Source organism: Lissotriton helveticus, chromosome 12 (genome assembly GCF_964261635.1).
Source record: "Lissotriton helveticus chromosome 12, aLisHel1.1, whole genome shotgun sequence".
NCBI classification, from domain to species: Eukaryota; Metazoa; Chordata; class Amphibia; order Caudata; family Salamandridae; genus Lissotriton; species Lissotriton helveticus.
The window spans coordinates 733509691-733798048 of record NC_136073.1 but is presented as its reverse complement, the minus strand read 5'-3'; the positions used below and the strand labels follow the sequence as shown (position 1 = coordinate 733798048).

The following is a 288358-nucleotide window of genomic DNA, read 5'->3' as shown; positions in this document are numbered from 1 at the left end:
AGTATATGAGTCATTTCGCCTGTCTGTGGAGTTTCCGTAGATCTTTCACTTTTAGGAGCTTGAATATGCTTACTATTCCCTTAAAGGGTCCAAAACTGTTTAAATGTGCTCCATTCCAGCCTTGGAGTAAGTCCGCCGTCACATATGGCAACTCACAGTTCCATAGAAAATAATGGAGTTAGGGAATTTATATGTACATTTAAAAAAAGTTCTTTTTTAATAATAAAATATTTTTAATAGCTTTTTAAAATCTAAATATACATTTTTTTTCAAAAGTACATTAAATTACTTAAATACATAACTTTTAGTAATTTTAATACATAATAAATGCATATAAATGAAGGGTGTATACATAGAGCAAATCAAAGCATGTATCACGGACACCTTTGTCTAGTACCCCTTGAAATGGTAACACTTTCAGACTCTTGACCCATTTTCTGAATAATAGCCCTAGGTGTCTCATATAAAGCCATAATGGCCTGGATAAATTTATCACCAAACCTCTTTCACTGTAAAACCGCCCACAAAAATGTCCAAGACACAGGTCAAAAGCCTTTTTGGCATCTAATAGGGCAAGACCAAGTGGTGACCCTGTGGCTTGTGCTATGTCAAATAGTGTAACATGATCTACTGTACTTCTTACTGGGATAACACTGTGTTAGTGAGGTGAAACTAAAGGAGCAATGACTTTCCCTAACCTATTAGCTAACATCTTTGCATACATTTTACCATTTCTATTATTTAGGGAAATTGGCCTATATGATCCTGGTAACACTGCTGTTTTCCCCTTTTTCTTAAAAACAATAATGCTATTGATTGCCCACAAAGTTGGAGCTGTCCCATCTTGAGCCTGCAGAAAAGTCCATAGCATATCTTGTTGCATTTCTTGAAAAAAAGTGTTTAAAATTCCACTAGAATATTATCGGGGCCAGTGGCCTTCCCTGCTGCGAAAGAGCACATCACTTCCCACAGCTCTTCCAGCATTATTGGGGCTTCTAACATAGCTTCTACCTCCTTCTTAACTTTAGCTGGGTCCAAATCCCAGAAAAACTCCTTATACCCATCCTCTGGGGCAGCCACTTCGGAACCAAAATGCCTGTTGATCTTAGATTTTAGTATTGCTATATGCTCCTCAGAATCTTGAGCGTTCAGCCCTCTAACAACCTTTTCTACGAGTTTGACTTCTGCTAGAGCCAACTGATCATACAGCCTCCGGATCGCGCCATGTTTCTTTTGTTTGCTGGTGCAGGGAAAAGCTGAGAGTTTTTCCCCTAACCCCTGCTTTAAAAGATTCCCAAATTGAACCAACCATCGCCGTCCCCCTATTAATCGCCAAAAATACCACAATCCATTTAGCCATATGATCCCTACATAAAAGATCTTGAAATAGTTTCCTCTCAAATCTCCAGGACGTCTTACTGCTTACAATACCAACAACTGGGATCTCCAACATGAGGGGATTGTGATTCAACATTGCCCTAGGATAACTTTTGATCCCCACCTGTTCCACCAGAGCAGAAAAAGGAATCTAACTGAACTAGTTTATAGTGTGGAATGGAATAGAAAGTGAACCCTGAGTCTGGAGCTCTAAGTTTAGCCCAGACATCCACCAAACCATGATCCTTCACTAACCATTTTAAAGCCTTAAAAACACCTGGTTTCCTCGCTAAATAGGGTTGATTCCCACTCAAATCATTGTGTACCACATGAATATTTAAATTTCCGCAAAAGATGAGGGTGTGTGGCCATGGTACTAGCTCTACATTTAAAAAATCAAATAATCCTGCCTCATCAATGTTAGACCTATATATAGAACACTCTGTAAACTGGGCATTCCCAGCCCCACACTCAACAATAATCCACTGGCCAAATTTGTCTTCCTTAACCTGTTTACAAGAACAGTGTTATTTTCTAATTTCGCCAATCCCCTTGATGTTAACCCTTGACGATTACACACCAATAATGACAAACCCAGACCTTTCACCACCCCCGCTTATCCCATGGGATATGAGTTTCTTGTAGACGCACCAGGTCTACCTTCATAAACCCTAAACTCAGGGCAACCCTACTCATTTTATACCTGTCGTTGAGGCCGCATATATTAATTGTGCTTATATCTATTTAACCCCCCGTCATTCCCCAGCAAAACATGTGCAAGATATCACACTCTAAACAAAATCTTAAAAGAAAAAAAATACCCAGACACAATGGCAATACACAGGGGAAAGAAGGGGTGAGAGCCCACCTTCCCACCTTAGTTTAAATTAACATCAACACCTTAGCACCACCCCTCCCGATCTGGCCATCATTTCTTACCTGAGCTCAGGCTATCCAGAAAATCTTTTACTTTGATCTAAGATGTGAAAGAACGACATTTTTCACACCAAACCACCTTAAAGTTTGCCAGGTTAATTTGGTAAACCTGTGCTACTTTACTTGAAAGGGTTCTATTAACTGACGCTGGCGCCAGCGACGCTCAACTGTTAAATGACAAAAATCAGACCTAACAAAGAATGTACAACCCTCCTGTGTACATTTCCGCTCTGGATGCTCCAGATCTGAAATTACCTGGCGCAATAAAATATTTCCCAGATAGAGAAATATCACTACAGATTTATTCCCTTCCTGAGAAATCTGTGCAGTCTTTCTGAAGGGGAACCTGTGGGCCGTTGAACTTTTTGATCCCAATCCTAACTTGCCAGCTCTGGAAAAGTCTTCTTAAAAAGCACAACCACATATTTACGAGCAGCATCTCCCTCTTGCCCCTCTGGAAAACCCAAAACCCTCATATTGTTTCATCTTAACCTATTCTCAAAATCTTCCAATTTCTATTGGGTATCCACCAATTGGGCTTCCAGAGTCTCAGTAGCCCTTATATAAATCAATTCCCCACCCTCCAAGGTCACAATCCTATCTTCAGCTTCCCCCGTTCTTACTGCAAACTCAGTACATGTTTTGGCAACCCTTCGGATAGCCCCCTGCATCTTATGGCACGCTGATTGAGTTTTTTGACTTTTGGTGTGGGTCTCTACCTTATGAACCATTATGCTCTGGAATATAGCCTCCAGTGAGGCTGTCTCTGAATGCTCAATTGCGGCACTCATGCATCCCTGACCTTTTTCTAGGGACGGCGAGACAGAATAATCCCAGAGAAGCCACTTTGACACCATCTTAAGCCTTTCTTGTTGGATTGTCTTCTTCCTCCTGACTGTGGTGATACCTTCACTGGGGGCTCCAGGATATATATCTCCCTTATTCTCATTTTGGCTGCTTACATCACTCAATACACTGTCTCGCTCATGGCTCTCATCGTCCGACCAGTCAGAATGGTCTGATAATAATAAGAATTTATCCCCCAAATTGATGTACCAACAGAGTTTGACACTGGCAACAATGGGGCTATGCTGAAGCTGAGATTGCACATTATCCATTTTCATTACCCCCATAACAATTAATTCTGCTATTGAGGCTTGAATATCACATCCCTTTCCGCCACAACAAAGACATCAGCACTGGTTATTGCAGTTAACATTGTACCTTGAATGAGGGGAAGTTCTGTTTGCTTTTTCAAACCGCCAGCCGGCATTATTTGTATTTCTGATGGGACAATCTCAATTCCCCCCACCGGGAGGGCCTTCTCCGCAGCCTCAAATTCACCTGACTTCTCACTCACCTGGGGAGCTGAGCCCGTTGCACCTTCATGAGCATTCACTGGAGATACGTCCAATTTGGTGGCTGCAGCTTATATGGGCTTTTTAAAATCTGTTCACCCAGGGTCCTGCCATTCCTGACGTCACAGGCTCTGTTACTGTCTCCATCACTGTCGCCATCCCAATCTGGTTCAGGCTCTTCTACTCCACCATCTTTTTTGTTCCAGACTCATCTGGTTTTCGGATGTTTACCTCTGATCGTGTCGCACCGCTGCGGCGGCTCTTTACTGCTTTTGTCGTCTTCGGCGGAGGCATCATTGGCCCCCACTTCATCCAATGCAAATTAACTGCAGCAGCAACCCAGCGGTCTTACTCGTAAGCCGAGTTGCCTTCAATCGCGGTACGCTGCGAGTATATCACACGATAAGAAACGCCAGATAGCCAGTGAGGTGTCTGCAAATCTGGTGGCTTGCCTCATCCCCACCGGTATGCCCTGGAGAAACAGCGTTCACAACAGTGGGTTGGACATATGGGAGGACAGAATCAGCTGCCCTCAAACGGCCTCAATCTTGCTTTCCTTCTGCTGAAAATTAGAGATGAGTGTGTGTATTAAATCTCTGGTTGTTAATCAGGCATAATATAGGGCCCATGCCTATGCAGATGATAAGACGGTCCTCACTACTAATCCATCTACCTCACTTCCTGAGATTGAGGCTTCAGCTAGGCAATTTGGGAAATGTCCTGGGTACAAGCAGAACAAAAGTAAAACGCAAATCCTATGTACAGAGGGAATAGCATTTGAGGACCTGCGGGTGGTTTCAGAGGCATGGTATCATAGTGTGAATCTTACAGTAACCCTGGATAGGAATGTAGAGCTGTGTTTCAGACCACTCATGGCTGAGTTAGAAAGTTGGCAAATGCATTCCATATACACCGTTTTCATTCATGCTCCTTTATTACGCAGCACTAGAGAGGTATGTAATTTAAAATTCTTATGAAACCTTGTTTTAAAGACCACCGACACCTTGGAATGACATTCATTGTGTTATGTACTAAATTTAATGGCTCAAGGCAAGTTTTCAGTAGTGTCCTAAATGACTTTTAAAATTGGTTAGCATAATGCCTTTCTGCGCCATAATTGTATAATCGCTCTGTTACAACATAGTGTGCACTAGTTGTTTGTTAATTTTGTCATAGGCATCTGTTCAGTCCTCGAATTCCTCTGTTAAAGACCTTCTTCGGTCGTCCTAACCCCATAAGGTGCACAATATTTAAAGGGAACACCATTCGGACACAAATTCAAGAACAAAGGATTAACGGAGAATCAGCAATTGTTTCCAGAGTTTCCTTTCTAACGTTGAGCTTGTATATTGAGATTTGTGGCCAAAACATTACATAATCTAGCACTGCGAAAATCTTAGCTTCGGGATCGTTTGCAAAAGCAAGGGCACGACATTTTAATTAAACACACACAGACTCCAGAAATCTAGGTAGTATTTCTTTCATATATGTTGCCAATTCAAATGACATTGGAGCTGAATGCCAGTCCTGTTTTTTGATGAAATTGTGTACATTGCCACTAGGTGGCAACCTCGTCCAATATATCGACAACTTTCAAAGTTAGTGGGAAATATTTGAAATGTAGAAAGTTTGTGAATTAGGCTACATGGTCGCTCATTAAGTTCCCACAGAAGGTGTTTATTGAGCTTTTCTTCAAGAACATTAAGCATGACACTGTACTTCCGCTTAACCTGCTCAACTCTCAGCTTCGAATTTACTTCCTACCATTGACGTTTTCTTCTACCTCAAATTACGTCCAAATACTTTAGGTTTCGGTCTCACCGTGCATGCGCCGTCTACTGTGAGATGTATTGTTAGCCAACAGTGAACTTAGAGCCCACTCTTTTTTTTAACCATTGGTCGGCTTCATTGTCTCTCTCATTTGCTAGCTTCTCATTCATTAGTGCGTTTGGGCTTTACTTCCTCTTCTGTTTCTCTTCCCTTTGAGCATGGACTCATTACTGTCATTACAGTGCTCACTTTTTCAGGAACTTCTGCTTTATTTTGTTTTAGCACTCAATGCGAGTGCATGTATTTCCACACCCAACTAGCTCTCACCCATTTTTTTTGTCCCCCAACCCCTGCTCTCCACTTTGCCCTCCCTCACTCCCATTTTCTCCACCCGCACCTCCATGTTGCTTCCCCCATCTACCCCACTTGTGTTGCTTACCACCTCAGTTTCCCAAAAAACTGCTTATGTCCTTTTCCCCCCAATCCCAATCAGGGTTGGCTCTGTAAATAAAAAGAATAAAAAAGCGGGAGTATAATTTTGTGGGCTCATGCATGTGTGGTGCCAGTGCCTATAGAGTGATGTGATAGCTTTTTTTATTTACCTATGCTGCATGGCATCCTAGATGCTATGCAGCATAGCTAAAAACGATTGACCAAGCCAATAGGTCACAATGGTAAGATGTATTGCTTTGACAATGGTTGTTTAACTTCTTTTACTCTTTACTTCCTTATTAAATCAGTTTTCACCTCTGTTGCCCTTTTTTTCTCTTATGCATTCTCTCTCTTTTTTTCTTTCCATTAATCTGTAACTCCATTTCCTCTTTTACATTTCCCTCTGGTTTCTTTGAAACTTGTGTTCCTTATATCCTCTGGGTTTTATGGGATATTTTTCTTTTCTCCATTATTGTTTTTTCTCATGGTGAAACTCCATATCCCTTTTTGTTTTTAGGTTTCGCCTGGCGATCCGCTGCGCAGCAGCGTTCACGCAGGTCGAAATCTTATGATCCTACAGCAGAGGTCTTCAAACTTTTGTAGGTTGAGCCCCCCCAGCTGATTTTTTTTAGATGTTGGGCCCCCCACCACCTGACAGAAATTTCTGGACTTGACCGCCACGCGCACATTCCGGGCATATTCAGCGAATAACATTCAATACAATAAGAGTGCTTAGTAAACTGCAGGTTTGCAGTGGCGGTTCGTCCATTGGGGGCGTTGGGGCGTTGCCCCACTAGCCATGGGACGACCGTCACTGCTGTCACTGACACATTGCGCAAAAAATAAAAAGCAAAATTATGAGCGCACACAAGAAAGTACCGACAGTCATAATTCAGCCGGCCGGAATCACATCATCGCGATCGCGGATGGTGGGGGGCGGGCCTGCGGCACTGTGAGTGGCAGGCTGGCAGCGTGTACTACTCACTAATCTGTGATAATATCAGCGCGTGGCAGGCAGCAGTGTGTGTGCGCATTTAGGACAAGTCATTTTTATGACTTGCCCACGCATGCGCACACACGCAATAGCCCCTTCCCTCCTCCTCCTTCCCTAGCCGTCACAGAGGCAGAGACCCGGGGGAGCCGGGTCTCATTATGGGCAGTATTAGCCCTGCTCTTTAACCAATCCTGGCGCAGTGGCGATGTTATGCTGCGCCAGGATTGGCTGAGTTAATGTGCATGAGGGTGGTGCTGCAGCGCGTGGGGCAGTTCCTGTTCAGAAGCGGGCAGCGGCGCCAACTTGGACCCGGTCAGGTAAGAAAGTTTTGTTTTTGCATTTTAAATGCAAACTCCCCCGGCCCCCACCCCCGCGCGATCTTTATCCCCCTCAACCCCCCCCTCGCGCGACCTCTCATCCTAGTAGTCCCCCCCTCCCTATCGAGGCAGTTAATTCGAAACTCAAGGGGGCTCATATTTATTTTACCCGCTTTTTTACTTTAAAAATGACCGACGCCTTGTTAAATGTTCATTGATGATCCATGTGATGAATTACAAAGGCGGTTAGGCACACAAGCGCTGCTGCTGTCACTGCCATTACGGGGTCATTAGAAGAACATCCCCTGAGCCGTTTATGTCTGTTGTTTTTAGATGAAAGATAAACTCGTGCCTGCAATCATAGGTTGTGAGGGGACGGAGGAGGGAGGCCCCGGGGCCTGCTGCACGAAGATGTGTGTTTCATTGCAGGGACAGAGCACCTGTTAATCAGCCTCCCCCAACGCGAGTATTGCGACTGCAAGCCACGACTGAGTAGGACTTTGGCACGGTAAATTACAGTCCTTCGATTATTAAACAATTTGTGGAAATACAATTTGTGCAGTGCTGTCCAGTATGTGTGTCAATTTGAACAAAAAGCATGGCCGTGCTCCGGTGTTTCGTAATACCATTGCATTTGCACATTCCAGAGTGCATCCCGCAATGTGTTCCTCAGAGAGGCTGGCTGTCTGCCTCCGAAGGGTCCGCATCAGGAAAGAACCAGACAGTTCCAACCAGCCGGCTTGTGCCCACCATCAATTCAGAGAGCTTATTAGTTCCGTTTCTTGTGCGAGTGGAATGTAAACAGCACTGCACAGTTACACAAACCTGCACGCAAGGACTTGTTCTAAAATACCACAGAGAGAATTATTTTAAAAATTAACATGGTGTTGTCACATGGTTTGTTTTCCCTCAATGATTCTAGTTTATGCAGATTATTGTGCTTTAAGGGGTGGGATGTGCAGCCTTGGTAAGGACCCAGCTGTGTGATGTCACTGGTAGTGAAATGTTCTGCGAGGTGCTCGGATGCTATGGAGTCTCACCCTTTTTAAATGAGCATTTTAGTGTTTCTTTCATGGTTGGTAAATTCATTAATTTCGTTCATGAATGTGTTTATTACTGTTTTTTGTTTATTCAGGCACTGCTCTCTTCATCTGCTATTCATTTTGCATGCGTACTCCATTATTGCTGCATCCATGCTGGGTGGTGTTCTTGGGTCACATAGGATGCCTTGGGGCTTGTTCCCTGCATATGTTGCCTACTTGCCTGTTTTCAGGCTGTCAATCGCCCCCATTCCTTTTGTTGTTACCCACAGTGGCCAATTACCTCACATGTGCATGCATTGTGTGTCTATCCATTACCGTGTGCGCTTCGGTGGTCAGGGTACCAGCTCTGTGCAGTGTTCACCATTGTCACCCGGAGTTTTTTCAGATATTACACGGCTGCTTAATCAGCATCTGAATGCTGATAGGCTGGGTTAGTTGAGCTCTGGGGATAGTCCGTGTGATTACAAAAATGGCGAGAAGGACCCCACAAACCCACCTTATGGCAGTCAGACTCACTCGCTAGGCTCACTCGCCACTGAGCACTCACCTCAAACTTTTACGCCTCACTACTTTAAAATGTCACCAGCTGCCACTGGTATTACCTCAAATTACGTCCAAATACTTTAGGTTTCGGTCTCACCGTGCATGCGCCGTCTACTGTGAGATGTATTGTTAGCCAACAGTGAACTTAGAGCCCACTCTTTTTTTTAACCATTGGTCGGCTTCATTGTCTCTCTCATTTGCTAGCTTCTCATTCATTAGTGCGTTTGGGCTTTACTTCCTCTTCTGTTTCTCTTCCCTTTGAGCATGGACTCATTACTGTCATTACAGTGCTCACTTTTTCAGGAACTTCTGCTTTATTTTGTTTTAGCACTCAATGCGAGTGCATGTATTTCCACACCCAACTAGCTCTCACCCATTTTTTTTGTCCCCCAACCCCTGCTCTCCACTTTGCTCTCCCTCACTCCCATTTTCTCCACCCGCACCTCCATGTTGCTTCCCCCAACTACCCCACTTGTGTTGCTTACCACCTCAGTTTCCCAAAAAACTGCTTATGTCCTTTTCCCCCCAATCCCAATCAGGGTTGGCTCTGTAAATAAAAAGAATAAAAAAGCGGGAGTATAATTTTGTGGGCTCATGCATGTGTGGTGCCAGTGCCTATAGAGTGATGTGATAGCTTTTTTTATTTACCTATGCTGCATGGCATCCTAGATGCTATGCAGCATAGCTAAAAACGATTGACCAAGCCAATAGGTCACAATGGTAAGATGTATTGCTTTGACAATGGTTGTTTAACTTCTTTTACTCTTTACTTCCTTATTAAATCAGTTTTCACCTCTGTTGCCCTTTTTTTCTCTTATGCATTCTCTCTCTTTTTTTCTTTCCATTAATCTGTAACTCCATTTCCTCTTTTACATTTCCCTCTGGTTTCTTTGAAACTTGTGTTCCTTATATCCTCTGGGTTTTATGGGATATTTTTCTTTTCTCCATTATTGTTTTTTCTCATGGTGAAACTCCATATCCCTTTTTGTTTTTAGGTTTCGCCTGGCGATCCGCTGCGCAGCAGCGTTCGCGCAGGTCAAAATCTTATGATCCTACAGCAGAGGTCTTCAAACTTTTGTAGGTTGAGCCCCCCAGCTGATTTTTTTTAGATGTTGGGCCCCCCACCACCTGACAGAAATTTCTGGACTTGACCGCCACGCGCACATTCCGGGCATATTCAGCGAATAACATTCAATACAATAAGAGTGCTTAGTAAACTGCAGGTTTGTGAGTAGGAGGGTGTGGTGAAATGACAGAGGCTTATTACAAAGCTCATTACCTCTACGTCCCTCGTCCTCGACCCAGTCATCACTCATGAGGTATTCCACACGACAGGAAACAAAACAGTAAACGCTTTCTGACTCCACCCACCCTCCTGTCAGGTGCTATAATACACCTCACCACCAGAAGCAAATCCTGTTTTGTTTCCTGTCGGTTGGAATTCTGATGGGAGACGCTTGGGTGAGTGCTGGGCTCTTACCTGCTACGCCTGTCCTGTGGTTTCCTCCTTTGCTGGGCATTGGGGGTGCTCATGGACCTCCGTGGGATGTGGAAACCGGGCTGCTGGGCTTCCTGTGATTTCCTGGATTGCTGGGGACCTGGGTTGCGGGGCCTCTCGGGTCCCCGGGGATTTCTTCCTTTCGCTGTACTGGCTGGTCGCTGGGTGCGTGGCTTTGGCTTCTCGCATGCGGCGGTGGTCTTTTTCCCTGAGTCCGGTGTTCGGTCCTTTCACCGGTTCGGATTTCCCTGTTACTTGTGGGGCTCCGGTTGTTTCTTCGGATCCTGGATGGGTGTGCCTGTGGGGCGAGCCGCAGCTCCTCGCGCACCGGCCATTTCTTTGCCGGTGTTATTATTGCTGGGTGCGTTCGCCCCCTGGGACGGGGGCCGTTTCTGCATCGGAGCTCTTTCTGGACGGAGCTCGTTTCTGGATGTCCGTTCCTCGGCTGCGGGGGGCTGGAGGCTCCGGGATGTGCGGAAGTCGGCTGGGAGGCCGGTTCTGGATTCTGTCCCTCATTGGCCTGTGCAAGCACCCGGGTAGGCACCGGGATGCTTGTCTTCCGTCCTGATTGGTGGATGGTGGTGATGTCATCCATTCCTCTGATGTTTCATTCGTCGGCCGCGGCTCGGCCCCTCCTTCCTCCTCCTTCTTCCTCGTCTGTTCCTCTCTGTGGCTCAGCTGATGGGTGTGTGTTTATTCGTATTTATTTGGCGGGATTCTGCTGTTCTTCGATTACTTCAGCTGCTTGTGACTCCGCTGGGTGTCTCACGTCTGCTCTGTCTGCTGGGTTGCTGTGGCTCGTGGATTACAGCTTTGCTATGGGGAAGCATCACGGGAAGAGAAAGCATGTCTCTCCTGTTCGTTCTTCTTCCTCCTCCTCTGATGATGGTGATTCTGCCCCTGCTGCTCGGAGTGGCGGTTTGGGTGACTCTAAGCGTCTGAAGCGCCTCATTTTGGAGACGCTGTCTGAACTCAAGGCTTCCAGTAAGGGTTCTGGGGGTCGCTCTGAGGCTGCTGCTCCCCTGTATTCGGATATTTCGTCCTCTGCATCCTCAGATGAGTCCTCTTTCGGCGGAGCTGCAGGGCAAGTACATTTCCAAGGACCTGTTGCCTGATCTCCTTTGTCATGTTAGGGAGAATATGGGTTTTCCAGAGGTCTCTGTGCCCAGCACCTCCCAGGACTCTGTTCTGCCGCAGTTTCGGAAGCCTGTGTCTTCTTCGTTGCCCGTCCACCCCTTTGTCATGGATGTCCTCCTTAAGGAGTGGAAGGACCCGGACCATATTTCTCTGCCCAGGTTCATGTCGAAGCTTTATCCGTTGCAGGATTCGGAGGTTGCCCTGCCTGATTCGGTGCAGGTGGATTCTATTGTTGCTTCTCTGGTGGGTCGACCTTCCATGGCTGATGATAATATCCTGAAGGATGGAGTGGATAAGAAGATTGACTCTGCTCTGAAGAAGTCCTATGCTGGCTCTCACCTGGCTCTTCGGTCGGGTGTGTATGGTGCATATGTTGCGCAGTCTTTGTTGGCTGACTTCAAGACTTTGTTTTCTACTATGCAGGAGGGGGGCACTTGTCCGGAGTTGCTGGAGTCTATGGAACGCCAGTCGGAGTTTCTTTCGTACATTGCCTTTGACTCGGTCGGGGCTTCTGCTCTGTCTTGTGGTTCCTCTGTGGCTGCCCGTCGGAACTTGCTGCTGCGTGGTTGGAAGACGGATGCTGCGCAGCGTTCTATGGCATTGAGGTTGCCGTTTTCTGGTACTCTTCTTTTTGGGGACGCCCTGGAGGACAAGCTCCATAAAGTCTTCAAGGAGAGGAAGCATTCGTTGTCCTTCCGTCCTGCCCCTTCTCATAAGGGGTCCTCCTTCTCGAATGCCCGGTCCTTTCGCCAGCCTTCCAGGTTTCAACAGTCTTCGTTTCAGAGCCAGCGTGGTGCTCGTAGGACCTTTCCTCGGCGATTCCAGAAGAAGCCCCAGCCGGGTGGTGGGTCTGGCGCTCCTCGTTCCTGACTACGCCGTTCCGGTGCCCGTTCTCGCTGGTGGTCAGCCCGCGGTTGGTGGGAGACTGCGGCTGTTCCTCCATGCTTGGCTGCTGACGACCTCCGACCAGTGGGTGCTGGATGTTCTTTCACGGGGTTACCGGATGGAGTTCCTGTCTCCTCCTCCTCCCTCGGGTGTGGTGGTGACTCCTTTGCCTTCGGACCCGTCTCGCCGTCTGGCGTTGCTGGAGGGTGTTCAGTTGCTGTTCGTCAAACGGGCGATTGTCCCGGTTCCCCCCCTGGAACGTGGGTTGGGGACTTATTCCATCGTGTTTGTGGTTCCGAAGATCACGGGGGGCTTCCATGTTGTCATCAATCTTCGGGCCCTGAACTTATTTGTACGGAAGATCCCATTCAAGATGGAAACTTTGCAGAAGGTGATTCCCCTGATCCAGGAGGGTTGGGTGTTCACCTCGCTGGATCTCCAGGATGCCTACCTACATGTTCCGATGGCGTTGGTGGATCAGCAGTTCCTGCGCTTCTGCCTGCAGGGTCAACACTGGCAGTTCTGCGTCCTTCCCTTCGGTCTCCGGTCCGCCCCCAGGGTGTTCACCAAGGTGGCTGCTCCCTTGGTGGCTCATCTCCATCTCCTGGGGGTGTCCGTGTTTCCGTACCTGGACGATTGGCTGCTGCAGGCTCCGTCTCCGGAGATCATGTCTCGCCACCTTTCCTTGACCATGCGTACGCTCGGGGATCATGGCTTCCTGGTCAATCTGCCGAAGAGTCACCTGGACCCTGCTACTCGGAGGACCTTCATTGGGGCGGTGTTCGACTCTGTGCGGGGCAAGGTCTTTCTCCCGGAGTCCAGGATTCTGCGTCTTCAGTTGTTGCTGAGGAGGTTGCTTTCCCGGGATTCGGCTCCTCTCCTGCAGTGGCTGGTGGTTCAGGGCCACATGTCTGCCACTGTGTTCACGGTTCCCTGGGCCCGGGTTCATCTTCGGCCTCTGTTGTGGCATATTCAGAGGTGGGTGCCCTTTCCTGTCCAGGACTTCTCGATTCCTGTTCCTGTGTCTCCGGAGTTGGTGTCTGCTCTCCAGTGGTGGCTGGATTCTTCGCATCTGTCGAAGGGCATGTGGTTCCACCCTCCATCCCCCTTGGTGTTGACGACGGATGCCAGCGCTTCCGGTTGGGGTGCGACTCTGGGCCCTTGGGCGGTGCAGGCCCGTTGGCTTCCTTCGGAGTCCCGACGTTCTTCGAATTGGAGGGAGCTGTCTGCAGTGGAGAGGGCTCTCCGCCTTTTCAAGGATCGTCTTCTGGGGTGCAACGTGTTGGTGAGGTCAGACAACACTGTGACCGTGGCCTACATCAACCACCAGGGCAGTACCCGCTGCCTTTCCCTGAACTTGGTGGCATGTGCGATTGCGAGTTGGGCCGAGTGTCATCTGGTGGGCCTCTCTGCTCTGCACATTCGGGGTGTGGACAACGTGGTTGCGGATTCCTTGAGTCGGAGGTTCCCGTCCTCCCTCTCCCTGTGTCTGGCCCCTCGGATTTTCCGCTTGCTCTGTCGGAGGTTCGGGACTCCTGTGCTGGACCTGTTTGCCTCCCGGACCGATGCCCTGCTTCCCCTGTTCTGCTCCAGGACTCCGGAGTCGGGGGCTTGGGGTGTGGATGCCTTGTCTGTCCTTTGGCCTCCTTGGTTCCTCTATGCCTTTCCCCCCTTTCCTCTGATCCCTGCTTTCTTGCTGAAGGTTCAGCGGGTGGGGGCTCAGGTGGTGGCTGTTCTCCCTTATTGGCCTCGCCGCTCCTGGTTCCCTCTGCTGTTGAGTCTGGCGGTGGCCCCTCCGTGGATCCTGCCGCGCTACCCGTCTCCTCTGAGTTCCCCGTCTTCCTCCCTGTTGGTTCCTCTCACCTTGGCGGTCTGGAGGTTGAACTGCTGTCTCTTGGAGTCCGGGGTTTGCCCGACCACCTCATCACTGTGATGCAGGCTTCTCGTAGGAAGTCCACTCTTTCCTCCTATTCCAGGCACTGGGTCTCCTTTTCTTCTTGGTGTGCTGCCCTGGGCCTGTCCCCTGCATCCTGTGCTGTTTCTTCTATTCTGCAGTTTTTTTGGATGGTTTTCAGAAGCACTATGCTTTGTCCTCTTTGAAGGGTCAGTGGGCTGCTATTCGGGCCTTTCGTGATCCGGCTTCTCTTCTTCCTTCGGACGGGTTGTTGGTTTCCCGTCTGTTTCGGAGTTTCTCTCTTTCTGCTCCTCCTGTCCGCTCTCCGGTTCCTCCTTGGGATCTCTCTTTGGTTCTGGGTGCCTTACAGTCCCCTCCCTTTGAGCCTTTGGATTCCGTGGAGTTGAAATTCCTGTCTTTCAAAGTTGCTTTTTTGGTGGCTGTTACATCTGCTCGGAGGTTGGGTGAGCTTACGGCTTTGCGTTGTTCTCCCCCCTTTTTGAGGTTTCTGGACGACGCTGTGGTCCTTTCCTTGGACCCCGGTTTTATGCCTAAGATTCGTTCACGTTTCCATTCCTCCCAGGAGTTGGTTCTTCCTTCTCTCTGTCCTTCTCCTTCCTCTCCTTCTGATGTCTTGCTACATTCTTTGGATGTGAGGAGGGCGTTGTCTGTTTATGTTGATCGTTCTGCTGGGTTTCGGTCTTCTGACTCCCTCTTCGTGACCTTTGGTTTGGCTGGTAGAGGTAAGGCTGCCTCTCGTCTTACTTTGGGTCGCTGGATCAAGGCTGTGATCTTGTTGGCTTACCAGGGCTCTGGTTTGCCTTGCCCGTCTGGGGTTCAGGCGAGATCTACCAGGGGTGTGTCTGCTTCCTGGGCTGCTTTCCATGGGGTTCCCCTTGAGGAGATCTGTAGGGCGGGTACCTGGGCGTCCGAGTCCACTTTTGTACGACATTATCGCTTGAATTGTGCTCTGTCTAGCCGCCCTAATTTTGGTTCTGGTGTGTTGCAAGCTGTGGGGATCCCCCCATCTGTTTGATTCTGTTTATTTCTGTTTGTTATTAAACTGTGTCTTGCTGCACTCCTTGGTGTCTGTTCTGTTTCTGTTTGTGGTGTGCCAAAGGCCTTTGTGGGGTTGCTTTGGTATGCCTCATGAGTGATGACTGGGTCGAGGACGAGGGACGTAGAGGTAATGCTATGATTACGTACGGTAATCCCCATTACTCTTAGTCCTACTCGTCCTCGACCCAGTCATACGACCCGCCCGCCCTCCCTTTCCAGGCCTTTGGTGCTTGGTACATCAGGATTTGCTTCTGGTGGTGAGGTGTATTATAGCACCTGACAGGAGGGTGGGTGGAGTCAGAAAGCGTTTCCTGTTTTGTTTCCTGTCGTGTGGAATACCTCATGAGTGATGACTGGGTCGAGGACGAGTAGGACTAAGAGTAATGGGGATTACCGTACGTAATCATAGCAATACACCACTTTCCAAGATAAAATTGGGGGCGCATGTTAGTGCAGAGTGGGACGAATGAATGTATGGTTAGTGGTGGGCTTACTGGAGTGAGATTGCAGATTGAACAGTGAGGGGGACAGGTGAGTGAAGTGTCATGAGTGCAGGTTGAGTAGTGTGCTTGTGTGACTGCAGGCTGAGGTACAGAGTGAAAAGCGCAAGTGCATTGTGAGTGCAGAGTGATCACTGTGAGTGGAGGGTAAGTGGGTGAATGGTGTGAGAACATGGTGATCAGTGTGAGTGCAGGATGAGCGGGTGAATGGTGTGAGTGCATAGTGATCAGTATGAGTGCATTGTGATCGCTGTGAGTGGAGGGTAAGTGGGTGAATGGCGTGAGTGCATCGGGGTCAGTGTGAGTGCTGGGTGAGAGTGAAAGTGAAGGGCGAGAATGAGGAGTGAGTGGTCTGAATGCAGGGTGCATTCCCAGACACTTGAAGTAACTCAGCATATTATTGACGGCAGCGTAGGGTTTCAAATGTGTTTAACTATTGATATTATGGCAGTAACCAGGAATCAGGGTGGAGGAAATAAATAATGTGCTGATCCCTCAACAAACTTCCAGTCTTATGATTACGGTTGCCAGCTCATAATTTTGATGTCACAGATGGTATACAAATAAGCAGTCACCTAAAGCTGTATTTTCAGCACTTGTCTGTGCATACTTTGAACAGTAAATATAAATAGAAAGAACTTTTAATTGATTTCTAGAGCTGCATGAATGATCCATGACTGATAATAAAAGGGAACAAAGATAGAAAAGGCACATTACAAATGAATCAACAAGAAGAAGGGGGACCGGGAGCTTGTTAACATTACAAATGAATACATACTTCTTATTTATAATCATATTTAGCAATTTGAAAGCTGTTTAAACACATGGCTGGCTGGCATTTTGCGCGCCTGCCTGTGTAATTTTAAACTTTCAGGGACGTTTTAAGGATTTTGGGGCCTGTGGGCCAAATGTATTTTTGGAGCCCCTGTTCGGACCAGCTTTGATTTTATGATCTAGTCTCAGCTCTTTCATGCCTTCTTTGGTCAAATACTAAATGTGTGTACATAGGATATTCAGGGACGGTGATGTGTGTTTTCAGTATGTAACACAACAGCAGTTCACTAATATTACTATAAATAATGTGTCACCACCTCTATTTCTCATATGTGAGGTCATGTATTGATCTAAAATAAACTTTTTATATGGAAGTCGCATGACGCATAAACACATTTTGTCTGCAAAATGTATGTAATAGACTTTAACACATTAAAAATGAATGATTGAAAAACGATATTTACAACATTGTGTTTAAAAAGGATTCAAGGTCATGAGGGCAAGACTCTGTAGAATAGAGCTGCCTCTTTCAGTCCCCCCACCCAACCCCTTTATTTATTTATTTATTTATTTATGCGTTTTTATATAGCGCAGACTTTACCCGAAGGGGTCAGAGCGCTTCACAATAGGAACAGAACTGATACATGAGAACATTACAAGTGAACAAATTACAAAAGCAAACGCTAAATTACATGAGGCAAAAGTGCCAATCATGAGCAAACAAATACAAGAGGTAGCAAACGGAGCATTATGTCCCTGGAAACTTTGTCTCCGTTCTGGGAAGAGCTAACTCTCCCAGGAGGGGGTTAATTCACAGAGCTGACATGCTTCAGGTGCAGTGGGAGGCGAGGGGTTTCCTCTGCTAAAACCAAAAGCGTGTCCCACTGCAGCTGAAGCTGTCAGCTCTGTGATTAACCCCCTCCTGGGAAAGTAAACATAACAAAAGAACGGGCACCTCCTGCCCCATGGATCTCCCCTCCCTCCCCCTTCCACATACCGGAGTGCTTCAAGAAGACTTGCACGGGCAGACGGACGATTACAGGGCACAAAGGTCAGATTGAAGTGGAGTGGCGCCCCCCCTGGGAAGGTGTCGTGCCCCCCCAGGGGGGGCACCCCACAGATTGAAGACCACTGTCCTACAGTGTGGGGCTTTGTCCCGCCTTCTCTTCCATTGGCTAGCTCCATAAATGGAGGCTAGCCATTGGAAGAGATGGGTGACTGTTACTCTTTTCCCGTCCCGACGCGATTCGGGGCGTTTCTGAGTCTTTTTTTAAGTCCCGCCCCTTGTTGCCGTGTGTCCCGGACCGCGCTGTGATTGGCTGCTGGCCCGGGCACCCCCGTGACGTCATTCCCCGGGCCGCGCTGTGATTGGCTGCCGGCCCGGGACCTGACTTGTTTATTTACCCAGAAGTTTACTTGTCTTCATATGTTTCCCATTAAAGTGGATTGAATCCCTCGTATCGCGTTGCTATGATCTTTTGTACTCCTTTCTTCTTTTTAAATAAAAACAATGTTCCAAAAAACAGTAAAATGCGGAATAAAATTAACAGTTTTAAACGTGGTTTTGTGTGCGTGTCAGATTCTCGTATTCCCTCGGTGCCGTGTGGAGCATTTCCAGTGGCGTTGCTAGAGTTTTGCCACCTGCCCGTGGCCCGTATGCAAGAGCAAGGGTGCGTAGTGGGGTGTGGGGGGGCTGGGGTGTTGCTGGCTATTCCTGCGATGGACGCAGGTAAGGTGGGGGACACCCCCCCCCAAAATTCGTCCCCCGCCCCACGACCCCCTTTGCTACGCCACTGGGCACTTCGCAGGGTCGGCGTTACCTTTCCTTCGGGTGGATACAATGTAACATCTGCCCTTGTACTGTTGTGTAAACAGGAATGGTTAATTTCCCATCTTCAAAACAAGACCTACGTGTAAGAAAAAAAGGAAAAGTTTAACCTTTCAAAGGTGACTACAAGACAAATATAGGTATTTATTTGTATCCAATTATTTTAGCATTGTAACATGACTTTAAAAAAACGGACTATACTTTAATGTTGATCATGGAGTATGCGTCTCAGATTTTTTATAAACTATACGCAGGTAAACTGCGCATTGTTTTGTAGTTATTCATGGGCCACCATGCAATTCAAAGTCTAATAAATCCATTTCGGGGCCTCCTATTAAAGGTGATCTTTATTTTACGATAGTTTCTGTAAAAGGGCTTTGCATTCAACGCTCATCTGACCTCTGCATTGGTAACTCGCGCGTGTGTGCATTTACTGGATCTGTGATTTTTTTTCAGGGTTGTTTAATAGATATTGTTTTACACTCTGACACCTACGGTCAGATTGTTCAAGTTGAGATAGACACACGGTCTGCTGGCAGCCTGCATGACCCTGGTCGGAGCTAGCTTTAGCACTGGTGGCGCCCCCCTGTGACCACCTACGCCACGACTCCCTCACTACCACCCTTTAACAGTGCCCCTCAAGTCTCCATTACCGCTCTCCCTCTCAGATGCATTTAATTCGTTTTATTGCGCCGCCACCACTCATAAGAATGTAGTGTGTGAGAACACTACATCACACACACTACACAGAGACAGTTAGTCCTAGGTGTGTAAATCAGTGTCTAGGAAATGTTACATAAGACAGAAGACTACAAGTTGTAGGAGCCACGTCACCCACACCGGTAGGTAGTATAGTTTAAGAGTGCTTGGTCTGGAGGAGCACACATTCAGAATTTAAAACATAACATCATGGTTGGGGGGGTGTTTACTAATAGGATTTGATTTCTACCCATATTAACCCTTTTTGCGATATTAGGATAATGAAAGACTGTGAAACAAAACATAACGTTCTGACTTATGCCTATTCTATTCACCTAGATTTATATAGCGCGTTGCTACTCAACGGGCCTCCCAGCGCTGGTAACAACCTCTGCTCTACAAACTTGGTCTGTATGCAGCTTTTTGATGACAGTTAATAGGTCGTTGATCCATATTAGGATTTTAACTTCTAAACTGCAACTAACAAAAGGGTCTCTGTGACAAAAGCAGAAGCCCACTGAAAGATTTACATTATACGCATTTCTGTCATCTGCATGGTGCATGTTCTATGCAGCAGACATATTAACCGTCTGCACTGCCTTAAGATGACTCCGAAGTTCCACTAGACAAAACTCCGATCCCTCTCCTGCAGACCCATTCATCACCAGCTATCGTGACATTTTTATTGTTGCTTGGAAATGACTGGAGGCAAAGAAGCAGCAATTGGTGCTTTTACATCCACAATATATTTGAAAACACGCCATGGCCCCCGTCTCACCCTCGGACCCTGGTTATTGCTGTCTAATTGCAGTGAAGTGTTCTGAATAGTGAGTGTAGTTTTCACAAAGTCTTGTTTATTCTTCAGAGATATCAAACAAACTCCTTAAGTATGTTAGGTAGACCACTGCAAGCCCAACGTTTTTAGAGCACAACATGGAAAAGAAGTACCGCATCATGGCCTAGTCGAACTCCTAATCTGGCCAACCAGCATAGACCACCGTTGAAAGAGAAACATAACTGAAATATAAACACCAAGGCATACACATGCATTAGCAAAGCCAATTGGTCTAGCGAAAGCTGCCAGCATTAAAGCTTTGTGGATGCTTGTATTGTTACATATTTTGTAAAATGATATTGTTGCTCGGGGGGGAGGAAATGGGGTAACAATAAAACAATAACAAGCAGTGGCATAGCCAATATGTCTCGCCTTTGGGACCATATAAGTATTTAGTTATGCAGCTAAATATCCTTACTGCAACAACATTACCTGTTGCATGGCTAAATACTTATAAGGTCCCAAAGGCGAGACCTATTGGCTATGCCAATGCTTGTTCTTATTATTTCCTACTCTCTTTTTCACGATTTTCGTTTTTTGTGTTGCATTTCTGATAATTTCGAATTTAATTTTGACAAGTAAAACTTCAGAAGTAATGACTGGGATGTAAAAAATTCGAATGGTTGGTGTAACGCCCTCAGCTTCAACTTTTCCGTCTGTCTCACCAACACAGTTGAACACAACAGTGGGACACTATTAGAAGTGCCCCTAACCATGGCACAGTTGCTGCTATCTGCGTTTGCAGTAATATCTTTCAATGTCATCCATTTGTCACTTGTAATCCTTATTTAATCTTCTTTTCACGTTTTGTGCTCATAATTTAGACCACATGCAAGTACAAAGCCAATTTTCAAAGTTTCTCATATTCGAGATGGGCCATCCGTGCCTCTTCATTCAAGAATACGCAGAAGTGCTCGTTTCATCCAAAAGCAGTTTATTAACATAACCCAATGCATTTCGGGCCTCCAGGGGCCCTTCGCCAGGGGTACACTGTGAAAACAATTAATCACCAATAAGTACACTGTGCGCATTTTCATATACAACATTGCCGCTTATAAAGTTCATTACACAGAAAAATATTGGTAATCTTGGCTATCATGGACTGCAAGACACGCTGCGTGTGCGCTGCTGCTATACATGGCATACCGCTATATGTATCAACAAACCATTTTGCATTTCCTAAATAGCGAATTTTAAGGAATCGCTATTTAGGAAATGCAAAACGGTATGTATGTACAAAATCGCTTTCCAATAGCGATTCCTTAGCATTCCTTAATTTGAGATTAGCAAATTGTCAATCGCAAATTACCCCTTCATTTCCATGGGCCAGGAGGCCCATAGGAATGAAAGTGCAATTTGCAATTAGCACTTTGCTGATCGCAAATTAGGGATGTTTCCAAGGGTGCAGGGGTGTCTCAAGAACACCCTGCTGCACCCCTGTAAAAGACATTTGGGGGCATATGGCGCACATACATGCCCTAAGGGCATGTATGGGCGTCATATGGCACCTTTGGTTTTTATCAAAAAAGATTTTTGATAAGAATTCGCAAATTACCACCAACTAGAAGTTGGTGGTAATTTGCTACTCCTTAATGGCATTTTTTGCATTTTATTTGTTTGATACATTGCATTTAAGGAATCGCAAAATTTGCAATTCCTTAAGTGCAATCGCAAAATAAGGATTAGCAAATTTTGCTAATCCTTATTTTGCATCAAACTTGTTTGATACATTCCATTTGTCTATTTAGCATTCGCAAAGGCCGAAATTCGCAGAATTTCGGCCTTTGCGAATGCTAAATAGCTTGATACATATAGCGGATAGTGCTTTATAAACAATCCTGATGCAAATAACTGCAATACTCGTGTGTTAAAAATAAAAACTCAGCCTGCACTATTAACCCCTTTTACCCACATGGTGATTCCCCAACGTCCTACCCTTCAATTCACATTCCTCATTACATATTTCCTCACGTTGCTATCTCAAAACTTGTTCCTCACTTTTCCCTTCCCAAGCGTTTTTTAACTGGTCATCCTTAACTGATAAACACCTCTCCTAAACAAACATTTAATGTTCTTGCAAAATGAGCTAGTAAACCAAACGCTTTCCTTCAATATCCCCCTCACACGTACCTGCTGTTAAACATACTTCCTCCTTTCAGTTCTGAAAAAGTCTTTCTAGTCCCCGACGGAACCTCCTCGCTTTAAAAAAAGAGCTGGGGAGGAGGGGTTTTAGCAGCTCTTTTTTTTAAAGCGAGGAGGTTCCGTCGGGGACTAGAAAGACTTTTTCAGAACTGAAAGGAGGAAGTATGTTTAACAGCAGGTACGTGTGAGGGGGATATTGAAGGAAAGCGTTTGGTTTACTAGCTCATTTTGCAAGAACATTAAATGTTTGTTTAGGAGAGGTGTTTATCAGTTAAGGATGACCAGTTAAAAAACGCTTGGGAAGGGAAAAGTGAGGAACAAGTTTTGAGATAGCAACGTGAGGAAATATGTAATGAGGAATGTGAATTGAAGGGTAGGACGTTGGGGAATCACCATGTGGGTAAAAGGGGTTAATAGTGCAGGCTGAGTTTTTATTTTTAACACCCGAGTATTGCAGTTATTTGCATCAGGATTGTTTATAAAGCACTATGCCATGTATAGCAGCAGCGCACACGCAGCGTGTCTTGCAGTCCATGATAGCCAAGATTACCAATATTTTTCTGTGTAATGAACTTTATAAGCGGCAATGTTGTATATGAAAATGCGCACAGTGTACTTATTGGTGATTAATTGTTTTCACAGTGTACCCCTGACGAAGGGCCCCTGGAGGCCCGAAATGCATTGGGTTATGTTAATAAACTGCTTTTGGATGAAACGAGCACTTCTGCGTATTCTTGAATGAAGAGGCACGGATGGCCCATCTCGAATATGAGAAACTTTGAAAATTGGCTTTGTACTTGCATGTGGTCTAAATTATGAGCACAAAACGTGAAAAGAAGATTAAATAAGGATTACAAGTGACAAATGGATGACATTGAAAGATATTACTGCAAACGCAGATAGCAGCAACTGTGCCATGGTTAGGGGCACTTCTAATAGTGTCCCACTGTTGTGTTTAATATTAATCACGAGCCTTTGGAGCTGGGCTCGGCACCATTGAGCACGCTAGATTTAGGTTAGTGAACTGTGATGGAAATTGGTGTGCAACCCACCCCCCACTATATGATCACCAACACAGTTGGTCATCTTGGAGTTGCTCCAGCAATAACACTCTAATTCAGACAACAGGCCTGTGCCTCTGGAATAAGCATGAACATGTTTACACATGCTTGGGGGACGGGGCCATGGAGCTGTGAGTGGTGGACGCGTGAGCTCGGAGCTCCACGCTGGGCCAACAGTTATCAGCCTGATACTGTGGTGCTGGAGACCGAGAGACGCTGCAGCATTTACACGGACGGTGCAGGGTCGCCTGGCAGCTGGCCCTGGCGATCGCGCTGTTGTCTGGGAGGCGGCTGGAGGACCAGATCCCCAACGGCCACTGGCACTTGAAGCAGCCCAAGATGGCGGCTCAGGGCTGCCTCGCCCAGCCGAGCGGAGCGGAGCTTGACCTCTTCCGTGGATGGGGCTGCGATCTGAAGCCTGCGAACGGAGGGCGGCAGTGGTCGGCAGAGCGCTGCGGGGGACACCCGGAGGACAAGGGTGGTGCTGGCGCACCTATGCAGTGGTGCGCGCACTGCGCCTAACACGAGGTGAGGCAGAGCAGTGAGGGTGCGGTTGGGGCCTGCGGCCTGAGATATGGGCTGCGTTGTCGGCCCTGTAGCGGAGGCGTGCAGAAGTGGGAAGTATGCTGCGGGAGCTGTGACTTCCATAAGACTAGGACCTGACAAGGGGGTGCCTCACCACGGCAGGGCCCGTGGATTCCTGGGGCTTGCTTCCCCCCTCGCCCCTGCCCACTTGTCCTCAGTGGAGCTAAATTGTGGTACCCCGTGCCCCCACTTACGCAGGCTTAGAGAACGCTGGGGGCCGCGGTTGCTGGGGGTGCGACACAAGATGGGGCAAGTGTTTGGGGACCGTACTGGGGCTCGGAGGATTGAAGCATGGGCCTGCCATCGGGCCCTCCCCCCTTCTTTGGAAGAAGAGCACTCATCGTCCTGACTGGCCTGGGCTGCAGCACGCCGAGGACTGCCCGAGACCGCCCGGATTAACTGTTCACACCCCGATGAGCGGTGGGAACCGGGCCTTGATCGATCTCCTGCCTGTAAGGTGAGACGAGCATTCCCTCAGTGAGTGGTAGGCCCCCCTGCCTGAAACTGTAGTGCCCTGGACTGGGCTGGAGGTAGTGGTGGGCGCACCGCCATCTGGGGCTCTGTGGGGCCATAAACATTGGAGTGAGGCTTGCCCTGAGTGACCACCTGGCTGCCAAGTGGGCACAGAAGAGTGAGAAATAGTGAGCTCATCGACGGTGGGATTGTCACTGCGGCTGGGGTCCCCCTGAGCGCAGCTGACCCGGGCCCTGGTGCGAGTGGGGGAGTCACCGTACCGACTGTCGTCTTGACTTCCTTTTCTGACAAGATTCAATGGCCGAGGGAGCTGTTTGATGCCATGGCCAAACCATGGGGCCGGCAGGCCCGAGCCGCACAGGACTCGGAAGACAGTGCCCAGGAGCAATCACAGATGCTCCAGATGCCCCAATACAGCAACAGCTGGGCAAGATATTGGAAGCCATTGAGGACATGAAGGCTACCCTCCATCAGGACATCAGCACAGTGGCGGTAGGGCTGGGTCCCCTGTGAGAGGAGTACAAGAAGCTCTCTGATAGGGTGAAGGAGACTGAGTGCAACATCACTCTAATGGTCTGCCCAAAAAGTCCTGGCGCAGCAGATGGGAGCCCTCACCGACAGGGGGGGGGTGTTGTAATGAGACCTGAAGATGCAGGAGGTCGCAATAGACAGAACAATGTTCAGATTCTGGGCCTGCTGGAGGGAGTTGAGGGCAGCGATATGGTGTCCTACCTAGAACATTGGTTAAGAGATGTGGTGGCACCTGAGGGTCTGTCGACCTTCTGCACTCTCGAGGGGGCCAACAGGGTCCAGGGCAGGCCCCTGGCGCCGGTACATCCTCCGCGACAGGTGGTGGCCCGCCTGCTTCATTTTAGGGACAGAGACCTGCTCTTGCGGAGAGCGCATGCGGAGGACCTTTACGCAGTCAACAATAGTAAGGTTTCCCTTTTTCTGGACTACACCCTAGAGCAGCGGTCTTCAATCTGTGGGGCGCGACCCCCAGGGGGGTTGTGGAGTCCTGGGAAGGGGGTCGCAGATTCTGCTGAGTGCAGTTCCTGGCATTGGGCTGATCGAGGGTGCTCACGGCGGAGGCCTAATTCACACCGAGGTGTGAAAAACATCAACGCCTCATTAACATGTATAAGGTCTTTTAAAGACCTGTCAAGTACTTGGGTGTGACTGTGTGTGTGTCCCTGAAGCTGTTTCAGCCGGGCTCACATACACAAGCTGGGGGGAGCTGGGGGGGGCCTGGGAGAGCAGGCTGTAGTGTAGGCCTTTGAGTTCAATGGATGTTGTGCACCTGGAGCTGTGGGTCCCGTGACACGTCCCCCGCCCCCAGCAGGGAGGCACAGAGATGCCCTCCCATGAGCGGGAAAGAAGAAGGAAGACGACGCAGAGAGATACTGACCCCCCTCCCCCCATGAAAGAGGCACAGAAAAGGTGGGTGGATGAATGATGGATGGATGGATGGATGTAAGGCTGAAGGATGGATGGATGTGTGAAAAGGTGGGTGGATGAATGATGAGTGAATCGATGAATGAAAGGGTGGATGGATGAATGATGGATGTATGGAAGGAAGGATGAAAGGGTGGATGGATGAAGGATAGATTGGTGAAGGATAGATGTATGAAAGGGTGGATGGATGAATGATGGATGGATGGATGTGTAAAAAGATGGGTGGATGAATGATGGGTGAATGGATGGATGAAAGGGTGGATGGATGAATGATGGATGTATGGATGGAAGGATGAAAGGGTGGATGGATGAAGGATAGATTGGTGAAGGATAGATCTATGGATGGAAGGATGAAAGGGTGGACGGATGAAGGATGCATGGATGGATGTGTGAAAAGGTGGGAGGATGAATGATGGGTGGATGGATGGATGAAAGGGTGGGTGGATGGATGTATGGATGAAAGGGTGGATGGAGGAAGGATGGATGTATGGATGGGAGGATGAAAGGGTGGATGGATGAAGGATGGATGTATGGATGGGAGGATGAAAGGGTGGATGGATGAAGGATGGAGGTATGGATGGATGGGAGGATGAAAGGGTGGATGGATGTATGAATGGATAAAAGGTTGCATGGATGAACGATGGATGGATGTGTGAAAAGGTGGGTGGATGAATGATGGCTGGATGGATGGAAGGGTGGATGGGTAAAGGATGGATGTATGGATGGAAAGATGAAAGGGTGGATATATGAAGGATGGATGTATGGATGGAAGGATGAAAGGGTGGATGGATGGATGTGTGAAAGTGTGGGTGGATGAATGATGGGTGAATGGATGGATGAAAGGGTGGATGGATGAATGATGGATGTATGGATGGAAGGATGAAAGGGTGGATGGATGAAGGATAGATTGGTGAAGGATAGATCTATGGATGGAAGGATGAAAGGGTGGACGGATGAAGGATGCATGGATGGATGTGTGAAAAGGTGGGAGGATGAATGATGGGTGGATGGATGGATGAAAGGGTGGGTGGATGGATGTATGGATGAAAGGGTGGATGGAGGAAGGATGGATGTATGGATGGGAGGATGAAAGGGTGGATGGATGAAGGATGGATGTATGGATGGGAGGATGAAAGGGTGGATGGATGAAGGATGGAGGTATGGATGGATGGGAGGATGAAAGGGTGGATGGATGTATGAATGGATAAAAGGTTGCATGGATGAACGATGGATGGATGTGTGAAAAGGTGGGTGGATGAATGATGGCTGGATGGATGGAAGGGTGGATGGGTAAAGGATGGATGTATGGATGGAAAGATGAAAGGGTGGATATATGAAGGATGGATGTATGGATGGAAGGATGAAAGGGTGGATGGATGGATGTGTGAAAGTGTGGGTGGATGAATGATGGGTGAATGGATGGATGAAAGGGTGGATGGATGGATGTGTCAAAGTGTGGGTGGATGAATGATGGGTGAATGGATGGATGAAAGGGTGGATGGATGAATGATGGATGTATGGATGGAAGGATGAAAGGGTGGATGGATGAAGGATAGATTGGTGAAGGATAGATGTATGGATGGGAGGATGAAAGGGTGGACGGATGAAGGATGTATGGATGAAAGGGTGGATGGATGTATGGATGGATAAAAGGTTGCATGGATGAATGATCCACGGATGGATGTGTGAAAAGGTGGGGGGATGAATGATGGGTGGATGGATGAAAGGGTGGGTGGATGGATGTATGGATGAAAGGGTGGATGGATGAAGGATGGATGTATGGATGGGAGGATGAAAGGGTGGATGGATGAAGGATGGATGTATGGATGGGAGGATTAAAGGGTGGATGGATGAATGATGGATGTATGGATGGGAGGATGAAAGGGTGGATGGATGTATGAATGGATAAAAGGTTGCATGGATGAATGATGGATGGATGTGTGAAAAGGTGGGTGGATGAATGATGGGTGGATGGATGGAAGGGTGGATGGGTAAAGGATGGAAGTAAGGATGAAAGGGTGGATGGATGAAGGATGGATGTATGGATGGAAGGATGAAAGGGTGGCTGGATGGATGTGTGATAGTGTGGGTGGATAAATGATGGAGGGATGTGATGAGGTCTAACAGGCGCATTTATGGTTGTCAAAAGTTGATGATGAGGAGTACCAGTTTCTAGAAACTTTTGTCGGAATGGGGTCCTTATGCCTAAAAAGGTTTTACAAGGGGGTCTCGGCATCAAAAAGTTTGAAGACCTCTGCCCTAGAGGTTCAGCGGAAGCGGGCCTCGTTCCTGCAAGCCAAGAAGGCGCTGAGGGAAGAGGGCCTCCAGTACTCCATGATGTTACCGGCCTGGTAGCGGATTGAGTTAGATGGCAGCACCCATTTCTGTGGCAGCCCGGGCGAGGCGTGGGACTGGATCGACGCCTATAGGGACAGAACCTCCCAGCCTGCAGGTACTAAAGCTCAAGTGCGAAACAAGGCTGAACTTGGGAAGCGTCCACGCCGCTGCCCCCATGGGGGAGCCCCCAAGAAACCGTCCTCATCACAAACTGAGAAGGAGGGCTGAGGTCCTGCAGGCGGTGGCGGTGCTTATGCGGGACAGGAGTCCCACCCCTGAGGCGGTGGCCCGCTTGTCAAGGGACACTGGAGACAATGATTCTGACACATCCTGTAGTGGCAGTGGGAAGATGCCGGTGGTGACCCCGAACATGGCTGAAGAAGTCATTTAAGGCCACTTGAGCTTGGGGCCAGGCTCATCCCTTGTGGTGTTGCTGGACTGTTGATAGCGAACTCTGGTCTTGAGCTGACCTGCTCTAGTGGGGTCGGCGCGCTTTGTATGGTCTGTGCATCAGCTCGGTCTTCCACCTTTTTAGGTCTCGACTATTCTATCCCGTAAGGGATAAATAGACGAGAGTATAGTAGGCAAACTAAGCTCTGAAACCATCGCGGATTGCGTCCAGTTCATGTGGTGCACTCGTGCGGAACAATGAATTCACACCCACACACATAAACACATCCATTCGCAACACTCTTTAACATTGATACATGCAGAAACCAAACATTCATTACATTAATTGATAAAAAAACAAAAAAACAACACCAAAAAAACACACACACATTTCGAGCACAGCACCACCACTGCATCATTCAGCACCACCCCAACACCACTCAGCGCCACCCCAGCATCACTCAGCGCCTCCCCAGCATCACTCAGCACCACCCCAGCATCACTCAGCACCACCACAGCACCACTTAGCATCACCACATCATCACTCAGCGCTACCCCAGCATCACTCAGCACCACCACATTATCACTCAGCACCACCACATTATCACTCAGCACCACCACAGCACCACTCAGCACCACCACAGCACCACTCAGCACCACCACATTATCACTCAGCACCACCACATTATCACTCAGCACCACCACAGCACCACTCAGCACCAGCACAGCATCACTCAGCACCACAACAGCACCACTCAGCACCAGCACAGCATCACTCAGCACAACCACAGCATCACTCATCACCACCACAGCACCACTCAGCACCACCACAGCATCACTCAGCACCACCACTGCACCACTCAGCACCACCACAGCATCACTCAGCACCACCACAGCACCACTCAGTTCCACCACAGCATCACTCAGCACCACCACAGCATCACTCAGCACCACCACAGCCCCACTCAGCACCACCACAGCACCACTCAGTATCACCACATTATCACTCAGCACCACCACAGCACCACTCAGCACCACCACATTATCACTCAGCACCACCACAGCATCACTCAGCACCACCACAGCATCACTCAGCACCACCACAGCACCACTCAGCACCACCACATTATCACTCAGCACCACCACAGCACCACTCAGCACCACCACATTATCACTCAGCACCACCACAGCATCACTCAGCACCACCCCAGCATCACTCAGCACCACCACATCATTACTCAGCGCTACCCCAGCATCACTCAGCACCACCACAGCACCACTCAGCACCACCACAGCACCACTCATCACAGCATCACTCAGCACCACCACAGCACCACTCAGCACCACCCCAGCATCACTCAGCACCACCCCAGCATCAGTCAGCACCACCACAGCACCACTCGGTACCAACACAGCATCACTCAGCACCACCACAGCATCACTCAGCAACACCACAGTACCACTCAGCATCACCACAGCACCACTCAGCGCCACCCGAGCATCACTCAGCACCCCCACAGCACCACTCAACACCACCACAGCACCACTCAGCACCACCACAGCATCACTCAGTGCCACCCCAGCATCACTCAGCACAACCACAGTATCACTCAGCACCAACACAGCACCACCACATCATCACTCAGCACTACCCCAGCATCACTCAGCACCACCACATCATCACTCAGCACCACCACATTATCACTCAGCACCACTCAGCACCACCACAGCATCACTCAGCACCACCACAGCACCACTCAGCACCACCACAGCACCAATCAGCACCACCACATTATCACTCAGCACCACCACATTATCACTTAGCACCACCACATCACCACTCAGCACCACCACAGCATCACTCAGTACCACCACAGCATCACTCAGCACCACCCCAGCATCACTCAGCACCACCACAGCATCACTCAGCACCACCACAGCACCACTCAGCATCACCACATCATCACTCAGCGCTACCCCAGCATCACTCAGCGCCACCACATTATCACTCAGCACCACCACAGCACCACTCAGCTCCACCCCAGCATCACTCAGCACCCCCACAGCACCACTCAACACCACCACAGCACCACTTAGCACCACCACAGCATCACTCAGCACCACCACAGCACCACTCAGCACCACCACATTATCACTCAGCACCACCACATTATCACTCAGCACCACCACATCACCACTCAGCACCACCACAGCATCACTCAGTACCACCACAGCACCACTCAGCACCACCACAGCATCACTCAGCACCACCACAGCATCACTCAGCACCGCCACAGCATCACTCAGCACCGCCACAGCACCACTCAGCACCACCACTTTATCACTCAGCACCACCACAGCACCACTCAGCACCACCACATTATCACTCAGCACCACCACAGCATCACTCAGCACCACCACAGCACCACTCAGCAGCACCACATTATCACTCAGCACCACCACATTATCACTCAACACCACCACAGCACCACCCAGCACCACCACAGCATCACTCAACGCCACCCCAGCATCACTCAGCACTACCACAGCACCACTCAGCACCACCACAGCATCACTCAGCACCACCACTGCACCACTCAGCACCACCACAGCATCACTCAGCACCACCACAGCACCACTCAGTTCCACCACAGCATCACTCAGCATCACTCAGCACCACCACAGCACCACTCAGCACCACCACAGCACCACTCAGCACCACCACTTTATCACTCAGCACCACCACAGCACCACTCAGCACCACCACATTATCACTTACCACCACCACAGCATCACTCATCACCACCACAGCACCACTCAGCACCATCACAGCACCACCACAGTATCACTCAGCACCACCACATTATCACTCAGCACCACCACAGCACCACCACAGCATCACTCAGCACCACAACAGCACCACTACCACAGCATCACTCAGCACCACCACAGCACCACTCAGCACCACCACAGCATCACTCAGCACCACCACAGCACCACTCAGCACCACCACAGCACCAATCAGCGCTACCACAGCATCACTGAGCACCACCACAGCACCACTCAGCACCACCACAGCATCACTCAGCACCACCACAGCACCACTCAGCAACACCCCCGCATCACTCAGCACCACCCCAGCATCATTCCGCACAACCACTGCACCACTCAGCATCACCACAGCATCACTCAGCACCACCACAGCACCACTCAGCACCACCCCAGCATCAATCTGTGCAACCATTCAACAACAACTGGTTCAAATATGTTCTCTCAATGTTTCAAGCTTTATTACAAATGTCACAAAAATATGTTAATATTTCACTTCTGTTCTTGGATTTTTGTCACAATAAAATACACTGAACATAATCTTTACAAAGGTTATTGACAAAAGTTAAAGCTATTGCCATTATAAATTACAATCACTTTTATTTAAGTATTAAAAGCCATTGTTATTCGTAATATCAATACATCTAAGTCACGTAAATACAAAACATGTTGCATTACAAATGCTATAGGTGTCACATTTGCGAAAGTTATAACTATTGGCATTGTAAATGACAAAGCTATTAATTTAGCTATTTTCAAAACCAACACATAAATAAAAAAATTGTCATTAACAAGACAAATAGCTCAAACTGTCCTAATGCGAGACCTATTGCATTGCAAATACTTGTTTTGCTCTTTCTGTCCACCCCCCCTTGAGTACCTTACTAGTGTAGGGCCTCATTAAGGGATGTGTTCCACATGCTGTTTGGGCAACTGACCGTTGTCAGGCTGCCCTGGGATCGGGGAGTTGTTCAACATTGGGGGTTCATTTGTTGCTATTTCTTGTTTGATTGTTTGCATGGGAGGGCGGTTGTGTGCATGCAGGGAGCGGGTGTAGCGTTCCCCTCTTCTGTAGCTGTTGGGCGATTTCTTGCAGAAATGGCGAATACACCTAACACAGTGAGGTTTCTCATGTGGAACATTCGCGGGATGGGAACAATGGCTAAGTGACACAATATATACTCCTATCTGCGGCGCAGGGAAATCCACATTGCGTTCCTCCAAGAGACTCATCTTAATAAGGAGGAGGCTGGGACGTTGAAGAAGAGATGGCGGGGTCAGTTCTTTGCCACCACCTTTTCAGCTTTCGCCAGGGGAGTCCAGATCTGGATGAGGCCTGGGGTCCTCTTTGCTCTTGAACGCTCATGGCTTGACACGGAAGGGCAGTATACCCTGATTACGGGACGACTGGTGGGACGGAAGGTGACACAAGACAATGTTTATGCACCTTACCAGGACCAAGTCGGCTTTCTGGAGTCTTTCTCCGCCTCCTTGGCTCACTGACTAACAGGTTCTCTCATAGTGGGGGGGCAATTTCAACTGCGTGGCGGACGTCATGATTGACCATTCGCACTCCCCACTACTGGGGATGCAGCCACATCGTACAGCATTAGGCTTCCGGACCTGGATGTCCCACTGGGGCCTGGCGGATACCTGGAGACTGCAGCACGCGGGGAATAGGGTGTACTCCTTCTTCTCGCCGGTTCACCAGGTTCATACCAGGCTTGAATATCAATTGACAAAAAACAACCTAGGCAACCAATATATAGAAACACAATTTGATGTAGAAGGACAAATGTCTGCCATATATTATAAAATCAGTGTTTTATTATGAAATTAAAAAAATACAACAAACAATGATGTAATACAATTTTAGGGTCATAAAAAATTAATCACAAAATTGCAAAATTAAAATTCGTACATGGTGCATTATACATAAAAAACATTATACAACACTCTATGCATAATAGGGGGGAGATTAAAATAAAACAATTAATTAACACCAAAGAATGTCAAATAACTAATAGGTGGCACAATATTTCTCTACGCGCGTTTCGGCGACCAGCGCCTTCTTCTGGAGTTGCCACGTGAATTTAAGTAGCACTGAGAAAGTGGCCAGTACACTGTGGTCTCTGTTTCTTGTTTAAGGTCTCCTTTTGGAGGACTGACGTTGCAGGAGCTTATGTTATAGCTTAAAACTGATAAAACACAAGCTTGTAGATTTTATTTCCTGTCCACTATACTTGTTCTGAATAGCGTGTAGTTAATCGTGTAGACTTGATCATGTCTATTTGATAGAAAGAAGTCTTCCGATTCCTTTATGTTTTGAGGTCCTAATAGCTTCTACCTAGTAGCTGTTAAAGTAGCATGGATAGCATCTTCAAGGATGTATTTTCTTATCTGGATACAAAATAAAATGGTTCTTTCAGGATTCTATTTCCAGTCACTTATTTGGAACTGAAGTGGTCTTTAAAATCACGATACAATGTGATAAGGGGAAAACTGTTTAACGCGGTCCGATTGGTGTTAAAGGTGATTTCCAATCTAAAAATTAGATTCCTCATTCAACTTGCAATGAAGAAAGATGTATTGAATTCAGGCTTTTGAACACGTAGCGATAATTTTTAAAAGATCTCCCTGCCCGAGAATAAACGGCAGGGCTCTCTGATTCCCTCGAGAGGATGTAAAGGATGGCGTCTCGACCGGGAGTACTGAGGCTTGATTCATTCCTCTGTTCCCCAGCCTTTAATGGTTCTGTTTCTCACTCTGAATACCTAGGGCATACTCTGTCGGACCACAGCACACTACTAATATTACATCAACCACTGGGGCGGCGCCCTCTGATTCCTACATGGAAATTAAATCTCCTACTGCTTGATGATGTCCCCTTTCGGGCCTCCTTACTAGCACAGATTGAGACATACTTTCCTGCCAATGCCGGCACTGCCTCCTCTCCACAGGTGGAGTGGGAAGCGTTTAAGGTGATTGTGAGAGGTCATTGCATGGTTCAGGCATGTGGGGCACACAGGGAAATTAATAGGGAACTTTTGAACTTGGAAGGGGCTATTCGTAGGCTGGACAACTTACAGGTTACGGATGACTCGGCCCAGGTGTCCTTACAAGAAGCGCGTGTACGATATAATGATGCATTGCGCAGGCCGAGGTGCTAAAACTATAAGGTCTACCTTGATAGAGTGCAAAGATAGGAAGGGAGGGCGGATCGACTGCTAGCAAGACTAATCAAACCTGAGTCAGGGGGGCTCCAGTCACGTGGTTGGGCTTGGATACGGGAGCGTGGTGCATGACCCAGAGGCCATCCTTTTTAAAGTATTATGAGTGGTTGTATAGGGCCCGACTACGGCCCCCTTGCCAGATATACAACACTTCCTAGCCCCTCTGCAGCTCTGTACGTTAGAGGAAGATGCATGGGAAGACTTGGGAGGCCCGATCACTGGGCATGAAGTCAAGGCAGCTATAGTGGCATTGGCACCTGGTAGGACGACTGGGCATGATGGCCTCCCGGCCGAGTTTTACCAGTGGTTCACTGATGTATTGACCCACGTCTGGTAGCGCTATATGCGGAGGCATATGAGGGAGGAAGGGGCTTGCCAGATTCCACCCAATCAGTACTTGTGATTCCGCTCCCTAAGTCTAAGCAGCCTGACATGGGAGTCAGAGAATATCGACCTCTCTCTATGCTCAATCTAGACTTTAAAGATCTTGAGTAAGGTGCTGGTGGGCATACTGCTCCCGCATATGCAGTCCTTGATCCACACAGATCAAAACAGGCTTATTCCCTCTCGTAATATCTCCTTCCGTCTCCGCAGACTCTACTCTGTGCTTTATCACGCAGATTCACAGGTGCTCCAGCAGGCGGCGGTGTTATCCGTTGACCTAGAGAAGGCATTTGACACGGTGAGCTGGGAATATCTTTTCGAGGTTATAGGAAGGTGGATATCTGACTATATGGTTACTTTTTGCCTGGTGTTTTGCTGGTTTTCGACTTAGTTGGACTGGGACCCTGCTATTCAGTGCCCCAGTCTATCTGCTTTCTCCATAAAATGGACTCCATGTACTTTAGGTACATACCAGATTGGTTACTGGGTCACCCTTGTGAGCCCCTGTATAGTGTACCATAGGTACCCAGGGCATAGGTGCACCCTAGGCCTACCAGGGGTTGCAGTATGTATTGTGCCACCCCTGGTTTGCCTTCCAAACTGACACCACAGGTCAGTTCACACAGCCTGGGTAAGTTGGTGTAATCACCCCTTACTTAGATATACTATACCGATATCTATATATACAGATAGACATATATACACCTATGAGTCATTTCTATGGCAGGCCTTAACCATCCTGGAGGCAGAGTGCTTGGTTTTATGTGAGAGGGTGCCCTAGTGTAGGAGAGTAGGGTCTGCTTCCTATGGTTACCCCCACTTTTTGCTGTGATTTTCTGTTTTTTCGACTTTAATGTGGCTGTGGACCTGCTAATCAGGCCCACAGCCCAGCTGTTCTCTCTCTAAATTTATACCATGTACTTTAGGTACATACCAGATTGGTTACTGGGTCACCCTTGTGAGCCCCTGTATAATGTATTAGCAATGCTTGCATGTGTTGTAATCGCACTCAAAGTTGGATGATGTTAGTTAAGTTTTTCTGTGTAGGTGGTGCTTTCGAAGTACAGCCCTCTGTGCTTTGGGCGTGGAATAGATGCTTGATGCGGCACTACCAACAGGAGTGACGTCCCTTCGATGCACACGGATAGCAAATGTTCATCCCATTCATTCAATAAAGTTACTTCGCTAGTGTTTTTCAATACTTGGTTGAATTTTATTCAATGTTCTCCATTTATTCTTCAATAAACGTTATTTCATCATAAGGTGTTCAAAGCATTCATGGTGTTGGAGGGAGATTTATTACGGGTCAGGGAGGCGGGGGGCTTGGCGCAGGGCTCACGGAGCTTGCACTTGGGAGTTTGTGAGAGTGGGCAAAGGACATTAAGGGACAGCTTAATTTGTACCGGGTTGTGCAGGAACCCTTGCTCTAAAAATAGAGAAAAACAGATATATGAGCCGTGGAAACCGAGGCTGAAAGGGTAACAGTTTTATGAAGAATCTGCAACCTCTAAGAACAACAATATGAAGGCATAGAAATCACTTTAGTTCAATATCCAGCGCTCCGCATTCACTGGTAGCCACGTGGATTTAGATTTCAGTACTGAACATTGCATTTACTCAATAGAAGCTTTCAAACTGCTAGAGGACAAGGGTCTAAAACCTTAAAGACACCTTTATCATTTGAGGCAAAGTACATTAAAAAGCAGAGTATAAGTGAGAAGTCCCTAAAATACAATATAAACACTTCAAATATAATGAGGAAAAAGTATATAGCAATGTCATCTTGCGCCATCTCGTATCACATACCCTTCCTTCATCACCTACAGCCTGGCCTGTGCCTTTCCCATCCGTACGCTCAAAAGTAGCCCTCTTCCTGTAAATGCGACTCGTACACTTGTCTAGACTAAGGGTCGCGCCTTGTTGACTGGAAGGTTGTCATAAATTGTGCATGGACGGCAGAAAAGTGTTATTATTGCGCAAAAAGGATCTTATTTATGCGTCTATGTGCCAGTCTGTGATTCTTGTAGCCACATTTATCACACAAGATTACCGTAGCTGTGGCTGGCACTTCCCTTTTCCTCATTCAGAGCCTTAGTTGGTGCTCGGGGTGTGTTGAAATAATAGAGGGGAACTTGATCTTTAACGTTCGTGAACTTAGCACACAGTAGGGTGGGGACCTAGATAGGAGTGTGGAGCCTCGCAGAAATGGAGTTGAGTGAAGCCTGTGTCAGACCTGCTTTCTGCTTAAACTGAGAGAAAATGGCAGCTCTCTGGCCAATGTAACTAAGGCCTATAATGCTGAACAGTAGGGCCTACACAGGGGTACATGCTAGCTAAGTATTGAGAGTGTCCCAGGGTATCTATATAGTAACATTGTCCCCTCCCTCAATGGTAATTATGCCCAATTATGCCCAATGCATTTCGGGCATGTGCCCTTCATCAGGGGACTTTTTGTTCTGTATCGATGGTAGAATCTGCCACATCTTTTAGTGTGTACTCGATGCAAGTTCGTTTAGTCTGCGGCGTGTCAGTATGCTCGAGCTAGTGGTGTTACATCAAGCACCCCTGTATAATGTACCATAGGTACCCAGGGCATAGGTGTACCCTAGGCCTACCAGGGGCTGCAGCATGTATTGTGCCACCCCTGGTTTACCTTCCAAACTGACACCACAGGTCTGGTCACACAGCCTGGGTTAGGTAGTGTAATCACCCCTTACTTAGATATAGTATACCTGTATCTATATATACATATAGACACATATACACCTATAAGTCACTCCTATGGCAGGTCTTAACAATCCTGGAGGCAGAGTGCTTGGTTTTATGTGAGAGGGTGCCCTAGCATGAGCTGAGCCCCTGTGCAGCTTTCGGAACCATCTCCTTATAGCTGTTCTATGATATAGCCATACCATATACTCTTAAGTGCATTATAATCCTCGCGGTTAATGCTAACTTTGGTTTGGCTTTATCAAAACATGTTGTGTAAGGTGTCAAACACTTTGGAATACTACCTCGCCAGTTCTGGTTGTGGGGGTAGCATTTAACCCTTCTAGAGGGAGAAGACATGTAGTTACTGGTTTACCCGGTTAAAGTTAAACAGAGCCTCAGCATCAGAAAATGGATGCTGCTTCCACAGACACGAGTCTGACTTCCTGCTGCTGGACGATACTCCGGCAGGGGAGGCCTGGACAATAGGTTTCCTGTCCAGGGAGGTGCTGGCACCTCCACAGACAGGCTTTTGTGTATTGGGACAGGGAAGGCTGCATTCAGTGAATGCTTTCCAGACACTGACTGGGGCACACAAGGTGCTCCATGCATTTCCCAGTTCAAACCGGTTGCTGGGGCACTCTGCCCCAGCTCTGGCGCAAAACTGGACAAAGGGAAAGGGGTGTAATCACCCTCTTCCCAGGTCCACCCATAGGAGGGACCATAAACGTAGTCCAGCCCCTAAACTTAGTATAAGTATAGGAACCTAGTCCCTAGGACTTTAGATTACCCTGGACGAACCTCTGAAACATATATCCCGGAACTTCGACATTCCATTTCGACTGGAAGATGGATGATATTGACCACCCTGTTCAAACAGGCACCAACAGCAACTTTGCCGGTCTGCATTTTCGAGGTTCCCGCTGGATCCCGAAGAATCTGTGACACAGGCCATGGACTTCCAGACATCTCTGACCCCAACCTTCACTCCCAGCAAAGCTGAGACCCGTGGCGGACACGAGAGACGTGGGACCGGAACTCCTGGACATCCTGCATTTAGCAAGCTGCACCTACTTTAGGAGGTATTTCGGAGTTGTGCATTTGGGTGCTTGAAGCCCCAGACCCAAGCACCATTTGCACGAAGCTCAGAGGCCCCTACTCCACGAGTGTCCCGTGGGCCCCGCTTTTGCATTTCAGCTTGATGCGTCTTCGCGGTTCCTTGCTAGTGAGCCCCCCGAAGACTTTTCTTTGAATCTAACTTGCTTTCCTGGTTGCTCCAGGCTTGCTCCAACTTCCCTGCAAAGGATAAGTTCCTCAGACCTTGCTGGTCTGCACCGAAACCCATCTCTACTTCCTGCATGGGTTGCATTTGCCAAGGCTTGTTGGGTCCAATCTGGATACCGACACTGCAGTGAACTAGATCCTCTGTGGAACAGCTTGAATGTTATGTTATGTTATGTTATGTTATACTTTTATTTATATAGCGCACGGCTACTCAAAAAGAGTGTCCCGGCGCTTTATGTAGGCAGCTCAGCGATTAAAAAAACATAACAACATAAAACAGTGCCAGAGGAAAAAGAGCACCCTAAAGGTTAAAAAGCCAGGTCTTAAGGCTCTTCCTAAACAGGAACAGATTGGGAGTACTACGTAGAGCCAGAGGTAAGGAGTTCCACAGCTGGCGGGCCCTGAGACTAAAGGAGCGACCCCCAGTGCGAGCCTTCCTCACTCGAGGGACCACAGCCATGAACAAAGATTCTGACCGAAGTGAGCAGGCCGGGCGATAAAAGGCAAGCCTTCACTGCAGATAGCTTGCTCCCGAGCCAAAGAGTGCTTTATGCACCAGAGTCAGAGTTTTAAACATAATCCGCTTCCGGATGGGCAGCCAGTGAAGCGACTGCACCAACCCGGATGTTCTCGCTCGCCTATGCAGGCCAAAAATGGCGCGAGCCGCGGAGTTCTGCACCACTTGCAGCCGCTGTACAAGATAGTCCGGGAGCCCTAAATATAGGGCATTGGCATAGTCCAATCTAGAGCCTATTAAGGCTTGAACAGTGATCTTTCTATGCTCCTCTGTAAGCAGAGGTAAGAACTTCCGGAGCATCTTCAAAATGCCAAAACAGGTGCCCGTCAGACCAAGAATGTGTGATCTTAGTGAATCCAGCTCTTGGTTGTCGTCGGCGCCTCCTGGTCCTCGTGGCTGAAGAGACAAGCTTCACCTGAAATCACCCGACATCTGGTGGCATCTTCCTATCGCTGCCCTGGTCACTGGCAAGTGACCCAGACTCTGTCCCTTCTGCTTTCAGGTTCTACAGATCTTCGATCCACCCTTGGATCCACCTGGACACTTTTCCTCTGGTCGCCTGCAGCACTTCTTTGCAGAGCTCTATTGAAATCGATGACAAAACCCGACACCAAAAGAGACCTATGCACCGGGCTTCCGTGGGTTAGGTAACACGAGTACTCTGGTAGTCTCAAAGGTATTGGCCCTCCTAGTGTCTAAGTCCAAAAGGGTTCCATCGTAGTTTATTTAGAAGTGTCCTTAAACTGTAAATTTGTAACTTGTTCGTTTCCCATAGAAAGTCAATGGTAACCCGCTGTGGTAAATAAATAAATAATACCTCTCTTTTTGACTAGACATATATCATAACAGATAGCTCAATAAATAAGAGTCAAGATTCGAGGTAGTAGGAGTTTCGCAGGTTTATTACAGCATAAGGACAGGAACAGGACAACTAGGATGACAGGGCCCAGCAGCTGCTGGGGCTGGGTCTGGGATGAGCGCGCTGACTTTTAATAACAATACATGAGCATATATACATAACGCAAACACATAGCATTACATTGCAGTAGGCGTAGCAGTGGGTGGAGCAGAAGGCGTGACGCGTAGCAGTCGCGAAAGATAAGGGCGAAAAGAGGTGTAACAGGGCGTATACATAGACATGTGATGCAAACGTAACAGAATATGTCATGAATGGGGCGGAAACCATGGAGGGGGCTACCTAAGGAGCCGGGACCTCTAACCTGATGGTGCGCGCAAACTGGCAATGACGTATCACTAGGAGAAGCTGGGGGCTATGAACTCTGTGCTAGGAGCAGAGACTGAAGTCTGGAGAGTCAGGGCGACATGTACCTAAACAGTATCTAGTATCTGATGTTTAGAGAACATGTTGATATAAACTAGAAGTCAGGAGAGGAAAGGCTAACTTGATTCTAAGACTGGACCATGCATTATTCTACATGTAGTGCGTGATGAAGAATATTAAATGACCATTAAATGCAGTATTTCTCTAACGTGGAGACGTGAAGGCTAGACAATGACGGAAACTATTGATGCAGTTCAGTAGCTTAGGAATGCAGAGAAGGAGGACTGAACTGATAACTGGAATCATAACATATTCTTGGCAGACTCAGAGACTGAGCCAGGCTGGGCCGGGCACTGCGAGGCAGGAAGTAAGTGAAGGGTCGAGGATACAGGTGGGGGCTGTATCGCTCCTCAGCGAGGCTTCAGGAGACAGGAGCTGAATCTGGTGTCCAGGCCCTTTTGAGGCCTAGAAACGGGGACTTTATAATAGAATAACGTGCACACTGAGAAACGTGGCAACGTAGCTTTACATAGGCCTGATATTCGTAGTATTCACGAGGACTGGAAACTGGCATACTAGAGGTGGACACAACTGTAATTGCGTCATTAATCGAACATGGGGAATGCATATGCATATTTAATCATGCACACATAACATATGATGGATGACACGTAGGGACACAGAACATGGCAAAATTTACTTTTCCACATTCCCTCCTTGTCACTACGTTTCCATCAGGAAACATCAATTTTCATGATACCGTCTATCATTTCATACAGTATCATTTGCTCGTCTCGAATTATCCTGGAACGGGATTTAGAACGGGGCTTGGGACTAGGAATACAAGAGGTAGCACAAATGCCGCAAATCGCAGGGCCACATTGTATACAGAGGCAGCAGCTGAATATGATCGCTACTGCAATACCTAGAAAGGACAAGACTTTCCATCCCCATGCGGAAATTATATTCCAGAACCAACCGGACCATGTCCAGGTGCCTGGATCTTGGTGTATCAGATGGGCAATTTTATGGAGTCTGGTTATAGCTGAATAAACAGACGGCGCGTTATTTGGAATGAAAATGCAGCAACTAGATCCGATGACTCTACAGGCCCCGCCCCTATCGGGCAGTATGACGTCAAGGACGAGACGATTCTGTAAAACGACAAATCTCATAGCAGATTGCTCTTCAGTTAAGTTACCTAGAGCAGAGGCAGTCTCATTTACTACAGCTTCGAGGGTTCTGGTTAACCTACGGATCAGTTTACTATTCTGGATAGGTCCTATAAAGAAAAAGAAACCTCTGTTGAAATCTGTATACTGTTCTAGAGCAGTTTCAGTATAATCGACAATTGGGGACTCCCTTCTATGTCTAATGTGTACTAGATGTGTATTTCTATGATAATCAGGTGGGGCTAGGAAAACTGGTGGCAGTAGGAAGGCAATGTAACAGGTTCCCTCCCAATCGAGGGGCAGACGAACATATGCAGTTTGACCACAAATAAAATAAGAATGACGTGAAGCTTTGAAAATAGATTTCCCACTGTCACTATACTTGACAATAGTAGTACAATCACTATGTCCTACATGTACGGAACCATTATTTCGGACACATAATTCGCCTTTGACTGGTAGTACTGAAATAGCAGGTAAGTCTGGAGTAGTATCAGACTGAACATTCAGGACCATGAAATTCGAAGAATAGTTTCCTAGATTATATACTTCATTTTCTAGATCTAAACCTGTTCTGTGGGGAAGACCTTGCTTGTCTGGAAAACATGTACTGTTAAGAAAAGACATATCTGTTGAGGATGACGTTAACGTGGACCATGCTCCACACGAACCATTATGTGAAAATGGATAAGGAAAAAGTGGCAGAACTCCCTTCGGGGTCTGGAAAGGGGGGAGTCGACCACACACCCAACAATTAGTGGTATTGCTGGACTGGTGTGAGTAATGTAACATGCGGATAAATGAGTTATTTCGCATAGCGAGGCGGTAAGAGAGTTCATGAGGGGGCAGGTCACTAAACGTGTGCTCTACTGTAGCATTAGCAGACTTATTTACATGTGAAACTGGGAAACATAGGTAAAATGCATAACTGGTGCAGGAAATCATAAGGCTGGAAAACAATATGAAACATAGAAAAACGATACATCGGATTGAGTTTTGACTAACTCTCTCACTATGGGGGTCTATTTTATACATGTCAGAAACAGTCTAACCGTTTCACCTAGGGGAGGACTTAGACAATCAAACTGACTGACTTATTTTACTAGACCGGAGTTTTAGCTTGTACTCCTGTTGCGGAGTTTTCTCTAACAGGGGAGGGGTTGTAGCAATGTCTTTTGCGGGACAGTCCTTGAGAACAATATTTTGGCAATCCTTCAAATCCTGGGAAATGTTCTTTAAGACGGGTTTCAGTCCATTAAAAAGTTTGACATGAGAAAGGTGTACCCAGCCTTTGCGTCCTTCCAACTTCACGGCTGTACGGGTGGTGAGGAGGACCTGTCGGGACTCTTTCCAACGAGGCTCCAGCGGACTTGATCTGTCAAAGTTGCGGACCATCACCATGGATCCTGGAACGATTTCATGCGGTGCCACCTCGGTATTGTCTGGAAATGCGGCGGCAACCTGTGAACGACATGAGTTGAGGGCAGACATCAAGGAAGCTAGGTAATCTGTCAGCATATTACTTGAAACATCGGTAATACTTCGGGGTCTAGGAGTACCCCACATGTTAGGGGGGCGGCCGAAAACGACCTCATACGGGGACAGACCTGATCTGGAATGTGCGACCATGCGCATATAAAACAAAGCGACTGGTAGAGCTACTAGCCAGTCCACACCTTTTTCTTTACACACTTTTGCAATACGGATTTTCAGAGTCTGATTATGTCTCTCTACGAGACCGGCTGCTTCAGGATGGCGTACACAATGAAACTTCCACTGGTACCCTAGCAAAAGGGAAACATGCTTCATGAGTTCAGATGAGAATGGCTGGCCGTTATCAGAATATACGACTCTAGGGAGTCCATAACGGGGGAAGAACTCACGAACCAACTGCTTGGCAGTGGTCGCGGCTGTGTAATCTGGGACTGGATATGCTTCTGTCCACCTGGACAAAGCGCATACAACTACAAGGACATACTTGAAACCTCGACATCGCTCCATCTGAATATAATCCATCTGGAGGACTTCAAAAGGGTGGTCAGGGGGCTGGAATCCACCTTGTTCCACCGGGACACTTTTACCTGGATTAAACTGACAACATATCATACAGGTACGGACTTTCTGCTTGGCTGCAGCTCGTAAATGCTTGTTGAACCAAATGTTCTGGATACTGTCTAACATAGCTTTTTCTCCTAAATGTGCTGGACTATGTGCGGTATTAATAATGACTTGAACCATAGAGTCGGGGAGAAACCATGTGGCTCTACCCTTCGTTAACCATCCTTGATCTGTCTGGACCCCTCCTTGTTCGGACCATTTCTTGATTTCTTCAGGAGTAGCATGTAACTGGATATCTATGACATCTTGTGTAGGGTCCTTAACTGTCATACATGTAGTCGGATCTGGAGCATGTGTCTGTGTCGGATTAACTTGAATGTCTGGAGTCTGTGCTGTAAGCTTGGCTGTGCGATCTGCTAGATCATTACCTTGGGAAATAATGTCAGTAACTTTCGTATGTGCTTTGCACTTCATGATAGCAATAGATGTCGGCAAGTGTATGGCATCTAACAGAGCTTGAATAAGGAGACCATGCTGAATCTTGGTTCCATGAGAAGTCATGAAACCTCTCTCCTGCCAGAGCACTCCGAAGTCGTGTACAACTCCGAATGCGTAACGTGAATCTGTGTAAACATTAACTCTCTGGTTCTTGGCATGTATACAGGCTTGTGTCAGAGCAACTAGCTCTGCTGCTTGAGAGGACAGGGTATCAATACGGTGTGTCTCTATAACTTTAGTGTCAGTAGTCACTGCATACGCAGCGACTAGTTCTCCTGTACTTGTTCTCATACATGAACCATCCACATAAAGTGTCAGGTCGGGATCTGGTAACGGAATATCTGTCAGATCTTGTCTTGGCTTTGTCGTAATGTTAACTACTTCCACACAGTCATGTGTGGCAGAATTTGAATTAACTGATGGTAACAGTGTAGCAGGATTTAAAATGCTGCAGCGTCTGATTTCTATGTGTGGCTGGAACAGTGTCAATTCATAACCTGTTAAACGTGCAATTGTCAAGTGCTGAGTTTGTGTTCGGTTTAAAAGAACTTCCACAGAGTGTGGAACTTGTACTGTCAAGGTATGTCCTAAGACTATGGAATCACTTTGTCTGATAGCTAGGGCTGTGGCTGCAACTGACTTGAGGCACGCAGGCAGAGCCTGGGCTACAGGATCTAATGTGCTCGAAAAATAAGCACAGGGCTTGTATTGTCCTGCTTGATCTTGTGTGAGAACAGATAATGCTGTACCTTCGCGTTCAGTGACGAAAAGTGTAAAAGGCTTACTGTAGTTCGGTGTCGCTAGAACTGGAGCTTGGCATAGGGCTTTCTTTAACTCATTGAAACTAAGTGTATGTTCAGATGTCCAAGGGAGGACAGTCGATACGGCTGCCTCCTGTGTCGTTAACTGTATCAGTGGTTTGGCTAGAAATGCATACTGGGGAATCCATTGTCTGCAGTAAGAAGTGAGGCCGATAAAAGCACGTACCTCCTTCTGGGTCTTGGGCTGAGGAAGACTCGCTATTAACTGGATACGGTCTGGTGTCAACTGCCTACCCCTCTTGGACAGTAAGTGTCCTAAGTAGACCACTTGCTGGACACAGAATTGAAGCTTAGAAGGGGACACCTTGTGCCCCATCTCGGCTAGGAAATACAAAACTGTAAGGGATGCTCGCTCGCAAGCACGTTCAGAACGGGCTGTGATCAGTAGATCATCGACATACTGGAGCAGGGCAGTGTCAGTTGGCATGTGAATGTTGTCTAGTTGTCTCTTGAGTGCTTGACTGTAAATACTAGGACTTTCTGTGAAACCTTGAGGAGCTCGTGTGAACATATAGCTCCTTCCATTTAAACAAAATCCGAAAAGGAACTGGCTGTCTGGATGAATAGGAACACTGAAAAATGCGTTCTTGAGGTCTATGACAGTGAAGAACGTGGCTTCGGAATCAATGGCTGTCAATAGGGAAGAGATGTCTGGGACAACTGGGTACTGCGGAATAATACATTTATTAAGCTCTCGTAGGTCAATCACTAATCGATATACTGGGGGTGCATTTGGATCAGTACGTTTCATGACTGGAATGATCGGAGAATTACATACATTGGAGTCAGTTTCTACAACCACTCCTTGAGCCATGAGCTCGTCAATAATTTTGGATAAGGCTGCTACAGCCTCAGGTGGCAATCTGTACTGTCTGATTCGTGGTAACACTACACCTGGCTTGAGAGTCACACGATAGGGTGTGATTTGCATGTAACCTACATCAGTTGGACCTTGCGCCCATAAGTGCTGCGGAACATTAGACAGTCTTGAATCAAAATCTCGTAATACATAGTGACCCTTGAAGTCACGTAGGAACAATCGTATTCCCTCTGGGGAACAGCATATAACTGCACCTAACTCTTTCAGTGTCTTAATGCCCAATAGGTTTTCTGGACATGACTTAGTAAGTAACAGATCAGTAGTGCGGGACAATGGACCTACTTCTAGAGTAACTGGCTTTGAAATCTCATTTACGATAGGTTTTCCTGAAAATCCAAGGGAAACATTTCTTGAGCCTGAGAGCGGAGCCCCTGGAACTTCGGCGTGACTAATTGTGGTCCTACTTGCCCCTGTATCAATCAAAAACTTTCTGTCTTTCCCTAATACTTGACTGTGAACATAGGGACCTTCTTGATCTACAGGTATCTCGATGAGAGGCAAGCCTACCTCCCTCTCTAGGCTGTTTCATGAATACTGCTGGTACTCTGGATACTCAGACTGTGCATACTGGTACATCTGCGATGTAACATGCTGTGTTGCAGCAATAGGCTGCGGTGCGGTAACTGTCTGTGGTGCATTCTGTGGCTGAGGAATCTGTGAAACTTGTCCTTGTCTAGGCGGACGTGGTCTTTCTTTAGTCTTACCAGTAGCTATGTTGTGTTTCAGAACTGCACACTCATTTATGAAATGACCTGGCTGTTTACAATAATTGCAGTTCCCTTTAACGGGAGCTGCAGGATGACTGGCTTGATTCGGACCCCTCTTCTGACTGTCTTGAGGAACAGATTGTGCAACTAGTACTTTCATTTTCGTATCTTTCAAACGTTTTCTCTCGTGTTCTTGTTCTTCTCTGATTCTATTCTGGTGGTATTGAAGCATCTGCAACATCTGGGACGGGGTATTAGCTTGCCAGGTACTTTCGACTTTCAGAACTCGATTTTTAATTTGTGGACTTGAATTCTCGACTAATTTGGTAACAAAAAGGTGAGGGTATGACTCACTACTTGTCTTGAGGCCACTGTTGATACTGAAACATTTTTCAAATCTAGAATAAAAATCACTAATATCCTCATCTTGCTTCTGTTTACAGGCTGAGATTGCATCCCAGTCTTCTTTTCTAGTTGTCAATAATCTGGGTAAAACTTGTATCAATAATTCTGGTAATTCTTTACATTTATCTCCAAGGCTGGTACCTGGTACTCGTGCCTTGTCTTCGGCTTCTAGAACTGCCCAATCGATCTTTTTCTCTCCCACCTCCCATTCTTTTTCCTTGAGCTTTTCATACACCCCTGCGGGCAGCAGAACCTTTAACATTTTAATTATATCTGGGTATGTGTATTCTCCCATACGGAGCATGTCTTTTAATTCTCTATGGAACCCTGCTGGATCTTTGTCATGACAGGGAATTAATTTCTTCATCTCGAGGAGTTCCATCTTTGTAATCGGAGTGTATACAAACACTCGCTGCATTTCGCCACCCGTTCCTTTAACTGGGTGGACTTCTCGTAACGGATTCTGTCTCTCCATGTAAAATGGTTTACCTTCTGGAGGTGAGGCATGAACAAAATGCGGGTTCAAAAACGTCCTATATTTGTGGCGCTGTTCTAGAATGACACTAATTAAATCGGTACCTAGACCTTTCCATCTATACTGGAGTAACTCGTTCAGGACATCATGTAACGGACCTGGATCAGAGTGTTGACCCTCATACAAAGTAATGAGGTGCTGAATCATATACATACCCGCCAGTCGTTGTTCGGCTGGGGGCATTTTCAGAAACATTTGTGCCACTATTTCGTCTGGAAAAGTGGTAGAATCAGTAATCCATCGGACTGCTGATCGGGCTAGTTCTTGTTCATGCATGGTACTTAACTCACTGTAACCGATTCGTGATTTCAGAATGTGATCGGTAGCTTGAAACACTTGTTCTAGTGAACCTTGTTCTGGTGCTGGATGATGGAAAGTAGACTTGTGTTCTAGGCGTAAATGGCGATCTGGAAATCTAGATTTTTCTACATACGCTATTCTGGCGGGATTCTCGTCCTCTACCTCTTCAGTATCAGAGTTACTTTCTTTCTCGCTTACTTGTGCTGCTTTACGTTGTTCGTGTATCTTTATTATTTCTCTACGGATTTTCTTGTACATACTCTCCATAGCACCGACGGTCTTGTGTTTACCCTCGGCTATATTATCACTCCACCTTGTCAGGGTTTTCATTTCGGCCGGATCTTTAGACGGGTAATCTTGTTCTCTTATTAGACAATTGATCAGAAACTTTAATATCATGAGCTGGATCTCGGCTTTCCTTTGAGACATGGCCTCGCTAATACTTTCTGGATCATCTCCTGTACGGATGAAACGATATATTCTGTCTAGATCTTCTTTCATATTCGGTAAGGTGACTAGATACTCGGCCACCTTTCTTACGCGGAATGAATATAAAACCATATTATCCTCGCCTGGGACTGGATCATAGCCGCATTCGGCAAGGGATTTTCTTATTTCTGCTACAGTCTGATGTCTGGGCGTACGCTGTGACGCTTGTGCATGTAATTCGGCTAACGTTAAACGCTTGTGTGGCGGCGGGGTTTGAGGAGTACCTCCCCCTGCGGCCCCTAAACTGGAGTCTAGGTCTACTGAGGCTCTTCGTCCTGGCAGAGCTGGACTTGTATGACGGACTGGACCGGGGGTACCGTAACAGGTACTCCGGTGTCTGGAGGAGCGGGAAGTGCCTGATTTACAGGGACTGGTGGAGCGCGAACAGGATTTGCATATTCTGGGACTGTGTCGTCCAAATAGGACGAAATAAAAATATCAGCTGCGGTCTGTTTGTGACGTAGCTTGGTCGGAACTAATGGTGGCGGGAAATTACTGGATGCCTCTGGGGTCGCTTTTGGCAAACCCTCGGCAAAGAGAGGATACATACCCCTATTAAGGGCATGCCTCTGTCTGTCTGACTGTTCGGCTTTGACTTGTTCACCTATCTCGATTAGTTCTTTTTCTTGTGCTCGTTCTAAGGATTCTCTACTTAATTCTGACTTTCTGATTTCCTTTTCAGTTCTTTTATGAGATTCTTTATGCCATAACTCGATGGCATCTTTCTGTGACTGTCTGGCTTTCTTTTTCCATAATGCCTCTTCTACTCGCATGATGCACTCGGCATCCCATGTACCCGATACGGGCCATCTATACTTTTCTTCTAACTGTTTGGTATACTCTACCCATAAATCTAGATACAATATGGCGCTTATGCCATGCTTCTGATACATAAAATGACCTGGACTGTCCCTCGGCGGAACAGGAACTGCTTCTTCTAACAAACCCTTTCTAGTTTTTAGCTGACGTAATCTCGAAAAGAGAGACATTGTAAACTTGAATCGGAACACAATACAATACATGAGAAACAATAACAATTTGGAGAACAATTCAGGCATACCACGACATTGGAAATACATTGAACAACATCATAACATAACAGTTCGGACAGAATATTACCTGGAATACTGAGAACAGAAACACAAGAATTTCTCGAGAACGGAACAGACTAGAGTTACTGGATGCACTGCTGAAACAGTACGGAACATACCGGTCCCATAAAGGGACGCATCAAGACCCGTATCCACCTAGATGAACACTTCGTTTGTGAGTCTGTGTACCACCAACCCACGGACCAGAGTCAATTTAGATTGACCCTGTCTAGATACTACCCCAGTAATGGTACTCACCGGGCAGCAAGAACGGAAAGCCTCGGACTGGACTGGACTGCTACGACGACGGACGACGAACTTCGGACTTCAGTTACGGGTGGGCCTCCGGATACCTCGGACCTTGGACTCTTGGCTTGGGCTCTGGTCGGGACTCGCCGCGTTCCTCCACCGTCTCGTTTGGATGCTGGACCGCCTCCTCCGTCTCCTCCGTCTCCTCCGTGGGCCTGAGGGATACTTGAAGCAGAAATATCTGCCGGTGCACAGAAGAGTTCCGTCACGACTGCAGAGGGTCAGGGGGTCGGCGTGGCTTCACCGACGCGTGGGGAAAGGGCAAGTCCCTATTCGGGCGCCATTATGTGGTAAATAAATAAATAATACCTCTCTTTTTGACTAGACATATATCATAACAGATAGCTCAATAAATAAGAGTCAAGATTCGAGGTAGTAGGAGTTTCGCAGGTTTATTACAGCATAAGGACAGGAACAGGACAACCTGCATAGGAATAGGATGACAGGGCCCAGCAGCTGCTGGGGCTGGGTCTGGGATGAGCGCGCTGACTTTTAATAACAATACATGAGCATATATACATAACGCAAACACATAGCATTACATTGCAGTAGGCGTAGCAGTGGGTGGAGCAGAAGGCGTGACGCGTAGCAGTCGCGAAAGATAAGGGCGAAAAGAGGTGTAACAGGGCGTATACATAGACATGTGATGCAAACGTAACAGAATATGTCATGAATGGGGCGGAAACCAAGAAGGGGGCTACCTAAGGAGCCGGGACCTCTAACCTGATGGTGCGCGCAAACTGGCAATGACGTATCACTAGGAGAAGCTGGGGGCTATGAACTCTGTGCTAGGAGCAGAGACTGAAGTCTGGAGAGTCAGGGCGACATGTACCTAAACAGTATCTAGTATCTGATGTTTAGAGAACATGTTGATATAAACTAGAAGTCAGGAGAGGAAAGGCTAACTTGATTCTAAGACTGGACCATGCATTATTCTACATGTAGTGCGTGATGAAGAATATTAAATGACCATTAAATGCAGTATTTCTCTAACGTGGAGACGTGAAGGCTAGACAATGACGGAAACTATTGATGCAGTTCAGTAGCTTAGGAATGCAGAGAAGGAGGACTGAACTGATAACTGGAATCATAACATATTCTTGGCAGACTCAGAGACTGAGCCAGGCTGGGCCGGGCACTGCGAGGCAGGAAGTAAGTGAAGGGTCGAGGATACAGGTGGGGGCTGTATCGCTCCTCAGCGAGGCTTCAGGAGACAGGAGCTGAATCTGGTGTCCAGGCCCTTTTGAGGCCTAGAAACGGGGACTTTATAATAGAATAACGTGCACACTGAGAAACGTGGCAACGTAGCTTTACATAGGCCTGATATTCGTAGTATTCACGAGGACTGGAAACTGGCATACTAGAGGTGGACACAACTGTAATTGCGTCATTAATCGAACATGGGGAATGCATATGCATATTTAATCATGCACACATAACATATGATGGATGACACGTAGGGACACAGAACATGGCAAAATTTACTTTTCCACACCGCGGCTGTGTTTAATCCCTCCACGCGGCTCCCGTGGGCCTCCTACATCCTAACCTTGGGTTGTTTAGAGTACCCCCAGCGATTCCACAGGCCCCAGGCCTGCTTTCTAAATCTCACGTGGTTCTTATACCACTATTTTAGTATATGGTTTGTGAGGTTCCTACGGCAAAACGTATACTGCACAACTTATCGTATGCCAATTAAGTAACTTGTATTGTACTTTTACCTCTGACCTCATAAAGAGTGCAGAGGGGTTGTGTTTAGAATAAATACCTATATATTTGATATATACCTTGTGTGGTGTGCTTTAATTTGGTACTCAAGGGATTATAATTGGCAAAACAACTTGCTTAATTCGCTCTCTGAAGTCTTAGCCTGAAGACTGCTCGTCACTGCTACCCCTAGGATAGCTGTCTATAAGGTTGACTTTACAACCACCATCAATAAGGGTCGCTTAGACTGGTGCAAGGTGCCCACTAGAACTAGTGGACATCATATGCCAGGCTAACTTCTCACAGAGGTGATGCGCCATATGGGATTAGGAGATGATTGAGTGTGATGGGTGCAGCTTCTCTATGCTTCGACTACTGCGAGAGTCAAGACAGGCCAAACCATGTATCGGTTGTATAATATCTCCTGGGGGTCCCGGCAGGGGTGTCCTCTTTCCCCGCTCCTTTTTGCCTTGGCTATGGAGCCATTGGTGGAACAATTTAGTTGGGTGGGAGGGGGCTGGGACTGACATTGGGTGGGCGTTGGCACCACATCTCCCTATACGCAGAAGTATATGTTACTGTACCTCACGAAGGCAGTCGAGGGGGCTGCTGTGCTCTCCGGGTTCTGGGCAATTTTGCTCTCCTTTCGGGCCTTAAGGTCAATAAAACCAAGACTTATCTGTTAACCATAGCTTGGCCTCTGCCCAGATGCTGCTGATTGACACACTCTGGTGGGCACAACATACTTTTAAATATTTGGGCATAAATATTTTTCATGATCTGGAGGATATGAGGGATGGGAACCTGGGACAGGCATTGCGTTCCCTTTGTTCTTCTGTTCAGTTCTAGTGTGCCCTACAATTGCCTATTATGGCCTGGATTACCCTGTCCAAAATGATTATGTTGCCCCGGCTGTTGTACTTCTTCGTGAACCTCCCAGACCTGATGCAGAGAAGCTGGTTCCAACCTCTACATGCACTCCTGTGGCACCTGGTTTGGGGGAACGGACACCCTAGGGTGTCCTTGCAAACTTTACAGCGTCCCATGTCAGAGGGAGAACTATTGGTACCCAATTTTGAATTTTATATGTTGGCTGCCCAATTACAGTGGTTGGCACAGTAGATGGAGGGGTGAACAAGGAGGGAACGTGCCTGGTAGACCCAGCATCAAGACGCGGTTGGTAACGGCTTAACTACTGTTGCTGGCCAAGCCCACCCCTTCCTGCTCCTTGCTTCAGAGCACGGCCTTCCAGACGTGGAGGTGGTGTTGCAGCAGAAGGCAGCACCATGCGAAATATTCCCTCATGCTACCCCTGGTGGGGTCGCCACATGGGGTCCCCCAATCTATATACACTAGTGCCCAGCTGGCCAGGTGGTCAGAGGCTGGACTAGATAATGTTGGGGACTGCTAACTAGATAAGGAATTGATTCCTTTCATGTACTTGGCTGATGGTAGTGGACTCCTCCGGGTCAGTTCTTGAGCTGCAAGGCACTGACGTGAACGTTTGCGCACCTGTGGGGTTCTGGGAGGGTGTAGCCCGATACGCATACTGTCCTCCATGCATTGTTCACCCTTTGCACCGCAGGCCACCTGGGCAAATGGCTTGATGCCGCTTTGGTGGAGGCTTCCACCGGCCTCCTTGATGGATTGCGAGTGCGTTGGGAAAGGATTGGTGGAAGAGTGTTTACCGACGCTGAGTGGCACAAGGTTCTGTGCTACTCTGGGAAGGTCTCCCGGAACACTTGGTTGAAATACATCCAATTCAACTACACTCATATGACTTATATGACGCCCCACCGGCTTAATGTGACAAATGGAGGAGAGGGGCAACAGTGTCCCAGATGCGTTTACCCCGATGCTGACTTTGGCCATATGATTTGGGATTGCCAATGGGTGGGTCTTTACTGGGAGGCGGTGTTGGCCCAGATCAAAGACGTGCTTGGGAGGGAGCTGGCCTTAACGATTCATATGTGCCTGCTGGGTCTTTTCCCAAGGCCACCTAAACGTAAAGTGGGGAATCGTTTGATAGATCTTGCACCGGGGCTAGCTAAGCGCAGGATAGCAATGGAGTAGAAGTCCTCAAGAGGGCCACAGATCGTGGCCTGGAACAGGGATGTTATTGCATGGGGATATTTGGGCCTGAGTAGTCCACGAGAGTGTATGACCGGGTACCGGAGAGATGCCAGCTGTTAGGGGTGTCCCGCCAATAGGCCCGCTCATGGGAAGGCTATGTTTAAAATTCCAACGGATTTGAGAAGTGCAATGTATAACTAATGTCTTGAGAATTGTTCAACTGCCTAAGTTTTGCCGATTGAAAGTAACATTAATGTATGATTATTGTCAGAACTTCTACTGTTTTACTCAATAAAAACATTTAAGAAAAAAAAATCCAACGGATGTCATAGCCTAGACATGTTCACATCACTCCCCTGCACGAGTTTTTTAGTTTCCTCTCTCACTTTTTTCTTTTTCCCTCCCTTTTCATTTCCATATTTCTCTTCTACTTTTTGTATCTTGGTTTCAAGCACTGATAATGGGATGCTATGATTGCATTTTCAAATATGTATATATACGTTGAACCATAGTTGGACGACTTCCCAGATACTTACCATTTGTAAAACTGCCAATAAAAATATCTTTAAAAAAACATGTTTAGACATGCTTCTGTACTGCACACCCGCAAGCCCTTTCACAACCCCCTTTCAATGATACTGAAAGGTTATGAACGAAACGTTCTGATTGACTAAAGCGCACAGTTGTACTCCTTCCACTTCTTTCCTTACCGGTGCTTCTTGTCCCTACTTTTGATTCTTCAGTTTCTTTCCTTCCCTTCACTTCTTTGTACATTTTAATCCTAAAAATGGATACTATTCAAAGTTTAAAACATTACCATTCTGTGTACAGTTGGCATTAATGATTTCCTGCACAACATTTATAGGTACAGGGCTATTCAACTTGCTTCTTCTTATCCCTTCTTGGTGTTTTGCATCCACCATGTCATCTTCCTTGGCTTCTCCACATGGGTAACAATCTGCAACTCAACCAGTGGCTTTACTTCCTGCCCTTGTTTATCATTTTTTCCCATGGCTTTTCCCTCATCATGAGCTCTTCTTGCCCGTCCCAGACAGGAAGGACATATTGGCGAATTTGAGCTTTTCTAAACGTAGATGTCTCAAATGCAGTTAATCTTATGGTGGAATTCTTTTTTCAGTCTATACACACACACTTTGCCATTAACTTGTGTACTGATGTGCTCTCACTTTACTGTGGTTAACTAGCTGTGCACATTCAATGACCTATTGAAGTGTATCACTGCTCCACTGGTTTGCGCGTAATGAAGGCTCGATTTCTGTGCCTGATCATCTTCTCTTCAAAGGATCCTTAATTTCCCTCAATTTTAATGGGTGCTGCCATTATCATTAAATAGAATAAATGATCCCCTTTTTCTTCCAAAAGCGTCTCTCATGAAGTGTAAATGTTTCAAATGGGAATGTCTGTTGTCATCACACACCTCAAGCCATTTTGACCAAGGTCAACTAGCATGACCAGATACGAAGGGGTGGGGGCACACTGCTGACCTCCCAGCACAGTTCGCCCCATAGCATTATGGTAAATGCAGTTTGTAGTGCATGCTTACTTGGTATTTTGATGGAGTGATCCACCAAAGTTGGTGCAGGTTAGTGCTGTACATCTCTAGACACATGTGTTTCTGGATTATATCCTTCAACACTAGAGATAAATAAAAAACGATTTTCATCTGGGGTTGCTGGAAATGCTGCCACAATTCTTACAGGTCTCAGTACCTCTCACGGGCGCACAGGTGCATCTCCACAAGCTCGTCAGCTCAATGGCTCAAGGGAGCCTTTTCAAACAGGAAGGGATTGGAGCACACTGCTGACCTCCGAGCACAGTTCGCCCCTTAGTATTATGTACTGGTGATCAGTAGATTGGACTACTGTGATGGCCTTCTTTTGTCAACCAATGAAGGCCAATTAAAAAAACTACAAGTAGTCCAAAATACGGCGGCGAGGCTAGTTCTCAACCTTCCATCTAGAACACCCTCCCGCCCTTTACTAGCTAAACTTCACTGGTTGCCAGTACGGCAACGCACAAAGTTCAAAATTCTGTGCACCATTCACAGGTCTCTGATAGGAAAGGGTCCTAAATATCTGACAAAAGCTTTTCTTCCCTACGTGCCAGGCCGATCACTTCGATCGAGTAATCTGTACCTATTACAGGTCCCTAAAATAAAAAAATCCCGTCAGGGAGGTCGCGCTCTGGCATACGCAGGACCCACCCTTTGGAATGCCCTTCCCCTTCAACTCAAACTCATCACCAATCACTTAGCCTTTCGTAAAAACCTCAAAACCCACCTCTTCACCACCACTTAATCAGTCTGTGTTTTACCTTTTTGCCCTTGACTAGCCCGGGGTTAAGCACTCTTGTTCCATCTTAAAGCGCAGAGATATCCCTTCGGGGATCTATTCAGGCGCTATACAAGCACATAAATAAATAAATAAATAAATGGTAAATGCAGTTTGTAGTGCATGCTCACTTGGTATTATGCTGGAGTGTTCCACCAAAGTTGGTGCAGGTTAGTGCTGTACATCTCTAGACACCAACTTTGGTGAAAAACTCCAGCTAATTTTGAAGTAAGTGTGTACTGCATTTACCAGGATGCAAAGGGGCAAACTGTGCTGGGACTGTGAGGCAGTGTGCTCCCAACCCCCATTCTGTTTAAAAGGCTCCCTTGAGCCAGCAAGCTGACGAGCTTTGGAGATGCACCTGTGTGCCTGTGAGTGGTATTGTGAAATGAGAGAAACTTGGCAGCATGTCCAGCAACCCCAGATGATTTTTCTTTGCTCTCTAATACTGCTGCTCTCTACTGAAGACGGGCTCAACCCAGAAACACGTGTCTAGAAATATACAGCAATGTCTGCACCAACTGTGGTGAAAAACTCCAGCTAAGTTTGAAGTAAGTTTGAACTGTGTACTGCATTTACCAGGATGCAAAGGGGTAAACTGTGCTGGGACTGTGAGGCAGTGTGCTCCCAACCCCCTTTCTGTTTAAAAGGCTCCCTTGAGCCAGCAAGCTGACGAGCTTTGGAGATGCACCTGTGTGCCTGTGAGTGCTACTGTGACCTGAGAGAAACTTGGCAGCATTTCCAGCAACTCCAGATGATTTTTCTTTGCTCTCTAATACTGCTGCTCTCTACTGAAGATGAGCTCAACCCAGAAACCCGTGTCTAGAGATATACAGCAATGTCTGCACCAACTTTGGTGAAAAACTCCAGCTAATTTTGAAATAAGTTTGAACTGTGTACTGCATTTACCAGGATGCAAAGGGGCGAATTGTGCTGGGACTGTGAGGCAGTGTGCTCCCAACCCCCATTTAGCATGACCAGATACTTTAGGAGAACCTTGACAGATAAAGTCTTGCTATAGCCTGTAAGCCCTTAACACTAGGTAGGAAGACAGTGGCAGTGTCTCCCCGACCCGCTGTTCACCCGTTAGCTGAGAAAGATTCAGGATCATCAGACATTTATGCGTGGGCTGCGAGGAGTTAGGATAACAATTGTAGTATTATTGTTTTAGATTTGATTTAAAAAAATCTAACTTGCCTAATTGCTGTATATATTCCTGACACTCTCCCCGCATCACCTGAGCTCGATATTGCAGCCTGCCCGCCCTGGTCCGACTCGGCAATCAGTGCCGTAGAGCGGACAGGTAAGAGCCAGGCACTTCCGCTAGAGCAGAGGTCAGCGCTCTAGTGGCTACCTTACTCGGGGCTATTTAGCCACGCCCTCACGATAAGCGCGCAGCGGTTGCACGTAGGAGGCGCCTACGAGCGCGCCTAAGAAGCGCCGAAGAAAAGCCCGTCTGCGCCCGTCCGCGACAGGACGGGACCAGGGGCCATGGGCTCTATTGCTGAGATACCAGAAACTGCAGGTATTATGAAACTTTCTTATTCGGCTCAGGTACTGCGCAGTCTGAAACCAGTCACACTCGCTGGTTGTCACTGTCATAACTGGCCGTTTATTGAAGGTCCTGTATCGTGTATTTTGTGTGGCTTTCAAGCGTCCTTGACTCACCTGACTCACCAGATTGCTAGCAATTATAGCATCTCACCTACCTCTGCTTCTGTAGAGTCATACTGCCTGACCCCCCCAACAAACTCCTTGCTCAGTACTAATACTGAAGAAAACCCCTCTCACATCAGGCTAAATGGGTTGAAAAGCTTTCTATTAAATATGCGTTCCTTACCTAAACATTTTCAGGAACTATGGGATCTTATTCACACAACCACACCTGACATATGTTTCCTTACGGAGACCTGGCTAAAACCACACACAGTGCCAGCTATTATGCTAGGGATCCCGGCCGGATATAAGATTCTTAATTTAGATCGCCCAATAAAAATAGGTGGAGGAATTGCAATGATATATAAAGAAGGCTTGAAAGTCTCTCTGCTTGAGCAAAGATGCTGTGCTCAAATGGAGATCATGATTTTCAAGATCCGCTCCTCCTCCAAAACACATTGGAAGGGAGCACTGATCTATTGCCACCTGGACCCTGCTCAGGTTTTTTGCTCACACTAACGGAGCTCTTAGCACCCTATTTTAAAGCCAAGGAGGATTTTATCCTCCTTGGAGATTTTAACATTCACACTGACCTACCCAATCACCCGGACACAATTTCTTTGCTTTCTGATTTGGGGCTATTGGGATTGAAAATTCAAAACAGTGGCCCAACGCATTTGGGTGGACACACTTTAGACCTTATTTTTACAAACTGTCCTAAAATAAAATGTCTCCCGTCAACCCCTGTCATCTGGTCCGACCACTATGTGGTAGAATTTATTGTGTTGGGTTTTCACTTGCCACAACGAAAGCCACTTCCTGCCGTATGGCATAGGAAATGGCGTAACATAACGCTCAAAGGATTTCAGAAGGTCTGGAAAGATCCATTTATTTCTGAGAACGATAATGTCGAAAGTGGCATTATAAAGTTTAATAAGGCCCTTCTAGAGGTAGTAGACTCGCTCGCTCCCTTGAAACTGTGTAAACAGTATCCCAAAGATAAGCAAGAAACTTGGTATTCAGAAGAACTAAGGGCCGAAAAACAGAAATTTAGAAAATCGGAGAAAGTCTGGAGAAAGACGCATACAACTAGCAGCAAGAAGGTGTATGTGGAGGCCTTGGCTAAATACCACAAAAATATAAAACTGGTTAGGAAAAACAGTCTTGCCTCACAACTTATAGACGCAGGAAACTCATCCAGAGAGCTTTACAAAATCCTCCAATCATTTGTAAAACCTGTTGCCTGCGAAAGCCCTGATGAGTTCACACAAACTTTATGTGATGATATCTCTGCTTTCTTTGAAAATAAAATTGAATCTATATATCAGAAAATAATACAAACCTCAAATTACGCAATTGACACTGACCTCCCCCCCCACAGGAATCCAGAGCGAGAAAGCAGTGGATTCACAATTATTCCGGAAATCAGCCTGCTTGAGGTCACAGCTCTGTATAGTAATATTAAATCAGGATCCCCGGAAGATCTCCTGCCCGTGAAGATGGTAGTCCCTTTAGGGAGCCAGCTTACACAAAGTTTTTGTACACTAATCAATCTCTCCCTCAAGGAAGGATGAGTGCCTAGTGTCTGGAAAAAGGCGATTGTGAACGCCATTCGTAAAAATGCTGCAATGCCCTGGTTAGACCTGAAAAATCTCCGTCCGATTTCCCTCCTACCCCATCTGAGTAAGATGACGGAGAAACATGTGAATACCCACCTGTCTAAATACATCGAGACAGCAGACGGTCTGGACCCTTCTCAATCTGGGTTCAGACCAAACCACAGCACCGAATCAGCGCTCCTCTCCGTGACTGATACCATCCGGATGTCACAGGATAGAGGAGGATCTTTGATTCTGGTGCTGTTGGGTTTGTCTGCTGCCTTCGACACGGTGTCTCATGACATTCTTATAAGCCGTCTGAAGAGGGTAGGGATAGGGGGAACTGCATTAGCTTGGCTAGAAAGCTTTATCACTGGCCGCTCACAAAGTGTTCAATTGGGCTCCCATCTTTCCATCTCCAGGGAGCTCACCAAGGGGGTTCCACAAGGCTCATGCCTAAGCCCCACATTGTTCAATGTGTAGCAAGGGAAAAATGGTAGTGGTGTATCCAAGAGGAAAAGACCGCACAATCACTAATGACAGTTTGGGATGTAACAAGTACTGGAATAATAATAATAAATCTACAGTTGCGAAGACGGAGTGCTGCGTAGACCACTATCCCCCACTACCTAGAGGGATTCAATGCCAATCAATGATTGGCAAAATACAAGTGAAGCAAAGGGGTCAAATCCAGCACATTCCTAACATAGATATGTGAGTTGGCAGACCAATAAGTCTCCTAGTTGTTTTACATTGAGTAGAGAATGTCCGATAGCAACAGTGATTGAACATCACAAACAAGCAAGAACGTTCAAAATATCATGTTCTTTATTCACAAGAAATCCGTGGCAGTAGACTTGACAGAAAGACAGCCGACACGTGTTTCGTCAGTACTGAAGGTAAGTACAATGACTTTTTCAAGGCTGTGAGGTAAGACAAAAAGTGTCATATAATACAAGTTTGACAAAATTGAAATAACGCTAGTCACGAATAAAGACAAAGGTTGATGGGCCTGAAGCAAAGCATAGGCTTAACATTAGTTAACCTATCAATATAAAGGAATAAAACGAATAGAAAAATGTTAGAGAAGATTCTAACATTTTTCTATTCGTTTTATTCCTTTATATTGATAGGTTAACTAATGTTAAGCCTATGCTTTGCTTCAGGCCCATCAACCTTTGTCTTTATTCGTGACTAGCGTTATTTCAATTTTGTCAAACTTGTATTATATGACACTTTTTGTCTTACCTCACAGCCTTGAAAAAGTCATTGTACTTACCTTCAGTACTGATGAAACACGTGTCGGCTGTCTTTCTGTCAAGTCTACTGCCACGGATTTCATGTGAATAAAGAACATGATATTTTGAACTTTCTTGCTTGTTTGTGATGTTCAATCACCGTTGCTATCGGACATTCTCTACTCAATGTAAAACAACTAGGAGACTTATTGGTTTGCCAACTCACATATGTATGTTAGGAATGTGCTGGATTTGACCCCTTTGCTTCACTTGTTCAATGTATATGTGGCCCCTTTGGCTGAAATTGTGAGGGAATTTGGGTTCACACCAATAGCATACGCAGATGATACTCAACTGCTGTTTCCTTTTCAGACACTAACGCCAGCAGTTAAAAATACCTTTGCTGCTGGGATGAGAGCTATATCCCATTGGATGACCTCTAACTGCCTACAATGCAATGTAGGTAACACAGAGGTCATGCTCTTCGGAGGGGCCCCACTCTTATGGTCACCTGAGTGGTGGCCCCCCGAACTAGGCCCTGTCCCCATCCCCAAAGAGGTAGTAAAAAACCTCGGGGTTCGACTCGACCAGTCCCTGACACTTAAAGACCAGGTTAATCAGGTGACTGGATCCTGCTTTCGGGTCATTGGACTTCTGAGAAGGGTTTTTCCCTATTTAGCAGACTGTCATAGGAAAACTTTAGTCCAGGCACTAGTAATCAGTAGACTTGACTACTGTAATGGGCTGCTCATTTCCACCAATGAAGAACAACTAAGCAGACTACAGGTAGTCCAAAATACAGCGGCCAGACTAATCTTGAATGTCCCACCCAGAACCCCTTCACGCCCTCTATTGAATAAACTTCACTGGCTTCCAATTCGCCAGAGGGTGAAGTTCAAGATATGTTGTATAATCTATAAATGCCTGTCGGGAACTGGCCCCAAGTATTTATCTGAAATTTTCAGACCCTATGAGCCTGGTCGCTCTCTGCGTTCTCAGACCCAATCCTTGTTACATGTACCACGGATTAAGAAGGAAAGACAAGGAGGCCGAGCCCTCTCGTATCGAGGCCCCACTCTCTGGAACTCCCTGCCCCTTACCCTTAGGCAAAATCCCAACTTAGCTACCTTCAGGAAAGGTTTAAAGACCCATCTGTTCTTGACCATGTAGACATCCTGTGCTGCCTGATGATCTTTTTTAAGGATATGGCTTTGGAATGAACAAAAGCGCGGAGATACCCCTTCGGGGGTCGAATTCCTGCGCTATATAAGCATAAAAATCAATAAATAAATAAACACTGTTGACTTTGAAAAAATATATTTTTATTTGAGTAGATCGAGAATAAATATAAATAAATAGCAGAACTCATAAGCAATATTCTCATTAGAAAAAAGATACAGCAACTTAAATGTGCAACAGAGCCACAAACATTGATTTTTGAAAATTCCAAACATGCATTAGAGAAACATCCTAACAAAGTGCCCCCCAAAAAAGTGATCAAATGTTTCATAGGATTTTTAATATTAAAAAAAATCGATAGATACTAAAGCAGAGAGTTATAATACTACGCCAACCCTACATATGACCTTATAAAGTGCAAAGATTTCTAATCATTCCTGCAGTGCGAAGCGAACAAATCCTAGTACTTTGAGTTGTATTCCTAGATAAATCATACATCTTTATAATGCCCAAAGAAATTAAAAAAATTAAAAAGTGGGCCGAAAAAAAGAAATAAATAAAGAATATAAACATGCGCTCGGGATTCCTAATGGACCAGCGCCGTCTCGATCCGAACCCTGTGGTCTTGATATATATGTATTGTTATATGTGAATTTTGGGTGTGGTATGCAATCCCTCATTACTCTTTCACCTGGTTTGACTAAATTGACCAATTAGTGGTCCTTTAAAAAGCATTGCTTAGTTTTGGTTTCATCATGGACACTATCAAATTCCTCATAATACTAGGCAACTATTTTTGACAAACCTTCCTCAATATAGAATTCTTTCTTGACCATCAAAAATGCAGTTCCTACATCATTTTTGTAAGGCCATCTCTCTTTAACAAATCCTCCTGAAATCATTAGCCTCTACCACCAATATTCTTTCCTTCTCTGACACTGATACAATAGCAAAGCACTTTCTCTTTCACTTTCATAAGTCTTTATTTCGATTTAGAAATCATAAAAGACAGCAAAAAAAGACTATACATGTACATATTTAAAAGGTAAATCGGTAACATATCAGGCAGCAGTTTATCATAATACCATATATCGTTAGGAAATTAAGTCAAATTATAAGCCGTCTGACCAGTAAATAGAACAATAAGTTAAGTACATTAAATAAATCATGTCATATGTTTTAGCATCCATTTAAAACACATACAATTCATTATACAAATTTTAAAAGTTTTAAAATTTGTATAATGAATTGTATGTGTTTTTAAATGGATGCTAAAACATATGACATGATATAGCAAAGTAATGTTGCCCCTTGGTGAATGCTCCGCCTCTGCGGGAAACATGTTGCAGTTAGTTTGTAGCAGTATTATTGGTAATGAGACACATTTTGGTTGTAACCTGTCCTCTTGAACAAGGGTTCATCTACACACATTCGAAAATTCTTTGTCCAATACTTTGAGGTCAAATTTTACGAAGAACATGAACAGCTCTGTAGGAAAGTAGGATCTGCTTCTTATGGTTGCCCCCACTTTTTGCTTGATGTTACACTGTTTCTGACTGGTCTGACTGGGATACTGCTAACCAGGACCCCAGTCCATCTGCTTTCTCTCTAAAATGTTATGCCATATACTTAGGTACACTCCAGATTGGATACTGGGGTACCCTTGTCAGTCCCTAGAATAGGGTACAGATGTACCTAGGTCATAGGTACCCCAGAGGCCTTCCATGGGCTGAAGCATGTATTATGCCACCCTTGAGAGGACCTGCAAAATGGAACTACAGCCCTGCCACTGCAGCCTGTGTAAGCTGGTGCTTGCATCACTAACGAAAGATATAGGTGTACTATATCTATAGGTCACTACACTTAAACCCTATCAGTCACCCATCTAGCAGGCCTTGACAATCCTGAAGGCACAGTGCTGGGTTTTATGTGAGAGGCTGCCCCTGCACAAGCAAAGCACCCCTGCAGCCTTCGGAGACCGTTCTCTCAGGTTGCTGGTGATGCAGCCAGACATATAGGTAGAGGTGAATTATATGCTCGCATAAAATGCTATCAAAACATGTTGTGTTTGGTATCAAACACCTTGGAATCATACCTCCACACCGGTAACCAGTGTGGGAAGTATGATTCTACCCTTCTGAAGTGAGCTTTGTGGGGTCCCTGGACTTCCCGGTACCAGCCTTCTCAACCCGGACAGCACAAAATGGTTGCTCCCAACCAGAGACACATTTCTGCCCTCCTGCTGCTGAGCCAAGCTTGAGCAGGGGAAGGCAGGACAATAGGCATCCTGTCACAGGGAGGTGTGACCACCTACCAAACAGGATTTAGTGTATTGGGGCTGTGTGACAACACTTCCAAAGTAACTGAAAGTCTGCACGAGAGGCACATTTGGTGTCCCTGTGCATAGTCCAGTTAAAACCAGTCCCGGGAGCCAATAGCTCCTGCTCTTGTGCAAAACTGGACAAAGGACAGTGGAGTATCCTCACCACTGTCCTGACCCTCCCTGGGAGTGTCCCCTGAATCTGTCCAACCCCCTCCCATGGGTACTTAAGGGCTTTCCTGGCTGTAGGACCCTAGATTGGACGTGGACAAGATTCTGAACCAGAAACCACTGAACTTCGACCATCTGAACACTCTGGACTTCGACTGGGCCCGACTTAGTCTCCCTCTCCGTCCAAAGCATCGTCTGTGCCCGTGCACCATACAGGCTCCGTGCAGCATCTCCGTGTGGAGCATCTAGGGCAACTGAAGTATCTCCCTTCGGGTGAAGGAGTCACTCCCCTGCATTCGTAGGCACCACAACACAACTGACTAGTCTGCTGATCCTGAGCTCCTGAGGATTCCAAAGGCTCCAGCAATACAGGAGGAAGGTTCCTATGTTCCTTGAGGTTGAGCTGCCCTCGCACTAAGTCTGAGGCCAGTATCCCTTGTGGGGAACGTATAACCGGAACTCCTGTGCACCGCATACTCTTGCAAGTGTATATGCTTGTTGGCATTCCCAACTAAGTGCAGTAAGCTATCAATAGCCCCAATCTCTGTGCATATATCATACAAAGGACTTTGGCCTCCTTGTATTCTGTGCCCTGCAAGCTGTTACTTTGTGAAAATGCTAGAGGTCCCCATGTGACACCTGTGCCTCCAGCCTGTGGGTCTATTTGAGGGCCAAAATTGCTTTTCTTGGGCTCCCCTGGTGGCTCCAGGCCTGCCCTGACTTCTCTTGTGTGGTGAGTCTCCTAGTTCTTGCTGGCCAGACCTTAACCTTACTCAACCTTCTTCATGGGTTGCCACTGCCAAGGCTTGTTGGTGCTCCCGTCGGACACTGTCCCCTCAGCACTCGACATCCTTTATGAGACAGCTCGTCCCCAGCTACTGGTCCTCCTCAACATCTCCTGGTCCCCGTGGCTGCAGAGTCAATGTCTCCATCATCAAACCTGTAGCACCTAACATCGGTGGGCATTCGTCTACCGAGCCTCTGGTCACTCCTGAATGACCCAGACTCTGTCCCCTCTGCTTTCAGGATCCTTCCATAAATAATCCACCCGTGGGTTCCACCGGACACTTTTCTTCTTTCCAGCAGTGGCATTTCTTTGAAGGCTCCTATTGAGATCGACAACGGTTTCCGACGCCACTTCAGCACTATGCGTCCGGCTTTCCTGGGATAGGTAACTCTGGTACTTCGGTGTCCACGGGAGGGGTGGCTCTCCAACCTTCTATGTTCTAAAGGGTTTCTTTGTAATCAACTGGGAAGGGTCCTTAAACTTTAAAAATGCAACCGCGAGTCTCCCATTGAATTGTACGTAGCTCGCGGCCATGTTCTCACACTGCCCCTGTCTTCCGTGGGATCCTTCCTTACTCACCTTGGGTGGTTCCTTGGGCTCCCAGCAATTCTACAAGCTCTAGACACTGTCTTGACTCGAGTCGTGGTTCATATACCACTATTTTAGTATATGGTTTGGTCTCCCCTGGGGCCCACTGTGTATTAGTACTACTTACGTTTGTTTCTGTGCTACAGTTTTGTGTGCTTTGTGTTTATATGCATGCAGCAGATACTGTGAGGTATTTAAGGCATGTTATAATAAGAAATACATATTTTTATAACTACTGTGTGGTTCTTCTTTCATTTAACCAATACAAAAAGGTTGCATTCTGGTAAAACAAGCTGCTTAACATTCCTTCAAGAGTAAGCCTGAAGGCTGCTCCCCACAGCTACCACTTGTATAGCTTTCTAAGGTCATCCTTGACCTCTTAAATCACCATAAGGGTGGTTTGGATTGGTGGGTGCCCACTTTAATTAGTGGACATCATATACCAGGCCAACTTCTGACAAGCTCTGTTTGTGGATACTGATTCCCACAACAAAATGTGTCCAGTACGTTCTGGATGTAATGGTGATGAGGCATTCCATTCTTTAACCAAACTTAGTAAGGATTGCCACCCCTAATGCCCTAATTGTCCCACCCAACCAGCAATGCACACTCCGTATTCCACAGAAACTCAGACTTTTTTTGATTGTTCCAATATGGTAATAATGGAATCGGCCATCTGAAGAACTGCTATACCTGTTCTGTATACTAAAGTGTCAAGGCTTCCAGTAATACACACCAAAATTATTATTTTTTTAAAACATATTTTTATTAGTTTTCTCCCAAACATATAGAAAAATGCTCACATCATATACAGGTTCAATGTCACCGTTTTAGCTTAGCGCTTACAGAGTAGTTATACAGTTACCTCCTTATAGTACAGCATACCATCTACCTTCATAACATGTCAATCATCACTTTGCTGTGAGTATAGTAGCATGTGTGTTAACTGGAGGTTGATGGTGTCCTTCTCTAGCCTAAGTAGCTGCTATGCGGTCGAGCAATACTTTGTCTAGTTGAGCAAGACCCTCCCACAAACTACTACAACCCTCCCTAACCCTCCCACCGGTGTGTTCATTCCTAGATGTCAATAGTATCAGACTACAATGCTGCTGGTCGTACAGGTGTTGGACAGTTCGATCCCGGAGAATGACAGAGTTACGTTAGTCCTGCTTAGCCCTACAATATGGTTTGTGCCCTGGAGTGATCTCGCTCCTTCAGCACACCAGATCATTCTATTCTACAGGGGTACTATCCGACTCCTCCCCTGACTCTGCCTCGGAGTTCTTGGCTAACTCCACCAATGCCTCCCATGCCTTTGCTGATTTCAGTGCTTTTTCATTTTGTGTTTGTCTAGCCATCTGGAAGCGCACCACGCTTTCGCTCGCTGCCCATTTGACAAGTTCAGTGTGCCAGCGCCTAATATTAGGACCCTGTTTAGATTTCCAGTATTTGGTAAGGTCCCTCTTTCCCAGCAATAATCCCAAATCTATGAATTTACTAGTAACTTTGGTCCGTTTTGTGTGAGGGAACCAATGCAACGCACACACTCCCAGGTTTGTGTGTATAGGTCGCTCTGTTACTGTACGGAGCAATTCCAGGACCTCCTCCCAATATGACCCCAATTTAGGGCAGCTCCAGAACATATGTATGAGGTCCGCCTCCTCCGAACTACACCTGGGGCATTTGGCCGTGCTTACATTGAAATATTTATTAATGCGTGCTGGGGTCAAGTAGGCCCTGTGCAATGTGTAAAAGTGAATGAGTTGGAACCTGGCGTTTCGTGTACTTTTCCACACTCTTTCTACCATGTTATCCCAGGCGGTGTCAGGTATTTTGTTACCCAAGTCCCGTTCCCCCTTTGCTGCTCGTTATCTCCTGAGGCGGAAGCCGGGAGGCATTGTCCATGATAGCGCATTTTAAAATTTCTCTTATATTGTGCATTTGCATTGACCCTCTGTGTCCGTTCCCTCCCCCCTTCATTTTACCTTGGGCTCACGGATTTTATCGTGGCGCTTCCCCCGCTGTAAACATTACCTGGTTCTATGACGGAATCTGCAGAATTTGCACTCTGCTCTTCTGACTAATTTTAATGAATCCCTCCTCACGCACCCAGGGTAGCTCTCGGCCGATTTAAGGGCTGAGGCCCCCGGGCGGTGAAAATCTGCGGCGGCCATTTCTGGGTGGGCACTCGTGGGTCGGCGCTCTAGTCGCCAGTACTTAACCAACTGGTCATGACTCCGCGCAGCGGACGCGATCAGCGGTCGCGCCGCATTCGCGCCGGAGTCGAGCCAGAGTTCAGCCCGTCTGCGCCCGTCCGTGCTGAGGACGGGCTGCAGGACGGGCTCCCTGAGCTTCCCCCTCAGGTATTTTATTCTTACACTTCGGAGGAAATGCTGATCCTGAAACCATGTGATCTCCTATGCCAGCATAGTCACACCCCTGAGGAATTACTACTCATGGGCTCATATAATGCCTGTACTCGGAACCCTGACACTTCCCCCACGGTTACCCACCCACATCAACATATTGGCTCCTCGTCTAAGAGTACTCAGTCGGAGAAAGGATACCTCATTAATGCTCGTTCCATAATTAAAAACAATGTGGCCTTCCATGACTTTGTGCTGTCTAGAAAACCGGTATGGGTCTTTATTACGGAAACCTGGGCCACTGAGTCCTCAGGACACGACCTATTAATGGCAATCCCGGAGGGTTACGCGCTGCTCAGATTCGACAGAGCCAAGCGAAGGGGTGGAGGATTGGCGATTCTCTACCAATCGCATCTTACCTGCCGTATTAATGCGCTGTCAGTACCATCTGACCCCTTTCAGGTACTGCATTTCTTTATCTCCTCATCTCCATCAACATCCTTTGTAGGCCTCCTCATGTATAGGCCCCCAGGCCCTAGATCTAATTTTAGCAGCGATCTGTTTAGAATTCTGGAGCCATATGTTGGTAAGCCCCATTTTACCATTTTAGGGGACCTAAACTTTCACTTAGAAGATCTCACCTCTAAAGATACCTCTTCCTTGGTTGATCCCCTCGAAGCCTGTGGCTTCCTTCAATTGGTAAAAGGCCCAACTCACCGGGCAGGCCACACGCTAGATGGAGTTTTTTCCAACGATACTAGGGTTAAGACGGGTACTCCTGAACCGCTGGCCTGGACAGACCATCTGGCAGTACCTATAGAACTGACCCTTCCCCACTCAGATCCATCCATGAAGGGACAGGCTCAGAGAGAGGGCAAAAGGAATTATAAAAACATCACTAATGAGTCTCTGGCCCCTCTCATTAGTTCTGTCTCCTTGCCTCCAGACCCAGAGAAGGCAGCACAAAAACTTGCCAACTCCATCGCTGGAGCTATAGATGCTCTAGCTCCATCTATACGCCGATATTCAGCGAGGTGTAGGCCCTCCGCCCCCTGGTTTACTGAGCCACTTAGGCTGATGAGACAGGGGTGCAGGAGACAGGAGAGAAAATGGATGAAAACCTGGGACACTACAGACAGAGAGACTAATAAACGACTGTTAGGCGAATATAAGGCCACGGTCATTAAAACTAAGCAGGAATACTTTTCTGACCTTACAACCTCTCTCGCCTCCTCAAAGGAGCTGTTTAAGGTAGTGGATTCCCTGTGCTCACTACAAGTCCCAGACCCAGTGATAGGATCGCAGGAGCTCTGCGACAAGATCTCTACTTTCTTCTATGCCAAAACCGATGAGATTTCGGTCAATTTGGAAATGCAGAGAAAGTCTCTTGAGAACCACTCTATACAGGCCCTCACAAACTTAGAAACATGGTCTAAAGATCCTACTAAGATTCTCTCTAACTTTCCACCGATCACACTTGATAACCTTAACTCACTGCTGAACAGGATTAAATCTTCGTCTCCTTTGGACCCCTGTCCTCTCAAAGTGATGAAGGAGTGTAGGGACACATTGCTTCCTCCTCTACTGGAGGTAATGAATAATGCCCTGCTGCATGGGGTTTTTTCCTTCAGTCTGGAAGAAAGCGATTGTTAATCCACTACTTAAAAAACCCTCCCTTGACCCCTCAATCTTAAAGAATTTCAGACCCATCTCCTTACTTCCTGCCCCCGCCAAAATGCTTGAGGCCCACCTGAACTCGCATTTATCTGCCTTCCTGGACGCCTCTGGGTTTCTAGATCAGACCCAGCATGGGTTCAGGAAACTCCATAGTACGGAGTCTGCACTTAACATGGTAACAAACAACATCAGAATGAAAGTGGACCAGGGTCAGACTACGCTGCTGGTCTTACTCGATCTGACCGCAGCATTCGACACCCTATCTCCCTCGACCTTAACATCTCGTTTGAAGGAGATAGGGGTGGAGGGGCCAGCTCTGAGCCTTCTGTCCTCTTTTTTAGACCTTAGAGAACAGAGGGTCAAACTGGGAGAATACCTCTCCCCTGCTAAATCTCTGCAATGTGGGGTACCACAGGGGTCGGCTTTAGGATTAGTAAAAGCGCAGGGAATGGAAGTAGTGTCGTATGCAGACGACACGCAGATCATGGTGTCGCTGGCCCAATCGGTTAGCACCTCCGCGTTCAGCTTCAGGAGTTGTATGCAATCAGTCTCTGACTGGATGATACTCAACTCCTTGAGGCTGAATGGCGATAAGACCGAGGTGATGATCTTTGGAAGGAACCAGGATGTGTGGTCAAATGAATGGTGGCCGCAATCCCTGGGAACCTGCCCAGTCCCCTCTTATTCAGCTAGAAACCTCGGGGTAATTTTTGATACCTCGCTGGCAATGACCCTTCAGGTCAATAGAACGGTGGCAACCTGTTGGGGAGTTATCAAAATTCTCCAACGAATAGTACATTACCTCTCCCCGCAAGCTAGGAAACAGACAGTGGTTGCGTTGGTCGGTTCAAGATTGGACTATTGCAACTCATTGTATGCAGAGATCAATAAAGGACTGATCCAGCGCCTCCAAATAATACAGAATGCGGCGGCAAGATTTGTACTAGACATCCCCTGCTCTTCTTCTGCGACACTAGCCAGAAAGAGCCTCCACTGGCTCCCTATAGAGCACCGTATTTCTTTTAAAATCATTTGTTTAGTGCATAGGGCTCTGAAAGCTGGACCTTCTGATGGGTTGGGATCACTTCTCGCTGGCTATGTTCCCAGCAGATGTCTACGCTCATCACAACAGAATCTTTTGGTGATCCCTCGGACTAAGAAGACCAGATGGGGAGGAAGAGCTTTCTCTACAGTTGCCCCTCGTCTTTGGAATGCACTCCCCTTAGAGCTTAAGTCCCTATCCTCACTGCCCCTTTTCAAAACAGCCCTCAAAACATGGTGTTTCAAGCAAGCTTACTAGTAATTAGCCCTATGGACATGGCAGTATTTTTTGGTTAGGCGCCTTGATGCCCTTGGGGCTGAGTCTGCGCGTTATAAATTTGCTTTCATTTCATTCATTTCTCTGCAGTTGTCGTAAGGGTCTCCTCCCGTCCTTCCCCATCCGTCTGTTAAGACATGTAATGGCTTTAAATATCCCTGCCGCCACTACTATGTACTGGCACGTTAGCTATGTGTCCGGCTCTGAGAGTCCTTTCCCCCACCGACGTTGAATAGCGGTTATAAGTGCTGCATGCAATAAATAATCCCCTCTAGGAAGATCATACCTATCCCGTAAAGTTTGATATGGCAGTAGAGTTCCCTCTTCATAGAGGTCCCTGATCATGTGCAGGCCCTTCTCCTCCCAATGTACTAGTACAGACCAGTCTCCCCCATGCGGTAGTGCCGTACAGGCCCCCAGCAGGATCTCTGGTGCATATGGAGGCTCTATCCCATGTCTCCTGTGGCTTCGGTTCCAGCAACGCTGTATTGTCCTTTCTTCGCGAGTTAAAGTGCGCAGGCACAACCTTTGACCCAGGATAATAAACGAGAGTACATGCCGTGGTATCCAACGGCCCTCTACATTCGCAGGGCCCCGAAACTCCTTCACCACTGCCTGCGTAAGCCACTGGAGCTGTGCTGCAAGATAGTATTGTTCAAAATCTGGCACTGCCCAACCACCCTCCGCTCTGGGCCGCTTCATTACAGTGAGGGCCACCCGTCGTCTGCCATTTCCCCAAATAAAGTTCCCCATTAAAGATCGCAGCTGTTTAAAGACTATACTGGGGACCCAGATCAGTAGGGTTCTAAAATAGTAAATCAGCCGGGGCAGGACCACCATCTTTAAAAGAGCCACTCAGCCGGCCACAGAAAGAGGCAGCGTGCTCCAAAACGCAATACTCCCCTTTATGCCCCTAATTGCCCTATGTATATCACCCTCCAGCATACTCTTGTGGGTATGGTAGATATGTACTCCTAGGTAAGATAGGCAGCTTGGTTCCCATAGAATACCCCCTAATTGTTCCAGATTGTGTTCCCTCGGGTTCACAGGAAACAAGCAGGTTTTCTTCCAGTTCACTTGCAACCCTGAAGCCTTCCCAAAGGTATGCAGTAAGGCTTGTGCCCCGTCAAGGATTCTACAGTGCCAGCCAAAAACATTAGCAGGTCGTCTTCATAAAGTGAGATGTATTGCACAGCGTCCGGCATCCCAAGACCAGTATAATGCGTCCCAGTCCTGGCTCCCATTGCTAATGGTTCTATCGCTAATGCGAACAATAATGGGGACAGTGAGCACCCCTGTCTTATGCCTCTGCCAACTGGACAGGAAGAGGAAACCGTCACTCCAGTTCGTACTCGAACTGTAACAGCTGCATAAAGGATCTGAGTCCAACGCACATAAGCCTCTCCCAATCCCATCTTCCGCATGACTTTATATAAATACGGACATTCTAAGCTATCAAAAGCTTTTTCAATATCTACCGCCAGTAAAGCTGCTTCTGTGATCGGATATTGGTGCCCCTCCAATATGCGTAAAAGTCGTCTAATATTGCCTGCAGTGTCGTGCTTGGGAATAAACCCTAACTGGTCAGCGTGAATTGCGATTCTCCTATTAACATGCCTAGAGAATCTAGATTTCATTAAAGACACGGAGGCTCACATTATGCAATGACTTTTAATTGCAGATCCAAGCCAGTCGCATCACAATATAAAGGTTCCAATAAGAACACTGAGAAGAAGTAATAGACAAAACATAGCAACCATCAGCCTCTTTTAAATCAGGCGAAGAAAGAAGATGTAGTAGTTTCCAGAAGATTCGAAGTGGAAGACAAACGAGAATGAAGAAGTCAACCGGACGGTCTCTTGGTGATGAAACATCCAAAGTAGTTTAAGTAGAAGGATTACCTGAAAGAAAGGAGACAATGAAAATTGTATCCTAGAAAAAAGGGTAATCATAAACAAACAAATCCTGAAAAGGAATTGAACAGTCATAAATAACATTTTAATATAAATATAAAATACATTATATTCAAGTCATACTCAGAATATAAATATTATATCCACAACCAAACAGGGAACGGGATGGGTGGGATAATGTGAGCCTCCATGTCTTTAATGAAATCTAGATTCTCTAGGCATGTTAATAGGAGAATCGCAATTTCATTACAAGAACGGAGGCTACATTACGCATGTTGGTAGCCTTGTAAAACTACATTAGACATGTGATCAATAGGTTTACAATAATGTCTTGCAAAGGTATTAGCATTAGACCAGTTGGCAGCTTTAAGGATATCATCCAACTTACCTCCGGACCAAAGGTACTTACTTGCCATGGCACCTGTAACAGAATGAGCTTGAAATTTGGATATATCAATACCAGCTAGGGACATAGCAGATTTAACCCATCTGGCAATCGTGGTGGAGGAGACAGCCTTATGAGGTTTTACAAAGGAAATGAGAAGCTGATTCTCATTAAGAGGACGAAGGTTAGACATTGTCCTATCATAAGCTTTCATACATTCAACAACACAAAGTTTTGGAGAAGGATCGAAACGAGGATAAAAAATTGAATCAGACATGGTCTTTGTTCTTCTATTGATTTCAAATTTAACTCCAAATAAATTATAAGACCTATTAGAGATCTCTAGAGCTTTAACATCAGAAACTCTACGGCATGAGATAAGGCAAAGAAGAGTTGCGAGTTTAAAAGAAAGAAATTTTCTGCTCAAAAAAGAATTATCCGGCCAGGAAGTGAAAAGATCTAGAATTAAATTCACATTACAGAGAGAGTCATATTTTGGTCTTGGGGGTCTTTTTATGCGAATGCTCTTCATCACCCTACAAACAATAACATTTTTACCAATAGACTTGCCGTTAATAAAGACATGACCAGCAGAGATCGCCGATCTATAACAGTTTATTGATCTATAACTCAATCCTTTGTCGAAGAGTTCAGCGAGAAAATTCACTATATCAACAATAGGTGCTTGAGTGGGATCCAAGTCCCTCTCCAAGCACCAACGAAACCAGCATTTCCAGATATTGTTGTATCTGTAGTGAATTCCTGGTGCCCATGACTCTCTGAGGAGAGTAGAAGCTGATGACGAAAGTCCTGAGACTTCGTTAGATCTCCTGACACTCTCCAGGCAAGAAGGTTCAAACTCCCTGATAGGGTCATTAGGTGAGGATCTCCGTTTACGTCCGTAAGGAGATCTTTCAGGGAAGGAATGAGAAATGGAATTTCGAAGGTCAGTTCCAGAACAGTGGGGAACCACGCCTGTGATGGCCAGAAAGGAGTTATTAGGACTAGAGAGCATCTGTCTTGCCTCACCTTCTGCAGGACTCTCTGGATCATTGCGAATGGGGGAAAGGCATAAGCATTGATCCCTGACCAGGGTTGGAGAAATGCGTTCACTGCCTGTGCGCCGGGATCCGGCATCCAGCTGAAGTAACGCTCTATTTGAAAGGTGAGACGGCTCGCGAATAGGTCTATCTCGAATGGACCCCAATAGGAATTTAGTGAGTCGAAGACAGCGACGTTCAGTTTCCAATCGCTGTAGTCCGAAAGGAATCTGGAATTCCAATCGGCAGAAATGTTCGACTTCCCTGGGTAGTATTCCGCTCTGAGAGCAATTTTGTGTTCTAAACAGAACATCCAAAGTTTCCTTGCTAGGTTCGAGAGGTCGGCAGACTTGGTACCTCCCAAGCGATTGATGTAGGCCACTGCTGAAACATTGTCCATTTTCAGGACAACCGATCTCCCTTGAATTGAGTGCTTGAAACTCATAAGGGCGTATAGACCGGCAGTAAGTTCTAGGAAATTGATGTGGTGAGATGACTCCTCCTGAGACCAGATACCACCCGTATTCTGGTCTAGGAAACAAGCACCCCAACCATGAAGGGAAGCGTCTGATTCCAGGATAAAATCCGGTTCTGAACCGAAAATTGCTTTCCCATTCCAAGCTTCTAGGTTCTCTAACCACCAGTTCAGTTCTACTTTGGCCTCTAAATCTAAGGTGATTCGGTCTTCGTACCAGAGACCGTATCTCAACGCCCTTCCTTTTATCCTTTGCAGAGCCCGGTAATTCAGAGGGCCTGGGAAAATCGCTTGGATGGAGGAAGATAAGAGACCTAGAAGTCTCGCCAGTTCCCTTAAAGGGATGTCCTCCTGTCCTAGAACATGACGAATCTCTTTCTTGATCTTCGAGATTTTTGAAGGAGGTAGAAGGAGAAGACACTTGGAAGTGTTTAGAGTGAAACCCAAAAACTCTAGAGATTTGGAGGGGGTTAGAATAGACTTCTCTTTGTTGACAATGAAGCCTAGACTTTCTAACAGATTCATAGTCGTTTCCAGGTCTATAAGAATTTGAGGTAGATCTTGAGACATTATCAAAATGTCGTCGAGGTAAATGATAAGTCGAATTCCTCGTTCTCTTAGGAAAGAGGCTACTGCTCTCATTACCTTGGTAAAGCACCAAGGGGCGGAGGAAAGTCCGAAGGGGAGAGCCTTGAACTGATAAAGATGATTTTTCCAGAGAAATTGTAGGTAAGGTTGATGTATTTCCGCCATCGGGATAGTGAAGTAGGCATCCTTCAAGTCTAGTTTTACTAACCAGTCTTCTTTTTGAAGAAGGTCTCTTACGAGATGTATTCCTTCCATTTTGAAGTGCCTGTAGACCAGAAATTTGTTGAGGCCCTTCAAATTTATAACTGGTCTCCAACCTTTTCCTTTTTTCTCCACAAGGAACAAAGAGCTTACGAAGGTTAAAGAATCTGAGGGAACTTCTATTATCGCTCCTTTCTCGAGCATAGAGTGAATCTCTTCCTCGACTATCTTCTCTTTTTCTAATGAAATAGGAATATCCCTTGGTAAAGAGGTTTGAATAGGAGTTTGAGTGAAATCTATCATAAAGCCTGTTACTGTGGAAAGGACCCAAGGGTCTTGAGTTATTTCTTTCCATTTTTCTGAAAAAAAGCTGAGTCTCCCTCCCACCTTCGGAGGGATAGAGGGGGAAGGTGAAGGTTTGGGACTTACTTGGAGGGTTTGACGAGAAGGAAGCTCGTGATCTTGCGCCTCTGGCTCTGTTTCCTCTTCCACGGTAGAAGCCGTTGTTATAATTATTTTGCTGTCCGCCTCTTCCATAAGGACGTGATCTCTGATAGGGCCTCTGGTTAAATCGGCCGGAAGAAAGGCCCCTTCTTCCGGCCCTTCCAAAAACATTATTACTGAACACTCTTCTTATATTCTTTTGTGCCTTGTCGAGTGCGGTAAAGGTCGAGACGTATTTTCCCAAGGCTCTTATAAGCTCTTCACCAAAGAGCAGGCCTTTTGGGTTTGAAGATGGCTCCTTCTCGGCCATGTCTGTAAGTTTAGGGTCTAGTTTAAAGAGGATGAGTCTACGTCTCTCAGCGTTAATGCTGGAATTGGCATTACCAAGGAGAATGAGGGCTCTTTGACTCCAACCCCTTATAAGGTCTGTATCAAGTTGGGTACCTTTAAGGTAACACTCCTCGGCGGAGTCAAGAATCCTGCTTAGTGGGCCAAGTACATCCAGTAGGCGATCTTGGCATCCTTTAAAGGCTTTTTCAAGACCCTTTCTGGGGTCTCGCCCAAGTCTAAAGAGGTATTTAATTAATTCTGGATCCATATTAGGGGCATAACATGCCTTTTCATCAATTGAGGGTCTTGAACATTCAGCCCTTAGGATATTTCTTGTCCCTCTTTCGAGAGGGAAACAAATCCATTTTTTAATAAATTTAGATACGTGTTCCTGGGGAGACCATAGAGTGGAATGGGGATGCTTTAGATTTAAGGGGGAGAACATCTCTTCTCCCAAGGGGTTTAGGATAGAATCTTTAGATGTAGAGGGGGGTTCGTCCTCCTCATCGAAAATTCCAACATCCCCATCATCCAAGTCCAGAACGTATTCGTCTGGATCCATATCATCGTCATCATCGGAGCCATCCTGGTAGTAATGAGCACTTTGAGATAGTGAGCCGCTAAGGGCATCCAAGGTATTTGGGCCGCAAGGGGCACCCGAAGGAAGTGAGTCATAGAAGACATCTCTATTATTTGAGGTGTAAGGACCTCCCAAGGATTTTGTGGTGCTAGGACCACCAACAATACCAGAGGTGCTAGGACCTCCTGTGCTCACCTGCATTTCAATAGAAATGTTGTTATTTTTCTTTGTACGTTTTGCTCCCACTTTTTGTCCAACAAACGTATCAGACACTTCTTCTTGGGAAAGAAGAGGTCTTTTATAGGGGGTAAGATGAGCAAAGGTCTCCCTTAAACAGGACTTCATTTCTTTTTGGATCATGGATCGAAAATCCTCCTTATTAAAGGTAGGAATTGTAGCATTATTACCCTCTGAGTCTGAGTCAGAAGCATTATCCATCTTAACTTATATAATAAACCCCCTTTTTTATTTTATGCAAAATGCTATTTGGGCGAAGGAATAAAGGTATAGAAGTTTTTTTTTTTTTTTTTTGCAAAATGTTATAAGGGCGTAGGAATAAGGGTATAGAAGCCTCTATAACCCTGTATCATAAGACCTGGTGCTTTTAAATTATCTATTGCATAGAAGCTCGGAGTCGCAATGCCGAGATGCCTCCAAACAGCTGAAAATCAACTGTCAGCCGATTGAGGATTGAGGAAAGTCCCTAGGCGAGACACTCACGAAGCGTGAGACTCGTCAAGGTACTTTCCTCTAAGGCGCGTCATGACGCCTGCCTTCGGCTTTCCGATGAGGAGAAGGCATTGCCGGAGGAAGGCCAGCGAGGGGAAAAGGCTCCGCGGTAACAAGACGGTAAGCGGCTGGGTCGGGCATGCGGCGCTTCGTTTCAGATGAGTGCCCCAGCGCCCCAGACTACATGCGCATATTAAATGAGCGCCCCAGCGCCCCAGGCTACACGCGCATATCGGGCTTACTCAGGCCCTTCCGCGGTGATCAGCAGGCGCGCGGTCCTAGCACGTGAACAAACATCGAGGGGGAAGTGATATATAGCTTGCGGGACAACTCGAGTGTCACTGGAGCCGCATTTAAAAGAGGCTGATGGTTGCTATGTTTTGTCTATTACTTCTTCTCAGTGTTCTTATTGGAACCTTTATATTGTGATGCGACTGGCTTGGATCTGCAATTAAAAGTCATTGCATAATGTAGCCTCCGTTCTTGTAATGAAATCAATTGCGTCATATAAGGGAGTAGTTGTGACGCTAGAATTGTACTCAATATTTTATAATCTGTAGTCAGCATAGACAGTGGTCTGTATGCTGTAAGATCTGTCGGGTCCTTTCCAGGCTTTAAGATCGGGATAATGATCGCCTCATGCATCGTGGTTGGTAACTTGCCCTCCTGCCACTCATGCTGATATATCATCTGCAATCTGGGTGCCAAACTATCCACATATGCAGAATAAAATTTCACTGGAAGCCCGTCTACACCCGGCATTTTATTTCGTGCCATGTGTTTAATGGCGCTTCTTATTTCTCCAAGTGTAATTTCCTGCACTAATGCCTCTGCGTGGTCCTTCTCTAGTCTGGGTAAAGTAATCGCGGTTAAAAAGTGATCCTCGTCAGCCCCAGTCCGTTGCGCTTTACTACTGTACAGCGTTGCATAATAATCTGCAAACAGTGTGTTGATCCCTCGTTGCGTGCAAACTAATGACTCATCCCGTGCTCTTAACCCCAATATTGGCGTACCTTGGACGTTCGGAGTAGCAAGCCATGCTAGGAGTGAGCCCGCTTTATCCCCCTCTGCATGCATCCGTGCCGTATACGCTTTATAGTCAAATGCACATAGTACTTCAACATGTGTGGCTACCGCCTCTCTGGCCTCCGCCACCCTACACTGCGCTCCCCTATCCACATAACTGGCCTTTTCTGCTTCATGCAGCCTCGAGTCTGCTTCCTGCACGTCGTCCAGCAATGTTTTCCTTACTCTTACCATCTTTGAGATGCAGAGCCCCCGAACTACTGACTTGAAAGCGTCTCATTCCACTGCAATAGTTGTAGCTGTGTGTTCATTCTCGTTAAAATATTGGGTAATGCCTTCTTTAATCTCTGCGTGAAATATCAGATCTTCGAGGGCTTCGGGACGCAGACGCCAAGTTGGCACCGCTGCCCGCTCACGGGTCCAGCCCAAATGCAGTAAGAGAGGGTTATGGTCTGATATCGTTTTAGCGAGATATTCGCTATGTGTTACCTTGACGTGAAATATCCGGCGTGCAGAGTACTGAGTCAAGTCGCACATGAAGATCATGAAGGCCAGAATAACACGAGCAATCACGATCTTGCAAATGGTGCTCTCGCCAAGCGTCAACCAATCCCCAGCTAGTCTGGCATTCTTGTCTAAATTTGGAGAGCCTACGCGTTGTAGACTCAGGGAGTGGGGGGTGTGATCTATCCAGATGCACATCCGCTACTGAGTTACAGTCCCCTCCCGGCAGTAATGCCCCCGCGGAGAATGGGGCCAGTTTCCCAGATAACCGCTCAAAGAATGCTGCCTGTTCTGTATTTGGGGAGTATATACTTCCCAGCGTTACATCCACACCGTTAAGTCGCCTAGCTATTATTACATAGCTCCCTTCGGGTGTAGCGTAGTTCCTATATTCCCAATAGGCTCTGCGCATTGGAATAATATATACTGCAGCTTAAACGTAGGACTACGGTCAACTAGGTCTCTGCCGAATATATTAGACTTTATTATGTGTGTGCCAGCTAGCTCAGAGGTCACTAGAAACTTTCTCGAAAGTACAAGAAGGGATTAGTTTCTGACAACCATGTAACATGACAACTTTGTTTCCCAAGAATAATAAATCAATCTTCAGAGTCGTGGAAACAATAGATAACTATTTTACTCAGTCAATCGTGTATACTTAGTTTCACCAGAGTTGCTGAGAAATTAAAGGGACGGGCGCTTTCAATAAAAGGTATTTATTGAACAGTCTTCTATCTCAAGCATGAGAAATGTACTGCTACAATAGTAATGCTGGTTATAAAGTACAAGGCATATAATACAAACAGTATTATAAAGTAGTACTGTAAAAGCATGATATGGTTTCTAAGACATAAGTTGCTTTAAATAGATAAAATGCATAAAATACATACAATGATAAAAGAGATGGCTAAAAGTACTCAACTGGTGCTTCTAAAATACGCCTACCCCGATGTACCTGACCTAAGCCTAGCACAAGGGAAGAAATAAGTTTAGGAGTAGTTTTAAGTTTAGTATTCTTTGCCTAGAATCTGCCAAGAGTCTAATCAAGAATTCTCTAAGGGTCTAATCATCTCCGTACCTTGGTTTTAGAATGAAGGAGGTCTTGTATCTCTCTCTCAGGACTCGTTCTCCCAGATACCCGCAAGGGTAAGCTGGAAACACTGGAGCTGGATTTCTCGGCAAGAGAAGAAACAGCGTCTCTCAGTGCGTCTGCTGGATGGTCGGCTTCCATCGGCACTTGCTGCTGCAGGGCGTCGGGCAAGTAGTTAGTCGATCTGCTCCAAGAACCACCGTGTGTGTTAGTTTGGGCAAATGTAGGCATATTTATACCATGAAGGTGCCGAGTTTGACGCATGATTGGACTTAATAACGTCACTCAAAGGTTCAATTCCCAGACAACTCCAGGATTTCTTGGATAACTTAATATTCAAGCAGGGGGAAGATCCTAGCTGCTGAAGGCGGGTTTTTCCAAGAAATCGTTGTGAATTCTCGGAACTTAGTGGAAGTAGCCTTGCCGTATTTGGGCTGTAAGGCTCAGGCCAAATATGGTAATGATTTCTATGCCTATATAAGGATAGGGTAAAGTATACCTATATAAGGGCATGAATCGGGAAAAGTTACACTAGGGTCCTAGATTCGTTTACAACATGGGGTCTATTATTTGCTGGGTCAATTGGAAGGGCACTCCCGCTCTGATCCATATTAACACTCCTCTAGCAAAGGCTGAGTAAGTTGTATAGTACACATGCCCCCTCCAACGACGTTGTAGTGACTTCCCTTCTGCCTGTGTGAGGTGCGTTTCTTGGAGTAATGCAATGTGAGCCCCTCTCCTGACCAAATAAGCATGGATTTTGTGGCCGCGGGACATGGTGTGGAGACCCCGCACATTCCAGGTGATGCATTTTAAATCATTTGGCGAGGTCATAATGCATCAATCTGCTCCTGAACCAACACCTTGCTCCTCTGAACACACCGGTAAGGCTATCAAGTCCCTCAAAACCCAAAATCCCATCCCAACCTCCCCCCCCAGGACAGATGCCCAAACATGAAGACCCATCCAATCAGGCCAAATATGGTAATGATTTCTATGCCTATATAAGGATAGGGTAAAGTATACCTATATAAGGGCATGAATCGGGAAAAGTTACACTAGGGTCCTAGATTCGTTTACAACACCCACTCCACGATCTTAAGTTCAATAAGACTAGACCTATAAGCACTGATCAAATCGAAAGTAAGTGTTCGCAATCCCACCCAAAATACAAATTTGCATTTGAAAAGGCTTGTTTACATGAAAAAAAACAAAAGTGAAAGTACACTGTATGAGCTAATAAGAAAGCATACCTTCAAATATTTACAAAGCAAAACGAAAATATACATTCATGAAATGTCTCTTAAGTCTGTACAGAAAAGAAAAATTAAATCGAGACCATTCCATAGCATAATTATTGAAACCATTGTGTTATGATGGCTAGGCCAAAATATTGTCAGTAGGAAGTCCTATAAAGAAATCTTGTTCTCTATGAATAGTTCTACTTTAAGCAGAATAATCTGTGCCCAAAAATGTTTTTTCTAATTTTGGAAAAAGTTCAAAAGTTGCATTTGTAGAAAAGTTTGTAAGCCGGAGGGTTTGTTTTGAAAAATGAAGGAAGAATTGCAGAGTTCAGGGAACGCCGTGTCAATATTATCAAAAGGTTTTTTCAGAGTCAGGAGAAAACATCAGATCATCGAGGCTGGCAAAGAAGCCGTCTACCGTAGCTCGCGAAAGTGGAACTACTTGATCAAGCAGATCAAATGTGCATAGGTGTGGATCATTGCCGTTAGCATAGGAAGCATTAGCAACGTCAGCAGTTGATGTTACCTGTATGCCTGTAGTTTCTCGTACCTCACCCGCAGTTAAACTTGCCGGTGAGACCTCAATGAATGCCGTCATCAGAATTGGCAGCCGTTGGGGACAACACGATGCATGAGCCGTTACAGGACCTAGCAAAGCGTTAACATCCGATGGCAGTACTGATGGAAGTGTAAGACAGATGTCTAACATGCATTCTTCTCCGCAAAGCAGGCATCGCAGAACAGGTAAGATGCAATCTTGCCAGATTGGTCTGAATGGAAGAAACCATGTGGTGTTCAGGTCTCTTAAACGAGCCAAGCCGAGAATCTGTGTTATCCGCTCACGATACCTCATTGCACGGAGGGCTTCTTCCATGGATATTTGGGTATCGTTGTTTGCCGGACTTGCCATATAGAAGCAGGAGAAATAAAAATAGTATCCCAGCTACGAGTCCCAAGATGAGAGGTAGTCCGCCGAACACAGAGTGTACGAAATTTGGAAAAATGCCGAGGACTGCTTCAAAAGGTGCTAACAGTCCCGAAACAATTGTCCTCAATACATGTGCGATTCCGCTGGTATCAGACATGTTTAAGATTTGGCTCAACATTTCCACAAAATGCGTAGGACAATTTGTTGATAATAGGGCATGTATCTCTGCCGAAGTCCTTGCGACTTGCAGATCATACATTTCTCTAGACGAGGTCAGTGGCACAGTTTTTTGCAAAAGAATGGCTTTCATTCTGCTTAAAGTATCAATCCGTATAGAAGAGATATTCAGTGAAGGCCATAACGCCGTCCCTCTGTCTGACTTGCTCCTCGGATACAATACTTGCATACAACAAGTAACCCTGGAGGACACACTAACGAGATAAAGTTTTCCTGGCAACATGCCACAGCAGCTGTGATCATTCAGTAAAACGTAGCTGCCATTGGATAGCTGTCTGAAAATTGGTTCTATTACTGTGGAGGGAGTTCCGTGCAGGTGGCATGAGAGGTTATTTGCAGAACCATCGCAGGCTCCATGTAAATTAATACCTTGGCACAAAAGTGTACCACTTAGTGAATTTTTATAATTATTACCACTAATGAATACCTCTGTTCCCCTATTTCAACATTTGTGTGTGTAAGGTAAAGTCCAGGTTGACTTAATGTATTCTTTACCCAACCTTTCATACAGGCCCGCTGGTATATGCTGTAGACAATACTGAAATTGGAAAATCGTCACCGGTATTGTTATGGTGCCATGAATTATCCATTCAGTGACAGGTTTCTCAGAAACTGTCAACCTTTCCAGTTTTTCAATGTTTAGCACCGTATTGTCTTCTCCTTTTTGTGCCAAAGAGATTTGTTTATCTGTAAGGTTAAATACAGAAAACAATGACGTTGTGTTGATTAGTGTAGTTCTGAAAATTCTGAACTCGTGAATAAAACTTCGTCGTAGCATGACGATTTTTATATCAAAAGACCGAAAATGGCTAGTACTCTATGTACAAGCATTTTCGTCATATTCGAGTGACGATTTCACCTCGAAATCGTCATTTTCGTCTTGAACCCTTGGCTTCCATTTTGTGTACGGCAGCCATTTTAGTGGGTTGCCCTGACATAGGCTTATGATACAGCTAAATTCTATATCAAAGGACACGTGCACCTTGATTGACTTTTCTCTGACCCGAGCAAGCTGAAACCATTGCCCCAGGCCGAACCTGTTTGGTCAGTTCCTCTCCCAGTGGCCGAATGAGATAGCATCAAGGCACAACAGGCCATAAACCCATTTCATCACACACACTGCCGAATCTTGCTCACACCTGTCCCTGCTCTTTTCTCTCTCACTTGCTTTATGATGGGGAGGTGCCCATTTTTATTGGGGGTCCACCGATATCTGATGAAATGTTGGGCCTTGCCGGGTGATTTGTTGTGGGCTGGACAAACTGAAATATGGGCTTGTCATCATGACTCTGCTTTTCCTTTGTAACGAAAATATGTGAATAGTATACTGTAAATCCAAGAATGTTTGCCTGAAGCTTAATATTTTGTATAAAAAGAGAAGCCTGGCTTTGTAAGATTGAGCAGTCTCCTGAGAATATACATCCCGTGCTGTTGTACTTCTAAGACGCTTGTTTCTTGGTTGCAGCCAATAAAATCGATCCTTGACTTTACCTAGAAGACTCTGAGTTTCTGTGGTCTGAATCAGGAAAGTACTCGAGGTCTTTGGGTGTACCCTGACACCGCTGGGTTACCGGTTCGGTACCGGTTCTGAAAAACCCAGTACCTCAGCTGGCGCCCAACGTGGGGCGATACCAGTGGTACCGGTCCAGCCAGAGGTTCGTGAGGAGCTTCGTGTGAAAATTCTGGAGGAAGGCCAACCACTTCATCGACCCCTGCATGTCGACGTGGTCCAAAAGTCTTTGCTGCGAGGTTCCCCGCTTCCCGACGGCTACAAAGGACTGCTGCCCTGGCTATCGCCCTGATTTGGACCCTTGAAGTTTGGTAGAGCGAAACGATAAGACGAGTCTTCTGGTGACGTCATCGATATCTCAGTTAAGTATAAGTGGAGCGTCTCCCAGTCCTTAGTTGGTTCTTAGTTTTAGGTATCCTTTGGGATCATTTTTGGAACTTGCACGTGCCAAAACCGAAGGACTCGTGTATTCACGAGAAATATCGTAATCGATAATCCTTCGAAGTTTGAAGCTAGACTAGAGAGCGAAGATGCCTGGTCTTAGCAGACTTGGACATTTGTTTTGTCTTGGTTGTAGTAAAAGGGATTCCCGATTGGAGGACTCGTGTCCGGTTCCTCCGATTGGAACTCCAACTTATGAATTATATGTAAAACATGGCGTAGGCCCCATCACATATAATGAAGTGTGGATCAAATACACCAGAAAAGATGGTGTTTTAAAATGGCCCCAATATGGTAGCTTTGATACAGAAATCTTAGATAACCTCGAAGTTAAACTTTTTAAGAAGAAAGCCCGGCCGGCGATGTTTGACTCTTTCCACCTATGGCGTAAGGAAGCCAAACAGAAGGAAATTAAATTAGCAAAGAAAAATAAGAGAGAAAGGGGTATTTCGATAATGCAAGCTGCTATGCAGTTTAAAGACAATGAAGAAGAACAGATGAGTGAGCAGTTGCACAGACAACGTAAAATGGTAATAGATAAATGCTATCCAGTTTTGCTGCCTCCTCAGCAAGATGCAGCAAAAGAGCTTGAAAAAGATCCGTTAATGTCGCATTTGTTAAGTTCGCCACCCCCTATGTGCAAAATGCTACTGCACCTCCGCAACCTTTAGTTGCGCAACCTGTGATTGCATTGCCTCCTGCTCCTCCACAGCACCCACCAGCTACTCTTCAGCTGGTTTCTGCCCCTCTGGTGCAGCCTCCTCAAGGCCCACCGATCACATCTGCTTCACCTGTGCTTTCTACGACTTTGCCTAGTGCACCTTCTATTTCTCCTAATGCTCCCTCTGCTATTGCCTCTGCTCCTGCCTTATCTCACCCTGTTTTTCCACCCGTTCTTCCGTCAGTTTCTCCTTCCGTTCGACAGAGAATGGCCAACACTGTTACTAATCTTTTTGCACCTTTCTTCGGGTCGCCTAATACGACCCCTAACACGGAACGAAGACAGTTGCGGAGTCAACTGCCTGACTATCGAGAGAGAGATTTACTGAATCCTTTAGCGCATAAATGGGTTATCGACGCTGTAAGGTATGATGTAGAGTCTGTCCTGGAAGTCTTCCGTCAATGGGAAGCACCGAAGCAGAGACATGTTTTTGAACAAATGTGTGTTTTTCTCTGTGAAGATTTGGAAGACAATGATCTGGAATACAACCCGCCCAAGTTGTGTCTTGTATGGTTCGAGTTCGCAGAGGGCATGATCGTAGGTCCCGATGTCGAGAGAGCGGTTGAGACATTGTTGTCGTATCGGAGTAAGGGGGGCACTTCTCGATCACTATTTGAGCGTGACGCATCCAGTAGGAAAAAGGCGCGACAGTACCCCATGAGAGAAGTTCCTCCAGTATGGAAGGAAGAAGTAGCAGCTGGTCCTGGTAATGTTCCACCACTTGTGCCAGCACATTTTCAGCGTGTGTGGGTACATGTTTCTTGGAAGCGAGCTGAAGTTTTGGCCCTTAAACAGACATTGCCTGATCCCCGTAAAAATCCCGCAGGGTATTACAAAGAGTTGTCACAGACTGCTGGGTCATGTATCATGAATTTAGCAGACATAGACATGTTGTTTGGGAACGTTGTTCCACAGCCTCTATGGGGAAAGATTCGTCATGCAGATCATGATCAGGAGTTAGGTGACTCATGGGCTAATATTACTGCTGCAGATGGCCGACAAGTTGGTGGTGCTAAGCCTGAGCCTTTAGTAGCTGAACTTCCTGGTAAAATAATTGATTACATGAAAACGATAATGCCTGCGATGCGTGTAAACTGGGATAAGTTATCTGCATGTAAGCAGAAGAAAGATGAAACGGTCTCAGATTTCTTCACCAGGTTTGAAGAGACTTTTGTCGACCACAGTGGTCAAGATATGAGCACAGAAGGTGGTCAGCGTTTGTTCGTCGATAAATTCGTGCACAATCTGCTTCCGGAGCTGTGTAAGAAGTTAAAAGATTCAGAGAGTTCATGGGCAGTTTCCTCTTCAGCGCAGATATTGGCTACTGCACAATATTACGAAAATCGAGACAAAGACGAGAAAGATAGAGCAGAAAAGAAAACTAAGGAGCTGAAAATGAAGGTTTTGTTACAGCAGGCATATCCGCCACGTGGTGGTGGTGGCCAGAATAGTGGTGGTCAAAATAATGGTGGTCAGAGTAACTATCAGAATAATTATCAGCAGCCTCAACAGTATCAGAGGAACTCGCAAAGAGTCGAGTATACTCAACCACGTGTCCCTGTAGGCCCCAATCAGTGTTCATATTGTAAGGAAGAGGGTCATTTCAAGTATAGTTGTCCCATTTTATTACAGCGTGCAAATGGTGCTTCTGGTGTAAGAGGTCGAGGTGTTCAACAAGCGTCTAGAGGTAGAGGACGTGGAAATTTCCCCCAGAACACACAGTCTCTTCCACCTCAAAATTCGATGAATAGGTTCGATCAGCAGAATAACGCATCTGGTAGGACAGCTCAGTACTATGCTGATGATTACTATGCAGAAGATGAGTATTTGGAAGGTAATGATTGCTAGGACAGCCATAGATAAAGAGAGGGAGTTGTTTCAGTTCGAGTAGATCAGAGTGGGCCTTACGTTGAGGTGATTACATCAGGTGTGTCAGAGCCTTTTCTGTTGGATACTGGTGCTACAAAGAGTTCTATTATGCACTCAAAACTCCCTGGCGCACCTTTGTCTGGCGAAATGAATGTTTCTGTAGGTTTTTCTGGCGCCCCAGTTAGAAATCTGATTTCTGACCCTTTGTCCCTTTCTGTTGGACCTTGTGAATTCAAAGCACCCCTTATTCTGACAACAGGTTGTGGTGAAAACTTGCTAGGATTAGATTTGCTGAAAAGATTGTATGCGACTTTGTACTGTTCTCCTTCTGGAGTACAACTTACACTGGGTAAGAAAGTGGTTTCTCCAATGTATTTGTCAAGAGACAAACTTCCAACAGAATTGTCATCTCTCCCTAATATTCTTTGGGCTACTGGTCCTAATGATGTAGGTCTTTTAGAAATACCGCCATATGTTGTAACATTGAAAGCCAATGTTAAAATACCACGCATTCCCCAATATAGAATTTCTAGTGAAGGTTTACGATCTAATTGAAAAAGATGTCATTGAAGAGACAAGAGGCAACGTTTGCAATAGCCCTGTTCTGCCTGTTTTAAAACGAACTGATCCTTCCCAGCCACCTGTTTACAGATTTGTGATTGATCTTAGAGAGGTCAATAAAATAGTTGTACCACAATTTCCAGTTGTCCCCGACATTACTGCCCTATTGACTATGATTCCAGCTTCTGCAATATGGTTTTCGGTGATTGACTTGAAGAATGCTTTCTTCAGCATCCCGATTGCTGAGGAGAGTAGGGATATTTTTGGTTTCAGTTTAGGAGGTCGCAGCTTCCGCTTTAAACGCGCTCCCCAGGGCTACTGTGAAAGTCCATCAATATATAGTCAAGCTCTAAAGACACAGCTTGTTACAATTGTTTTACCTGAAGGTGCTACCTGTAGATGATTTGCTTGTTGCTGCAGATACTGAGGAAATCTGTAAAGAAGCCACGTTGTCATTGTTGCGTTATTTGTGTGATTTGCATCACAAAGTGTCTCTCTCAAAATTGCAATATTGTCGACAAGAAGTGACCTATTTAGGTCATCTCTTATCGAAGGAGGGAAGGAAACTGACCCCAGAAAGAATTCAGGCAATAGCGAAATTGAGTGTGCCAAGAACACAGAGAGAAGTACGTGCTTTCTTGGGCATTACCTCATATTGCAGGCAATGGATACCAAATTTTTCGTTTTTAGCCAAACCTTTGGTGGCATTAACGTGTAAAGATACACCCAATCCCATTCCTTGGTCTGAAGAGTGTCAGGAAAGTTTTTCTGAATTGCGCACAGCATTATGTTCGGCTCCTGTGTTGGGTACCCCCAACTACAGTAAGCCCTTTACATTGTATGTCCATGAGAAACAAGGTTGTGCATTGTCAGTTTTGACTCAGTTGTTTGGAGACAAGCAGCGTCCATGTGCATATTTTTCGTCGACTTTGGATCCGGTAGCTAAAGCATTGCCGAGTTGTTTAAGAGCACCAGCGGCAGCAGCTGTTTCTATTCAACAGTCTGCTGGTCTAGTGATGAATAATATATTAGTCGTGATGGTTCCACATGCAGTGGACACGTTGTTGAACAGAACCAAGACACAGCACTTAACTAGTGCTCGATGGTCAGGTTACGAATTGACATTGTTAGCGAGTCATGTGCATATAAAAAGATGCAACACTCTAAACCCAGCTACGTTGTTGCCAATTGTAGAGGAATTAGATGCTTCAGAACAGCATGATTGTTTTCTTAGAACAGAAGTTGAAACGAAAGGGAGAATAGACCTCCAGGACACTCCTCTTGCAAAATGTGATGGTACATTGTGGGTGGATGGTTCATGCTTCAAGCTCCCGAATGGTGATACGACTGCAGCATATGCTGTTACGACTTTCCATACAATTGTTGAAGCTGCACGTATTCCACATAATTCAGCTCAAGCAGCAGAATTGATTGCACTTACAAGAGCATGTGTGTTGTCAAAAGGAATGAAAGCGACCATCTATACCGACAGCCAGTATGCATTTGGAGTGGCTCACAGTTTTGGGCGATTGTGGAAAGAACGTGGGTTCCTGACTTCGCATGGAGCTAAGATTCAGCATGGTCAGTTGGTGAATGAGCTTCTTGAATCACTGACCATGCCTCTGCAAGTGGCGATTGTGAAATGTAGTGCTCACAAGAAGGTGACTGATAATGTTGGTCGTGGAAATGCATTTGCTGACGAAATCGCGAAAGAAACTGCAAGGAATGTGATGAGCCGAATGTATGTTGCAGGCCCTGCAAGATGGGTTGGTGATGTTGGAATATGTGAAGACCCGATAGAGAGTGTGAAGTCTATTCAAGCTGAGGCTACAGAGAAAGAGTTGAACATGTGGAGAGAAAGTACGGGTAGAATGGATGCAAATGGTTGTTGGGTTGAATTGTCAGAGCATCAGAGATGGTTGTTACCCGATGCATATGTGCTTGCAGTGGTTACAATGGCTCATGGAATGGCTCACATCAGTGTGAAAGGGATTTGTAAGTTGTTGGCTCCAGTATGGCAAAATTCAGGGATTCCCAAGTGTGCAGAGAATGTCGTCAAGAATTGCATGGTGTGTCTGAAACACAATCCTGGTAGGGAAACCCCAACTCCAGCTGGTCATTTTGCACCTCCTACGTATCCGTTTGAGGTTTTGCAGCTAGATTTCATCCACATGGAGAGGTGCAACAATTTAAAATTCGTACTCATTGTTGTTTGTGCCTTTTCAAGATGGGTGGAAGCCTACCCCCTAAAAGACAACACTGCCTTGTCCACAGCTAAAGCCCTTGTGAAAGAGTACTTCCCCAGATTCGGAATGCCTAGAATGGTCTGGAGTGACAATGGGAGTGAATTTGTGGGTCGTGTGATGAAGAGAGTATGTGAAAGGCTAGGCATTCAGCAAAAGTTCCACGCTGCAAATCACCCCCAATCAGCTGGATTGGTAGAATGCTACAACGGCACTTTAAAACTTAAACTGGCCAAAATCCAAGCGAGCTCTGGTCTTAAATGGCCTGATGCTCTACCCCTAGCACTCCTATCCACCAGAATGACTGTGCATTCGCGAGTTGGACTTAGTCCCTACGAAATAGTTTTTGGCCGCCCGGCCAACATATGGGGAGTGCCAAGGCCCACAAAGTTCAGCGAAGTTGAGCACCCTGTTTTGCTTGATTATTTGTATGAATTGACGGCTAAATTGCGTGTTTTACACCAACAGGTGCATGATACCCTGCCTCAAGTCTCTGAAGCTCCAGGACATCAGATCGACCCTGGATCCTGGGTGCTGGTCAAGAACTTTCAGCGAACAAAGAACGACCAGCCCAGTTGGACCGGCCCACACCTCGTCCTTCTTTCCACAAGATCAGCTGTTCGAGTGGAAGGGAAGAAAAACTGGATCCATGGGATCCACTGCAAGTGGATCCCTCTGCCTCTGCCGTACGACCAGTGGGTCCAGGAGGGTGTCGCTGACTCATAGACTGAAACCGTGCCTTGTCTCCTGCCTTTCAGTGATGCACGTGTAAAAGGAACACTGACTGAACAAGAGAGTGACGAAATTTTGCAACCAGCAGTATCACCATCAAAGCGATTGAACACTACAGAGCCTGAACTCCTGTTTCAGGATCAGACAGTACTTGGGAAAAAGCGCTATAATTTGAGGCCAAGACCTATGGACAAATAAAAATCTTTATTTTCCCCTCCAAGTACTATTTTTGAAAGTGCAGCTCTCCCATCTGAGAAACTTGCTTATTTTTGTTTTTCGAACCGCCATCCGGGTTCCGCTGCTAGGGCCGCGATTGCCCTAAGTCTTTGGGGTGCCGCTGACGACGTTAGGTCGGCAGTTCTGGTTGGTCCAAGGGAGTTGCCCTAGACTGACAGAAGCATTCCTTAGCAGAAACAACCTCCCATCGCGGGCAGCACTTTAGAGAGGATGGAGTTTTTCGAGATGGAGAGACCTGCCAAGGAAATGAACTTTAAACACAAGATATGTAAAATAATGACAAAGAAAAGCTTTTTGATATTGTGCATTTTCATGTTATTAAGTGTGATGATATTTTTAACAAGTTATGTGTTATTCTCTTTTCGAGTAACATTTGCACCCACTACATCGCCTATACCTCCTCCTTCTACTGTTTCCCCACACTCTTTTCAACCCCTTCCTGAACACGAATCTGCTAGGAGATTAGAGTTTATTAACAACTCCTTTGTTCAGCTTTTGCACCAACACCAACTAGTAATGAACACAACTAACTGTTGGGTGTGTGGTCTTATGCCTCACACAACGGATAAAGGTATCCCTTACCTGGTCCTGCCTTTCAGCCACAATGGTTCTGTGTGGGCATACAGAACAATGTTCATATATGCTCATGAAGTCCACCCCCTACGTTCTGTACAAGACAATCCTAAGAATAGTGCTCTAGTTAAGGGTATAGTCGACATGATTAAGGAAGATATTTCTTATGTGACTACCCCCGAAGATGATACACTTGCCTATATAGGATGGAACGTGACAGGATATGGAACTACTCTGAGTGAGAAACAGCAAGCTAAGAGATCCTCCCCGATTTGGATTGTACCCCATCAGGGTCACCTATGTCTGCAAGGTACTGGCAAGAATCCCCGAGCTCAGTTAGGGAAGAGTGTCTGTACTGAAACGTATGTTTATGGGTCTCAGACTTCCCCAGCGTTTTTAGCAGCTAAGGGTACCTATTTCATCTGCCATGATAGGGCCTATACATGGTTGCCCCCTGACTTTTCGGGCTCATGTTTTGTTTCATTCCTGTTGCCCCCCACCTATACAGCAGCAGCAGATTACCACAAGACAAGGGTAGTTAGAGGTGTCTTGAGTAAAGAGGACACTGCAGGTCAAGAATTTGGGGACTTCGTAAAGGGTTTTCTGCCGTTCTGGGGACCGATGGCTAACAGCAGGAACATAAGACAATTGACAAGGGTAGTTGAATCCACCGTGATTGAAACTGTTGGTGCCCTTAGTAACTTGACTGCTGAGCTCCTGTCGGATCAACTTATGATCCTTCAGAACAGGGTCGCATTAGATGTCATACTTGCAGACCGAGGTGGGGTATGTAGATTGATCCAATCGAGTTGCTGTGTTTTCATTCCAGATAACGCTCCAACAGTGTACCAGGCCATCTCCAAACTACATAAGATTTCCGAATCTATTCATGTGGATAAAGGAGATTGGCGTTTATGGAATGGTTCTGGGAACTGATATCCGGCTGGGGATGGAAAATTCTGATGGTCATTGGGATGGTCTTAGCCATTCTTTTCCTGTTCTGTCTGTGTGTGCAGTGTGCTCCTGCAATATGTGGCCTCTGTGTTACATTATGTGTAAGGAAGCCTGTATCGAGAGACGAACTAAGTAATAGAATGATGTTACAGCAACATCTCAATGACTTTAGGAATATAGACCTGGACTCAGATTAGCATGAGATTAGGTTAAATTGCCTATGTAAGGGCAAAAGGAGGGTTTGTAGTTCTGAAAATTCTGAACTCGTGAATAAAACTTCGTCGTAGCATGACGATTTTTATATCAAAAGACCAAAAATGGCTAGTACACTATGTACAAGCATTTTCGTCATATTCGAGTGACGATTTCACCTCGAAATCGTCATTTTCGTCTTGAACCCTTGGCTTCCATTTTGTGTACGGCAGCCATTTTAGTGGGTTGCCCTGACATAGGCTTATGATACAGCTAAATTCGATATCAAAGGACACGTGCACCTTGATTGACTTTTCTCTGACCCGAGCAAGCTGAAACCATTGCCCCAGGCCGAACCTGTTTGGTCAGTTCCTCTCCCAGTGGCCGAATGAGATAGCATCAAGGCACAACAGGCCATAAACCCATTTCATCACACACACTGCCGAATCTTGCTCACACCTGTCCCTGCTCTTTTCTCTCTCACTTGCTTTATGATGGGGAGGTGCCCATTTTTATTGGGGGTCCACCGATATCTGATGAAATGTTGGGCCTTGCCGGGTGATTTGTTGTGGGCTGGGCAAACTGAAATATGGGCTTGTCATCATGACTCTGCTTTTCCTTTGTAACGAAAATATGTGAATAGTATACTGTAAATCCGAGAATGTTTGCCTGAAGCTTAATATTTTGTATAAAAAGAGAAGCCTGGCTTTGTAAGATTGAGCAGTCTCCTGAGAATATACATCCCGTGCTGTTGTACTTCTAGGACGCTTGTTTCTTGGTTGCAGCCAATAAAATCGATCCTTGACTTCACCTAGAAGACTCTGAGTTTCTGTGGTCTGAATCAGGAAAGTACTCGAGGTCTTTGGGTGTACCCTGACACCGCTGGGTTACCGGTTCGGTACCGGTTCTGAAAAACCCAGTACCTCATTAGACGCCAAGGCACGTAGCCTGAACGCAGATTTTGCAACGTCCAGCCTAACTGCATGATAGAACGTAATTGGGACTGGCCATGTTGTAGCATTAGCAAGTCCTGCTCTTTTATGTCAATGGCAAAAGATACAATGTTGTCCAAAGAATACATTCTGGAGGACAGAGTCGTTAACTCATTGTCCACTACAGAGAGACTTTTCTCTAAATTATTATGATCAATTTCTCGTATCTTTTCTGCAGTTTCCATTTGCGTTACTTTCCAAGCTTTGTTGTACCCAGCGTATATACCGGCGTATATGAAACGTTTTTGACGTGGTTTGCGAGGTCCCAGTAAGAAATCTCGCAAATCATTGCCATTTTTAAGCAAAGATAAGTGTTGTTTAATCTCCGAGAGTGTAGATGTCTGTACCCATTCAAGGCATAGCTTCCCTACACTATAAGTAGTTACTATCCCTGGATGTTGTCTCTGGGAGTATCTTGGATCTGGCCTGTTCATTTTGAAACCTTGTGTTTTGTTCAGGAATCTATCTCGACAGTTATTAGTGTCTGTGGGCCAGATTAACCATTTTTTCCAGTCAGGATCAGTTCTGTTTTGTTTTAAAATGTGGGATACGTCTAAGTCCTTATCAGTATTGTTATTACTGTCAGGTATGGGATTAGGTATAGATGGTTAGTTTAAATCTTTTATCTTAGCAATGCTAAGACAAGATGTTTGTTGAACAGTGTCATTCAAGAACATTATTTGTTCTGGTATTATGCAGGCTCTGAATAATGCTTCTAAACCTTGCACCTGCCAATCTTTTGTACCCCAGACGGTCTTCGTCTCAATATTGTCGTTCCAAAAGTCAAAACCCAATGTAGACATTTGAGCATAAAAGTTTGCAGAATAAATTTGTTTAGTGTTGGTCAACATTGTTTTCATTCCTGTCTTCTTTTCATTTCTAAAATAAAATGTTTCTGGATTGGTAACATTATACCCTGAGAAGTATTGAAATTTCACATAAAATGTTTTCGAGCTGCCTTTTGCTGGCGTTGGACAATGTTCCCCTTGATTGTAACTAAAAACATTTCTAGGGTTAGCAGATTTATGCAAATAATGATGACCATAGTGATTAAAACAATACATTTGTTCATAATCTGATGAACCTTGTAAGTATTCATGTTCTGGGAATTTTGCTGACATTTCTAAATCAGACATCATATTATTAACAGCTTCAAAGTCCCAATCATCACTGAATGTGCTGGGTGATGCAAAGTCACTTAAAGAAACCTTAAATTGGTGTGGAATCTTCAGCAGTTCCACCGGGCCATAAATGTCATAGTTAGTAGTATCCCATGCTATACCACCAGGTATGGGTACGGCTGTGATTTTCACTGATGACAGGTCTCTTTTTTCACGATGAGATGATTTGTGAGGTGTCAGGACCAAGTTGATTTTCTGACTTGCTGTGTCCATAGAACTATATTTTCCATCTATCATCCTTCCCAAGCTTAACACAAGTATGAGCCAGAGCAGGAGAAAAAATGCACCTAACCCAATCCAAAATTCAACCCATGGTGAAACCAGATATGTTTTTCCAAGTTGATGAAAGAGTTCTGTTAACTTTTCTTTGTATGTTTTTATTTTTGCTGGCGTTTCTTCAATTTCACTGGGATCTTCTGAAAAGGTATCAAAGTTTATGAAATAGCCAGAAGCAGTTCTGTCAATTGTAGGGATAGCTTCAGGATTATTCGAAGTCACTGGAGCCTTTTCTCTTTTTACCATATCTATGTAGTCAGATGTCACATCATTGTAGATAGGTGTGCCTTGACGAACTGTTATTTGGGTATCCAGAGGCATAAGTTCCATCGCTTTGTTGCATAGTCCTTCTTTTCTTACTGCAGGTTTATCAAATGTGATAAGTCTTTCAGTTTGAACCTCTTGGATTGTAGCAAGATTTGGACGCCTGCTACTTCTTGGGAGTCCACTGGGCCTACTACTTATTATTGGCCACATTATTGTGGTTTGACCAGGTCGATTGACACAACTCTGTTCTCCCTTTTACCAGCAAGGGGCGGTAGTACTACTGATCTTGTTCCGAGGATTGCCAAGACAGGTACGGCTTTTCTATAAGAAGGCCCAAATTCCTTCTTTACCGCAATTTTTTCTCTGACTAGATCCCCAATCTTTGGAATCCAGACAGGACTTGCTGGGACAGGTGGTTTTTCTTCAGCGGTCGTTTGTTTCTGTATTGTATTACTCAGACTTCTTCTTGTTTCATTTAAGTTCTGTAAAACAGCCAAACGATCTTTGATATCAAAGGGTTTTTGTTTTACCACTGAAGTCTGACTATCAAGAGCCCCGATAATCATTCTAGTACCAAACATTAGTTCATACGGAGTAACTCCACCCAGAGAATTTCTTGGCAGATTATTAAGCCACTTATTAGATGTTTGACCCACCCATCACCCGAACCTAATACCTTGGCTGTTATGGATTGCTTTATGTCACGGTTTTTTCTTTCCACTACCGTATTACCCTCGGGATGGAAGGGACTAGAATACCGCAATGCAACGCCCAAGCGGACCATGGCCTCCTTGTAAGCCCTAGAGCTAAATGCAGGACCCTGGTCAGAATGTAGCGTGCCAATTGCTATGTGCCGATAAAGACTCGGAAATCCTTTATTACAGTTCTGGCGTCAGCTGAGCGCTGGGGTCACATCCAAACGAATCTTGTGCAGGAGTCCACCGCGACCATAATATATTTATAGTTGTCATCCCTATTTAAGGGACCACAGTGGTCCAGGTAAACACACGCTAGTGGTTTGTCTGAAATCAGAAGGGGTGTCTGTGCAGAAGGTTTACTGTAGAAACTTTTATTTTCTGGCAGATTTTACATTCTAGAACATAATTTCTAGTTTGTTTCCTCATGCGTGGCCACCAGTATCTCTGTTTTAATAATGACACCGTGGCGGAAATTCCCGCATGTGTAGATGCTAGCCCTTCATGTGCTGCTACAATTAGTCCTAACCTATGTTCCATGTTTGGGATTGCCCTATCCCCCACTCCAGGATTCGAGCAAAAGGAACATTATTCTCATCAGTTATATATGAGTACTTTATTGGAAAGCCTTTCGGGAGTGTCTTACCACTGTTTTTAACTGAAGCACTGACAGCTTGCATTATATCTCTGTCTATTTTTGTTTTTGACCGAGTAATCGCAGCTACGGAAGCCGTTTGCACAGCTGCCTTCGCTGCTTCATCAGCCAATGAATTCCCTGCAATGTGAACGCCATCACGTTGATGACTCGGTGTATGAATCACGTGAATCTTTTGTAGTTCTTTCTGTCAAAGAACTACTTGTTCCCAAAGCATTTTATGCCCTATTGTGCCACCTTTTGCGTCTTTGAAATCGTTCTGAACCCAGTTCTGCAGATACTCATTGTAAGATTGTACGCAGTAATACGAATCGCACACTATTAGTGTGGGGAATTCGCGATCGGTATTTTCAAGCGCCATCTTGAAAGCCTGTAGTTCAGCGTACAGTCCCCGAGTGATTGAGTTTTAGTGACCATAGGTCTGAATTTAATCAAAAACACACGAGGGTCCCTGAAATAAGATACTAGGGGAGGAGGCAGGGAAAGAACTGTAATCACAAACAAAGGAAACCCCCCCTAAACCTAAATATATATTGGAGGCACAAGCTCTAATCCATATAAAATGTCATAGTCCCACACAGAGAGAATTATTTGGAAAATATGTCTATTTATTATTATTTTTTGAAGTTTTCATTTATAAATTCAACAATCATAAAGACATAAATGTATCTACAAAATCTATTTACATATCAAGCTATATGCGGCACAACCCTCTCATACCCTCATAGCAACCACCAATCACACCCATCCAAACCATCATCAGTCATACCAATCCACGATATATACAGACAATTTATAAAACAATTATATATACACACCATTGAATACAAATAACACAAATAAAACAGGAACAAAACAGAACAGAGGCGCCGACGCGCATTTCGGAACAGGACCGATATTCACCAATCCTTCGTCAGGGCACAAACAGTTACAAACAATCTCTTCTGTAACTAATCAGAACATAATAATTAATACAATGAATGTAGAAAGCTAGATTCAGGGCTGCCGCTTCACATCATAGTTTTCATAGGTCTGAATTTGCCTTCGCGCCAGCGACCTTTAACAATCGCGCACGCAGCACTATAGGCTTGTTTACCCCCGATAGCGGGCTGTGCTGATCCGTCTGTATAGATTATACATCCGTAATGTTCCAGAGGCAGAATTTCAGTCGGCAGAGGACATTCATATTCGTATTGGAGAAATTCTTGTGTCTTTAAATTAGTGTCAAAATGGTATTCAACGTCTGTTGCAGCAAGAGAGTTAACCCATTGAATCCATCTCGGATGTAAAGCTTTTGCATTGGGAATGCTAGCTCTTGTCACTGCTTCTAAGGCAGGTACAGGTGTAACGATCATTATACGTTTACCCTGTGCGAGAGCTCTCTCTTTTGCTACTGCAGTTTGAACCGCTGTCAGAATTTTTTCTGTTGATGAGAATTTCATTTCAGCTTGTGTGTACAAGTGTGATTTGTAAGCGATTGGTACCTTTCCACCTTCATTAAAGGTCAGGTATGTGAATCCGCATTTTCCTGGGATGACACGGATCACTAGATTGCGAACGTTTTTGCTTGTCTGTAACTGTTTTTTAGCTAACATGTCAGTTTGGACTGAACGCAGAATTTCTGTGTGTGCTAGAGTCCAATTAGTTGGTTTGAAATCTAGTTTGATTAGTTCATGTAGAGGTTTAACCCTCTCTGCATAATTCAAAACGTAAGTTCTACCGAAATTCAAGAAACCTAGAATTGACTGTAGGTTTTTCAGTGTTTTTGGAGATTGAAGCAGCACACACTTCTCAAGAAAGTTTGCTGCCAGGCTTTTGCCTTCACTTGATAACTCGTACCCTAAAAATAGGACTTTGAGGTGGGCAATTTGTGATTTCTTAAAATTGAATTTATACCCTTCAGAAGCAAACCCAAGTATTATGGTGTTCACTCTTTTCAAGTGTACATCCGAATCGTCATCTGTAAGATAGATGTCATCAACATAAGATAATGCCTCATCGTCGTACATTTGTAGTAACTCTGTTACTCTGGCTGAAAATAACCCTGGACTATTCTTGAATACCTGGGGGAGACGGCAAAATTGTCTCTGTGTCCCCAAGATTGAGAAAGCGGTCAGGTGTCTGCTTTCTGGTGCAATGTTTTGACAGAAAAACCCATTTGAAATGTCCAATGTGGTTTTATATTTTTTGCGCACAATGTTATTTATCAGTGCAGCACTATGTGCATTTTGTACTGCGAATGTTTTACAACAGGAGTTTAGGTGTCTGTAATCCAGAACTAGACAATATGAATTGTCTGGTTTGGAGACAGGAAACAAAGGATTGTTCATAGATGAGGTGCATGTTTCAATCACCCCTTGATATTCAAGTTGATTTAAAATCTCCCTGACTTGTTTTTTAGCTTCCTGTTTAACAGGGTACTGTATCTGAGAAGTAGGTTGATTTTTTAACTGTATTTTGTGGTGAGGAGAGTCCTCCTCCCATCCTACGTGATTTTTATATAATGCTGGAGCTTGAACTACAGCCCATTTCCTTGCATATGTATATTTTTTATGAATTGGAATGTGATTTGAGAAGGCTGGCATAATCATTTCTTCGCCGTGCGGGCACTCCCTAACAACAACAGGTGGCCAGTCTTTTTCAGCTAGAAGTATGTCATAACCCTTGGAAAGCTTGTCCCAAAAGAGAGCTTTTATTTTTCTAGTTATGTCCCCCTCCATCTGGAGTGTTATTTCATATAACTTGTGGGGTGTACTAACCCTGGTGTCGGCAGTTTCAACTTGAATGTATTCATTCAAGTCCACTGTCTCCAGATGATCCATCAGGATCTTGCGAGCTATGTTCACTTCTGCTGCGCTGTCTAGCATTGTCTGAGCCCATTCCCCGTTCTTGAGTTGTGTCCTCAGAATCCTCGGCATGTTTAATTTTTATGCTTGCTACCTTCTTCTTTGAAAATTAAGCTTTTTTACTTTGGTGAACGGGTTCTTTGTCTTTGGACTTGACACGTTCTGCTCTGTGTTCTGACCATCCTCTTCTTTCTGATTTCTGCTAAGAAGTCTGAAAAGATCGAGAGGGACGTGTGTCGTTATCTTGATATCTATAAGGTTTTCTTAAAGTATCCCTATTTCTTAGGTTATATCTTTTTTCAGAGGGCTCCCGTTGGGGAGATCTTCCTCCCCGTTCAGGAGATCTAACTCTCCATTGGGGAGACCTTCCTCTGGACTGAGAACGCTTCTCTCTAGGAAGTGTCTGTTTATTATTTTCCCACTTCTTTCTAGGAGTAGTGAGATTGGTTTTAATAAAATCTTTTTCCGGATTTTTCGTTAGTTGTGGTTTTAGTGGTTTCCCACCAAACTATCTCTACCTAGTTCTTTATAGGATTTTTCAATGATTCTGGCAAGCTCATATGGTTGCTCAGTAATGTCTGTTTCTTTTAATTTCTGGCGGATTGCCACTGATGCTGCTTCACCTCTAATGTTGGCTAGTAGTATAGCCGATACCTGTTTGAAATCTTTCAGTAATTTCATACCTAGATTTAAAGCCAGTTCTGGACCGTATTAATTTTGAATCTGCCTTAAAACATCTGGTATTACCACCATGGACGGAACACCATGTGTTTTTGTGTAGATTGAAGCAAAGACTGTGCCCCAAGTGTCACAATCCTCTTCGTGTGGTGCAATCCCCATAGGTAAAGAGATTGTCAGAATGCTATGTTTCTCATGAGGTGAGATCAGGAAATACTGCCTCTATTTGAGTAATTTTTTGTGCTACCCAAAACGGAATTTGTTCCCTTTTGGCAGGCAACTTTTCAATGACCGATTGTATAGTCTGTGGTGTTATTTTATTTGTGTTCGTCTGGTGAGGGGTGTGCTGTGGAATTTTTACAGCTGGTTGGACTGTTAATGTCCGCATGACATATTGGACCAATTGTCTATGTATTGTAATTCACTGTTTTAGCGGTGTTAACAATTCTACATCTGACATTCTTTCAATGTCTGGATGTGGTGTATAGCTGGCTAGTACCGGCCATGTAGCTCCAGGTCTACCTAGTGGGCCGAGCCTGGTAATGTGATTTTCATGTTTTAGGGCGCCTTTAAAGCAGAGCTGATGCTCTTGGTAAGTTAATGGAATTTCAATGTCCTCGAAAGGAATGTATTCCGTTGGAGGTTCCTCTGCTTTGTAGTAGTGGAACTCTCGTGTTACTGCATTTGCTGCTGGAAACTGAATCCATGAATAGAATACCTCTGTCTGCCGATATTCATGTGCCTCTATGACAAAGATTACTATGCCTCCTCTTGCTGATACTCCATTATTTATCAGTTTGTAAGTTATACTTTTCCTTATATTTACCGAGAGCAGTATAGCATCTGAATCATTCTCTAGGACAGCAGCGTCATCTAAAGCCGCTTGGGCTGCCGTAGTTAATTCTTCGTCACTAGTCACCATTATGTTGACTGAGTGTTTGCAGAATAAGTTTCAAGGAAATAAAGATTAGGTGCACAATATTTTGGAACACTGTATCCTTCAACGTTGAACAAACCAAAAACTAATACATAGGATTTTTCGTCCTACTCAGTTTTGGCGGATATTATCCTTTCACCCACTCCAGTCGTCTTTTGGAGTTTTTACGGGAGAAATGGGTCTGTGTGGAAAGCACGACTGAGTTACTCTAGTATCTAGCGTTAAATTATCGCCTTACCAAACGTTGGGCGCCATGTAGTGTAGTTCCTATATTCCCAATAGGGTCTGCGCATTGGAATAATATATACTGCAGCTTAGACGTAGGACTAAGATCAACTAGGTCTCTGCCGAATATATTAGACTTAATTATGTGTGTGCCAGCTAGCTCAGAGGTCACTAGAAACTTTCTCGAAAGTACAAGAAGGGATTAGTTTCTGACAACCATATAACATGACAACTTTGTTTCCCAAGAATAATAAATCAATCTTCAGAGTCGTGGAAACAATAGATAACTATTTTACTCAGTTAATCGTGTATACTTAGTTTCACCAGAGTTGCGGAGAAATTAGAGAGACGGGCGTTTTCAATAAAAGGTATTTATTGAACAGTCTTCTATCTCAAGCATGAGAAATGTACTGCTACAATAGTAATGCTGGTTATAAAGTACAATGCATGTAGCCAGGTTCTGAGCTGGGATGGTGCAGTGAGCTAAAAAACGGTGATGGATCAAGCCCTGATCTTTGGACTGGGTAAGAGTGGTCTGCTTAATTCAGACACTCTGTTCATCACCACCCCCTTTTCTGAATTATAAAGTACAAGGCATATAATACAAACAGTATTATAAAGTAGTACTGTAAAAGCATGATATGGTTTCTAAGCCATAAGTTGCTTTAAATAGATAAAATGCATAAAATACATACAGTGATAAAAGAGATGGCTAAAAGTACTCAACTGGTGCTTCTAAAATACGCCTACCCCGATGTACCTGACCTAAGCCTAGCACAAGGGAAGAAATACGTTTAGGAGTAGTTTTAAGTTTAGTATTCTTTGCCTAGAATCTGCCAAGAGTCTAATCAAGAATTCTCTAAGGGTCTAATCAGCTCCGTACCTTGGTTTTAGAATGAAGGAGGTCTTGTATCTCTCTCTCAGGACTCGATCTCCCAGATACCCGCAAGGGTAAGCTGGAAACACTGGAGCTGGATTTCTTGGCAAGAGAAGAAACAGCGTCTCAGTGCGTCTGCTGGATGGTCGGCTTCATTCGGCACTTGCTGCTGCAGGGCGTCGGGCAAGTAGTTAGTCGATCTGCTCCAAGAACCACTGTGTGTGTGAGTTTGGGCAAATGTAGGCATATTTATACCATGAAGGTGCAGAGTTTGACGCATGATTGGACTTAATAACGTCACTCAAAGGTTCAATTCCCAGACAACTCCAGGATTTCTTGGATAACTTAATATTCAAGCAGGGGGAAGATCCTAGCTGCTGAAGGCGGGTTTTTCCAAGGAATCGTTGTGAATTCTCGGAACTTAGTGGAAGTAGCCTTGCCGTATTTGGGCTGTAAGGCTCAGGCCAAATATGGTAATGATTTCTATGCCTATATAAGGATAGGGTAAAGTATACCTAAATAAGGGCATGAATCGGGAAAAGTTACACTAGGGTCCTAGATTCGTTTACAACACGGGGTCTATTATTTGCTGGGTCAATTGGAAGGGCACTCCCGCTCTGATCCATATTAACACTCCTCTAGCAAAGGCTGAGTAAGTAGTATAGTACACATGCCCCCTCCAACGACGTTGTAGTGACTTCCCTTCTGCCTGTGTGAGGTGCGTTTCTTGGAGTAATGCAATGTGAGCCCCTCTCCTGACCAAATAAGCATGGATTTTGTGGCCGCGGGACATGGTGTGGAGACCCCGCACATTCCAGGTGATGCATTTTAAATCATTTGGCGAGGTCATAATGCATCAATCTGCTCCTGAACTAACACCTTGCTCCTCTGAACACACCGGTAAGGCTATCAAGTCCCTCAAAACCCAAAATCCCATCCCAACCTCCCCCCCCAGGACAGATGCCCAAACATGAAGACCCATCCAATCTACCCGAAGATTCAAAACAGTGATGAAACCCCAAGGGATCCCACTCACACTAATTTGAAGGGGGGCGAGCACAAAAGACCAGGGAGGCCGACACCAATCCCCGAGCTATCCTCCACCCAGCTCTACACAGATAAAGCAGCCCGTTCAGGGCTACAGTGAAGCAAATGCATCCCAGTAACAACCAATAGATAACTTGCTGTGCATAATACCATCCCCGGCAGGACAGCAGCCACCCCCCTCCAGAGTTACGATACCAGCAGTCTGCGTTATACAGTGGGGCAAGGAACAAGTGGCCAAGAATGCTAACTCACATTATCCACAAGCACATCTGCAGGTTCAGCTGTGACATGTGGCAAATGAGAGCTTCCTGCATCCGAGTCTTCGGTGTCCGTTCTATTCGAGCCCTGGTCATTGGCTGACGTGCCCTTCTGGGAGCCAGTGGATTCTTGCGACAAAGTCACAACAGCTTTTAGTGCCGCAGTCCATTCCCTTTCAGCCTGCTTTGATGTTGGTTTTTGGACATTCCTGCGACGACTCTTGGCGCGTCTCCATCCCCTCGGTTTTGGTGCTCTAGAGGAATCGCGTCCCTCGAGACTGATCCCTCCGGCTCCTGCTTTGTACTGTTCCAACCAGTCCTAAACCTCTTCAGGGCTATTGTAAAAGTACGCTTTCCCGTCCAATGTTACTTTCAGCTTTGCCGGGAACATCAGGGCATACTGTAGTCCCTCAACACAAAGTGCCTTCTTGACTGCTAAAAAGGATGTTCTGCTGCGCTGTACTTCTAGCGAGTATTCGGGGAAGATCCTCACCTTGCTATTGTCAACTGTATACGGACCCGCTGCGCGGGCCTTGGTCAGGAAGTGGTCTCTGTCCCTATAGTGGAGTAGTTTAGTTATCACCGGTCGGGGAGGCCCGCCCGGGGCCGGGGGGTGCGCAGGAATCCGGTGCGCCCGCTCCAGTGTATAAAAGGCGGAGAGGCCCTCCGGCGCCACCACCGTCTTCAGCCACGTTTCAAGGTAGTCCACCATATTAGACCCTTTCACCCCTTCAGGTAGCCCTACTATACGAATGTTGTTGCGACGATTTCTTCCTTCTGCGTCCACTGCTCGCTGCTCCAGCAGCTGCAGCCTACGCTGCACCTCCATCATCTGCACGTCCATTGCAATTTTTGCCGGCTCCAGGATCTCCAGGGTGGCCTCTGCTTGTTTAACTCTGTCGGCTAGTTTGGCGTGGTCTGCTCTAAGCAATCCTAGTCCTTGCGCCACCTGTGCGATATCCTGATGCAAAGATTCCCTGGTAGTCGTGATTGCCTGGAGGATTTGCTCCACCTGTTGTTGTGGTAGTCCCTCGGTGTGCTACAGCGCACCCTCCTGCCTATCAGGGGGCATCATATCGTCCTTGTGATCCGCCTGGGCCCCTCCTTGTTTCACCATGGGCTTCCCCATTGCACCAGCCCGCTCCCCAGCAGCACCAGTGAACCACCAATGTCGCGTATCTGTTACTATTCTGGGGTAGGTATCTCACACGGTGGCGGCTTCCCCACCGAACCGGGGGGAGGCAGCAGCTCCAGGTTACATGCAGCAGAGGGGTCCACACAGGCTAAGAAACCGTCGGTCGATGGGGCCAGAAAAGGAGATCCTACACTCACCAGTCCAAGACAGCCACAAACTGCTCCTCCCTCCGCAGAAATGCGCCCCGCTCAATCAGCTTCAATCACCTCACCGAAGTCAGGCCCAGCGCCACCTGTCGCAGTCCACGCAAACCAGGTCAGTTACAGGCCGGCTTAGTCCAGTCGGGATCATTCACGGGGGTAGCCCACCCCTCCTCCTTAAGCTGGGCGTAAGCAAGCTAGCTGTCCTGTGATCGTGGCCTTCGGGCTGCCTCTCCACCGCACCGCCCCGAGCCGTGACCCTCAGGGGCCACCGGTACAAATCAAAGGGGAGCCCTCATGCAAAGTTCCAAGAGTGCGTCAGCCCCAGCGCTCTCACCGTCCACCACTTGTGCGCCTCCACGGTGTTCTTCCACCACAACACCGTGCACCACAATCGCCCCTCCCAGCGGCCTGTCCAATTTCCAGCCTCAACGTCGTTCAGAGGGGGCAGGCGTCCTCCAGCGCCGAGCGCATTCCGCCCCCACCGGTCCCAGGGACCTTGCAGCTACTCACTAGCAAGCCTCCCGTCGCAGCCCGGTGTCCAGGGCCTCCGTGTCCACCATTCTGCCAGCAGCGCTCAGATAGGCATGCTGCGGCTGCATCCGCCCATCTCCGCACAGGTGAGTCGGGTCCCTCCAGCTGCGTCACTGCCTCTCCCCCTCCGCGATGGTATACTGCAGAGGTAGCCTTGAGCAGCACCGCCGATCTCCACAACTCTTGTCTGCCACCCGGGCTCCGCCAAGACCGCAGTGTGCCGATCGCGGCCCTCCTTGCACCGCCCTCTTAGCCACGGAATGCCAGGCAGTATTTATATGCGAAGCTCAGTTCTCTGGGCCACCATCTTGAGTCCACTCGCCGCTGCTTCACAAGTCGCAGCTGTCCTCGGTCTTTCTGCTCCGCAGTGAGGATTAACGACCCTGTGTAGAGGCACCACCGCCTCCGGACCTGTTATACAGTAATTTCTCCGCTCAGGAGCCCATTGTAAGCTTCAATATCAGGATTTACAGCCGGGTTTGCTCGGAGCTCCGGACTCACACGTCCGCCTGCATCCAAGCCTTGGTCACACCCCTCAATACACACCAAAATGACATACTCCAAAATTGTAACCTCTGAAGAATGCAGACTTATCAAGGTGGTATGAAAACAAATTAACACTACAACCTCTCCTAGGAATATTGCAATTTGTCCAGTGCTAGCAGTGGTCGAAGTGGGGAAAAAAAAGTAGGGGAACTGTGGGTGGAGAATCAGGGGGCGGGAATAACCGAAGATTGAATCAGTGGGCGGAGTCAGGGGCGTGGCTAGAAATAGCAAAACATACCAATTTTTAGTACGTTTAGCATTTCACTGACCAGTTACAGCTTATAACGTTATTTAATTAAAACAATGGATAAATATGTTTGAGGTTTAATTCAGGAAAAAGCAAACACTCATAGGGAATACAGGTTTATGTAAAGCGTGTGTATAACCAGGAACAACATGTTACCTTAATGCTTTTACTCAATGTTCAGAAATCCATGATTATTTTTTGTCTCAAACATTGAGGTCATGAATACAGGGCTCCTCCTGTACACATGTGTTAAGCAGGGCTCAGAAGAGAAAGGAACTCTTCAGGAGAATCTAGACTCACGGAAACCAACAAAGGCTCCTTCATATTCATGTCGCCAGCTAGCTGCTCAATCATAATATAGCAAAAAGAACAACTGAATGCAGAACAATATCATACATTCACCCCAGTACAGAGATTTGGGCCTAAATCCATTGTTTCTTTGCTCACCATGCCATTCCAGTTTGGACCCAGCCATATGCAAATCAGTGTAGATTCTGCACCCAATGGGAACAGTCCTTCCCCCTCCCTTCTCCTGCCCCCGTCACCGCTCCTGCCCCCGTCACCTCTCCTCCCCCATCACTTCTCCTGCCCCCGTCACTTCTCCTGCCCCCGTCACTTCTCCTGCCCCCGTCACTTCTCCTGCCCCGTCACTTCTCCTGTCCCTTCACTTCTCCTGTCCCCGTCACTTCTCCTGTCCCCGTCGCTTCTCCTGTCCCCTTCACTTCTCCTTCTTCTGTCCCTTCACTTCTCCTATCCCTTCACTTCTCCTGTCCCTTCACTTCTCCTGTCCCTTCACTTCTCCTGTCCCGTCACTTCTCCTGCCCCGTCACTTCTCCTGCCCCATCACTTCTCCTGCCCCATCACTTCTCCTTCTCCTGCCCCGTCACTTCTCCTTCTCCTGCCCCGTCACTTCTCCTGCCCCATCACTTCTCCTTCTCCTGTCCCGTCACTTCTCCTGTCCCATCACTTCTCCTGTCCCATCACTTCTCCTGTCCCGTCACTTCTCCTGTCACATCACTTCTCCTTCTCCTGTCCCGTCACTTCTCCTGTCCCATCACTTCTCCTGTCCCCGTCACTTCTCCTGTCCCGTCACTTCTCCTGTGCCGTCACTTCTCCTTCTCCTGGTCCCTTCACTTCTCCTTCTCCTGTCCCGTCACTTCTCCTTCTCCTGTCCCATCACTTCTCCTTCTCCTGTCCCGTCACTTCTCCTTTTCCTGTCCCTTCACTTCTCCTGTCCCTTCACTTCTCCTGTCCCTTCACTTCTCCTGTCCCCGTCACTTCTCCTGCCCCCGTCACTTCTACTGCCCTGTCACTTTTCCTGTCCTGTCCCTTCTCCTTCTCCTGTCCCTTCACTTCTGCCCCGTTCACTGCTCCTGCCCCCGTCACTTCTCCTTCTCCTGTCCCTGTCACTTCTCCTTCTCCTGTCCCTTCACTTCACTTCTCCTTCTCCCGTCCCGTCACTTCTCCTGTCCCCGTCACTTCTTCGAGTGGAGGATGGGCACATTTACTTATTTTGCTTGGTGTGCATCAGAGGTTTACTGCAAAATGGGGGGCATTCTTATTTTCTGACTTCTCCCTTGGTTGGATGGAGCAGTGAAGGCCGCTCTTTTAGGGAGTGCAAAGCACACTCTCATCACGTGCTGCTTGCCATTATAAGTGTAGTTCAAAGTTCGGGGCATTTTGATTTTCTGGCTTCTCCCCTGAGCAGAGCCTCAGACTTTAAAGGCCACAGGATTGCAGAGGAGGGCTTAAGATCACGCTGTCTTCCAGTTAAAGGGGTCTGGCAGTTTAAAGGAAAACCCAGTTCTCTTTATCACACCTCGTGCAGATCTCACTAGCATATGCTAAAGGCAGGCAGGGGGCAGGCGCATTGTCATTCCAAAGGGGATAATCAGCCTCAATAGGAATGACAATGGGCCTGCCCTGGTCTGTGCGAGCTCAGGGAGGGGCTGCTGCAGCCTCTGTAGTTCAACAGAGAAGTGCGAGCAGCCCCTGGAAGCTGAAAAAATAGTTATCGTTTTTAGTAGGACTATTCTCTCCGTCCCGGGATGCTTTTTTCAAAGGAAGAAGTAGGGGAACGGGCTGAAATTATTTTTAGAAGTAGGGGCACGTCGTGCCCTTCCGTCCCCGCCCACTTCTACCGCTGAGTGCTAGACAGCAGTCGCAGTCCACTACAACATTACTATTCAGCCCTCTCAGATTTGTTTACAAGCAGATGTTACCTGATAAATCACAGGCAGTTACTTATTTGACATAAGCAATATTAACTTTTGCAAACTCAGTTACCCCTTCCTCACATCAGTTTTTTAAGTATTTGATCACTACTTTCTTATATTGTCAGAAATATTACACAATTTATCCATACCAAGTTGATTCTGCCCTATTTTTAGATAGATGGCATCGGAGTGCTGAAGAGAAAAAAGAGAAACAAATGCAATAAGAGGAAGAATAAGCGAAACCAAAGATTAAAGGAATCTTGACAGGTCATTGATGGTCAGTTGATGATGAAAGATTGTAACATTGCTTGTTTTTATTTGGGTCACATACCCTAAATACATGCGTCCGCACCCGTATTTATGACAAAACACTTCCACAAAACTCTTTTCTATATACTGATATAATCCTATGTTTTCAGATATGGCAACATCTGGATGGCCTAGAGGGGTGCATTGGGGCCTAGGTTTATCCCCAGATCCTTCTACATGAACCACCCCAACGCAGCTTCCCAATTAGTGAATACGCTCACCTTTCTGAGGGTGCTTTTCCACCATCCCTGATTTCAGCTTCAAAATACATGTTTAGTTCAACTGTTTTCCCTAAGTCCCTATTTTTCAGAACATCAGATGGTTGTATGGACCCTTTTTGGCTACTGCCAAAACCTCGTTCCATCATTTGTTCAAGTTCTCAGAAAAAATGAGATTCCAATTTAAATTCCCTACCCCTTGATAGAATTTGGCACAAGGTCTTATTTATTTATTGTAAATCTTACACATGGCTCTGTAGTGACGACCCCCAACCCCACACATTAGATTACCCTTAGGCCTCAAATTTGTGCGTCTAGCCTATGGCTCCTCATCAGCCCTTTCGTGTGCATAGTTTACAGTACTTACTCGGACTGCCCAGCTGAGTAGGGGCTGTCTGAGAAAGGACATTACACCATCTGCCCTATCTGGGGATGACTGAGTAATGCCTTTTCTCTTTTCTTATTCTTCGCTGCCAGGCAAAAACCTGATAGTGAGGGTCAGGAAAATACCCAAAAAGACCCCTGCTCTGGGAGAAAACCACCAGGGTTTGTGGGTCAATAATCTATTGTTTTTCCAAAAACCCATTTCTACTTTAGGTTGATTTGAAAGCAAAAAACCTTTGAAAATGTGATGGCTGACCATCTTGGCTGATGGTACTGTCTGTCAAACCTTTCCAATGTTGAGAGGAACTACGATGTTGGAGGTTCCTGTCAATGTAAAGAGATGTCAGTGGGGCCCAGTGGAAATCTCTAAATTTGGTGGGCAGAGGTCACTTGGGATGGAGAGGGTAATGTCCTCCACCATCAAGATGGAGTACACTCTGTCCACCAAACTCAAAATTGGCCCCTTAGATTAGTAAATGATGCCATGAGTCAGTTTGCTGAAAAGCAGTTGGAAATTTTAAAATAATAGGTTCTCCAGTATTGGATCTTTCATAGATTCACATACTTGAATCATTCCCTGTCGTCAAAGTGGGAGTCCCACTGTACTATAATAAAGCAATATGTATTACTATCATAGACAATGAACCATTGGCTCTATAGCCTACATATGCCCTTTTTATTTTTTTAAAAAAGGACCAAACTACAAACTTCAGCCATTCAGGTGATAGCACCCACTAGAACAAGCCCAAGAGAGGCTGAATCCATCGGATTTTCTACCACACATTGTGTGATGGGAGTCTCCTTGAGCATGCTCAAATTACTTTTTCTCACTGTTGTTTACCCAAAGGAATTTACTTTCAAAAAGCATCACTTCTTTGATTACCTGCATATCCTGACTGGAAACCAATTCCCAACTCCCTAAAAAAGGACATTTCAGATCCTATGACTCTTGTGGAAAGAAGAGGCTCCATTCTGATGAACCACATAAAGAATGCATATATTGCATCTATCCAGAGCAGAAAGTGAGAGACTGCAAAATCTGTCATACCTTTTCTCAGAAGACTCCACAGACAGAGAAGGTAGGCTTTTGCTGTGGATACAAAGGCTGCCCATTATCTCAAGTGGAGAGTGATTAGTCTTCACAGACTTCATCTTCCCTCAAAAGATTGTGATCTAAGGAAAAGATCACCTCAGAACCACCTTCAAAGGCCATTAAAAAAAATCCAAACATACTACTTCAGGGCAGGAAAAGAGACATGAGGTCATTCCTTCCTTTTTCAAGAAGGGAAAAATTGCCCCAGAAAAGGTTCACTCAGAGCCTTCCACTCCTTCCCTGAAAGAAGCGTTTCCTAAACATGCTTAACGGTCTGTGCCATGAACGAAAAACTTCTTGCAGAAATCGTCGAGCTCTGCAGCTACATTCTCCTCGACAACAACATCATCATCGACCGCGTCTACAGTAACGAGGACGACATCAATGTCAACCTTTACCACAGCATTACCTCCTGTGATCATGAACTGGTCACTGCTGTCATCGACAATGATCATAACATGGAGGATACTAAAACACCAGTTGACAAATGTTCCTTCGACTGCGCCCCTCCTCAACTTACAGTCCTCGCCGGTGAAATCACTGTTACCGTCAATTCCGCACTCAAAGGCAAACACATAGACTATACTCTTGTTGACTATAATACCGTCAACAACGATACCATCAATTCTCCTGTCGACGATAACACTATCGATGATACTGTTGACAAAGCAGTCGACAATGAATTTGCCATCAACAAAGAAAACATCGACGATGGAACAGTCAATGCTGAAGGAAAAAATCCCTGCAAAAATTACATTTACTCCATTGCCTTTCATTCCTGTAAAAGATAAATTGTCTGCAGCCACAATTTTACCAGCTAACACCTCCTTGAGTAAGGTGTTGCCCTATCAACCTACAAACCTCTTAGATGAGGATGAAGATTCTGAGGATGAAGGCCCCTTCGAGGAAGATTGTAGTCCATCCCAACTACATGTCAAATGCCAGGAAGGATGATGGTGACCAGTATCAGGAGGGCAATTACTCTGCGAGAGAGCACTCTGAACCATACCAGCAGGAATATTCAGTTCAAGACCAACAGGAGCTTTCTATCTCAATGCCTGTCTCTGGTACAAGCACCAAGACCTGTACAGTTGCTGCAAACCCATTCACAGCTACGCAGCCATCACAATTGCTTGAGGCACCGATTGCCCCTCAAATAGAGTTGGCAGATACCTTGACTGCCCCCCAGATGATGATGATGCTCCATCTACGGATGAAGACAGGGAAGAGGGAGAATACAAGAAGCTACCTCAATGAGTGGGATGACTATCTCATACCTCCTCCATGCCCTCCAGTGGCAGCACCAGTAGACTCTCCATCAGAGGACATTGGCGGCTTTCATAATTTAATGGAGAGGATAGCCAAACGGTTTGAAATCCCAAAGCTTACCAAGCAGGCGGACTGGTTACTCTATAATTTTAGAACCTTCCAAGAAGCCGGTGATGGCTATCCCAATTATTGATTTTATTTGGCAAGAAGGGCTTAAGGCATAAAGAAACCGGCTACCGTTTCAGCAATCTTCCCAAGATTACAAAAGAAATACAAAGCTCCAGATGACTCTCCAACTTGTCTGGTTGAACAGTTGAAACCAGACTTGGTGGTATCCCAAGTAGCTCAATGTTGCTCTAAGAATCTGTCAACACCAATTTCTTCTCCTCCAGACAGGGATGGTCGTCAGCTTGATAATATCAGCAAGAACTTCTCCTTCATGGCAGGAACGACAAATAGAGCGGCAAACTCCTTGGCTATATTGGGCTGTTATGACTGCAAAATGTGGTTGGATATGTCCACTTACTTAGACTTACTCCCATAGGACGCCAAGATGCAAGCTCGAAAGATTCTACAGGAGGAGGAAAGAATATCGACAGAGATAATTCATTGACTGCACCATTGATGTCTCTTCTACTGATTTCAGACAACTTGTGGGAGCAGCAGTTCTCTGCAGACAAGAATGTTTCAAATCCACTTCCTTCCACCCTGAGATCCAAAGTAAAATACTGGACATGCCATTTGATGTTGTATTTCTGTTTAGAAAACAAGTGGATGATGCCCTACAATTCATCAAGGCTGACACAGATACAGCGAAGTCCCTTGGCACTCTCCAATATAGGAGGCAAGCCCTTTCAAGGAGCCAAAGGCAAAGTAGCTCATTCCTCTAGCGGTGGTTATCAACCCCACAGGCAACAATATAAATTGGGCCAGACACAGTACCGTCCCCAGTATGCACAACAGCAATGATACAATCACCATACAAGCACTCGGCCAGAGGAAAATTGTTTGCCCGTGGCAAAGATTTCAACAGGAAAACAGTGACCTCAATTTAGTGCTGACTACCCAGCCTTTACCAACCCGTCTTGGAGGTCGAATTTCAAACCATCTTCACCAATGATCCAAAATTACACCTGACAAGTGGGTGCTCGATGTGATCGCCCAAGGATACACCCTGGAGTTTCTCCAAAAACCTTCAAACAACCTCAGCATCAGGACCACCTCCCACTCACTTAAGACAACTCCTAAACTAGATCTCCCTCATGCTAAAAAAGGGATCAATAGAGGTCGTTCCGAAACTTCAGATGGGATGGGGATTCTGCTCCTATTTCTTTCTCATCAAAAAACCCTCAGGAGATTGGCTCTCCAATTGTCGACCTGCGAAGGGCGAACACATTTCTAAAGAAGTCATTGTTCCATATGGTGATGCTTCAGGATATATTGCACTTCCTCAACAAGGTAGATTATATGACGTCACTAGCCCTTTAAGATGCATATTTCCACATTCCATTACACCTAAAACATCACAAATTCCTCAGCTGACGGGTAGCTGGCACCCACTTACAATTCAAGGTCCTTCCATTTTGGCTAAAATCAGCCCTCAGAATGTTTACCAAGATGCTAGCTCTAGTACCAACCATTCTCAGACAAAGAGGAATCAGAATATTTCCATACTTGGACGATGGGCCTATAAAAGCTCCCACTCATCAACAATTAGCAACCCTCACAGCCATCTACCTTGCATTGTTCACCAAAGTCCCCCTCACAGTCAAATATCAGAAATCTTTCTTGCATCCCACAGCAACGTTGACATACTTAGGAGCATTCCTAGACATGGTGCGAAACAAAGCATTTTCCTTACAAGAGAGACAGGTAGAGATTCAGCAACTAGTTCACAGACTATCCACAAAAAAAGTCAGTTTCTGGGAATTATTTCTTTCTGCATCCCTCTTGTTCCAAACAGCCGACTGCAAATGCTTCCTCTTCAAGAGGAACAGGACAAGCAATGGGGCAGGCGAAGGGGTCCTACCATGACCTAATTTAAATAACTACAACAATGAAAGTAGCCATGTCTTGGAGGACACAACCTTCAAAACTCTCCAGTGGTCTCTCATACCTAACACAAATTCTCAACTATATCATAACAACGGATGCCTCCCTAGAAGGTTGGGTTGCCCAACTCCAGGACTTACAAATAAATAAGCAGCAAATGGAACCCAGACAATATAAAGCTCAACATCAACCAGTTGGCGCTCAATGCTATCCCTTAGCAGTGAAGTTATTTCTCCCCGAGATGGAAAAATCACTGGTGCTCATACGCACAGACAATACCACCAGTATGTTTTATCTCAACAAACGGGGGTACGCGCTCACCAGAACTATCTCGTCAGGCACAACACATCTGGAAATGGGATCTTCAGCATCAGATATTGTTCAAAGCAGAACATGTGCCAGGAGTGTCCGACATCCTCCCTGACTCGCTAAGCAGGACAACTATCCCTTTCCACGAGTGGGAGCTAGACCAGCACATTCTGGACAATCTCTTTCACCTGTGGGGCAAGCCAAAATTGGATCTATTGGCTATGAAAGAAAACAAAAAATGCCCATTCTTTGCAAGTTTGCATTCCCAACAAGGATGAGATGGTCAGGAATCTATGCCTACACTTTCCCTCCGATTCTGTTGGTCTCAATGGTGCTCAACAAACTGAAGAGGGAGCCTTGCCAACTTCTCCTCATAGATCCCAGGTGGCCCAGACAGTTCTGGTTCATGAAACTCCTGCTCCTCTTAGAACAAACTCATGTCCAGCTAAAACCAATACCAACGTTGCTGACCATGAACCAGGCTAGGCCCGTCACCCTGGAATGACATCACTACACTTATCAGGCTGGCTCCTGAGTTCAATGAGTTCTCCATGACGGACATTCCGTCAGACTGCAGGGAAATCCTTGCCAAAGCAAGAGTGGAGACAAATAACAGAACTTATAAACTCAAGTGGAAATGTTTCTGCCTTTGGTGGTCGGCCATTAAGGTTCAACCCCTCACATCACCACCGGAGCAGATCATCCCATCTCTCCTCCACCTGGCAAGGTCTGGCATGACTCATTCTTCCAACATCAGAATGCACCAGTAATGCATCTTCTCTTTAGTCTAGTTGAATTGTACAAATAATTCCTTAAAGGTATATTCAGGACTTTCCCTCCATTAAGAAATCCCTCATCATCATGGTACCCGAATGTGGTACTGGGACAGCTTATGAAAGCTCCATTTGAGCCCATTCACAAGGCGGAAGTGAAGTATCTTTCCTGGAAAACTGCACTTCTAGTGGCTCTCACATCTGCCAAACGAGTAAGTGACATTCACAACTTTACCATTAAAGAACCTTTCCTACAATTCAAGTCAGACAGTGTAGTACTTCGAACCAATCCTACATTTATTCCCAAGTTGCCCTAAGACTTCCATCTGAACGAACCAGTGATTCTGACAACTTTATTCCCAAATCCTCAAACGGTTGCAAAAAAATCTCTACCTTCTCTAGACGTCAAAAGATGTCTAAAATTCTACTTAATGTTAAACAAGTGTGGAAAGTGCACACCTTAATTGACCTTATTTTATCAAAAATGTCTAAGATTTCGAACTATGTTGCGTGCTCTGTGTGATTCATGTTAGCCTAACAAGTCATACTGCAGTGAAAGTGGCCAAATCCCGTGAGGCTACTTGGACTCACACAGGCACAGCGTGAGGGATTAATACTTACAATATTGCAATAGTACTCAATTTCAATGTAACTGTGAATCATGCACAATTTTTCGATACACATCACATTATTTTTAATCACTGTTGTTCAATACATTTTCTCAAGTGTGAAAAAGGACTTGATGTTGCAAAGTGCATAATGATCAATGCTAAAGATGCAATAATCAACCACAACAAACATTACATATAAATTGATCATTAAAACGAAAAAATACAATAATAAAAGTAAATGGAACCCGCCCAATGCATTTCGGGACTCCCGTCCCTTCGTCAGGGGCCACAATCTGAAAAAATCATATGAAAAAACTGCACAGTTGAAACAATTATCCCCTTGAGATAAGGGCAAAAGGGCAGAGACAAATACAGGTATATGTGTCTTTTCCTTTGAGATATATTACAAATTTAGCATTGGATATTACAGGGTGTCGCCAGTCAAGGTCATCCAGAACAAAAGAAACACTTTTATCCTTCTAGAGGGTGTTCATTCACACTATTGAGGTAGGCAACCAGCAACTTGTATGTTTGGGTGAGTGTGAGAGAAGCTAATCATGGAACAGAGGTGTTACAGCACGTACTGTTGCTGCTTTTACAGAATTGAGGTGGCCCGAATACGTTTTTTGAGAAGGCAGTACATCTCTAAGGTGCTTTATTGTTAGTATTTATTAAATTCTTGGGTGGATGTAGTATCCACTGGTAAATTGGAGATTTGTAATTTAACAGTCGAATAGCAGACAACATAGGATATTGTCGATTTCATGCTAATTAGACAGGGTCCCATGGGCGTAACCCTTTGCTCTGAAACATTGGTTGCGTGACATTAAGTTATTGAGTATTGGAACTATTGATAATTGTTTCAACTGTGAAGATTTAATATAGGTTATTGATTAAAGTTTTTTCATATGATGTTTTCCGATTGTGGCCCATGACGAAGGGACTGTAGTCCCGAAATGCATTGGGCGGGTTACATTTACTTTTGTTATTTTATTTTTTCGTTTTAATGATCAATTTATATGTAATGTTTGTTGTGGTTGATTATTGCATCTTTAGCATTGATCATTATGCATTTTGCAACATCAAGTCCTTTTTTACACTTGAGAAAATGTATTGAACAACAGTGATTAAAAATAATGTGATGTGTATCGAAAAATTGTGCATGGTTCACAGTTACATTGAAATTGAGTACTATTGCAATATTGTAAGTATTAATCCCTCACGCTGTGCCTGTGTGAGTCCAAGTAGCCTCACGGGATTTGGCCACTTTCACTGCAGTATGACATGTTAGGCTAACATGAATCACACAGAGCACGCCACATAGTTCAAAATCTTAGACATTTTTGATAAAATATGGTCAATTAAGGTGTGCGCTTTCCACACTTGTTTAACATTATCCACATAGCCTGCAATTTGGAATAGAGCACCCTACAAGCAAACATGTCTTTTGAAACAATTGCCAACATCACTGATAATAGAGCGAATACGAAAGTTTATACAACAGATGAGGCAGATATCATCTATGGTCTCATTGAAGAAACCAAGGCATTTGACGCACAGAGTGGAACAATTACCCAACAACTGAGACAACTCGAATTTTTAACGCGTAGAGAACTAAACCAACGGTTACACACGACAACTTTAATCCAATACCACAAAGTCAAAAGGATACCGAGAGGTCTGAGACTTGCGATAAAACCCATGTTATTCAGGCTACAACACAATCACATATTTATGGAAAAATGGTATTCCATTTTAAATAAATGTTCCCTGGACTTGATACTACTACTAAGAAAAGAACTGTCAAAGACCATTAAAGATCTGGAGGAGGACATATTCAACATTAAGAGAGATCTATCTGCAAGAATGGAAGAAACATCATGGAAGGATCATCTTGACGAATTGAACATTAAACTAGACAAATATGGTAAAGAATTGCAAGAGATGAAATTGAGAAAGTTCAAAAGGGATACCATCGACTATAAATTAAATGAAGTATACACATGGGCGGAGGTCTATGCTCAGAAAAGGTTTACAAGGAAGTCAAATATGGGGTCATCTGAAGAAAGCGTAGTGACAGATAAAGATACTGACACCAGGAGAGTACCATTGATTCTACAGGCTTCAACAAGCCGCACCACACCAACAGTAGGAAGAGAAGGAGAACCAAAATATCAAAAGGAAGGAAGGAGAACAGGAAAGTTCTGCAACAGCTTCCGGAACGTTTTTTTCAGACCAGGCTTTGACAACCGGCAGACCACCAGATTCATTAACAAAGCAACCACAACCACAAAGAAAACCCGCAGAGGAAAGAGAAAAACAAAAAGTGAAAACAGGATTGAGGAGCCAGGACAAGACTTAATAATCAATATTTCATCTACAGTATTGGCAAAATCACAAAAACGTGTTCTTAACAAAGGCATATCTTACGTACCTACATACACAAGCACCAAGCTAGAAAGTGAAATTTCCTTCTATAAATTCATGAGGATCTTGAGGCTAAAGAACTTTTTCAGCAACATTGTGTCTACAGCAGAAACAACTGAGGAAACGCAATTTAGACCAAAAAGCACTTTTACAGCCCCGATTTCACACAAAATCATAGACACGTTTGAAACCCTAGTTAAAAAAGATCTGGACAAGATTAATTACACGAACACAGCAATAAAGAAGAAAAATTTAAGTCAAGCTGATTACAGCATCCTTGCAGATCTTAAAAGGAACACAGAGATAGTTTTCCAAAAAGCCGACAAGGGCGGAGGCCTTGTGATCATGGATCGAACGTTCTACGAGAGAAAAGTAGATGAACACGTGAATAACACAGATATTTACATGAAATTGGATTATGATCCAACCATTGAGATTTGCCATGAACTGAAAAACATACTAATTCAAGGAGTCAACAGAGGTTGCATCAATGAAAAAACTAAACAGTATTTAACAACTTCATTTCCGAGGAGACCAAAGCTTTATATGCTCCCGAAAGTTCATAAATCACTAAGCAATCCACCATTCAGACCTATTGTGTCTGGATGTGGATCAGTCTTTGAAAATCCGGGGAGATTCATTGATGTTCACTTGCAAAAATTTGTGAAAGGCGGGATAACTTATATTGAAGACACCAGTGACTTCTTACGGAGTATCAGTACGTTACAGATTGGAGATAACAAGAAATGGATACTGTGTACGATCGACGTAGTGTCGGTATATACGTCAATACCTCACGGTATGTTACCTTTATAACGCAACTTTTACAACGCACTACCATTACAACGAAACTTTTACAACGCAAAAACTATTACAACGCATGTATTTACAACGCATGTTTTTACAATGTAGGTACCTTTACAACGCATACCATTACAACGTAAGTATTGGTAAGTATATAATTATAATTAAAATGTTATATGTTTGGGTTTTTTAAGGGGTATTTTTAGGGTTCAGGGTCAGTTTTGTGTTTTTGGGTAAAAGGGTATTTTTAGGGTTCAGGGTAAGTTTGGGGTTTTTGAGTAAAGGGGTATTTTTAGGGTTCAGGGTCAGTTTTGGGTTTTTGGGTAAAGGGGTATTTTTAGGGTTCAGGGTCAGTTTTGGGTTTTTGGGTAAAGGGGTATTTTTAGGGTTCAGGGTCAGTTTTAGGTTTTTGGGTAAAGGGGTATTTTTAGGGTCCAGGGTCAGTTTTGGGTTTTTTGGGTAAAGGGGTATTTTTAGGGTTCAGGGTCAGTTTTGGGTTTTTGGGTAAAGGGGTATTTTTAGGGTTCAGGGTCAGTTTTAGGTTTTTGGGTAAAGGGGTATTTTTAGGATTCAGGGTCAGTTTTGGGTTTTTGGGTAAAGGGGTATTTTTAGGGTTCAGGGTCAGTTTTGGGTTTTTGGGTAAAGGGGTATTTTTAGGGTTCAGGGTCAGTTTTGGGTTTTTGGGTAAAGGGGTATTTTTAGGGTTTAGGGTCAGTTTTGGGTTTTTGGGTAAAGGGGTATTTTTAGGGTTCAGGGTTAGTTTTGGGTTTTTGGGTAAAGGGGTATTTTTAGGGTTTAGGGTCAGTTTTGGGTTTTTGGGTAAAGGGGTATTTTTAGGGTTCAGGGTTAGTTTTGGATTTTTGGGTAAAGGGGTATTTTTAGGGTTCAGGGTCAGTTTTGGTTTTTTGGGTAAAGGGGTATTTTTAGGGTTCAGGGTAAGTTTTGTGTTTTTGGGTAAAGGGGTATTTTTAGGGTTCAGGTTCAGTTTTGGGTTTTTGGGTAAAGGGGTATTTTTAGGGTTCAGGGTCAGTTTTGGGTTTTTGGGGTACAGGGGTACAGGGTAAAAATAAAGTAAAATTAAATTTAAATTAAATAAATTAAATTAAATTAAATTAAATTACATTAAATTATATTAATTTCAATTAATTTAGAATTAAAAAATTAATATATACTTACCAATACTTACGATGTAATGGTATGCGTTGTAAAGGTACCTGCGTTGTAAAAACATGCGTTGTAAATACATGCGTTGTAATAGTATTTGCGTAGGTAAAAATTTCGTTGTAAAGGTATGCGTTGTAAAAATATGCGTTACCTCACGCTTTAGGATTAGAGGCTGCTGAATGAGCACTGCTCCAGTACACTGATAACATCGAAAAAAACAGTTTTGTACTAGAACTACTGCAATTGTGCTTAATGAATAGCTACTTTGAATGGAAGGGGAATTACTTCATGCAATTAAATGGAACATCGATGGGGTTTCCAGGGGCACCTGTCTACGCCAACACGTTTATGGCGAAATTCGAAGATGAACACATTCTCAAAAACGCGGACTGGCAAAAAGGTTTAGTGTTTCTTAAACGGTTTATAGACGATATCTTTTTGATTTGGGAGGACAGTGAAGAAACATTAAATCAAAATATTGATCGTCTCAATTCAATTGATGAACGCATTCAATTCACGAGTATCATTAAGGAAAGTGGCATAGTTTTCCTTGACACATGGATAGAGGTTGAGGGGGCTTATCTATCCACAAAGATTTATAGAAAGGAAACAGACAAAAACAACGCACTCGAATTTGGAAGTTTTCATCCTCCATCGTTAATTGAAAATTTGCCATACTCACAATTTCTAAGAATACACCGTATTACATCAGACCCAATAATAAGGGCGGCAAATATGGAACTACAAAAAAGTAACTACTTAGCAAGAGGATATCCAGAGAATCTGTTAATCCAGCATATGAATCGTGCTACACAAAAGAAGAGAAGCGATCTTCTGCAGAAACGATCACCAGTTACCAGTAACAAAATTGTATTTGTGTCAACATTTTCCACGATTTCTAGAGAAATCAAAAAGATTATCATCAACCGATGGGAATTATTACAGGAAGAACCAGAATTCAATGGTTTATTTTCAGCTAAACCAATGTTTGCATACACTAGAGGAAGGATTTTAAAAGAACATCTATCTATGCAAAAGACAAATGTAGTAGCATTGAAACCTGGGACAACGCAATGTGGCAACTGTATACATTGCAACAATGTGATAAAAGGAGATACCATTTCACATCCAAGGGAAGGAAAGAAAATTCAGATAAAACAAGCTTTTGATTGTAATTTAGCACACATAGTGTACTCCATAAAATGTCCGTGTGGTTTACTTTACGTCGGAAAGACTGACAGGAAGATGAAAACCAGATTATCTGAGCACAAAAGCAGAATCAGGAATAAAAATAGTAGTTCAAGTTTGGCAGTACACTAGGGAGAAGCAAAGCACTCGATTGCGCAATTACAATTTCAAATAATAGAACAGATAAAATTACAAAAAGGCACGAATAACGTAAAAAGATTACTGCAAAGAGAGATTTTTTGGATGAAGAGACTTGATACACTTATGCCAAATGGTCTCAATGATAAATTAGATATGGCATGTTTCTTATAGAGCAGTACCAGTTTTTAAGCTCACAATTACAATAAAGTTTTCTTGACAACATCAGCGATAAAACACCATTAGTTCCAGTTCACATTCATAATAAAGTTTTCGGGACAAACTCATTCACAACACACTTGAAATTACAGCATCCTATATACTCGTGCATATAAGCAGTTGAGCAGTAAATGTTTGTTCTTTGCACAGTTTATTAAAGGAAAAGGGTGAGTTGAAGCTGTTGCCATGGTAATACCAATGACGTATATTAGCGTGATGAATGCAACGGAGCGGGGAGCGCGCTCATGGAACACACTGTGAGAAAGCAGTACTAGTTAATATTGAGGCGCCAGAAATTAGATTTTTTCACTAGATCTCTAGCGAACACTATTAACAGAAGAGCAGTAATTTCTTTGGCATTAGATGGTCATTTGGATCATTTCTACGTTTCGAGCGTTTTATAAAAACAAGTGTAGTTTTACAGTTTGTTGCGGCGGGTCATTAGATCACATAGTGCTTGAGTATACCACACATTAGTGATATCATTTAATAGAGGGTATCATCAAAAATTGGTAGTTTTGTGTGTTTACGTTAAAATAATACCTTTCCAAGATGGCGGAATGGGGAGCCACGTACTAGCTTAGTCCTACTTTCATGTTATTAGCTTTTAACCCACGGCGAAACTGTTCGGCGTTTTTCGGCGACCAGTGGTGTTGAGCACCGGGAACATATTACGCCACGGTAAGAGGGGATAGAAAAGTGTAAGCAGCTTTAAAGAGATTTATAAACTGAAAGATAGCTTTATTGACCGTGGGTGTATTACTTGCAGGAAACCATGGTTTAACAGTGGCAGACATTGATATTGTATGAAACAAGGGGAATAGTGATCTTATCCACGAGGTGTATTGAGACCGTTCCTTGAGGTAAGGGCAACTGATTGTGGTAAATGCAGGTATATGCGACTTTTCTTTTGAGAAACAGCACAAACCTAGCTTCACTGATCGTGGATTATTACTTGCAGGGAACCTTGGTTTAACAGTGGTAGACATTGATACGCACGAAACAAGGAGAACAATGACCTTATTATTGAAGTGAATTGAGACCGTTTCTTGAGGTAAGGGAAAAATAGGTTGTGGTACATGCAAGTATATACGATCTTTCGACTGAGATTTACTACAATTGGAGCCAGTCAAGGTCATCCAGACAAAAGAAACACTTTTATCCTTCTAGAGGGTGTTCATTCACACTATTGAGGTAGGCAACCAGCAACTTGTATGTTTGGGTGAGTGTGAGAGAAGCTAATCATGGAACAGAGGTGTACTGTTGTTGCTTTTACAGAATTGAGGTGGCTCGAATACGTTTTTTGAGAAGGCAGTACGTCACTAAGGTACTTTATTGTTAGTATTTATTAAATTCTTGGGTGGATGTAGTATCCACTGGTAAATTGGAGATTTGTAATTTAACAGTCGAATAGCAGACAACATAGGATATTGTCGATTTCATGCTAATTAGACAGGGTCCCATGGGCGTAACCCTTCGCTCTGAAACATTGGTTGCGTGACATTAAGTTATTGAGTATTGGAACTATTGATAATTGTTTCAACTGTGCAGATTTAATATAGGTTATTGATTAAAGTTTTTTCATATGATTTTTTCAGATTGTGGCCCCTGACGAAGGGACGGGAGTCCCGAAATGCATTGGGCGGGTTCCATTTACTTTTGTTATTGTATTTTTTCATTTTAATGATCAATTTATATGTAATGTTTGTTGTGGTTGATTATTGCATCTTTAGCATTGATCATTATGCATTTTGCAACATCAAGTCCCTTTTCACACTTGAGAAAATGTATTGAACAACAGTGATTAAAAATAATGTGATGTGTATTGAAAAATTGTGTATGGTTCACAGTTACATTGAAATTGAGTACTATTGCAATATTGTAAGTATTAATCCCTCACGCTGTGCCTGTGTGAGTCCAAGTCGCCTCACGGGATTTGGCCACTTTCACTAAAATTCTACTTACACAGGACCCATCAGATCCACAGAGTGGACTAATTGTTTCTGGCTTATGGGTGTATCAGAAAAGGTCTTCCAGTATCTAACCAGACAATCGCCAGATGGATTGCATCTACCATAGATTTTTGTCACCCGCAAGCAGAAAAGCCATTGCAGGACAAAGTCAAGGCCCATTCCACCAGAGCTGTTTCCACATCTATAGCCCTTTTTTGGGTGGTACCGATCCAGCATATCTGCCAAGCAGCAACGTGACGCACCATGGCACACATTTACAAAACATTATTGCCCGGATGAGATTCATAACATGAATGTGGCTCTGGGACAAGCAGTGTTAAGACATCTGTTCAAATGAGGTGAGCCTCGTTTCCCTTTCTTTTTTCTCACTGTCCTCTAAATCTATGTTTATATACTATATTGGCTCTTCACTTAGTGTATTGGTTACTATTCTGATTCAAGCATGTGAATCTATGAAAGATCCAATGCGGGAAAATATAATTAGTTACTTACCTGTAACTATAGTTCTCCAGTATAGGTATTTTTCATAGATTCACATGCAACCCGCCCTCCTCCCCTGAAAGGCTCCCCTCTGTACTTATATTTATTACACTAGTGCTTGAAAATCTGAGGAATTCAGCCTCTCCTGGGAGTGTTCGAGGGGGTGCTATCGCCAGTTTGGCTAAAGTTTGTAGTTTGTTCCTTTTTGTTAAAAGGACATAAATTGGCTATAAAACATTTGGTTTATTGCCATTCTGTCTGTGATAGCAATACACATTATTTTATTATAGTACTGTGGGACCCCCACTTAGACAACGGGGAATGATTCAAGCATGTGAGATCTATGAAAGATACCAATACTAGAGAACTACAGTTACAGGTAGGTAACTAATTTTCTTAGGGATGTGTGATGTACAATGTTAGCGGTATATGTAGTTTTCTGTGTTATTCATTATTATGAAAAGGCATTCAAGCGATTTGTAGAAGAATATTCCCTAACATATTAGAAATCACTAAGATGTCCGCTTTTGCGTGTACAGTGATACTGTAGGTCCACAGATTCTCTGTCTAGTTAGTTTGACTCTGAACACTCGATTCTGCAAGAACATAACTCGGTGATGGAGCTCTATTTTTATTTGCAAAGGACACTGTTTCTTTTGTGGGCTCGGGAAACCATTGGATATGACATGACCAAAAACAATTGGGGTTCTCACAAAAATTCTTTACATAACACCTACCTGGATTGTACTTGATGAAAGGCAACTCTAGTGAATGTTTGATCTGCATTAGTACCAGAAAATAGAAAAATAAAACAAATAGAAAATACCTAACAGTTTATGGAGAGCAAATCAGAATCTGCATTTGCATTTCTGACAACCTTTCCCTAGGTTAGCAATGGTGTATGCAACGTTCGTTGATCCAATTTTCAAATTGTAGGGTTAGGATAGGGCACTCAGTTGACTAAACATAGTGACCAGGAAAATCCAGAAAGTCCTCCTCAAGTGGCTAAACCATAGGGTTGTAATGCAATGTTTGACTCTAAAACACAAAAACTGTCTCTGGTACTTCTGTCACCAGACCTCAGGTCAAAGCGTGAGAACCAATGCATGGCAGTAGTGATCAAACCATACTACTTATATTAACAACTTGTTGCACAGTTGAAAAAAAATCCATCCACACTTGTTTGACACAAATCAAACAGTTGAGCATTGCAGTTTGGTGAAAAGACTGTTGAATGTTATGCCACGTCACTTTTCTACTTGAAGTATAACCTCAAGTACGTATAACTTCACACAGTTAATCTCCCAAGAGTGCATTGCGTAATATGTGTACTTTTTGCTAATGTGACGTGTGTTACCGGTATCAAACACATGCAGTGTCACCAACCTCATCTTTTGCCCAATGTTTGTGCCTTTCCATTTGATGTTAGTACTCCACACACTGCTGTGTTTCCCTGTTTCGTATTACTTTAGTAGGAATTTGTTTGCATTGACTCCTATGGTTGTATGCACATTTCGCCCCTATCTAATGTTAGCTTCGAATACATTATCAGGAGTTTAACATTCAAAGATTCATGTCCAGCTCTTGCAGAGACTTTCGCAAAAGAACAATTGATAGACAGAATGCAGAACAATGTCATACATTCACCCCAGTGCAGAGATCTGAGCCTAAATCCATCGTTTTTTTGCTCACCATTCCATTCCAGTTTGGACCCTGCCATATGCAAATCAGTCTTGACCCTGAGCCTAATGGGAACAGTCCAGCCCGAACTGCCAGGCCAGGTCCTCCGTGGACTGGAAACAAGCATCCTAGAACGGTTTCGGGATTTCAGCCCTCATCAGCCAGGATAGCTTGACTCCAGTGGCATGGAGAGCACAGGACCCACATCTGGGCATACCCGTCCCACTCGGGGTGACAAATGCAAAAAGAACAACAGAGACTTTCAGCACAAAAATGCATCACTGCAGAGAATGGACAAGTGGTTCTCCAGAAAATGTTTCTGTGTGGGTGGCATGTGGGGGATATGACAGGAGGGTAGGGAGTATCCATGTTCCACGATCTTAAGTACCCAGTAATCAGACGCAATGCTCTATCTAGGGAGGTGAAATGTGACTCGACATTCAAGCTGGCGATCATGTGCCACCAAGAAAAAATGAGAGATGTTTTTGGCAGGTCCAGGAGGGGATGGTTGTAGTTTGGGTATCTCATTGCCCATTGGAGCCTGGACGCTGTCGTCCTGGTTTCGACCTTGAAAGGAGTAGGCTGCCTGTTGCTGCTGAAGCTCATAATGTCTCTGCCTCTGCTGGTAGTCCATACCGAAGCCTCGAAAGGATGCACTGCTGCTGAGGGAACAATCTATTTGTCACCATAGAGAATGCACAGTGTCAATACTTTTTTTCTAAAACTATTTAAAAAAAAAGTTTTATTATATACTTATAAAGCAGCGTGAAACATAGAATGATGATACAACGTGTGCATTAGACTCCCACAATTACAACAAGCATCACATTATTCGGTGCATATTACACCTCTCCAACAATCCCCACCCAAGCAATTTCCTTATTAAATATTGACTGGGTGATTGGTGCAGACTTATCCTCCAAATTAAATGACCTTTTCCTACTGGGCATTAGCAGGATGCTTCCATAGTCAGCCCAATCTCTCCATATCTTCTGGTGTTTTGGTGGCAGCCCCTGGCCTAGAATATCAGAGTTTCTAGGTCCATGCAATGATCTAATCCAATTTTTCCACTTCTCTAAGTGGGAAAGGTTCATACCATTCGATCACCGTGCAATGTCCCTCTTAGTTATTGTTGTTGCTATCTAAGTCAATGCTGGTGTGTAGAAGGGCTTTCTTGGAGTTTCGTGGCAGCCGCCACTCTAGCCACCCCAACACCCCAACAAGCCCAGAGAGCATCCTTTCCCAAAAGATGCCTGCATCTCACAGCTCCAAATCGTATGCACCAAGTCCTCATCAATCCTCGAACAACAGAGGCACAGCGGCGCTTCAGGTGCTCCCACTCTCCAAAGTCTAAGTCAAGTGAAATAGACACAATGTAGAAGCTTAAGTCAGACCACTCTAAACTGGAATGCGATTGCTGACTCACGCAACTTGGCTAAGGCCTCACACTATAAAGTACTAGCAAGAACACTTGCTGGCCCTGTGTGCTGTTCGCTGGGTTTTCAACCAAACGCCCTCTTCGGCTATAAGACCTCACACTAGTCATAGGCGGTCAAAGTCTCCAGGTCCTTCCCCCAGGCTTCCTGCAGAAGCATTAAGGATTCAGGAGCATAGCTCTACTAAAGGTCTGTGCTCCAGCAAATCCTTTGTTAGGACCTTTGGACTAAAATATGGTAATTCTGTTAGTCCATAAGGTCTAAGTGCATGTCAGTGCTGCAAGTATCTAAAAAATTGATTTTGATACAGGTTGAACTCCTTCTTGAGGGGTAGAAAATTATTTCATCATCACTCCAGGCATGATATGTCCGAACTTGGAGATGTTAATCACATCCCAGCAGGAGAAATCCTGCCGTTCCAAGTAGTGCAGCAACCACATCCCTTCCCACAAGGGGATCTCCTTTGTGAGTTTGAGCCTCCAATCCAACGCCTTCACAGTATTGTGCCAAACCTGAGTGGCTGGTGGCAGAACACTTTCCACCTTACCACCATATAAAAGGTGTGTCAGCTGCTGTACCAGGATTGGCCACTTCTCAGACAAAAACGCTGGCTCTGTGTCCGGCTTCCACCACCCTTCTTTTAGGATAACTAATTGTGAGGCTCGATGGTATGATTCGGTATCATCCGCCGCAATGCTGACCTCTAAAATGGATTTGAAATATTTATGGAGGTCAATCTTGGGAGTCCCATCTATCCATAGAAAACCCCGGAGCATGGAATTTATTTTAAGAAAAAAGCTATGAAGGATCTATTAATGGACGTTTTACAGCTGATAGAGGAGACGTGGCAAGGGTACCATTTTAAACGTTGCAGAATGGCCCAAGAAGGAAAACGGAAGGGCAATCCAGAATCGTGTGTCACTTTGTACTCTTTTGATCTGAGGCTGTATATTCATGTTCAGCGCTCTGTTAGCCTTCGGGCAGGGGCAGCCTTAGGCATGTGCAAGCTGTGCACCTGCACAGGGCCACCAAACCCCAAGGGCCACCACGCCAATATATATCCTTAATATAAAAATCCTCTGAGGATGGATACATATTTGCGTGGCGTCCCCTGGCAGGGATTTGGCGGCCTCCGGCTCTGTTCCACTTCCAAACACCCTGAGCCCCACTCTTCACTGGCCTCCACGCTCCGCCCGCCCGGACCCCCTCTTCCGGGGCCCCCTACCTACGCTCCCTGCCCAGGGCCGCCATGAGCCTAGAGCCGCCCCTGATTCGGGTAACATATACCTCCGAGTATTTACAACCGTCTGTATCCACTCACAAGTCTGTCCCCCATCCCAGACTCCCAGGAGCTGTATCAGACACATACAGGGATGGCTCTTCCCTTTTTACATTGAGACCTGTGAATTTACTAAAGATCAGAAGAATCTGTAAAACCCTTGGTCCCGATCACTTCAGGTCACTCAAGAATGCCCGTACATCATCTGCATGCAGTGCCACACTCTCATGTATCCCTGGCACCCACTCGAGGCCTTTCATCTGGGCATGTATGCTTATCAGTCCAGCCAAACGCTCAATTTTACTCTCAAAAAGCTAAAGAAACAAGGGTCTGCCCTGCCCTCCTCCTCGTGGCTCGTATATCAGAAGACGTCAGTCTTCTTCAGCGACCTTTCAAACATATATCACTGTTTAATTCTATCTTTTTCAATTTAATTTAGTTAATACAAATTTTCATTTCAAAGAAAAAGCATGAAAATGAACAAGCATATTTGGAATACAGCATCTGAAAAATCATAGCACTATATATGTGAATCGGTAATACATTACATTACAAACACAAGGATAGAATTTGAATATATTTTTGCTATGTCTCGATGTTCTTCTGTTGCGGCCTTAATGAGACATGGAGGACAAGGTGAGCCGACGTCAATAGTCCCAGTTCTACTTTATCACTTTTGGAGATGATATCACGTGGGTCTGCGGTGTCCTCCATTAAAGAACCCCCTTCACCAGTGATGCAGAGCTGATGAACATTTTCTGATCCAGCCAATAGGTCTGTGAATGGTTCAAGGTGAAGAATTTGGAAGAAGATATGTAGCCATAAGAAATAAAGATTTGGAGGGCAAGTAACGCGTCTTCACCCATGGATGACCGGGTACGCCTGCTGTGACTTAGGGACTGATTTAGAGTTTAGTCGAAAGGGTCCTTCGTTGCAACAGAGTACCCTCTCCACCAAACTGTAGCTCCGTCCGCCCTATTTATGGTTGGACTTAGCTTGAGGATCTCAAACACGGAAACTACTCCATCTCCATCGCTGACATACTCCTCCAATGGTCTGATGGAGTAAGGGCTGTTGGAGATTTGACTATTTGACCCTCTGCCCGATTTAGAGTGAGAGGCCTAATGGACAGTTTTTATTTTCATATACCACCATCCAAAACATGGCAGTAATTGTAAGTAGAAACCTTTATATGACCCCCCCACTCCATGAGAGAAAACCTCCATGGTGAGGTGGTCATTCATTTTTTTATTTAAGAAAAGAAAATTACTCAGGGATTTTGTTTTTGAAAATAAAAAAAACGTATTGAAAGTATGCTGGACGGCATGCCTTCAATACATTGACAGGAACCGCCTTGATGGCAGTCCCTGTAAGTGGTCAGAGATGTCCACTGGGCTGGAAGACCTCTCTAGGAGTCAGGCACTCAGCTAGGGCAGTGGAATATTTTCCCCTTAATTCTAATGCCACATATATACTACTTTTCATATAAAACACTGATAGATGATCATCCATGTAAAAGACATGCAGAAGAAAAAGATTAAAAACTGAGAAGGCAAAGGGTTAATCCTGTGTCCCTGTAGAAAAACACAAAGAAATAGTGCTGTTACAATAACATCAGTTGCTTTGTTAACATTATATACATTAATGAAGCAGTTTTACCAGCGTAATATTTTAGATCATATTCAGCAGCAAGAAAAAACATATACTGTATAATGATAGTTTTTCAGTTATATCATGTTAACCCCTCTTCAATGGTTACATGACATGTTCATCGCACATACGTGAAAAATGATCAAGCAGTAATATATTTACAAATAATTCAAAGATCATCTTTCAAAAGTTCTGCCAGTAGTAGTGCTGCTGACGAATACCCATTTGCATGAATGTGTTTTGAAATATAACCATGAGTGGGCTACAACTTAGGATGGATAGATTCTGAGGGGCTCATTATGATGGCGGGTGGACTGCCACTCCCAGGCCGGCGGGGTCAATTCTCCCGCCATCACAATGAGATTTGCCCACCGCCAAATTAGGATGGTGGTGGGTATTGCGGTGGACGCAAAGTCTGTCCGCTGCTTTTCTGCCAGTGGCAATCGCACCGATTGCCTGGCGGGCGGAAAAGGGGCACTAAATATGGTGATGGTGCCTAGCAGGCACCGTCCGCCATATTAGGATGTGCCCTGGTAGAGGCCTTCCCATGGCGGCGATGCCGCCATGGAAAGGCTGGCGGGGTTTGGGGCCCGTTGCAGACCCCTGGGGGGAGGGAGTAGGTTCACTGGGCAGGTGGCAGCCACGGTGATGTTGCTCTTTAAATTGCATGTTTGAAAATGCCTTTTTTTTAGAAAGTGAGCATTTTCTTGCTTAACCTTTCTGTGCCTCAGCCTGACTGTAGAATTCACATCTGGGTGAGGATGACAGTTGGGCTCTTGTACATATACTCTTGACAGTCACATAAAGGGAGCTGCGGTATGCCTTGGATATCCTGAAGGCCCATCACCAGTCTGATGGGCCTTCCTGAACTAGAGTGGTGGGAGGAGTTGTCACTGACACCTGAATAGGGCTGTGCATGTCCTCACACAAAGCTGTCTCTACCCCCTTGTAGTGTGTCTGGAGCTAGGTAAGGGAAAGGCAGGGTTGTATGCACTACAAAGACTCTCCTTTGAAGTTTGCCTACTGCAAAGGCAGAAATTGGTATATGTCTTGGAGCTGTGACACCATAACTTCAGAACACTTCTGGACTGAGTGCATTCTGCCAGGAAGAAGAGCTGTGTTGCGATTGCTGTCTGCTTTGCTGTGTTGGCCTGCAGCTGGCTGCTTCTGTCTTGGATACTGAAATGACTGGACTTTGCTTTCTACACCCTGCTTTCCAAGTTTCTCTGAGGGCTTGAGCTCTTGAAGGAAGTCTCAGGGATATCAAAGACTTCATCCACATCTTGTTACCAGCACTGGGATTTTTCTGCTGCGAGTCCTGCATTGTCAAGGTGTGTCAATATCAGTGCGGACTCTTGGAACTGAGTGGTTGTGTTGTAACCACCATGAAAGCAAACCTGATGCCATCCCCGATGCCACTGCACCAAAGCCATGGTCACCGCTTGTGAGGAGCACAACACATCAACTACGACGACATCCAGCTCTGGCCTCACCAATGATATTGCTTTACACCATCATCTACGCCGCTGCCTGCACCGAAGCTGAGAGCACTGCTCGTGAAGAGCACGATGCATCAACTTGATGATATCGCAGCCCCTGGTGTACCGACGACAGCGCAGCCCCTGGTGTACCGACGACAGCACCATCGACTCCAACCTCGTCTCTGACCCTGCTGCCTGCACCATGACTGAGCGGTACAAAAGGGGGTGGTGATGGACGGAGTACCTGAACCAATCAAACACTCACACCCAGTCAACAGATCTGGGTTTAATCCATCACCGTTCTTTAGCCCACTCTGCCACCCCAGTTCAGACATGGCCATATGCAAATCAGTCTGACCCTGTGCCTCATGGGAACAGTCCAGCCTGAACTGCCAAGCCATGCCTTCCCTGGACCGGACTCAAGCTTCCTAGGACCGGTTTCTGGCATTACAGCCGTCTTCAGCTAGGCTTGCTTGAATCCAGTGGCAAAGTGAGCAAGGGACTCACGTCTGACCATACCCTGCCAACTTATGGCGACAAAGCGGTACAAAAGGGGGTGGTGATGGACGGAGTATCTGAAACAATCAAACACTCACACCCAGTCAACAGATCTGGGTTTAATCCATCACCGTTCTTTAGCCCACTCTGCCACCTCAGTTCAGACATGGCAATATGCAAATCAGTCTGACCTTGTGCCTCATGGGAACAGTCCAGCCCGAACTGCCAAGCCATGCCTTCCCTGGACCGGACTCAAGCTTCCTAGGACCGGTTTCTGACATTACAGCCGTCTTCAGCCAGGCTTGCTTGAATCCAATGGCAAAGTGAGCAAGGGACTCACGTCTGAGCATACCCTGCCAACTTATGGCGACAAAGCGGTACAAAAAGGGGTGGTGATGGACGGAGTATCTGAACCATGACTGAGGGCACAGTTCATGAAGAGCATGACGCATTGCCCTGTTTCACATTGCAGTCCCTGGTCTGCCAACTACAGCGCTCAGCACCAACATTGAGCGGCTGCCTGCACCAAAGCTGTGGTCACCGATCATGAAGAGCATAACACATCGAACACAACGGCATTGCAGACCCAGGCCTGCCGACTTTTGAAACCGATGACCACCGGTGACGCCTCATCTTCGGATTTCAACGCAAGGTCCCAGAGGCCTCTTCACTTCCAAAGGTGCTAGTTTGCGGACTGTCCGACGCTGTATCACCAAACTGTTGGATTTGTGTTGTTCACAATGCCGCAATAGCCCCAGTTAGCACTATTGACTACAAGGAATTGTATTTTTAAGTTTATTCTCGCAAAATTCATATCTTCATTTGTGTATTTTGGAGTTTTATTGTTTTGATCTTGTTTTACTCAGATAAATATTGGCTATTTTTCTAAACTGGTGTGGAGTCCTTTTGTGTTGTTTTCACTATGTTACTGTGAATGTATGTACAAATGCTTTACACATTGCCTCTGAGATAAGCCTGACTGCTTCTGCCATGCTAAGGGGGTGAGCAGGAGCTATCTTAGCTGTGTGATCTCCCCTTACCCTGACCAGACTGAGTGTCCCTACTTGGACAGGGTGCATACGGATTGTCAACTACAGACCCCATTTCTAACAGGAACAGACAACATGACCTCAGTTTTTTATATCAACAAGCCAGATGGAACCAGGTCACATCTTTTCACAGCGATAGAAAAAGAACTATGGAAATGTGCCACTGTTCATTAGGTCACTCTAACTATAAAGCTTTTACCGGTAATAAGTAACAAGTAGGCAGACACACCATATCTGCGTGAGCATGCCACGAGCAATGGCTGAGTCAAAGGCAACTGAACAGAATTTTCAACCCTTGGGCAAGCTGAATCTGTATTGCTATGCAATAAATGTGAACTGCAAATGTTGGTATTACACAAGCAGGCATGTACTATCCAGCTCATTGGGAGTGTGTTTTTTGATCGCATGGACCTTTGCTTGCAGTTTTTCTGTTGCTTCCCCTCCTCACAACAGTGCTCAGCAAATTGAGTCAATTTGTCCATCTTCTAATTCTGATGGCCCCGTCATGGGGCCGACAGTACTTTCTCACAGCTACTTCTCCTGCCAGAGGTTCGGTACCCTATCGTCTGTGCCAAATCTGTCCAATTGAAAAAGTAAAGTCCTGCATCCCAATACAATATATATAAACTTGTTAGTATAGCTTCTGAGTACAATGAGTACTATCACCTACACACTCCTCAGGACTGCTCTGAGGTGCTGTCTCAGGCCAGGGCTTTGACCACCAACAAAAGTTATAAGCGGAAATAGATTTCTGTATGGTGCAGTGGTCAAGGTCTTTATACGCTCACTGTTTTGCCTCACCAAATCCTAATGTACCTCCTATAGTTAGCACACTCAGGCTTAAAGCACTATCTTGCAGCTATCTCTTAGATAAATCACAAACCAACCATCAATATGCACTCTTATAGTCATCACATACTGTCAGGGTTTTCCCCATGTAAGATGCCCAAAAGTATCATGCCAATTAAATATGTAGTAGATGTACTTTATTCAATAAAAATTTCATCATAAAAGTATGCAATTTATACAATACAATTAAAGATAAAAAACAAGAACCCACCAATCCTTGTATACATACAACGTTACATACTACCCAATTGTAAAATCATTAAAATATACATTAAAAACGAATGCAAGAAAGCCATAAAAAACTTCCTACCAGGGGGCCAACTGGCAGTTCGGTTATAATGGGGTGGGCTTGACCCTCCTCATACGTGTCTGCCATGCACTACCCAAATATTTAGCTACCCCACACACCATGGCAGTAGAAGACGTGTCAGTGCAAATGACCCGTAGGGCCATTTTATGGCATCTGAGGCCCAACCCCTTGCATAATGGTTTTAACCATATCTTCCAAGCAACCCTATATGCCGGGCAGGCGAAAAGAAAATGCGCCACAAACTCGTTAGGGGCTGCACAGCCGGGGCAAGCTTTCGATAGACCACCAAGATTATTCCACCCGGAGGTGAAATCATTCACCGGGAGGGTCCCGAACCTAAGTTTTAAGTAAAATGATCTATCCAAAGGTTTCCCTATGAAGTCTAGAAAGGGTTCAAATTTCCTTGTACATTTGGTCTTGAGAAACCGCTCAGAGAGAGCACCCCCTGCACCTCTGCATATGGCCACCTCCTGGATCCAGTCCCAGTAGAGCTTCTTAATCATTAACTTGGGAGGCGGTGATTGACTTATCCATGATTCACTCAAGCCCAATTGCACCACCAACTGCCTCAAATTACACAGCCACTTGATCTTATTACCCGCATCAAGCAGGATAAGTTCATCTAAAACTGCTGCATAATTATGGAGCTCCCGGGCCCTTCTCAGTCGCACCCAAAAAAGTAGTGGGCGCAAGCGCACAGTGGGCCCGATTCACAGAATGAACTTAAGACTCAATCCTAAACTTACTACTATTTTGGTATTCACAGAATGCACTTACTACTTTTGGCATTCACAGAATGAATTTACGACTTTTGGTATTCACAGAAGTTAGGATTTTGTCTTAAGTCTGTCTTAAGTCTGTCTTAAGTTTGTCTTAAGACAAAATCCTAACTTCTGTGAATACCAAAAGTAGTAAGTTTAGGATTGAGTCTTAAGTTCATTCTGTGAATCGGGCCCTATGTCTTTAAGAGATCGCCTACCCAAATCTAGCCGTAGTGGGATCAGCGGGGTAGAAGCTGGGAGGGCCACCAAATCTCTCATAAACTTGTTTTCGGATCTAACTAGATCTGTAGTGTTCTCGAACCCCCACAGCTTGGATCCATATAGGGCAGACGGTAATACCTGGCCTTCATAGATTGCGAGAGTCGGTGCCACGGGTTTACTCATCGACTCCCGCTGTTCCCTCATAACCACCCCTGAGACTCTTTTGTGATTTAATAACATTTTAGCCAGGTGATCTTTCCAATTCATCCGGCTATTTACTCTAACACCCAAATAGTCGATGGAATCTACCATCTCCAAGGGGACACCATTAAGCAAAACATTATTCCTAAATCTCTTGGAGGGTGAAATGGCCATAAGCTTTGTTTTAGAGGTGTTGATGGTGAGGCCTCTATCAGTGCAGAACACACTAAAACGGTCCAAGGGCTTTTGAAGGCCCATGGGGGATTTAGAGATCAAGAGGGTATCATCCGCGAAGAGTAGGGTAGGTGTTTTTTCCCCCGCCAGGGATGGCGCATCTGCCGCTTCCTCCCTCAGATGGTCCACCACACCATTCACAAAGAGGGAGAACAAAGTCGGCGCCATAACACATCCCTGGCGGACTCCACTCTTCACGGGCACCCTCTCTGTCAGATGTCCCTGGGTGCCCCATCTAATCCTCGCATAATTTCCCTCATGGAGCTTCACAATAAATCCCAAGAGTGGCCCTGGGAAAGGCATCTCTTCCAGGATATCCCACAGCCTTGCACGAGGGACCAGGTCGAACGCCGTTTTGAGATCTATGAATGCCAGGTAAAGACTACCCTTGTTAATGGTCACAGCCTTCCAAGAGATCGCAAAAAAGCGGAAGACCTGGTCCATCGTGCCCACCTTCTGTCGGAACCCTGCTTGGAAATGAGAAAGGACATGCTTCTCTTCCATTCATACGCCAACCCTGGAAATGATGACCCTGCCAACCACCTTCTGGATCACGTCTATCAGACTGATCGGTCTGTAATTGGCAGGGTCATCCCTGGCGCCCTTTTTATACACAGTTACCACCTCTGCTCCCTTCCACGAGTCTGGCACAGGGTAGCCCTTGGAGATCAAATTCATTATTAATGCAATGAGTCTGGCCCAGGCTACAGGTTCATCCAAAAGTAGGTCCCCAGGTATCCCATCAGGGCCAGCTGCCTTCCTCGGGGTCAGATGTCTAATGGCCAATAATACCTCAGAGGGCTGAAATGATTCCTCAAACACCAATGGAGATTGGGCCCTAATATCAGGTCCTGAGGGAGGTGGAGATATCACTTCTATCCCGCCATACAGTGCAGAGAAGTGGGAATACCATTGTTGTTCTGTTATGTGATTGGCAATAGATGGCGTGGTTTGCTGCCTAACCTTGTTAATCAATTCCCAGAACAGCGTGGCATTCTTCTTATTGGCTGCGGATTTAAGATCCTGCCAATGTTTTTCCTCCCACTCTCGTTTAGCCAACACTAATGCCCTCGCATAATCCTTCCTAGCCGCTCTAACTAGTGAGGGATTCTTTTTAAGCAGGGCATCTGTTAACTCCTTCCTTTTTGCCTTGCACTGATCTGAATACCACAGGTTATTGGATTTGGGCAGGTTACTGTTCCCTCTACCCCTTTTACCCTGAATTAAAAAATATTGTCCTACTTCCTGTATTGCGTTTTTTTATACGCCAAGGAGAAGGACGGCCCCTTGACACTACCATTTTCCAGTTCAAGATCTTCCAGCTCTACGGTCAGCTCAACTACGTGCGCGCCCTAATCCTCTCAAGGTTCCCTTCCTGGAATTGAATCTTGTCCCATTTCAGCCTGCGATTGCCATTATAGGGGACGACCTCATTGGTTGTCCTCAAGGGGGCTTTAATCCTGTTTCCCTTGGATTTACCCCACCTTAGCTTCATACATAAGGGATTGTGGTCGCTATCCTGCGAAGGTATTACCTCCATGTCTATTAGATCGCGCCACAGTGTAACATCCAATAAGATATAGTCTATTCTTGACGGCCCATTAAGCCTGTTAAAGGTCATCGCTCCAGCGCGGTCAGAGGTTGTCCTGCCATTTAGCGCTCTTAAATTGAATTTCATGGTCAGGGCATTGATCTGAATTGCCCTTGCTGACCATTTTCTAATTGGGGCTAGTGACAGGGCTGGGATAGACCATCTAGAATCTTCCTCCTAGATGCCTAGGGGATCATCCCTGCTTAGGGGTTCAAATGTACAATTAAAATCCCCTCCCACTATGATTTTAGATGTTGGGGGGCATTTGGCTAATGCCTGTTCTAAGGTCTCCAATGAACATGAGGTCAGATCACCCGGAGTCCCTCTAGAATAAATATTAAATAGAATCATCCTGCTCCCCTTAATGTGCCCTGCAAATGAAAGGTGTAAAATATCCCTACTCGCAGATTTGTGGGTGGTGACATCCCAATTCAATCCAATTTTTACCCATACATGTAAGCCTCCCGCCGGTCTACCCTTCCCGCAACTTAATGCGGGGAGGAAAAAGGTTGCATAACCGGATTTGTGTACTGGGAACAGGCTCCAGGTTTCTTGGAACATGCAAACATCGAACTCCTCGATAAACGCATTCCATTCTGGTAGGGCCATCTTTTTTTTTTATCCAGCCACATTCCAAGATAGCAAATGGATAACCCTATGACCTATAGCGAGCCGGTCAGGGGTAGCCCCATTATTCCCACCCTGCATACAGGAAATAGGCTCGTCAATGGCTTCTAGAGAGCTTTCTAAATTCGGGGGTAAACTGCTATCATCTTTGCCCCGCAAGGACTTTTTTTGTGTGGTAGTTGTGATCCCACTGCTATCAAAATTGCTGGCAGATATAAAATCCACTTTCCCATTATCAGGGTTAGTAGCAGCTATAGGAACCACTTTCCCCTTACTTAAGAGACTTGATGATTTTGAATGTCAAACCACCATTTCCAGGCATCTAAACCTGTTTGTGGGCGGAAGGCCACCCCAGTTATCCCTAGAAGCTGGCTCTGTAATTTGCTGCTCCCCCCATGGCCCCCATTCCTGACCCCAAACTGGATAGCCTGCTCTATACCAATTTCTATCAACTACATTGTCCCTAGTGAAGCCACTCCTAGGGGGGTAAAAGAAGGAAAGTCGCCTAGTAGCTATACCCTCGAACCTATCTTGGGTATCCCATGAGCAAACATGGGCAGCAGTATAAGGGTCCGCAAAATTAATGAGCACACAATCACCCTGAACAGTTCTCCTCTGATGACCCAACCATGACACCCTCCGCACAGTCAAAATCTTACTTGGACGGTGCGGGGGTAAAGGCCGGTTTTGGTTAAGCCAATGTCGAACCTTATTGAGTAACGACCAATTAGCTTCCTTCCCGGGAACCTCCAATTCCGGAACCCCCGTCATGACCACCACATAGGGCATGGCCTCTGGGGGGAGGTTCACCACTCTTCCTCTTGCTGGGTCTCCGCCATTTTTATTTCACTTTGGTTGAGTGATGTGTGCCCTGGGTGGAGTAACCCCCTCGCCAGGCGGGTTGGCAGATGTGTTCATTTTATCATTCTTTTCAACTGTCTTCACAGTGACTGTGGCTGGTTTGGGGTTGGTGTTCACCACGAGTGGTGGAGGATTTTTGGGAGCTTGTACTGTAGGTTTATTACTCTTTGGTTTAGATCCCCCTGTTTTTTGGACCCCAGGTGGTCTTTGGTTTTTAGGTATAGTGCAGAGATCAGCTAATTGTTTTCCAATATAGGATAATTTTTCCTCGATAGGAGAGAGATAAGATTTAAAAAGCTCTTCTATCTTTGTTAAAAGTTGGGTGTTAGCCGCCCGGCACTTTCCCTAACCAGGCTGATTGAACCTTCTAAGTTCCCTATACTCCCAGCCTCTATTATAGCATCATTATCCTGAGGGTCGTGATCTATATGTGGTTTTTGTGCGGGGGCCCTAATTATCTTTTTCTGATGCCGTCCCCTTCCCCTCGCTTTTTTTTCTTCCGTACTTTGGGGATAGCGCCCTCCCTCCTGCCCCTCAATACGGTGGCGCTCTGGTCTTCCCGGGTGATACTGGTAACTAATTCTGGCGTTCGTTCCAAGTCGGTGCTTATTTGAGTGTCACATGATAGGTGGGACACTGAAAGGTCTACCGTATTGGGGGGACTACATCTATTGGCATGAACATCTGCCTGGATGTCTATAGGACCCACAGCCCTAGATTGTTCGGGGGTCATAGCCGTTCAAGGTGGCTCAAAGACGATCTTTTTTGTGCCAAGGCAAGGTCTTGGGACACCCTGCGCTCCATTAATGTGATCCCTTGGTCTATAAAAGTATTGGCCCTTATGATAAAGTTGTCCAAGGTGCCCGTAGAGAGGATCCCCCCCGCCGCTGTTTTGCTTCTACTCCCACGGGTAGACATTATTTCCCCAAAAAAGTCACTAAGCTATACAATGAGTGACTGTATCCAAATGAATATTAAAAATGTACATACATGCAGCCACTCAGCCAACCGGGGGTTAGAGTAGGAGTTAGAGGGGGGGCCCGGCCCGGGCTCAACGGTCTCTAACGGGCAACAACGGGCCCGCCCTTGGCCCGGGCTTCGCCCCGGTCCTCGTCCCGCACGCGTCCCGCGTGCCGCGTGCTGGGGCTTGGTTATATATCGAGTTGGTGAAAGAAGGGGGCGGGAAGAGGACCCAGGTGCGGGCGATGTCCTGCCGCACAGACACCTGGTCCTCGCAGTCCCGCTCCCGTAGCAAGGCAGCCTGTCCTCCGCAAATAAAACGCCCAAGTCGGCGTAGATTCCAAGGAAAGTTTCCAAAGAATTAATTGTCCCGTTAATAATCCAAAAGGGCACAGGGTCAAGAGTTCTATTGCCTCCACAGCTCCGAGCAGCTCCCGCGAAGCGGGGGCCGCAAGGCATTTAATACTGCTGAGGAAGGGGGCGGGAAGAGGTCCCAGGTGCGGGCGATGTCCTGCCGCACAGACACCTGGTCCTCGCAGTCCCGCTCCCGTAGCAAGGCAGCCTGTCCTCCGCAATTAAAAAGCCCAAGTCGGCGTAGATTCCAGGGAAGGTTTTCAAAGAAATAATTGTCCCGTTAATAATCCAAAAGGGCACAGGGTCAAGAGTTCTATCGCCTCCACAGCTCCGAGCGGCTCCCGTGAAGCGGGGGCCGCGAGGCGTTTAATACTGCTGAGGAAGGGGGCGGGAAGAGGACCCAGGTGCGGGTGATGTCCTGCCGCACAGACACCTGGTCCTCGCAGTCCCGCTCCCGTAGCAAGGCAGCCTGTCCTCCGCAATTAAAAAGCCCAAGTCGGCGTAGATTCCAGGGAAGGTTTCCAAAGAAATAATTGTCCCGTTAATAATCCAAAAGGGCACAGGGTCAAGAGTTCTATCGCCTCCACAGCTCCGAGCGGCTCCCGTGAAGCGGGGGCCGCGAGGCATTTAATACTGCTGAGGAAGGGGGCGGGAAGAGGACCCAGGTGCGGGCGATGTCCTGCCGCACAGACACCTGGTCCTCGCAGTCCCGCTCCCGTAGCAAGGCAGCCTGTCCTCCGCAATTAAAAAGCCCAAGTCGGCGTAGATTCCAGGGAAGGTTTCCAAAGAAATAATTGTCCCGTTAATAATCCAAAAGGGGACAGGGTCAAGAGTTCTATCGCCTCCACAGCTCCGAGCGGCTCCCGCGAAGCGGGGGCCGCGAGGCGTTTAATACTGCTGAGGAAGGGGGCGGGAAGAGGACCCAGGTTCGGGCGATGTCCTGCCGCACAGACACCTGGTCCTCGCAGTCCCGCTCCCTTAGCAAGGCAGCCTGTCCTCCGCAATTAAAAAGCCCAAGTCGGCGTAGATTCCAGGGAAGGTTTACAAAGAAATAATTGTCCCGTTAATAATCCAAAAGGGCACAGGGTCAAGAGTTCTATCGCCTCCACAGCTCCGAGCGGCACTTAAATATTGATTTGTAACAGGTCACGATAAGTCCAGCTTAGCAAAATCCACACATATAAACTACCCGTCTTGGAAGGCTGCACTACTTCTGGCTATACCATTGGTTAGAAGAGTCAGCAAAATATAGGCATTTACAATAAAAGAGCCTTTTCTACAGTTTGGAAAAGACAGAATCATTATGAGAATATTCCTGTGCTCATTCCCTAGTTGCCCACAGACTTTCATTTCAATGAGCCAGCGATCTTAAAAAACCTTTTCTATAATCTGACTACAGTGACCTAATAGAGCATAGCACACATTGGATTTAAGAAGATGCATTACATTTTATATGTATAGACCAAGGAATCCTCATACTTCGAACCCAATATTGGGAGCTTTTGGACCTCTTCAGGAAGGGCAACCACTATCAAAACAACAGATAGCCGTTTGGGTGGCAGAAGCCTTATCATTATTTCAAGCTAAAGTAGGTCAACTTCTTTGTATTGGCACATTCAAAAGGAAGTGTCTCAACCCATATGGCCCTTTTTGCCAGGTATCTATAATTTGCACATGTAGAGCAGCGAGAGATGTAGCAGAGCGATCCTAAAAAACAGACATTTTTCTTTTCAGCTACTTTGATAACTTAGGGCCTGATTTAGAATTCTGCAGGTGGGTTACTCTTTGACAAACATAACCGATATCCTGTCCACCGTATTACAAGTGCATTATATCCAATGGCTATGGTATGACAGGATATCCATCACGTTTGTGACAGAGTAACCTGTCTGCCGAACTCTGAATCAGGCCCTTAGTCTAATCATTTTTTCTGATATCCTTCCTTCTAATTTCTTATCTTAAGTTTGCATACTTAATTCTGATTTATCTTGAGTGCCTTAACATCCCTGATTTCCTCCTAATAGTTGATAAAAGGTCAATATAATTCTATTCATTTGGTAGATGTCCTTTAATTCTTCTTGTTTTGGAATTGTCTACAACAAATGCTCTAGAATGGAGTGCTTCCATCTAATCTCACTAGCACTATACACAAACCCTCAGTCCCGAGTAGTATCACATTTCCTCTTCCACTATGGGGTGCAATGTAGGAAACTGGTTTTTTTGTTGCAGTGCCCCTCCACACACTTTTAGCCCCCCTTTAGCTACTAGATGCTGGTTTGTGACTCTGACAGTGCACTGAAGCCTGCTAACCAGACCTCAGTGCCATTGCTCCTTCCTTAAAACAAGGTGACGTCTAATTGTAGCAAAGGACGTTAGCACCCCTGTAAGTCTCTAGTAAATGGCAACCCTGGTACCTAGTGTATGGGTTCTAAAGAGGGTAACTAAGGGCTATAGCATATCTGATGCCACCCTAAGGAACCTACACAAACCATGAGTGAAAACATGGCAAAGTCTCCGTATTTACTATAAGTAAGTCACCCCTACAGCAGGATTTTGAGTCCTAATGCAGGGGGCATATATTTTATGTGAGGACATATCTGCATGACAAGATATGCCCCTGTGACGTCTAATTCTATTACCAGACATGACAAGTAATCAGGGAAGTCATCTTAAGATATGTACTGGGCACTGGTCAAAACAAGTTACTCCACTACATAATGGCTTCACTGAAACACATGGTGTTTGGTACCAAACACCGCGTATTAATAAACCCACACCGATTCCGTGATGGATTTATTAATACTTGCACCCTGAGGGGGCCTTAGAGGCACCCCTGAACCTTACTAGTCCTCTAGTATGCTAATTGACTAGTCCAGTCCAGCCTGCCAACACAGATGAGTTTCTGACCCCCTAGGAGGAGCGAGCCCAGGTCCCAGAGATCAGAAATAATGCCTGCTCTGGTAGGATGTGTTTACACCTCCTCCAGCAGGTAGGCTAGTAAATTAGCATGTCAAGGCAGAGAACTTCAAAGAACATATCGCCTTTGATAGGCAAGCCTGGCTTTTTCCAGACCTAGAGGATGCCACCCCCTGCTCTGAGGCCTATTTGGCACCAGGACAGGCGGGAATTAGTTATGCAAGGAGGTGTATTGCACCTCTAGGCTCCATCCCCCATGGAAATCAGGTCAAGCGTTGACCTACTAAGCTTCAGAAAGTCCCTCAAAACTTGGGAATTCTTCCAAGCATACGAATGAACTGTTCCCCGGGTCGGCATTCCCCCTAGTACTCAGCGCCAAAAAACCAATTGGTGTACAAGCGCTTTACAAATCTTTTTTAACATAACATAACATAGACTCACCCCTAAGTTGGGCTACTTGAAGTAAACACAAAAATTAGGATTTCAGCATCCTGGTTGTGGTGAAACTAGGGACAGAGTGATTCCCACTCCCCACAGGAAGTGGTCATATAGGGGGTGTAATTACCCCATGGGTAAGTAGCAGAATGGCTGATACCATTTACTGTTCTTAACATCCCTAACTTGGGTAATTAGGTGGCCCCCTGACACTAGGAAATCAGATTTGTTTGCCTGGAGAAGAAAGAAGAGCCCACAATGCTAGAACTGAGGAGCAGCAACTGACTTGGTTCCAACCTTGCCAGCCTGCTGGCTGGCCCCGAAAATTACATGGACCTGACTCATCCAGAAAGTGTTGTCACCTCTCATAGCTGTGGAGGAGTGACCCATGACTTCAACTGGCCAGCAACATTTACCATGGAACAGGCACCAAGGAGACCGACAAAGCATCTGCAGCGCGATCACGCTAGAGAAAGCTGCACTACACATGAGCCCCCCAGCCCATGTTGCCTTGATCCAATGGTGCCCCAGAGGCCCAAAGACTTTCAAGAGCTGGGTTAAGCCAGACTGGCATCCGAGCCCTTTCCCCATTGATTTAAATGGGGCACCCGACGCTGTAATGCACCTCTGCACCCGGATGCCCCCGAGCCGACCAAGGTGACCTGTTGGTGCTGCCTTGGACTCTGCCCTACACTTACCTTAAATGTGAAAGAACAGTCGATGTTTAGTACCTATACGCAGTATATGTTTCTTTCCCATAGAATAAGATTACTGCTTTGCCGATACAAGTGCAAGTGTATTTCTGTATTCTGCAAGACAGTGATAAGTCCCCAAATGCAAGTGTATTTCTGCATACTTTCATATCTCAAAATAAAGTACTTACCCAATTACAAAGTTCTTGGTGTTAAAAATATATATTAAAAGAATTGGTATTTTTCAAAATTGGTGTCTATCTCCTCTTTGAATGTGTGCATTATTTATTGACTCTGTGTGTGTGTAACACATGTCTAACACTCCTCTCTGATAAGCCTAAGGCTGCTCGGCCACAGTACCCTAGATAGAGTTCCTTGGGATTGCTAGAGCAAGCCCCTGTCCACTCATAAGGGATACCTGGACTCTTTACACAGGATACCTCGTTTTGATATAAAATATGAAGAGCCAGCTTCCTACATGCAACACCTAGATATGTAGTTTTGGAGCTAATGTTACACTCATATTGTATACTGACCCATATATATTGTTATTTTAATTTGTTTATATAATTCATCATTCCACTCTTGTTAGGAGCCACAGGGGGACCTGCCTTAGAGGCGGGGTTGAAGACCTGAAACCCTAAAAAGCGCACCCTGTCACCGCGTTGTGCCAGACATCATTCTGCTGCTGTGAGGAGCAGCAGGAGAAACACAACACCCAGAATGCACTGTTTTGCCTCAGAGGAGAGGCCTGGAGACCTGTAGCCCAATAAAGCGTGCCCTGTCAACGTGGAGCATGGGACGCCCCCTGGAACATGCCCGTGCCAAGAGTGGGTCCTTCTGCGCCCTCAGGGCCTGGATGAAGCTGGTCTGGGCCATCCCCATTGGCTTCATTTTTTCTTCTAGTCACCATAAGGAACTGTAATCCTTATTGTTACAAACTGGGAACTTACCGTCACGATTGGATCCTGGAAAAGGATTGTTACAATAGCGTGCTTTGCAGCTAATACTGGTAGGATTGGATAGACAGAGGCTTGTATGGATTTGGTGAAGAAGCAGGAGTTGAACCCTCTGCATAACGCTCTGGTTGTTTCCCCTTCTTATTTGGACAATGCAAGGGTGCTGAACATTGAATTATAAAGGAAAACAACTAACAGACACTTGTGAAATCTCTGATCCAATCTGTGACTGTGGTGATATTCGTATTGACTTTTACTGCTGGTATTTTGTTGGCTGCCTTGATATTGTTTCATTAAAGCTAAGGGCAAGATTCTAGCACTATTATTACTTTATGGACAAATAGCACACTTGTGGTGCTATGGGGAAACACAAAGTCACAGAACCCACCCAGGAAGCTGCTGAATTCAGCAAGGTGATGAAGAAAGCGAATAACTCTAACCTTAACGGAATATATCTCACGATAGAATAGGTGGAATCAGTTATTGCAAATAAAAGCCCCCAAACTAAGGTTCAGAGTAGAGTAGTTAAGAAAACTCGCCTCACACACATTTCCTACCTTGTTTAAGAAGAAAGAAGCTAGCAAGGCACCACCTAAGGATGCACTTTCCACTAATCCTACCTCATTAAATCGCCCTGACGTTTTTCCCTTCCCAGATTCACCACAGGAACCTCACTTAAAGCCTTCTATTGCTTGTAGCAATCGTCTTTTGCCCCTACAAATGGCAGCGTGGCCTGTTGCCAGCCCTGAGGTATCATCTTAGCAGGCCGGACAAAGGGCATGTAGCGGTCAGTCTCCAACTTACCGCAACGTTTTTGCAGGGTCAATTAAAGGGATGAGAGCCGAGATAGGCGGCCTTAAAAACATAGGGCCAGATTCACAAGCCCCTTGCGTCACTTTTCCCATGTTAAACGTGACGCAAAAGTGGCGCAAGGGGCTTGTAAATTTGCCCCATGGTATCACAACTAACTGGTATGGTGAAACAACTGATAGTGACAGTAGCAGCAAAAAGGGAAGGCAGGTGGAAAATGAAACTGGGAGTCTTGTGAGGCCACACATGAGATCTACTAACCTAGTGTGGATTGGGGTCGGCTTACTCATTCCACGTAGGAATATAAAGTAACACCAGTTGATTGCTTCACACATTATATAAAGATTCCATTGCACTAGTCTCTCTGAGACAGGAGGCTCATCATCTTCACATACTTGAGAGAAGGGCTACATTTTAAAGAGGACATGTTCTAAAGTTAGACAATTTTTGTTTCATAATAATAAGAGCATTAACTTACTGTATTGAGAAATACTTTGTCAATCGCAGCATTGGACACATCTTGAAAATATGAAGACAAAGATTAGGAATCACATTTTGAATTAGTCTAAAACAATTAAAAGGGCTTTTGTAAAGAAATTCAACTATTAAAAAATAAGGAAATAATCACTTGGGAGTAAACAAACGGTGAGTACTCAGAGTAATATAAAACGTGTAGAATACCATTAAATACTTTCTAAAAATCTATTGCAAGAACACAATATGTCCATGTTCATGTAGTTGCTACTGTGGAAAAAGGTTTCCCCCTTGGGTGAACTAACAACTAACCAACACTTATATCCACATCATTTCATACACAATTAACTTGAGCAACAAGTAGGAAACAGAAATAATAGTAATGATAATAACAAGTTCATCAAAAGGTATACAATTTATTACAATATGAGTTAAAAAGCATGATATACAATATTATACTAATAAAAATACAGTTCAACACATGATACTTCAATACAAAGTGGGACACACATACGGAAAATGATTCCAATTAAAATGAGGTGAATACTCTAGTCAGAAAACATAATCAAACTCCAAATCATATGTTAGTATCGTAATTGGAGTAGTTGTTTCTAACGACTTAATGTATCACAGCTCAGGGTTGCATCGACGCGTTTCGGTTTGGCACTTATTCCAAAAGCCAACACCTTCTTCAGGATTAAAAAATCAATTCCCACTAACAATCACAATACATCTTTTCGCGAATCATATAGGGACCTCGGACCTTCAGGCTTTATCCACGATACCATGTAATGGTTATCTCTTTCAGGGTAGTAGATCTGGTGTATTCAGGGTTTATTGAGATAGGGGGTAGTGAGTAGATGTACTCCCCAGTAGTTTCTGAACATATATCCTGTATAGAAGCAGATAACGTGTTTCATACAGTAGTATGCCGATTTCAAAGAAGGGTCATCAGTATAAATTTAAATTTAAAAGCTGATCATAGTCCCCAAACGCAGTTAGACCGCCCGCAGTCTGCAATTATGCGTAGGTCGGCAGAATCGGGTCCAAAACATCTCGAGACCTTACAGCGAGAGCCCGTGTCAGCTTGGAAGGAATTCTTCTCTGATTTGTAGGGGGGAGTGAGGGTCTTTTATACTAAAGTCGTCATTCCAGGGTTTCTTCTAGAATCGATATGTTTTGAAAACAACCATAAATGTTTTAGAAACAACCATGAATGTTTTTCCAAACAAATGTGATCATTCACAGCTGGCTGTTGGACAAGGATTATCAAAGTGGCGACCCTTATACAGAATAATTATACTGTGCCTGAGGACATGTTTATGTACGTCACGTACAGGGATTGTGATACAATACTGAGAGCTTGGTGTTGAAGAGATAGGAGCAAGCTACTAGGTGAAAGGTCACCTGTTTAGAATACTTATTGTCATGTGGATAGAACACTGCATGTGAAAATGGGTATAAATAACAGGGCTATCCTAAAGGACATGACAATATGGGACTCGGACGCGCAAGTGTTGCCCAATGTCTCGTCGGAGACCCGAGACATACAATATCAATTAATTGCTGATAGAAGGGATGCTGCCAAGTTCACCATAAAATGTGGGCTGGGTACGAGAGACTCGCTGGCCAGAGTGATGCCATCGTCAGTAGTCCTTAGGCACCACCCTTGTTGAAATTCACTGACTTTTCAGGGTATGTCCAGGCCTCGCTCATGGGCATGCCTTTGATGGCACTTGACAGATAGCCAGGAGATGGGCCAGAACCATCACCCCCTTCCAGCAGCCGCAATTTCAGAAGTATGTCATGGTTGCTATTCCTGCTACTTTCTGGTGCTCAAGAAGGACAGAGACCTCCGGCGTATTCTAGACCTACGCTTTCTCAACTTCTTCCTGAAAAAGCAGAAATTCAAAAGGCTTGTGCTCATGTAAGTCCTATATGCCCTGGACCTGGGAGACTGATGGTAGCTTTGAACTTGCAGGGCGCATATTTCCAATTCCCCATCCTCCCTGCACACAGACTTTACCTGTGGTTCACAGTGGGCCAAGAGCACTTTCAGCTTGCTGTGCTCCCCTTCGGCCTTACACGCTCCCATCGGGTGTTCACCAAGGTGATATTGGTAGTTTCAGCACACCTTCAAAGTTCAGGTGATCCAGCATCCCCTACCTCTACTGTGATACTGATGTTTCAGTCCATAGCCTGAATGTAATTGAGAATGACCATGAGGTTTTTTGGCCTCATGGCCACCTGCATCCGGCTTGTAACACATGCCCGTTGGCATATGCCAGTTCTACAGTGGGACCTCAAGTTCCCCTTGGGTGCAGCATCAGGGAACTTTCTCCGGCATGGTCCAGATCTTGGAGGTAACTACAAAAGACCTGCAGTAGCGACTGATGAACTGCGACCCCTCTCCCTTCTCCAACTAGAGCTGACTGTAGTGACAGATGTGTCACTTCTTGGCTGGGATGGCCATCTGGGAGAGGCGGAGATCCGAGGACTCTGGTTACCACATCTACCTGTTAGAGCTGTGGCTGATTTGGTTGGCAGTGAAAACTTTTATTCCTTCAATCAATCAATCAAGACATTTATAGAGCGCACTACTCACCCATAGGGTCTCAAGGCGCTAGGAGGGGGAGGTGCCGTTACTGCTCGAACAGCCAGGTCTTGAGCTTCTTCCTGAAGGAGAGGTGGTCTTGGGTCAGGCACAGGTCGGACGGGAGGGAGTTCCAGGTCTTGGCGGCCAGGTAGGAGAAGGACCTTCCTCCTGTTGTCGCTCTTCGGATGCGGGGGACGGCGGCGAGGGCGTGGCTGGTTGATCTGAGGTGGCGCTTGGGAGCGTAGAAGTTGATTCGGTTGTTGAGGTAGCGCGGGCCTTGGTCGTGTAGGGCTTTGTGTGCGTGGGTGAGGAGACGGAAGGTGATTCTTTTGTTGACGGGGAGCCAGTGCAGGTCTCTCAGATGTCCGGAGATGTGGCTGTTTCGTGGGATGTCGAGGATGAGTCTGGCTGAGGCGTTCTGGATCCGCTGGAGTCTCTTCTGGAGCTTGGCGGTGGTTCCGGCGTAGAGGGCGTTGCCGTAGTCCAGTCGGCTGGTGACGAGGGCCTGGGTGACAGTCTTCCTGGTCTCGGTGGGGATCCACCAGAAGATCTTCCGTAGCATGCGCAGGATGTTGAAGCATGACAAGGAGACGGCGTTGACTTGTCTGGTCATGGAGAGGGAGGAGTCCAGGATGAAGCCCAGGTTGCGTGCGTGGTCCGTCGGTTTGGGTGCGGTGCCCAGGGCGGGGGGCCACCAGGAGTCGTCCCAGGCGGAGGGCGAGGAGCCCAGGATGAGGACCTCCGTCTTGTCTGAGTTCAGTTTCAGGCAGCTGGTCGTCATCCACTCGGCTACATCTTTCATCCCTTTGTGCAGGTTGGCTCTGGCGGCGGCGGGGTCGTTGGTCAGGGAGAGGATCAGCTGGGTGTCGTCGGCGTAGGAGATTATGTTGAGGTTGTGTTGGCGTGCGATGGCCGTGAGGGGGCTCATGTAGACGTTGAAGAGGGTGGGACTCAGCGAGGATCCTTGAGGGACGCCGCAGATGACTTCGGTGGCCTCTGACTTGTACGGTGGTAGGCGGACTCTCTGTGTTCTTCCGTCGAGGAAGGAGGTGATCCATTCCAGTGCCTTCTCCTGGATTCCGATGTTGCCGAGGCTCTGCACTAGGGTGCGGTGGCAGACAGTGTCGAATGCCGCGGAGAGGTCCAGGAGGATGAGGGCCGCTGTTTCTCCGTTGTCCATCAGGGCTCGGATGTCATCGGTGGCAGCGATGAGGGCGGTCTCGGTGCTGTGGTTGGCTCGGAAGCCAGACTGTGAGGGGTCGAGGGATCCATTCGTCTCGAGGAAGGCGGCCAGCTGTTTGTTGACGGTCTTTTCGATGACTTTGGCCGGGAACGGGAGGAGCGAGATGGGACGGTAATTCTTGAGTTCGGTGGGGTCCGCTGTAGGTTTCTTGAGTAGAGCGCTGAGTTCGGCGTGCTTCCAGCTCTCAGGGAAGGTGGCGGTGTCGAAGGAGGTGTTGATAATGTCCCGCAGGTGGGGTGCGATGACAACGTCGGCCTTGTTGAAGACGTGGTAAGGGCAGGGGTCGGTCGGAGATCCGGAGTGGACGGAGTTCATTGTGCGGACGGTGTCCTCGGTGCTGATCGGAGTCCAGGCGCGGAGGGTGGTGGTGGGTGGCGTTGCTGCGGTTGTGGCGTGCGTCGGTTGGATGCTGAAGCTGTTGTGTATGTCCGCGATCTTGTTGTGGAAGTAGGAGGCGAGGGAGTTACAGAGGTCTTGCGATGGGGTGATGTCGTTGTTTCCGGCGTTGGGGTTGGAGAGCTCTTTCACGATGTTGAAGAGTTCCTTGCAGTTGTGTGCGTTGTTGTCCAGCCGGTCCTTGTATGCATTTTTCTTGGTGGCGCGGATCAGTTGGTGGTGTTTCCGGGTGGCGAGCTTGAGGGTGGTCATGTTGTCCATTGTAGGTTCCCTTCTCCATACTTTCTCGAGGGCTCGGCAGTTCTTCTTGGAGCTCTTGAGTTCGTCGGTGAACCATGGGGCTTTTCTGCTGCCGGGTCTGCTGGGCGGGGTCCTCAGAGGGGCGAGTTCGTCCGCGCAGTTGCTGATCCACTTCGTGAGGTTGTCGGCGGCCTGGCTGGGGTTCGCTGAGCCGGCAGGAGGGTGCTGGCTCAGGGAAGCGGTGAGCTGGTCGGCTGTGATCTTGTTCCAGCTTCTTCGGGCAACCTGTTGCTGGTGGTGGTGGATCGTCGTTCTTTTGAAGGTGAAGTGGACACAGCTGTGGTCCGTCCAGTGGAGTCCTGTTGCGTGGCTGAAGGCGATGTCTTTGCTGGATGAGAAGACGGCGTCGAGTGTGTGTCCGGCGAGGTGGGTGGGGGTGGACACCAGCTGCTTGAGTCCGAGGTTGTCGAGGTTGTCGAGCAGGGTGGTGGTGTTTCGGTCGCTGTTGTTCTCCAGGTGGAAGTTGAGGTCCCCCAGGAGGATGTAGTCGGCGGAGGGGAGGGCATGCGGGCTGATGAAGTCGGCGATGTCCTCGCTGAATCGTGTGCGTGGTCCCGGGGGTCGGTAGATCAGGGTGCCTCTGAGGGTGGTCTTCGGGTCGGTGTGGATCTGGAAGTGCAGGTGTTCGGCGGTGGTTAGGGTGTCGTCGGTGTTGGTCGTGATGCGGATGGTGTCCCTGTGGATGATGGCGATGCCTCCTCCCATCTGGTTGGCGGTGCCGTCCCTCCGGGTGATCTTGTAGCCCTCTGGGATGGCGATGGCGATGTCGGGCGCTGAGGAGGCGTTCATCCAGGTCTCCGTGAGGAAGGCGATGTCAGGGGCTGTGGTGTCGAGGAGGTTCCAGAGTTCGATGGCGTGTCTGTGGACGGAGCGGGTGTTGAGCAGGATGCACTTGAGGTGGTTGCTGCTGGTGTTCGGCTTGGCGGGTGCTGGTGCAGGGTAGGTCCGGATGCAGGTGAACTTGCAGGCGTGGCAGCTGAAGGGTCCGTGGGTGTGCTTCGGGGTGGCTCGGTGACATCCCGGGATGCCGCCGGTGTTGAGTGCGATGAGTTCGGCGGCGTTGTAGGTTCGTCGGGTCGGCTTCCGTCGGTGGGGGCCAGGGGTCCTGGCGCTGGGCGCGGTCCGGTCGCGGACGGGCGCAGACGGGCTTACCTTTGGCGCACCTTCGGCGCACAATCGGCGCGCCCGCTGCGCGTGACCGCTGCGCGTGACCGCTGCGCGTTCGCACGGTCGCCATATATGGCGAAGTGCGAGGGGGGGCGGAGCAGCTGGGAGGCGGGAGCGGGGAGGGTACAGAAGGAAAAAAGGGGCGGGGTTAGCGGTGGTGGCGGGAAGCGGGGAGGGAAACGACGATGGGAACTACAAGGCAGGAAACAGAAGCAGATTTACAAAACTTTTAAAGACAATTACAACAATGAACAAACCAGGGGCACAGGGCAAGAAGCGGCGCCCAGGAGCCTGCAGGACAGGCGAGCACGGACCACGCTGCTCACAGGCAGGGGGCGTGGTCCGCGGCGGCAGCCGGGCAGCGAGGCAGTCAGGCGGGGGAGGCACACGCAGCAGCTGGTGGCCGTGCGGCGTGGGGGTGTCCTAGACTAGGTCACCTAAGGTTCCTTCAGTGAGATCAGGTTGCTTTTTCAGAAGGATCTTCTGTTGCTGCGGCGGGGCCGGGTTCTGCACTCTAACCTGAAAATGCTTTGCCTTCGTTCATGAAGATTGAGCGGCAGCAATTGACAACTTTTGACCTGCCACGTGAAGTCTGCAATGTTATCATGGCAGCAGGTGTCCCTTCACCAAGACGGTATATGCCTGCTGTCGGAGCAAGTTTGTGGCGTACAGACAATTTGACGCTCTATCTGCACCCTTTACCCAGGTTCTTTTGTCCAGTCTTACCTTAGCCCAGCAGAGCTCTGATGTGGGCATGTCAAACAGTTACCTTTCTGTTATTTCGGCATTTCAGTGGTTGCCAGATCAGCCATCCCTTTTCAAATGCCCTGTTGTACATAGGTTCCTGAAAGGTCTCCAGCATATGTTCCCAACAGCGCCTTTTTTTTTACCTCAGTGGGACCTTAATGTGTTTCTCACTTTTCTGGTGTGTGCTCCCTTTGATCGTCTTTATAACTTTCCACTCTAGCTTATCACCATCAAAACAGCCTTCCTACTGGCAATAACATGTGCCCAGAGGGCCATTAAGTTACAGGCACTATTTGAAAATCCTTCATAACTTACATTCTACCCAGACACTCGGGTCCTTGGAACTCGAGCATCCTTCTTATCGAAGATGGTAACTCACTTCCACATGAGTCAGTCCATCACTTTGCCTACGTTTTATGCTCTGCCTACTCCTCGAAAGAAGAGAAGAGACCCCTCTGACTGGACCCAAAAAGAGCAGCGTTGTTCTACTTTGATAGTACTCCTGAGTTCCGGGTGGACGATCAACTCTTCGTGGGGGTTGTCGGGGTCAAGAAAGGAAAGGCGGTGTGAAAGCAGACCATCTTGCGATGGCTAGTGCTCTACATCAAAATCTGGAATGCATTAGCCAAAAAGCAACCCCCTGAGGGTTTGCAGACTCACTCTACCAGAGCCAAGGCTGCAACCACTGCATTATCTTGTGGATTTCCTGTCCTGGATATCTGTCAGGCAGCAGCGTGGGCTTCCCTGCACATGTTTTCGAAGCACTTCTGCCTGGACAGTCAGGTCCGGCAAGACAGTCACATTGCTCGTTCGGTCCTACAAGACTTTTTATTCTAACCCACATCACAGCCCCACCTCTGGGATGCTATTGCTTGGGTCGCTATTCTAAGGAAAGGAATCTGCGGCTAAAAGTCTCTATCAGATGAACAAGTTACTTACCATTGGTAACACCTTATCTGGTTGAGACTTTCTCTAGCTGCAGATTCCTTATTGACCCTCCCACATGTTCGCCCGGACGTGCAGCGGACGCGCCGCTGGCGCACCGAGGGGGCACCAAAGGCGAGCCCATCTGCGCCCGTCCGCGCCCCGGTAGCGGCCAGCCACTCTGGTCTAGCGGAGCTGGATCTGGCCTACAGAAAGACTGTCTACAATTGCGACGAGCTGTTAGCATTAAAAGGGCCGTGCCATTCGCAGTGGGAGGTCGGCCACATTCCCCCAAGCGTTTGCCCACTCTGTAAATTCCGGTTCCACCCTATAATGTCACCCCCCTCTACCTCTGATTCTGGCGCCCTCAGGGTTTTGGCTGCGCTCATTAATGCCTGCTCAATGGTTAAACATGCAGCGGACATTTATGAGATGCTGTCCGACTCCGTACTGGACGCTCTTTTCATTACGGAGACATGGCTCAATGAGTCTTGTGTTCTGGTGCTGGAGTTTGCAATCCCGAGGGGCTATAAAATTGTTAGAGGGGATCGAGGCAGGGGGAGAGGAGGTGGGACGGCAGTGGTGTTTAGGGATACGTGGACTTTCACCAATACAGTCATTGACGACTGGGAGGGGGGCGAAGCCTTTGACTTCGCCTTTACTATCTCACCCCACTTCACTTTGGGGGGTATCGTCCTCCGGGCCCCATTCCTTAAGGCTCTAGATGACATCATTTTACCTTGCGCCCTTCGCTATTCAAAATTTCTCCTCCTTGGGGACTTCAACATCCATTTGGACTCCCCGGCAACCCGTGACGCGGGTTCCCTTCTGGACTCCCTGGGCCTGGCGCAGCTGACTCAATACGGGGAATTGCCCTCCCATGAGGGAGGCCACCTCATTGGTTTGGTTGGCTCCAATTTTCCCATCAAGGTAGAAGTACCTGAGCCTGTAACCTGGTCGGACCACCATCTGATCAGATTCTCTTGGTTAGCCGGCAGGCCTGTTAGAGGCCCTTTACTGCTGCCGACTCTCACCCAGGAAAGATTAATCTTCCAGCCTTTTCAACAGCCCTTCAGCAGTCGTGCCCAACCCCGCCCCTGATTTAGAGGGGGCAGTTGCGAACTTTCAGTGCTGGATCAGTCAGGGGGTCAGCGCCAGTTCTAAAAACACACATGGTTGCAGTCGACGCTCCCTTCCCTCGCAGCCTTGGTTTTCTAATCAGCTTAGGGATCTTAAACTGAGATGCAAAAAACTTGAACAGAAGTGGTACCAGAAGTATTGCCCGTTGGCCAAGAGGTCATTACGCTTGGCTCAGAGGGAGGATTATATGGCCAATAGGCTAGCTAACAGCTACTACTTTGCCGGGAGGATCGCGCTGGCTCGGAACAATGGCAAGGAAATCTTTGCTATTGTTAATAGTTTTCTATCCCCCGTTGCTGAACAAAAGGTGCTTCCTGCTTCACAACATTGGTGTGAGGAGCTATCTACATGTTTTGTAGATAAGATACTAAAAATTCAGGGCAGTGTGGGCTCGCACCCTAGGATTAAGGGGCCTTCGTCCTCGGGGCCCCCCTCCCCTCTGGTGCCGGCTGCCAATCAGCTTACCACATTCACTGCCGCAGCGGAAACAGACATTTTGGCCATCCTCAATTCCCTAAAGTCGGGCTCTCCAGTGGACCCGTGCCCGGCCCGCGTACTAGCTGGGGTGGCCAGGGAGGTCTGCATAGCGGTTACTGACATTGTGAACCTATCCCTTCGCACCGCCGTGGTTCCTACACAATGGAAACAAGCAAAACTGCTTCCCCTTCTTAAAAAACCAGCTCTGGCCAAGGTTTGTGAAAAAGTGGTTTTTCGGCAACTTGAGACCTATGTGGAATCCTCAGGGACCTTGCACCCAGCTCAGTCGGGGTTCAGATCGGCCTATAGTACGGAGACGGCCCTGGTGGAGATGTCGGAGGCAATCAGGGAGTGTCTTGATGGGGGCGGTATTGCGGCCCTGATTTTACTCGACCTCTCTGCTGCCTTCGATACGGTGTCCCACCAGCGGCTTTTGGCTCGTCTCTCTGCCGTGGGTATTTCTGGCCTTGCCTGGGAGTGGGTCAAGTCTTTTCTGGACCAGCAGCAGGTCTGTATGGCCTCCTGTTCTTCTTCAGTTAGGAACCTGAATACGGGGGTTCCGCAGGGCTCTACTCTGAGCCCCCTTTTATTTAATATCTACCTAACCCCTCTGGTCTACTTGGTGGAGAAGCTCGTTGCGAAAGTAATAGCATACGCTGACGACACCCAGCTGCTGTTCACGTGGAAGGGCCCAGATTTGGACACCACCATTGCCCAATCGTGCCTAGCTTCCGTATTTGGCTGGTTAGCTCAGGCGTCTTTGAAATGCAACGAGGATAAAACTGAGGTTCTTTTGTATGGCCAGTTTGCCTCCAATTTCAGACAATCTCACTGGCCGTCTCACTTTCCCTGTCCGCACTTTGATGACGGTCCTGTTAAAAACTTGGGGGTATGGTTCAGCAAGGACCTGCGGTTTATGGACCATGTTAAGAAACTGACCGGGATCTGTTTTGAAACCCTCAAAATCCTTAGAAGGATTTTCCCCCTGCTCCCGAGAGTGGCCAAGGAGGCAGTCGCACGTGCTCTTATTCTCTCGCGGCTTGATTATTCGAATGCTTTGTTCATTGGCTTACCTGGCTACCAGTTGCAGAAGCTCCAAACGATACAGAATGCCACGGCTAGGCTCCTGTACAACGCCCCAAGTCGAACCAGTGCTAGGCAATATCTACGAGAGCTACACTGGTTGCCCGTGAAGCAGTGTGTCCAGTTTAAGGCTATCACCCTGGCCCATCGGGCCCTGCATGGACTCGGCCCTTCCTATCTTAGGAAGCGCTTTGCTTTCTACGTACCTAACCGTCCCCTGCGATCTGCCTCTCTTCGCCGGGTGATTGTCCCGCGCTTTCGCAGAGTCCGTTTAGGTGGCCTGTCACTGTCGGGTAAAGCTGCTACAGCTTGGAATCTGCTCCCTACCGATCTTCAGTTGACTCAAGAGCTCCATCTCTTCAAAAAACGCCTTACAACGTATCTGTTTAGCCAGACCATCTAAATGACCTTTCTTCTGCTCCGGCTCACCCGCGCCAGGACACTCCCGAGTATTAGTGCGTGCTATAAAACTGCTATATCATATCCTTCCCTCTCTGCGAATGGATTATAGTGTAATTATAACTCTTAAGAGCCCTAGCTTCGCACACCAGTGCTCAGCATTCCTCATGGTTCCGTGCTTCTGCCGTGGAAAGTGATGAAAAGGATCTGATGTTCGTGCACTGGGGTGGTGCCTATATAGGTACCACACACGTCACTTTTGGTGCTGACAACGCCACGTGGAGCTGAACTATGCCACCTACCGGCACATAGGGATACTGCACACCAAAAGTTTCCGGATCCATTCTGATGCCTGGGAAATATTCTAACGTTCTAAGATAAGGGCAACCAGAAGTAAGTAATGTGTTCATTAGAACAAAGGAAGAACCCAAGAGCTGTGTCTAGGTATTATTTGGTACAGTTTCTTCAAGGCCTGTCCTATCGACCAAAGTGAGAAATAAAGTATATAGTGATTTGGTCAAATCCCACTGAGCTTCCTCACTACTAAATAACCTAGACTTGCTCAGTGGTTGAAGTTCTCCCAAATAAAACCTTCACCATCCTTTCCAATGGGTCTGGGAGGTTTGTTTCAGTCCCGCCCTCAGTTCACAAATATTTAAATTGTCCTTAGCCTTGCTGGGAAATATAGTGTGGTGTATTCTTCCACCACGGCCTTGCCCAAGGCCTGGGCAAAGTTGTGAAAGGTCAGTTACTTCCCAGCTTGCTCGAGGGTCAGAGACGGCTTTGTTGGGCCTGATTACCTCTGGGTCAGCCACCCCCTGGCCTTGCACAAGGACTGGATGAGTTGTTATTGGTTCCCTAAGAAGGATTGTGGTAGACCCCCAACGTCAAGTCTTGCCCCCTGTGCTGGCAGGGGTGTATTGGCTGAGACACATCCAATGTCAGCCATCTTACTGGCCTTGCTCAGGGGCCATGGAGTGTTTGGTTGCTGGCCTGCTCCCAAGCTTTACCCAAGGGCCTGGGCTGTTTGTGGGCCTGCCATCAGTTACATCCCCTGGCTTTACCCATGAGAGGGACGGGTTCCTAGCCCCACGCTTCCGTGCCTCTGCCTATGACTGAAGCGGGTGTCACGCCTTGCTTGGGGCACCAGCAGCGCTGGCCAATGCCTCAGGGCCCATCTGCAATTGTGAAGCAGATCCTGGGCCAGTTATGAAGTGACTCTTGTCCTGGCAAGATCAGGTGTCCCTCCATTGTGGGACATCGAGATAACACAGCAGGCCTCTGACAGAAACAGGACTACCTCTCATGGCTTCAGAAACACTACTCTTTAGATGGCAGCGTCAAGATCACCCAGAATGTCCAAGCCATGTTGAGAAAATTGTTTGGTTATTTGCTGTTCATAGGCAGCAGAAAAAGTCCACAGATTACGGACACAGGATAAAAATAGTAGCTAAAAGGCTGTAGTAAATATCAACGATTCAAAGACAAGAGAAAAAAACAACAAAATTACAATTTTAAGCCTAAAGAGGTAAAATAGAGTTTGCGGCGTATTTTAGACAAACTGGGGAAGTACTCAGTTCCGTTTGCAGAACCTCAGCAGGTTTCGAAGTGTCAAATCTCTTGATGGTAGGCCCCTTCCCTAAAACTACCCAGTTTCACAGTGTGAGAAGGCCTTAGTTTTCGGATGGTGTTTTGCCTTGTCAGCTACCCCATGAAAGGTATGGTGCTTGCAAACTCTCTGGGCGTCAGGGACTTTGCTTTTGATTTTTTGGAAAAACCTCTTCCTTGAAAGTTTTATTTCTACAGAACAAAATTGCAGACCATACGCCCATGGCATGGCCTGGTCAGATTGAAATGTTTGCCAAAAGTGCTCTCTCGAAGCCTCATGAGCACTTTTGGTAAAGAAACTGTTGCCATATGTGGTTGAAATCTCAAACATGGTGGACAGGCTGCTGAGTGCAAGTCGAAGGGCTACATAAGTGCTGAAAACAATAGTTATCCTCTGTTAGGTGATGTCAGAATCACACGTTATGCGTTCAATAGGAAAGTGCTAACGTAGGTTATTGGGAAGTCATATTTATTTTAGTGATCAACTAAAATGGGTTGATTTCCTCTCCATGGGCATCAGCCCATTGAAGCAGTGGGGATTGTATTTTGAGGGTTTGTGGAAATCTAAGTTGAACAGGACAACAACAAGGAGTTTATGGAAATGTAAAGGGGAAGCCTTTTTTAAAGCTTGTGCAGCACAATTTCTTATTTTTAAAGCTATGCAATACACAGTTCTAAGGGTTTATACTTTCCATATTTAGCAGATTAAGGTGGCTCTGCATACTGTTCAATGTAGACTGAAGATGAAGAAAACCTTTGAAAAACATTTGAGAACCACTTCAGCATTCGAGCCGTCCGTGCTGGAGAAACATGAACTATATATGGGTTCTAGACGTATTTATTGGGGTTCTGACAAATTATAGGGGTTGGATCACACGTTTTGGCTCCCTAGTCCTCTTCTGGCCAAAAACCATTCGCTCCAGGTAGGAATTAGTGGATTTAGGGGGGGGGGGGAACTAACTGAGTGAGTGAGAGGTGAAGTCTTTGAATGGATGAGGTGATCACCACACTCGCAGGGGTCTACAGCTGAGCATTCCAAGCTTTTAAAATGGTAGTGCTGGGCTTGGACATCTGCCACAGTGTTGTTCTGGGGAAGAACTTCCAATGCGAATGCCTGAGAATCGAAAACTGCTATTCTTTTTAAATAACTCTTGCATATTTCGAGGTCTTACAAAATTTCAAGAAAATGAGACTGCTAGCAATGTTTAAAAATATAAAATATTGTTGTTCTTACCTACAGCCAGTTGAACAAAAAGATGCACAACAAAGGCAGGTGTGAAACTAGGTCTTGCAGGGGGCACATTGCATAATATGGTTTTGAAAGTTGACGAGCCATGTAATTGTTAATTGTGGAGAGAGAACAATGGCTGCCTTATTGGGCCCTGACAGGCTCTCCACCGAGGGATTTTAGGGTGCGCTAGTAAAGCGCGAGTGCTTGTATTTATGTGTTCATTGGTAAACGCAAACTAACACGTTAAAATAAATATAAAAATGAAAGAAAAAAAACCCCAGAGAACTACTAATATCTTAGACAACTACTTGCACCTCTGTGCACATAGCTCCCTTACAAAACCCTTCGGTTGCACTTCTGCAAGAAGTGCAGCATTTATTTGACAAATACGAATGGCATAGAGTCAGAACAAGATTCAATCTCGTTTCACACAAAGTTGGACCCTTATCCAGTGGTCTCACCCGGGACGCACTGTACCTGGGACCCTTATCCAGTGGTCTCACCTGGGACGCACTGTACCTGAGACCTTTATCCAGTGGTCTCACACACGATGCACTGTACCTGGGACCCTTATCCAGTGGTCTCACCCAGGATGCACTTCACCTGAGACCCTTATCCAGTGGTCTCACCCATGACGCACTGCACCTGAGACCCTTATCCAGTGGTCTCACCCGTGACTCACTGTACCTGGGACCCTTATCCAGTGGTCTCACCCAGGATGCACTGCACCTGAGACCCTTATCCAGTGGTCTCACCCGTGATGCACTGCACCTGAGACCCTTATCCAGTGGTCTCACCCGGGATGCACTGCACCTGAGACCCTTATCCAGTGGTCTCACCCGTGATGCACTGCACCTGAGACCCTTATCCAGTGGTCTCACCCGGGATGCACTGCACCTGAGACCCTTATCCAGTGGTCTCACCCAGGATGCACTGAACCTGAGACCCTTATCCAGTGGTCTCACCCGGGACGCACTGTACCTGGGACCCTTATCCAGTGGTCTCACCCGGGACGCACTGTACCTGGGACCCTTATCCAGTGGTCTCACCCAGGATGCACTGCACCTGAGACCCTTATCCAGTGGTCTCACCCGGGATGCACTGCACCTGAGACCCTTATCCAGTGGTCGCACCCAGGATGCACTGCACCTGAGACCCTTATCCAGTGGTCTCACCCGGGACGCACTGTACCTGGGACCCTTATCCAGTGGTCTCACCCGGGTCGCACTGTACCTGGGACCCTTATCCAGTGGTCTCACCTGGGATGCACTGCACCTGGGACCCTTATACAGTGGTCTCAGCTGGGATGCACTGTACCTGTGACCCTTTTCCAGTGGTCTCACCCGCGATGCACTGTACCTGGGACCCTTATCCAGTGGTCTCACCCGTGATGCACTGTACCTGGGACCCTTATCCAGTGGTCTCACCCGGGATGCACTGCACCGGAGACCCTTATCCAGTGGTCTCACCCGTGACGCACTGCACCTGAGACCCTTATCCAGTGGTCTCACCCGTGACGCACTGTACCTGGGACCCTTATCCAGTGGTCTCACCTAGGACCTACTGTACCTGGGTCCCTTATCCAGTGGTCTCACCCGGGATGCACTGCACCTGAGACCCTTATCCAGTGGTCTCACCCAGGATGCACTGCACCTGAGACCCTTATCCAGTGGTCTCACCCGGGATGAACTGCACCTGAGACCCTTATCCAGTGGTCTCACCCAGGATGCACTGCACCTGAGACCCTTATCCAGTGGTCTCACCCGGGACGCACTGTACCTGGGACCCTTATCCAGTGGTCTCACCCGGGTCGCACTGTACCTGGGACCCCTATCCAGTGATCTCACCTGGGATGCACTGCACCTGGGACCCTTATCCAGTGGTCTCAGCTGGGATGCACTGTACCTTTGTCCCTTACCCAGTGGTCTCACCCGCGATGCACTGTACCTGGGACCCTTATCCAGTGGTCTCACCCGCGATGCACTGTACCTGGGACCCTTATCCAGTGGTCTCACCTGGGATGCACTGCACCTGAGACCCTTATCCAGTGGTCTCACCCGTGACGCACTGCACCTGAGACCCTTATCCAGTGGTCTCACCTGGGATGCACTATACCTGGGACCCTTATCCAGTGGTCTCACCCAGGATGCACTGCACCTGAGACCCTTATCCAGTGGTCTCACCCGGGATGCACTGCACCTGAGACCCTTATACAGTGGTCTCACCCGGGATGCACTGAACCTGAGACCCTTATCCAGTGGTCTCACTCAGGATGCACTGCACCTGAGACCCTTATCCAGTGGTCTCACCCGGGACGCACTGTACCTGGGACCCTTATCCAGTGGTCTCACCCAGGACGCACTGTACCTGGGACCCTTATCCAGTGGTCTCACCCAGGATGCACTGTACCTGGGACCCTTATCCAGTGGTCTCACCTGGGATGCACTGCACCTGAGACCCTTATCCAGTGGTCTCACCCGTGACGCACTGCACCTGAGACCCTTATCCAGTGGTCTCACCTGGGATGCACTGTACCTGGGACCCTTATCCAGTGGTCTCACCCAGGATGCACTGCACCTGAGACCCTTATCCAGTGGTCCCACCCGGGATGCACTGCACCTGAGACCCTTATCCAGCGGTCTCACCCGGGATGCACTGCACCTGAGACCCTTATCCAGTGGTCTCACCCAGGATGCACTGCACCTGAGACCCTTATCCAGTGGTCTCACCCGGGACGCACTGTACCTGGGACCCTTATCCAGTGGTCTCACCCGGGACGCACTGTACCTGGGACCCTTATCCAGTGGTCTCACCCAGGATGCACTGCACCTGAGACCCTTATCCAGTGGTCTCCCCCGGGATGCACTGCACCTGAGACCCTTATCCAGTGGTCTCACCCAGGATGCACTGCACCTGAGACCCTTATCCAGTGGTCTCACCCGGGACGCACTGTACCTGGGGCCCTTATCCAGTGGTCTCACCCGGGTCGCACTGTACCTGGGACCCCTATCCAGTGGTCTCACCTGGGATGCACTGCACCTGGGACCCTTATCCAGTGGTCTCAGCTGGGATGCACTGTACCTTTGTCCCTTATTCAGTGGTGTCACCTGCGATGCACTGTACCTGGGACCCTTATCCAGTGGTCTCACCCGCGATGCACTGTACCTGGGACCCTTATGCAGTGGTCTCACCTGGGATGCACTGCACCTGAGACCCTTATCCAGTGGTCTCACCCATGACACACTGCACCTGAGACCCTTATCCAGTGGTCTCACCTGGGATGCACTGTACCTGGGACCCTTATCCAGTGGTCTCACCCAGGATGCACTGCACCTGAGACCCTTATCCAGTGGTCTCACCCGGGATACACTGCACCTGAGACCCTTATCCAGTGGTCTCACCCGGGATGCACTGCACCTGAGACCCTTATCCAGTGGTCTCACCCAGGATGCACAGCACCTGAGACCCTTATCCAGTGGTCTCACCCGGGACGCACTGTACCTGGGACACTTATCCAGTGGTCTCACCCAGGACACACTGTATCTGGGACCATTATCCAGTGGTCTCACCCAGGATGCACTGTACCTGGGACCCTTATCCAGTGGTCTCACCTGGGATGCACTGCACCTGAGACCCTTATCCAGTGGTCTCACCCGTGACGCACTGCACCTGAGACCCTTATCCAGTGGTCTCACCTGGGATGCACTGTACCTGGGACCCTTATCCAGTGGTCTCACCCAGGATGCACTGCACCTGAGACCCTTATCCAGTGGTCTCACCCGGGATGCACTGCACCTGAGACCCTTATCCAGTGGTCTCACCCGGGATGCACTGCACCTGAGACCCTTATCCAGTGGTCTCACCCAGGATGAACTGCACCTGAGACCCTTATCCAGTGGTCTCACCCGGGACGCACTGTACCTGGGACCCTTATCCAGTGGTCTCACCCGGGACGCACTGTACCTGGGACCCTTATCCAGTGGTCTCACCCAGGATGCACTGCACCTGAGACCCTTATCCAGTGGTCTCCCCCGGGATGCACTGCACCTGAGACCCTTATCCAGTGGTCTCACCCAGGATGCACTGCACCTGAGACCCTTATCCAGTGGTCTCACCCGGGACGCACTGTACCTGGGACCCTTATCCAGTGGTCTCACCTGGGATGCACTGCACCTGGGACCCTTATCCAGTGGTCTCAGCTGGGATGCACTGTACCTGGGACCCTTATCCAGTGGTCTCACCCGCGATGCACTGTACCTGGGACCCTTATCCAGTGGTCTCACCCGCGATGCACTGTACCTGGGACCCTTATCCAGTGGTCTCACCCGTGATGCACTGTACCTGGGACCCTTATCCAGTGGTCTCATCCGGGATGCACTGCACCGGAGACCCTTATCCAGTGGTCTCACCCGTGACGCACTGCACCTGAGACCCTTATCCAGTGGTCTCACCCGTGACGCACTGTACCTGGGACCCTTATCCAGTGGTCTCACCTGGGACCTACTGTACCTGGGTCCCTTATCCAGTGGTCTCACCCGGGATGCACTGCACCTGAGACCCTTATCCAGTGGTCTCACCCAGGATGCACTGCACCTGAGACCCTTATCCAGTGGTCTCACCCGGGATGCACTGCACCTTAGACCCTTATCCAGTGGTCTCACCCAGGATGCACTGCACCTGAGACCCTTATCCAGTGGTCTCACCCGGGACGCACTGTACCTGGGGCCCTTATCCAGTGGTCTCACCCGGGTCGCACTGTACCTGGGACCCCTATCCAGTGGTCTCACCTGGGATGCACTGCACCTGGGACCCTTATCCAGTGGTCTCAGCTGGGATGCACTGTACCTTTGTCCGTTATCCAGTGGTGTCACCCGCGATGCACTGTACCTGGGACCCTTATCCAGTGGTCTCACCCGCGATGCACTGTACCTGGGACCCTTATCCAGTGGTCTCACCTGGGATACACTGCACCTGAGACCCTTATCCAGTGGTCTCACCCGTGACGCACTGCACCTGAGACCCTTATCCAGTGGTCTCGCCCGGGATGCACTGTACCTGGGACCCTTATCCAGTGGTCTCACCCAGGATGCACTGCACCTGAGACCGTTATCCAGTGGTCTCACCCGGGATGCACTGCACCTGAGACCCTTATCCAGTGGTCTCACCCAGGATGCACTGCACCTGAGACCTTTATCCAGTGGTCTCACCCGGGACGCACTGTACCTGGGACCCTTATCCAGTGGTCTCACCCGGGTCGCACTGTAGCTGGGACCCTTATCCAGTGGTCTCACCTGGGATGCACTGCCCCTGGGACCCTTATCCAGTGGTCTCAGCTGGGATGCACTGTACCTGTGACCCTTATCCAGTGGTCTCACCCGCGATGCACTGTACCTGGGACCCTTATCCAGTGGTCTCACCCGCGATGCACTGTACCTGGGACCCTTATCCAGTGGTCTCACCCGGGATGCACTGCACCTGAGACCCTTATCCAGTGGTCTCACCAGTGACGCACTGCACCTGAGACCCTTATCCAGTGGTCTCACCCGTGACGCACTGTACCTGGGACCCTTATCCAGTGGTCTCACCTTGGACCTACTGTACCTGGGTCCCTTATCCAGTGGTCTCACCTGGGATGCACTGCACCTGGGACCCTTATCCAGTGGTCTCACCCGGGATGCACTGCACCTCAGACCCTTATCCAGTGGTCTCACCAGTGATGCACTGCACCTGAGACCCTTATCCAGTGGTCTCACCCATGACGCACTGTACCTGGGACCCTTATCCAGTGGTCTCACCTGGGACCTACTGTACCTGGGTCCCTTATCCAGTGGTCTCACCTGGGATGCACTGCACCTGGGACCCTTATCCGGTGGTCTCAGCTGGGATACACTGTACCTGTGACAGGCTCACTCAGAACCGTGCTGGGCTTCCGGACGACTTATTTGTAGCCAGAAAAGTGAGCCTGGACTTATTAGCTCACCGGGGAGCATTTCATAGTTATGAACAACTCTCCGTCAGTGTCAGCACTCTAATTAATCTCAAATTCTATCCGATGTGGCATGCCAACTGCTAGGATCAGTAGTAGTGTAGGCCTGATATGGACTTTGGTTCTTCACGACTGGTTCGAGTTACATGGACTCACAGAGATATGTTGAAACATTCTGTTAAGAATGACAGACTAGGAAATACATTTCAAAGTTTTATACAAAGTATTATTGGGCAGATTACAAGAAAGATGCCAAAAGCAACTTGGCACAGTTCTAATTAAATTCTGGCATAGATTTGCCTTGTAAGGTGGGGACAATGGGGTCGCTCTCATTACAGAAATGCACATACTTTTATAGACTTTGGACAAAGACGTTCATACATTGAGTTGGAATATATGGTTCTCAGGTTTTGCACCAATAGGGAAAAGACAAGTGTAGTATTCCTATGTCATCTAGAATCTTGTGATGTCACTCAATAGAGTGTTAAGTCTTGGAATGTTTTCCCTTGACCACTGTCAGTTACTGCTGATCTGAGGCGGAGGTTATCCCTTCCTACCTGTGGTTGTTAAGCTGTTTTTCTCATGAATAAACCTGCTGAACCTACTTCCTGTGTAGCCTTCTTACTACACAATTATTGGCGACGTTGGGAGCAGTGTATTTCATGAAGACAGCGTTCACTCGTCTACTACAGTTCCTGTTTCACGCAAAACCCGCTTTTGCCAACTTTAAAGAAGTGAGGAACTTCTGTTATCAAACTCGGCTACCAGAATTTGCCATTATCACCCTCGACTACCAGATCTATTTGTTACCATCGCCATCCTCCAGAGTCACGTGAGTCACTTTTCTGGATTTCAATTGATGTACCTCTACTTTTCGACCGCATTATCGAGCGGTGTAAAATGTAAAACATTACGAATTTCGAATTAGATACCATAATACACTCTTCATTAAGAGCGTATCTCCTCCGTTGCTTTCTATTCAAAAAACTCACCTCGAGCGTTTTGAAATTCGTTTGGCTTCTCACGAGGCTTTGCTCGAGCCGCGCTTCACCGCGTTCCATCGCCTTTGTTTACCAAGACTGTTCTCTGGTCTCAAGTGCAATTACCCACGTCATCGCGCATTGCAGACGCTCTTGGCGGCCATCTTACTAAAGATTGAAGCCGAATTTTCGCTTCACTTAACCATCTTTGCAAAAACCAATTACAGTCTCATATTACATGGCGATTTGAAGCGATAAAAAGACAGATAAACGACTATATTAAGAACAATTAGTAGTGACTCAAACAGAGGAAAACGACATTGGAAAGTCAAGGAAATTCATTCTGCAAATCTTTTACTACGGTGATTTGCACACCAATTACATGAAAATTTGCAAATATTTTACTACAACGATTAGCACAACAATAACATCAACACTTTGTTTTTCAGGTTGGATTACATTAGAATTCTTTTTACTCAAGTTTCAAGCTCATTTATTTACTTATATATTTTTTTTAATTTTATTTACAAATGTCTAACATTGCAGCACCACCTCATTTTCTTCAGGTTGCAGGCGATCCTCCAATAGAATGGGATCTTTGGTTTCCTATGTTTATTGCTTATGTGGATGTTTTAGAAAACGAGGATTGCACAGCAAAAAGAAAACTTGCTCTACTTAGACATTGTCTTGGTGGTGCAGGAATAAAAGAATTTGATAATTTACCACCCTTAGAAGACGCAGGTGATATGGATGTATTTAACAAGGCTTCTAAACAAATGAAAATTCGTTTTGGCAGACGGATTAATACTGTTATGGAAAGGTTTAAGTTTTATTCTCGTGATCAGAAATCTGATGAAACTATTGAAGATTACGTGGCAGCTTTACGTTCACTAGCATGCACTTGTTCTTTCGAAACAATATCATATGAGCAAGTTCTCAGAGACCAAATCATGATGAAAACAAAAAGCAAAAAGATCCAAGAAAGACTTTGGTTGGGCACTGAAACCACTCTTGCCGCAGTTGTGAATATAGCTAAAGGTATAGAACATTCTGAAATGTTTGTATCTGAGATAAGAGAGAAAAATCTTAAAACCAACGTTCCTGAAGTTGAAGTAGCCATTGTTAAAACTCATTCCAGTAATTCCACTCCAAACACCAGTATTCACAAACCTGTTTTTAAGAAAGAATATATAAGAAACACTAGTGAAAATAAGAATTTTACCAGAAGAAATACTATTGTTTGCTACAGATGTGGTAGTACTAACCATGTGGGCAATTATAAAGGTTGTCCTGCTTGGGACAAGATTTGCATCAAGTGCAAAAAGAAAGGGCACTTTGGCAATGTGTGCAAATCTGGTCAAAGAATCAATTACATCTCCCCTGAAGAAGAAGAGGTTTTAAATAGTTTAAATTGCATACTGTCCATTGATGAATGTATTCAAAATAATTTTCCTTCTTGTACTATCTTTATGGACAACAAACCTATTGAAATTTTTGTTGACTCTTGTGCATGGTATAGTATTATTGGTAAGGATATTTTCGAACGACTTTGGCACAAGAGGGAACTCTTAAGTCCTGACATATATCCTGGTGGGTACACAGGACGGAAAATCGCATTAGAGGGTTTCTTTTGGACCAAACTGTTTTTTAAGAACTGGGATGTCTTAGCAAAGGTTTATGTTGCTACCAACGGGGTCTCCATCCTGGGTTGGCCTCATCAACGCTTGCTAGGCATCAAATTGGATCCAAATTCAGTACCACCAGTTTATGTTGAGGAGCCCCGGTTTGAAAAGCACATCACTAACTCTCTAGTTAACTTAACTTTGAAAACATCTAGTGATTCTGATTTCACAAAAAACATACTCAAAAATTTTCCCGAAATTTTTAATGATAAGTTGGGAAAATACATCGATTTCAAGCACAAAATAGTTTTAAATGACAATGCTGTTCCTGTCAGGCATAAAGTGAGAAATGTCCCTTTGACTTACAGACCCAAGTTAAAAGATATTCTAGACGATTTAGTAAAAAGGAGTATAATTGAGCCTATTGAGTCTTCCCCTTGGGTTTCGCCCATTGTAATTTCAGTTAAAAGTTCAGGCGAACTTCGTTTATGTGCAGATTTGCGCAGTCTCAATAAGGAAATATGGATAGACAAACATCCTTTGCCAAACATACACGAATTGATTTCCGCTTTGTCAGGTGCAACTGTGTTCTCCTCAATTGATTTAGCTAGTGCCTACCACCAGGTGGAGTTAGATGAAGAATCAAGGAAACTTACTGCTTTTGTCACCCCAGAAGGCATGTTTCAGTACTTACGCATGCCTTTCGGATTGGCAAGTGCAGCCTCCGTCTTCCAGCGCCTTATGAAAGAACTATTGACAGATTGCAAGGGGGCCATAGCTTTCCAGGACGACATCTTGATTTTTGGAAAAGACTATACTGAACATGATGAAAATCTAGCTGTGGTTTTGGGAAAGGTTCGGTCCAAGGGTCTTACTTTGAAATTCAACAAATGTAAATTCAGACAAGATAAAGTGGAGTACCTGGGCCACGAAATATCTAGTTACGGAATTAAACCCAAAGTTAATCATGTTCAAAACATTGTCAAAGCACCCTCTCCCAATTCAAAAGAACAATTACTTTCCTTTTTAGGATTGACCGAATTTTATGGCAAATTTGTAAAAAATTATTCTGATATTGTACATCCTTTGAGGGTTCTTTTAAAGAAAAATACAAAATTTATTTGGGGTAAAGAACAAGAAAACTCTTTTGCTATTTTGAAACAGAAAATTGTTGAGGCCCCATTTTTGAAACCTTACACTGTGGGCAAAGAATGTATTGTCTATGTTGATGCTAGCAACATTGGGTTGGGTGCTGTTTTAATGCAAAAGGATAAATCTGGTGAGTTTGTTGTCTCATATGCCTCTCGAGCTCTACGTGAACCTACTTCCTGTGTAGCCTTCTTACTACAACAAGAAAAAACATTTTACTAAAGAATATATTTGAGGATTCTCTCAGGATAGTAATACATTGAGATTCAGTCATTCTTACAGTTCTAGCTGAACAGTTAAACAGATATATTGTTTGAGCATGAGCCTGGAAGGTTGGAAACGTCCTTGATTCAGTACAGTTAAAAAACCATTCTGAAAACATCCTCTGCTTAGTCTTGTGAAAAATAGCAATACTTTATTTAGAACAGAAATCAGCAGTTGTCATCACTTGACATATTTTGACATTTAGGCAAGATGGTGGACAGGGTAAATATGTATGTCTGATGGAACTACGCATGCATTTCCCACGCATACCTTTACAACGCAGTCACTACCCTGACTGCCAAGTTACCACGCGTTCCTTTACCATGCAAGTTGCAACAACGACTTGCTTTAGGGGAGCACAGGTTTTTGGAATAGTATAAATTGCTATTCCAACTCCAGTGCTTGTATCAGTAGGAAAGGTGTTAGACTTAAAAGCCAACACCAGTCCAACACAGTGTTCCCTAAAGCAAGCCATTGTAACGACTTGTGTGGTAAAGGAACACGTGGTAACATAGCTGTCACAGTGGTGACTGTGTTGTAAAGGAAGGTTGTGGTTCTTATGGCGTTGTAAAGGATGTTTCCCTGTAAATGGATATATGACGGAATCACGCAAGCATTTACCACGCATACCTTTACAACACAGTCACTACCCTTATTGCTACGTTTACCACATTTGAACATTAGCATAAGCTCAGTTCGCAATGCTCTTTGTTGACAGAAAATCAGCACATCTCCAATGTCACCATGCCTGTGACAGCAATAATAATTCACATTTGTAAAGCGCGAACAATCATCCGTAAGGGTCTCCAGGCGCTTCGGGCCATCAGGAAGATTAAGCAAGCTATTTCCCAGAGTCACATGGTGCTGGGCTAATCTGCCGCCGGCGCAGGGGATCGAACCATGAGCCCCCGGGTTCTGGAGTCAGTCACCCTGGCCTCTGCACCTCTTCCACTAGCAATCTACTGATCCAGATTCCACATGAGCTATGAATTCTCCTATACTAGTTGCGAAGGAGAATCGTGCCTGCTCCCCTCACCCAAGCACAAACATATGGACAATTACATGGCATGATGGGTTTTTGGAAGTACTACAGCTAAATCAGACACTGAAATGTCAGGCACATGCTGCACTAGCAACGGAACTAGATGTACCTCACCATTATAATCTTCATATGTGAATGTAAATCCATCTGGATAATCGAAAAATGCGGATGGCGTCGGAGAACCTGCAAAAAACATGAAATACATTTGCCAATTACTTTGAGGCAAAAAGAAAATTAAACCAAATGTAATCAAAGCTATGTTTGTTACTATTTTTGTCTCATAACTAAATGTTTTGTTGCTTGATTATTTAAAATCATTACAGTTATAAATAAAAGATAAAAAAAGAAAAGTACAAAAAATGCTACGATGTTCAAAGCTAGAAATCTAAGAAAGTATACAAAAATGCAGTCAGTGTAAATCCATGATTTTGAAGAGCTTGTACAACTCGTATCCTCCCCAGTACATATTCACAGTATCCAAACGCAGAATTGCAATGTGCAGAAGCATAGTGCCCACACCGCCAGTGCTCGCCCCGCTATGCCAATTCACTTACATACCAATGAAACTCATGAGACATATTTGTGGGAAAGAACTGTTGCAGGTTTATTTCGTACAACAGGTATATCGTTTAAGGTGGGTCATCTTACAGGCGATCCAAAGCGGCAGCCCCTCGCTGACCCGCATGCCTAAGGAGCCATCTTGCACGGCGAGACGATGCTCTAACGGTGCTGCATATTACCATTTCGTTATACTCCCGCCCCCCCTGTCAGGGCGGAGAGATGAGGCACACCCCCGGTCGGTTCAGGCCCCCCGACCGCCCGAAGGACTAACGGGGCGCCGACGCTGTTTCCTGGAACCTCCTTCGGCTCCAGGTGCTTGGCTCAGGCACCCTTACTGTGCCAGGCAGAGGTATCTTGACTGTATCCTTCTGCCGCAGAGGTACCCTTACTGTCCATCTGCTTCCAGATCGCCCTTACTCCGCCTGCAACATAAAACATGACCATTACAAAATTCACAGCTTATACACCGCCGCTCTGCAGCTGGGTAAGGGTTCAGGGTGGAAACAGCGCAGAGCCGAAGGGACGCATGGCGGGAGAGAGAGGCCGAGCGCAGTTGCTACGCCGCTAAATACCTAAAGGACACCCCCTTCTCACAGGTGAGCCCTCCCTATTGGTTGTTTGAGTAGGGAGGTCGCTCAGGGGGAGGAGTCTGCTCTGAGGGCCGCTCTGCTCGCCCGTGGTGTGGGACTAGGGCGCTGTCCCGCCCATGCTCCCCTGCGTGTCGCGCGGTCAGCGGCAGACTCAGTTAAAAAATCAAGTGCCTCATGTACAAAACATTTTCGGGGGGGGGGGTCACAAAATGGCCAGATTAGAAGAATCCAGGCATTTGTAACTGCAAACCAAACAAGCTTTTGGAAATGTACAAAAAGCCAAATTGTGATTAGGTAACTTCTTATCAAAATGCAATTTGGTTTTTCAATTCGGTTTTGGAAGAGGTGTGTTTCGGGTGCCCCTTCCAAACACCAAATCGGAGTGGTATGTATGTATTAATGTTTTGCAACTGAATTATGGTTGCAAAATAGTAATTTTTTACAGACTACTGAAATGTTGTGGTAAGCATTCCCAAATGATAAGGGGTCCCCATGGGATCTCTCCCCCTTGAGAATGAAAACACATATTTTTTAAAAACAGACAGAGGTCCCATGGACCACTGTCTATTCTTAAAAAAGAAACTTAAAGGTTTTGTTTTCTTTTTTTTAAACTCATCTAGGTTTACTTTAAGGAAAACGGCCTGCCAGCTGGACCTGGTGTCCCTAAGCACTGCTCTCGCCCCTTCTGTGTAGGTCAGACGAACCTCGGCCCTAGTTGGATGAAACACGTGCCGGGAAGTGTGATAGTTGGACGTCGCAGCACTGCTGGGGCCACTCCCCTCCCCCTCTCTTCCTTTTCAATATGTGTCCCACACCAGTATACTAGGGTATGGTCCGGCTCCTGTTTGGATCTCTGTGGTCTCCCCCTTTTCCAAGAGCTGGAACATCATGGGGTAGATCTACAAGAAACTAACGCAGCGTGGTGCTGCAAGTCATTTTGCTACACCGCGCTGCGTTAGTTTCGAAGCACAGGGATGCAACATATTTACAACAATTGTCCTCAAACTCTGGACCCAATAATTCTCAGCCAGAAAACAGCAGGGCCAGGCTTGCCGGCAGAGCAACGGTGGCTACGAGGAGCTGCGGTGCCCAGCTCACAACCACATATGGCAGAATGTGTGCAGGGGCAAAAACAGCTCCATCAAGCTGATTTAAACTTGTACTGACCTCTGCCATTCTTCCTCCGTTCGCACTGCGGCTGAGAGAAAATGCCTACCGAACATTTACCACCATTTCCAAGCAGAAGGTAACTGTGTGCGGATTTGTGCACAATATTTCCACCAGAAGTGGGAAAAACATGCAGTACTGGACACAGTATTCTAGGGTCCGCCTGTTAGTCCCCATTCCCTGGATATATGTGCAGAGATTATGGTCGGAATCAGAGATTCCCGCACCTTCCGGTACCTACCTCCACACCTAATTCTATGGAAGTTGTAATGAAGCTCTAAAAAGAGCAGAGGAAGTAAATCATAATGTAAGAAAGCAACATATATAGTACACTTCTTAAAACGACAGCAGGTTTCTACAGGGTCATGTTTTAATTCATAATTAGGAAGAACAAGGAATGGCTTGCATGGATTAAGATAGGTATTGTCATCACAAAAATAAGTATGCGAAAATAATACCGAACAAATCCATACAGGAAGCTATAATCTAGCACCTATGAAAACCTTACAATAATACTATGGTCATGTGACCGAAGAGCAGGCTTACAAAACTATGTGTGTGGTTGTAGAGAACAGAAACAACTAACCGTGTTCTCAGAAGGTTCCACCTGAAGAGATGACATTACAAACAAGAAGACACCACCATCCAGTCTGTCGATTCACAGCACTATAATCACATATGAGATGAGGCAGGGAACAAGAAGAGTGTCAATGGCTTCGCTGCTTGTAAGGTCTGCCTCAGATGTTCACAGTGAACAACAAATCCTGGTCCAAAATATGACTATGCGCTTGCAAGTGCTTCAAGTCCATTGCTCACTTCTGCATCTGCGGTTTATGGCACTATAGGCAGTGCCCGCCTTCCTGTCTCCTCACCAGACAATATATCTGAATCTAATATTAGTATACAACATACAAAGAATAACTTCGATGTGCAAAATCCCTAAAGTAGGGGTGTGCAAAGTTTTTATTATGTACCTTATTTTTGTGAAATTCCAAATTGTTGACATATGCAGTTTTATGGGAATAACACTTTGATTGCGCCTCTGCAGTATTTTTCCCTGCACTTATCAATGCAGTGTAACATTTTTTACTAGAGTGTTGCACTCCAACTGGAGATGGATTTTCTCAGAAGTTTACTGTGAAACTAGATGTGCTGCGCTTTCCAGCAACTTTGAGAATGAATGGATGACTACGACGTTTGCGAGAGAACAAATACAACAAATTGGACTTTTGAAGAAAATAAAACATGTTGATAACAGTGGCAAATATGGTTTCCTGAAAAAAAATTCAGGCATGGAAAGCTTTTTTAGTAAACCGTCTCTTAGTTGGTGTTTTTAGGATTGTGGTGGGGGAGGGATTTTAATTGTAACTTTGAACCCCTTGAGATTGCCACCGGCAAGCTTAGTGGAGAAAAGAATGAAGTATGGGCAATTCCGGAGCTTACACTTCAGCTGAAAAAAAATGGTCTGCGGCAGGCTTGCAGTTATATACCTGTACCTTTAATAATGGCTTGCAAGCCTGTAATGAGTGGACCCCCTCAGATAACGAGGGGAAGCTCGCCTTAGATCGGCAGAGTTGCGCCAGCCATATAGATTACATATTGAGGGATGTTAGGCTGTGGTTGCAAGTAATTGACATGGTGGTGGTCTCTAGACAGGACAGTGATCAAAGTGCTTTGGACTTCTCCTTGAGCTCCATAATGCTTTGGACTTCTCCTTGAGCTCGCTTGGCTCTAGCATTCCATCTCATGACTGAGCATCCCTTGACAGGAGGCTAATGCCAACCAGCAGTCGACGCAGACTGAAATGGAGTGTTATCACTGCCACTTCAACTATTCAGGCACAGCTGTATGAGGCCATTGATACCACTTTTGAAGCAGTTCTCACCCTAGGAGGGAGTTCCCTTGCAGTGTGCTCATTGGAGGACCTCATTGCCACCCACAATTCCTTGATCTTCTCCATAAAGGAGCTCTTTTTGGTTGAAATTAGGGCTCTGCCAAAATGGACCTATGAGGCCAAATGGTTCACTAAGGTATGTCAGCTAGCTAGGGAGTCCCTATTGGCTGCCATTAAGTGAGGGACCAAAGCTGAAATCTAGGAAGATTGAGCTTCCGGTTGTACTGGGAAAAGTCAAACAAGATCAAGAAGTGGCTACCTGGAGACCATTATTGGCTGCAACCAAGGGGAAAGATCATCGCTCCTCTTGGAAAATAGTGGCTAACAAGTACTTAGATTCCGTAGCCCTGCTGTGCAGCTGCTTGGGTTGAACACATCTCAGGCCTGTATGTGTGTGATGTGGGGTTAAATGAGCTGGCCCAGTCACCAACAGCTGGCCCTATACTAATTCTAGTCAGCAGGATATGTGAGGATGTGACCTTTGCCATACCTGTAGAAGGTCTGGCTACCCCAGGGGAATGGGTAAGGGAAGGTCAATCATCTAGTGTACCACCTGGAGTGGTCCTGACCCCCCAATTTGATTGTGCTTCTTGCCCATCACTGTGAGAGAAGTTGCAATGGCAATCTATTGGATCGCTCTGGGGAAAGCAGCGCAGCTTCACAAGGTACTGGGAGACTTGTTAATACTGAGAAGGAGGTTTTGGTACCTTTATTTTGCCCGTTACATTAATAACATCATGAATGGGCTCGCCAGCCCACGAATTTTGGTAGGGGCTGAAATTGTCCCAGTCTATAGGAAGGGCCTTAGGTCTGGCCCCTCAAACGACTGCCCTTTCAGTCTCATCAACAGCTCACAGAAGTTCTTTAGTCAAATTCTGTCGGGCAGACTACACACTTGGATTGAGGAGTCAGGCGTGTTAACTCCCCTGCAAGCTGGGTTCAGGCCTGGGGCAAGTACAATTGACCAAGTGCTCCAATTACAACAAATCTACTGGAAGGGTTGTATGTTCTTACAACGAACTCCGTTGTAACGCATGTCTTTACCACGCATGCGTTACAACGGAATGGTATTTCCACGCTTATCCTTCTTCACAAATTCTTCCGTGGTGACGTCATACGTCGTAAAGAGGAAGCAGAAGTTTCTTTCCGTTCCCTCTTATATGACGCAGATTGCCTGCACATCTCGACTTCAGGTTAGTTTTTATTGGGGGTGGGGGGGAGCCCCCCCACCCCCTTTTTTTAATTGTACCCTTTACCACACATGCCTTTACTATGTACCTCGTAGTAAACGTATGCGTGGTAAAGGCTTTCGTTGTAACCACGCATGCGTTGTAATGCATGCGTGGTTAAGGTTTTCGTGGAAACGGCCGCGTTGTAGTGGCCGTTTCCCTACTGGAAGTATGTCACGTTGGGAGGTGGGAATATCTATGTCATTTTTGTCGACCTTTGGTCGACTTTTGATTTAATCCCTAGGGAGGACTTGTGGGTAGTTCTGACTAATATGAGTGTTTCAAAATATTTAATTGATATGTTCGGGATGCTTCATGGGGATAATTATGCACAGGTTAGGTGTGGCCTTGCTGGGGAGGTGACTGACCCCATTCCAGTGTCTTGGGGTGAGACAAAGGTGTGTCTTAGCCCCCGCCTTGTTTTTGCAATACATTAATGATTTAACAACCACATTATCGCAGTGTAAGCATGATGCCCCATGTAGGAGGCTGGCTTGGTATATGGTGCACAGTTGTTTAAGTGGTGCACCTTGCACTAATCCAGGCAACCCTTATGGTGATTTTAGTGGTGTTTGATAACCATAGAAAGCTTTCAAACTGTTAGCTGCGGAGAGCAGCCTTCAGGCATATCTTGAAGGAGTGTTAAGCAGCTTGTTTTACTAGTTAATCATGTAGTGTGGGTTAAATAAAAAAGAACTACACAGTGTATATATAAAAATATGTCTAGTTATTACACAGCACTCACTAGCAAATTGGTATATCTCCTACCTAGAGATATAAACACAAATGCCCAACAATACTTCATTTGCAATAAGGTAAGTAGTACAAAATAAAGTGGTCTCCAGGGGAGACCAAACCATATATTAAGGAAGTGGAATGCGAACTAAAGGAGAGGATGGAACTTGGACCAGAAGGCCCAGAGAAGCGGGAGACACAAGGAACCACCCAAGGTAAGTACCCAGGAACCCCACAGAGGCTGTGAGCAAAGTGGGAACACAACTGCTTGCTCAATGGAAGTCAATGGAGAAGTGGTGTTGCAGTTTTGCAGAAGAAGGACCCTTCCGAGAGGACCCGAAGAATAGCCTTGGAGGATGGAACGTTGGAGACCCACCCCAGCCATGAAAGCCCTGGAGACCAGGTTACCTACACCAGAGAAGTGAGGTGCACAGGGGCGAAGAGACGTCGCGAACCTCCGTAGACGACAATGGAAGGCTTGGTGAAGAAGTCCAATGGAACCTAAGGATAGAATCTGAATGTGAAGAACCTGCAAGCAGAGGGGACAGAGTCTATGCCATTCAGGAGTTACCAGGAGGCACAGGAGAGCAATGCCCACCAATGTTGTAGAGTTCAGATGAGTTGTCCCTGTCACTGCAGCTGTGAGGAACAAGCGACGCTGAGGAAAACCAGAGCCATGCACAAGCTGTCCCATGTTGGGTGTCGATGGCCAGGAGGTCAGTGTCCGGCGAGAACACCAACAAGCCTTGGTAGATGCAACTGGCATGGAGGACGAAGAACGAGCAACATTGGGACCAGCAAGGACCAAGGGACTCACCACAAGCAGGAGAGTCAGAGCAGGCCCTGGGCAAGTAGGGGAGCCCACTGAAGCAGGAGAAGACCCTCAGGTGGACCCACAGGCCAAAGGCACAGGAGTCGCAAGAGGACCTCACCAAGAAGGAAGGCCCACTGTACAGAGGTTGTGGTGAGGACGCTGTATTTGGCAGGAATAGATGTTGGATGCTGGAGCTTCTTGTAGCCTGAAGATATCTGGAGTGCAGAGCCAACAAGCCTTGGCAATGGCAACTCGACGCAGTGCACAGGGGTTTGGTCCCAGCAGTTCTGACGAGGGATGCTGGTCTCAAAATTACAGAGAGGACTGGCCAGGCCTCAAAGGAGTTGCAGAATCACCACCTGTGTTGCTGAGTCTTTCAAAGTCTGTGGGATGTCAGGGGCAGCAGAGCAGTCAGATTCATTGTGGTGCCTGCAGATGCAGGAGAGTGACTCCTTCACTCCAAGCGAGATTACTTCAGGTGTCCTTAATGCTCACAGGTCTAGTGGAGATCCTGAAAGAAGCACAGACACAGACGATGAAGAAGACCAGAACAGTGAGACCAGGAGCAGCAGCAGTCTTTCTTGGCACAGTCTTGGTTCCAGACGAAGCCCAGCGAAGTCCAAGTGTCCAGACGGTCTAAGAGTGGCGTGGTTTCAGGCTTTGAGTCTTGTCCCACAACTTATCTAAGGAACCACCCACAAGTAAGCCCTTAAGTACCCTAGGGAAAGGGTTGGAATGAATCAGTGTTCCCTCCCAGAGGAGGGGCTGGACAGAAGGAAGATACTCCCATGTCCTTTTGTGATGTATTCCTATAGGTCCTGAATCGATCCCCCTATTCCTGACCCTATTCTGGTTAGTAAACTAACAAGTTAACTAGTAATCAGCCCATGAGGCAGAAAATCCCCATGATGCAGATACCGTTATCTGACGCAGTCACACTACGGCACAGGAACGTGTTATCTGATTAGGTCATAACGCTTGCGATCTAATTAGACAAGCGATATTCCTCCAGCCCCTGATAAGGCATACGGAGTTCTCATAACAAATCAAACCTATGACAACCTGGGCAAAACCCTGCGGCCATTGTTTTGATTTCACCGAGAACTTCAGTAAAAGAATGTGCTAACGAGCAAGTCGTATGACATCCTTATTGACGTATCTATGTCCATCCTTACGTCAATCTCGGCACCTTAAAGGTATAAATATTACCGATCTTGCCCTATGCAAACACATGCGTGGTGACGAGACGGAGCAGCCATACTTGCCGAAGCCAAGAGCAGAGCAGACCCCGCTGGCAGCAGCCCCGCCTTCCTGACGCGCTGAGAGACGCGCTGACTTCTCTTGCCGAGAAATCCAGCCCCGGCGTTTCTGGGTAGCCCTCGCAGGCAGCCTGGAATATCGAGACCAGAGAGAGAGATACCATTCCTCATTCATCCTAACTTCCAGGTACAGAACTGAATAACCCCTCACAGAGAATTCTTAAGTTATTCACTTGGCAAAAACAAACTTAACTTAAACTGTAACTTTCTATTCCCGCCCTCGTATTAGACTTAGGTCAGGTACACGGGGTAGGCGTATCTAGAAACACCAGTTGAGTACGTTTAGTCAAATGTATATGTGTATGTAATATATTTTATTCATTTTAAAACATCTTATGGCTTAGAAACCATATCAATGTTTTTACAGTATTATTTTATACTATTGCTTTTAATGTATGCACTTTACTTAACTATAAGTATTGCAATAATATCGATCCATTTCTCTTGTACGAGAAAAGAGACTGATCAATAAATAACACCTTTTTATTGAACACGCCCGTCCCTTCCTTTTCTCTACATTCTGATGAGACTAAGAATGCACGTACTGACTGAGTAAAATAAATTGCCTTTTGTTCACACGACTCTCGAGATATACTCTTGATTAGGGGAGAGCAAAGTTGTCATGTTCTATGGTTGTCAGAAACTAAATCCCTTCTTGTCTAATCAGGGGAGTTAATTCTTTCCTGAACAATTCGAGAAAGTTTCTAGTGAACTCTGAGCTAAGCTGGCAAACCCAAAACTTTAAGTCTAGTATCGACAGTAGTAGACCTAGTTAACGTCTGGTCTAGGCCTTTACTGCTGTAGGTATTATTCCAATGCGCAGAGCCTATTGGGATGATAGGAACTACACTACACTTTGAGCAGTTTCATGCCAGAGCTGGAACCAAGGGCTACCTGAACTGGCTCAAACTGGAGTATGCAAGGAGGGCACCAAATGTGCCCTTCAAAGCAGTCTGGTGGTGCTGGCAAGTGCCCCCACCCCAGCCCAATACACTAAGTCCTGTCTGGGAAGTGGTCACACCTCCCTGTGACAGGAAACCTATTGTTCTACCTTCCCCTGCTCGAGCTTGCTCAGCAGCAGGAGGGCAGAATCGTGTCTGTGGTCGACAGCAGCACTAGCTTGCTGTCACACCCTGAAAGGCTGTTACAGGTAGTACAGGGGGTACCCCAAGGGAGCCATCAAGTATATTGGATCATACTTCCAACACTAGAATCAGTGTGGGCATATGATTGTGATACCAAACATGACTGGGTTCAGTGCAGCCACTATATAGTTAGATATCTCGTAATGACTGTTGTCTAGTACCTGAATTAAAATGTCTGACAGCACTTACACAGCCTGGAGAATCAACTATAGGGTTTGTAGAGGTGTCCTGCATATGCAGGGGCACCCTCACACTTATGACCAAGAACCCTGCCCTCGGAACTTAAGAGCCTGCCTTAGGGGTGACTTATAGGTTGTAAGTGTAGTGACCCCTGGTATAAGGAACTTATATCTGTTGTGTGAGGTGAAAGCACCAACTCTTGCAGGCTGCAATGGAAGGCCTGTAGTCACAGTTTAATTGGACTTCCATGGGTGGCACAATACATGCTGCAGACCCCTTGTGTACCTATGCCCTGGGTACCCCGGTACCATATACTAGAGACCTACAAGGGTAAACCAGTAGCCAATTGTGGATGTACAGAAGTACTTACCAGGGCCAATTTAAGGAGAAAGCATAGTTCGCAGGATCCCAGTCAGACTAGGTCAAAAAGATACTGATACCATGCAAAAAGTGGGGCACCCATACTAGAAGGATCCTAGCTTCCTATACCGCGTGTCTGGCAAAAAGGAAGATCCCGGCGCTCCTGTTTGTGGAAACACCCTACTGGTCTCAAAATCCCCAATGGTCATGCCAAATTTCCTGGAGCAGTCCAGTGTCTTCTGCAAGCAGAAAGGGCTGAAGATCAACCTTAGTGAAACTAAATATATGGTATTGAATCCCTGCCATACAACTAGGTCGCACACAATCCTTAACGGCTTTCCACTGGAGGGGGTCCGTACCTTTGAATATTTAGTGTTCACCCGTAATGAGCATTTTGGTTGATCTCCGCAGATCCAAAAATGCAGACTTAAATTAGAATATTATACTGGTGGTTTTCTGAGAGCCTTGAAGGGCTCTAGCCTTATTCTGATAACCCCGGCATTGCAAGTGTATTATGTTTGAGTGCTGGGGTCCTTATATGGTTTGAAGTTTGGGTCGCAATTATGTCAGTGACATGGAATTGATGGGAAATCGTTTTATACAACACCTAACCCAATCTCCCTGCCAACACTCCACTTGTGCCACTCCAATTAGACCCTGGCATTCGACCCCTGCTGTATTGGAGGAGAATTTGGTCCTCAGCGGACCTATTGCCGTTTCGGATGGGCCTCGAAGCTGTCCAGTAGAAATTGATTGTGAAAATATGTGGGCACATCTGGAAACATTGCAAGGCATTTCCAAGTCCATGCTCAAGGAGTTGCACTGGAGACACGCAGAAGGCAGACCCCACAGGACTGGGGGGTTGGGAACCCTGACCTCAACTTTTACAGAATTTAGAGACACCTATTATCTGGAAGAATATATGGATGCAATTGAGCCTCCGGCAGCCAGATCCCTTTACATTAAGTTCTGCGTTGGGACTCTGCTGCTTCAAACATTTGCTGCGAAGTGGCAATGCCCCATGCCAAACCTATTTCCATTGGTCCCTTCTGTGACCTTCAAGTATGATGTGTTAGCCATATGAAGTGCTGGGCGGCAGGGGTGGCAGTGGAGCAGCAGAATATAATGGTGGTCAAAGGATGTCCAAGCTGTGACAATTAACCATATAGAGAATGATTTTGACCAGTCCTATCTAACCACATTTAAACCTGTGGCTAGAGACTCTCTTGGGAAGCTGATTAATAAAATAAAATCAGGGTCCCTCGACGATGTGTATCCACCTGAGGTAATGAAATGGATCACTCCTGTTATTTCGGAATCACTGCTTTTAGTATTATACTTTTCCCTGATGCAGGATGTAGTCCCAGAAAACTTTAAAAGAGCCACAGTGATCCCATTCCTAAAAAGCCAGGAAACAACCTGGAGATATTAAAAAGCTTTGGCCCTGTTTCTGTATTAGAACAACAAATGGGACACTAAAGGTCAAGACTCTGTGTGGCTAGAAAACAAACAAACAATAACATGAACTGCGTCTTGTATATGTGTTGTCACGTTAATCCAGGAAACCCATCAGCCCACCCAATGGCGGAGCATCATCATCTGGGATTTTTGAGAAAGAAAAACTGGTATCTCATCCAAGAATCCCACTAGTTATTATCGTGGGACATCCAAGGGGAGATCCGCCAGTGATGTACCATTACCAAGATGGAATATGGTGGTGCTGGAAGAAGTGAAAAAAGTGAATTGCAGTGTCAAAATTTAGAAAAGTGCAAGGTAAAATTGACTATTATAATGCCAAAAACAATTTATTCAGCGGTCATCATAATGTCAAGATTAAAATAGTGTTAGGATAGTCAGAAGAGATGGTAACTATCCATTGATGTTTGAGAGGTCGACATGTTCCAGCCAAACGGACGGAAAGTAGTCCAGTGGCCTTCTTCAGGACCAAAAAATATATATAACACTACTGCAACTAAGTGAAAAACTAACTAAGTGGAAAACAATGATGAATACAGAGACCCTACCGTTTGGCGGTATTCCAAACCTGGACAAGGTGTCTCTGGAAAGTAGTTCGTATCCTGAAAAATAAAACGAACCAACATATACACAGATGACACAAATATAAGATAAGACGCAGACATGTAAAGGATGCTGTAATCAAAGCCACATCACTCAATGCTGTTGCCAGTGCATTATATCAGCAGACTTAGATTGGTATCCATATGGTATGCCAATTATGAACTCACCCAGACCAATCTTGGGATCGGACCTCACCTCTCCTGGCGCTCGCTCCGGCAATGAGGCCCCGCTCTAATGATATGTAAAAGAAAAAGAACACACAGCAAGAAAAACATATTATCCTGCCATATGGAAATATTTTATATACAATTATGAACCATGATATTCTGCTAAGACTTAGAAGGATAGTTTCATAGAGACCTATTGATGTATTGATGGTATTGATCTTAACCATCTGATTTAGTGATTGGATATATATTATTTGATTAAGGATTGTTTTTGAATAGAAGTTATTTTTTAAGAAATTATTTGCAAGTAACCTCCTAGCTTAGTTAAGTATTGGCCTACTCTATTAAGCATTGTGCAGTCAAAATAGCCCAAATGTGTATGGTAACTACTGCATTGGGCCAGAATGTCAAGCTGCAACATGCAAAAGTATACAACAAGGTCAAAAACAGGGATGAGTGCCGCTCAAGTCGAGTAGCATCCTCTTGCCAGCTGAGGTAAAAAGCAGCACCCCAACTCCTGCCTTCGCCAAGATCTCTCCAACCGTACCTGTCCGTCGGTACCCCGTACTTCGTCCTGAGCCGAGGGGGAGGTACCGACTGGGGCAGGTCAGGTGGTATTTATAGTCCTCCTACTTGGTATCTAGTGGTTTTTCCCGCTTTTATAGATGCGGACCAGAAAGGAGACTATGATTGTACGCATAAAATGCGGTCCCTATACCCAATCACACTAGAATCGCGGACCACTAAGGGACCTGTCTGTAGTTTAAGATTATTACAATCATATCCGGAAAACACGGAAGTATTCGCGCCACCAATGACCAAGCTCGTTGATCTTTTTAATTTGCTTTCATTGGTCGCGAGTGTGTACATGTATTTAGATATATCGTGCGCCCCTAACTGACTTTCAAACATACGCTCATAATTTTATTTTCAACGTTGCCTGAAAACATATATATATATATATATGTATATATATATGTATATAGCCAATAGCAGATAGCACTGAGCCCTTGTTTAGAGCGTGCTGTCTCGCGGGGAAGCCTTTCTATCGTAAAGCTAGATAGAGCTTGATACAATCATATCCGGTGAAACCGGAAATACTTGTCCTGCCAGTAGAAAAGCGGAATGCTGCCAATAGTGCGATGTCATTGGTCGGGGCTACAACGCCTCTCTTGCACACACAGGGAAATTATTGCAGTTACGCCATCGAGGCTCTTATTTTCAAACCCGTAGTCTGAGTCACAGAGTCAAAACTACTTCAGCTAACAACACAAGATCAAGCGGACCACAAGGGGACTAGTGTGATGTATATCAACCGGAACTACGTCCGATCCGTTGAAACAAAGGACTGCCCTTCTATCAATTCTCACGGCAGACTGCCGAAATGATATATATCTTGGTGTTAATCAGTATCCATGACTTTGGTCGCCCATTTGGAGTCTGTGTGTTCAGACAAAACTTAACTAATCAAACAGACCTTAACGAGGCCCGTATAATGTATAACCATAGCACATGTGTCTATGTGGTGATCTGCGTCTATTATTAAGGTTGCCCATTTAAACTCTGTGTGTTATGACCAAGTTTCAAAGTCAAACGGACCATAACAGGGCCCATGAAATGTACAAACATAGCGAATTTGTTGCAGACAATTTCCAGTGTGATCAGAAACCTACTCTACCAATACTTAACTAAGCTAGGAGGTTACTTGCAAATAATTTCTTAAAAAATAACTTCTATTCAAAAACAATCCTTAATCAAATAATATATATCCAATCACCAAATCAGATGGTTAAGATCAATACCATCAATACATCAATAGGTCTCTATGAAACTATCCTTCTAACTCTTAGCAGAATATCATGGTTCATGATTGTATATAAAATATTTCCATATGGCAGGATAATATGTTTTTCTTGCTGTGTTTTCTTTTTCTTTTACATATCATTAGAGCGGGGCCTCATTGCCTGAGTGAGCACCAGGAGAGGTGAGGTCCGATCCCAAGATTGGTCTGGGTGAGTTCATAATTGGCATACCATATGGATACCAATCTAAGTCTGCTGATATAATGCACTGGCAACAGCATTGAGTGATGTGGCTTTGATTACAGCATCCTTTACATGTCTGCGTCTTATCTTATGTTTGTGTCATTTGTGTATATGTTGGTTCATTTTAGTTTTTCTAGGATACGAACTACTTTCCAGAGACACCTTGTCCAGGTTTGGAATACCGCCATACTGTAGGGTCTGTATTCATCATTGTTTTCCACTTAGTTCGTTTTTCACTTAGTTGCAGTAGTGTTATATATATTTTTTGGTCCTGAAGAAAGCCACTGGACCACTTTCCGTCCGTTTGGCTGAAACATGTCGACCTCTCAAACATCAATGGATAGTTACCATCTCTTCTGTCTATCCTAACACTATTTTAATCTTGACATTATGATGACCGCTGAATAAATTGTTTTTGGCATTATAATAGTCAATTTTAACTTGCACTTTTCTAAATTTTGACACTGCAATTCACTTTTTTCACTTCTTCCAGCACCACCATATTCCATCTTGGTAATGGTACATCACTGGCGGATCTCCCCTTGATGTCGAACGATAACAACTAGTGGGACTCTTGGATGAGATACCAGTTTTTCTTTCTCAAAAATCCCAGATGATGATGCTCCGCCATTGGGTGGGCTGATAGGTTTCCTGGATTAACATGACGACACATATACAAGACGCAGTTCATGTTATTGTTTGTTTGTTTTCTAGCCACACAGAGTCTTGACCTTTAGTGTCCCATTTGTTGTTCTGGTATATGTAATTTGGGGGATAGGACACTTTAGGGTCGGTAATCTCTTGTCCCCTTGGGCCCTTTTCTAAAATTTGTTGTTTCCTGTTTCTGTATTGCCATATTGTGCAAAAGTACTGGAATGGCACGGGGCACAAGAGATCAGCACTCAATTGCAAAGATCAAACTACCTGAATCTCATCCAAGCTGCCTTTCGCCCCAGCCATAATACAGAGTCAGTAATATTGTCTATCATTGACGAGTTAAGATCAGATTTAGGCATGGGCTCTGTGCCGGCACTTGTTTTTATTAGATCTATCCACAGCATTTGATACAGTTGATCATAACACTATTACAACGGGTCAAATCTGCGGGTACTGAAGGTGCTTCTTTTTTATGGCTGGAATCATACTTAAAGAACAGAATTCAAGCAGTGTAATTGACCACCTTCACAGCTGACAGATTAAAGCTACAATGTGGTGAAGTATCCCCACACCTATTTAACATTTATATGAGACCCCTTTTAAAAGAGTTAGGAAAGTGGGGTTGTGAGTTGTACCACTATGCAGACGATTCTCAAAGATTACTTTGCCTAGAGGAAATGCCTCATTGCAACATAATTTTCAAGACACCATGCTTTGTATCGGCCCTAGACACAAGAGTGCTGTCCATAAGAGAAGAGACTCCTCCCTAAACATAAGGAAGCTGCTAAAAGCTTAGGAGTTATTGTGGGCATTCGTTTATCCTTGAGACTACATAATAATGCAGTTGTCTCAAAGTACATTTTTCTTCTAAGAACGGTTAGGAAATTGCATGCATATTTTTTCTTTTGATGCATTAAGACCACCATGTCAGAAGTAATTAGCTCACCCATAGGTATCCAGCTTAAAATACCGAGATTTAAAAAACTGAGGCTGAGGTTCAGTGGTCACAGCTTCTCTAGCTCATCCACCATGGAATGGAACTCTCTCTCTCTTGACCTATGTCCTAAAACTGACCTGGTATCTTTCTTAATAGCGTTGAACCCATGCTCTTGGACACAAGCCTTTAATTACTGCTCACAGACAGAGCTGTTAGTGCTAATCTTTTTTGATAGGCTGCTACGTGAGGCCTCTTTCATCTCACAGCATCACTCACATGCTGATATAAGCGCCTTGATACATTTGAGTGTAAATGCATTCTATAAATACGCCTAACATTAACATGTCAACCTTACCCTTCTTCTTACCCTAACCTATTCCATTCGATTTCAGGAACAATGTGGGGAGAAGCCTTATAATCTGCCCCTTCCATGATAGTGGTGTATCCAGGGAAATGTATGAGAGATTTCCCAATCCAAGATGGAAGAAGAGGTTCTCTTGTGATGTCAGTTTATTTTTAAATATATATATATCAGGAGACATTTACAGGTGATGGACCTATTGCTACACAATTGTTTTCTGTTTATTCATCGCCCATTTGCTTGTATTTTTAGCCCTGAGATTTTTGCACTTCGGTACCTAGAGATTCTCCTGGATTTCTTCTAGAGTCTTCTCGTTTAGCTCTTCCACCCTGGTCGCATAATCCTGTTCATATAGTACTCGTAATTTATGACGCAGGCAATAAATATATGATCTTTGAATGCAATAATCTTTCAGGAATCTTCTCTGCAGATTTAAATCTGATAAACACATGAAATCATCTCTCTTTATCCAGAGACCTGATGAAATGAGATGGGAATCTTTTTGGCATGCTTACTGTTTCAAACATAGTAATTACAAATCCCAACGTTTATTTGTTTCCTGAAAATTAATCAGAACAGGGGTTCAATATAATATGTACGGTAATATCATGATAGAATAATGTAGGCAAATGACTTCCTTCTGACATTGGTTAGTTTACTCAGAAGCACGGCCTCATATTTTTAATATAGATACTTCTTTACTTATCTCCTTCCTTGCCCCACATCTCTGGAATAAACTGCCAATGCAGCTACGCATCTGTGAAAATCATTCCTACTGCAGAAAAGAGCTGAAGATCTACCTATTTTAAGAGGGCTTTTTGACTGCCGCCCGGTCTTGCGCTGAGATATCCCTTTGGGGGTGATTCGAGCACGTAATAAATGAAAATTAGCATAACATAACATAAATTTGTATATTTGCTTTATAACAGTGTTTAAATGTAAGGGTTACATAGGCAGAACAACGGTTACTTTAGAGATCTGGGGCCAGATGTAGGTGGCGGCCGAAAATCGGTATTTTTGTCCGTTACCGACCGGTATTGAGTATTTGGGATGTAGGAGACCGAAAATCGTCCGAATCGGTAAATTTACCGAATCGGTAAAGTTACCGAATCGGTAAACATTCCGAATCGGTAAATTTACGGAATCGGTAAATTTACCGATTCGCAACGGTTTGCGAATCGGTAAATTTTCCGAATCGGTAAATTTACCGAATCTGTAAATTTACCGAATCGGTAAAATACCGAATCGGTAAATAAGAAGTGGTAAAATTGAATATTGAGATGTAGGTAAGCTCTTAAATACCGAATTTGCTTGAAATTCGGTATTTAAGAGTCGGTATGTACCATGGATTGAAATCAGGTGGCAACCAGGTGCAGCCTATAAAAAAGGACCCAAAATGCAATTCTTTTTGCACAATGGCGGCATTTTATGTCATTGCAAGACGGCTACGGCTACAGGAGGAAGGAGAGAGGGAATGGTAGAGACAGGAGCAGGTCTACAGACAGAGGATCACCTTGTTCATGCTCACAGAGGCAAAGATACTCCAGAGGTACAGGTTGGCCCCAGACACCATCGTGGACCTCATCAGGGACCTCCAACCACTGTTGGAGCACACTACCCCAAGGGCACACGCTATTCCACCCCACGTGCAGGTGCTGTGCAGCCTACACCTGCTTGCGTCTGGGAGCTACCAGAGTGTGGTTGCTGCGGTAGGTGGGGTGACCCAGAGCAGCCTGTCACGCTTTTTCCACAAATTCCTTGACGCCATGTTACAGAGGATGGAGCATTATATATCTTTTCCTGCAACCCATGCTGAACTGGTCCAAACAAAATCTGACTTTTACCAGATGGCACGATTCCCCAATATCATTGGCTGCATTGATGGCACGCACATTCCCATTTGTCCCCCTGCTGCCACTGAATATATATACAGGAATAGGAAGTCCACCCACACCATCAATGTGCAGGTGATCTGCAATGCCAAGTGCGCCATCACTGACCTTGTGGCAAAATTTCCAGGGAGTACCCACGACTCCTTTATATTTCAGAACAGCGGCATCTATGCACGGCTGACAGCAGGGGAATTTGGTGAAGGATACCTCCTAGGTAAGACACAGTGTGCGACCCCTTTAACACCTATTGCAGTGAGAAGTACATGTATGCATGTGAGTAATGTATTCCCATTTCATTTTAGGAGACAGTGCATATGCCCTCCGCTCCTTCATACTCACCCCCTACCTCAACCCCTCAACACCCAGCCAAAGGAGATATAACCGGGCCCACAAGAGCACAAGAAATGTCGTGGAGCGTACCTTTGGTATCTGGAAAAGCAGGTTCAGGTGCTTGCACAAGAGTGGAGGTGCAAGGCAGTATACCCCCATCACCTGCTGTAAGATCATTGCTGCCTGTGCTATTTTGCACAACCTTGCTGTGAAGAAGGGTACTGAGGTGGAGTTGTCAGACTATGAGGATCATGACGATGAGATTGCTGTGCCTGAAACACAACCTGCTGGAGTGTCAACACCAAGTGATGGCAGATACGGACGTGAGGAGATTACACGCAACTATTTCTGAGTAAGTAATGAGACACAGACAGGTTGTGTATGGGACCAACGTATTTTAATGTTGCCACAACGTTAAAGCACTTAAGTGCAACAAAATAAACATTATAAACGTGGGGACTGTATGTCCCGGGTTACTTCACCCATGACCGGTAATGTCACTTGCGCCCGCGCTTCCCTGAGCCACTAGGATGTTGTTCGCTTTGTTCAGCGTGCCCTGCAGCCTCAGCTGGGAGCCTGCTACTCCTCAGTGTCTCCACAACAGCGCTTGCCATGCTGCTCCGGCTACTAGTGTCTTCAGCCTCTGCCACGTCCAGGGCAGGATTCTGTGCAGTGTAGGAAATCAACATTGCCTCTAGTGCACTGGTAATTCTTGCCATGCCCCTGGTGACCTCAGCTGTATTCTGTGTCAAGGCCTCCTGCATATGTATGCCCCTCCTGCATTGCAGGGATGTGGCAGTGGCCAAGCGATTGATGGTCGTATTGTGGACACGGGCCTCCCTGCGCCTTGTGTGTGACAGACTGTCTAGTTTGGGGCATAGCTGTGTAATTGAGTTGCTCATCTGCTGCATCCCTGCTGCAATGTCCGTATTTGTTTTGGCGACCTCTTTATTTGCCTCCGCAATCTCTCTCATGCCCTTCCCCATGTCTCCTATTTGCTCATTCAGGGCTCGGAATTGGCGTTGGCAGGCTTGGATGGATTTGCCCTGCATCCTTTGAATGCGCACCATGCTCCTCTCCAGCTCACGGAACACAGTGCCATCACCACGTCCACCTGCACTGCTGGGTCTGCGTTGTCTTCTGCGAGCTGTGACTGTCTCATTTGTGGACTGCAGTGCTGCTGAACTGACATCTACTGTGACTTGAGCCTCCCCCTCACCCTCTGCTGCCTCCATTACTGGTAGTGGGGCCACAACACGCCTCCTGGCTGGTGGGCTTGCAGGAGTGGACTGGAACAGTGATGGTGAGGTTTCTGGTGAGAATACCAAGGGAAGGGATTGTGAAAGCTGTGGGGAGTGCAGCAACTCTGGGGTCTGTACAGTGTCATCTTCATGGGAGATGCCAGTCGTGTCACCTTTCTCCTGCGAGGCTTGCACTTGGTTTGGCCCTGCTTCCTCACTCTCCTCCCTCGCTGGTGCAGTCCCTTCTGTGTCTGTGGGTCGACTGCCTGATTTTGCCCCTAGGTGAAAATAAGCGTATATCAACTGAGTGCTACTGTGTCACAGTCACTACAATAAATGCTTTACATATTTCACTTTCATTTATCTGCATTACTTTCACTAACTTGCTGAAGTCTGCGCTGTTACACATGGTCTTACATTAGCTGACTACATTTCACATAATGCATTGCTCCTGTATAGTGCTAGCAGTACTGGACTGGGGTTAGCTTGTCCACAAAGGATAAAGGGAAGCAGGTTGGTATGGGGTGTCATGCTGCGCATGCATCTTACCTTTTTTTGTTGCAGCTCTGGCTGAGCTGTCCATATCTCCAAGTCCCAAGACGCTGTCTGCCTCAATGGTTGAGGCCACCAACTCCTCCAGGTCAGTCAGGGGGGGCGCAGTGTTCCTGCCTCCTCCGGTTCCGCCAACCTGCTTGTGGATTTCAGCCATATTTTTCTTGGTGAGGCTCCTGATGTCATAAAATCTTTTTTTGAGATCCTCAGTATTCCTGGGTGTGACTCCCACTGCATTCACTTTTTCAGCAATTGCCAGCCAGATTTTTCGTTTGGCAGACTCAGGAACAGTGAGGGAGTGCCTGCCAAAAAGTTTGTTATGCACTCTCACTACCTCCTCCACAAGTACCTGCAGCTCCATGCTGCTGAACTTTATTTTCCTCTTTCTTTCTGCCTTCTGGCTTTCACTGCTGCTTGCCATTTTTCTGTTTGTAAAGTTTCAAAAAAACTCTCCCTGCTGCTCTGTGTCTCTGCTCAGCTCTGACTGCCTCTCCAGAACCTTCTAATTAGTTGCAGCTGCCTGGGTAGCCTCTTCCTGGTAGGGAGGGGGAGGGTGGTAGCACCTGATTGGCTGTTTTCTTAAGTTTCACTTTTGCTTGCTTTCCGATTCGGAATTTACTGATTCGGTATTTACCGATTCGGTATTTTCCATTCATTCCTATGGGCCTTTTGGCCCATAGGAATGAATGGGAAATACCGATTCGGTAAATACCGATTCGGTAAATTCCGAAAGTCAGATACCGAATTTTACCGATTCGGTAAATAATACCGAATTTTTATCTACATCTCATTTAACGATTCTTGAATACCGATTCTGTAAAATTCTCTATTTAAGAATCGGTAAATTACATTTACCTACATCTGGCCCTTTGTCTGTTACCGACATTGGGCATTTGGGATGTAGGTGGCCTAAATTGCAAATTCAGTAATTTACCGATTTGGTATTTTAAGGAATTGGTAAATTACTGATTCCTTAAAATACCGAATCGGTAAATTACCGAATTTGCAATGTAGGGAGCACTCAAATGAGTGCTTTTCCCATTTTAGGATTCGTTATTTACCACCAACTATAAGTTGGTGGTAAATAAGGAATACCTTTGAAAATGCAAATCAGTGCATTTTCAACTGTGCCATGTGGCAGACATACATGCCCTTAGGGCATGTATGTGTGCCACATGTGCACCCATGCACTATTCAGGGGTGCAACAGGGTGTCAATGTGACACCCTGCCACCCTTGAAAGGGTTCCCCCTATTACCGATTCGGTATTTACCGTATCGGTAAATACCGAATCGGTAATTCCCATTCATTCTTTGGGCCTCCAGGCCCATAGGAATGATCTGAATTACTGAATAGGTATTTACTGATTCTTAATTACCGAATCTCACCAATTCGGTCATTTTTTCCTAAAAACTATCTACATCCCATTTACCTATTCTTAAATACCGAATCGGTAAAATTCGGTATTTAAGAATAGGTAAATTGAGATTACTTACATCTGGCACCTGAATACATGACTGTCGGAATATGTTTCATCCTATCTATGATGATAGCATGAATCCTGAAACAAGACCAACTTTGACACTTTCTGGGTCGAGGTGAATGCTATTCCAATATGACCATGACAACAACTTTGATGTACTGTGAATATGTTTAAACATGACATTAGTATGTTACAATGCAGCACGATGGAGATCAGTTAAATATGGCATCCAGTGTTGTGTATGAGCAGATGCACCCAAAAAAGCCTATAATTGAATGTAGGTGTGTTTATATGATGAGTATTAGCACAATGTTCTAATCTATGGTGCTTGTCACTAGGTTGGCCTATACAGCTTTATAAATAACATACATTAGACTTTAGGTTTCAATTTTAGGGATTTTAATATAATGTCCCTAGAATTTTTTTGATTATATCTTCAGCGGCAGGTAGCCTTCAATACTGTCTGTCATTAATTGAATGCCATTTCTATATTGCATTACATTCCCGCACAATGATACAACAAATGTGCTATGCTGTGTATACCTCAGAATATGGCATTATGACCTCGTAATGCAGTACATATGGAATTAGATAAAAAAGGGCCTCAGATATGGCTTGTGAGTACAACGCCTCATGCATGTGCTTATAACCAAATGGTGGTGAATTTATATGATGTTGGCAATTTGTTAAAATTTCGGTTCTTTCGGTTCTAGTCAAAATTTATTATGCAACTGGATTGATATATAAATATACATTATGCCTCTAAATGAACAAACTATAAATTATATAGTAATTAGGCATGAATATTTCTTGTTCCTAGGATAGTGATGCACCCAATTGTTGGAATATAATAAGGACTCCCGGTTTTATGGTATTTATCTTGTTGCAGGGTTTCTGTACTCACACAGAACTGTGCACAGAGGAGTGGAACCTCGGCAAATTAGGGTGTCCCAAAACTTACCTTAGCAACCAACTCACCCCTTACCGAGCTAGCTACAGTGTCTCATTGGACATATCAAACTCCCAATGTTTAGACAAACCAGAACATGAACTTACAGTACCTCAGGGTACGTGGGACTCATGAACACTCTTTCGTTATTTTATCATTACAAACCAGAACATGGAGTAAAGAAGACACATGTGCATTTGAAATGTTTATTTACTAATGCCGTCTTCTCAGGCGCAGTATCTTAGATAATACAAGTATACTTATTATCAGTAGCAAAATTATCAGCATAGTTACTAAGACATAAAAAGCGAATGGTGACAGCATGTTAACATGCTGTAATGAATAAGAGTTAACAACACTTATATCTCACCCTCCCTAACACATATATTATATTATTAGCTAAGAAGGTCTCTTTGGGTTGTTTTAGGGCGGGCCCATACCTTAGTGTCCTAGCATGAAGGAATCACATCAGCATACACCAGCTCTCTCTGCATGTGCACCGCATCAAGTGTGTTAACAATTCTCGTGCAAAGCAATATCAATCCCGCCTCAAGCCCAAGTTGGCAGAGGCTGCACTTGTGTTATGACTATGAAGGCGTGGAGATCAGACCTCATAACAATTCCATATCGTGTTGCTCCTGAAACTTCAGCACTCTCCGTGCAGACATGGTTTAACAAACAAAACTGATATCAGAGCAATAACATATTATTCTCACATACACCACGGCAAACCACTAGGTTGAAAGCTAAGTCAACAATTAAGGGTCGTGTGCAGAAGTTGCAAGAAAGGAAAAATGGCGTTTAAATCTCAAATGTACCTATGCTAACTTAACACGATATAAGGATATATAGGAGCTATACAACACCCCCCCATGATCCGAGAACGGACTAAATAAGATAACAGAAGTGCCATCACATGAGAGCAGAATCCAATTATAAACGAGCATGAATAAAAATTCAATTATAAAAACTAATGCTAAAAAATAGCCCACAAGTATAATGTGGCTCAAGCCAATAGGCAAGAAAAAAAAAATGTCTTGACCAAAAGTCAATAAAATCAAGGAAATGCTATCAATCAGCATGTCAATTTGAGGCATTGTCTATGATAAGACTGTATATGAAAAGTAAGCTGCAACAGCCTCTAGGAGGAAGTCACCGTCCTCATCCGAAAACAGTTCAGCCATCCAATTTAAAAGATGAAAGGAACATACGTGATCTTCCAGCACCGGATCCTCTATAACCATCAGAGGACAGCTCGGTGGGTTTTCAAGAAAACTTTGTTCCAAGAAATTTTGCGCTGCCGACAACACATCCCAGGGACCCATTAGTCCATGTGCCACCGCCAAGGCCATAATCCTTTCGTCAGAACAAACCAACTCGTGAGCAATGATAGGACTCATCAGTTGATCAAAATCGACGTCAGAAGATATTGGTCCGCAGAGACACAAATCAATGGCCCAAAGGAAATCACAGGTCAGGCAGCGAAATACAGGCTGGACACAGGTGAAATAGGAGAACCGAAAAGATAATCCAAACGCTGTGCTTAGAGTCGCCAACGGCAGTGTGCCATAATAATCAAGCATGCGGTTGCGAAACCGCGTCAGTAGCAGCTGTGCGTGGTCTTGCACAGGAAGGGCATCCATATTTAAAAAGGCAGAAAACCACCAATGCGCCAGCCGCTAATGCAAGTAAAAACGGGAACCCTCCAAATAAGGACGAAAAAATAGAATGGAAGAAGGCAGGGATGACTCCAAAAATCTTCTCAAAGGAAGTCACGAGACCACCGCTAACAACTTTAAAAAAATGTGCTAGGCCCGTTGTGGAGGATGCGTTAAAGATAGAACGGACCATGGCTCCGAAATGCAAAGGCAAATCAGTGTTTAAAAGAGCCTGAACCTCCGTACGGGTGTTAGCAATGTGAAGCACGAAAGTTTCACGGGCCGAGCTCAAGGCCACCTCTTTCTGGGACAATAGAGCTCTTATTCTAGCCATGCCGCTGAATTCTGCTCCCAAGGTCGGTATCTGTGGCCAAATGGAAGACTCCCTATGTTCACGTGTGGGAGGATAAAGAACATTTCTGCAGCAAATAACTCGCTCACTTACTGTTACTATGAAAGCTATACCTTTAATTAAACCACAACAGTTTTCATTATTGAGCATTAAATAACTACCATTCTCTAACAATTTAAACGTGGGGATGATAGCAGGAACTGGCGTGCCCTGTAAAACGCAAGCCATATTTGGTCGGTCCTTGTTACATGAACCGTGTAACTGTATGTGTCTGCACATTAAAGAATGATCTGGCGTCTCAGTACACTCATCCCCTGTTAGATAAACCTCTTGTTCATCCTTGAAACATCTGTATGTGTATGGGAGTGACCAGACCTCATGAAGAAAACCGCTACCTAAGGGTTCAAAACGACCTATTGGCACATATTTCATACAATTTGAAAACTTATATAAAGCAAAAGGCAGTGTTATTAAACCGTGGATAAGCCACGTAGCAGTAGTGGCTTCTGCCACAGAAAAAGGTAAAGATTCCAACCTTTCAATATGGAGCATAGAAAAGGAAGCATCACGCATTGAAAGCAAGCGTTGTTTGTCTGTCAAATTAAACGGTGAAAATAAAGAGGAAACGTTCATGTATCCCCAGGGAACTTTACCCATTTTCAGAGTCTGAAGTGTCCATGCAAACTGCATGATTGACCGTAATTGATTTTGACCATGGTATAATACTGACACTTCATCATGCACAATATCAACAACAGACGACACAATATTATCTAATGTGTAAATTCTAGAGGAAAGCACGTTAATGCTATTGTCAACAACTGCAAGCACTTTCTCAAGATTCGCCTGATCAATAGCCCTAAGGCGTGAAGCAGCCTCAATCTGTGAGAGTTTCCAAATTTCATTGTAAACCCCATATAACCACCTTTTCGACCTGCCACTAGCGGGGCCTTTAATGAAATCATTCAAATCCACGTCTGCATTCAGTTTGGAAAGGTGATACTTAACCGCAGGTAAAGTTGAATGTTTCAGCCAAGCTTGACACAACTTGCCCACAGAGTAAGAGGTGACAGTATGACTCAAATCAAAACGGGGATCAGATCTAACAGTCTTAAAACCGTCAGTTATATTTAAAAATCTTTTTTGGCAAGAATCAGCACTACGGTGCCAAAGCAGCCAACCCTTGGGATTCATACTGGAAATGTTAAAGGAGGAATTAAGAAGCAGAGCCTGTATATCTTTAATGGACAATCGAGTAAAATTACTCCAATCCTCATATTCCTCCAACTCCGGGAAAGACGGGGTGTTTAACCTTTTAGATGTAGCCAATCCAAAGCATGTGGTCTGGGAAATGGTTTCATTTAAAAACAACATATGATTCGGGATGAGACATGCACGGTGCAAAGCCTCAGTGCCTCGTACCTGCCAGGCCCTTGAACCCCAAACCGATTTAAGGTCTATTGTTTCCTTCCATAACTCATAGCCCCCAGTAACTAATTGATCTAGGAAGGCCTTCGAATACAACAATTTTGTATCGGTAAGTCTAACCTTGGACAGTGGCTGTTTGTGAAATTTAAAATAAAAGGACTCGGGATTGGACTGGTTAAAGTCAGTGAAATAAGTATACTTTTTAAGAAACGTTTCTGAACTCCCTTGTGTAGGAGCTGGGCAATGTTCCCACTGAGTAAAATTAACAGCATCCCTTCGGGAAGATGTTTTGTGTAAGAAGTGATTGCCATAATGTTGGTAACAGAACAATTCACCATAATTAGCAGATTCTAAATATAAATCCTCAGCATCAAAAGCAGCATAGTATTTCAAATCAGAAAACAAACTTTCCACAGCATTAACATCCCAATCATCAGAACGAATGTTTTGTTTCACCACATCCCCCATATTAACTCTTAGTACATTAGGAACATTAACGACTTCCGTTGGGCCATGAATCTGAAAACGAACTGCATCCCACGCGATTCCATCCAGAACAGGCCATGCTGTGATGTTAACCAAAGTCAAGTCTCTTTTCAATCTGTGTGTAGAATGTGAAGAGGAAAGTGGGGCCAATGTTCCATTTAAATGAGTAATGCAAGTTCTCTCCTCGACATAGTGTCCATTCATAATCCGAAAAAAATAAAACACAAAACCAATTGACATAAAAAGGTAAACCGAAAAAAGGACCAGCCAAATGTATATCCAAGGAGGAATCAAAAAATGTTTTTTAAACAGGCTAGCATATACCGCAATTTGAGAGGGTTTTTTCGAGGCAAGGGAAGCAGAGTCAAATGAAAATCTGGATTCCGTGGCTAAACGAGCTTGCAGGTCAGGCATGGACAAATCAGTGGGGTATGTATAGTCTGTCTCATCAATGTTAGTTCCGGGTAAATTATTTAATAATGGACTGGAAACAGCAGGTAATTCGATGGCCACCTCAGGTTCATTATTAGAAGCAGTGGGCATAATTGAATTTCTCACAATGGAAGGACAGGAAACAGCTGGTGTCATGCTAAGAAGAATCGGCCACTCTGTGTATCTTGACATTGTCAATAGAAATAAACCTGTTTTCCTTACGACCTGGAAGTGGTGGTAAAATGACTGTTCTCGTGCCCTTCACTCCAAGCACTGGGACCGGAGCTCGATAGGAGGGACCAAACTCTTTCTTGTTGTCGATCTTCTCTCGAACCAGTTCTCCAACTTGGGGTAGCCAGCCAACTACCGGGATCTGCAACGCATCATCCGATGTGGAGGGCAAATGTTCCTTTGCAAGACTGTCTCTGGTCTTTTGTAGATTCTGTAAAACATTGCAATGTTCATCTGCGTCAAAGGAAGTGGCGCGAACCACAGAGTCTAGACCGTCAAGGTCAGGGACGTACATCTTGATGCCAAAGAGCATTTCGTATGGGGTCCGCCCACCCAGAGACCTTCTAGGGAGATTATTAAGAGCACGCTGCACGCCATAGAGGTGAGCCAGCCAGTTTCTGCCAGTGCCTATAACTCGGGCTGTCAAAGATTGCTTTAAATCACGGTTCATTCGTTCAACTACACTATTACCCTCAGGTCTGTAGGGTGACGAAAACTTGACTTGGACCCCCATCGAAGTCATGGCATCCTTATACGCCTTAGAGGCGAAAGCCGGACCCTGATCCGAATGGAAGGTACCACAGGCAAAAATCCCTATAAAGATACGCAAATCTCTAATGACAGTCCGTGAATCAGCGCTGCGATGTGGCCATACCCACACAAAGCGTGTGCATGAGTCAACTGCTACTAAGATGTACTTATACGCAGTATCAGATGAAAAAGGACCGCAGTGGTCTAAATAAACACAGCCTAGTGGTTTATTAGAAATGTACAACTGAGTCTGTGGCGGACGCGTAGCAGTTGAAGGTTTAATCTGCTGGCATATGTCACAAAGAAGGACATAATCACGCGTCTGTTTGTACAGTCCCCGCCACCAGAAACGTTGTTGTAGTTGCGTTACAGTGGCTGAGACGCCCGCATGCGCAGACGCCACACCTTCATGAGCCGCTGTAATCAAGTCTGTTCTGCGATCCGAGTTGGGAATCAGCCGTTCCCCAACATCAGGAATTGTCACAAAAGGAACCTTTTCGGGACTTAAGTGGTATTTATACTTCGAAGGGAATCCCGCAGGATGTTTACTTCCCTTCTCAGAGGCAGCAATCGCTGCCAAGATGTCGCTATCAATCTTGGTTTTAGACCTAGTAACTGCTGCAACTAAGTATGTAGATACTGCTGATTTCGCTGCTTCATCAGCAAGCGAGTTGCCAACAGCGTGAACTCCTACGCGCTGATGACCGAGAGTATGAATCACATAAACGAGTGGCAACATAGCCTTAAGCTCTGCCACTCGAACCCAGATCATTTTATGTTTTATTGTGCTACCCTTGGAATCATGAAAATCATTTTGAATCCAAAAGAACAAGTTTTCATTGTAAGACTGGACACAGTAGTAAGAATCACTTACAATTAGAGTAGTAACACTTGGATCTGCGTACTCCAAAGCTAGTAAGAGAGCACGAAGCTCTGCCAATTGTGCGGTGCAATCGCCCAGGGGCAACGTGTGCACTTCCCTGGAAACGAACTCATCATTCAACATAGCACCGACCACAATGGCGCATGCGGAAACGTAGGCATGTTTAGAGCCATGCGCAACCTGCGCCGACCCATCAGTGTAAATGATGCAATGGAAGTCCTCCAAAGGTCGCATAGCCAGAGGAGCAGGATGAACGAATTCATACTGCAAGTACTCCTGCGACCGTAAGGAAGCGTCAAAAATAAACATGACATCCGTGGATGACAATGACGCTGCCCACTGAATCCACCGAGGGTGCAAAGCCTTTGAATTCGGCACACTGGCTTTCGTGACTGCCTCCAAGTGAGGACATGGTGTTACCACTAGCATGCGTTTCCCCTGAGACAGTGCTCGTTCCTTTAGAATAGCCATCTGTACAGCAGTTAAAACCTTTTCCACTGTGGGAAACCGCATCTCAGCCGAAGTATACAAGTGTGACTTGTAAGCAATAGGTACTGTGTCACCTTCATTAAAAGTGAGGTATGTGAAACCCACCGTCCCAGGAATTATTCTTATTACCAGGTTGGTGTGGTTATCACGAGTCAGTAAATATTTAGAAGCGAGCAGATCAGCCTGCAAGGATTGCAAAATGTCTGAATGCTCAGGCTGCCAGCATGATTTTGAGAAAGTTGGTTGTATCAAAGCATACAAAGGCTTGATACGCTGGGCATAATCCGGAATGTAAGTTCTGCCGAAATTCAAAAAGCCCAGTAAAGATTGTAATTTTTTCAGTGTTGTTGGAGCGCGCAATTGTGCGCACTTCTCTAAGAAGTGAGGAGCCAAACCTCTACCTTCATTGTTGAGCTCATAGCCCAAAAACAACACTGTGTGTTCTGCAATGTGCGATTTTGCAAAATTAAATTTGTAACCCATGTCTGCAAAGGTACAAATTATGGAATTCACTCGACACAGATGCATCCAAATTTCGTCGTCTGTGAGATAAATATCATCCACATAAGAACATGCATCCGGATCGATTCCCTCCAATAGTGTGACTATTCTGGAGGTGAAGACCCCAGGACTATTTTTGTAGCCCATTGGGAGTCGCCGGAAGCATTTTTGCACACCAGCGGACGTAAAACTTGTCCATTGGGAGCTAAAGCCATCCAGTCTGTGGGCATAAAAACCATTGGAAATGTCAAGCGTTGTCTTGAAACGCTTACGCACTAGACTATCCACTAGGGCAGAGCCGTGAGTATTCTGTACTGCACAGTTACGGCAATGCGAGTTCAAATGCCGGTAATCCAATACCAAACGATATGATCCGTCAGGTTTGGTCACAGTAAAAAGGGGATTATTCATTGGTGACACACACGTTTCAATAACTCCCTGATATTCCAATTGTTCAAGGATTTCTGCGACGGCCGCTTTAGCTTCACGCCGTATGGGATATTGAGGCTGAGGCTGCGGCTCAGACCGCAAAGGAATTTCGTGGCATGGGGACAATTTGTCCCAACCACATTGGTTACGGTACAGAGCCGGCGCGAGAGCCCGAGCCCACTCTTCTGCAAAATGCTGCGCATGCTCAGTTGAGACAGTGTGCGCGAAACTGGGAAGGATTACCTCCTCCCCTCGCGGCGCTGCGAGCACAAAAGGTGGGGGCCAGTCAGCCTCGGAAAGCAAAATGTCGTACGTAGACGAAAGGTTCTCCCAAAATACCCCTCTGACCGTACGCTGTATGTCACCTTCAATTAACAGGACAATTTCAAAAAGTCTTTCAGGGGGAGCCAATCTCGTATCGGCTGTTTCTATAACAACAAAAACTTCAGTCGCTGTCACCCTCAGTAGTGGACGGAGCGCCTCTCTGACTATGGTAATCTCCGCCGCGCTGTCCAGCAAGGTCAGAGCCCACGTCAGATTCCGAAGCCGCGTTCTCACTATCTGTGGCATATCTATGCGCTGTTAAGGCCGCGACTTTCTTCTTCGCAAACTGCGGACGCTTAGGCGTAGAATCCTCCTGCTTCACTGCGCCGTCTGTCTGGCGGGACTGACCACGTCCTTGCTGGCCACCACGTCCACGTCCACCCCCTCCTCCACCACCGGTCTTCTGGGCCGATGTTTCCTGAAAGGAACGAGGAGAGCGTTGATCAGAACCCTGAAAACGATCAGGTGATTTAATCATCGCGCAAATCATAAACTCTGTCTGCCGGCGCAGGAGCTTGTATTGCAGGAACAGAATCCTGAGTTTGCCTAGTCTGCTTCCCCTGTGTCTGTTTCTTAGGCCAATTCTGTTTTTTGGACTTGGGCTGGACATCTGTCACTGCAGATTGTCCCTGAGGTTGTTTTTTATCCTTCACTGGAAAATATTTCAGACCTCTACTTGTGCGGCCAATTGTCTTATAAGCGGCCACCACAATCTTTGCTAACTGGCGGGGTTTGTCGGCATCGGGCAGAGCAGCCAAAGCATTCGACACCTGAAAGTTAACTGCATCTCCTTTAACATTGGAGAGAATGAGATCACTTACAATCTCAAATGAACCACACAGGCGCATACCCAATTCAACCGCTGCCTCTGGACCGTGATCATTCTGAACACGTCTAATGATTTCAGGCAGGGCATTCATAGACGGGGTGCCGAAGCACCTCGTATAAACTGCCGCAAACGTTTTTCCCCAGCTTTCACAGTCAGCAAGTTCAGGAGTTATATCCTTCGGTAGAGTAATCGTTAACATTCTATGTTTATCAGCAGGAGTAGAATTCGGAAAAACCGCCTCCAGTTGATCAAACTTCTCTGCTAGCCAGAATGGGAAGTCTTCGTTGTCAACTGGACGCGCACCAAAAACCGAATTAACCATCACTGGATTGAGACGCATTCTGCCTCGTTCCATGGGAGCGGCCGCACCCCCCTGGGGACCACCAGGAAGATGTCGACCGATGTATTGCACTAAGGCACGAATCACGGAAATGGAAACAACATGTAGCCTGCGTATTTCTGCTAGGGTACAAGCCCCGTGATTCGGGTGCGGGGTAAAGCCACCCAACGCAGGCCAATTTGTACCTGGAATTGAGAGTGGACCTAACCTCGCAGCGGACAAAGAGTGGGGGAGGGCGCCATCAAACCAAACACGATGCTGCCAATGATCAATAGGTATTTCCAATGCCCTGTACGGCGTATATTCAGCCGGGACATCCGAGGCGGTGTAGGAGTGGAACAAACCAGAATTAGCGTCCACAGCCGGAAACGTAACCCAAGAGTAAAACAACTCGTAAGGAAACGCCGGATCTGCACATACCACGAAAATCACAGCCATCCCATCTACTGGGACTTGGTACGTCTGAAGATGATTGCGTACCGCTACGCGACTATGCTGCGCAATAGCCACCGCCGCCATGACAACACTGGAAACAAGAAAACACAAAGAATACTTTGTAGCACAACTGGGTAGTAATTCAAAGAAACCGTTTAAGAAAGAATCAAGCTTGAATAAAGACCTATTTCAAAAAATAGGTAGGTTTCACCGACACCCCGTTTTCCGGAAACGGATGTGAAGGGGTTAAGGCATGAACGATAAACTACTCGAGTGTCATGATATAAGACCACCGAAACCGTTGGGCGCCATGTTGCAGGGTTTCTGTACTCACACAGAACTGTGCACAGAGGAGTGGAACCTCGGCAAATTAGGGTGTCCCAAAACTTACCTTAGCAACCAACTCACCCCTTACCGAGCTAGCTACAGTGTCTCATTGGACATATCAAACTCCCAATGTTTAGACAAACCAGAACATGAACTTACAGTACCTCAGGGTACGTGGGACTCATGAACACTCTTTCGTTATTTTATCATTACAAACCAGAACATGGAGTAAAGAAGACACATGTGCATTTGAAATGTTTATTTACTAATGCCGTCTTCTCAGGCGCAGTATCTTAGATAATACAAGTATACTTATTATCAGTAGCAAAATTATCAGCATAGTTACTAAGACATAAAAAGCGAATGGTGACAGCATGTTAACATGCTGTAATGAATAAGAGTTAACAACACTTATATCTCACCCTCCCTAACACATATATTATATTATTAGCTAAGAAGGTCTCTTTGGGTTGTTTTAGGGCGGGCCCATACCTTAGTGTCCTAGCATGAAGGAATCACATCAGCATACACCAGCTCTCTCTGCATGTGCACCGCATCAAGTGTGTTAACAATTCTCGTGCAAAGCAATATCAATCCCGCCTCAAGCCCAAGTTGGCAGAGGCTGCACTTGTGTTATGACTATGAAGGCGTGGAGATCAGACCTCATAACAATTCCATATCGTGTTGCTCCTGAAACTTCAGCACTCTCCGTGCAGACATGGTTTAACAAACAAAACTGATATCAGAGCAATAACATATTATTCTCACATACACCACGGCAAACCACTAGGTTGAAAGCTAAGTCAACAATTAAGGGTCGTGTGCAGAAGTTGCAAGAAAGGAAAAATGGCGTTTAAATCTCAAATGTACCTATGCTAACTTAACACGATATAAGGATATATAGGAGCTATACAACAATCTTTTTGACAATCCCATCTGTATTTATCCATATTTATTTTTTCTACCTTTATCAGTATGAATCCATATTTATTTTGGGTTTTGTGGAAAAATAAATCAGAGATTAGTATATTAACACATTTATGTTAACTGATATATGTGCACTCATGCGTCAATGCCTGGCACTTTTCAATGCTATGAACAGGCGCAGAAGATAAATCAAGGCACTTATATGAAATTTTCAGTATCAACCTGTTTAAGCCTCTTTACTAAAATTACTTTCTTTTTTAACTCCCTTACCTATCAATCCACACAGCTATTGCCCTGGCTGACACCGCAGACAGTATTTAGAATCACTTAAAGAGCTACCCAATTTCTGTTTTTATCCACATTTAAAAATAAATAAAGATGAAAATAAATGCTTTTCCGTCTGTTTTTATCTGTAAAATCTGTAAAAACGGAAAACGGGGAGGCTTAACCCCTTCCATGCTGATGACGAGCTCAGCTCGTCATCAGCGTTACCTACCGTGTGCTGATGACGAGCTGAGCTCGTCATGTAACACGGTAATTACAAAAATGCCGCACACAGCGGGAAAAACGGCTGCACGCATGCGGTTAAATATAATTATATCAATAAGATATGAGTATCTCAGTTCTTCATATTGTAATTGTAATTGCATTTATATAGCGCCTACTACCCCTGACTAGGCTTCAAAGAGCTTTTTCGCCGAGTAGCATGCTACTCCGGAACCCATAAAAGATTAGTGTTGAATTCGTATAGTGAAATATGAAAGTAATTTGAGTGATGGATATTAATCATTAATTTGAATTGAGAAGGATAGGGGAGGGACAGAAGAGGGAAACAAGGTTTGCATTTAATTGTGCTTGGTACCCCTGATGGGGTTTTGAAGCATTATTTTGGCAACTAGCATGTTACTCTGGAACCCTTAAAGGATTAGTGGTGAGTTAGTGTAGTGAAATATGAAAGTAATTTGAGTGGTGGATAAGTTAGTTAGTTATTTGGATTGAGAAGGGTAGCGGAGGGATAGAATAGGGAAAAAGTTAGCATTTACATGGTGTTTGCTACCCCTGATGAGGTGTTTAAGTGCTTTTCGGCGGGTAGCATGCTACTCTGGAACCTATATATAGTGAAATACGAGTGAATATGTTAGTCTGTTATTAGAATTGAAAAGGATAGTGGAGGGATAGAAGAGGGAAGGATTTAGACTTAAAAAAAAGTTTTTTTGTTTTGGAGGTCATTGCAGTAGGAGGAGGCTTGGGATGAGTAAAAGGGATGTGGAGGGGAAGAGTCAGAGGGAAGGGTTAAGAAAGGCTTGTTTTAGGGGATCGGTATAGTAAAAGAGGTATGAGATGATGCAAGGAGGGGTAGAGTAGGGAAGCGTCTAGAAAGGGTTATTTTGGGGATCATAGTAGTGGTATGGGGTTGGAGATTAATGAGAGAGTGAAGGTAGAGGATATATTGATAGAGGTATATGGTGAGATATAGGGTAGTGCATTGGAAAGAGTAGTAGAAAGAGGTTTGAGATGAGTCAGGGTTGAGGTAGAAGATATATTGAGAGAGGTATAGGTAAGAAATAGGGTAGAGCATTGGATATGCTGATTTAGAAGAAAAGTAATACATATATAGATCCATAAGTACATGGAAAGTATATAGATGCGTGAAGGAAGGAAGTATGTGGAGATTAAAGATATTGATAGAGGTATCGGGTGAGAAATAGGGTAGTGCATTGGAAAGAGTAGTAGAAAGAGGTTTGAGATCAGTCAGAGAGTTGAGGTAGAGGATATTTTGAGAGACATATAGGGTGAGAAATAGGGAAGTGCATTGGATATGCTGAATTAGCAGAAAAGTAATAAATATATAGATCCAAGTACATGCAAGGTACATAGATGCATAAATGAAGTAAGTATATGTAGATTAAAGATGCATTAAAAAAATTGCGGCTTTCAAGTGTTGTTGTCCTTAAAAAATCATTTTATTAATTTGTTTTAAAACATAATTATGCTACACGTTTACACAAAGCAATACACATATATAGGTACATATATAGTACGAATAAATGCATATATACAGGGGATATGCTGTATATTTCTGTTTGCGTATGGTTCCTATGTGGAGAGGAGCCAATTCTTGAGTAGTTTTCTGAAGATAAGGTAGTTGTCAGTTGATCCTATGTTGGGGGGGTAAAGAGTTTCATAGTTTGGCTGCTTGAACAGAGAAGGATGCGCCACCAATGGTTTGTTTCTTGTATCTTGGGATTTTGAGGCGAGGTGCCACTCTAGAGCGGAGGTTCCTTTGTTGAATCTTTTTGGTGATTTTGTTCCTGATGTAGAGTGGTCCCATTCCATGTATCGCTTTGTGGGTGATACAAAGCAGCTTGAAATCGGATCTTCTGGCAATCGGTAACTATTACAGGGCTTTCAAGTCAGGGGAGATGTGGTCTCGCAGTTTGATCTGTAGTAGTAATTTGGCAGCTGAGTACCAAAAGTAGTGCCAAGATTTCCTAGATCCTACACAGGTTGGACAGGCACCCCTCACAGCATTGAGGAAAGCCTCAATGAGGAAGACATTGTGCTAGCCAGGTTGACTAAGAGGCTAGTCCTAGAGGCTGAGCTCCTAGAACTAGAAAAGAAGCGAGCAGAGATGGGTCTAGCACCCATAAATGTTGGCAGCAATTTAATACCCAGAGACAGAGAGAATTGTTATGGCCCTACAATCCCCAAAGGAATTGTCCTCAAGTATGAGTAAGGTAATAAAATAATATCACAAAATGGTTCAACGCCTTTGAGAGGGCCTGTGGAATGAGAAAAGTGAAGAAGTCACACTGGGGAGCATTGCCTTGGAACTGTTCACTGGTAATTGGTTACAGCATCCTGACTCTTCCATGGGCACATCCTGGGTCCTGTGTTCTCATGAAGGGTACCCTGATTGGGGACTTTGGACTCACCACTGAAGAATATAGAATTAGATCCAGGGGCCTCACAAAACCTTGAGTCAGTTCTGGGTTGACTTCATTAACTACCCAGTAAAAACACTAGATGGTTGGTTAACTGGAAGTGATGTGCATGACTATGCTGGGCTTTATAATCTGTTTATGAAAGAACAAATGTTAAGTAATTGCACTAATGAAAAGTTGCATGAGTATCTGGTAGACCTAGGTCTAATTTATCCCCACGAATTGGGAAAGAAGGCAGACCACTGGGTCAAGACTAGGGTGACCTAGACTAACACTGGAGTGCCCAGAAGAAAGCGGTTACAAAACCTCCCCAGGGTAAAGTGGGTGATCATCTTTAAGATAAAAACCAGAAGTCTTCTAAATGCCACCAAAAACCTGCACCGGAGGGTGGGCCCCATAACTCTTCCCAGCCCAGTGGTGTATACAAGGGTTACAATTGTGATCCCCTGAAGGACTGGTGTCATATCTGTAAGAAGCTGGGACACCAAACTGGAATCTCTGCCTGTCCCAAAAAGAATATCCCTGGTGTGTCAAGTCTCCAGATGGGATCAATGGTGTGCCCAGAGCAAATCAGGATCCACAGTAAAGCTGTTTTAGTCTCTGATGGTGGGGTGGAATTGACCACTCTAACTGTTTGGGCCCCTGATCTGAAAAAGTACCAGCAATTCCCCTTAATTACAATAGAAGCCCCGAGGGATACAGGTGCCAGTGTCACCATAGTGAGAGATACACTGGTTTCCCCAGGACAATATCTGACTGGAAAACCCTACCTAGTCACCAACACTGATAATGTCACCACAGTACACCCTATGGCTAAGGTGTCATTAGATTGGGGAAGGGTTACTGGCCTGAAACAGGTGGTGGTCTCTCCAAAACTGCAAGTGGACTTGTTGTGTTTCTATCTAGGACCCTACTTCGATATTCCCGATTTATGCCCTTATATGGCTATAATAAATAATATCCTTATAAAGGCATAAGAATCATATCCATATTTAGTAATAGCCCATGCAGTCCAAATACGGCAAGGCTACTCCCCTAGACTCCTAGAAAGTACAACGCGTTCTTTAAACAAACCAAGCCTCCAGCAGCCCGGGAAATCCCCCTGCTCTTGTTTTGATTTGTACAAGAACTCCTAGAGTCAGAAAGAACTGTTAGTTCTTGGTGACGTCTTATGTCCAACCTTACGTCAAATCCGGCACCTTTCAGGTATAAATATACCAACGTTGCCTTAAGCAAACACACAGTGGTTTGGAGCAGAGCAGCTATCTACTTGCCCGGAAGACCAGCTGATGCGAGGAGCCGAAGGACGCCGCCCCTCCCTTTTGACGCACTGAGAAAGACGCTGTATTTTTCTCCAGCCGAGAAAATCCAGCTCCGGTGTTTCCAGCCGCCCTTGCGGGTTGTTGGGATATCGAGTCCTGAGAGAGAGAGAGATACAAGACCTCCTACATTCTATTACCAAGGTACGGAGCTGACTAAACCCTTAAGAGAATTCTTGATTCAGATCCTTGGCAAAAACCAACTTAACTTAAACTGCAACTTACTTACTCCTTCCCACGTATTAGGCTTAGATCAGGTACACCGGGGTAGGCGTAGATTAGAAGCACCAGTTGAGTACGTTAGTCAATGTTTTTATGTATGTATATATTTTATCCATTTTAAAGTATCATATGGCTAAGAAACCATATCAATGCTTTTACAGTATTATTTCATAATACCCCTTTTACTGTACGCACTTTACTTTATGATAAGTATTGCAATTGTGGCAATTCATTTCTCTTGCATGAGAAAGAAGACTGCTCAATAAATAACACCTTTTATTGAAAACGCCGTCTCTCTATTTCTCTGCACTCTGGTGAAACTAAGTATGCACGATTGACTGAGTGAAATAACCGTCTATTGTTTTCACACGACTCTAGAGATACACTCTTTATTCTGAGGGAGCAAAGATGTCACGTTATATGGTTCTCAGAAGCTAATCCCTTCTTGTCTATCCAGGGAAGTTAAACTCCTCCTTGTTTACTCGAGAAAGTTTCTAGTGACCTCTGAGCTAGCTGGCAAAACTAATTAAGTCTAAAATAGTCAGTAGAGACCTAGTCGACCTCAGTCCTACGTCTACACTGCTGTTTATATTATTCCAATGCGCAGAGCCTATTGGGAATATAGGAACTACACTACATGGCGCCCAACGTTTGGTAAGGCGATAATCTAACGCAAGACATTAGAGTAACTCAGTCGTGCTTTTTCACACAGGCCCTTTTCCCGTAAAAACTCCAATAGACGTCTGGAGTGGGTAAAAGGTTAAAATCCGCCGGAACTTAGTAGGAAGAGATTCCTATGTATAGTTTTTGGTTTAGTCAACGTTGAAGGATACAGTGTTCCAAAATATTGTGCACCTAATCTTTGTTTCCCTTGAAACTTGATCTGCAACAAAACCTTCCTTCAGTAAAATGGTGGAAAGTGAAGACAAAGCGGAGAGCGCTAGATTAGCAGCTCAACTCCTAGTGGATGACGCAAGTCTCCAAGATGAAGACCCGAATGCTATAATCATTCCGGTCAATGTAAGAAGAACTATAACTAAAAAACTTATAGCAAATGGAGTATCACCACGAGGTGGTACAGTCATATTCGTGGTAGAGGCCCATGAATATCAGCAGACAGAGGTATTCTATTCCTGGATAAATTTTCCAGCAGCACATGCTGTAACACACGAATTCCACTATTACAAAATAGGGGACCTCCGGATGAATACGCTCCTTTCGAGGACGTTGAAATCCCACTAACTTACCAAGAGCACCTGCTCTGGTTTAATGGCGCCCTAAAACATCAAAATCACATCAGCAGGCTCGTTCCACTAGGTAGACCAGGAGCCACGTGGCCGGTTCTAGCCAGCTACACACCACAGCCTGACATTGAAAAGATGTCAAGCGAAGAACTCCTAGTTAATCTAAAAGAATTAACAAAGGCATATAGAGAATTAGTTCAATTGGCTATGGGTGATATAACATATCTCCAGAAATTGAAAGAAACAGATATAGCAGAACAACCTTTTGAACTTGCCAGAATCATAGAAAAATCCTATGAAGAACTAGGTAGAGATAGTTTGGGTGGGAAACCAGTAAAACCCCAACTAACTGAAAATCCTGAAAAAACATTTATTAAAAATAATCTAAACACTCCACAAAAGAGTTGGGATGGAAATAAACAATCCACTCCCAAAGAAAAATGTTTCCAGTCCAGAGGAAGGTCTCCTCAAAGGAGAGAAAGATCTCCGGACCGAGGACACAAGTCTCCCCAGAGGGAGCCCTCTGAGAAAAGATATAACCTTAGAGGTAGGGATAAATTAAGAAAACGTGATAGATATCAAGATATTGATACACGTCCCTCTCGATCTTTTCAGACTTCCTCACAGAAATCGGAAAGAAGAGGACGGTCAGAACACAAGGAAGAACACGTCAAGTCCAAAGACAAGGAACCTGCTCATCAAAGTAAAAAATTACAATTTCCAAGAAAGAAGCTAGCCAGTATTAAAATAATAAAACATACCGAGGATACTGAGGACACAACTGAAAAACAGAGAATGGGCCCAGACAATGCTAGACAGCGCAGCAGAAGTGACCATAGCTCGCAAGATCCTGATGAATCTTCTGGAGACAGTGTGTCATGCCTGTCGTGTAAACAATGCAGGTTGTCAAGATTCGGTCCGCGATGCAGGAAGTGGTCGGTGGTTGGCGTTGGTTGGCAAAAGCCGTGGAGAGCAGAATGCGCATGCGCCGGAGAGTAGCGTTGGAGATATAAACCCGCCCTAAACGCACAGGAAATTGCTTCGCGTTTAGCTAGCCTGAGTTTGTCGTTCCGGGTTCGTTGGCGTCCGAGGAGAGAGGAGTTAGGAGACTGGCGTGCAGGTATCGTGCGGCGCCTTGCTTGAAGTAACGAAGCGTCTGGCTTCGGAATCCTTCGTTCTGTTGTTTTGTTTCCCATTTGGATTTTCGTTTACCCGCGGCTTGCGGTTGCCTTCTTGGTTGGTTATTGAGTATTCCTTTTTGTTTGATATCGTCCGGGTTCTTCATTATCCTTCCTTGATTCCGGACTTGACATTGGATTTATTTTGGCGCACCTATTCGGTGCTCAGGGTGAGTGTGTAATTCTAGGCAGGAAGTAAGAGCATTACACACTGGAAGTAATAGCGTCTAAAGAGTGTTGTTTTGTATTCAAGGGTGCAGACACTAAGCCTACAGTCAGCGCAGTACAGAGTTCCTGTTATTTCTTTCCTTATGATACACAGTTCATTGTTCTGCCACGAGGTATTACAGAGAATCATTATCTGAAATTCAGAGCAGACACGGGGAGGGGCTGGTTTTCATTATTGTTTGTTTTATATTTCTGCAGTGCCATAGCAGAGGAGTCTACTTATCCAGCGCTAAAGAAGACTGTGGTGTGTCTGTCTTATCTTCCCCCCTCCTACCCTTGTTTTGTTCCCCTGTGTTCCCTGGGTTACGCTTTGGGCGTTAGTGTTTTGTCCTGACGCCCGGAGGGTGATCAGGGGAAGCAGGGTGTTTAGCATCGTGGATCCAGGACTCTTCTGAGACATAAGGTGCGTGCATGACAAAACGCGAAGCCTTATATATAGTGTCTCCTGAGGGTCATGGATCTCACACTGCAGGACGTAGCTAATATGGTGGGTAATCTCCAAAGAGAAACCCAAAACATTGCAGATAGGTTGGCGGTCTTAAGCGCGCAGGATGGGGAGAGAACAGGGACCAGTAATGTCACACCAGTAGTACAAGTGGTCACACCCCATTCCATTCCATTGGCCCCACCTGAACGATTTTACGGAGAACCCTCAAAATGTGCCGCTTTTCTGACCCAGTGTCAATTACACTTCTTATGTAAAGCTGCTTGCTTTCCTAATGATCAAGCCAAGGTGGCTTTTGTACTGTCATATTTAGGGGGGTCAGCAGCTAATTGGACCATCCCCTTGATAGAAAAAGACGACCCTATGTTATTGGATTACGAGGCATTCCGCAGAGAACTGCGTAAGATGTTTGACAAACATACTTTTACTCACGCTGCAGATACGGAGCTACTACATCTGAAACAGGGTTCGAAAGATTTGGTTACATACATCACTACCTTTAACAGATTGGTGGTAGAGGCGGATTGGCCTGTTAACAAAAGAAGCGCACTGTTCTATAAAGGGTTAAGAGAAGAGCTTAAAGATGAGCTGGCTCATGTAGTGGACCCTCCTGCAACTTGCCCAGAGTTGATAGATTTAGTTGTGAAGCTGGATCATCGATTGGGTGAAAGGAGAAAAGATAGGGGTAGAACTGAATACCCTAGATACGGTCACAAAGAAAAGAAACCAGAAGCAGAAGCTAAAACAGAAGAACCTGAACCCATGCAAATAGGGAGTATCAAAGGTCCCTTGAGTGAGGCAGAAAAACAAAGACGTAGAGCAAATAGATTATGTCTGTATTGTGGTAAAGGGGGTCATTTTCTTAGAGAATGTCCCGTCAAACCTAAGCCTTTTCGCAAAGCGGAAAACTAGTAGACCCTAAGGTAACAGAGACCGTACCGCCGGGTCCTATAGTTCAAATGGTCTCCTCTGTAATGGATAAAAAAGGACATTTTTATGTGGACTCCAAATTGTCATGGGTGAATACCTCGGTTAACCAGGCTATCATGATAGATTCCGGGGCCTCGGGTAATTTCATGGACTATCAGTGGGCCATGTCCAATAGTATACCTAACGAACCGAAACCAACCCCCGAGGAAGTGTTTACCATAGATGGGAGTCCTTTAACCTCCGGACCCATCACCCATTCCAGTATTCCATTGGAAATGTGTATCGGTTCCTCACACATAGAAAACTTGTCTTTCGATTTGATTGAATCCCCCCAGTTCCCTGTAGTCTTGGGTCTTCCTTGGTTGCGCCTCCATAACCCCCACATAAATTGGAAGCTGGCTAGTATTACTTTTCCGGAGCAAGAAGAACCGTTACCTCTCATTGAGAACATTCCTGTTTCTCTCTCGTCTTACAACCTTATCTCCGCTGACATACAGAGCCCCATATCAGAGGTAACCGAGTCATTTATGGCAATAGATCAGGAAGAACAACCCGATGTAGCCCTGCCCTCCGTTTATAGTGAGTACCAAACCGTGTTTGACCAAAAGCAAGCCACCTGTTTACCACCGCACAGAGTCTATGACTGCCGGATAGACCTCCAGCAGGGTGCTCGCATCCCTACCAGCAGGGTATACTCCCTGACGGAGAAAGAGAATATATATCTGAGGGAGTATCTTGACTCCATGTTGGACCTGGGGTTTATTCGGCCGTCAAGATCTCCTGCCTCTTCGGCTTTGTTTTTTATCCCTAAACGGGAAGGGGGCTTGCGCTGCTGTATAGACTATCGTTCGTTGAACGACATCACTATTAAAAACAAATATCCTCTGCCGCTCATCTCCTCTCTGCTCGACCAGGTGAAGGATGCCCAATGGTTCACGAAATTAGATCTACGTGGAGCCTATCACCTGGTTCGAGTCAGAGAGGGTGATGAGTGGAAAACAGCCTTTTGCACCAAATATGGGCTATACGAGTATTTAGTGATGCCCTTCGGGCTATGCAATGCTCCTTCAGCATTTCAATACTTTATAAACGAGGTGCTGAAGGAGTATCTTGATAAACACGTCATAGCCTATATCGACGATTTGTTGATATATTCCAAAAACTTGGAGGACCATGTAAGTCATGTAAAATCGGTTCTTCAATTATTACTAGACAACGATTTATTTTGCAAGCTGGACAAGTGTTTCTTTCATCGTCATCAAGTTGCCTTTTTGGGTTACATAGTGTCAGCCACAGGTCTAAGCATGGATCCCAGGAAAGTCAGTGCAGTGTTGGATTGGCCTCCTCCCAAAAACGTGAAAGAAATCCAACAATTCATTGGGTTCTCAAATTTTTATAGGCGCTTCATCCACCACTTTTCAGATCTAGTAGCTCCTATCACCAAATTGTTGAGGAAAGGGGTTCCGTTCCAATGGACTGAGACTGCGAATAATGCATTTACCTTACTCAAAACTGCTTTTACTCAGGCTCCCATTCTCAAACACCCTGATCCTTCCAGTCCCTATATAGTGGAGGTTGACGCTTCACAAGTGGCAGTGGGTGGTATACTTTCCCAGGCGGATGCTTCCACTGGCGAATTGCATCCTGTAGCCTATTATTCCCACAAATTGACCCCGACGGAGGTGAATTATACTGTGGGGGAGAGAGAGCTTTTGGCAATTAAAAAGGTATTGGAGGAATGGAGACAATATCTCCTAGGGACAAACCATACTGTTACCGTCCTAACAGACCATCGTAACCTCCAATACCTCAAATCGGCCAGAGCACTGTCCATGCGGCAGCTTAGATGGACTCAGTTTTTTAACGAGTATGATTTCAAGATCCATTTCAGAGCTGGGAGACAAAACGGGAAGGCCGACGCTTTGTCTCGTTTGGGTTTTGATCCAGACCCGTCGGTTGAGGACCCTCCTTGTATTATTGCTCCCCACAGGTTGATTGGTGCTTTACGCACCGAAGAGGACTTTCTCCTTCAGGTTAAACACGCTCAGTCTGACCCTGTGGCTAGGGACCTTGCACAGAAACACCAGGCCAGAGTCGCTGCAGAATTGATGTACATTCAGGGAGGGTTGTTTATTCCCACAGTTCCTCTACAACGACAAGTAATGGAGTGGTGTCATTCTCATGGGGTGGCGGGTCATCCTGGCTATAAAAGGACCTTAGAGTTAATCCGGAGACATTGTTGGTGGTCCCATATGGCTCATGACATACAACAATTCGTACAAACCTGTCATATCTGTGCTCAAGGAAAGCCCACACATGAAGGGTTAGTGGGTCTGTTGTTGCCCCTACCTACACCTGTGGCACCCTGGCAATCTGTCTCTATGGATTTCATAGTAGAACTGCCAAGGACACATAGGGGCAATACCGTGCTATTAGTAGTAGTGGACATGTTCACTAAGGCAGCTCACTTCATCCCGCTACAAGGCCTCCCTACTTCGGCAGGGCTGGCAAGAGTGTTCCTGCAACACGTTGCACGACTTCATGGTTTGCCGTCTGTTTTAGTTACAGACAGAGGCTCTCAGTTTATCTCCAAGTTTTGGAGACAGTTATGCAAATCCCTGCAGATAGAAGTGCGTCTGTCCTCTAGTCACCATCCGCAGACGGATGGACAGACAGAACGTGTCAACCAGAGCCTTGAACAATTCCTGAGGTGTCAGCTGTTGCAGGAACAACAGGAGTGGGATGACCTGATCTGGTTGGCGGAACTGTCATATAATAACAGTCACCACTTCTCCACCTTGTATACACCCTTCTATGCGTCATACGGTTTTCATCCTAGAGTCCTCCCGTTCCCTCCGTTGAAACCATGTGCCATACCGGCTGCTCAGGAATTAGTGGCACACTTACAGGTGGTACATTCCAACATACATACCAACCTTGACAGGGCTAAAACGGAGTATAAAAACAAGGCAGATACACATAGAAAAACAGGAACAGTGTATCAAAGAAATGACAAGGTATGGTTGTCCACCAGATACATAGCATTGAAGGGAGCCTGTAAGTTTAAGCCTAGATACATTGGCCCCTTTTCTGTGGTAAAGATAATCAATCCAGTGGCTGTCAAACTGGCTCTGCCCCCTTCGATGAAAATCCATCCTGTTTTTCACGTCTCCTTGTTGAAACCAGTGGTGCCCGGTACTCGTCTCCCTGTTGTCCCTCTTTCCGTCCCTGTTGATTCCGACGAGGAATATGAGGTGGGAGCGATCGTAGACTCCAGGAGAGTGAGGAATCGTCTCCAATACTTGATTCATTGGAAAGGGTTCGGAATTGAGGAAAGGTCGTGGGAACCTGCCACTCAGGTGCATGCGCCTCGGTTGTTGCGAGCCTTTCACAGGCGGTACCCCTACAAGCCCAAACCGGTGGGGGGCGTTGTGGGAGGGGTGTTCTGTCATGCCTGTCGTGTAAACAATGCAGGTTGTCAAGATTCGGTCCGCAATGCAGGAAGTGGTCGGTGGTTGGCGTTGGTTGGCAAAAGCCGTGGAGAGCAGAATGCGCATGCGCCGGAGAGTAGCGTTGGAGATATAAACCCGCCCTAAACGCACAGGAAATTGCTTCGCGTTTAGCTAGCCTGAGTTTGTCGTTCCGGGTTCGTTGGCGTCCGAGGAGAGAGGAGTTAGGAGACTGGCGTGCAGGTATCGTGCGGCGCCTTGCTTGAAGTAACGAAGCGTCTGGCTTCGGAATCCTTCGTTCTGTTGTTTTGTTTCCCATTTGGATTTTCGTTTACCCGCGGCTTGCGGTTGCCTTCTTGGTTGGTTATTGAGTATTCCTTTTTGTTTGATATCGTCCGGGTTCTTCATTATCCTTCCTTGATTCCGGACTTGACATTGGATTTATTTTGGTGCACCTATTCGGTGCTCAGGGTGAGTGTGTAATTCTAGGCAGGAAGTAAGAGCATTACACACTGGAAGTAATAGCGTCTTAAGAGTGTTGTTTTGTATTCAAGGGTGCAGACACTAAGCCTACAGTCAGCGCAGTACAGAGTTCCTGTTATTTCTTTCCTTATGATACACAGTTCGTTGTTCTGCCACGAGGTATTACAGAGAATCATTATCTGAAATTCAGAGCAGACACGGGGAGGGGCTGGTTTTCATTATTGTTTGTTTTATATTTCTGCAGTGCCATAGCAGAGGAGTCTACTTATCCAGCGCTAAAGAAGACTGTGGTGTGTCTGTCTTATCTTCCCCCCTCCTACCCTTGTTTTGTTCCCCTGTGTTCCCTGGGTTACGCTTTGGGCGTTAGTGTTTTGTCCTGACGCCCGGAGGGTGATCAGGGGAAGCAGGGTGTTTAGCATCGTGGATCCAGGACTCTTCTGAGACATAAGGTGCGTGCATGACAAAGTGGACACGAATGAATGCATTCAAGTGGAAACTGCAGACACCAGAGTTAGCAAACCCCATAAATTATACGAAATAACATTGCGTATAGAGGGGGACAAAACTAGGAAAGTAAGGGATCTCTTTTGGAATAACCTTTCGAAAGACTATGATATCCTGTTAGCTGAGAAAGACTGGCCACCAGAGTTTGTCAGGGAGTGCCCTCATGGCGAAGAAATTATTATGCCTGCCTTCTCAAATCATATTCCAATTCATAAAAAATACACATTAGCTAGGAAATGGGCAGTAGCCAAAGCTCCTGCATTATATAAAAATCATGTAGGATGGGATGAGGATTCTCCTCCCCACAAAATCCAGTTAAAAAATCAACCCACTGCACAAAGGCAGTACCCAGTTAAACAAGAAGCTAAAAAGCAAGTCAGGGAAATCTTAGATCAACTTGAATATCAGGGGGTGATTGAAACATGCACCTCACAAATGAACAATCCTTTGTTTCCTGTCTCCAAGCCAGACGATTCATATCGTCTAGTTTTGGACTACAGACACCTAAACTCCTGCTGCAAAACATTTGCAGCACAAAACTCACACAGTGCAGCACTAATGAATAACATCGTGCGCAAAAAATATAAAACGACATTAGACATCTCTAATGGATTCTTTTGTCAAAACATTGCACCTGAAAGCAGGTATTTGACTGCTTTCTCAATAATGGGGTCGCAAAAACACTTCTGTCGAATCCCACAGGGATTCAAGAATAGCCCAGGATTATTCTCAGCAAGGGTAACAGAGTTACTACAAATATATGATGATGAGGCATTATCCTATATCGATGACATCTATCTCACAGATGATGACCTGGAGACTCACTTGAAAAGAGTGAACACCATAATACTTGGTTTCGCAGCTGAGGGTTACAAATTCAACTTTAAAAAGTCAAGAATTGCCCATCTAACTGTCCTATTTTTAGGATCTGAATGCAGTGGCATTAGATCCAAAATGGATTCAATGGGAAAATTCTCTTGCTGCAGAAGACGTAAAATACAATTTTGACCCGAAAATGAAAAAACTAGAAATATCTAGAATATGAAGAAGAATATCCTCTGCCAATCGAAATTCTGCCTCTCGAACAATACACATGTGTAATCTACATGGACAGATTTGCACAACACTACGATGTAGAGGAAAATCCTACAACGCAGCGTGCGCGATTGTTAAAGGTCGCTGGCGCTTTGGTAAATTCAGACCATTAATTACCAAAACTGAATCACTCAGAAACTGTTCAACTCAGCGAGTTGAAATAAGATCTTTAAAGATGGCGCTTGAAAATGCCGATCGCGAATTCCCCACACTAATAGTGTGCGATTCGCATTACTGCGTCAAGTCTTATAATAATGACATGCAGACATGGATCAAAAAGGGTTACAAAGATGACACAGGTGCCACAATAAAGCATAAAAAGCTTTGGGAACAGGTAGTTATTTTGCAGAAAGAACTACGAAAGACTCACGTGATACATACACTGAGTCATCGACGTGATGGCGTTCACGTTGCAGGGAATTCAGCTCAACCGGCTTCCGTAGCCACAAAAAAGCATTCTAAAAAATACATAGACGGAGAAACTATGCTTGCGGTAAAAGCCTCATTAAAAGGCGACTATGCAGCATTACCTCTCGGCTAACCACTCAATAATACATACATAATTGATGCACACTCCGTTCCTTTTGCTCAAATCCCTGGAGTGGGGGATAGAGTAATTCCAAACACGAACCGGAGAGTCTTTTTAATAGCAGACGCACACATGGGATTGGGTCTAAGGTACCAAGAGATCGTGAAATCTCTAAAATCAGAAAACTGGTGGCCGGGGATGAACTTGCAACATTACAAATTTGCAAAGGATTGTCCAGACTGCAACCGAGATCGCAGTCGTGAACCGGACCAGACTAGTGCCAGGATACCTCTATTAGAAAGCATAAGGCTATCTATAGGCAAAAATCCAGCAGGAGAAACGCGATCCCATAAATATTAAGACTAGATTTACTTAAAATGCAGACACCAGCGCTCGGCTGACGCCAGAACTGTTATAAAAGATTTGTGAGTCTTTATCGGCATATACGCAATTGGCATGCTACATTCTGACCAGGGTCCTGCGTTTAGTTCTCGAGCTTACAAAGAGTCCATGACCAGCATGGGCATTGCATTGCGGTACTCTTCTCCCTTCCATCCTGAGGGAAATGCGGTAGTGGAAAGAAAAAACCGTGACATAAAGCAATCTATAACGGCGAGGGTATTAGGTTCGGGTCATGGGTGGGTCAAACATTTAACAAGTGTCCAACGTAGTCTTAACAATCTGCCAAGAAATTCTCTAAAAGGTCTCACTCCCTACGAACTATTGTTCGGTACTAGAATGCATATCCAGGACTTAGATAGTCAAACTTCAGTGGTAGCAGAAAAAGCCTTTGATATCAAAGACCGTTTGGCTGTTTTACAGGAGTTAAATGAAACAAGAAGAAGTCTGGGTAATCCAAAACTACAGTCAACAGCCACTGAAGAAAAACCACCTGTCCCAGTAAGACCTGTCTGGATTCCAAAGATTGGGGATCTGGTCAGAGAAAAGATCGCGGTGAAGAAGGAATTTGGGTCTTCTTACAGAAAAGCAGTACCTGTCTTACCTGTCAGCGGAACAAGATCAGTAGTACTACCGCCCCTTGCCGGTAAAAAGGAGAACCGAGTTGTATCCATCGACCTGGTAAAACCACAATCATGTGGCCAATAATAAGTAGTAGGCCCAGTGGACTCCCAAGAAATAGCAGAAGACCAAATCTTGCTACAATCCAAGAGGTTCAAACTGAAAGACTAATCACATTTGATAAATCTACAGTCAATAAAAAAGGACTATGCAACAAAGCCATGGAACTCATGCCTCTTGAAACCCAAATTGCAACAATTCGTCAAGAAACACCTGTCTACAACGATGTAGCATCGGACTATACTAATGTCTCAAAGAAAGATCCAAAGACTGAAGAAAATCCGGAAACAATTCCAACAATTGACAGAACTGCATCTGGCTACTTCATCAATTTCGATGACTTTTCTGATGATCCAAGTGAACATAAAGAAACGCCAGCAACAAAAACTTTCAAAGACAAAGTAACTGAACTCTTTCATCAACTCAAAGAAACCTATCTGATCTCTCCATGGATTGAATTTTGGATTGTGTTAGGTGTACTGTTCCTCCTGCTTTGGCTCATCATGGTTTGGGAAAATTCATTGAAGGAAAATACAGTACAATGGACACAGCAAGTCAGAACATCAACTTGGTCCTAAAGCCTCACAAGTCATCTCACATCGAGAAAAGAGAACTATCATCAGTGAACATCACAGCCAATCCAATACCCGGTGGGGTAGCATGGGACAAAACGGATTATGAAATTTATGGCCCGATTGAGCTCTTAAAATATCCACACCAGTTCAAGGTTTCATTAAGTGACTTTGTAAAACCAAGTACTTTCTCTGGTGATTGGGACTTTGAAAATATTAATAAAATGATGTCAGATTTAGTAATGTCAGCAAAATTTACAGAACATGATTATTTGCAGGGTTCTTCAAATTATGAAGAGTTATACTGTTATAATCATTATGGTCATCACTACTTGCATAAATCTGCTAAGCCTAGAAATGTTTTAAGTTATAACCAATAAGAACATTGTGCAACACCGCCTAAAGGCAGCTCGAAAACATTTTATGACAAATTCCCATACTTCTCAGGGTTTAACACAAGTGATCCAGAAACGTTTTTTTTTTAAATGTTAAATAAGACAAGAATGAAAACAATGTTGACAAATACTAAATTAATTTATTCTGAAAAGTTTTATGACAAAATGTCTAAATTTGGTTTTGAATTTTGGAAAAACAACATTGAAACAAAAACCATCTGGGGTACAATAGAATGGCAGGTCCAAGGTTTAGAAGCATTATTTAGAGCCTGCATGATCCCAGAACAAATAATATTCTTGAATGACACCATTCAGCAGACAACCTGTCTTGGCCTAGCCAAGATAAAAGACTTAAATAAACCGTCTATTCCGAAGCCCATACCTGATAGTAATAGCAGTACAGACGTGGAGATAGACGTATCCCATATTTTACACCAAAACAGAACACATCCTGATTGGAAAAAATGGTTGATCTGGCCCACAGACACAAATAACTGTCAAGATAGATTCCTGAACAAAACACAGGGGTTAAAACTGAACAGGCCAGACCCTAGATACTCTCAGAGACAACATCCAGGGACATTTACAACATACAGTGTAGGGAAACTCTGCCTTGAATGGCTACAGACATCCACACTGGCTGAAATTAAGCAACACTTGACTTTACTTAAAGACAGTGCTGACTTGCGTGATTTCATACTGGGACCACGCAAACAGCGTCAAAAACGTTTCATATACGCCGGTATATATGCTGCTTACAACGAGGCTTGGAAAGTAACACAAATTGAAACAGCGGAAAAAATACGAGAAATTGATCGCATTAATTTGGAAAAATCACTTTCTGTGGTGGACAATGGGTTAACAACTCTGTCCTCCAGAAAATATTCACTGGACAGCATTGTATCATCTGCTATTGATATAATAGAGCAGGACTTACTAATGTTACAACATGGTCAGTCCCAATTGCGTTCTATTGTACAGCTTGGCTGGACGTTGCAAAATCTGCGTTCAGGCTACGTGCCATGGCGTTTAATCAACACAACGTCATTATTCTCTATCTTTAACCTTACTGATAAACAAATCAGTTTGGCACAAAAAGGAGCAGACTATACGATTCTGAGCATTGAAAAACTTGAGAGATTACCATTGACAATGTCAGAGAGACCTGTCATTGAATGGATAATACATGGGACGATTACAATCCCAATAACAACTTTCCAGTTTAAGTATTGCCAAGAATATATACCAGCAGGCCTGTATGAAAGGTTGGGTAAAGAATACATCAAGTCGACATGGGAATTACCTTATACACACAAATGTTATAGTGAAGGGGAAAAGGAGGTATTTCTTAGTGGCAACAATTGTAAAAAATCACTAACTGGTACACTTCTGTGTCAAGGTATTAACTTGCATGGAGCCTGCGAAGGGTCTTCAAATAACCTTTCATGTCACCTGCACGGCACTCCTGCAAAACAGATAGAGCCATTTTTCAGACAGCTTTCCAACGGCAGCTACGTTCTAATAAGTGACCACAGCTGTTGTGGCATGGTGCCAGGAAAAGCCTATCTCGTGAGCGTTAGTTCCATGGTCACTTGCTGTATGCAAGTATTGTATCCAAACAGCAATCCAGACATGGAGGCGGCAATATGGCCTTCTTTGAATATCTCTTCTATTCGAATTGATACTTTAAGCAGAATAAAATCCATTCTTTTACAGACTACTGTGCCTTTAACCTCGTCCAAAGAGACGTATGATCTGCAAGTTGCAAGGACAGCGGCAGAGATACATTCACTATTATCAACAAATTGCCCCGACCATTTTGTAGAAATGTTAGGTCAAATTTTAAACATGTCTGATACCAGTGGCATCGCACATGTATTTAAGACAATTTTTTCGGGACTGTTAGCACCCTTTGAAACAGTTCTGGGCATTATCCCAAATTTTGTGCATTCATTATTTGGCGGTCTGCCTCTTCTTTTGGGACTCGTAGCAGGAATTTTATTTTTGATCCTTCTGCTCCGATATGGCAAGCCAAGCCACAGACAGAACTCCAGCAACGATGGGAGAAACGATCCTAGCTATACGCTACCGGGACCGCATCACTAAAGTCCTCGGATTTGCCCGGCTAAGAGATCTAAGTACAACCTGGTTTCTTTCATTCAGACCAATCTGGCAAGATTGCATCTTACCTGTGCTTCGATGTATGCTATGCGGAGAAGAATGCATGTTGGACGTCTGTCTTACACTACCATCAGCAGTACCAATGGATACAGATACCTTGCTAGGTCCGGTAACGACTCATGCATCGTGTTGTCCCCAGCGGCTACCTATTCTGATAACGGCATTCGTTGAGACTTCACCACTACGAGTAGGTGGCAGTGAAGTACGAGAGGAAAGCAGCACCAAGCAGGTACAACCTTCAGTGAGCATTGCTGATCCTGACATCGATGATAGCAATCATTCTCACATATGCACTATTGCAGCATTTTCGAACTTGGTCGAACTTTCACCTGATGTTGTAGACCAATTTTTTGCAAGTCTGTCTGATATGATGTTCTCCCCTGAACAACAAGAATAACTTTAAAAAAAACAACGAGCACACAGCGTTCCCTGAACTCTGAATTCGGCCTTCAGTTTTTGATAAACACAGCTACTGAAAACAATTGGAACTATTTTTCCCCTTGAGAGCAAAATATTTTTTTTCCACTTCCAAAATATTTACCTTTTTTTCTGGCACAAAGTACTCTGCTTAAAGTAGAACTATTCTTAGAGAACAGAGCTTCTATTTTAGGAACTCTAGAGACAATATTTTACCTCAGCCTCTAGCACATGTACAGCATTTGTATAAATATGTGATGAAATGGTCTTGACCTTCTTTTCTGTATACAGAGCCATTTCATGTGTAATTTTCGCAATTCATTCAGCTGATATATATATATGCATTTAACTGAATGATAAGACTGCTTGAAAAGCGTACCGTACCAATACTCATTTTCGTGTATTTACCATATACCATTTCAAATGCGAATTATGTATTTTGGGGTGGGTTGGAAAACACACATGCATCAATATGTTTAATATTGCTTAGTTTTTAGTAATGATGGGCATTAATTCGTGGAGTGGGTGTTGTGTTTATATCTAGGACCCTAATTCGATATTCCCGATTTATGCCCTTATATGGCTATAATAAATAATATCCTTATAAAGGCATAAGAATCATATCCATATTTAGTAATAGCCCATGCAGTCCAAATACGGCAAGGCTACTCCCCTAGACTCCTAGAAAGTACAACGCGTTCTTTAAACAAACCAAGCCTCCAGCAGCCCGGGAAATCCCCCTGCTCTTGTTTTGATTTGCACAAGAACTCCTAGAGTCAGAAAGAACTGTTAGTTCTTGGTGACGTCTTGTGTCCAACCTTACGTCAAACCCGGCACCTTTCAGGTATAAATATACCAACGTTGCTTTAAGCAAACACACGGTGGTTTGGAGCAGAGCGGCTATCTACTTGCCCGGAAGCCCAGCTGATGCGAGGAGCCGAAGGACGCCGCCCCTCCCTTTTGACGCACTGAGAAAGACGCTGTCTTTTTCTCCAGCCGAGAAAATCCAGCTCCGGTGTTTCCAGCTGCCCTTGCGGGTTGCTGGGATATCGAGTCCTGAGAGAGAGAGAGATACAAGACCTCCTACATTCTAATACCAAGGTACGGAGCTGACTAAACCCTTAAGAGAATTCTTGATTCAGATCCTTGGCAAAAACCAACTTAACTTACACTGCAACTTACTTACTCCTTCCCACGTATTAGGCTTAGGTCAGGTACACCGGGGTAGGCGTAGATGAGAAGCACCAGTTGAGTACATTAGTCAATGTTTTTATGTATGTATATATTTTATCCATTTTAAAGTATCATATGGCTAAGAAACCATATCAATGCTTTTACAGTATTATTTCATAATACTCCTTTTACTGTACGCACTTTACTTTATGATAAGTATTGCAATTGTGGCAATTCATTTCTCTTGCATGAGAAAGAAGACTGCTCAATAAATAACACCTTTTATTGAAAACGCCCGTCTCTCTATTTCTCTGCACTCTGGTGAAACTAAGTATGCACGATTGACTGAGTGAAATAACCGTCTATTGTTTTCACACGACTCTAGAGAAACACTCTTTATTCTGAGGGAGCAAAGTTGTCATGTTATATGGTTGTCAGAAGCTAATCCCTTCTTGTCTATCCAGGGAAGTTGAACTCCTCCTTGTTTACTCGAGGAAGTTTCTAGTGACCTCTGAGCTAGCTGGCAAAACTAATTAAGTCTAATATAGTCAGAAGAGACCTAGTCGACCTCAGTCCTACGTCTACACTGCTGTTTATATTATTCCAATACGCAGAGCCTTTTGGGAATATAGGAACTACACTACAGACTGATTGCTATGGAATGATCTGGAGACCTCAGCATGGGCTGAGATAGCGCTAAAAATCCATGCTGCCATGCTGGAAATCCCTGAGATAGTGTGTGTGAAAACAAGAGCACAAAGACGAGTCCAGGGTCAAAAAGTGTTGAAGCTTAGAAGAGTGGCCCAACCTTCCAAGAGGAAAAGTAAGAAAACTGGGGGACCAGCTTCTGAACACAAAAAAAGCTCAGAAACCCTCTCCTCAGGGAGTGGACCTGTCAATCCCAGAGGGAACTGAGCCAGTGGAACTTAAACCTAACAAGGTTGAGCTCCTTGGTCCTGGGGTACCCTCTAGGGAACAGTTTTGTCTTTGGCAGAGGACCTTGTAAACTCTTGAGAGCTTGCGACAGCATGCTGCTGCACAGGAACAGGAAAATGTCAGTGACTCCCAAAGGACCTATTGAGAGGAGGGACTCCTCTACACTGAGGCCAGAGACCCCAAACTTTGTTCAACTAGGAGAGTGGTAGTGCCTCATGCGTTTAGAGAATTCCTCCTCATTTTGGCCCATGACATCCCACTAGCTGAACATCTCGGCAAGACAAAAACTTGGAGTAGACTTGTCAGCCACCTCTACTAGCCAAACCTGTCCCAGAACGTAAAGAAGTTTGTCAGCTTCTGTGTCATGCTGTCAAGCTAGTGGCAAAACAAGTGGCCACCCAAAGCCCTCTTAATTCCACTACCAGTAGTTGGGGGTTCCCTTTGAAAATGGTGGTGTAGTTTTAGGGGGCCACTGGAGCCTCCCACAGCACCAGGAAACAAATTCATACTTGTAGTAGTGGATCATGCTACCAGGTGTCCTGAGGCAATTCCCCTTAGGACTACTAGAGGCCCTGCTTTATCCAAGGCCCTCACTGGTATCTTTACCGGGGTAGGGTTTCCTAAGGATGTGGTATCAGACAGAGGTTTTAACTTCATGTCTGCATACCTGACACACATGTGGAATGAGTGTGAAGTGAACTATACTTTCACCACACCTCATCACCCACAAACCAATGACCTTGTTGAGAGGTTCAACAAGAAATTGAAAGGCATGATCATGGGAAACCCTGAAAAACTCAAAAGAAGATGGAATGTCCTCTTGCCATGGCTGCTTTTTGACTACAGAGAGGTGCCTCAGAAGGGAGTAGGGTTTCCCCGTTTGAACTTCTGTGGCTATCCTGTTAAGGGACGACTTTGTCTTGTGAACAGGACCGGACTGGCCATAGCAGGCACCGGGCATTTCACCCGTGGGCCCCCATGGTGGGGGCCGGTTTTGGGCCCCTGGGGGTCCATTTTTGTCACAGGGGGGGTGGCAATATCGGACCCCTGCAAAAAATCGTCCGAAACCAGCCCTGGCAAACAGCTCGGCTGCACCCCCACCCTCCCCCCCAGGGGGGGCAGCTGAGAAGTCTGTCAGGGTCAGTTTGGTTCCCAGTCCAGCCCTGCTTGTGAAGGAAGGTTGGGATAAGCCTCTCCAAGAGCCTAAGTAGGATATTGTAGACTATGTACTAGGCCTTCACTCCAGAATGGCAGAGAGCATCTAAAAACCTTGAGGCCAGCCAGGAGCTCCCGCAGCTCTGGTATGACCAAAAGGCTGCACTCGTTGAGTTCCAACTAGGGCCCTTCAAGACGGATGTACGTTGTTACAACGCATGCTTTTACCACGCATGCTGTTACAACGCAGGTTTTACAATGCAAGCCTTTACAACACATTGCTTTGGGGGGTGCTGGATAGTGAATAGTTTAATTTTGTTATGATCCGGCAGAGCGCCGCTGCAGCGAACAATATGGATGGGGGTTGGTTCTCCCCATGGAAACTACGTCTCCCAGAGTCCTTTGCGGTATGCTGAGGAAGGTTACTTAGGGAACTCACTTCCTGTTCCCTGTGTCAGATATTCTTCGAACCACAGACTCTTGGAGGAGAATTGCGGATGCGGTTCTCTGATTTGTGACAGCGCATCTTGCTGTTTACTTTGCGCTTTTTGTGATCGGCACGTCTGCCGTCAAGCCTCTTGTCGTGTCCTCCGTTGGCGAGTCGGGTTGACTCATGCGGAGGACGATTGTTTCTTAAAGCGCTAGGGGTTACCTGGCCTTGCATTGCCCTCCGTTGGACGAGATATCCTTGGCTCTTGCGGGGGACGATAATTCATTGTTTTCTTTTTTTTGGCGGCTTGATTTCCTATTGCAACAATTGCCCTCCGTTGGTGAGCCTGATTTCAAGGCTCGTGCGGAGGACGATCTCGCTACACAGTAACTCAGAAGTACCAGGCTTGGGTATCCTATATGTTGGCACTGCTTTAACTGTGTACCTTCTGATTCGCGGATACCGGTGAGTGCCTGCTCAACTGGCTGGTGCTCCGTGGGACAAAGAGGTACTGTGCAAACTTGTAATACGTACCGGGTGAAGTAACCCGCTCAGGATTATTTTGGTTTTTTGTTATTATCTCCAACTACGCTGTTCCTCCTTGATGTTCCTTTCGAAATTAAGACTTTACCAAAGGGGGTGTACGTACACTGTCCATTCTATTCATATGCATTCCTCTAGCCCTCTATTAGGATTGTGTGTACGGTTTGTTGTGCGTTCTGTGTTACAGGTGGGAATAGCGTGGTTCACAGTCGTCCCAGTCCTGGACGTGGGTGAAGAGATTTATCTTCCACAATTACCAAACCTTTCATATTATTTCCAGGTAGATATTAGTAAGGGGGTTAGTAAGCTGGGGTATGTCAAGTTGTGTTGTGCTTGTAGTGAACAAGAGAAGGGACTGACTTACCGTTCTTTTGTTTGTCGTTTCAGATCTCCTTCCCCGCAGTTCCCTCCCTTCCCCGCGGGCTTTATTGCCCTCGCCTGATCCTTCCCTAACCTTTGGCTATCACAGCATTCGAGGTTTGCATAGATCAGGAGGTGGCCCTTATTTTGCATCACGCTGATCCCGAGGACTTGGAGGATAACAGAATATCCGACCCAAGTTTATACGTCCTCCTGATCAGTGGTTGTAAAAATGGCTACTCTAGACGATGTGTTAGCAGCCCTTGTGCTAGTTCAGTCAGAACTGATCTCCTCTAGACAAGAGACAACGGATCTCCGCAACCGAGTGGATGCCATCCAGAGGAACCCATTTAATGCAGGGACCTCCAGTACCACACCACCAAGTCCAGTGGTAGTGGAAATGCCCACCACTATTCCATTAGCTAATCCAGAACGCTTTAAGGGGGACGCAGGCTCTGTACAGGTGTTCCTCACGCAGGTGATGCTGCATTTTTCTTGTAAGCCTCGGTCCTTTCCTACTAATCAGGCCAAGGTGGCTTTCCTCATCTCTTACTTGGCCGGTGATGCCGCCCAATGGGCGGTCCCACTAATACAAAGGGATGACCCAGTCATACACGATTGGGAAGCGTTTAAAGAGGAGTTCCTCAAGGTATTTGACCGTAGGGCGGCTTCCTATACTGCAGATAGGGAGTTGTTACAGTTGCGACAGGGAAATCAGGATGTATTGACCTATCTGAATTCCTTTAGGAGACTAGCTACCGAAATGAAGTGGCCTGATGCCAAACAAGCCTCTTTATTCCATCAAGGATTACGAGAGGATATGAAGGACATAATAGCCCAAATAGACCCCCAGCCAGCCACCTGCGAGGATTTGATTAACTTAGTATTACGTTTGGATCATAGATTAAGGGAACGTAAAGGCGATCCTAAACTTCAGGGAAGAACAGTACCTTCATCCGGGCCTTCGAAAACGGCAGGTAAGGACACTGATCATGCCTCCGAACCCATGGATATCGGGGCTGTTAGGGCGGCTCTCTCCACTTCTGAGAAGGAACTTAGGCGTAAACATGGTCTTTGTTTGTATTGCGGGAAGAAGGGGCATTTCGTGCGGGAATTCCCTGTGAAACCCAAGATGTCTAGATTCCGCAGTTCCAAAGGGATTTCTGCAGCGGCCGAAAAACCTTCGGAAAAATAGATGACTCTGAGGTGAACGAAGGGGTTCCTTGGAGTCAGAAGTACATCCCTTCTCTTCTTAAGAACATAGTAGGGGCTCAGCACCTGTTCATTGAAATCATGTTGTTGGTACAGGCTAGCTGGATCTCTGTGCATGCCATGGTAGACTCAGACGCTACGGGCATGTTCATGGATTCGTCAGAAGCACAGAGAGCTGGGATAGGGTTGATTCCCAGAGAGACTCGTGAAGTTGTATATGCAGTGGATGGGAGACAGTTGGATTTAGGCCCCGTTGGTTACCATACAGGTGATATGGACATGCTGTTTGGGGGTCATAAAGAAAAGGTCGATTTCAGCATAATCAATGCTCCGCAATACGGTGTCATACTGGGTATCCCATGGCTGAAAAAACACAATCCTGAAATAGACTGGGTTACAGGCACCATTACGCTGAACTCCTCGTATTGTAGGGAGACCTGTTACGAAAGTAACGAAAGGCCTTCTTTGGCATTAGCCTGTATTGAGTATGTGGCTACAGCAGCTGAAAAAGAGGTTAGGTTACCAGAAGTGTACAGGGAATATGAAGGGGTCTTCGATGAAATACAAGCCGAGACCCTCCCTCCACATAGGCAGTATGATTGCCAAATAGATCTGGTCCCTGGTGCGGTGGTTCCCTGTGGACGCTTGTATGCTTTAACCGAACCCGAAAATGTGCATTTGAGGGATTATCTGGATAAGCTTTTAAAGCTTGGTTTCATTCGCCCATCCATGTCCCTGGCGGCCTCTCCACTTTTTTTTAATCCGAAGACCAATGGGGAGTTGAGGGCATGTGTTGACTTCAGGGCCTTGAACGCAGTGACGACAAAGAACAGGTATCCCCTTCCCTTGATCAGCGTATTATTGGAACAGGTTAAGTCTGCCACCATCTATACCAAGTTAGATCTGAAGGGTGCTTATCATTTGGTGAGAATGAGAAAAGGGGATGAGTGGAAGACGGCCTTTAAGACCAGGTATGGGCTCTTCGAGTATTTAGTCATGCCGTTTGGTCTCTGTAATGCCCCAGCGGCGTTTCAGTACTTTTGAATGATGTGTTGCGTGAGATACTGGACCGTTACGTCATTGTCTACATAGACGACATTCTCATTTATTCTGATTCTGAGGAGGCCCATGTACACCATGTTCAAAAGGTATTGAGCATTTTGCGGGAGCACAGCCTGTACTGCAAGTTGAGCAAGTGTGACTTTCATGTATCAACGGTAGAATTCCTAGGAGTCATGCTCAGCCCCCATGGACAGGAAATGGCCGAAAGGAAGATCAAGGCGGTCAAGGAGTGGCCTGTTCCTAGAAACGTGAATGATGTGCAATGCTTCATAGGCTTCGCCAACTTTTACAGACGCTTCATCAATCAGTTCTCTCGAGTGGTCGCTCCCATCACTCGACTGCTGCGAAAGGCTCATCCTTTTGTTTGGGACTCTGCCGCCCATGATGCCTTTGTAACCTTGAAGGAGGCTTTCGTATCTGCTCCAGTGCTTGCTCATCCGAATCTTGACAAACCCTTCATCGTGGAGGCGGATGCCTCTAGTGTTGCTTTGGGAGCAGTGCTATCTCAGAGACATGAACAAACTGGGCAGCTGCATCCCGTGGCATACATGTCCCGGAAGCTGAATGGTGCGGAGAGCAATTATTGTATCGCAGAAAAGGAGCTTCTGGCGATAAAGGTTGCATTCACTGAATGGAGGCATTTCTTGATGGGGCAAAGCATCTGGTTACTGTCTATACTGACCATCGTAACCTCCAGTTCATGACAGCAGCTAGGCATCTTACGCCTAGACAGCTCCGGTGGATGCTCTTCTTTTCCGAATTCCATTTTACTATCACATACAGGCCTGGGGCGGCCAACAGGAAGGCTGACGCTTTGACTCGCCAATCCTCTTCCCGTACTCCTGAGCTTGGGGAGGAAAAGGCCATCATTGATCCAGCGAAGAGGGTGTGTGCTATACAACCTGATGCCTTTTTGGATGGGATTCGGAGGGGGGTCGACACCTTCTATTGGAGGACCTGGCTGCGTAGTCACAACGAATGGAAGATGTTGGATGGCTTTCCAGTGAATAAGGGGCGGCTTTTGGTTCCTACAGTTTCGCTTCGGAAACAGGTGTACAGATGGTGTCATTGTTCCCCTAGTGCGGGTCATCTGGGGGTGGAGAAAACAGTGGAATACATCAATCGAAGGTGTTGGTGGCCATCTCTGAGGGCTGACGTCGCGGAATGGGTGGCGAAGTGTGTGGTCTGTGCAACCGTCAAGGCGGATCATCGTCGCCCTGAGGGGCTGCTGCAGCCTTTGCCCACGCCTCAGGTTCCGTGGGAGCGTATATCGTGGATTTTGTGGTGGGCCTCCCTAGAGATCAGGGGTGTACTGCGATCCTGGTTGTGATCGATCACCTGACTAAGATGGGACATTTCATCGCCTGCCTTCAAGTCCCTACGGCTGGGCAATTGGCTCATCTACTGATGGTGCACGTCGTTCGTCTGCATGGGTTGCCGGCTGTCATCGTCTCTGATAGGGGCTCACAATTCACCGCGCTGTTCTGGAAGTCCTGGTGTTCCTCTTTGCATATCAAGACAGCACTGTCCACCAGTTTCCACCCTCAGACGGATGGACAGACGGAGCGTCTCAATCAGACCCTGAAATAATTCTTGAGATGCTATGTGGATCAGGGGAAAGACAATTGGGTGGACTATTTGTGGCTGGCGGAGGTGGCGTATAACAACGCTACTCATAGTGCTACGCAGGTATCTCCCTTTTACTGTACTTACGGTCGCCATCCTCGTTTCCTTCCGTTTCTCCATCCTGTTCAGGAGGATAAGGTACCGGAGGCGGCCAAGAGGGTCCTACATATCAAAGAAACCTTGGCGAAGGTTCAGGGCAATCTCATTGCTTCCAAAGCAGCCTATAAGTGCACGGCGGAGAAACATCGCCGTCCTGGACCTTTGTATCAAGTAGGGGGTATGGTGTGGTTGTCTACTCGGAACATCAGATTCCGTAAACACAGCGTGTTCAACCCTCGCTACATCGGCCCTTACCCTATTGAGCGTTGTATCAATCCAGTGGCTATGCGGCTGAAACTCCCGAGACACCTGAGGGTGCATCCGTTGTTCCATGTGTCCTTACTGAAGCCGTCTCTTTCCTCTGTGCGACGGCTCCCTTCGCCTTTGGCGGTGAAGGACGGATATGAGTACGAGGTGGATGCCATCCTGGACTCGAAGTGGCAGGGACGAGGCCTCCGTTATCTTGTCTCCTGGAAGGGTTATGGCCCGGAGGACAATACGTGGGAACCCGCGTCTGGAATTCATGCGCCTCGTCTGGTGTCCTTGTACCATAAGCGGTTTCCCTTGCGTCCTGGGCCTTTGCGGCGCTCTTCGTGAGGTGGGGTATGTACTGTTATGATCCGGCAGAGCGCCGCTGCAGCGAACAATATGGATGGGGGTTGGTTCTCCCCATGGAAACTACGTCTCCCAGAGTCCTTTGCGGTATGCTGAGGAAGGTTACTTAGGGAACTCACTTCCTGTTCCCTGTGTCGGATATTCTTCGAACCACAGACTCTTGGAGGAGAATTGCGGATGTGGTTCTCTGATTTGTGACAGCGCATCTTGCTGTTTACTTTGCGCTTCTTGTGATCGGCACGTCTGCGGTCAAGCCTCTTGTCGTGTCCTCCGTTGGCGAGTCGGGTTGACTCATGCGGAGGACGATTGTTTCTTAAAGCGCTAGGGGTTACCTGGCCTTGCATTGCCCTCCGTTGGACGAGCTATCCTTGGCTCTTGCGGGGAACGATAATTCATTGTTTTCTTTTTTTTGGCGGCTTGATTTCCTATTGCAACAATTGCCCTCCGTTGGTGAGCCTGATTTCAAGGCTCGTGCGGAGGATGATCTCGCTACACAGTAACTCAGAAGTACCAGGCTTGGGTATCCTATATGTTGGCACTGCTTTAACTGTGTACCTGCTGATTCGCGGATACCGGTGAGTGGCTGCTCAACTGGCTGGTGCTCCGTGGGACAAAGAGGTACTGTGCAAACTTGTAATACGTACCGGGTGAAGTAATCTGCTCAGGATTATTTTGTTTTTTTGTTATTATCTCCAACTACGCTGTTCCTCCTTGACGTTCCTTTCGAAGTTAAGCCTTTAACAAAGGGGGGTACGTACACTGTCCATTCTATTCATATGCATTCCTCTAGCCCTCTATTAGGATTGTGTGTAAAGTTTGTTGTGCATTCTGTGTTACAGGTGGGAATAGCGTGGTTCACTGTCGTCCCAGTCCTGGACGTGGGTGAAGAGATTTATCTTCCACAATTACCAAACCTTTCATATTATTTCCAGGTAGATATTAGTAAGGGGGTTAGTAAGCTGGGGTATATCAAGTTGTGTTGTGCTTGTAGTGAACAAGAGAAGGGACTGACTTACCGTTCTTTTGTTTGTCGTTTCAGATCTCCTTCCCCGCAGTTCCCTCCCTTCCCCGCGGGCTTTATTGCCCTCGCCTGATCCTTCCCTAACCTTTGGCTATCACAGCATTCGAGGTTTGGATAGATCAGGAGGTGGCCCTTATTTTGCATCACACTGATCCAGAGGACTTGGAGGATAACAAATTTACTATTCCAACTCCAGTCCCCGTGGATAGTAGGGAAGGTATTGGATAGTAAATTAAAACTATTCCCTATCCTAGAGCGCCCCCCAGTGCAATGCGCTGTAATGGTTTTCGTTGTAAAACCTGCATTGTAAAAGCACTGCGTGGTAAAAGCGGCGTGGTAAAGGATGTTTCCCTTCAAGACAAATGGAGTGGCCCGTATCCTATCCTAGACAGGAAAATTGAGGCCACCTCCTTGGTTGAGTGGGGCACTAGCAGGACACTCTAGAGGGTGATCCATGTGAACTGCCTCAAACTTTTCTGTGGCAGGGCTGATGTGACCATGCTGATGGTTACTGATGAGGATCAGGAGATAAAGAATTAACCTCTCCCCGACCTCCTCCCTTACTGTCCAAAAGATGGGTCAGTTGATGGAGTTGTCTACTCAGACAGCTTCTCTGCCCAACAGCAGGCTGGCTACAGACAAGTCCTGCCAAACTATGCTGAGCTATTTCCCTTAACCCCTGGACAGACACACTGGTGCACCCATGATGTAGACACTGGGGACAGTTTGCTTGTTTAAACAAAGATCTATCGGCATTCTGACTAAGTTAAGGAGTGCATCAAGGCTGAAGTAAGCTAGATGTTGGAGTTAGGGTTTATTGAAGCCTCTGCAAGTCCCTGGGCCAGCCCCGTGGTCTTAGTCCCCAAACCTCACCCACAGGGTAGAAGGAGAGAAATGAGGTTCTGTGTGAATTACAGGGGTCTTAATGCTGTCAATTCAAAGTCTTTATTTCGATAAAAATCATAAAAGACACATTTTAGATAACAATTTACATTTGTGGCTAGTTTAAAACAATATCCAGCAACAAAGGGCATCCAAAGAGCAGTAATACATACACAAAATCAATCACCATCATTAAAAATATAAATAATTCATTTATAAAATAGTTATGAATTTTATAACCAATTTGGTAAAATCTAATTTTTTAAATTTTTTTTTAAATACAGATGGTTTAAAAGCACAGAAGTAATTTCAGCTCTGTATAAAAAAGAAAACTCTCAATACACATTATTTACAGAGACCTCGGACTCTCGGAGTTGTTTGTTCGTAGAATCCTCAGTGCCTCACAACCTGTTTGAATACCCAACTGAAGACAAATAGGTCTCAACCATGACCTTCTAGGTATTTTATATTCGGGGCATACAAATAGTATGTAGCCAATGCTTTCCCTTTCAGAGGGACAGAAAGGACATGTGGCTCCGGAACCACTGCGCCACTTGGCAGTGTAAGTGCTGATAAGTAACGTACCCACCCTAAACTGATGGTATCTTTTCCTATCCTCGGGTGCAGTTATATAGTCCCAGTAGCCCTCAAAAGCTGCTATATGTTTGATGTCTAAAAAAGCAGCAGTCAGGGAAGAGCCACTACAACGACCAAATTTTTTCTGGGCTACCAGACTCCAATACAGTTCTCTAAATCGATTTCTTGGTGGGAATACATTAGCCTCAGGGTCTTGCCAAAGAGGCAATAGCCCCATTGCTTTATACATTATCCCAACCTCCCTCATCCATGAAATTTTTTGTGCCCTATCAGCATTTCGTACGTCCGTGAAAGCCCTAGCATACTGGAGGAGTTCAGGGGTAACCCACAATCTTCTCCAGGATGCTATCGTTCTATAACGAGCCATGTCCTCCAGATGCAGACATCCCAAGTCATAGAACAAAGGTGTCAGGGGGGTTGATGCCGGGAGACCTGTAATTCCTCGTAGAAATTTATTTTGGGCTGTAGTTAGACAACTGAGGTTACTAATTCCCCACAGTTCTGCGCCATAAAGAACCGCTGAGCCAATTTGCGCATCATAGATCTTGAGAACTGGACTAACCGGCCTGGTATGGGAAAGATAGAATTCCTTTGTTAGGGCCCCTGCCAATTGTGCATGTTTAATGGCCATTTGGTTGGTATGGTGTTTCCAGTCCATTTTTGAGGCCATGGTGATACCTAGTTATGAAAAGACCTCGGTCTGCTCTAGCTGAGCCCCGCTCACAGATGCCCTCCCTCTACCATGCTTAGATTTATGTAGGACCATAAACTTAGTTTTATTAACGTTTATAACGAGACCGTGATCCTTGCAAAATAATTCAAAGACATCTATGGCCTTCTGTAGGCCCTGCTGAGTTTTAGAAATTAAAAGGGTGTCATCGGCAAACATCAACAGGGGGATCAGCTTGCCATCCAATTTGGGGGCGTCTGTGGGTTGGTCTTTGTAATAGCTGATCACCCTGTTGATGTATAACGAAAAAAGGGTCGGTGCCAAGACGCACCCTTGGCGTACACCCCTAGCGATTGGGAATTTGTCTGTAACCCCCCCCCTGCCGATTCCAGCGGACTTGGGCGTAGTTACCCTCGTGTAGCTTTATTAGTAAAGCAAGAATGTTCGAGGGCATACCCTGCTCTAAAAAAACAGTCCACATTTTATGTCGTGGTACCAGGTCGAACGCTGATTTCAAATCAATAAAAGCAGCGTACAGAGTGCCCCCCCCCTAGTACCACCACCCGCCAGTAAATTAAAACAAATCTGAAGACTTGGTCGATCGTACTAGTATGTGTACGGAACCCAGCCTGGAGCGGTGAGAGTACCTCTTCCTCCTCGATCCATGCTTGTATCCTCTGAAGTACAAGCCTTGCTACTGCCTTTTGGATGCAGTCAATTAAGCTGATGGGCCTGTAATTTCCCGGATCTGAGGGATCCCCTTTTTTATGTATGGGAATAATCACAGCGCCCTTCCAGGTTTCGGGTATAGGTGAACCCCTTGCTCTACTGTTTATTAATGCTAGAATATAAGATGCCCAGACCTCCTTATCGTGCATGAATAAATCGGCAGGGATTGAGTCCAGACCAGGTGCCCTGTCTTTGGGGATGTTATCCAGCACCCTTCTGACTTCAACTCTAGTGAAGCATAGGAGGATGATATCTTGCTCAACACTAAACGGGGCATCGCTATCACCCATCAGCTCATGGGATGCAAACTGGGTGGCATAATGGGAAACCCATAGGTTCGGGGGAACATAATTAGTTGGTTCAGCCCTTTTGAGCCCCCTGCCCCACCTGACCATGTCCCAAAAGGTACACATGGAGCGTTTTTTGCTAGCTCCCAAGAGCTCTGCCCAGTACTCCTCATCCCATGTACGTTTGGCATCATGTTGAGTTTTCTTATATAACTCTCTAGCGCTCTTAATGTTTTTCCTATCTTTTGTTTTTATGGCTTCCGCTAGACCTTTATATGCGGCCCTACAGGACTTCCCATACCACTGTTCCTCTTTTCTAATACTCCTATGCGGATTGTTTGAGACCCTCTTTAAAAAATAACCGCTCAAGTGATTAAAAAATTTCGAATGAATAAGGTGAACATTTGACACAATTTCCTGCTTGGTTAAACATTTTTGGATATCCTCTGTTGCCTGAATAGCTAACTCTATCATAGCAGCTGTGTTCTCTTCAATCGCCACACAGTCAGTCCATTTAATTCGCCTAAAATCATTGGAAAGGCCTATTTCCACACAGCTCAACGGGACATCATGGGCTTTGGACTTAACCAACGAAAAGGACATTAATAGCGGGTCGTGATCACTCTCGACCCTCTGTTCGATCTTCATATCCTTAATATATTGCCAATGCTCCTTGTTAGTAAGAATGTAATCGATACGGCTGCTTGAAATCCCATTGTTAAAAGTAGACACTCCCTGCATATCAGAGGCAGTGCGACCATTGGTTGCGCGGAGCCCATGCTCTACACAGAGTGTTTTAAGCTGGAGCGCGGTCTCCGTCTATTTTTTGATTGGGACCAATGACAGCGAGGGGATATTCCAAGCTATGTCTTCTTCTATGGTCAGGTCAATATCGTTCCTGTCCAGTGGTTCAAAGCAGCAGTTCAAGTCCGCTCCTACAATAATATTTCCTTTGCTGCTGTAGTTCTCAAGAAGAGCATCTAATTGGTCAACCGTTAGGGAGGATTTGCCCCCGGGTTGTCCCCGAGAGTATATATTAAAAATATAAAGATCATTGAAATCAACACTAGAAACACAAATTAAAAGAATGTCATTACTTTTAGTGTCTATTTGACGAATACTATATCTACCATCCTGCTTAATCCAAGTTGTTAGACCCCTCTTTGGTCTACCCTTTACGCTTGGAATAGCTGGGATGGAGAAATTTAAATATCCAACTCTATACTCTGGTTCCAATAACCAGGTTTCTTGTAGCAAGATAAAATCCGCAGTATCTACAAAAACCAACCAGTCTGTCGAGTTTATCTTGCTTCGCAGCCCGGCAATATTCCATGAAATCAGTAATGCATGAGGTATAGCTAATTCTGTGTTATTTTCTATACCCACTATTCCGTTCACACCTATCCCTATAGTGTCCCTGGCTTTACTACTGATATCCGACTGGATTTGATTAATAACGACCCCTGAAGTGCTTCCTGACTCTTTTCCAGCATATGGGGAAACCTTTAGTAGGGGATGGTATAGTGTGCCAGATCCTTCTGTAGTAACATTATGGGCCAAAGAGTTTCCCGTCATTACCCTACTTTCCTTAAAGGAAAGTCAATCGTTATCATTCAAGGAGCTCAAAATGTCAAATCTATTGCTTGTTGGGAACAAGCTAGGTGTTGGGGCTACCTCTAATGCATAATTTCTAGGATCATGGGTTCCAAAATGAACGGGTGGTTGGTAGAAGTACCCCAATGGTAAGACATTGACACTATCATGATGAATCCTAACAGATCCTGCCTGCTTCAGAATGTGACTCACTAACTCAGGGGAACTAAAACTTACTACCACACAATCTCCCTCCATTCTTTTCTTAGTTCGTCCCACCCAAGTGACCCTTCTGACCATCTTAAATTTGCTATACAGCTGCTCACCTAACACTGTTTTGTTATTTAAGTAGTGGAGGGTCTTGTTCTTTAGTGTTGACCAATGCTCCTCCTCCGTCTCTGGTATTTTGGGAACATTAGCCAGTATGATGGAGTAGGGGCATGCCTCGGGGGGGAGATGGAGGGAGATATTCCTGGGGGAGTAATTGCCTGTCGTCTGAAGCCTTCCAACTGGGCCCTTTTGGCCAATTTTTGCCCCTAGAGTTGCATTGACAGGTGGGACCATCTGTTTGGGTACTTGACTATTATGGTCAACAGAAGAACCTCCCGTGTCCATGGGCACTTGTGCTATAACGCTAGCAGGACAAACACTAGATGGTTGGGACTCTATGGTGTTAGTAGTGTGTTGAGTAGCGATACATTTTTCTAAGTTGCCCAGTCTTCGATCTAAGGATTCTAATTTGTCCATTACTGGGAATATAAAAAGTTTAAACATATCCTCGATATGCCCCAGTAACTCTGATCTAACAGCCACACTATAAGGATCAGCATTGGGTGTCATGGACTTACTGCTTCCTAAGTTAGGTGGACAACTACTCAGGGTATTACCTGTCTCTGTATGGTTACCCAGCCCAGATGTGACATTTTTGCCCCTTGACATTTTTGCTGGTTGACGACCACCTTTTGGGGCATATTTTGCTTTCCTTTTTCCTATGGGATCTTTGGGTTTGGTCACAGCTGAGGAAATACGGGAGTGGCTATAGTGTAGCACCCGTGATGAGGGAGTAGGAATCAGTTCAGGAGAACCGGTTAAACCGGTCGTATCACCTACTGACCCCAAGTTATCCATTTCTGGCGGGACAGCTACCAGCGATGGTTCAAGTAAAGACGGGGACACTAACACAGGTGTGTCATGAACTAGAGCTTGGACCAATGAGTCCCTAGGTTGTTCTAGTGATAGCCTTTTCTCTGCGCGCTCAATCTCTCTGGACAGTTCAGTTTCACCCCGTTTCAGATAGTATTCCATTGTCCTCACTCCCCCCTTGACTACACCCCCTCTCTGAGTAAGCTTGCTCATAATTATAGGTCGTCAGTACTAAGCTAGCAATTAAAAACACAAAGCCGGAAATAAGTATAAGAAGGCTGAATGTTATATACGCACAGTAGTATGATTTAGTAATGTTTCAGGGATGAAGGGCGGTCAGCGATGTTGGGGGGGTGGCCCAGCCCGGCCTCTTCAGGCTGCCGAGGGCCACAGAGGGCCCGCCCTTTGCCCGGGCTTCGCCCGGCGCTGCCCGCGCGCTCCCGCGACGCGGGGGCTCTCCTAGTTTATATGCGCCTCCGGGCGCGGACCAGGCGGGTGCAGCTTCCCGCCGCCGGTAATGCTGGGAGATGTAGTTCTCCCCCTCCCTGCGGCCGCGCCGAGGTCTTCTATCGGCAGCGGCGGCGGGGGGAGACCAGAATCAAGGACAGGGAACGCGACCCCACAAAGAGGCTGCCAGGAACCAGGAACCACAGGTGGGTGGTGCAGAGGAAAACCGGAGTTAGAGTCAATGCTGTCACTAAGACAGATGTTCACCCTATACCCAGGGCTGACAAGCTGATAGACACATTTGGGGCAGCCATATTTCTCAGTACCATTGACTTAACTGCAGGGTACTGGTAGATTGGCATGGTCCAAGCAGCCAAAGAAAAGACTGCATTCTCCACTCCTGGTGGGCATTATCAGTTTACTGTTATACCCTTTGGTTTAAAGAATGTCCCTGCCACCCTCTAAAGGTTCATAAATCAAGTTCTTGCTGAGTTTGAGGTCTTTAGTGCAACATATCAAGATGATATTGCTGTCTTTAGCTCCTCGTGACAGGATCACCTGGGGAAGGTTTTACAGGCCCTGCAATCTACAGGCCTAACTATCAAGGCATCCAAGTGCCAGATAGAGCAGGGTACTGTTGTATACTTGGGCCAACGTGTAGGTGGAGGCCAATTGCAACCCTTACAACCCAAGATCCGGACCATTTTGGACTGGGAAGCTCCAACCACCCAGACCCAAGTGAGGGCATTCCTTGGCTTGAGTGGGTACTACAGGAGGTTTGCAAAGTGGTATGGATCCACTGTGACACCCCTCACAGAACTCACCTCCAAGAAGATGCTCAAGAAAGTTTACTGAACAGTTAGTTGTCAAAAGGCTTTTGACACCCTGAAAGAGGCAATATGCTCAGCACCAATTCTCAATTCTCCAGAGTACTCTACACAGTTAATTACTCAGACTGATACCTCTAAGCTAGGGATAGGGGCAGTCCTATCCCAAACCAACGATAATGGCCAAGACAAGCCTGTTGCTTTTATTAGCAGGAGGCTACTCCCCAGGTACAATGTTGGACTGCCATTGAGAGGGAGACCTTTGCTGTGGTTTGGTCGATGAAGAAGTTGAGACCATACCTGTTTGGTACACACTTCCTTATTAAACTGACCACAGTTCTCTTAGATGGCTAATGCAGATGAAGGGTGACTACCCAAAACTTTTGAGGTGGTCCATCTCCCTACAGGGAATGGACTTTACAGTGGAACACAGACCTGGGACTGCCCATGCCAATGCAGAAGGACTTTCAAGGTTCTTCCACTTAGACAATGAAGAGACCCTTGGGAAAGGTTAGTCTCATCCTCTTTCGTTGGGTGGGGGGGTTGTGTAGGAAAGTGCACCTTTTGCATGGTTACCCCCCCTTTTTGCCTGATATCAGATGCACTTTGACAGAGTGTGCACTTGGTCCCTGACAATCCGGATCCCAGTGCCTATGTTATTTCCCAAAACAGTACCTTTGTTTTCACGATTGGCACACTCTGCCCCACATGTAAGTCCCTTGTAGGACGTACCATGGGTACCAAGGGCCCTGTGACCAGAGAGGAAATCTAAGGGCTGCAGCATGTATTGTGCCACCCTCAACGACTCCTGGCCAAACACATGCCCCCTGCAATTGAAGCCTTTGTGTTTTGGTGCAGACAAAATTTAAGAGTCGACATGGCACACATCCCTGTGTGCCATGCCAACATACCAATGCCTGTAGCATAGGTAAGTCACCCCTCTAGCAGGCCTCACAGCCCTAAGGCAGGGTGCGGTATACCACAGGTGAGGGCATAGCTGCATGAGCAATATCCCCCTGCTGTGTCTGTGCCCATTCACAGACATTGTAAGTGCAGTGGAGAAATATTGAGCACATGGACTTGGAGTTTGTCATTACGAACTCCACAGCTTCATGATGGCTTTATTGAATGCTAAGGAGGTTTGTATCAAAGTTCTCTGCATAATAAATCCACACTGGTGCCAGCGTTGGATTTATTAAAATATGCACTCAGAAGGCATCTTAGAGAAGCCCTCTGAAAAACGACTAACTCCCTCATGTTCAGCTGATTGGTCCCACCAGCCTGCAACGCACAGACATGTTTCTGACCCCCTGAGGTGGGAGCCCTTGTGTTCTCGTGAGTCAGGGACAAAGGTTGCTTGAGGTGGAGATGCTTCACACTTATCCGCGATCAGGAACAGCATTCAGGGTGGTGAGCCTCAAAGGCTTCCTGCCCTTTGTTATGCTGACCAGGGCCTCAGCAGTTAGTGGAGATGTCCACCCACCTGACCAAGACCCACTTTTGGCGGCTAGGTTGGCGGGAAAATTAGTAGTCAGGAGAGGTGTGTCCACTTTCTGCAAGGACCACCACTAATGTGCCCTGGACCGAGGTGACACCCTCCTTAGGAAATCCTCCATCTTGAATGGAAGGATTCTAGGCAATCTGGTTCTACTCCCACATCAAGGACTCTGGATCCAGGCAGATCCGCGACCCCTGCCCACTCAGCACCCGACGCCCACGGCACAAATCTGAGTGACTTACCTGTCCAGTGACTTCTCCCCAGCAATCCTGACCGCGCCTCCATTGGTGGCTGACCTCTCTTGGACCCCACGAAGTCCCCTGCATCCTCAACACGACCCCGGCAGGCTCCAGTAAAGAAAATTAGACTCCTAAAGGCACCTCTGCATATTCAGCAACCGGCCTTGGGGAGCCCAGCCAAAGGTGTCCAGGCCTACCTCGACAATCCAATTTACCTGTCCAGCTGGTGGTCACCTTCATCCAGCCTCCTGATCCGAGCCTGCAGCCTCTTTGTGCAACAGAGATTCCCCATTGAAGATCATTGGTCGCCCAACGCTGATGTGCACCCTGCCCCTGGTGCCCCTGTGCCACCAGGTGGTGTAGATTTGGTGCTGCTTTGTGTGTCCCCCTGTGCTCACCTTAACTCGCAGGGCCTGTGCCCTGAAACCACTGGTACCTACCTGCAACCTGCATCTCTTGTGGGTACAACCAGTCTCCATTGACTACCATTGGACCCAGTGACCTATGCACCTAGCCACCCCAGTGCCGCTGGTGGTGCAGTACCTACCTTAAACTGACTCTACCCAGTGTTGATCTAAGCCCCCGAAGACTGGAATAGTAAGTTGTGTACTTACCTGTTAATGCATATAATGTTTTTGCTTCCATAGGATTGCATTGTATTCCTCACAATGCATTCAAACTGTCTATCTTTTACTACTGCCAAGTTCTACTGTTTTTGATTGACAGGTACAAAAGTATTTCTATACCTGTGAAGCATTTTTACTACCTTGCAAGACAATTCCTAATTCATTTCTGAAAGTATTACTACTCTTGAAACTGTTACTTACCTGCAACTGAGTTCTTCTTGGTTCTAAATAAAATAACAAAATAACAACTTTTTTATACAAAACAATTGGTCTTGGATTCAGTTTTTGAGTGTCTGCTATCATTTCTTGCCTGAGTGTGTACAACAAATGCTTAGCAAAGCCCTCCGATAAGCCTAACTGCTCGACCACACAATCACAAATAGAGATTTTAGTGTTATCTACTTAAGCCTTTGGGGTTCCACAGACTCTGTGCACACTATACCTTGCTTTGGTATAGTATATACAGAGCCTGATTCCTACAATAAGTACAACTGCAATTCTTACATTTTTTTTGTTTTTCTCCATTGGGATGATTTGGGTCCCTACGCATAATAGGAGAATGCCTAGAATTTTGAAGGCCATGGGCCAGAACTATCTTGGACCCTTTCAGAACAATTCATAAGTAAGTGGTGAAGCAATTATCTCCATAACCTAGTGGTATCATGGCCATGGACACTCTTTTCACTCTGGGCTGTCAACACTATCCATCAGGTAAATGAACGGCATCACCTAACCCAGAAAAACCTTCATCAAGAAAACTCAGACTTCATCAGCACCTTATTTGTTAACTAATCCAACAACATCTTTCTCCTGGACTTTAAACTCCATGGCAATTTTTCTTCAAAGCCATAAAGTCCAACATTACAAGCCACCAAGTAGTGTCTTACTTTGATCAGATATCCCATTATGCCACTCTTTCCTGCAACGCAATCAGGAATTCAGCACAGAAATTATGTACAACATTAACAGCTCAGAGTAAGCTACCACCTTCTCTCCCATCCCTTTGCACACAATATCGAGTTATATTGCTGCGCTCTCGTATAGACCTTGCTAACATGTCTTCCATCCTCTAACTCACCACATAGGGAGGTAATATTCTTCCATCCATCACCATCAGGCCTCTCTTTGAAGAAGCCCGCTCCTCAACACAGTAAAGGGGTTGCGTGCATAAGTTATTGACCCAAAAGCACTCAAACACACATATGGGTCTAATACGGAAGAAAATAGCAAATGTTGATCCTGAAGCCCCATCAGAAACTAACCCATCACACACCTACCATGCCTCTAAATTATTAGACTTGATCAGTCATCAACCAATTACAAGGCAAAGTTAACTTCAGTTCCATCCTACAAGGTCTCCATTCTGGTTTCAAACCACACTACAGCGCAAAGGTGGCAAGCATTGAAGAAAAGTATGACATCCTCATAAGAAATCACCCCTGTCCCCATTCAATGCTAAACCTCTGAGCCACCAAACTCTGCAGACTTGCATCATTCATAGGGCCTCCTGCACTCACCAGCTTCAATAAATTAACAACATATACTTCAGCCTACTCTGCAAGAAAGATCACGGTCAGATTTATTATTAATAAGTACAAAAGGGAAAAGACCAAAAGAAAGGCCTTCTTGAACTTGCACACATGGTCAGCAACAACATTAACCAAAGTTTGGGCTGCAGATCTATCCACAAGACTCACAGGCCGATGCACTTGATAGTAAATTGTTATCTCACCTTACACCAATCTTTCTGGTGGAAGCATCTTACCGCAAAGCATTTGCTTCTGTGACACATATCTCAGAGGCACGGCCCTAAGAGAGCAAAGGGTATCCCTCTGGTTATGAGAAATGACAGACTCGGGCCATCTGATATCAGAGGTGGCTCTCAATGTTCAGATATCTTCAGTGGTGAGGCTTATGAAGCAGAACAACAGTTCCACATGCTGCACAAATCTTACAAATGCAAAAACAACAATTGATGGACAGAATGCAGAACAATGTCATACATTCACCCCAGTACAGAGATCTGGGCCTAAATCCATCGTTTTTGTGCACTCCACACCACCCCAGGTCAGACATGGCAATCAGCCTTGACCCTGTGCCTCATGGGAACAGTCCAGCCCGAACTGCCAAGCCATGTCTTTCCTGGACTGGAATCAAGCATCCAAGGACCGGTTTCTGGCTATCAGCCGTCATCAGCCTGGATAGCTTGACTCCAGTGGTGTGGAGAGCATGGGACTCACGTCTGAGCATACCCATCCCACTCGGGGTGACAAATGCAAAAACTAAAATTTGGTGTTTCCTATTCTTCACCTGGAACTATATTTGAGCCCTCTTTTCTTCTTCTGGGCAGCCTTTTCACTAAACAACAGGATATTGGTTGTTTTCAACAAAAATAGTGTAATACGTCTCTTTCAGTAGACAGAACCATCATTTTATGATATCAGTGTATTTATACATACATATTATCTTTGTTTACAGCCTTGGGAAAGTCATTTTATTCATGTGATACAGACGAAACACGTGTTGGCTGTGTATTATTTGGCATATATTTGGAAGAACAATAAAAACAACAACAACCATTGAAGCGGTGTGGACTGTTCATCTTATCTTCTGTAATTTATCTGGACATTTTGATTTGTATATTAAGATTTCTAAAATAATTGCATATCTAACATTAGTCCTTGATGAATATTTTTCTCTGATTGGTACTTATAACACTATCTATGGGTGTGCTGCACCAGCTGATCTTTGTATGTGTCAGACTTTCATGTATGTGTACACCCATCGAGGGCAAATTCAATTTTTGCGAATCGTTCACAGGAATTTGTAATTGTAAGTTATAGTAATTGTGCACCCGTTGTCTCTCAGTCATGCTGACCGACTCACGAATCAGGTCATATGGATTAATAATGAACTATTATTGAGTAGATTTATTATTTATTATTATTTTATTTTGAGTTTTTATAGAGCGCGAACTTGACCCGTTAAAGTATCAGAGCGCTTTACAGGACACAGCCGTAGTAGGCAACAGACGTGGAGCGGGGCTGGATATATGAGGGATAAAAGGACAAGCAATTACATTTACATATACATTTTATGAAAAACGAAGATCCCAGGGTCCCGGAGGTTCCGGGTGGATAGTGTCAGGGTACTCCAGCGGGATGCATTAGACAGAAGTAGGGCAATGGTCTCTGGTTGAATAGAAGGCAACATTTAGGCGAGGAATTTGCCCATTAGGAAGGTTTTGGCATCATTTTTTAAGCAAGCCAGAGAAGGGATTCTTCTAATGGCGGGCGGGAGTGAGTTGCATATTCTCGGTGCGGCCCAAGAGAAGACTCGATTGTAAGTTTTCTTTTTCCAAAAACGTGCAGGTGAGAGCAAGAGGAATCTGGTGGATCGGGAGTTTCTGGTTCATCCGGATATCACTAGTTTCTGGGCCAGATAGGCAGGGGAATTTGTGTATAATACCTTGTGCGTGATACATGCCAATTTGAGTTGGATTCTGGCCTGTAGAGGAAGCCAGTTCAGAGCTTTCAGATTTGGCGAAATGTGGTTGAATTTCCTCGAGCCTGTTAGTAGTCTGCGGCCGCGTTAAGGCAGGCTTTTAAGGGTGCCAGGGAGATCTTGGGTAGACCTGAGAAGGTAGATCAGCCATATTCAATTCTAGAGATGACTAGTGACTGGACTGCCATTTTTAGGTCGGGAGTATCAAGGAAGGGTTTCAGTTTCCTTAGGTAGCTCAGGTGAAATCTGGCTGATTTGGCCATTGAATTGATGTGGTCCTGCATGCTCAAGTTACAGTCCAAGGTTATTCCAAGCAATTTGGCCGAGTCCACAATGGTCGGAGGGCAGTTTAAGGCTGTGATGGCCTTAATCCATACCTGAGTCTCGGGGTTGGTTTTGGGTGAGGAAATTAGAAGAAATTCTGTCTTATTTGCATTGAGTTTGAGTTGGTTAGGAGGAGAGCCATTAGGCAGTCAGTTTCAAGGCTTCATTCAGGGAAAGAATCTCCTCGAGGGAGGTGATTTTGATGTAGATCTGGGTGTCGATATAGAAGAAGTGGTTTGTGCTTACAGGGAATTATGACGCCACAGGATTGAGTTACACTTATTATATTCTCTCTCAAAATTAATTCTTACGGTGCTAAAGGGCGTGGAGATCCACTAAACTCCACAAATTTAAGCACAAGGCCTCAAACGCAAATCAACTCCCCAGCACACGTATTAGGTTAGATATGGTTTCCCTCCAAGTTAAAACGCAAGTACAGTAATAGAATCACAGAATATACACAATTTTTTCTTTCTTTTGTCTTGTTCACGCTTTATTCTGGTGTTCTTGGCCACAACCAACACGTGTTTTTTTGCTACAGGGTGTGATCCCGCGACTTTCTCAAGGCTATACTGTCCAAGTACGTGTTTTTTCAATGTGGTGTGCGGTATCCAGTCTGTCACAGACTGGATACCGCACACCGCTCTCGGTCTGCAGGCCAAGAGGTTTTGCTGTACTCTGCGACGCTAGAGAGATATTGCGTTAGTCCTTGGAAGAAAACTAGAACACATTAATCGGAGGACCCAATTTTGGACTCATCCGTGATACATAACAGAACCCCTGTGTGGGTCGGAATTAACACCACATTGAAAAAACATTTACTTGGACAGTATAGCCTTGAGAAAGTCGCGGGATCACACCCTGTAGCGACGAAACACGTGTTGGTTGTGGCCAAGAACACCAGAATAAAGCGTGAACAAGACAAAAGAAAGAAAGAATTGTGTATATTCTGTGATTCTATTACTGTACTTGCGTTTTAACTTGGAGGGAAACCATATCTTACCTGATACGTGTGCTGGGGAATTGATTTGTGTTTTAGATCTGGGTGTCGTCAGTGAACCTATGGTAGGAGATATTTGCGAAGTGCAGTACTTCGGCAAGCAGTTCAAGGTAAAGGTTGAAGAGGGTGGGATCCTTGGGGGACTCCAACTGTGACCGGAGAGGGAGCAGACAGGTTACCGTTAATTAGGAATCTCTGAGACCAGTTATGGAGGAAGGACTTAAACCATTCAAGAACAGAGCCATCTATTCCCATCCTGAGTTTGAAGCATTCGAGTAGTTTTTCATGGTTGACCGTGTCGAAGACCGAAGATAGATCTAGAAGGATTAGGAGACAGCTTTTGCCTTGGTCAAGGGCTTAGAGGGCATCATCCACGATGTGGAGAATGGTGGTTTCCGTGCTGTGCCCTGGCCTGAAACCGGATTGGAAGTCATCTAGTGGGTGGAAGTTGGTGATGTGTTGGCTCAGCTGCTGTTGCACACACTTCTCCAGAACTTAAGATGGGTAGGACTTGTCCGGCTTTCAGAGAGACAGGTATCCATCCCTGAAGCAGGGAGGCGTTAATTATTGCAGTCCAGCTAGGAATTATGGATTGGGCGGTGGCAGCTAGGCAGTTAGAGGGGAGTGGGTCATTAAAGTGGTTGTTCGGGTTTAAGGTGGATTGGATTTTCGAGACAGAATGTTCGTCATAGATTTTGAAGTCAGTCCAGTGCGCTTGGTTTTTGGGAGAAGCCTGTGGAGGTGGCTCGAAGGGAGGAGGCAGATCTGGAAGGATTTGAGAATAAGTAACGGATCTAAGTTCGTTACCTAAGGCTGAAATTTTATCAGAGAAATAAGAGGAATATTACTGATATTAGTGACTATGGGGGTTCTTTCGATGTTTTGGCCAGTTTGTTGGACTGGTGTTTGACCAATTCGAAGAATTTGCGGGGTCTATTCTTGGCGTTCCCCAGTTCAGACCTGAATAATTCTTTTTTTTGTTGAGGATGTTCCTGTTGTAGGCATTTCTGGCCTGGCGGAGAAGTTTTAAATGTGCGGCTGAAGGGTGCTGTCTCCAGATTCTTTCTGACTGATTTCCTCTCGCTGTTGAGGGACCCAATGAACCAGGGGTTTCTGTCTGGGGGAATTGCCCAGTTGTACAACATGTATCCTTAATTGCAGAAAATATCCAAGTGTAATAGTGCTAGTAATTTGGCTTTGCTCAAAAGTTTTGATGTTGGTCTCTTCCCAACATTAGCAACTACCCCTCCCATGACACTCCCTTGGAAATGCCCACACATAACCTAACCCAGCTGAAATCTAGGCCCACAGAGCTATTTTCCTACTTTCCTAAGTGCCATTTACACCATAAAGGACTGGAGAGCTTAAGTCTGTGAGTAAAACGGGTCTTCTGAATTGCGTGCATAGTTGATACGTTCTACACACCTAAATGCCACTTTGTGTAGACCGCACAAATGAGGCTACCCAACTTGTCCTTTACATAATATCTGGCCCTATTTATTATGCAAAAACGTTGCAAAAACTTTGCATGTCTTGGACACCATGAACACATTTATTTACTTCAAGCTTACATTTAAATTGACAAGAGGTGTGTGCTCTACCTGTTGTAACTTTGTGAACCCTGACATGCATACATTCAAAAGGCTGTGAAGTCAAGCAGTGACTTAGAAAGGGTGCCCTGGACCCTAATGCGAGCAAGGAAAAGGGCCCCCATTCTCCGGTTTGGAAGTAAAAAAGAGTTACACTTAGGGTGCTCTGGGTCTCTTCCAGCCCACTACACCTGCTGCACTATTGATAGCCACGACCCTAAAGGTAATACGGCACCCGGTGCTGCAGGGCTTGTAAAGATTAACATCAGGTCAAAGGGCAAGGGAGCTCAGCAACTGTTGGACTTTGGCCCTTAGGGCAGGTTCACCCCGAGACTTTTTGCTTGAAATGGTGACCTGGAGATGGTGATTTTTGGATTCTGCGCACTTTCACTGTGTCCCAGTGGAAAGTGCGTGCGCACTCTGAGTGCATGTGCTGAGCTAGGCCTGCCCGCCCATAGGAATGCATGGGGAATGTATGTGTCCCTGGTAGTTCCTGATGCGTGGGGTGTACAGGCTTGAGTCTGGTATGTGTGAACTCGTGAGAGTGAATGCTGCGAGATGGTGTATGCAGCATGTATGTGTCTAGTAGCGAAGCGCCATTTCTAGACATGGCTGTACGTGTGCTGTGAGGGTGCTGGCGTGTGATTGGCTGGAGCTGGCTGGCATGCCAGGCTCCAGGAAGTCTGGATGGGTCTGCCCGGTGGTGAGTGGGAGATCTGCATGAGTAATGTGTGGGAGGAGTGTACCTGTGTCCTGGATGGGCTGGGTTTTCCCCACACAATGCTGGCTCCGCCCCCCTGTGGTGTGTCTAATGACCCAAGCCCTGCCAGTGAATAGAGAGGGTGGTTGAGGTAAACAGAGTACTCAAGAACCAGCTGCGACTGGTTCCGCCCCCACTCTGCACCCTCAGACAAAGGAATGCACTGTATAAAAATGGGGCTGTGTCCCCACTGAAGTTGTTCTCTTCCAGGATCCTGAGGGGGCTGTTGCTGCTGCTGCTGGGGCCAGGAGGACCGCCACTTGGGGTGGCTCCCTGCCTGGAGACCCAGTGTGCTGGCTCTGGGCCCAGCCTTGCCCCCTGCCCCTTGAAAGGACTTTTGCTGGACTTTGGGCTGTCCTCTAGCGCTGGGAGCGCTGGAATTGCCTCTTAGCGCTTGGAAGCGCTTGCAGATTCCTCCTAGCGCCTGGGAGCGCTTTATTTCGTCCTAGCGCTGGGAGCGCTGTGGTTTGTGCCCCCCTAGCGCTTGAGAGCGCTTGATTTTGACCAGCAGCGCCTGGGAGCGCTTCTGTAAGGCAGGTGCCCACCCTACACTTCGCGGCTCGAGCGGCTGCCCACGCCGCATATTTGTTTGATTTATTGATCTACGAGGGAGCCCACTCCTCGGATCATCTGGGAAGCCGCCTGCCTGCCTAGAAGCGAGCCGCCGCGCTGCCCGCGGCGACCCGGAAGTGGTGAGGCGGCAGACCAATCACAGTGCGGCCCCGGAGAGGCCGACCGGAAGTCCCGCCCCCGCAGCCGCGACCCGGAAGTCAGGCAGGCCGGGGGCAGGACAGAGAGGCAGGCGGAAGCTGCTGCCTGCCGGGGCTCCCATGTGAAGGGAGAGCCCCGGGGAGAAGTGCTGCAGGGAGCGAGGCTCCCGTGAGAAGAGGAGAGCCCCGCCCGTCCCGAGGAAGCCGAGGAGCGAGAGCTGCAGCACCCGGTGAGTGGGAGGCGTGAGGGTTCGAGAGGAGGGGGAGGCGTCGGGGCACATTGCCGGTGCCCGCATCCCCCCCCCCCCAGTGCGAGGTCCAGAGTGTTTAGAAGCCCAAGGGGCCCTCCCTCAACACAGTGTTCCCCAGAGCGGGGCCCCTAGATCGCAGGGGCATCTCACCAGAGCCTGAGAGGCTCCATCCGGGGGCAGTGTTGCCTGTGTTCCGAGCCCAGCGAGGCTCCAACGACGGGGCATTTCTTTAACCCTGAGTGCCCCCATTTCTGTGGTCAAGAGCCCTGAGGGGCTCTGGGAGGGCCATTGTTGCTTTGAGCCTGAGAGGCTCAGAGGGGACATTTTCTTGCTTTAAGAGCCCTGAGGGGCTCTGGGAGGGCCATTCGTTTTGTGAGCCCAGAGAGGCTCTGCAGTGCCACAGTGGTGGTTCTTGAGCCAGAGAGGCTCCAACGTTGCCCTAATTTCCCTGCACCAGTTGCCCAGCACTTTGTGGGCAACTGCTACGTTTAGGCCCCCCTGACTTTGGACACAGGGCGTCCTAGCCCCAGAGAGGCCAGTTGACACAGGGACTGTCACAGGTGGTGACTGATCTAAGTTTTGCGCAATGTTATTGCTGCACCTCTGAATGTATTGTTTATGCGTCATGTGCCTTTACACCTCTGAATGAATGTTATGCATTGCATCATGTGTTTTCCTCTTACACCCCTACAGGTATTGTGATACATAGGTGGTTGTTTTCTCCCTAGTACAGGTGGTGCTAGTGAGGTCCTGGTTACCAGTGATTACTGGTTGTGTGCTATTTTGTGCTACATTCTATGTACTAAGTGCTATTTCTGAAAGTACTACTTCTGATTCCTGACAGTGGTCCAGGTGGCCCTGTCTTGTAAATAATCCCTTGTAAATTCTGCCCGTGCCTCTGGCACATTGTAAAGTGTGTGTTTTATCTAATGTGTTTTGGTGTAATACAAAGGCTATTTTTATATAACCTTGTGTGGAGTTTCCTTTGTGGTGGGCCTTTGGTTGTTGTTGCTGGGGTGCGTGCGCAAATACTTAGCCTACATCGCCTCCAAGTTTAGCCTTGCTGCTCGCGCCACGTTACCTAGAGGGTGAGTAGGGGTTATCTTGGCGTGTAACTCCCTTGCCCTGACTTGGGAGTGGTGGTCTCTGACTGACTTTGGCGAAAGCCCTGGCCAGCCGGGGATCCCATTTCCAACATTGGTGGCAGCGGTGGGATAAGGATTTGTGTTTGCCTTGTACCTTAGTAGCAGCTGGCTGCACCACAAAACTCTGCATTTTAGATGACCACATTTTAGGGGATTGTTTTTGAAATTCCATTGTTTCTTCTCCTGAAGAGGGTCATTTTATAATTGTGTTCAGTACATTTGTCCCCCGCCCTGCTTCCAGAGTTTGGTACCTGTGTCACTTTTGGTCAGGTTGAGAAGTCAGGGGTGGTAGAAACTGCCTTACCGATCCGAGGGGAGGGTGTGTGTGGATGAATGGTGTGTTTTCCTGGACGCATGAGTGAGTTCTCTTTGATAAGGAGATTGTTGAAGTTTTGGAATTGTGTCCTCTTACTTCAGATTGTTCAGTCCCCTGTGTTGCACGTGTCTGTGATCATCTTGCCAAGATGGAGTCTGCTTTTAATGTCTGGGGTCTGTTTTTGCATGAACTGAGAGAGTTTTGCGAAGAGAGAGACATTGCAGTGAATGAGTCAGACACCCAGTCCCAACTTAGGGGTAACCTGATCCAATGGCAGAAGGATGACTGGGAGCGTGAGCACAGTGCGGAGAGGGCCCGGGTCTCACACCATGAGGGTGGTGGGTCAGAGGGGAGCCCTGAAGAGTCTGAGGAGGAAGAAGATGATAGCACAGGGACGCCAGCAGAGAGTGAGGACCCCATAGATAGGGAGTCCCTTGCTGGGTCCAGTTTAGGAGGCAGCGCCTCATCCCTTTACCTGTCCCCAGAGGAGCTGGAAGATAGGAGGAGAGAAAGGGAGCACCAGCTGGCTTTAGAAAAGCTCAGGTTGGAGCATGCCCAGGCTATGGCCCAGCTGGGCATTAGAAAACAACAGCTGGAGGTTAAGAAGCAACAGCTAGAGACCGAGAGGGTCTTAGCGCAGGAAAGGATAGAGGAGGCTGAGAGGGCCTCCACCAGAGGCGAAGTAGCTCTGGAGGGTAGACTATCCCCTGCGCGCAGTGTTGAGTTTCTGGATCCCCCAGGGAGGGTTGGGTCCAGTGGTGGCAGCTATTTAAATCTCAGTCTAGAAAGTCCCAGTTCCCAGAGTATGGTTCCTGTTTCCCCAGAGGAGGAGAATAGGTTGAGGTTTAGGAACCTTAGGAAACCGTCTCATCAGTCTTGGGAAGACTTTGAGGATGACTGTTGTAGAGCCCTGTGTGATTGGGTACGGGAGCCCACGAAATGTGATTGGGACCTATTGCTCGACATGTTTCTCAGAGAGCAGTTGCTCAGTTGTTGTTCACCAGGGTTGCGCCAACACCTGTTAGGGTGTGGATTGTCTGAACCATGTGAGCTGGCAGAGGAAGCAGACCGCTGGGAAGGGACCAGAGGTTCTGTAGAGTCATTGGTGAGTGACTCCAAAAGTAGTGGGTCAGGGATCTTCCAGCCCAGCGTGGTGGAAGAGGCTCAGTGTAGCCCAGCGAGGTCCCAGTATAGTGAGAAGGGTGGAGGGGCTGACTGCCTGGCTCAGTGGAGCAGGAGTCAGTGGGTGGCTGAGAGCCCCCAGAGGCCCGAAGCCCTGTCTCAGAACCTGGGTGGTTTCTTGAGGGAACACCAGGTTGGGGACCTAGGCTGTCCTGTTAACCCAGTTGAGGAGGATCTCCTAGTGAGTAGAGGACCTGGAGCGTCTGTAACCAGAGCTCCTGTGGTTCTAGAGTCTGGCAGTACCGCTCCGATAGGGAGGGTACAGGAGTCCAGAGTGAGGAGTGATTGGGGGAGTTCCCCAGTGGAAGGACCAGTGGGTCAGGGACTACCCAGTTGGGCTAGGTTCCCGTGTAGTGACCATGGTAACACCACTTCTGGTCTGGGGGATCGTCACGCACTGTCAGGTGGACAGAGGGCGGGAGATCTGCGCCAGACAGACAGTCACGCAACAGATGTGACATTTGTTAGCCTCAGGGGGATTGCGTGTGAATCCCCAGAAGTCCTGGAGTGCCAGGCAATTGTTCCACCGAAGGTTCTAGACCAGAGGTTGGGAGGCCAGGTTCAGGATCAGCCTGACCTGAAGGGTAGGACGACTGTAACCAGTGTCCTGACTGGTTCTTCGTCCAGAGGAACTTCTCCAGGTGGGAGAGGGCAGACCTCTGGAAGGGGGTGCAGAGGGTGGGAGAGCCCACCTCTGACCCCGGTGCAACCTGAGTGGATAAGTCCTGGGTTGGAATGGCGTTCTAGGGGTACCCCTCGCAGAGGGAGGAGGAACCCTAGGAGAAGAGGTAGAGGGAGGAGAGCCTTCCCCGAGACTCCTGGTCCGCCTGAGGTTGTAGGCCCTAGGCTGGAGTACCAGTGGCAGTCTAGTCCTGTCTTGCAGACAGGAAGAGTGGAGAATGGCTCCTATGTGCCAGGGGTTACTACCCCCCGCTCTGCGAATTGGCATGGACCAGTGGCACCTGGGTGGCCCAGGGCCTGGTCCTGGCCGCGGACAACTTGGGAGTACCAGTGGGGTAGCCCAGTTGGTCCAGACAGTGTGTTTAGAGGGAATCCCATGGGTTCACCGTGGCGTAGAACAGGAGGGTGTCCCTGCAGTTGCGGGCCTGCGTCCGTGTTCTATCGCCCCAAGCAGGGAAGTCCATCACGGTGGTGATTGGTCTCCCCTGCGTTTTGGCTGGAAGGGGGTTATGTTGGACTTTGGCCCTTAGGGCAGGTTCACCCCGAGACTTTTTGCTTGAAATGGTGACCTGGAGATGGTGATTTTTGGATTCTGCGCACTTTCACTGTGTCCCAGTGGAAAGTGCGTGCGCACTCTGAGTGCATGTGCTGAGCTAGGCCTGCCCGCCCATAGGAATGCATGGGGAATGTATGTGTCCCTGGTAGTTCCTGATGCGTGGGGTGTACAGGCTTGAGTCTGGTATGTGTGAACTTGTGAGAGTGAATGCTGCGAGATGGTGTATGCAGCATGTATGTGTCTAGTAGCGAAGCGCCATTTCTAGACATGGCTGTACGTGTGCTGTGAGGGTGCTGGCGTGTGATTGGCTGGAGCTGGCTGGCATGCCAGGCTCCAGGAAGTCTGGATGGGTCTGCCCGGTGGTGAGTGGGAGATCTGCATGAGTAATGTGTGGGAGGAGTGTACCTGTGTCCTGGATGGGCTGGGTTTTCCCCACACAATGCTGGCTCCGCCCCCCTGTGGTGTGTCTAATGACCCAAGCCCTGCCAGTGAATAGAGAGGGTGGTTGAGGTAAACAGAGTACTCAAGAACCAGCTGCGACTGGTTCCGCCCCCACTCTGCACCCTCAGACAAAGGAATGCACTGTATAAAAATGGGGCTGTGTCCCCACTGAAGTTGTTCTCTTCCAGGATCCTGAGGGGGCTGTTGCTGCTGCTGCTGGGGCCAGGAGGACCGCCACTTGGGGTGGCTCCCTGCCTGGAGACCCAGTGTGCTGGCTCTGGGCCCAGCCTTGCCCCCTGCCCCTTGAAAGGACTTTTGCTGGACTTTGGGCTGTCCTCTAGCGCTGGGAGCGCTGGAATTGCCTCTTAGCGCTTGGAAGCGCTTGCAGATTCCTCCTAGCGCCTGGGAGCGCTTTATTTCGTCCTAGCGCTGGGAGCGCTGTGGTTTGTGCCCCCCTAGCGCTTGAGAGCGCTTGATTTTGACCAGCAGCGCCTGGGAGCGCTTCTGTAAGGCAGGTGCCCACCCTGCACTTCGCGGCTCGAGCGGCTGCCCACGCCGCATATTTGTTTGATTTATTGATCTACAAGGGAGCCCACTCCTCGGATCATCTGGGAAGCCGCCTGCCTGCCTAGAAGCGAGCCGCCGCGCTGCCCGCGGCGACCCGGAAGTGGTGAGGCGGCAGACCAATCACAGTGCGGCCCCGGAGAGGCCGACCGGAAGTCCCGCCCCCGCAGCCGCGACCCGGAAGTCAGGCAGGCCGGGGGCAGGACAGAGAGGCAGGCGGAAGCTGCTGCCTGCCGGGGCTCCCATGTGAAGGGAGAGCCCCGGGGAGAAGTGCTGCAGGGAGCGAGGCTCCCGTGAGAAGAGGAGAGCCCCGCCCGTCCCGAGGAAGCCGAGGAGCGAGAGCTGCAGCACCCGGTGAGTGGGAGGCGTGAGGGTTCGAGAGGAGGGGGAGGCGTCGGGGCACATTGCCGGTGCCCGCATCCCCCCCCCCCCCCAGTGCGAGGTCCAGAGTGTTTAGAAGCCCAAGGGGCCCTCCCTCAACACAGTGTTCCCCAGAGCGGGGCCCCTAGATCGCAGGGGCATCTCACCAGAGCCTGAGAGGCTCCATCCGGGGGCAGTGTTGCCTGTGTTCCGAGCCCAGCGAGGCTCCAACGACGGGGCATTTCTTTAACCCTGAGTGCCCCCATTTCTGTGGTCAAGAGCCCTGAGGGGCTCTGGGAGGGCCATTGTTGCTTTGAGCCTGAGAGGCTCAGAGGGGACATTTTCTTGCTTTAAGAGCCCTGAGGGGCTCTGGGAGGGCCATTCGTTTTGTGAGCCCAGAGAGGCTCTGCAGTGCCACAGTGGTGGTTCTTGAGCCAGAGAGGCTCCAACGTTGCCCTAATTTCCCTGCACCAGTTGCCCAGCACTTTGTGGGCAACTGCTACGTTTAGGCCCCCCTGACTTTGGACACAGGGCGTCCTAGCCCCAGAGAGGCCAGTTGACACAGGGACTGTCACAGGTGGTGACTGATCTAAGTTTTGCGCAATGTTATTGCTGCACCTCTGAATGTATTGTTTATGCGTCATGTGCCTTTACACCTCTGAATGAATGTTATGCATTGCATCATGTGTTTTTCTCTTACACCCCTACAGGTATTGTGATACATAGGTGGTTGTTTTCTCCCTAGTACAGGTGGTGCTAGTGAGGTCCTGGTTACCAGTGATTACTGGTTGTGTGCTATTTTGTGCTACATTCTATGTACTAAGTGCTATTTCTGAAAGTACTACTTCTGATTCCTGACAGTGGTCCAGGTGGCCCTGTCTTGTAAATAATCCCTTGTAAATTCTGCCCGTGCCTCTGGCACATTGTAAAGTGTGTGTTTTATCTAATGTGTTTTGGTGTAATACAAAGGCTATTTTTATATAACCTTGTGTGGAGTTTCCTTTGTGGTGGGCCTTTGGTTGTTGTTGCTGGGGTGCGTGCGCAAATACTTAGCCTACATCGCCTCCAAGTTTAGCCTTGCTGCTCGCGCCACGTTACCTAGAGGGTGAGTAGGGGTTATCTTGGCGTGTAACTCCCTTGCCCTGACTTGGGAGTGGTGGTCTCTGACTGACTTTGGCGAAAGCCCTGGCCAGCCGGGGATCCCATTTCCAACAGCAACCAAACCACTGTCAGGAATTTTGTTTCGAAACATGTATAGAGGCTCTGATATCATGCTAGTGAATTTGTTTCCTGAGTTGTCAGGAAAGCTCTTCAGTGAACGGAGGCCTGTTTCCCAGAATTCGTCGGTCTCGGAAACGAAGAGTGTATTTCCGTTTGCTACTATTAAGGGGATTTTTGTGATGACGGCACTATATATTTAGGTCTTTTATTGAAGATGGTTGTTAAACTAAGCAGTGGCTTGATGCATTTCAAGAAATGTGCGAAGGAAATATCAAGAAACACGTACTATTTTTACTGATTTAGTATTGAGGTATATTTTGGATGTTTATAGCGCTTTTAATCAAAGCACTTGACACTAACTAGAGGCATGCAATGGAAGTCTGGATATGGATGGTATGGTGATAGAAAATGAAAGTCATTGCCAATGACTAAATGTCAAAAATTGTATATTTTCAGATTACTGTCGGGAAATTGTCTGCCAAAAAGGGTTTCAAACACCATCTCCTTATTCTATGGGCCGTGGTAATTCTGCTTAGACACCTAGGTAATTTACCCGGAATCAAAAATTACAAAATGAGCAGGAATAGCCTCACCAAAAAGTTTCCCACTGCACGGTTTTCTACGGGTGGAAATCCAGGAGATTCCTGTTTCTTTTTCGCTGCAGCAGTTTTAAAAATATTTTATTCAGACACTAAAATGCAAGCCTGACCTGTTGCCTTTGCCAGTGCTTGTTTTCTTTTCATTCTGGTAATTGTACTTGAATGTAAATAAGTAAGCTTAGCTGGGTGAGCTACTCAGACATGGGACATTTTAGCTTCTCTGGCTCACCGAAAGGAAACCGTAGCACGAATGATGCACTGGAAATGGGAATAATACTTAGTCTTACGTCTGTAGAACGATGCTGCGCTCATCCTCTCTGTGACGTCATGCATTTCAAAGGCGGTGGATAGTCACACAAGCCGACTTTTGTATTTTAAATACACTACCTCATAGTAACAAAGCCACTGAAGCATTATGAACAGCTTTCAAAGACGATAGTATAAACATATAAATAATATTTACTATAATATATATATATATACATATTTAAAGTGACTTCGATTAGTGACATCATAAAACAAAGCTGGAATACGGTGCTTGTAATTTGGATTCTATTTTTTTTTTTACCTGTTATCAGCTGGAGAATCAAAGTCATTTTCAGTAAAGTAAACATTCTGCCTGGCCCCGCTCTCCGTCCTTTCGTGTAGTTGCTGTTCCCTTTTCCTCTAGCGCCTTTCCAGACTGATGGTTTGAGGAAGTCGTTTGTGTTTTTAAGTCACACGCCCCTCCTCTCTTTCGTCATGAAGTGGATTCACATGACTGTGTTGAGGGTAAATGACTGATATTTCAATGTGTTTATTTCTGGTGGTGTGCGACTATCCTCTGTAGCCAGACCCAGAAGTCTTTATCCACACCTGGTACAATAAATCATTGGCAAACGAAGGGTGTACTTACTAGCATGAGCGGCTGTCTTGTTTTCGTCTGTCAGATTCCTTCTGACAGTGATGAGTTTTTTGGATACCGAGGCAGTGGCCTCATTACTCCACATTCATTTTGAATTTTTTAGTCGCTGTTTAGGTTGTCTTATTGATGTGTGACTCTTTGTCACAGCATGATCTCGCTCAGGGCTTTAAATGGGATGAAAAAACTGGGGGGTCTCTCAAAGGGGCGTGGCTTCAAACAGGTAAGCTATAAATATGTGCTTAGCATAGTGTGCAGGCCCACTGGTAATTTGTTGCTTCTGTCATTGCATCCAGATATATAAAACAAGTGGCAAATGTCCGTCTGTAACGCAACTGGTGCTCATGGAAAGTGCTCTCATACCTTCAGGTCAAGGTCGCACGATATAAGTCTCCCCCCAAACCCCCCCCCCCCAACAAATTACACCTACAACAAGCCAGGACTATTGGCTTTGCCAATGGTTGTTAGTTGCGTAAGAAAAATAAGCAAAAAAACTATGGCTTATTTGTAAAGAATATTAAAAGTGCTTCAGTTCTGAAATGATGAGACTGTGAAAGTACTATAAGGAGTTTCTTTGAAGTTACATCAAAGGCAGTGAAGGGTGGTACTGCTGCAGAGTTAAGATTTTTTTTAAATCTGAGGGTGAGGGCAAAAATGGAGAGCCCAACAGGAACCCGTCGCAGCACCTTCTCTTTAGAACTGCAGGTGCTAATCACCGGTAGGACCCAGCCCACTTAAAGCCCTGACCTCACTGTAATGCACTCCATGCCTCTCGGTTCTACGTCCAGGGTCCAGTTTTAATCGACAGAAGCCATGAGAAAGATTTAAAATCAACCCTAGAATACCCCAAGGGAGGTGGGATACTGAGCAAGCCCAACCGGAATGGAGTTAGATACGGTGCTTTAACTGGGCCGGTACTCACCGGTACTGAGTACCGACACTTCTAAATTTTCGGCGCTTGAGTCCCGGAAGAGTACCGGTACTCATGGGGTTGTAAACCAAGCTCAGTGAAATTAGCATTTACAAAAAAGCTCAACATAGCTGAGAAAGAGTTGATCGGTTTTCGTGAAACACTCTAATCGAGTGTTATATCCCCTTACAATGTACTAATTGAGCGACCTTCATGAGGCATTCATTCTGAGCTGGCTTCCAGCTGGCATAGCAGAGTACAGCAGCACTTGTTTGCAACCAGAATGAGGAGGAGGGTGGCAATAGTGATGCTGTAGCACAGCACATGGGATCAAGGTTTAGTAATGAGGCAACAACCAATGTGAGGATTTCTAAAATACATGTACTGAATGCCCTGTCTGCCTGCATGAATGCATGGGGGCCCCTGTCTGGACCCCTTTGCACTGCCCGTAGCTCCGCCCCCTAGTCCACATCTCAATTTGGTGAGTACCTGCACTTATTTCTTTCCATTTAAAGCACTGGTTAGATAGCCTTAACTTCTTGGACACTTTTTTTGTTCCCATAACTTTTTATTGATTTTCGCAAGATTAAAAACATCATATCATAACAATAAATCAGTGCCTACACAATTTTCCAATATTACGATAAGATTGTGCAGTAAAATCAGTCCCCAACGTCCCCACCCACTGGTGCTACTCATATATCCCTGGTTCCACAGTGTACGTTTGGGTGCTCATCAAAGTAAAGAGCAAGGGTCAAGACATTAGTTACATCTCTTGAATTGGCAATAGCATTTCAATGTCTTCTGTCTAGTGATATAGCCCAGGCCTAGCCTCCTCTGGCGGTCTCTTAACCTCCGGTCAGTCTGGAGGAAGGTGGAGTGGGATCAGGACAAACCCTGTGATCCTCCGCGGGGTCATGGGTCACCACCCTCTTTCCTACCGCTCCCGTGTTCACATTTACATCAGTCCACGCCCGTAATTCAGTCAACATCAGTGCCCATGCCACCACGCCATCTTCCAATTTCTCATCCGTCCGCACGTTTCATCCTGATTTCTTCTGCCACTGCCCACTCTGACATATCGCGGAGCCAGTCCGCATAACTGGGGGCCAAAATACTCATCCGCTTTATGGCAATGCGCCTCTTTGCAAACAATAGGCCTAGTGAAATACATTTCTGGCCAATATTCTTTTTCGCTGGCATTGGAATCAGACCCAACAAAATAACACGCAGTGTAAGATGTACCACCATACCAGCAGCCTTGTTTAGGTTCTCAGTCACCTCCCCCCAGAAGCATGTTATCGCTGAGCAGTGCCACACGACATGTATGAAATCCGCTGCAGCGAGCACACCGATTTGGCCAGGAGGGGTAGATGGTGTGCAGAGTCCTGGGTGAGAGATATGCTTGATGGAAATACTTATATTGTATCAGTTTTAAACGCGCATTGGAGCTCTCCGTCCCTACCCCTGCATGGATCTAGTGTGGGTCTCAGGCGGATAGGATTTCCCCAAGGGCGCCCTCCCATTTTAAGTGTGATGTGGGGGTTATCTTTGGCAAGTCTTCCCATAACGCACAGTATAGGTGTGAGATTAGCTAACAGCATCCCGTCAGTGAATGGAGTGTTGGCAGTGTCTGAGAGTTTGATGATTCATTAGGGAAACAGCCATATTTATTGTGTTGTTGCGGATACCTTCTCATATTGCGAGTCCTTGTCTTCCTCGCCACAGTATTCACACATGAGCCTCCGGCTCCACACAGAACTCCAAGTATAAAACAAAACAAGCATTTGCAATGCCATAGGTCTCGCAGTATTTAAGTTAGAGCTTTTGGTATTGCCTTTGATATTGTTTTTCACAATATATGTAGTACTCCTACCAATGCTGTGAGAGTGACACCTATACAGATTAGATACTGTACCAATACTATAGGAATGACACCCATAAAGGACAGGCACTGCACACCTGCAATGGGAGTGACACTTACAGAGAACAGAAAGTGTACCAATGCAATGAGAGTGACACTCATAAAAAATAGGCACTGTACCAATGATATGATAGTGACACCCATAGGGAACAGGCAGTGCACTAGTGCAATGGGAATGACACCCATAGAGAACAGGTGCTGCACTAATGCTCTGATAGTGACACCCATAGAGAATACACACTGTACCAATGCTATAGGAATGACACCCATAGAGAACAGTCACTGCACCAGTACAATGGGAGTGATACCCATAGAGAACAGGTGCTACACCAATGCTTTGATATTGACACCCGTAGAGAATACGCATTGCATTAATGCTATAGGAATGACACCCATAGTGAACAGGCACTGCACCAGTACAATGGGAGTGATACCCATAGAGAACAGGTGCTACACCAATGCTTTGATATTGACACCCGTAGAGAATACGCATTGCATTAATGCTATAGGAATGACACCCATATAGAACAGGCACTGCGCCAGTACAATGGGAGTGATACCCATACAAAACAGGCAATGTACTAATGCTATAATAGTGACACTCATAGAGAACAGGCAGTGCACTAGTGCAATGGGAATGACATACATAGAGAATAGGCACTGCACCAATGCTATGATAGAGACACCCATAGGGAACAGGCAACGCACCAATGCTATAAAAATGACACCTATAGAGAACAGGCACTGCATTAGTACAATGGGAGTGATACCCATAGAAAACATGCAATGCACTAATGCTATCATAGTGACACTCATACGGAAAAAGCAGTGCACTAGTGCAATGCGAATGACATACATAGAGAATAGGCACTGCACCAATGCTATGATAGTGACACCTATAGGGAACAGGCAGTGCACCAATGCTATAGGAATAACATCCATAGAGAACAGGCACTGCAAAAATGCTGTGAGAGTGACACCTATAGAGAACAGGCAATGTACCAATGCTATGGGAGTGAGTGACACCCACAGAGAATAGACACTGCAGTAGTGCATTGGAAGTGACACCTATAGAGAATAGACACTGCATCAATCGATAGATAGATAGAGTGAGGGCGATAGATAGATAGAGTGAGGGCGATAGATAGATAGAGTGAGGGCGATAGATAGATAGAGGGCGATAGATAGAGTGAGGGCGATAGATAGAGTGAGGGCGATAGATAGATAGATAGAGTGAGGGGGATAGATAGATAGATAGATAGATAGAGTGAGGGCAATAGTGACAGAGGAGAGAGAAGGACAGTGAGGGAAAGAGGAGAGAAGGACAGTGAAGAACAGAGGAGACGAAGGACAGTGAGGGACAGAGGAGGGAGAAGACAGTGTGAGGCGCACACAAAAAACGTGACACGAGGGAAAAGTAACGGAAATACGGTGCTGGGGTTACAGTGCGCAAGCTTCCAAATCCCAAGAAGAATTACTGATTGCCTGTTTATTTCATACTTCGAATTAAATGAAAGTGCAGTGACATGCAAGGGAACTCCCACGAAAAGGGCTGCTAAAATACTCCTCCCGTAAGACTGGTATAACGGTCATACTAACATTGTAGTATCTAATAACTGTGATTCCTTAAACATGCAGTAGGTGATTATTTTGTAATGATATCATTTATACCGATAAGAAGACTACAGTAAAAAAAACAGTTTCCACGAAAGTTAAAAGGTGAGGGCGGTGGGGTTCCGCTTGCACTGAGCGAACCTCCGGTGAAGATGACGATGGGTGTCTGTGTGGGGCAGATCCTCAGGCACAGACTGACACCGGCTCATTCGCTCTGAGTACCGAAATATCCACTTGGGCGCCCCTCCATAGCGCTAAGAAGCAGCTCTGGTTAACAGCGCCCACAGTATGTCGAGCTCCACAGCACGCATTTGGAATGCAGTCACGAGTGTGGTGCCTAACCAAAACTAGAACTGATTTTACACATGTTGCTTTTTAAAAATATAAATGCCGATATGAAGCCCCTACCTTGAAGGTGCCCGCGGGACCTGTGCAGGAAGGGTGTAAGGAGTGAGGGAGGGGTCGGGCAGACTAGGGAATGGCTGCGGGAGGAGGAATAAGGAAGTGTTCACACTTGCTTAAGAAAGGCTCCGTTTGTGCTCAGAGGGTGGGGAGGGCTTGTGATGCGAAGCAGGAGGGGGAAAGCTTAATGATAATGCCGAAGTGGAGGTCAGCATTACCCGTCATTATCTTCGGTCCGTACTGCATTGATGCAGACTACAGACCGGTTCGAGTCTCCCTTTCTCAAACCACATATGGAGCAGCAGCTAGAAACACACATAAGTAATGATTCAGATCACATGTAGAGAAACTGTGCAGATAAACAGAAAAAGAACAGGCAAACACACACTGTGCTTGATACCTTGAAAATGTGCCGTAGTCATTTCTATACACGAAAAACAGGAACCCACACTTCAATGAGTTTCACACCATATATTTTTAGGGATGAAAAAAGATAAGCACTATTTAATGTGTTTACCTTGGCGATTAGTTGCGCCAGTTTTATTCATCAATTTTCACAAAAAGGGGAACATGTCACTATAGTCAAGAGAAATATCAGAGCCTTAAACGTAACGGCCATTTAGTGTCCAATATTTACAATGAAAGATTCAATATTTATAATGCAAAAAATGTGATTTAGACAACAAATTAACAAAACATACATAAATTGTGAAACTGTGCAAAAGTAGTACACAACCGTCTTTATGTGATATAATTTCACAGATAAAGTGAGGGGAAGAATTATTCACATGTTTTTTTTAAAAAAACCTAACATTTTTTATGAACCAACAGTTTTTTTCAAGACTGAAATGTAATATTTGGCAAAAAATGGAGATTTTTTAGTGGTTCTCCAAAAACCAACACGACAACCTCTCGGTAGAAATGTTGATAGGCGTTTGAATCATAAACAATTTTAAATGTTTACAGGACTTGATCCTATCCGCCTACGCGTTTCGAGTTTGTGAGGGTTCTTCTCAAACTCTCTTCAGGGCCAAATGAATTCCATTCCCCATTTGTTAAACCTCTAGGGACTCGAGGTAGGTTAGTTCATCCAAATGACTTGTGGAATTTCGAAGGATTTCAAAGGATTTGTGCGTATTTCTGGCTATAGTTGAACAGGTCATCTGCTCATACTGCTAATTTTCAGTTTCCATCATTCGGAAAAAACCGCGTTTAATTATGTTGCCTCATGCAGTGTATTAGTTGTCAACGTTCTCTCAGTATGCTTGACATTCACGGTGTCATCGCCATGTCATGTGAAGGAATGAGGAAGTGATTCATGTCCGTGGACTGCAAGAGTCGCGGTGCCAGAGAAAGACTAATGGCGATGACACCGTGAATGTCAAGCATACTGAGAGAACGTTGACAACTAATACACTGCATGAGGCAACATAATTAAACGCGTTTTTTTCCGAATGATGGAAACTGAAAATTAGCAGTATGAGCAGATGACCTGTTCAACTATAGCCAGAAATACGCACAAATCCTTTGAAATCCTTCGAAATTCCACAAGTCATTTGGATGAACTAACCTACCTCGAGTCCCTAGAGGTTTAACAAATGGGGAATGGAATTCATTTGGCCCTGAAGAGAGTTTGAGAAGAACCCTCACAAACTCGAAACGCGTAGGCGGATAGGATCAAGTCCTGTAAACATTTAAAATTGTTTATGATTCAAACGCCTATCAACATTTCTACCGAGAGGTTGTCGTGTTGGTTTTTGGAGAACCACTAAAAAATCTCCATTTTTTGCCAAATATTACATTTCAGTCTTGAAAAAAACTGTTGGTTCATAAAAAATGTTAGGTTTTTTTAAAAAAAACATGTGAATAATTCTTCCCCTCACTTTATCTGTGAAATGATATCACATAAAGACGGTTGTGTACTACTTTTGCACAGTTTCACAATTTATGTATGTTTTGTTAATTTGTTGTCTAAATCACATTTTTTGCATTATAAATATTGAATCTTTCATTGTAAATATTGGACACTAAATGGCCGTTACGTTTAAGGCTCTGATATTTCTCTTGACTATAGTGACATGTTCCCCTTTTTGTGAAAATTGATGAATAAAACTGGCGCAACTAATCGCCAAGGTAAACACATTAAATAGTGCTTATCTTTTTTCATCCCTAAAAATATATGGTGTGAAACTCATTGAAGTGTGGGTTCCTGTTTTTCGTGTAAAGTTATTGGGCCCTTACCCCACTTCTGTCCGCATGGGCCATACTCTCCTCTTTTGAAAGAGTAGTCATTTCTATAACACTGAAACACACTTGGGCCGCCACAGCAGAAACCCTTTCACAGCTGCTGAGTCACCCTTCTCACTCTGCCATCTCACTGTTTTGCTAATCTGTTCAACCTCATCACATGAATGATCAATCAGCAGGAAGGGTGTGAAAGAGAAATGACGAATGAGACAAACAACTGGGAATTTATTTCAGAACAAACAGCCTTAAACCAGAGTGGGAGGAGAGAGCACATACTGCGAGTATAGAAGGAAAGACAAAAAAAAAGAACACAGATCGCGGGGCGCGACGATCACTAACGGGACAGGAATGCCAGATACGATACAGAGGCGGGGACAAAGGGAAGGGAGCGAGAATGCTAAGGAGGGCGTTTACCAGATGCACCCCACGTAAATGACTATTTAAGTGTTAACGCTTCAACAAGCATGTGCGAGGTGAACAAACCCTATACTCAATTCGAGATTTACCGTATATGTTTACATAAAGCTAAAAGCTCTGTATTTTTTTTATATAGCTTTTGCATGAAATGACTTATAAACAGCGTAGTTAAGCTAAGCACAGATAAACCAGCAGAGGGCAATATTCAACACGATACAGGAGCAAAGACGCTACTCAGAAACTGCAGTATTAGTGGGCATTGCGCACCATTAACGTTCAGCACGTGAATGGGCGTACTAATTACCAATACGTCCATAAAGCAACACTTGAGCATAAATGCAAACAACGCCGTAAAACTTTTAAGGTCCGCCGATTACCTTTACAAATAAATTGCGCCTACATAAATATGCTGGCGCAGACCAGATTTCTCTTTAGAGAAAAAATAAAACGTCTATATATGAAAAGAGAATAATAATCACCTTTTCCTTGTTTTTTTCGTCCCTCCTTTAGTGGCCTTGGCACCCTTTTTCTGGTCTAATCCCATTCCATTGCTTGCAAGGATCGCAACTGGTGATGAAAAGCACAAGGCAGCTGCTCATAGTAACAGTTCTTCTTCTGGAGGCTTATGCGGCGCTTACACCGAAGATGCCATTAGGCTGGTGCAAATCCATCGCTTATGGTTAACAGCACAGCGACAACGTGTTATCAAGCTTGGTAACGGTGGGAGTGGCTATGGAGGAGGAGCCGTGATTAACTACACCACCAGCCTCTAATTGTAAAAGCTTGTACCGCTAGAAAGGCACCAGTGGGTGTTTTTGGATCAGTTATCGTACTCAAGTTTACCAAGTAGAAACGAGCGTTAGTCAATTACAATCGCTGCAAACGTGTGTTCGGCATACATTAACGCTATCCAATGTGAACTGTAGGAAGGCCATCTGAAACATTTCCTGAAGTAAAAGTTCTCTGCTGAAGTCCTCATTACATTTCATCAACAAGACGTTAGCGAAAACAAAACTTTCCGTGGGGCGGGACTTCCGGCTTCGGAAGCCCGCGCACGCGCCCACGGAGAGAAGCCGCGCCCACGGAGAGAAGCAGTGCTGGTGATGCAGGGCTCCCATGCCCTAGAGAGAGCCCCGTGGTGGCGGCTGAAGTCCGGAGTGGCGGTAAGTGGGCGGGGGCGCCCGGTGCACTTGTGTGTGTGTGTGTGTGTGTGTGTGTGTGTGCGCGTGTGTGTGGCGTGTGTGTATGCGACGGCGTGGGTGGGTTCTCTGTATGTGTCGGTGCGTGCGTGCATGGGCGCTCGTGTGTGTGTGTGTGTGTGTCTCTGTGTACGCGCATGCGTGTGTGGTGTTGGAGCTTGCCAGGAGACAGCAGCTGAGCGCGTTCGCGAGCGCGTGGCCCGCTCAAATCGCCTCCTTGAAGAGGCAATGCGCGCGGCCAGGTGCTGTCTCCTGGGAAGCAGACCCAGCGACAATAGATCTCTGGCGGACACAGCGCTTACGCGCTGTTAAACGCCACGAGACCTAAAAACGCTCTAGTCTCCCTCTCCCTCCTCCAAGATGGCCCCCAGTGGCTCCAGCCAATCCCATAAAGGGATACAGATACCTCCAATTGACCTGAAAAACCAAGCCGCAGACATGAAGCCACCACCAGGGCCGGGAGGGAAGGGAAACTATACTGTGGCGAGGAAGACAAGGACTCGGAGTAATGAAGATTACCGGTAAGTAACCGGGGCATTACCTCCTCGTCCGTCTTCCTCTCCACAGTATTCACACATGAGCCGATACCAAAGCAAAAATCAGCTTCATGCAAGGAAAACAGTCCACAACAGGAATGCAGTGAAAAACAGTGTAATCACAAGAGGCAGAGCAACCAAAAGGAAACACCTCAAGGAATACCAGCAGTAGGAACAGAATAGGTAAAGGAAACAGAACCCCCACCCCCAACCTGAAGGCGGTAATGGGACATGAAGGTATGAGGGGACGACCAAGTGGCAGCCCTGCAAACATCCTCCACGGAGACCCCCTCGAAAGCAGCCCACGACACAGCAACAGACCTGGTGGACCGACCCTGAACAGGAAGAGAGGGAACCACAGAAACAGAATCATACGCCAACAGAATGGCCTCTTTGATCCAACGACTGACCATGGAGAGGGAAGGCTCCAGGCCCTGACGTGACAAACCAAAATTGACAAACAAATTGTCCACCTCACAAAAAGAAGAAGAGCGTGACAAATAAATCAATAAGGCACGACGAACATCCAAGAGGTGCAAAAGGCAATCCTCAGCCGAGAAAGGATCAGGGCAAAGAACCGGAAGAACCACCTCCGCAGACCGGTGAAAATAAGAATCCACCTTAGGCACAAACGTAGGATGAGGGCGCAAGACCACACTATCCATCAAAATAACCAAAAATGGAGCAGACCGCAGGAAAGCACCCAACTCTCCAATACGCCGGGCAGAAGCAATAGCCACAAGAAAACGACCTTGAGCATCAAAAACCTCAAGTCCATCGACTCCAAAGGCTCGAAAGGAGACACCTGTAAGGAACGCAACACCAAAGGAAGGTCCCAAGGAGGAGGACACAGGATAGGACGCGGACGGTGGAAAGACAGAGACTTAAAAAGCCGTGCCACCAAAGGGGAAACCGAAACCAAAGGGCGGACATGAAATGCCCTAATGGCGGCCCACTGAGCCCGGAGAGTGGAAATGGCTAAGCCCAACTCAAATCCATCATTCAAAAAACCAGAATGCGAGCCGGGTCCAAAGAAGCCATCGACAGCCCGCGACCCACACACCAAGCAGAAAATTATCCCAATGCTTAGCGTAGGACTTAAGTGTAGAAGGCCGCCGGGACTGCCGAATGACCCCAGCCACAGCCAAGGAACAACCCACACGCATCAGGGAATACCTCTCAAGAGCCAGGCCCGCAGACCCAGGGACCGAAACACAGGCAGAGGAAGTAGAGAGCCTAACAGAGGGTAAGGCATGAACGGCAAGGCCCACCTCGGGGTCACCGCCAATTCCAACAAGAGGGAATACCAAGGGCGACGGCACCACCCCGGAACAACCAGAAGGACAAATGATCCCTCCCTCTAGATCTCCTGCAAGACCGCCGGAATCAGGGGAACAGGAGGAAAAACATACAACAGGCCCCTCGGCCACAGGAATGACAGAGTGACCACCCCCCAAGCATCCCGGCAAGTCATAATCGTGCAAAAGCATCAGATGTAGGCATTGGCCTGGGAAGCAAAAAGGTCCACCACCGGAGACCCAAACATCCTCCGTAACTTCCTGAACAGCAAGGGCGTCAGGGACAAAGCACCCATGGATGGAAACACACGGCTCAGACAATCCGCCACAGCGTTCCCCTGACTAGGCAGGTAACACGCAGATAGGGACGCCAGGTTCACCTCCGCCCAACAACAAATCCGACGGCCGAGGCAACTGAGGGAACGAACCCTACACCCCCCTTGATGGGTGACATAGGACAACACCACCTGATTGTCCGTCCGGACCTGCACATTGTGACCCCGAAGAAGATCCGAGAAGGCCAACAGACCCAAAAGGACGGCCTTCAGCTCCTTGTAGTTGGAAGAACAAGACAACATAGACCGAGGCCAAACTCCCTGAGTCGTCGAATCCCCCAGAGTAGCACCCCACCCCAGCAGGCCGGCAACTGTAGTGAGAAACCGGGTGGGGACAACCAGAAACGGGCGGCCCCTGGACAGATGACCCTCGTCCAACCACCAATCCAGGACCACTCGAATACCCGCGGACATAGGTATCAAAACACTCATATCTAGGGAACAGGGGTCCCAAAGCAAAAAAATGTGGGACACCACCGGATACATGTGAAGGCGAGCCCATGGTACGGTCAATAAGGATGCAGACATCAGCCCCTGTACCCTCAACCACAGGCTCACAGGATGAGAAGGCCCCGACAACAGGGACCGCACAGTAGATAACAGTGACAGAATCCGAGCAGGGGGCAGGAACACCATTCCCAACGGAGTCTCGAACAGAGCCCCAATGAAAGTCAATCCACGCGCAGGAACCAGGGAGGACTTCGGAACATTCACCAGGAACCCGTGATGCCCCAGGACATGGCACACCCTCCGGACATGCAACTCCACCTTCGAATGAGAAGAAGCAGAAATTAAAATATCGTCCAGAGAAGGAAAAACACTAACGCCCTCCCCATGAAAATGTCCAATAAGAGGAGCCAGAACCTTAGTAAAAATTCCGGGCGAAGAGCAGAGGCCAAAAGGCAATACCTGGAACTGATAGTGACGACCCAGGATGCAGAAACGGAGAAACCTCTGAGAATACGGGTGAACAGGCACATGCAGATAAGCATCTTTCAAGTCCATGGAGGCCAGAAAATCCCCTGGAGATCAGAGATCCCCGTGCGTTTTGTCACTCGGAAGAGGATGGAATAAACCCCTAACCCCAACTGATCCACGGGTACGGGAATCACGGCTGTCTACAGAACAAGGGACTAGACACCCTCCAAAAGAGCCACCCACCTCAGAGCGTCCCTGGGACAAGGAGCGGACCGGAAACGGTCTGGGGGAGTCAGGGTAAATCCAAGACGCACACCTCCGGACACCACCTGTAGCACCCACCGTTCCGACACAGTCTCGCGCCAAGAGTCCATGAAGCAAGTGAGGCGACCCCCAACCGGACCCACTCCAGGAGCGATCCAGTCAGGACTTCGAATCGGGAGCGGAGGAGGTAGAAGCACCGGAGAACTGGGACTTGTCAAAGGAAGGAGCACCCCGGCCACGCCCCCTCCCACGAAAGGGCTGACCAGCACGGGCCCTCCACGAAGGACCAAAAGCCCTCCGGGAACCAAAAGTCCGGAAGCGGCCATAACGTTCAGGAGCCAGAAGCTTACGGTCTTCCGCCCTCTTCTTAAGCATCTCTTCCAAGGGAGAGCCAAACAGTTTCACACCAGAGAATGAGATCTACATAAGGAGACCCTTCAGCGCAGCATCAGCCTACCACGACCGGAGCCACAACTGCCTCCACGCAGCGATAGAAGACCCAGCAGCAGAAGCATCTGCCCCCAATGAATCAAAAGATACATCAAACAGCAGCCGAACCTGTTGTACCATCATCGCCAGAGTAGAAGAGACATCTTCCCCCTGGTCTCATAACTCCGCCAAAGATTGAAAATCCTTAAGTAAAGATTGGATGGCATAAGATGAATAGGCCGCAGCTCGGATGGAGAAACAGCTGCTGCAAAAGTGCGCTTTACTGCACCATCCACCATACGATCTACAGGGTCAGCAGGAGAGGAATCTTCAGAAACAACCACCCCATGAGAGGACAAACTGGCCGTCAAGGAATCCACCTTGACCGAGGAAGGAAAACAGCGCGGAAAAATCCTGCAGAGGATAGCGTTTACGCAGAAAATGCGGAAAAGATCCCTTATCCACCTCCTACCATTCTGTCTCCAAAACCTTCAATATCGAAGAATGAATGGGCAAAGGCTCAGGTTCAGGACGCTGATACTGAGAGAATAAATCACCCTCTAGAGGGGCCACAGAATCAGGAAACACCAAATTTCTGCGAATGGGTCCAAGGACCAACACAAGATCGCCCCCCTGCACAAAGCGACCCTTGATGTCAACATCCTCCTCAGTGTCTGAATCAAGAGCAGGAGCGTCATCACATCTGGCCCTCTTGTCAGCAGGAACTGGCCTCTGGCCCTGTAATGCCGCAGCCACAGCAGAATTAACCATTTGTTGTAATAACTCCCTAGAAGGAATCGTCACCCCGAAAGCAGAAGCCTCCTCCAAGGAACCAGGAGCAGGTAAATCAGAGGAACCATGCACCATGACCTCCAGACACGAGTGTATAAACACAGGCAAATGAGAAACCAACTCTCCCAGTAAAAAAAAAATGGCTAGAGGTAGACAGGCAACCACACAAACAACCTATCACACGCCCCCAAAGAGCAGATGAGCACATCCAGACCCGCGCGCACAACGCAAAAGCGGCCTGAAACCGCAGCGCGTGGAAGACCCAGCAAGGTTCAGAGACAGGGACAGACTGGAGGCGCGACCACCGCCGCCCCCGCCTTCCCCGAAGTGTCAGCAGGTTAGCGGGAGGGAACGGGAGGCTCCGGCTCCCTGAACAATCGCACCCGGCCGCGCCATGTCCGCTCAGCAGGACGCGTGGCCGGGCAAGAGAGCAAACCGAGAACGGCCCCGCACAGCAGGACCCCAGGTGCCCCCACCCAGAGCGAGGTCCAAAGCGACCGAAGCTCGCAATCAAACGCCTCCAAAGTCCGCTAAAGCAGAACACGGAGCGCGTAGGCAAACGCAGGGGTAAAAAAAATTACATAAATATCCAACAAAGGCAGTAAACACAACAATACACACAATAAAACTACTTCCCCCTGACGAAATACCCATGGACCCACGGGGTTCCTCAAGCAAGACCCCAGCCCCACTCACCTGACCAGCAGGGAACACAGCACTCGGAGTAGTGCAGAAAAAAAGAACAGGTCGATTGGATGTATCTGTATCCCTTTATGGGATTGGCTGGAGCCACTGGGGGCCATCTTGGAGGAGGGAGAGGGAGACTAGAGCGTTTTTTTGTTTTATACTTGGAGTTCTGTGTGGAGCCGGAGGCTCATGTGTGAATACTGTGGCGAGGAAGACGGACGAGGAGGTAATGTCCACTGCCTAGTGCGAAAGACTCTATTGCATCCTCCTGCGTGATAAATTGGCCTCCGAGTTATAAGTCACCCAAAAACAGCACCCAGCTTCTAATTTCTGTACTGACATTACCTCAGCTATTTTAACAAATGGTCTAAGCTCCCATAGTGGCATGCCCTGTCATACGGGGCCCGCCGCAATACCTTCGCGACTGCGTGGTTCCATATACAGCATACCTGCCGTATGAAGAAGGGCATGTCTGACGGCACTTGTGCCTCACACATGAGCAATACAGGCAGTACCCGGCTACCGTAGGATCCCTTCATGAGACTTTTCTCCAGTTATCCGCCGTATCCAGCCAGTGGACCATGTGTTGGAGGTGTGCACCATATAGTAGAGTTCTATATTGGGAATCTCAATCCAACCCCTCTCCCAGGTCTGTTTAAGCATGTGTAGTCCTATCCGTTTCCTTTTGTCACCTCAAAGTAAGTCCACGAGCAAGCTATCGAGCTCGGTGAAGTACCGACAGGGAATCTCATAAACTGTACTTTGCAGTGCATACAGACATCTGGGGAGGACCGCCATTTTGACAAATGCCGCTCTGTCCATCAGTGACAGTGGAAGGTCCCTCCAGAGATGTCCGCCGACCCTCCAGCACCCTTCCCATGTTGTGATCTAGGAATTTCTGTTTGGTATTAGCCCAGCTATCGGACACCTATGGATCCCCACGGGAGCCCCACTGATGGGAGTGTCTCCATCCTAACCCCAGATAGTGTACCCATCGGAAACAGTTGGGATTATTAATGTTTACTAAGATTCCCAATGCCTCCCCAAAGGCCTGCAGAGAGTTTAGGAGTATGGGAACAGAGGGCCTGATTGGTTGCGGTCCGACCGCCCATATCCCTGCGGTTCAACTGCTGCATTACGATGCTGGAGGTCAGACCCTAATCTGTCAGATACAAGACCGCCAACTCCACCAGGAACATAGATACCGATGAGGCGGTGATTGGAGCAGTGTCCTACAATGGCTGAGGCACATGGCCAAAAATGATTTGCATATGGCCATGTCTGAACTGGGGTGGCTTGGTGAGCAAAATAACAATGGATTAAACCCAGATCTGTGACTGGGGGTGAATGTTTTGCCATTGTGCAACATTCCATCCAACATCTTGTGTGTTTTGCTGTGGCGCAGAGGCAGGCACCGCCTTCGGGGTTACAATATCCCTTTCCAACAGGCTTTTCACGGCTGGAACACTGCCATAAAAAGGTTGTCAGAAAGGGAAATGGGGGCCCAGGGCCCCGTCCATTATGGGCCACTGAAAAGTGGCCTTGGGAGCACTCACCTCAGTGCACCGTGTGCCATGCACAACATGGGGCATGGGACATGAATCGCGGACGTGCAGGAGGTGCTGTAGGGAGTCGGCATATGCTGCAGCCCTTTACCATGGCTCCAGCATTCCCCCAGTGAGTTTGCGACTGGCTGCCTAGCGGTTGCATCGTAACAGAATGGTCAGACCGTCCACATGCTTGTCAGTGATTTCCTGACTGCCGCAATAGCAGTTGGTGGTCTGGCCGCTCGGCATCAAAATGATGCCCATTGTGTTGCTTGCTTTCATATACACCAGAGTGTTATGTTATGTTATGTTATGTTATGTAGCTTTTTATATAGCGTACGGCTACTCGGTAAGAGTGTCCCGACGCTTTCCACCAGCAGCTCAGAATAGCACAACACAGTGTCTTCGACGTACAATGATACCACATGGGTAGTGTCACCTACCGGAAACTCCCCCCCAGGGCTCCAATGTCTGACGCATTCTTTAGACACTTTAAGCAATTTGGAATGAAAGTATCATTTTAACCCCTTTAGAGCTTGTAAATAAACCTCCCCAGTGCTGCGCTGTCCATTGGAACTAGTGCTGAATGGACGTCCAACGGTCGTGCGCAGCACTGGGGAGGTAGTGGCCGTGACGACCGTTGGCCGACGGCAGCAATTAAGGGGTTAAAGCACAGTTGCCAAATACATTGTGCAAACAACTTAGGTTTTTACAACTAGTTCTGAAGTAGAACACAGGAAATCCAAATGTTTATGTTTTTCCAGGAGATATAATGCCCATCATACTAACTACGAGTCACATAGTTCCTGTTAGTTCTAGAGCTTTACTTTTCAGTTGTTAGTATCATCACTTAGGATCTCCTCCTGTAGTTCTCGAAATTCAGCATTCAGGAAGAAACTGGAATTTCTTCCCAAATCTGGATTTTGAGCAATGTAGTAGTTTTGCATGCAGTGTTACCACATGCAGAATTATCATACATAGTGAGTCATCATCAATAAACTTTATTCTGTTTTATACATAAAACCATAAAAGGCATACAAACATCAATAAAACAACTTCCAGGTTACAGAATGACAAAGAAAATAGTTACTTGGTGATAATTATCATCATAGTGACAAAAACAGCACTGTCAGAATTGTTTAAGGTGCACATTGAAGGATAGAGAAAATAAACAGGCTTCATCAACTTCAGGCAGAAAATATTCCTCAAACATAGCTGATTTGACTAGCGCCAAAATGTCGTCCATTGATAATAATAATCCACATTTGTAAAGCGCACAATCACCCGTAAGGGTCTCTAAGCGCTGGGGGCCGTTGGGAAGATTAAGCAAGCTATTGCCCAGAGTCACATGGTGCTGGGCTAATCTGCCGCCGGTGCTGGGGATCGAACCCTGATCCCCAGATTCCGGAGTCAGTCGCCCTAGCCGCGGCGCCACACCTCTTCCCTTATGACATTAACTCTTTCAAGAGGTCTTGATCAGAGGTGCCAATGAAGGTAACATTCCTTTGCCTTTTTTTTTTACTGCAACTGTAATGTTTGAGAAGTACATCTACAATTATCCAACAAGACCACACCTTTCCTTAGTTCCAGATGGAACTGTTTTTGGTTTCTGTATCAGTGAAAGCTGCTCTATCTCATCTTCAGAAAAAATGCAGACCATGGGAGCAGGACACTTTTTTCCTAAGATATGATCCTCCAAACTAAGCCATTGTCTCTCCTGCAAAAAAGAACCATGGCACAGCATCCCTTCTACTGTTCCTCGTTAGAAGGAGAGCAAACACTTAGGGGCCCATTACGATGTCGGGCGGATTGCCTCCGCCAGGCTGGTGGTAGCCACCGCCGGCCTGGCGGAGGCAATCCGCCCGACATCCATTCCCGAATCCCCCTCGCCATATTAGTATGGCGGGGGGACCGCCGCGGACGCAAAGACCGCCCGCCGCTTTTCCGCCCCGGTCGCCTTGCGGCCGGGGCGGAAAAGGATTAATATGGTGGCAGTGTCTCATAGACACCGCCAGTCATGTTAGTATGGGCTGTCAGTCATGCCTTTCCGTGCCGGCATGCGGTCTTCACTCTGGGGGCCCCCTGCGGGCCCCCAGAGTGAAGGAGGGGTGGGGGCTGCACACGGGGGGTACCTGTGGTCCCCCCCCCACATTTGCATAAACAAAGCGGCAGGCACCGCGCAGTGCCTGCCTCTTTGTTTATGCAAATGCTGAAATGCATTTCTAGCATTGTGGCGGGCGGTGCTGAGAGCACCGCCCGCCACAATGCTAGAAATGCAGGATGTGCCCGCCACTGTTGCGGGCACATCCTAATGCCCCCCACGGGACCCCCGCCCTTATGGCGGGCGGTCCCGATCCCCGCTAGGATGACTGGCGTACAAAGTTCGCCCGTCATCCTAATGGACCCCTTAGACTCTGTGGGGTGAAAAGTCTCTAGAATATGTGCAATGGCGATGAAAGTATAAGTGTTACTACCCTACTGGGCAGATACAACACACCCTTACAGGATTTCCAACAGCAGATTTCTGATGTCTTACCGTGGGAGAGGCAAGAAGATTTAATGGAGATTTTAAATGAAGGCATGATGGTCCTCAGTAAAATGATATATATTTTTGTTTTAGCAAGTAGGATATAGCCACAGCCTGTTATTAAGGGGAACATCTTGGCTTACTACTAGAATCTAACCCGAGGCTGAACAGAGAATACAAAATCTCTCTTACCCAGAAAATACTCCGGTGCACATACAATGATCAAAGTAATACAATGAAGATGATGATAGCAAACCTTAGGGGTGTAGGCTTAGCGAAGGAGAAAGGCCACAAGAAGCATGACTACAATTTGTGTGACTGCAGCTACTTTCCACAGAGGATTAAAGCTTTACAATGGTTTCAGATGCAGCAACAACAAAGGCCACTGTATCAACGGGAGAGGTGTTGTTAAAGACGTAAATATGATTCTTAACCATCTGCAGCTATGGGAAAACATCTGCTGGAGGTAAACAATGACTCCACACTTCCTCCTCTTGTGTCACCAAGTGCGGTGAGGCAGCGGGAGCATTTCAAACCACCGGAAAGAGTATACACAATCTTTTTAAAGTAATTTATTTTTCTTATTGCTCCCCATCCCCAAAAGGTGCTTTAATTAGCATAAATATACACAGCAGAGCCCAAAGAAAATTCATTACACTCTTACTCTAAAAAATCCATGCTATATGACATTACATCAACTATAAAAAGCAGCAGAATAGTACTCTCCTAAATACCACAAATGCATTTAAGTTAATATTACAGCTAAAGCAAACACAGAGAAAAAGGAGCCCCCCTTCCAGGCTTTTAAATATCTGAGAATTATCACATCCTTTTAAAATTGGAATGCAGTTCCCCCACAGTTAGCAGGTCTTACAGAATTTTATAACCATCTATCCCCTCTATCGAGGTGGTAATCGGCGCTCAGATTCTGCATCTCAGACTTCTTTTCCGAGCCCCCTTTAAGGTCATACAAAGAGATCTCCATATTATATATGTTAATGTTAATTGTTTTTGGAGAGCACACAAATGCCCACAAGAGGATGTTGACGTGGTTGACTGAGCATAAAAAGATTTCCAAAACAAATTTTGTGGAGGTAAAAAGCCAGATGTTGTGTGCTTTCCTAAAGGACTGGAGGTTAGGTTGGAATTTAATGTTCAATGCAAGAGCGTTCCACAGCTTTGCAGCTCCTAGTTAAAAGCCTCTATCCCCCCCCAACTAGTGAGTTATAAGTTTGGCTGAGGAGGACCTGAGGGAGCGGGAGGGAGTGTACCACCAAAAGTATTTTTTCAAAAAGTCTGAGCACGTTCTGTGTAGTGGTTTAAAGACCATGCACAAAACTTTAAAGCGTATCCTTTGTTTAACCGCAAGCCTTGACATGTTGGACCATCTTTGAGTTCTCATTGGCCAACAAGGTGGTAAGTACAACCTCAAAATAGTTAAATAAACACTTTTGTTAACAATAAAAAAATGCTGTCTGTAACACAATGGGGTATATGTACAAGAAACTTGCAAAATAAGGCGTTTGACGTCTTTCCTATACACCTAACTATTCCACTGCAGAATTTCAATGCTGCACCATGTCAACATGCATGTGGTGCAGTCTTGCGTTTCCACCAGCACTGATGCAATGTTTTGCAGTGTAATGCCAACCCATGCACCCTTGCACGATAGTGCAAGTGTGTCTGCGAGCAGGGCAAAGATTGTTCATGTACATGAAGGGTGACCATACTGTACATAAACAAGCCAAGGCATTTTGCTCCTTCCATGTGTGCTGCACAAGACACCACACATGTAAAAAGCAAATAATATGAGGAGTAATGCTTTTCTATGAGTTTTGGCAAGATAGGATCAGCTTTTCCCTAACATTCAATATTGGCGCTGCCTACTATGTATGCTGCCCTTGTACGTTGGGTTAGAGCAACGTTGTATGAGCTATGTAACTTTAAACATTTTTCATATGACATCTCCAGAGTGACATCCACGATCAAAAGTTTAGACACACTCTTGTGCAATCTCCAGTGATGCTATTGTCAGAAGAGCATGGAGAACATGATGTTGTTGGGGGAAACAGGGCCTTGGGAATGTGTCACACAAGTCGTCTGTGCAAAATGTGTGAATGTGCAAGCATGATTGTCTTGGTTGGCCTAACTCTGCATTATCATGTCATGTGTGAATGACAGGCAAACTCGACACATTCATGTTTGCAACATGAACTGCAACAGTACAGTTTCAGAGCATTGACATTGATGGTGATTTTTATGTTGAATAAGACACGTGTGAATTGTTGTTTAGGTTACCAACACACGTTTTGTTTTATGTCTCACAGCTGGAAGATTACTCATCACACGGGGGATATCGACGCCTTCATGGACCCACATGCCACTGGTGAGTACACCCATTAAATGTTGTCAATGTGAGATGTGATGAATGTCTGGATGTTGGTGATGAGTATGACCAGACATGGAATGGGTGTACATCCTTGACTGAGATGACTGTGCAAGTGGGCCAGTTAATGCACAAGTAGGTAGTGTTTTCCTGGACATGCTGTGTCAGACACAGGTTTGCACAGTAATAGCGTATGTATGCTGCATACCAGCTTACAAAAATTACCAGCGCATAGCTTTAGCCAAGTCTACCAATGGCATGTTGACCCACCACCTAGCAAAGATGGGTCTATGTATGTAATTTGAATTTTATGGCACTCCAATGGGGTTGTCAAGCTGTACCCTTGGGCTCATTCCCCTTATTTGACTCATGGTCAAATGTACAAGCCCCTCTCCGCAAATATGTGGCGCTACCTCACATGCATTTTCCACGCATGCTTTTACTCCACATGTTTAGTCCACAATACCTTTTACAACGCATGGCTTTACAACGCTATTCATCACAACACATTCCCCATTAAAACTCAATTACTAATCTAACTCCGGGGGGGCGTTACTTTTGGGAATGTGTTGTAACAGATTGCGGTGTACAGTCCTGTGTTTCAAACTTTTTAGAGTTAAAAATGTGGATTAAATCACGTTTGTCCCGATCACCAACATTACATCACCTATTGTGAACTAGTGGCGGCAAGAAGGGCTGCGCCTCATGTACAAGTCAGTGTTCAGACATCTAATCTTGTTTTGCCATGTGTGATGCTTGATGCAGCATCAGTGAAAGTGACATAGGGCTTTTCCGGAATTGTTCATGTGCATGAATTGGCACCTTCCTACCCATGAACTGTGCACAAAGAAACCCTTGCACTCTGGTGCAAGGGTGCTTGCGTTGGCGCAAAGTTGTTAAACCTAGCACCATCACAGGGGGAAACGTAAAGCTGCACCATGTTCTTGTGAATATGGTGCAGCCTTGCGCTTCAGTGGCGGAGAGTGTCGTTAAGCCAAGGAAGCACGTTCCGCCACCTCTTAGTACATATCCCTCTTTCTTTATGTACAGGAAGGCACACCTTCATGTACATATACAAAACATGGTATTTTGATTTTTCCATGTGTGCTGCACAAGGCAGCACACACAGAAAAATCAGCAACGAGGAGAAATGCAGTGCTTCTCCTCGTTTTGCCAATTTAGGACCAGGATTTTCAATGTCTTATTACTGGTGTTGCCTCATATGTTGGCCACCCTTGAACATTGGGGGCAGCGTCAAAAACAATGGGTGTTGCAGTGGAACGCCCCACACAATACCCGCTAGACGCCCCTTTGACACTAACCATAGCCTGAAAGGGTGCCTTATGTACAAGGTAGCGTTAAGCCATGTTAAGTGGCTTAACGCTGCCTTGTACATAAGATGCAGCCCCTTTCATCACCATAATGTCACTGAAAGTGACGTTATGGTGGCGATAGTGGCTAGTGCATGCGCCCCTGAAAGTCTCATTGGGTTGTGACACTACATGTCACATGCCATAAACTGTCATGTCAGTGTTGCCAGCATGTTGTAACTGATCATTGATTCTACATTGCATTGTACATGTAATTTACGAACTTCACAATCTTTTGTTAGAGTGTAGGCTCCCAGGTGTCACTGATCTAGTGTTTATGTGTTAAATGGAGAAATGTGGCATAGTCATCATGACTCATATTTCGACATTGCTATAATTTGACAGACAACATGCCGCCAGAGGAGGCCCATGTGTTTAGGGTCAGGAAGGACTGGTATCTCCATATATACAATGTGGCCACGGTATACCGCAACATGGCAAGGAGGTAGCAAGCTGACCGTGTAGCTGGTATGTGGAAGTCATTGCCGAATGTAGACCAAGGACACAGCCAGAGTGACGACAGGCCAGACTGGGCCCTTCTGGGGACAAGCGTGGGTCCCAACATGGACATGGTTCTGCACATCCCCTAGGAAAAACACACAGACAAGCTGCAGCCTCAGGATCAGAAACAACATGTGGTGCCCCCTCACATCCCCCAGGACACGCTATAATGCCAGCTGCAGGATCAGATCAGGTGGTCCCATTAACCGTACGGGACCGTCGTACGATCATGGACATGAACCTTCGGTTGGCACACATTGAACGTGACATGTCGGAGCAGACCACCCACCTGCAGGACATTAAGGGTACCCTGGGTCTCCCATTTTGAACTGCCCAATTGAGACCCACCCCCCTTTTCTACGTTCCCACAATGTTATTTATTCTTATTAGTTAGTGATAGGTAGGTTTTTTAATTGTTAGGTAGTGTAGGAATAGGTATTGTTAGATTTTAGCATATTTTTTAATTTATTATCTTGTAGCATTTGGTGATAAGTTTCCTTTTCATTTGGGGGAGTGATGTATTTATTGTTATCTAAATAAAAAATATATATATATATATTTGTGTATGATATCTGTGTAGTTAGTTTATGTTTAGCTAAGATGAATTAGTCCTGTCTTGTGATGTGCCTTAAGGGTGGGAAGGGGGTTAATGTCTCAGATATGTTGTTGCATATTTAGTAGTAGTTAACTTAGATAGTTTAGATTAGCATTCATTTTTCCAAAGTTAGTTAAGATTAGGTTAGTTGTAGTGGTGCTTAGTGTCAGTTTAGGGTAGTTAATATTGTTCACTGTTAATATATTTTTACTGTTTTAGAATTCTGTTTGCACTTATGTCTGGAGTGGTTTGATGGAGAGTTGCTTTTGACCTTGTATCTAACTTTTCAATCTCAGGACAATCATTTGAATGTGTATGTGTGGTCAAGACATGTTACTTAGCTGGAGGGACAGTGTCAGGACCCTTTTGATTTGAGCACAGTAAACTTGCATGCATTACAGTGTGGCAAGTTGGAGTTATGGCCTAGGCTAGGGGCACATTTTTGTGAAGTTGTCATCTTATGTGTGACTCACTGAGTTGGGCTGCACATTTACAACACAATGTAGGAACATGGCCTTGAACAGACATTGACATTGCAACTCTTCACCATCATGATAATGGATGTATGCACCTTGTTCCACAGATGATGTCCCCACCCTGCATATCACATGTGCCTGGCACTGAGTCCATATAACATGCACAGACATAGGCACACTTGCTGTGTAGTGCAAGTGGGTCAGCATTATGGAAATTGGATGTTCCTGTTCCTGGAGTCTCACCCTCCTGCCCATGCACTATGCTTTCAACTTGCGGATCAAATGTCCACGGCACAAGGCAGAACACTGTTCTGCAGCAAACAGGAAGGGAAATGATGCATTGCTCCCTGTAGTGCCAGTGTCATACCCACTTTTCCCAGCTGTTACTTCTGTGAATTGCATCATAGTGATGCCACCCTTGAAAAGTTTTTTTTATATAGAAACTCAGACATTGGAGCACGTACCTTGGCGTGGACCACACTCACTGCGTCTACCCTTGCTTTACAGTGAGGAATAGTTCATAACAGATTAACCTGATTATGGCTTACAAAATATGGACATTCTATAGTGAGTTCACATTCCTTCGGTCGTATCTAGTGGATTTTGGAAAATCGTTCAGAAACAACCATTAGCCTTGAGAAAGTCATTGTACGTACCAGGTACAGACGAAATACGTGTTGACTGTTCTTTATTGAATATGTATTGGAAGAATAATAAAATAAATATAATTTACTGAAGCTTTGTGGACTGTTCATCCCATCTTTTGGAACCTTTGGATGCATTGCATTGTATATTTATTCATTACTGACATGGGTCCTTGAAGATTGTGCTGTATTTGGGACTTAATATTAAGTATGGGCGAATTTTGCGGATCTGCAGTCTGAGAATTCACGCGAAATCGCAAAAAAATCAGCGAATTCGCGGCTTTTCCCGCGAACTCTGATTTTTTTGTGATTTGCACTCTACTCAACTGGAGTACTTTCTATTGGCTAATCAGTAAGTGTTACCTCGTTGGGTAAATGTATAGTGCTTTTCCTACACTGCAGCTGCGTAAAGGGCCAGAAGCTTTGTCTCCACTGACCATGTGTGCCTGTAACTTTGCCACCGCGCCAAAAGGCGCCGAAGTCCCTTGAATGAACTGTCCATCATAGTTGGGAAAGGGCGGGAAGACGTTTGATACCGCTAGTGTGTGGTGCGGGGCCAAACGGGCGGGGCTTCTATGCGTGTCACTGTCAACATGCCTCTTGTGGATAAAGGGTAAGAGAGCGAGCAGGGTAGCAGGTGAGGAGAAAGCAGCCTCCTGGTCACAGGAACTACACGGGGATTGCGCTCGAGAAACTCAGGAATTCAAAGACCTCCCTCGAGTATTACAGCTAATTTTCGACAGCAGATATGGGGTTAAAGCACACTTGCCCAGCCTCGACCGTGCTCACTAATGTTTTGGGCTGATTAAAACATTACTGAATTTGAGCTTTAACTCGGGCACCTGCTATATCTGTAAGTGCTATATGTGAGATAACAATCCCAGGCATACAGTCTCAAGGAGTGGCACAATAGACAAATGGCAAACACACAACCAATTCAATATGAAAAAATATACATGTTTAATATGATAAAGACATATAATAAAAATCAATACATTGATCCTAATTGATAAAATAACATTGTACTAATACATATGTTGTCACAGTAAAAGTTAATATTTAAGGAATTGATGGTATCCTGTCGACGCGTTTTGACATACACACTATGCCTTCATCAGGACTGTAACCATCATTATTCTGTGAAAAAAGAGGATTATAGAAATGTTTTATTCCATAGTTCATTCAATCTATAGCAGAATAATTGAATTAGTATTCAGATTTGCCAACAACATTCTATTGCCACTTATTCTATTCTATTCTATTACTGCAGTACATCAGCTAGAAGGTGGATACCCTCCATTTTGAAGTGACGATAAACCAGAAATTTGTTGACTTCTCGAAGGTTTATTACGGGTCTCCACCCTTTGTCCTTTTTCTGAACAAGAAACAGTGTGCTTATGAATCTTGCATCGGACCAGGGAACCTCCACTATTGCGCCGTTTTTGAGCATAGAAATAATTTCTTCCTCCACAATCTTTTCTTGTTCCTCTGAAAGGACAAAGGGTTGGGGTAAACACGTTTGGAAGGGGACCTGTAAAAAGTCTATCTTGCAGCCCATAATGGTTTCTAGAACCCATGGATCCTGGGTGATTGAATCCCAGACATGATCAAACTGCTTTAGTCTGCCCCCTACTATGGGAGGGAAAGAAGAAGAAAGAGTAGTACTTACTTGTAGTATTGGAGGTGTTGGGAGTACCACGACCTCTTGAACCTCGGTTTCTCGGACCTCTTCCTCTTTGGGGGAAGAAGGGTTGTCTAGGGGAGTAGAAGCCTCTTCCAGTACCTCTGAATGACGAGTAGGTCCGTTGGTTGCCTCGGCCGGAAGAGCGACCCCTTCTCCCGGCCTGACCAAAAAGGTTGGTGTTAAACACCCGTCTTAGGTTGTTTTGTGCCCTGTCGAGAGCAGTGAAGGTTGACACATATTTTCCAATTTCCTTGATTATATCCTTCCCGAAAAGAAGACCTTTAGGATTTTCGGAGGGTTCTCTCTCTGCTATGTCTCCTAATTTTGGGTTAATTTTGTTTAAAATGGATCTCCTCCTTTCAACATTCAAACTCGAATTAGCGTTGCCAAGGAGAACAACTGCCCTTTGGCTCCAGCCTCGAATGAGATCAACATTTAAGGGGGTAGAGGAGAGGTGAGACTGTTCCGCCATGTCCAAGATTCTAACAAGAGGTCCTAGGACATCTAAAAGGCGGTCTTGACAGCCCTTAAGAGCTCTCTCCAGGCCTTTTCTCGGGTCTCGTCCTAACTTGAATAGAAATTTGATAAGGTCTGGATCTAGGTTTGGAGTCTGACAGACCTTTTCCTCAATAATAGGTCTGGGAGATTCAGATCTCATGGTGTTTCTAGTATCTCTATCAAGAAGGTTCCTTAACCAACGTGTTACGAATTGGGAAACATGTTCCTGCGGGAACCACTTCGAACTATTAGGGCGTGAGATATTTAGGGGAGAGAACATCTCTTCTCCGATAGGGTTGAGAATAGTATTTTTAGAGGCTGGCTCCGGATCAGGTTGTGAGTTAAAGTCATGCTCGACCTCATCTAGGTCGGAGACGAATTCGTCGTAGGGATCTCTGGAGGAGTCGCCATCATAAGAAGAGGAAGAGGAGTCAAAATCAACATTCTTTTTTTTGGTTAGCACTACAGCAAAGCGTGCCGCGAGGGACACCGTTCATATTTGTGCTACTATGGGCACCGATCAAGGGAGTGTCCCAAGGGACATCATGTTCAAGTGAGGCGCGGTGGCCTCCCATCCAAACTGAGGTGCTAAGACCTCCCGTACTGTAAGAAGCGCTAGGGCCTGTAGTGCTTTCACAATGTTTGGTCTTTTTGGACCTCTTACCGTGTTTAGAGGGGAGATTTTGAGACTCATATAGTCTATTAGAGGACATAACTTCCTTCAGGGACGACATCATACAGGATTTAATCTCCTGAATTTCTTAAGTGACTGGTCAATAGGCGCAGGTGAGCTTGCAGTAGCGTCATCTGAATCCATGTTGGACATGGTGAATTTAAAAGATCCCTGAGTAGAGGGTATTATGTGATTTAAATCAAAGAATAATGAAACAAAGTTACTAATAAAATTCAAATAATATAAATTCCTCTTCTCTCTCTCTTTTTATTTTTTTAAAATTTTAAATTTCAGAACTTATAAACTCTTTTTTTTTTATATTTTACATATGTAAGGGGGGTAAGGTAAGGTCAATAAGAAGGTAAGAAGCCTATAAATTATGAAAAGGAAATTAATATTTCTGCTACTGTTACTATTAATTTGAATATATGGTAAAAATAAGGCTAAAATTGCAGAAATGGCAAGCGAGATAAGGCTAAAATTGCGGAAATGGCAAGCGAGATAACAGTTTGTTGAAACAGGATCCTCGAAGAAGGCAGACAAAGTTTCTCCGGCAGCGGCTGAAGCAGAGCAACCGACAAGTTGCGAAAATCGCTCGAGCTCCGCCGCCGCCGGAGAAAGAGGAAAGACCCTTAGGGAACGAGGCACGCAACGCGGGTGTTGCTAATGCCCGTTCCTCTAACCTGAAACGTACTTCCCTAAATGCGAGGCGGACGAAATGGGAGCGGACATAAGGGTAGAAGACTCGATCCCAAAAGGCGGAAAATCTCGCTGAAATAAGTGCGCGATTGCGCGCTTAACAGAGGTAAAGAAGCGTTCATGCTCAAAAAGGAAGGGGGGGACAACCATAAATTGGAAGTCCATAGGGAGAAGGGGTGGGATGGGGAAGCCAGCGCCACCCACGGGAAGAGGGTAAGGTTTTAAACCATGGCGAGAAAGACAAGGCAATAATGTCATATGCTAGTGCTAAAATTCGATGAAAAGGCTATAAATAGCGTTAAAAAACAACAAGATAATGGTATAGAACCATACGAAAATGATTTACATTAGCATAAATACACAAAATATAAGCTTAAAGCCCAAAACAAAAGAATAAATATTGAGAAGTAAGGAGTAGTGACTTATCTGCTGGCGAGCCGCTTTTAAAAGAGGCAGATCATCTCCTGGATACATCCTTTGTCCACTGTTGTGTAAACTCTAGAGCTTTATCCTTTATGATGTAGTGCGGCTGCTGTGAGTTGCTATGAAAGGATAATGCATAATGTAGCCTCCGGTCTTGTAATGAAATCCTGCCCTGCATAGTTATCCACGAAGATGCCACCGTTTTGCGCAATACCTCTACTCAACTGGAGTAGTTTCTACTGGCAAATCCAGTAAGTGCTACCTCGTTGGATAAATGTAAAGTGCTTTTCCTACACTGCAGCTGCGTAAAGGGCCACAAGATTTGTCTCCACTGACCATGTGTGCCTGTAACTTTGCCACCGCGCCAAAATGGTCCGAGGTCCCTTGAGTGAGTTGTCCATCATAGTTGGGAAAGGGCGGGAAGACGTTTGATACTGCTATTGTGTGGTGCGGGACCAAACGGGCGGGGCTTCTATGCGTGTCGACATGCCTCTTGTGTATATAGGGTCAGAGAGCGAGCAGGGCAGCAAGTGAGGAGAAAACAGCCTTCTGGTCACAGGAACTACACGGGGATTGCGCTCGAGAAACGCAGGGATTCAAAGACCTCCCTCGAGTATTACAGCTAATTCTCGACGGCAGATATGGGGTTAAAGCACGCTTGCCCAGCCTCGACCGTGCTCACTAATGTTTTGGGCTGATTAAAACGTTACTGAATTTGAGCTTCAACTCGGGCACCTGCTTTATTTATATCTGTAAGTGCTTCCTGTTGAGGTTTAATTTTTGGCCCACAGGAAGCACTTACAGAGTTAAGGCAGGTGCCCGAGTTGAAGCTAACTTTTTAGCCATTTTAGAATGGCGCCGGCAAGCTGCCAGAGTTGAAGTTGCAACTTGCAAGTAAGCAACTTCAACTCTGGCAGCTTGCCGGCGCCATTCTAAAATGGTTACAAAGTTAGCTTCAACTCGAGCACCTGCCTTAACTGTAAGTGCTTCCTGTGGGCCCAAAAAAAAATCCGCCCGCGAGCGGATTTGTCAGCAATTTCGCAAGATTTACGGATCGCGAAATTGCCGAAATTCCGCAAATTCCGCGAGCGGAACGGATTTTTGGCCCACAGTTACTTAATATACTGTCTATGGGTGTGCTGAATTAGCTGATTCTCTTGTAGATGTTGGAGTGTGTCCTGTTCGATGGTTGCTAGCTCTTCCTCTTCATCATTGAAGAGTGGGACAGGTTGCTGTTCAGTAGGTGATTGTTTTCCCTCTGCTATGTAAAGGGGAGATGCAGTTGTATGTGTGTTTCTAGTATGATCGTGCATTGGATAAGTGTACAAGCAGATGTCATGACAATGTACATTCATAATGTTTAGGAGGAGATGCCGATTACATGGTGTATAGTGTTTCATTGTACAACATCACAGATGTGACGTTAGAGTTGTACATTCTCATCTCACAGTTTACAAGTATGCCAAATGTGAGTGACCAAT

The 288358-nt window shown here is 46.0% G+C and overlaps 2 long non-coding RNA genes across 2 annotated transcripts; one reads left to right on the top strand and one right to left on the bottom strand.

The window, feature by feature from the left end:
- The first annotated feature begins 121994 nt into the window (after positions 1-121994).
- Positions 121995-123161, top strand: LOC144798876 (uncharacterized). Its single transcript, XR_013603687.1, has 4 exons — positions 121995-122049; positions 122138-122231; positions 122330-122422; positions 122967-123161. It is a non-coding gene; the product is annotated as an uncharacterized LOC144798876 (long non-coding RNA).
- Positions 123162-126234: 3073 nt separating this feature from the next.
- On the bottom strand, positions 126235-258659 carry LOC144798421 (uncharacterized). The gene is made up of 4 exons (XR_013603536.1): positions 258550-258659; positions 170619-170687; positions 146155-146195; positions 126235-129790 (listed from the first exon to the last, which is right to left on the bottom strand). It is a non-coding gene; the product is annotated as an uncharacterized LOC144798421 (long non-coding RNA).
- Between the last annotated feature and the right edge of the window lie 29699 nt (positions 258660-288358).